Source organism: Molossus molossus, unplaced genomic scaffold (assembly GCF_014108415.1).
Source record: "Molossus molossus isolate mMolMol1 unplaced genomic scaffold, mMolMol1.p scaffold_m16_p_11, whole genome shotgun sequence".
In the NCBI taxonomy this organism is placed as follows: Eukaryota; Metazoa; Chordata; class Mammalia; order Chiroptera; family Molossidae; genus Molossus; species Molossus molossus.
In genome coordinates, this window is record NW_023425346.1 from 96546607 (window position 1) to 96834964 (window position 288358).

A 288358-nucleotide genomic window follows, 5' to 3' on the forward strand; every position below is an offset into this window, starting at 1 on the left:
GGCATGTGCCCTTAGTGAAAACCAAACCTGGGACTCTGGTCCATGGGCCAAAGCACTAACCACTGAGCAACTGGCCAGGGCTATACATTTATTCTTAAAAAACAAACAAACAAACAAATAAAACTTTAACTTAATTTTGTCCAATGCAATTTTTTTCCTGGATATTATTGAAATTAGAAATAAATTTTACATTTGGTTCTGTGATTATTTAAAAGTATATACCCTTCACTCTTTCACTCAGTGAGACCTAAAGAAGTATTCTGAGGACTTTCTCGACACCTGCCCTCCAGGTGTCATAAATGTTTGCACACTAATGTGTCTCCAGAGAACAAATTGCCTAATCGATAGATGTTGTGGCCTGGGAAGAGGAGAGAGGGATTGCGAAGATGGGGTCAAAATAATTTGGTGGCTCCCAAGCCTTATTTTATAAAAATAAGAAAAGAAGGAAGAGGAAATAAACACTCTAATCATAAATTATTCTAAAACTGAATATATTAAATTTAAAGGACCACACATTGTTATAAATATGCTCTCCCTAGTTTTTTGGGATAAAAATTCCTACTTTTGGAATTTTAGTGGTTTAAAAAAAGCAGGTTCATTTTATAATTAGCAACTATGTGTCAGTCTCTCCTCACTTTAGTATTTGTATATTATTCTGGAGCATGAAATAATGGTGATTGAGAACCACTGTGTTGGCCAAAGATGATGAGTTCACAGTCTGTCTAGTGACCTTGGCTTCAAATTCCACTGAGCAGATGACTGTGAGGCCTGGAACAAGTCAGTATACTTATCTTGGTATCCATCTTCTTATATGTAGAAACGGGCTTTACATTAGTGTCTATTCAAGCATTCTATAGTTCAAAAATATAGTCCTCCAGCCTAATAGAATTATCAGCCATGATAAAGTATTTCTACTTCCTAAACTGTCTGTTATCTCCTTATAGAGTCTTCCATGCTTCTGTTCATGTGCTAAAAGACAAATTCTATGAGAACAGTTCCCTCCAAAAATAATACTACATTACTCAACCTCTTGTTCGCAGTGGGGTGGCTGCTACCAGTTTGTAAGTGGTACCTTAGGCACTTGGCTTTTCCATAATGTGCTAACTTTTTAGAATCATTATAAGACAGAGAAGTAGAGAGAGAAGGTGTGACGTGGGGAGAGAGGGAGAGTGGGAGAGTGGGAGAGAGAAAGAGAGAAGAAGGGAGGTGGCCTCTTATCTCTCCCAGTTCTACCTCCCTACTTTCGTTTCACCTTCCAATCCTCCAGAGTGCATTACGCTGATGTCCTGTTCCCACCAAAACACAGATGCACAGGGACCAGGAATTAAGGAACACACGTGACTTGCTTTAGGACATATGAAAACCGAAAGTAATGCCATGTATTGACTTTATTTTTCCCCAGACACTGACAAGTTAAAAAAACAAAATTCAAAAAATTATTGTACAGTCCCAGATGGCATTTAAGAATCAGGAATGTGAACTTAAGTTTATAGGTTTTTTTTTTTTAAATGTTCTTTTGATGCATGAAACCTTACTTTACATTTATAACACATTTAAAAAATTCATTATGAATTTAGATGTTTAGGATAACCCTTGGGTAAATAAGCTTGCTACTGAAGGTGAATTAAAATAACAATTATTGGGAAAGAAATATGACAGAAAAATATCTACAGGTCACGATTGAATAATGAGCTCATTTTTTTCTTTCAAAATTGATAATTTAGTTCATATTTAGTAACTTATTGTTACTTTTACCATTGCACCAAACTGAACATTGAAACATCCACATTTTACTTCATTACACTTTTCACTTTGAGCAAAAGCAGGTTAGGACTTGCTATAAATGTGTGTGTGTGTGTGTGCATGTGTGTCTGTATACATACACATATATAGGTTGCATTTTATAATATGATATATATGTCTATATTCACCAGGATATTAAGAACTGAATGAGGAGAGTCCTAAGGAGAGGTAGGAAATAGAATTACTTCAAACGACCCCAGCAGTAAGTCTATAGGAGTTAGTGACTCACCCTCCACAGTTAAATCACATCTTATATTTGTTTTTAAAAAGCATGCTCTCCAAGCAAGACCTTTATTCGCCATATGTGTGCGCTGTGCATGTTCTTTCTAAGTGGGCTAGTTTTGCTCTCATGCCACGGGAGCAGGTGGCATGAAGCTGTTTTGATGAGGTTAAAAGACTCCTCCCCTCTTTCCCCAAGCAGCAGCCGAGTGCGTCAGCAGCGACTGTGTGCCTGGCTCGGCTGCGCAGGGAGGGTGGAGGCAAAATTGATATCAAATCAGGGTATCAAACTGAGATCGGGATGTTCCACTTAAGTTGTTACCCATTTTCATTAGCCATTCCAGGGGTGAAAAGCTTATAAACATCTTCTCTAGTAAAAACATTTATTTTTGATAAGATTTCTGTTTTCCTCCTCCATATAGACTGAATTAGTGTTGCAGTGGATATAAATGAAGGGGTTTCTTTATCCTCTTTTCATTTTATTATTTACTAATCAGACTTCAGCTCAGACAGACACAAGAGAGAGGTTCGGTTGCCTAGATGTGAGGCATTTAATGAGGAGGGGAGGCCCCGGGGAGCCGAAATCCGAAGTAGAAAGATGCTGCTTTCGGGTTTCTTGTCATTTCTTCAGTCCCTTCTTCACCCTTTTCCAATGGGCCTAGTGAGCAGGAACTATCCAAGGTGCTAGAATGCTGGCAGCTTTGCCGTTCAATGCAGACGGATTGCAGAAACACAGAAGAAAGATTACTGCTTATTTCAGAAGGTAGGTTCTTTGTTTCAGAATCTCTGATTAATCAGCAGCAGCATCAACAGACTAAGGCAGCTGGAGAGGAGAGAGAGAGAGAAGCAGGAAGGGAGGGAGTCAGGGCAGGGAGGGAGGGAGGAGAGAGAGAGAGAGAATGAGAGAGAGGGAGAGAGAGAGCGAGCGAGTGAGCTAGCTGGTTGTTACGGGGGAGGGACCATGCCACAAGCTAGGCTGCTCCAAACCTTCTCTATGTAAGTGGCAATGAGAAAGAGCATCTTTTTGGCTGAAAGGAGACATTTAGAGAGGATGTGGCTGATTTTTTGTTTTTATTTATTTTTGTCTTTACAGAATATAATCAAATGAGGCACCTTAGCCAGCCTGGGTGACTGCTTCAAGTCTTGTAATCATCTGTGTAGCAAAGTGGGTAAAATCATTCAATTTCTTCTCTGCTGGACTGGAAGGACAGGGGCTGTGTGTTCATCCCCACCCATTAGCTATGCCCTCTTTTCTCTGAATGTCGATTTAAGGAAGCAAACACCTGTCTTCTGCCACCGTATCTTCCCAGAAAACTTTAAAGGCCATTTTATCTGATAGGAAGAACATCAAGAATGCTCTGATCTCTAGTGATGAAGAATCTGGGAGTGGACACTTTCCCCATCCAGATACAATGCACTTTAAATGAAGAAAAACTGAGCTGAACTACAAGTCTATCTCTTATGGTGCTGGATTACTCCTACAGAGCTGCCTGACACCCACCACGCGAGAGGGCTCTGACAGACACAAGTCACCTACTGATTATTTCACTTAGCTCTCCCTGGGGACTTAAATTTTGGTATGTATCTCTCTCTCTTTTTTTTCAGATTCTCTAAGCATGCTAATTGAATCCAGCACTAAATACACCAAGCAATCTGGTTATGAAATGGAATGGATTTTAGCCGGGGATTCTTACTGCTGAAGTTTGCATGTCTTATTAGGTGGAGCAGAAATAAAGCCACAGCAAAGACATCCAGGGCTTTAATCAGCCTCAGGCTATTTTGCACCCTCTTGCCCACTTAGTTACATCACCACAGAAATAGTTAAACTGGCTTTTCATTGGTAAAATAAGTCATGTTGAATTATTAAAAGCATGGAAAATATTTTCAAGAGTATTAATTGGCATTCACATTGTGCATGCTGGCTATTTATCTGCTATTCCATACCATAAATATTTTACAACAGTCTCTTAGCACATTTGTGCCAGCTGAATTTTATGTTCTCAAAAAGACATGGTACTCCCCCAAACTGGACAAACTATTAGACATACACTAAATCTGAAACTGCTTTTTCCTAACTGATTAGGCAAAACATCTTTGAGAAACATATATTTTAATACCTCTCAAGATCACAAAAATGTTATTAGTCTCATCACAATGAATATTTTCTATAGAACTTTGGGTGGACTTGTTTTACTTGGGACATATACTTATTTTGTTGGGGTGTCTCTATTCTAATTTTTCCATCCATCAGCAATATTTTAAATATAAGAAATGTAGGTATTCTTTACTTGGAAGAAATATTACATAAAATAATATTATTCAGTTTAATTCAAAAATTTAGTTAGTTTGCTACAATAGAACTGGATTATTTCTCTAAATATAGGCCAGAAATAAGAAAATCCAGTTGAAGAGTTTACATGGTGTTGTTTTGGTCACTTGAACATGCAAGGATTCATAACCAAGTAGTGTGGAATAATAATTGTAGAACCAGAGTGAAAATTAACTCTTCTAACTGTTCACATTTTAAACAGTGCTCCACCTTGTTTTGCATATTGTCAAATGGTAAGCAAATCAATATGAGAACATGAGCCACACATGCCAAAATTATTTAATTTTCTGTAAAAGTGCAACATATGTTTGCCAACTCAGCAAAGAAGGGAACTCTGTGATGGAAATCGACACCAGAAAATTAATGAAAACAGAGCTGAGAAAAATTCTTACAACTTCACAAGAAACTAGAGAGAAGCCCAGGGACTTAAAGCACCTGCAAAGTTTAGAGGGAGAAGTGTAGAAATCCTGTACACCACAAGACTGCCTATTGTTTGAAACAACAAATAAGTATAGACTCCCAGTTCAGTTAGATGGTGTTCATTGTAGCTCCAGTCAGCAATTTATTATACCGACTGTATCTACTTTGCAAATCCTGCCTTGCAAGCATCTGGAAACATTTGGCCAAAGGCTCAGAAAAGTATCTTGGCCATTGACATTTCTCATGAATCCCTAATATTAGTGGAAATAGGCATTCCCTTTAGACCATGGGCAAATAACACCATGACAACCTGGAAGTTGGGGAGGAATTTCTAATTTATGATGCTACTACATTAACATGTTATATGCTCATTTTACTCATTTTGGGAAGGGAGACAGAAGAGAAAAACTCACTACAAAGTAATCTGCTTTCTGAGAAAAAAGCAATCAGTGTCTTTGTAGTCACTTCCACGAGCTCTCTTGGTTTTAACTCTAACATTTCCCATTTTGGGCAGAACAGCTGCATTTGATGACAGTGAGAATGAGAAAATGAGCCTGACAGTCTGTGGGGTTGAGGATAGAAATTCAAGCACAGTCAAAGTGAAGTTGCAGGACTTAATTTTGACACATTATGAGATTTTATCAGAAAAACAAGTCTGACATGCTTCACATGGGTTATAGATCATATCCAGGCAATCTAGTCTGTTGATTTTGTTCTACGTGAAGTCAGCAAATTTTAGAAAATAATTTGCATACCTATTTTACATATGTATATGAATCCTGATTATTTAAATACGTATATTTTCAAAATGTGTTTTTAAATTGGTCTGAGTACATGCAAAAAATGTGAAAGTTCTTTATCTCTTGATGAACAAAAAAGTGTAGTGAAAATTGCCTTGGAAAAACTTTTATTTGGATGAATTTGTACTAGGCACAATAGGATTCTTTCTCTCAAGGAAGATCAAGTGACTGAAGTAGAAAGGAAAATCAAATTTCAATAACAAAAATTGTAATAACTTCCTCACAGCATTGAGACAGGTGTGGTTTGAAAACTTCAGAAATAACTAAGAGGTGGAGACCAGAAACCTTGACTTTGTACAAATAAAATACAATATATAAATGTGAAATGAAAGTGAAATTTCGAGGCTTTCCACCAGGAAATGTATTCCCTGTATGTATTTTTGTTTTTCCAGGACAACACAATAGCAATATAGTAATAGCACAAAATAAACTTTACCTTACGTTAACTATCATATTAACTTATAGGATTAACTGTGACCTGACGTTCAAGATGCTTTTCAGAGAACTCAAAGAATTGGGGAGCAGCTCTGGTTCTTCTTTCACTACCACTTAGTAGACATGAAAAATAACTGGTTTAATCAAGATTTTATAATTTATTGTCTTGGCAAACCAAAATTTTAGTTGGAGAACAGCTCCATTTAAGAAATTTTGAATAAACACTATAAGAAGAAGAAGCAGAGGAAAAAAAAAACAAAAAACAAACCAGCAACCATGGGGGCCTGTGGACTAACTCATAGATGATACTGGTATACGAGAAGCCTGCTTTTGGTAAAGGTGGTGAGGATCCCTAGGAAGGCTCTGTCTGAGAAGCTAGTGTGCACAGCTATCTGAGTCTGTCCTCATGGAGCCAGAGTGGCGGATGTCACAATGCATGAAATTACACTGAACGAGAAATTTGTTCTGAATTTTAGGAGAAAAAAAATGACAAATGCTTTTAAATGCATCTTAATATTTATTTGACCCTTTTGAACATCTTCAACAATAGCTTGTAATTAATTTTTAAAAAAATCTCCTATACAATGAGAAAGTTAATCTTGACATCAGTCAGTGCCATATTAAATATGCTTTGGTAAACTGAGGCCACACAAAATTGATTCTTTAATTTACAAAGGAAATAACCCATATAAATGTATGCTCTTTATGTTTTTGCATGCACTGATTTCTTAAAAATGTGCCCCAATTTTTTTCTTTTCTTTGATTTGAACTGTCAAAATCATGTTGAGTCTTAGCCTCTTGAGTTCCTTGTGTGCAAGTAGTGGCTACAGAAAGAGAATAAAAACAGTGAATTGTTTATATTTCTGTGGGTTCTATTAGGATATCTTTATGTATATTATTATGTTCCACATACATATGTACTAGATAGTTTGATTTCAGTGGAAACATTTTAAAGAAATGTAATGCTACTTTCAGCTTTAGGCTCAGAATTGGAAGATACGGTGATGGTTTCACACAAAAGAAAATAGAGTAATGGTTAATTCAATAAAAAAGTTAAATGTTCAGTGTTTTTTATTTAACCCTAATCCCATCAGTGCAAATTGGTGTCTCTTAGCTGAGTAGAATGACATTTCAAATTTTGGGAAGTGTCACATTATACAAAGTTTTATTTAGTCAAGGCGTGGTCAACAGGAAGTAAATAAAAAAAGTGAAAGAATAAAACAAAATAAAGCTGAGCAATCAATCATTCAATTGTATTTAAGCCCACATTTATAGATTTTATAAGAATGGCAATGATTTTAAATACAGTGATCCAGAAATATAAACAAAAGGACTCTTACAAATACAGAATATAACAGTGGAAAAAAGAGTAAAGCAGAGACATGCAGTGATCTGTGATTTGTGTAGGAATTCTGATCTTGGTCATTTTAGGTGCTTTCCCAGGAGAGTCCTGATACAAATTTTAAATATTGGCCACAACTTCAAAGAAAAAGAACACACTCATAAAAGTCTTACACTATTTGAAGCAATGCTGTGCACCCCAAGGAAAACATATCTGCCCTGTGGATGATGACCACAGATGTCAGCTTTGGACCAGTGCTCTAGGGGGCGCTAACATGTTTAATTTGTTGTGAGAAAAATTGGCTGCAGACATATACTAATTCAAATAAAAGGGCTGAATGCAGAAATGCAAGGTGTTCCTTCCACCTTGCCCGCTCTGTTGTCACAAATACCCCATGAAATAATTTGAGGTCTAGTGTGGTAGAGTGATTGATTGACTGATTAATGGTGATATATCTAAAAATGCTACCTGAGGAAAGGGGTCCATTTGCTTTATAAGTATGGTCTTCTAAGATGCTGACTTTAGGAGTTAGGTGTCCAAGTCAGGCCTTCATAAAATGTTTGTACATAGCATTTTTGTTCAAGGGCCAGAAATGAACTTGGTTTAATATTTAACAGTCAAAAGGTGGCCAAGTTCTTAATGTTAAAACATACCTTATTTAATATCTATGTTAGCCATAAATATAATTTTTTGAAAGGTAATTAGGCCCTGGCTGGTTTGGCTCAGTGGTTGGAGCGTCAGCCAGATTACCAGAGAGTCTCTGGTTCAGTTCCCACTAGGGGCATGTACAAAAAAAATAAATAAATAAAAAAGAAAGAAAAGAAAGGTAAATAGATTTATGACCCTACTTGTCTCTGAGTTCTCACTGCAGGAAAATGGTAGCAGTTGTACTGAGGTATACACTTACGACATGGTTCACTTTTCTTTAGTGGGGTCATGAATCTACTTATTCAGAGTTCAGTGGCCTGAGGAACACCTTTTGACTTGGAACGGTGGGGGCTGAATGTTTGAGAGATGGAATGAGTTTCATGGTTCATGTGCCCCCAACCCTTATTTTCTGGTTGTAGGAAATGGGGCAGAATGGATAAGTGGTCTGTCTCCATGTACTTGGTTAGTGGGCAAATCAATTAATACCTTTCATGGCCTCCATATGCATGTCTGTAACCAAGAAAGTTGAACTGCACTAAACATTCTATTGATTAATGTCTTAAAGTAAAATTATGTTCATTGAAAAGTTATCACTAAACACAATTTTGGTTAAGAGTTGTGAAAAGTATCTAATGATTATGGTCACATTTATTGAACACTTACATGCATTTTTTTAACTGAATCCTCACAACAATGTAAGGAGGTAAGTATTATTCCAACCAGCATTTTCAAAATCTAGAAACTAAAACTTAAAGAGGTGAGTTAATTTGCACGAAGTCGGAGATCTAGGGGTGGTCTAGTTGGAAGGTTCAGGTCATACTGCTCAACTTTTCAGCTTTGCTCTTCAGTGCAGCCTGACTGCCCACCCCTCCCTGGCATCACAACCAGGTTTTACACGTGGACAAGGAAGCAAAAAAGTGTGATGCTTAAACATTGGTAGGGTCCAAGTTTATTTTGAATCTTAATTTCTATTTTTGAAGACTAGATGTTATTGTCGAAAGTTTTTTGTTGTTGTTCATTCTCAAAAATAGTGACCCTCAGCCATGACAAAGTGGTCAATGTCAGCACTGCTACCTGAATTAGTGCTCTTGTCTAATTGTGTTGAGATTGTTCATTCATTACACTCTAACATTGTTCATTCATTGGTTCATAACAGGTGCTCAAGACATACTTGAATAAATGAATGATTGAGGAATCAAATATTTTTCTAGACCTAGATGATATGAACATGCTCACAAACATTGATTTCATTTTCATTACCCTGACGTTTTTCTAAATTTTGTGGTTGATTTTCACCCCCCAAATTTTCATCTCAATTTTTAAAAATCTTGTAATAAAACTTTCCATATTATAAATCATTCATGATCCTATTATGTAATATTTTCTCACAATACACACAAGTTAAACTCTAACCAATTTGAAAAACCACTTAAGACGATCATTAATTTTCAGAGGTACACAATTAACCTTGTTAATGTTTGGAATATGTAAATGGTATAAAGAATCACTGGTGTCATTTGCATGGTGAGGCAAATTTAAGGGAAGAAATAAAAACCTATGGGTATTGCCTTGCACAATGGGAAATATATAATTTTGCTCGAGGACAGAGTGGGAGTGATCATCTTTTACCCTGAGGCATTACTTCTAGAATCCTTGTAATACTGACTTGGTTTGCTTAACTATGGTAGAATTAATTGCCATAAAGTTATGCAGAACTTTTTCTATCCAGGCACACCTAGTGCTGAAGTCCTCAGTAGAAGGAAATTTTCAATAATGGTGATGATTTAGCTCTCTGAGAATCATGTTCTTGTATTTTTTTCCCAAAATAGCAATTATTTCTAGCAGTAATTTTCTATTCCTCTGTATGTCCACCACTTAAGCATCTAATCTGAAGGACTGATATTAAAACACAATTCAATTATCTTAGACAGTTGGAATTAAAAGATCATTTCATTGGCTAGCCCATTATGGCTTAAAACCAAATCAAACATAATAAAACTTAACATAAAATATCATGAATCAACAAATAACTCTTCCATCCTATAGATTCAACAATTTCATAGAAATTGGGGAATGCATTCTTAAATTCAGTGTGAGTTTCAAATAACATATGAATTGACTGACAACTAAAATGCTAATAAACTGTGATAAGAAGTGGAGTTTCCATAGCTACAGTCCAGGTTATGGAACATGATTATACTTGTAAAAAAAAATCGGAATAAAAATGATTTGTAATGGGGGAAATGAAAGTCTGTGGCTTCAGCATTAAATAGTTGGACTAATATTTTATGAATACTTTGGAGCCTTTTGAAAGAAGTAGAAAAGATGTAATGGTAATATATAATTTTTAAATGACCAAATGTTCCCCTTGTTAATTTATTTTGCTTTAGAATTTCAATCTGATTCAATTATACCAGTGTCCTATACTATAGTGAATATGTAATTGAGGACAGTAATCCTTATTAAGCTAGAAAGGTAAAATGCTTACCTTATATGTAATTAATTAAACTTCAGTTCTGTTTTTGATTGATTAAAGCACAATTTCCCTAACTCATGGCTTTATTGATTTCTGTGATTCACTGGATACTTTTACTTCCAGGCACGATGATTTTTATAGCATGCTGGTCATCCACCCACTCATTGATCTATACCCATATATACATTTGAAATTGCTACTGCTGCCAATCTTCCTTCTACACTTTTATTAGAATAATGTTAGCTAACTTTATTATATGCTTACTACTGTTGACCTCTATGCTGTTCTTTAGAGTCATCACCTCTCTTAGTCTTCACATTAGCAAGTGGTAGGAGAGGGAGTTTCCATCATTTTACAATTGAATGTAATATGTATTGGTTCAACCCCTCTGTTGTTGTTTTGATTTTACTTTAGTTTTCAGTAATTCTTTCTGTGGCTGAGGTTTTTAAACCACGTAGCAGTGATAATCACAGTTGTCACTGCTTGAATTTCCAGACTGGTCAGGATTAACGCGGTCCTGGTGATCTATGATATTTGGCTTATAGTGCCAGGCCTTTGTAGAGAACTATTCTGAAAAATAACGGAGGGAAGGGATTATTGCCAAGATGAATTATATTGGAAATGTGTATTTCCATCATGACAGCTATATTTTGCATGCATAGTTCAGATTCATCAGCTTAATTTAAAATTTAAGGAAAACACACACAATGAGAATGTTTCTTCCAAATAATTATATTACTGTATTAAAAATTAAACCGGAAAGTCTTTATGGTGCTCAGAAATAAATCAAACTTGGATCATATGTGTCATCTTGGTATAAGAACATATTTTTGAGAAACAAAATCATATGACTCTAATTACATAAACCAAATGTTTTTCTTCAGGTAGTATACTAGCAGCCCATGTTACCTGTCAATGCAAAACCTTTGTCCTTTTTCCTGCAAATTTGGTTGCTTTGAGGAACTGTGTGCTACTCAGGCAACATTCACTTAATATTTATTTCAAATAGTCTGATTGTTTATCATTTCTAATGAGACATTGTCTCCAACTTGATTCTAACATAATCATTGGAGTTTGGGGTTGACATGGTCTTCGGGAGAATAAACAGATCCCTTTGTCCCCTTGTGTTCTCATGCCACAGGAAGTGTTCCTTTTTACATGAGATCCTCCAAGATGATGAGTTCGAATCCTGAGGAAGACCCCTTGGACACGTTTCTCCAGTATATTGAGGATATGGGGATGAAGGCTTATGATGGCTTGGTTATTCAGAATGCCTCGGACATCGCTCGAGAGAATGATCGCTTGAGGAATGAGACAAACCTGGCCTACTTGAAGGAGAAAAATGAAAAACGCCGGAGACAAGAAGAAGCAATAAAACGGTAAATATAAATGAAAGCGTTTGGGATTTTGCACACAGGAGAAAATCTGTGAGTTGTGCAAAGGCTGTGATGTCATCATCCGGTCAAGAAAAGGACCGTCAAAGGTGGGCTTGATGAGATCACAATCCATCCTACTGGCAGGATCCTCGCCTTAGTTAGCAAACGTGGTTAACCTGAGTGTCATGCTTGTGGAGAGGCAGATTGAAAGGGGAAAGAATCCAGTTTCCTCTAAATAAAAGTTCATACTGAACAATCTCTTGATAAAAGCCCAAGAGAACACACAACACTTTAATGGCCAGTGGTGGATGAAAATTCTCACCTTTAACGGTCTTTGTTTATAGTTCTTACCTTATGATAGAGTTCACCCTCTCCCTAGATTATAAAAAGACTCATTGTTCATTAGAATTTTATGAGCCCCTGAAGACAAGTGGAACCCTCAGCGTGTACATTTTGCACAGAATTTTATGATTGTTACAGCTCTTGTCTGGTACCAAGCATCCCAGGTTCGTTCACATGAAATGACTTTTGTGCTGCAAAACTTACCAGTTGCAAGTGAGTGAGCCCTCGAGTGCAGCTTCCAAAGCGAGGCTGAATTTCCTAGGCCACTGAGACCAAAAGAAAGACACACATCTTTTCGTTTTTCAAAACATTACTGTGTTCCGTGTGTGTGTGTGTGTGTGTGTGTGCGCACACACATGTGTTAAGGGGTTCAGGTAGACACGTGTTTGATGGAGTGCTATTTCTTCAATGGAGTCCACTTACTAAGTGCAAAGATGCAGAATTTAGAGAATTAATCCATATCTATTAGCTGGGTAACTGAATGATAATGGTTAAGCTATTATCCATAGTTAGTGGATTTTTTTTTTTTTTTTTATCAAATCTGGCATTAATACTTTTGCTAACTCTCTGTCAACATTATGATTTTAAGGAAAAGGAAATGTTATTTTAAGATGAACTGTTCACTTATAAAGAAGCTAGGTAAAGATGCACTACTCTGATCATTTAATTACAAGAGACTTTATATGAGAAGTGTACTGCCAGAGATGTGAGTCATATAGCTACCTGTTGAAAGATAACTCAAGCAGAGTTCAATGTATCCCATGAAGTGGACAAGGCATCATGTAGTGACCAAGGCAAACATTGGAAGGATGTAAATTCAGACTGGTAGTGGTCTATTGGGCAATGTAGAGCCTTATAAATGCTTATGTTTTATTCTAGAAAAACATATTCATAGAAGATTTCTGAGCAGCAAGTGACATGCCCTAACTGAATGTTTTACAAGGATTATTGTTTTCTTTGTATTGAATAGATGGATGGGCCATAGATGAATGCAAGAAATCCAAAGAGAATGTTTTTGCAATCATTTGGGTGAGAAATGATGGTGGTTTGGACTAGGTGGTGTGGAATGATCAAATCATGAACATCATGAGAATTTTCTAATTGGTGAGATGTAGGAGTTGAGGAAGAAAAAGTAACTAAAGATGATTCTCAAGTCTGTTTGTTTGTTGACATTGCTACATTTTTCTTTTCCTGAACAATTAGGAGAATGATGTTTCCATTTAATGAAATGATCAAAACTAGAAGAGGAGTCAGCTTAGGTTAAATGGTGGGGAAATTTGGCAAGCCAATTTTGTAAGCCTTTTGAGACATCCAAGTGGAAAATTCTGGATAGGCAGTTGGACGCAGGACTCATGGTGGAGATAAAAGCTGGTGGTATAAGTGTCTTATCCTATAGATTTCACAACCATGAGCTTAGTTAAGAATGCGTAGGACCAAAAATTAGATAGCGATAATGAGGGCAATCAGAACTGTTCCGTGGGCCACCTGATGCTTACTTGAAAGGAACAGTAGAGGGATCCAAGGAAGATGGCCAATGAGAGAGGAAAAGAACCACAAAGGAGGTGATGCCTCTGAGTAAAGTGACACAGTGATTTAAGGAGAGAGAGAGGGGGAGAGAGAGAGAGAGAGAAAGAGAGAGAGAGAGAAAGGTTTAGCAGATGGACCAAATACGCTGAAGACTGAGAATCGACCAATGCCTTGTACCACAGTGTTGTTGACAAGAACACTTTCTGTGGCGGAGTGGGGAAAAACCCCACTGAGATTATGTTCATGCAAACATGGGAAAAAAGAAATTGAAACAAACTGTAGAGAACTACTTTGAAGACTGAGATTAAAAATATTTTAAAAAACATGAAGGGTAGTTGAAGGAGGGAGTGAGGTTTATGGTGAAAGTTGACTTTTCTATTGTTTTTCCTTGAAGGAGAAAGAACAGCTTATTCTAAGTATTAGTATGGCAACAGAAGGAGAAATGCTAATGACGCAAGGGAGGGAGGGGGCATTACTGTGATTACATCCCTCAGTAGGTGGGAAAGGATGGGATTGAAAGCACCTGGGAGAGAAGCATAGCTGCTAGGCCATCATAGAAGGGAAGCCACAACAGCTGGATGACTGAATGATGAATAAATGAGAGTAACCCTGTCTAAAAAGGCCCCAGACCTGGCTCATTATACACCAAACACTGTGTTATTATTGTACTCATCCTTGTGCCCAGAAGGATGTAATATGTCTTGCGATCAACACCTCTTCCCATGGTTTCCTACACTCTTCCTGTCCATAATTTTCTGGAACCCTAATACAAATACGAATAGAAAACATACTAGAAAAGCCTCCTAAATTGCTGAGGCTTCTCAAATGTCTTTCATTTTCAAAAGCAGGGTCCATGTACAGCATGAGGACATAGCAGTCTTTGGAACTGCCGTGGAGGGGTCGCAGAGAGAAAAGCCAAATGAGCCAAATACCTGGTGATTGGACGGGAGGAGGAGACTGAAGAGCATGGCTTTGTCACAGGCCAGTCTGTGCATGCTCCAGTTATGCTATCCCAGTGGCCACTGCAATTCTAAATTTAGTTTTATTGTGTTTGTATGGTGACCAGTATCCTGGAGTTCTGACAGTTAAAAAATATAATAGTCTTCTATATTATAGAAATGCTCACAGCATATTTTTAGAATCGCTTCAACATTCCTAATAGGAAATAAAATTTTAATATATTTTTTTAAATTTCATAGCAAGATTGTGGTCACACAGGTATTTTGGAGTTTTGGGGATGGCAACAGAAGCAGAATACCCTCATGTACATTCCACATATATTTGAATATTTTTAACATGCAATTGATGTCAAAGTGTAGAGAAAATTCAATGTGACATTAATGAACACAGTCTAATCAATTAAAATTCTCTATCTTGTCTGCAGCATGCCTTCTTTAGTATATAGTATGATTTAATATATAGGATGCAAATGCTAAAAATCTAAGGATGGGCATGTTTGACCTTGAAAAGGCATTGATGATAATTCTCTGTGAAATATGCCAGTTGCAATTTCAGAAATGTGCAGACTGGCAAGGATTGCTTAAAAAATGGAAATAGGATTTCGTATGATTGACCTGCTGGATCACATATGTGCTGAAATGTCTTTTGTGCTGAAGCTGAGAAGCTTAAAACACTGGGCGCTTAGAAAAAGAATATCCTCATCACTTTCTCAGTGTTCTAAGTTACTCAGGCTTTCTGAGCCCAATTCCTTATTTTCATTTATATATTTTTGAAGATATTTTTATTGATTTTATAGAAAGAGGGAGAGAGAGATGAAAACATTGATGAGAGAGAACATCGATTGGCCACCTCCTGCACACCCCTTAGTGGGGATTGGGCCCGCAACCCGGCATGTGTCCTGACTGGGAATCAAATCAGTGACCTCTTGGTGCAGGGGACAACAAAGCCTACTGAGCCACATAGGCCACAGTAAATTCCTTATTATTATTTTCTTAATCCTCACCCGAGGATATTTTTCCATTTATTTTCAGATAGAATGGGAGGGAGGGAGGGAGGGAGGGAGGGAGAGAGGGAGGGAGAGAGAGAAATATCAATGTGAGAGGGCACATCGACCTGTTGCCTCCCGCACAACTCCGACCAGGGCTGGAGACCAAACCACGACCCCCTTGACCAGAATCAAAGTAGGGACTCTTTGGTCCACGGGCCATAGTTCTAACCACTGAGCAAAACTGGCCAGGGCTAATTCCTCATTTTTAAACTAACTTGAACCACATGTCACTACAAATTTTCTTGTTCCCTCACTTCCATTTTTCAAATAGGATTTCACCCAAAATACTTTTGGGTGAAAAATTCTCAATAAACAAGAAGATACTGTCGCGCTTTTCTTAACAGCCCCAAATAATATTTGGTGAGAAAGAGAGAGAGAGACTTAAAGGAGAAAAGCTAATGGAGAATAAAAAGTTATTTCGGTAGCTCATCATTTCTGCTATTTTAAATCCTAATGGTTTTGTGCAGGCACTGTTAAATGAGATTTACTTTTTATTAAGAAGCCTATAAGAAAACACACACACACAAAACCTACAACTTCAGATAAGTGAGCTCCCTTGATCTGGGTTACAAAATCCTGGTTGGTCAGATTCATGTGGGCAAAAAGGGATGTTTACGAACAGGGGTGATGGGTGTGTTGAACCATTCACTCAGCACAGACACCAGCCATTGCAAGGGAAGAAAATGGACGATGAGAACAGACTCTGGCCCCTACCAACCTGGAAGGCAAGATGTGTGTGTACTTGTGAACATAAGACCTTGTTTAGAATATCAAATAAGGACTTCCGCTGAGGAGGATGGGCAAGCAGAAGATCATCTGGGCCCTGGCGGTTTAGCTCAGCAGTTAAAGTGTCAGCTGTGGACTGAAGGGTTGTGGGTTCGATTCTGGTCAAGGGCACGTACCTCAGTTGTGGTTTGGTCCCCGGCCCTGAGCGGGGTCATATGGGAGGCAGCCAGTCAGTGTGTCTCTCTCACATCGATGCTTTTCTCTCCCCCTCCCTCCCACTCTATCTAAAAATGAGTGGAGAAGTGTCCCCGGGTGAGAATTAAAAAAAAAAAAAAAAAAAATAGATCACCTGGTATAACCAAAACATGCTTAAATTAGAAGTTTCAAGTACGTTTTTCTTTCTGGATTCTTATGCCTTCACTGTCTCATTTTACCGCAGGGTGGTCACTAGTGGAAGGGCTGGGAGGGGAGGTAGAAAAGGGTAAATGGAGTCAAATACATGGTGAGAAAAGGAGAACTGACTTTGGGTGGTGAACACACAGTGCAATATAGAGATGATGTACTATGGAATTGTACATTTGAAACATATACTGTATTTTTATTACCCGATGTCACCCCAATAAATTTAATAAACATTGAAAAATGCAGGAAATATTCCTTAAATGAATAGCAACAAAGAAATGTGTTCCCAGTACCTGTCTTTCTGAGTATGTTTTCTACTACAGGAAAGGGCTGCAATTTTTTTTAATGAAATGAATGCTACATTAGTGAAATTCTCCCAAACAGTGCAAGACGCGACTTTAGCAAAGTGGTTCTGACACAAAGGACTACTTAGGCTGATTAGGAATGTTTCTGTTCCCTGCGGACGCCCTCACGGGATGTATATGAGGTTATATTTCCTCTTTAAAAGTGACAGTCAGAAATGGAATTAGATTTTGTATAACTCCTTTAAATATATATGCAACTGTATATTAGTATGGATACTGTGAAGCTATTTATATTAGAAGGTTTTAGTATTTCCTTTATTCAAGGAGAAGCAAGAGATGACTAAAGTTAGTTCGTAAGACCATAGACAGAAATAAGGAAAAATGAAAATAAAGAAAATAGTTGCTTTTCCTATATTAAAACATTGCTACCTAAAAGGTAAATGGTTGTGATACCAAAGTTTAAACTGGTTAATATTTTAAGTGATTACTCAAAGACAGAGTGACACAGAGAGCTCTTATTATAGACATGTTAACGGTAACATAAATCCTCTTTAGAAAGTGATAGATCCTGGAATCATACTCTTGATTTGTGAAATAAGAAATTGAATTATGGAAATAAGAACTTTTATTCAAGTGCATTTTAATGAATGATATAACTCTTCAGTGCAACATGAATAGTTACTTTAGTCACAAATATATAATATTGTAGGTTTGTTTTTATGGAAGGCATATAGCAAAAGAAATGCCCTATTTCTACATCAAAAGAGATGGTAAAGCGCCATTGGTCAGGTTAAGTGAGGACAGTTCAACGAAACAGCAGTCAGAAACACAACTTTGCCAACTTTCAGAGATACTCTACACCTGCCCTGGAAACACCAGTTAGCTACAGCTCCTATGCTCAGAGCATAGAAACACACCCCCAAAGCCCTCAGCCATACTTCTATCTAAAATAAACTCACATCTGCCACATGTCAGCGTCTTGCTGCAATGAGTCAGCTGATCTGATGTGATGTGAATTTCTGACCTAATTTCGCTGTAGGACTCAGTGCTCAGGCAGAGGAAACAAGGTTAATGTGTTGATAAGTGGGCGAGATTAAACAGCAGACAGTATCTTAATAACCCTCTCTAATTTCAGCTTCCTCTTGTGTTTGTGATTAACTCCCATCTCTTTTCTATTAGTCATTTCAGAGGACCACAAGCTGTTTTGCTTGTTTCTATGTTAAAATTGTGCATCTGAATTTTTTAAAAAAAAACTAACGAAGATATTGAACTATTGGAATAACATTGATTGCAATACCAAATGCATGGGGAGATTTTTATTCATAGAACCATAAGAAAAGACGAGAGAATTCAATAACTCATCTTGTCCATTCCTCACAAGTGCTCTTTATGAAGCCAGAAGCCAAATCTCCAAAACTGATCCTAAACGAATTGATTTATTAAAAGTGTTTTTTTGTTTTGTTTTGTTTTTTTGTTTTACAGTGCTGGTGGGGAAAGTTAATATTAATAAGCCTAGGTCCAAGGACACCACTGAGGCTAATAAATATTAACTTTCTCCACTAAAGCTTAAGGACATGACAATTGTCCATTTTGGTTGCTGTACTATTTTGTTTTGTAAGTCAAAACGAAGTCTGTCCCCAGGCATACTGTTTTCAGTAAGGGTCACCACAGCGCCAAGATAATTAATGCAATCTAGCACCCATCTATTTACAATTCACATTCCATCTATATTTGTAGTAGGGTTGATTTCAGTTGTTTTCATTCAGTTCCCTGCTAGGACAGATTAGAGGCCACCCATAGAGGGACATTTAATGGCTGAAGTTAAGGTAAGGCTCCTTCTTCTTTCCATGTAGCTTTCTGAGAGCTGTTTATACTCTTGGTTGTTTCTACTTTAATTACATCCTGGGCCTAGCATTGCCTTTTCATTTTAAGAAGCTCAGTGTCTGTTCCATAGCTGAAATAGACAGATGTTGGCAAGAGGAGGGGCTTTTCCAGAACATAACCCCGTATGGGCTGTCAGTCAGCTTGAGAATTAAGCTCCTCTTATGCTGAGGGAATTGCAGCGAAGAGTGGACATTTCAAACCTGCAAACCTATGGCAACGTGAATGCTTGAGAAGAAGCCCATCGGAAAATGTAAGGTAATGTTTCTTTTAGGAGTGTTAAATATTTAGAGATGGTTATAAATTAATTGAGCAACAGTTTTCAATCTAGGGCTGTTTCTTATACTCTGCAGGCTATCAGAGGATATTCTCAATCTTTAACTAAACATAGCCTTTGTAAAATGTTCGAAAACCCAGATAAGGAAAAGGACTTATTATGAAGCAAGGCTATGAGTCAGGGGATTTTTTTTTTAACTGCTAAAAATGCAGTATGGCTTAGAGAACATGTCTACTGTAACAAATGAAGCTGCTAGGTAGAGACGGAGCATGCCAATGAAATAGCTCCAAGGTGTCTGTCCAACTGCTAGGTGCCTGAAGGAAACATCTTCATTACACCTTTATGGGTCACCTTGAAATTCATTTTAATCATGACTTGATAGAAGGAAAGTCAAACCCCCTCCCAAAATAAATCTCTGCTTAAAACACATGCCTCCAGTTAAAAGTTATTCTCAATAACATTCATATTTGGAAATGCATGTCAGAATATTCATGTCCATGCTGGAATATGAATATAACCAGCCTGCCAGGAAGCAGAGGAGAAAAGATAACTCTATTTTGAAAAGCACTTTCAATGACATGTACAAGGAAGATGCTTTAAAAATAAAAAGACCAGCATTTAAAATCCATTACTTTAATTAGTAAATTGCATTTCAGTCTTTGATTTGGGGCTAAGTGTACCACTCAGCATATCCTGATATTTGAATAAGAAATTAAGTGGTTCAGCAATGAAGACAAGCATCGCCAAAGAGACTTCTTAATTTTCTATTAGGCTGAGGTTTGTATGGGTTGCATAGCTATTTTGTTGCCCTAGAAAGTTTTTCATTAAGTATTTATTGACCATCTATTATACATCAGGCATTGTTGTAGGTATTTGGGATAAAGCAGTGAACTAAAGAGTAAATAATGTTTGCTTGGCTTCCTGGGATTTACAACCTGGTGCGGATGGGCTGGGGAGACAGACAATAAACAAACAGGTAAAGTAGAGAGTAAGTTAAAATATGATGAGAACACTAAACTAGGGAGTGTGAGGAGTCAGGGTGTAGGGAGAGAGTAATGTAATATAGGTTGGGGAAGGAAATGTTCAGTCAGCATGTGACCTTTGAGTAAAGACCTGAAGTAAGTGAGGAAAGAACCACGCAGCTCCCCAGGTGACAAGTTTCCAGGAAGAGAGAACACCCAGGGCAGAGGTCCCAGGTGGGACTGCTCCTGGATGTGAGCGGAGCTGCAGTGAGGTCACAGAGCTGGAGACAGGAAGTGAAATGGAGGTGTGACGAGCAGGTCGGAAGTAATGGGGTCAGACCTGCTCAGGTCATGGAGATCACTGGCTTTCACTCCACGGAGATGAGATGAAAAGTCACTGTTCCGTCTGGAGAGGAAGGATGCCGTCATGCGACTTCCTGAAGTCAGAGGAGGATCATTCTGGTCGCTGCGTGGAGCCGCAGGGGCAGCAGCAGGCACGTCGGGTGCAAGGTTATGGACACGATGGTGCAGAATGGAGACGGTGCCATGGAGCGAAGCCGCAGCTGGATGGGGAGGTGTGCGGTGCCATGGCAGACACGTCGTTGAAGGTAGAGTTGCCAGACGTGGTGACAGATTGGATGTGAGGTGTGAGAGCAGGATCAAAGCGTGGCATTCCCAGTAACAGACGGAAAAGACAGCAGCAGCAGGAGGGCTTTGGAGAGCAAGGTTCTGCACATTTGAACGTCTAAGCCGTCTGTGAAGCTACCAATGCTTTGTTATTTGAAGAATCTCATACTTTGCATTTAATAGTTTGTAGGTAGGAGATTGAATGATTTTATAAAAATGTAAAATGCTTTTATAAGACACTAAAAGTTACACATACACGCACTTAAGGCTGAAGATTTTTTTGTGTTTACCCAGAAGAGGGCAAGTGTGTAGATTCGCCAGAGCCAATGAACAATTGCCCGGAGGTCTCTGCCTTTGTGCCGAGCTAGTGGAGTCTGTGATCTCGAGTCTAAGAGCTACATGATCCACACTCGCAGACACTTTCCAGTTCAGGGCAGAGAAAACTGTCTTGGTCCTCTAATCTAAGAAGCAAGATAAAAGGCAGATAGAGGCCTGCAGAACACTTGACATTTCTGAGAAATGTTCTGACAATGGGTAGATGCAATCATTAGCAGTGGTAATATTCACTTACGGCCTTTTTGCAATGATGGAGACATCATTTTCTAACTGATGCACTCTGGACACCTTTCCTGCTCTTGGGTATTCCAATAAACCTGCAGACCATTACCCAGTAATAAAATGGAAATTGGGAGTCACAGTGTGTGTGTGTGTGTGTGTGTGTGTGTGTGTGTGTGTGTGGCTACAGGGGAGAGTAACTAAGTAGTGGGAGAAACTTGGGGTCTGGACAAAAGTTGGGGTCAGTTTACTTCCTAGCTTTAGTGAGATCCATAAAATGTGCCTTAATTCTTTTTTTTTTAAACTATTTTTCATTGATTTTTTTTTTAAGAGAGAGGAAGGAAATGAGAGAGAGAATCATTGATGTGAGAGAGATGCATCGATGGGCTGCCTCCTGCACTCCCTCCACTGGGGATTGAACCCGAAATCCAGGCATATGCCCTGACTGGGAACTGAACTGGGACCTCTCAGTCGATGAGACATTGCTCAATCCACTGAGCCACACCGGCTGGGCAATATGCCTTAATTTTTAAAGTTAAGTGTACTCAATTGTCAATTAGAAATAATATTAATGTTGTTGCATTAAGAGAAAAAAAATTATGCAACACATGCGGGTTAATTAGTGAAAGAGCCAACACATTGTCGCTGCTTAGAATTGGTAGCAGCTATTATTATTATCATTGTTACTATTATTGCTTTTGCTGTCATTGTTATTACCTTTATCTTCATCACATATGTGACTATATTAATAATGACATAGAGCACCATGTCCCAGAAGATTTTACCTTTATTTAGGATAGAAACCAACACAGGGAAAGAAACAAAATTATTTGCTTTGAGCATTTGCAAATGACATGTGTACCCAGCCCCCCAGGGTGTATTTCTTATTGTATAATTGTGTTTCATTTTCTCCATTTACACATATTTTTGTTCTATCTGCTAAAATAGTTATAATTACATAAGGGCTGAAAGAATTCTGGCATGTGAACAGATTAAGAAAGATGCAATAATTGGCCATTTTAGTCTTAATTATTAAACTGGCTTCCAAGAGGAGAGAAAATACCTCTTGTGCATAGTAGGTTTTGAAACGTTTGTCAGATCAGATTTCCCCAGCTTACCTGGTGCACTGACACTGGGTTTCCCAAGGGAAAAGGAAGTAAGCGGGCAGAATGTGATATTTCAAGTGTAATTCACTAATGAATTTCCAGACAGTGTCAGGGAACTACCCGGAGAGCGTTCCCTCCTGGCATAGGAGCTGTTACTTTTCATGGAAATGCATACTTTCCGTGGAAGTGATATGGCATTTAAGCTAAAGATAAATAGAGAAAGAAATAATGAATCATACCTACATATGTGTCAAGGGACATTCAGCATGGCATGCATGTGTATATACATACACACACACATATGTATACATATAGCTAATGGTCTAAAATGATTTTTTTTTAAAGAAAACTGTGGTGTGGCTGGACTTTTTTTTGGAAAGTAATGTTTTCAGCACCCCGTGTAAACACTATTCAGTTTCAGCTCCGCATTGGCTGGGGGACCTGGAAGAGGCTGGGCCCATGACAGCCTCTGACACTCTGTGTGGGAAAGTGTGCTTCTTCCTACTTAGCAGATGTGGTCATTGTAACCCTCTATCCAGCTCCCTTTTCAGAAATATGTGGAGAAACTGAGCCTTGAAGAATTTTTCTAGAATGATCCTTAAACTCCTAGGATGCTTGATGTTAGATTGTCACATAAACTTTAAACATTGCTTGAATGCCTTGTATAACAGACCATTGAAGTACTTTTTGTTTTGGAGATAAATGAAAAACCAGGATTGGAAATCACTTGTCAAGCAAGTTACTTACTGCACAAGTCAGTTTAAAGAAACTTTTTTTTTTTTTAATCCTCACCCAAGAATATTTTTCTATTTATCTTCAGAGAGAGTGGGAAGGACAGAGACAGAAAGAGAAAAACATTGATGTGAGAGAGACACATCAATTGGTTGCCTCCCTCACAACCCCAACCAGGGCCGGGATCCAACTGCAACCAAGGTACATGCCCTTTGCCTGAATCAAACCCGTGACTCTTTGGTCCATTGGCTGACGTTCTAACCTCTGAGCCAAACCAGCCAGGTCGAAAGAAACATTCTTTTGGAGGCTAATACTTTATTTCTTATGGGAATATATTATATTTTGTGATTTACCAAAAAGTGAGCAATCATGGAGAAATTAAAAAACAAGGTAACGAGGAAATATCTTTATGGTGATCAGAGTACGTATGACTCTGCTCCCAGGAGAAGGGGGATGACTCCCTTTTACCTCCCTCCCTTACCAGGTAAGTCGTTCTAGGGTGGGGATGTTTGATCAGAGTTAGCCTAGGTCTGAAATAATTTACCCTTATATCACTTTTAAAGTGTTTTAGAAAAAATAACTCACTGTAATTCATGTAAATTATTCTCTTCTGCTACTGGTCACTGGATAATAAAACAAAGGATTAAAAGATGGGTAGCTTGTACCTTTTCTCTGTTTTTTTACTGAGCACTGGTTTAAGCCCCCGGACCTGAGCAACTCCCAGCTCTCAGCAGATCAATACAAATAATATATCTCATCGAGAAATGAAGCCCGTGTGCTTTAGAATGCCTTTCAGAACACTCGTTCATTTCTAGAAATCAGTTCTTTCAAATATCAAATTGTATTCTTAGATTCTTTCTTCTCTTCCACGTAATTTTACTTCTCCTTTATCTTGATAACTTAGAATTGTAATTCTTATTCTTAGTTCCTGTCTTCTTTGATGCTCTTCTGTTCCAATCTGGTGTGTATGTGTGTGTGTGTGTGTGGGCATGTGTGTGTGGGCACGCTCTGTTCAGCTCCTGCTCAATTATTTAAAAAGCCTAGGTATTTCAAATAAAAATAGGGAAACACATTTTCAAAACATGGGACATGGTTCAACAGATTATATGGGATAAAGGGAGATAGGGGAGGGGGCAGAAAAGGACCTCCCAGTAAAAGCCTTTTTAGCAAATCATACTGAATCTCATTAATAAAGAATACGTCCACTAAAGCTGCACCATCAATCTGCCATGTGCATTAGTGATGTCTAGTCCAATTCCGGTAGATAAATTGTTCCCTAAGTGTTGGTCGGCTGCCACTCAAATCACAATACCAATAATACATGCCATGCTGAATGTCCCTTGACACAGGGCGAATTTTTTCAGGGTTAGACTGGATGAAACAGGTGAAGGGGAGGAATGATGTCTGTCTGAATGAACATCACCACCACAGCAAAAAAGGGTAGATAATTGAAGAGATAAGCAATAGACAAGGACACTGGGAACCAATCTACCAAAAATAAACTGGCAGAGAGTAATCCAACTACGCATCACTGCCTAAAGTGTCAGCTAATGATACAACCGGAAACGTGCAGTCAATACAGAGCTCACAAAATCAGATGAGAACATCACTGCAGTGTAGAGATATTTGTCATGGGAAAACAAACACACACAAAGATAAAAGGGGAGGGGAAACAGAGTAACTAAATACTTCTGTGGATATTTTAATTACAGCATCTTAGTTTGGTTTCTACTCATGAACAATCCTATTTAGTGATAGATATCATAACTAATATTTTTCCCCATGAGTAGCGCTCAGAAGCATTCGTTATTATAAACAGGTGCTTTTCAAAGTCATGATATAATATGCCCTTGTGAAACTCTTGAGTTTCAGTTGACACCATATGATTTTTCTAAAGAAGTCCTGCGGTTTCACACATGACCTTAAAATAAAAGCACCTGCTTTTGAACCTGTAGTGGAAGGGAAAGTGTTCTATCACTTCTTACAAGATTAAAAGGCTCCACAGGGATATTGTGCATGGAAGAGAGCACTTGAAATGAGGTGGAGACACTAAGCCTGTGCTCTTCTGTGATTGCATTAAAGTGGAGGAATGAAAGATGAGGGTGGTATTGGGTTTTAGGAAGAAATGCCATTTGTGGATTTATCATTAATGCAGTGACCTATCTGTCCAAGTCTTTCCATTTCAGCATGACTGAGAATTCTAAAAAGAAGTCAGCTTAAAGGTGTCAACACAGTCCCCTGGATATGTTGCCTTCAGCTATAACCTGTATCTTTAATTTAGCACAGTTGGCAATCTTGGTGTGACACAGGTTGTGATTTCGTTAACATGAAAACAGAATGACCTCTGTCACCCCAGAGCTGATTGAGAGCTCAGCTCGGGCCGGACAACATGTACGATTGTAGGAAGAATAACCTGGGAACAAAATGACATGGCCTCAGTGAACTTGTGGACCAATGGACAGAGTCTTTATATCTGGTCTTCTCCTAGACAAATGTATGCGTGTTTATTGTTCAAAGATGTGTTTTAATAATGTATGCATGTTACGTGACCTCCGTCGCACAGATAAAACCTTGTTTTCATGAACAGGCTTGAACAATCAACCTGAAGCAATAAAACGATGTCTATGTGCCAGCTTGGAGCTCTGTGAGTGCTGCTATGGGTGCCTCGTATTGTGGCCAATGAGGTGCAGTGTGTCGTGGAATCCCTCACTACTTACAGTTCCAAGAGTAGTCACTTCAGTTACTAAACACCTCATCCTTTTGTGACATGAGTCATCAAGGTATTACCAGTGATGGAAATGAATGATCATTTTATACAATTGTCTCAGGTGAACATTTGGAGACAATGCAGTTTCCAAGATACCTGATGCAATGCAATGCCGCGCATTTCAGATCAGACATGATCTATCTCCAAGTCAACATTTTGTTTAATTTTGATTTACTTTCATGTCTGAACTTCAGAGAAAAGGGAAACGTCCCTCACTTCTTTCGAAGTTGTTAAGACAGATTGGAAAAATCTGAATGTATAAAATGTTATTTTGCAATAGAAATGATAGTTTCAATGAATTAAAGTTTCCATCAAATTATATTTTTCTCAGATACGAGTGCTTTATTTTAATCATACATTCCATTTGCACACTCTCTGTAAATGTTCTCCAGCCTCAATTTGTATTATTCAAACCCTGATGATCTTCTCTAAATAAAGCATATAACAACTTAAACAATCCATCCCACCTTCAAATATACTGTAGGAAAAGTCTTCCATTGTACATGGCTTATAAATTAACATATAATTAAAATTTTTTAACAATGTCTTTTGAGATCTAGAACTCCAGAGTTATGCTTTACCATTATGTTGTTGGAGTCATAGAGTAAACATAAAATAAGGTAAAAAAAAAAAAAAAAAGGAAGGAATTATGATTTGAGGCATTTTAAAGCCCTTAGGCTTGACTTCTGTAGTTTAGACTGATAAATATAAGTACATTGTTTACCAATGCACTGGTGGTATTTCTATGACAGATATTTAAATGTGGGCAAGACATAGTCCTAAAACCAAAGCATTAAATGAAAAAAAAAATAGATATAAAGTAAGGAGAAAAGGGAAAAGAGAGAGTAGAGATCAAAACATTTTTAGCCAGGTCACTAAAATACCAGACTTTGTTCACTTTTTAACCTATCTCTGAATTTATAAGTGAGGTGGCAAATGCTAGTTAGGAGTAATCATAAAAGAACCCTTGCAGTTTTACAAAGTCACATTCATGTCTGTGGTGTGCTGTGTCTTTTCCCGCTGTGGAGTCGATGAGAACTCGCTCTAATACAGCTACAGGATAAGGGAGCATGTGCATTCATACAAAAGATACAGCCAACTGCCCTTTTGTGTATGAGTGTGTGTGTGTGTGTGTGTGTGTGCGTGTTTCTTTGAGCCATTGATAGATTACGCCCAGAGCATTTCTCACCAGGAATTTATCCAACAAGTCAGGGCACTTTGGTTATTAAATTGAGGTCTCAAGTTAGAGGCCATTAAGCAAATTATTTAGTGTTTTTTGCTTTAGAAAGCAAGGGCACAAGTACAGTATTTTATAACTGGTTAATTTCATGCTGCAATTAAATTTTTGACACACACTTGGAATGGGAAACAATGTTAAGAGGAAAATTAAAGAGGGCTTTCTATTGTTGAGTGTATGTTTGAAAATGGACTTTTTAACAGAGGTCTAGCTAACATATTTAAGAATTGGCATCTTATACCCTATGGCAAGATGGAAATTACCTGTGGTGTAAAATATAATCCAAGGAGAAACAGACATTTTGGTTTTCACATTTGTTGTATTTTTAGATTTTATACAATGATTAAAAGTTGTATTATAATAAATTTTAGCAGACACTTCAATGAAGATAATTTTGTAAAATATTTTTTTAATAATGAAATTGAGCTAGTTCAATATACTGGTTATATAAATGTTTAATTTTTAGCATGATAGCTGGTTTAGGAGAAAATGGAATTGTGTGTGTGTGTGTGTGTGTGTGTGTGTGTGTGTGTGAAAGAGAGAGAGAAATATTAAAGTCTAAACTCAAGTTTAAATATGTTACAGTGGGCAACATTCAGATAAAGGAAAAATAAAAAGGTAGTTTGTTAGGAATACATTCCGAATAACTGAAATCAAAAGAAAATGGTAATGTCCTCTGGAAAAATTAGTTTTTTGTATACTTATCTCTTGTTTTCTATTTCTTCTCTTTGTTTCTACATATTCATTATTTTCATCTGAACTGATAGTAGAGGATAGCATCTTTGATCTACAGCAACAAGGACAGATTTTGTCCCTAACTCTTTCTGGCTGTGTAACCATGGACTAATTATTCAAACCCTCTGGGCTGTGGTTTTCTTCATGATAAGGTGGCCATGAGAGTAATAGTGCCTACAGTTTAGGATGTTATAAAAAATCAGTTACCTTAGCCTTGTAGAGGGCTTACCACAGAACTCATAGCAAGCACTAGGTGAGCATTAACTCCTCTTCCTAAAGTCTGGCCACTACGAGGGTTGGGGCTTTGCTTTGGTCACTGCTGCACCCTAAGAACCTAGAATAATAGATGTTCAATAAGTATCTTTGTTTCATGTATTGAGTAACTGACTGATATTATGAGACCTTGTTTATGAATTAATAGGAAGTTAGTATCGTGATGTAATTATAGGGGATGTTAAACCCTCACCCTGTGAAAATATCTCATTGGTATAACCAACCATTGTCATAAATCTCAAATGTGTAGAACGATTCTTTTGGCTTGCATATTGCTTCATTCTTTAGAAGGTGAATGGATAGACAGCAAATTGTGTTGTCAATTTTGCCTTACTGTGAATGATTTATTAAACTTATTCCTGATAATAGGTGAGAGAGTGGTATTTTCTTAGGGGCTATATAAGCAGCAAAGAGACTGAATTGAAAAGAGTGGCGATGGGCCCCATTTTATAATTTTTCTCAGATTTAGATTAATATATAATCTCAGCTAGTAGAAAAGTGTAGTTTCTGAAGTCATATAGCAAGTTTTGGCTGAATTTAGAAAGAGTAGCAAGACTCATTTCCTGGTATAAATGACCTAAGTTTTTTCATTTAGGTTAGATTTTTGTTGTACATAGCAACATAGGAATTTTGTACAGAAGGAATGGAAAGTTAAAAAACCTACTAAAGACCTCTGAAAAGAAAAATTCCCTCCACAAAACTCCAAATAGATGGATGAATGTTCAGGAACATGCAGATTGGCTAAATTTTCAGTGTTATCCAGATAATGGCCATTTGTTATTTAATACCTAGGGAATTGTTAACAAATAGGTCATTTGTTTTTTGTTTTTTGTATAATACCAGGTGAGATATAACTAATAGCACTCCTTTAAACTGTGTATTTTAAATCAAATTTATTTATCCCCCAAGTATCTCAAATGACAATCACAAACTTGTGCCCACTATGCCAGATGGCAGCGAGGGTTAAATTGAATGCTAATGTTGCTAGGTGAGCTGCTGCTCTCCAGCCAGAGAAGGTGTGTGCTTCCCACCACCTGTGACCTTGTGTTCTGGACAAGTCCCTTCAGGACTCAGCTCAAGCAGTATCTGCCTGAAAGCTTCGCTGGTCTTTCCAGACATTATTTATTGTTCAATCTTATTTGCTGTCATAGTGCTCTTTATAGTTCCACTCACTTTTAAAACAGCTTCTCTAATAATTTCCATTTGTAAAATTAGAACTGAACCTAGTGATGTCCGGATCTTGACACAAAGAAAGGAGAGTTTAACAACTTAGAATTTTTGTGAAGTGATTCAGGTTTTGCTGAGTCTCTCAAAGGATAGCCAAGGGGTCCTTTCATTTAGGGAACCCAACATAATGACTCTCTCCCATCTATTAACTTCTCATAGTCCCACCCCAGACAACTCAGGGAAAAAGAGAGAGAGAGAAAGGAAGGGAGGAAGGGAGGAAGGGAGGAAGGGAGGAAGGGAGGAAGGGAGGAAGGGAGGAAGGAAGGAAGGAAGGAAGGAAGGAAGGAAGGAAGGAAGGAAGGAAGGAAGGAAGGGAGAAAGAGAGAGAGAAAGAGAGAAAGAGAGAAAAGAAAGAAAGAAAGAAAGAAAGAAAGAAAGAAAGAAAGAAAGAAAGAAAGAAAAAAAGGAAAGAAGAAAGAAACTCATTTATTGTGTTGATCAAGGTAACGTCTCTGAATGTGGGGGGTTAATGGGGAGACCAGAAAACATGATTTTTCCTCCTTCAGTTTTTGTGCAATACACGAATTCTTCACAAGAGAGCAGTTCCCTGGGCTGGCTTAGCAACATAGCATTATTCTTCCTTGAGAAGTGAAGAAGGGAATGACCTTCACAATCATTTATAGTTTCACATCTTCAATTCTGTCCCAATCATAGTTGACTATTCCTCTATTTTCACTGTTAGATTGAGTTCCATCTCAATACAGGTAGATATAAGGCTGGAGTTTGGGGAAATGACTGAAATTGAAGTTCTGAAATTATTTCCCAGCTCTGCCTTTAAAGAACCTTCTCCCTCGGCCTGAACTTACCTACTCGAGTACGCTTTAGGCCACGGGTCAGCAAACACTTTCAAATAGTGATTATTTTAGGCTCTGCAGACCATAGAGTCTCTGTGGCAACGACATAACCCTGATGCTGTAGTGTGGAAGCACCCTCAACAATACCTAACCCAATGAGCATGCCTGTGTTCCAATAAACTTTATTTGCAGAAACTTTTGGAAGGCCAGATTTGACCTGCAGGCCACTGTTGTCTAAACCCTATTAGTCTGTCTGTTGGTTTTGTTGACCTAATTGTCACCATCCAGGAGATTCTTCTAAAGGGGATTTTACTGCTAATCGGCCCTCCCTAAGCGTGTGACTTGGGAAAGTATCAGGAAGCCGAGCTTTAGAACTATACGTACTGTTGAGACCTCTAGCCAGATTATTAATCCAGATATAAATAAATAAAACTTCAAAGAACTTCAGGGGAATTTTTGCAGTTCTAGGAGAGCTAGTTTTCAAGAAAGTGTACAAGGTATGAAACAAAGTTGTGAGTAATCATACAGAGCTCACAAGAGCAACTACCATTGATTTAGTGTTTATTTCATACCAGATGCTATACATTTTTTAACACCCTATGTCTAATTAATCCAGATGATAGTTCCATGAGGTAGTTTCCACCATTGGCTCCATTTCACAGACAGAGAACTGAAGTCCAAGAGACTTTAAGAAGTTTGCCAAGATTGCATAGTGAGTGGCAGAGTTGTGGCAGAGCTCAAGTGTTTCAGACGCCAAAGAACAATTCTGAAGCAGAGGAGAGTAAGTGAGAGAAATAATGTCTTACTTTGGGGTGGCCTTTGGGGATGAGAAAAGGTCTGCCTATCAGTTGTTTCTACTTGAGTCAACTAGATGTGGCAGTCACTTAGGCAGCTTCTGCGGGACTTTAAATTAACAATTAAAATGCTGAGCTTGACTCCCACCTGGTGATACTGCAGAGAGCTCATAGGACATTCTGAGCACACAGACAACGACATAAAGGCAACAATCCCATGATCTGGCTCTTGGGGCAACTTTTATATCAAATCCATAATGATGCGTTTAAATGTTCACAGAGTTTCAGCACACCTGGAATTTATTGCAATGCCTGTGATAGTTTGAAGAAGAACAACAGAAAAGAATCATATTCTTGAAACAAAACAAAACATTCAGGTCGCTAAAAAGTCTTATGTAGCATAAGCCTCAACATGGCGAATAATAAAATTGTGGCTAACATTTTTAAAAATGTTCTGCTGATAATCTATTGACTATTTTAGATAAATTCTGTATTTGAAAAAAAAAAAATAAGTGGATGTAGCACATTTGCTTACAAAGTCTAACGTAAGTGCTGAATGTTTAACCAAAGCCCAGAAAGCTTCTCCTTCCAGTGATTTTCTTATAGTATTAATTTGGATTCTGGTGCATCTATGCTAGAGCAGCATATAGAAAATGAAAACAAGGAAAACAACTCCATTTCACACTATGTACTTACCATGGCAACCCCAGCATCACATGGCGCACATGCTCGTCTGGAGGCAAAGAGCTTCACGGGCTCTTAAGCAGACACACACCAGCCTCTCAGTCACGTGACTTTGCCTACAGTCAGCAGCCTTTGCCAAGGAAATGTGTCAGCGTAAACTGATACACTCCAGGTTATTCTGACTCCTGCAATTCTTCCCTTTCTTTGATCTGCTCACTCATCTTCTCTCTCTTTCTCTCTCTCCCACTTTCCCACCTTCTCTTCCTCATTTTCTGAATATTTAAAGATGTATCATCTTAGATTGTCTCAAAATAATCCCTTCTATTGAAATCTCCATGACTGAAAAAAAAAAGTTTTGCAATGTTCAAGATCTCATTGATTTCATTTTCAGTGTCTTAGACCATGAATAACAGAGAGCTTTTCCAAAGATTGACAAAAAATTGTAAATATCTAGAACATAAATGATTGACATTTTCACAGATTAGATTTTCTTCTTCAGTTTATTTGCTTAGCCATTATTGTAATAGGATCAAAATTATCTAGTAAGATCTGGTAGGTAAAAAGCAATTTATCTATTTGACTGAATCCAAAACAAAGCTAAATACAGGCACAAGTAGGAGAACAAAGCAAAGAAAACAAAAACACATTTTTTAGACCATATTATGCATATAAATCCTATCTCATGAAAATTGTGGTAAAAAATACAATGGCTCCATCTATTTTAAAAGTTGTTTCTAATTCCAGAGTAGTGTTTTAATCCACTTAGATTAATCACATCCTTGTTAAACACTTCCTTATGCTACTGTCATAGAAGAATCAAACCAGAACAACAATGGGTGGACTATTGACTCTGCCTCTCTAGTTTAGCTTCAAGATTTTACAAACAGGCAATTCCCAAGATCCTATGTACGGCAATTAATTAATCTTGTGATTTGTGGTAAGGCTTTTGAACTCGAAGGGAGTCCATTTTCAATTTCCAATGTCAGTCAATCAGACTCCGATGCTATTTCCCAAGTAATCACGTTTATGTGCAAATGTTTTTAATTAACAGCCATTGATAATTGCCTGCCTCTACTCTCTCTCTCTCTTTATACACACACACACACACACACACACACACACACACACACACACACACACCACCCCCCTTAAATGAGCTTGTTTTCTTGCAACCGTTTTGGAAATGATCCAGGAAAAAAAAATCATTAGCATGTTCCAGGAACTCATTTGCAAATGAACTTATGCATTAAGATGCCCACTTATAAGACAAGCAGGACCATGTTGTGTCTACTGTGAAAACAGGGAGGTTGAAGGTCTGAACATAGGAAGGGTTGACCAACAGTTCCTGTAGTGAGCAAAATCTGATGTTTATGAAAAATCAAATCAAATATGAGACAATAATAAATGTTTCTATGAGGTATATTGCAAGTGCATATTTAAACCATAAAATGTATAATGATAATTAAAAGGTCTTCACTGTAGAGGCTGATCATGGATCCTGAATACACATTTTATGTTTTATACATATCTGTCCAAATTTGGTCAATAGAAAAAAGTTAACATGAAGCCATCTTGGTACCTATGTTAAAATATCTATATGTCTATGTCTATGTCTATGTCTATGTCTATGTCTATGTCTATGTCTATGTCTATGTCTATGTCTATGTCTATGTCTATGTCTATATGTATCTTCTCTCAGCCAACTCTGATTTTGCATCTTACAAAATCCTACTTAGGATACCAGTTCAACTTTTGTTAAAATAGACAAAATAATCTTGATTTAAGTAAGGCAAAAGATCCTCTCCTTCACTTACCCCCTCTGTGACAGTCCAAGCAGAAACGGTTCAGCGCTGATAAGGCATCTCCACCATGTTTTGGACCTGGACCCCTTCATAGTTTGGTGGTTTTGCTCATCTGTCTTCTCCATTCATATTCCCTCTGTGATCTAAGATCCATTTCTGCTGTGGCTCCTCCTACCAAATCTGTATTTTAGCCACCAGGTAGGGAGAAAGGAAGCCTGGTTCCTTTATTTCAAGGCATGACCTAAACTTGCATACTCTATTTTCACTCCTAACTCATGAGCCATGACCTAATCACATGACCACACCTGGCTACAAGGTATGTTGGAAAATGTAGTTTTGCACTGGGCAAACAAATGGATTTTGATTGAGCATTTTGATGTCTCTGCACTGCCATTTTCTAGGGAAGACATTATACACAATGCTTAGGACATATAAGCTTCTCAAGGTTTAAAGAATATTTGAAAATGAAAAAAGTTTATTTGTTCCAAAATACCAAAACACAAAATATAACTTAATATATATCTAATAACATTTTTTATTTATATTTTGACCAAATTAATTAATTTGTTTAATTCTGTATTTATTAAAAAATACATTTCTTTTTAAAATAATATTTACATTGGATTTCCTTCCATTGCCAAAATCCTTGAATATGCAAATATGCTTAAAAAGTATAGTGCATCATAAATCAAACAAGGAATGTATAGCTAAATATCTTTAAAGGGCAAATTTTAAAATACTTAAAAAATTTATAGCAAATATTATATTAAATGGCATTATCTATATGCATTTCAGTTTGTTCCATAAAGTTGACTAAGAAAGTCTCATAAAAAAGTGATTTAATAGTCTTCAAACATTTTTTCAAATGTTCCCGAATATAATTTAAAATTTTGTTATAATCAGGCAATTTAAGTGATAAAATATCAGCTGTTTCATTAAACTGTATCTTGCAAAGTTCAGTATTTATGGGATGTCGAACTGACTGTGAATAGAATAAATGGGAAAAACATATATCTCTATGATTATCAAACATGGGCCAATATATTTTAATAAAAAGATGAGTCTCACCCAACTGCCTGTGAATTTCTCTTGCTCAGTGATATGGGAGGATTTGTGTGAATATTGAAGGGAAATGCTCTTTGTGTTACCTTTAGAAGTGCTAGGGAGAACATGGCAAGGACTCTCTTCTGTGATGTAAAGGATGCTGCGTAGAGACACCTGAGAACCCAGTGAGGATGCTGCAGTGGGCGGGACTGGGAGCAGCTTGAGTGGCCTCAGGGACAAGCTGCCACTCTGCCCTCTGCTACGACAGCTTTCTAGAGGCCTGGATGCTGCTCAGGAATTTCTACCAGACAACAGCCAGGGTAGCACCAGCCTTTCCATGCAAAAATTAGAGGAATAAAATGATTTTTTTTCTTAGAATTCTAGCGGAACTTGGAGTAATTGGGAGCAACAGGGGGTTGTTCCTTAAGTTAGAAAGGGCGATACTTATGCAATTAAAAGAAGAAATTTGAAAAAACATACTTTAAGTGGGCCATGATAGGAGAAGAAATTCCTTTCTATTGAAAAAGTTCCTGCATTCAATTGCCTGACAGTCTATTCTGTGCTGCATTAGGCATAGGTATCATGGTGTATAACATGAACTTGGAGGTGCGCTATTAAACTGCTGGTATTTCCTGCTAATGAATTTTCCCGTAAACTTTCTGCTCTGAGAACACCCTGTTATTTTATGAGAGAACTACGTAGACAGCGACATTGTTGTCGATGGTACACGGTTATATATATAATTCAAAGTATTTGATGTGTTTCTTGAAATAAATCAACACATTTTTATGTGTGTGACATGCACACACATATAGAAAACTGATACTGGTATGATTAAAAAGCAACTTGAGACCCTTCAGGTATGATCAGACTCGCTAACCTGTGGCAGACATCAGTGCTGAATCGATTCCTTCGTTGGGTGGGACACTATTGCTCTCAGGAGCTATTGCACCACTGGCTACTCGTACCCCTGAGACAAGCCTGAAAATGTATATGAAGAGGTTCCTTTATCTCATGATAGTGCTCTTCCTGCATCCTGACCCCATAGTCTGTGACTTTTTCACTGGCCTTTTATATATTTTTTTTCTTTGCTTTGCTCTTTTTGGTGACATTTTTCCTCTGAATTTACAGCCCAGTGAGTTGTTATTTACCATAAGAGATTGTCAGTAACCAAATAATCATTAAAAGACAATTAAGCGAAGGTATAACTTAATGAATATACCTGTTTGTTTGTTTTTTATTTTATTTATTTTTTATTCCAGCTATACAGCAGTGATGGATGAGGTCAGAAAGGGAAGGTGTCCTATGTAAAGAGATAAGTCGACTGAATCTCAATTGTGCTTGTATTATAAATACAAATGAGGGTGAATTCACATGGAGACTCCTGAGTCAAATGATATGTTACATATTAGTTCAAGTCTTCAAAAACAGTGGTCAGTGTGGAGGTTAAATGGGCATAATTTTTAAATTTGACTTAAATGGTCAAATACTCAAATCTCAAACCTCCTTATGCCCATAGTTCTAGTCTGCTTCTTAATCTAGTTTTCCTTTAGCAAAATAAGTTGTCTATCATTACTAATAATTAAAATGCTTATGGTTTTCCACAAGTTGATATTCCTTTCACTAATTAAATTCCTTGTAAAGTATCCACTTCAGTAACTTAAAAGATGAATTTATATTATAGCAGTTACTCTTGGCTTCATTTCTCAGTCATGCTTATGAACATTCGTGCAAACACAAGCATATTCACACACTCATTCAGTTATTAAACATGTATTTATTATAGGACCATAGGTCACAGTGGTAAAGAGCTTGGACCTTAGAAACAGATAGGGATTTGATTTTTGGTCCCACCATTCATTCTGTTTGAGTATCAGTTTGTCCCCTTATAAAAGAGAGAGCAATTCTACCTCCCTTGGGGGATGGTTACAAGAACTCATTGAGGTGGTGCATGTAATGTGCCAGATGTAGGTACTGATAAATGTAAGCTATAATGATTTATTGATCACCAACTAGGTGCCAGGCACTGTGACTTGAAATTGTGTTGTGAACTTCTTACTGGTTTCCCTCTCTCCAGCTCCTACACCCCACATTTGGTCAATTTAACATGTGATGACCAAATTAATTGGTCAGATCAAGTCTCTTCTCTGTCTTTTCTTCTGTGCTCTTCTTTGCTTATAAAATAAAGGACAGCCCTGGCCAGTTTGGCTCAGCAGTTAGAGCGTCGGTCCACAGACCGGAGAGACCCGGATTTGGTTCCCGCTAAGGGCACGTACCTCAGTTGCAGTTTGTCCCCGGCCCTGGTTGACGTCGTGTGGGTGGCAGCCACTCGATGTGTCTCTCTCACATCAATGTTTCTCTCTCTCTCTTCCTCCGTCACTCCCTCCTGCTCTATCTGAACATAAATGCAAAAATGTACTTGGATGAGGATTAAATTAAATAAATAAATAAATAAATAAATAAATGACGGACAAACAATTCTTAGTCTGACATTGCAAGCATATTAGTTTGTTAGGGCTGCCTCAACAGAGCGCAGCAAACCGAGGATGGCTGAAACAACAGAGACCCATTTTCTCATGGTTCTGGAGGCTGGAAGTCCAACTTCAAGGTGTTGGTAAGGTTGTTCTCGCTAAGGGCACTGAGGAGCAACCTGAGGCTTGCTGGCAACCTCTGTCATTTCCGAACGTGTGGACGCCTCTCTGCCCTCAGGTTCACGTGGCGTCCTCCCCGTGTGGGTCTGCGTCCAAGTTCCCCTTTCTACACGGACTCAGTCATATTGGATGAGGGCCCACCCTACTCCAGTGTGACCTCAGCTTGACTGACTGCGTCTGCAATGACTTTATTTCCAAATACGGTCGTATTCTGAAGCACTGCAAGTTAGGACTACAATGTATACATTTGTTTGTTTGTATTTTGGTGGTGGTGGAGGGAGACACAATTTAACTAGTAGCATAAAACTCGTTATGACCTGGCCCCAAGCCAACTCTCTAACTTAATTCTGATTGTTTCCCTCCAAAATGTAAAAAAAAAAAAAATCTTGCTGGCCCCTGTATACATCGCTCTTTCCTGCGTCTGCCTTTTAGTAGCATAAGATATGTCAGAGTTTCCTTTTCCAATTTTCCTGTTCTCAGGTCAAATTCTGTCTACTTCATGTGCATTGTCTTTTTCTCCACTGCCATTGGCTTCTCCCACCTTATCCCTGCTTAAAAGTCTCTCTTTCTCTGAACTTCTGCCAGAGTAGAGTCTCCTTCCCTCAGCTGGGGTCTGATGGTAGGGGTTAGAAAGCAGATACCCACAGGACAACAGATGGCTCGAGTAACCAAAAATCTACCCCAAAGAATTAGAATGGGCTCTGCAAAGGACAAGAAGCTGAACTATGAAATGGAAAATAGAATTCAGCAAGTTGTATTGCACCCAAGGAATATAAATTAGAATGATCTTGTTACTTGGTGTCTAGCTTCTAAAACCGAGGATCTGTGACTTCTGAAATGGTGGTATGCTGGGCTGGAGACGACCTGTCCCATGTCCTCCTTCAAAGCCTCTTGGAACAGCTTGATGGCAATAATAAAATTGTTTATTTATGGAGGACTCAGTATGTGACAAATGTGAAGAAAATTTCATGTTCTAATCATCTAAAGATGAGAACTGGTATGAAACATCAGGATGGCTGTATTTTGAGATGTATTTATGAGCTAAACAGCAGCCAGGTCATCTGTCTACTAGTAAATACCATTATATCTGGCTCCAATGCTTGGTGATATTCAGTTCTCTACTCTGAGAACACAAGGCGCATAGATCACTTTTTTTTTCATCACCTCACTAAACAGAGAAAAGTGATACAGCATGGTAGTCCTTTGGACGTCTCTCGGAAAGAGAGGAACTTTTCCGCCATGCTAAATAAACTCAGATGGACAGATCCGCAGGTCTAAATAAGGTCTTCTCTACAGGGCTCTGTGCTTCATGCACAGCATCCGATGTCATCACCTTTCAGATGGGTCTGAGAGAGGTTAAGTAAGGAAACTAATACCAAAGAGCTAATATGTTTCAGAAATCACATTAAACCTAGACCTGTCTTACTCCAAAGTCTGCTTTTAACCACTGCATCATCTCAATTCTCGTTCTCTAATAATTTATGGATAAGGATATTAATTCACATAGTCACAGATGATCCATCAGTGGTATTGATGTTTCTCTCTCTCTGAACTAACATAAAACATACATGTGCTTAAAATACAGTGGCTTAGAACACAATCGGTCTTTTGCTATTTCATGTATACCTATTTAGATCCTGAGTACGTTCTTAGTAACAAGTCTATCTTGTATTTTAGTTTATGTCTCCTGGACTCTTTACTCTGCCCAGTCCAGTACTGAGGACCTAGTAAGTGTGTCGAAACTCTATTAGTTGGTTCTGAATATTTAACTTTACTGAGTATAGGTGAGTTTTATTGGGTACAGATGTGTTTCTTCTGAAAATGACTACATGATGTAACAAGATGGACTAATTGGGTATATTTGCAGTGCTACTGCAGTGCTTTTAAGAATCTACCATGGAACAATAGATTCTAAGAGGGCCTCAGCTTTATCAAAGATAGATATGCTCCCATTCTTCACAGCGCACTGCCCGTTCTAGGGCACTACTGCGCTATGGCATTACTGTGCAGGCTCATTCACTGAGCTATGGACTGGGGTTCAAGGACCTTCTTTGGCAAGTATTGCAAAATCATTGACAAATGCCCAATGCTCTTTTTTAGGCCTTTGCATTGATTTAATTTAGAGAGATAAATGTATCAAAATATCTAACATAACATCTTTATTTCTATATAAAGAAATTAAAATTAAGGATGGTAGGTATCTTTAAAATAATGATGAGTTTGAGGATAAAACAGGAAGATAATCTAAATGATTTATTTATCTATTATCAATTAATCAAAATATATTTATTTAACACTGATCATTTTGGGGGGGCACTAAGAGTAGTAATATAGGATAAAAGTAGAACATAGGTTGTACAATAAAACCAGAATTGCCCCCATTGGTAATGAGTTTTCTATTGATTCCCAGAATCTTGGACCAGGCTTTATAAAGAAGGTAAATTTATCCTTATATAACATTTATGCTTTATATGCTTTAAATATATATATGAGTTATGTGTTCGAAAGTTATATTTAAAAAAGTATCCTTGGGGAAAGAAATTTGAAGATATGGGAAAGAGTATATTTAAAAAGATAGGTTATGGAACCCAAGCCAAATAAAATATAGGATTAAGCCAGAAATGGACTTATAAGTAAAGAGAAAATAGAAAGTATAAAATTTGGAGTTTTATTGAGGTTAAAGTACAAGGTAAGAAAGAGTTTCGAGAGCTGGAAGGATAGCAAGTTCTCACAGAACAGGTTGTCTCAATTTATTATTTCAGTGGTGGAAAGCTCTGGTCACTACAGGTGTTGGACTGTAACCATGGATTTGGGTCACTGAAGTTAAATAAAATTAAAATTTGTTGCAAGTGAGGACACCAAGAAAAGAGGTAAGAATGAGTCCATTTTCACTGATGGCAAGCTGTGAAATGGACGGAGACACTGCGCCCCATCCTCAGTGAAGAATAGTGAAAAAGAAGAAAATGTCATGAAAATCAAGAGACCAGCCTTTTTTTTTTTTTTTTTTACATGTGACTTGTAGGCTAACTGCCTGGAAGCAGCTTTGTGCAAACAGGGGGTACCACTGGGGAGAATAAAGGAAGAGGCTCCATTTGACATTCACGGTTAATGAGAGAATGACACAATGAAACTCTTAACTGATAATTCCATGCAATACTGCAAAGTACAGTTTTGACCAAGAGATGCAGAGGTCAGCATGGGGACACAGGAATATAATGATTGGATTCAATTCTCAGCAGAAAGTAAACAAAACAAAACAAAACCAAGGAAAACAAGCAAACAAACAAAAAAACACTTCCTGCGAACAAAACAAAACAAAACAACATGGTTCTTATTCAGCTAAGAAGCAATAAGAAATGCTTAGTAAATACTTCCATATGCATACAGAATTTATTTATTTATTTTTTTTGCAGTCCATTTCATTTATCTTTGTTGTTGAACGTATTATGGACGTCTGTTTTGCAAAGTGCCTGTAGAAGTGTGTAAGGGCCAGAGAAGGATGTGAAGTTAGGCCCCAGTCAAGGAGAGTGTGGAACAGATTGAGATGCGTGATGTAAGGCACAGGGTTGAGGAAAGACCAAGAGTTTGGGGAAAAGGAAAACAATAGATGATTGTGGAAGGCGGTATTGCATTAGGGGCAATGTCTGAAGATAACTGAACTGTGAGACATGCTGAACTACCTTTATTTGATCTCAAATTTGCCAAAAGATTTAGTCCTCCTGATGAAGGCAAGTTTGCCCAGAATGCTGAGAATCTTACTCAGCCTCCGTGAATTGTACTTGGGATGCATGGGAGACTCTGGATGTATCATACAATGGGCTTCCTATATTCCATTGTTTTACATATCCGTCTACGGGAATTTGACTAAACTGTGCCATTACTGAGAGACAAATCTACTCCCTGTGCACAAACAGATTAGGTTTCTGAGCCCAGAAGGCTGGGAGCGAGACCCCTGCCGGGGCATGTGGCTCACCTGTGTGTAGGGAGGAGCTGTCAGGAAGGATGTGAACTGCAGCTCCATGACCAGTACTTGATGTCATTGCAGCCTGAGCTTCAAGCTGAAAATCTGGGTTTGTGCTCGACTGTGAGGAACTCAGCTTTATGACACCACTCTGTGAGGACCTGTCTGAGAGACCAGTGTTTTCATGGCAGGATGCCCCTCCGGAACGCTGTGTGTTCTTTAGGGACTTCCAGCTTTTAAATGCCTGCAGACGTAGTTTACACGAGTTTCAAGTCATATCTCAGGCTTGTGAAGTTTTTGTTCCATTAAGAATATACGTAGGTGATGCTTATGACTTGATACGCTATGAGGTGCCTCTCCTCAATGTCCCCTTGGCTCATGATAAACCTCCTGTCTCTGTTCAAACTGACATGTTACTAGATTTTTCCTACCCGGTGAGGCAGTTAAAAGAGAAAGAATAATTTATCTGCTTGGACATAGGCAACGTCATTCTGAAAAGTGATAGTATGTCACCCCGGTGTGGAAAGACAATCCCTCTAGAAGAGGCTTCGTTCTTCTCAACGACCAGAACTGCACTTCTAACAGCTACCACAAATCCATGATGTGACATCCTAATAACAAATAACTGACCTTCTCAGACATGGTAACTTAAAAAGTAGTTATAGCTTTTATAATACATATTAATATTTTTTTTTAAAAATATACCAAACAACTAAAATATCCCACTTACTGATAAAATACTAAATTCTAATGAAGGTATCTCAATTAGTAAAATATATTTTAAAAGTACATGCACAAAGTTTGTGTAGGGATTATGTGACTTGATGGACGGGGAACACAAGGCAGGGGGCTAAGATCAGACAATGAAACCAAGCCAGGGGACCTATGGCAAATGATTTAATTTCTGAGGCTCAATGTCTTTGTTTGCTAAATTAGATAACATGTATGAAGAGTGTAGCACAGTGTCTGGCACACAGAAAGCACTCAATAAGTATCAGTTGTCACCCCTTCAGAGAGAGAGAGAGAGAGAGAATGAAGCTAAGTAGGCAGAGTACAAGTGAATGTTGGGATGAGGGACTAGCAAGACCAGATCAGGAACCCAAGCCTATTGTGTCAGTGAGCATCTGGGGATCACAGATTGGAGGAAGGGAGCCCTAGATACTCTAGGTCAAAATAAGATGATTGGTTGAAGGTAGGCTTATAGGTAAGAGTTCAAAAGACACAAAATTGTCAGTCAAAGTTTAGAAAAGTAGCCAGTAACCAAGAAGTCCACAGGAATAAAAGGTCAGCTGGAACAACAGGAGTTGAATGTCAGTCAGGCAGGTGAGACTAAGACCCATTGTTTCAATGAGAAGGAAGCACGGTTTCAGACAACTATACAGGAGTTCCATGAATTAAAGAACAAAGTATAAAGACTCTCTAAGGCAAAGAAGGAGCATGCAGGAACTCAGAACCCAAGAAAGAAAGAAAGAAACAAGCTTTCACACTAAGACAAATAAGCATGCAGGCAGAAGAATGTAGATAAGATAACCGAGTAACAGATAGAGATATCCTGAGATAATATGGTCTCTGCTGACTCAAGAGCTGTGCATGTCAAACTGATTAATATAATTGCCTCTGTGTAACACAATAGCCCAGTTCTTGCACAGGTCTAGCCCTCCAAGGAGGTTCACTTGGCTGTCGTGACAAGAAGAGATGGCATTTCCCAAGTGTATTCTGTGGGGTACTAGTGCTGCAGATAGGTCATGCCCCTTGCTTATAACGGCTCTCTGATTTTATTTTTGGAATGTGGCAGATACTGTCCCATCTTTGGTATACCTGATGCACATTCTCATGCTAGAAGCTCTGAGAAATTGGGCAGGAAACAAGCCTTTCGTATTTTTTCATATGTTTATTTAAATTGCTTTTTTTTAGAGAGAGAGGAAGGGAGGGAGAGATAGAAACATCATCCATGTGAGAGAAATATATCAATCAACTGCCTCATGCACGTCCCCTGCTGGGGATCGAGGCCATAACCCAAGTATGTGTCCTGATCTGGAATTGAACTGGGGCTTCTTAGTCCATGAGACATGGCTCAATCCACTGGGCCAAACCTTTCATTTTTACCCTGACTTTCTTGCATTCCCAAAGCTTATTTTACAGAGCCCATGGGGTCCAACCAATAGGCCAACAATGTTGCTTTCTAGAAAAATCTCTGGAGGTAAAAACGTCTGGGATCAAATTACACATCTTCCATGGACTCTGGGCAAGTTATTTATTTTCTGGGATTTAGTTTTTTCACCTATGGAAATAGAAGCAATTAACAATCTGACAGAGTTATAGTTGGCTTAAATGAGATAACAAAATGAAAATATCTACTAAGGGTGCGTAGTATTATTTCCTCTCCTTCCTGTTTTTCCTACTGTATGTTTAAGCAACATTTTAACATCCCAGACACACAGCTCTGGAAGACATAAGGTGCTAAGTGGAAGGCAACTCTGATGTTCATACAAACAGAGGTTTCTTTACACATCAATATTTCCCGCCTGAGCATACCAATCCCAGGTCTAGTATGAAAAAATGTATATATATTTTCATTTCAAAAAGAAAGCCTGGGGAGGGGGGGACTGTATATTCATGTTAAAAATAGAACATCTACAAAAAACTCTCTGCAAAGTAATAAGAAGGCCCTGTCAATCACTAGACCAACTATATTTTCTTAGAATCATACACAAATATTCCATATAAAGTTTTGAATTTTCTTTCAAGGCCTGGCTGTATGGTGCCGTATTGGAGGCCCAACTCTACACAATTTCGACCCCCTTCACTTTGGATGGGTGAAGTACCTTTATGAGATGCCTGCTCAGAATTAAAAGCAATTGTCGCTAGCCAAGTGAATGAAAGAACTCTTGGAAAGTCATGCTGTTGTGTGATCTGCCAGTCCCCTCGAACTTTGATACATTCCCTGGCATAGTCTCATGTCAAGCCAAAGTGGCACCTGCTAGCTGAATGCAAATGATTTCAGTGGGTAGTTCCATATTGAATGAGCTAAACGCTTAGTGGTAATCATCTGCTTATGTCATATTTTTTAAGATAATCTCAGACTTGTTTTATTTTATTTTAATGTTATATTTTAATATTTTGATTAATTTTTTAGAGAGAAAAAAGGTGATAGAGAGAGGGAGAGAAACATTGATGTGATAGTGGAACATCCGTCGGCTGTCTCCGACACACCCACTTCCAGGGACTGAGCTTTCAACTCAGTCATGTACCATGGCTGGGAATTGAGCCAGCAACCTTTTCAGTGCATGGGGACAATACCCAACCAACTGAGCCACACCAGCCAGGGCAATATTGGGCTTATTTTAAAAGGCTGGACATATATATAATTCAAATGGCAGACAACTACTCAAAATGGCAGAGATTTGTTTCCTCTCTTCATTATGGCATTGATACTTTCTAAATAAACTCATCATATGTGGTCTAATGTGTTCTATAACAACATAGTTAGAATCAATATGAGTTAAATATTGTACACCAGCAACTACACTCACCCTGAACTCAGCATCTCTTTCTCGTAGCATTCATGCGATCTGTAGCACTTCAAATGATGTGAGTGTATATGAATATAAAGTTGTATGTGTAAATGATGTGAGTGTATATGAATATAAAGTTTTGATGTATAAATGATGTGAGCGTATATGAATATAAAGTTGTGATGTATAAATGATGTGAGTGTATATGAATATGAAGTTGTGATGTAGACCGATGTGCTTCTAAAAGGTGAAATCCACAAAAATTTGCATAGAAATCTATACAAATCTGAATTATGTGATGTATTTGTTTAATACACACACACAAAGGTGAAGTAGTAATATAAAATATAGTAATCAAAATGAAGAGAATAAAATATGTTCAATTAATTTACTTGGAGTAATCTTCTTAAGGATGTGGTTCTTTATTTGGACAATAAAGGGTCGCTGTAATTTGTATTGTGGTGAAGAAGGGAAAGCGGGTTTAGCTCACACTAGTCATCACTGCTCAGGTTTTCCTGGAACAGTAGCACCTTTCCACCATGTGGTTGCCAACTTGTAGTGTCAGGCTAAAATAACATAGAGCCTTAGAAGCACAGATATTTCTCCAATCTAGATCAATAATGTTAATAATATATGGGATAACATGTTAAAAGCTGATATCACTTATTTATGTTATTCATCGGCTTCTTCCATAAAGTCGCAGGAAGAAATACTAAAAATATGGGACATTTTCCTCCTCATTTAATAGCACAAAAAATGAAATGAAAAAAGTCATTTCCTACTCCATATCATTGACTTATGAGCTATGTCACATTGCACTTTAATCCTGTTCACATAACTTAATCCACAGAAACTATATTTTGCTAAAAAAATATTGTACAGGTATATCACTGGACATTTTCTGTGGCGAAACCTTGAAAATACATTTGATTTACTCATAACATCTGAAGATGTTTCTACAACTCTAACTAGAAATGTGGTCTTATTTTCTATACATAACTTTACCAAAATATCACCTTCACCAGATTGCTAAAATCTATCAAAATCTGTTTTTTCATATTTTAAAGAATATCAAAAATTGTGTCAATTGAATATAAAAGTGGCTCTCATCCACTGACATTTCTGTACTTAATTTCAACTTGAATTTTCTCTGAGGACAGTAAGCAGATCTTAGGACTATGGAGTAACAATGTTTTTAGGGTACCCTCTGGAAGACACAATGCTTTTCTCTTACTCCACTTTTGACACTAGGAGTGTATATATTTATATTGTTCACTCTACTAGGTCATGTGTATGTTGGGATTTTCATTAACTGAATTCTATTGTGAATGGCCAACAAGTGATTTATATGATCTGTGGGACCTTTTAAGATGGAACTTAAAAGATACATATATATGACTTAAAACAAAATCTGAGCAGCCTAAATTGGTACTGGTCTAAAATAAAAATGAATTAGAGTAAAAGTATGCTATAAAGTATTGCAAAGAAGATATAAGGGGGATAAGGAGTTTTAATTAAAGACATATGTAGGCATATAAATAGAAGCCAAATACTTTTTTCTTAGTATATTTTAACATAATATTTTACTTATTTACTTAATTATTATTAAAGACTTTCAGTCTTAACTTGGGCTATGTAACCTTTCTCTGTCTCAACTCCCTAATCTATAAAATGTAATGCCACACTTATGGCATTACTGTGATAATTAAGTAATCAAATAAATTAGAAAGTTTATGGGACTTAGGAAGCATTAAATGAGTATTAGCTGCTAGTATTATTCATTCATCCTTTCATTCATTCATTGAATCAATTATATTCTGCTGAATCTGAGATATGGAAACAAATAATTCTCTCTAGTGTGAGTAACTAATTTCATTGGAGAGTTAAATTACGTGCAGATGAGGATGTGAAAAAACAATTACATTACTGATTAAATATAAAATGAGAAAATATGAAGCACTGGGAAGGACATACTAGCTCAAGAAGGGCCTGAACGAGAAGACCCCACTCCTGTGGCACCTACAAAAGTTAAATATATTTAGTGGTTAAAAACATTCATTGGAAGATCCAACGATGTGATATTGATTTATTAAAAACAGTATGTACTTGAAGGCAATGGAAATTTCTCTGTTAAATGGGAAAGCGGTTTGTACCAGCAGCAGGGTGATTGGCAGGCCACAAGGGTGACAACTGCAGTTGTTACATTGGCTGTGAGGAGGCAATGAGCCCGCATGGATGCAGAAAGTTTATTGCTAATACAGACCGTGAAGGCAGGATCCGCGTGGTGTCTGCTCCCCACGTCCCTAGTCCCACAGGACCACTCTGAACTAGAGGCTCTAGGAGAGACAGGGCGAGCAGTCTTCCACGGAGGAGCCCACACTAAACTAGAGCCCAGCATTTTTGCAGACTAACACGGAATCCTGCAGCTGTAGCCTAAGGTGGGCACAGGATTGAGGAGAAACTCCCTGATGGCAGCTCCCTCCCAGACTGCTCACCTCCCCTGGCTGCAGCAGAAACCGCAGGGCCTTGTGCGAGACTCCAGTGAGCCTGCGGTTCAGCCTTGCTCACATACTGCACGTGGAGACATGCGAGGTCGTCAGAGCACCTGTGAGAGCCATTCCCTTTCATTCGTAGATTTGACCCCACTGTCCGGTGATTTCCATCACAAGTTAATCTCCCTTTAGGTTTGTTAAAAACATGTTTTTCTTTTTACTACTTATAAAGTTATTTCCATAATAAACTTGTGTATCTTAAAACATTTTAACGTGTGCTACTACTATCAACTCAATGCCAACGCCATTACCTAGACCTGGAGACGATGAATATTAAGATGATCTAAATCGTCTGTGAAGAATGCAGTTTGAGTTGCAAACCCCAAACCTGCTGTAGAATGCCAGGACTGAAAACAAACCATAAATAAGAGAATATGTATATAAGAATGATGCTGTGAACATGCCAAAATTGAAGGTCAGGACCTCAACTCTACTGCCAATTCTTTAAATTGATATAGAATGGATGAAAGAATCAGACAAAATGATTAGATAAAAGAGGCTGAAAGATCAAATGCAATAAATCTATCGAGCACTAATCTGGGGGGACTTTGGAAACGGCCAGGGAATGGCGAAATCAATGTCATCTCTATTGCGCGGTGTCAGCTTCACTTAATTCAGGGGGAGCCCTCTGAAGGTGGCGCTTCTTGACCGCCAGATTATAAAAAGAAGGTTCTGACTACAGTAGAGCAGTTCCAAGCAGCTGTCTAAACAAATGTAATTTCTGTGACGGTTCTTGATATTCTTGGGTCTGATCTTTAGTTTAAAAGGAACTCAGGTGGGGATTCCATTTGAAGTGAAATTTAGGAAGATTGAACATGTGATGGAAAAGCAAATAAACCTGGGAAGCTGTCCCAGTTTGTGGCCACCTGAGACTGACCTTTTCAGCTCTGCTGGCAAAATACAGATGCACAGCCATGCTGGTGGGTGAGGGATCCGGTTCTGGGAAAGCAGAGTAAAGAAACCATTTTTGTAGGAGCAAAAAAATAAAGGGAGGAAGAGTGAGAGACTGCAGGCCAAGTGCAGTGGAGAAGTTGGAATATTTTCATCAATTAACACGCCATCTCCTGGTTTTGAGAACACAAGCTGTAATCCAGGGACAGTCATCAATAATCCTTAAAGATCAGGAGAAAGTGCATCACTAGGATGTGGAGGTCCAGTCTGCAAGAGGCAAAAGGAATTATAGGAAACAGGGAGATTTGTTTAAATCAAGATATTCAGGGATGGTGATAAAGGATGCTAGATTGTTTAAGTTGATATCTCTCTTTTAATGAAATACCTGGATATGTGTTCATTCTTTACTTACTAGTTTTAAAAGAGTGTGTCAACAGTTCTTTTTTTTTTCCCCTCACCTGAGGACATTTTCCCATTTTTGTTCAGATAGAACGGGCGGGGGGGGCATCAACGTGAAAGGGACACATCGAGTGGCTGCCACCCACAGGACCAACCAGGGCAGGGGACAAACTGCAACCGAGGTACGTGCCCTTAGTGGGAACTGAATCCGGGTCTCTCTGGACCGCAGGCCGACGCTCTAACCACTGAGAAAACCGGCCAGGCCACAGTTCTTAAAGAAACCTACTGTACTAAGGTTATGGGTCATGGATGCTTCTGAATTCCTGATTTCTAGAACTCAATCAGTGCACACGTTTACATCTCCGTGGATGTGCACAGATGCAGCCAGCCCTAAACACCCCTGGTGGTGCGGGTTCCCCACTCCTCCCAGGAAGCTCACACTTTAAGCTACACCTTCCAAGCTTTCAAATCATTATCACTGTTTAGAAGCACTGAATAGTGACAAGTCGTTGTCTTTGCCATGCTCCAGAATCAAAGTGAGCCAGCAGGGATTCAATGAGCAAATTCTAAGTTGAAGTTGTTAATTTCAAATCAGTTTGCAAACTGGGAGCGTTGTTTCTGTTCAATGCCCTCCTGGTTGGTATACATATTCAGGCCTGAATCAATTCTGGTGAGTAGAAAGGGCACATATGCCTGTGATAGAGCATTTCTGTACAACCTGAATGGTGAATTTCTTGGGGACCATACAATTATCTGTTCAGTACATCACCTCATTGTATCTTGTAGTATTCAGAGTAACACACTGCATATAGATGTACACACACACACACACACACACACACATATTCTATTTTAAAAAGGTTTTAGTGTGAACTGATGTTTACACTAAATGTGAAATCATTTACATAAGTAAACTTATTTGCACACACAAAAAAATCCACATTTGTTAAAGAGGTCAGCCAGCAGCAGACAAAATGTGCCCGTGTGATCTTACTGTCGCTGGCTAACCCCTTCTTACTGCAGGTGGTATCTGCCATCCCACAAATATGTCACTGTTATTAAGGGTCTTGAATGTCATTTTTAAATCCTCTACCTCTGTTTATATTGTTTAACCAGTCAACAATGCCTTCTGTTCTGAGAGTGTCAAAGAAATATTTTTTTTTTGTCATCAGAGATCAATCCAGATATATTCTTTTCTCCCATTGCCAATGGATCTAAACCAGCATTGCCTTATCTAGGTTGTTATAATTGGATTTTTCATGCTTTTGCCATTTTGTTTTCCTTTTTTTTTAAAAAAAAAATGTTTTCAATTACAGTTGACATATAATATTATATTAGTTTCAGGTGTACAGCATAGTGGTTAGACATTTATAGACCGCACGAAATGATGTTGAGTCTAGCACCCATCTGACACCATACACAGTTCTTACAATATTGTTAGCTGAACTCCCTCCTCTATACTTTACATCCTCGTGACTATTTTTATAACTAGCAATTTGTGTACCTTCTTCACCCATCCTTTCAAACCTTCTCCTAGCTGGTGACCATCAGTTTGTCTTCTGTATCTATGAGTTTGTTTTGGTTTTATTTGTTCGTTTATTTTGTTTGCTTTTGTTTGTTTTTTCAGATTGCACATATAAATGAAATCCTATGGTATTTGTCTTTCTCTGTCTGAATTCTTTCCCTTAGCATAATACCCTCTAGGCCCATCCATGTTATCTCAAGATTTTATTCTTTTTTTATGGCTGGGTAATATGTATATAAAAAGAAAAATTATAGGCCAATATTCCTGATAAACGTAGATGAATATATTTTTAATAATGAAGTAAGACAAGAGTCAGTCAAACAAAGACATGTTTATTGAGCATCTGCTATTTGACAGATACTCTACTGGCTATAAAGTCATAAAACAGACAAGTGGAACGAGTTGAGGTGTAAGTGTCAAAGGTATGCATTGTAGCAGTACATGTTCACTCACTAGCAGTCATTTATCCTTGAATCTAATTTCCTTTGACTCTATAAGAGAAGCAATAGTACTGACCTCACAAGTTTGTTGTGAGGGTCAAATGAAACTATACCTATTCTATAGAGTGTAAACTCTAAAATACTACACAAATATGGAGAACTGTTATAATGCTGCAGAGATGAGGCATGGTCCAAGAGAAGGAAATCTCACTATGCACTTGAGTACATGAGAGTTGTTTCTTGATACAGTAAAATCTACGCAATCATGAGTGATATTACGAGATCATTAAATATATGTGAATAACACAGATGCAAAATAAACTGACTAGCTTTTTAAATAAATGCATTTTAATTTAAAAATACCCTTTTCTACTTTGTACCCAAGGAAAGAAGACAGGCCTCACATAGTACCTAAGCCACACCCTCAATTTTTCTATGTACCATAATCTGATAATCGGATGCGAAATAAATATGTATTAGGTACCAATTTACAGGATGTAACCTGAGAAATCAAAGAAAGATAATACATGGTCATGGCCTTCACCTCCTTAAGAATGTATCTTTTATTTGGGAAAAAGGTAACACAGGTATTACAAATAACAAGGAATTCAATAGCGTCAGGGGACAGCGCTCCATGACCCATTTTAGTGTAGGTTGCTAGGTGTAGAGTCGGGAATAAAACTCGTGAGACATATGTTTGTTTCTCAGAAGACTGGCTTGGTTTTTAGCTGTGATGGAAACCCACCTCAAAATGTCTTAGTGGGATTTTTTATTTCAGTAAAATGAAATCCACAACAATAGCACTAGCTTCAGCTCAAATGATGGCATTGGAAGAAGCAAAGAAGACAGGGGTTAAGATCATGCTTCCTGGGGCCATACTTCTCAGGTTCAAACTGCATTCTTCCCCCTGATAACTGTGTGCCCTTTGTTACCCCTTAAAAGCTGGCTGCCTCAGTTTTCTCAGCTGTAAAATGGGACTATGATTGTTACAACCAAAAGAAGAAGAAAAAACAAAAAACAAAAAACAATGTATTTACACATGTATAGTGCCTACAACAGTGCCTGATATCACGTGGTCAAACTCCACAAGTATTAATCTTGGTGTTGTTATTGCACAGTCTCTCTAGATCTCTACCAACATTCCCCATCTCTCAGGGTTCATGGAGTATCTAAAACCTCTCAGTCGATGACCAGTCGAAAAAGTATGTCTTCATGTGATGGCTCAGACAGGTCATCCTGAAGCCAATCACTATGGCAAGAAAATTCCCATGTTCTGACCAAGCCTAAATATCCTTCATGAAATATCCTCGGACTAGGTGAGAAAACATATCTTAGAGGAGGGGTGAGGAGGTTGTCAAAAAGAAAAATAGGGTGCCATGGCTACATAAAAGATAACTGAATATTTCCTTGTTTTAGTACATATATATGTGAGAACACAAAATGCACCTGTTTTTATACAGAGAATCATTTCATTGCAGATAAGTGGAACCAAGGGGGTTTATTATACTAAGGTGATTTAGTTCTGGCAAAACTCCATCATTATCTCTAAGTGTAATTAAGAGGATGGAAAGTATTGCTCTGCCCTTGCTAAAATATATATATAACAGAGGATGAAGGCATTTGCCAGACCTAACAGATGATGTATGCTTCACGGAAACCGTTACGAAGACTAATTAAAAGAACAGTTGAACCACTTTAGAACCTATAGGAACTACTGATGGCCAATTCTAGCTCAAACTGATCACAAAACCTAATTCAGCCCACTCTTCTCATTTTTCACAGAGACAAATTTCTGTGGCATTTATTAATGTAAGAGAAAAATAAAATATTGGATAATTTTGTGTTTAGCTTCAAAACTCTGTTATATGATCTGTTAGTAAGAATGGAAAGTTCAGCCATTTGTACATTCATTCAACAAATATTTCTTAAATGCCTCCCATACCACATGTTCTTCAGTAGCTTTATAATAACTTGTTTAAGCCTCTCAATAACTGTGCAGTAGGTAGGACAACCCTCACTTTCTCCTCTCTATACATGTAGATCTCTTTCTTTATATACACATATTTACATGAATTGTATTGAGAAATACTAAATGATTTACCCATGTCAAGTAAGTTGGAATCAGTAAAATGTAAAGTGTCATTCATTTATTTTTAAAACATTTTTATTGATATTTTACAGACGGAGGAAGGGGGAGAGAGATAGAAACATCTATGTGAGAGAGAAACATCAGTTGGCTGCCTCCTGCATGCCCCCTACTAGGGATTGGGCCCACAATCCAAGCATGTACTCTGACTGGGAATTGAACCGGGACCTCTCAGTTGATGGGATAATGCTCAGTACACTGAGCCACATCAGCCAGGCTAAAGTGGCATTCTTAAATGTTAGAGTTAGTCCTGTGCCTCTTAACACTAATTACTAGGAATTCGATGTTAACGAGATGATGAGGGTCAGGGTCCAAATCTATCCTGCTTTATTCAAAGTGCTCTATAACTCTATAATCTGATGGATTGTGACTTGGATTCTGCCCCTGTCACTCACTACCTGTACAACTTAGAGTAAATTCGTTAACTTTTGCAAGTCTTTGTTTCAAATGTAGAAACCAGCCCTTACCAAATGGCTTAGTTGCTTGGAATGTTGTCCCACACAGCAAAAGGTTGCAGGTTCAATTCACGGTCAGGGCACATACCCGGATTGTGGGTTTGATCCCAGTTCAATTGTGGGAGGCACACGATTGATGTTTCTCATATCATTGTCTCTCTCTCTCTCTCTCTCTCTCTCTCTCTCTCTCTCTCTCTCTCTGTCTCCTTTCTTCTCTATCTCTCTCTCAAAAGTAAAATCAATATAATGCAGAAACCAGTAGCATCATGTTATGGAGGTATCCTGAGTACATAAAGTTGCAACCTAAAGAATGAGCACATATCCAGGTATTTCATTAAAAGAGAGATATCAACTTAAACAATCTAGCATCCTTTATCACCCCATCCCTGAATATCTTGATTTAAACAAATCTCCCTGTTTCCTATCATTCCTTTTGCCTCTTGCAGACTGGACCTCCACATCCTAGTGATGCACTTTCTCCTGGTCTTTAAGGATTATTGATGACTGTCCCTGGATTACAGCTTGTGTTCTCAAAACCAGGAGATGGTGTGTTAATTGGATGAAAATATTCCAACTTCTCCACTGCACTTGGCCTGCAGTCTCTCTCTCTTCCTTCCTTTATTTTTTTGCTCCTACAAAAATGATTTCTTTACTCTGCTTTCCCAGAACCGGATCCCTCATCCAGACTCTTAAGAAGGACTCTATACGTGTTACCTATTATTATTAACTCTACAAATAAAACTTGAATCTCCTTTGCAGTACTCACTTCAAATGATCATTCTACGTAAAGCTAACCAGAAAATAATTCATTCAATCCCAAGGCAGCCCATTAAATCTTTGGACAGCTGTCTTGGATGGTTGGAAAATTATTTCTTATGAGAAATAAAATCCTTCTTCCTGTAACTTCTTCACATTGGTCTTAAATGTGCCTCTTAGGACTTCATTGTACATCTCTCTTTCCTCTTTCATTTGACAGCCTCCCAAATATGTAGAGACGACTTTATAGTTTCTTATTAAATTTGATTAGTTCTAAGATAAACAGCCAAAGAGTGTCTGTGGTTTTATGTTGATAAGTCTTTGGTCATTGTTTCTTTTTATTTATTTATTTCTAAGACAATGCAAAAGGACAATAAATTATTTTAATACACACACACTCACACACACCAGTTCTGGTTCAGCCTTAGTGTTACGACACAATCTATCCTTTAGCATTGTCTTTATCCTTGGCCTTAGGCAGGTGAAGTAACCAACATGCCTGTTTCAATGTAGCCCCAGAATTGCTAAATGTGTGTAATCAACTATAACGGGATTATTGAGGATACTTTCAAATCCAGTCAGCATACCCATGTCAGTAATAAGAGATCATTCAGATTTCCAGTGTAACTACCTTTGACTGTTTGCTTTCAAATGTAGATAAGCATTCTAGGTGCAGCTGGGAATGTGTTTTTCTTTCTTTGCAGATTGAAAATTCTATCATTGATGTGACATCTAACTGTTTGTTTATTATTGTACAAATAAAGCGATGATTATGAAAGCTGTTAATTTTATACACAAGACATGAATGAAGGCCTTTTGAGCAGTTACATAAACAGGGAAACATACAGAAAGCTAATATAAATGTTTACATTAAGAAAGAGACTGCTCTATCAATGCTTCTTATGCATCAGTCTGCTCACAGATCAGCTGGGGATCTGGTAAAGTTCAGACTCTGATTCAGTGAGGTTGGCCTTAAGATTCTGTCTTTTGTAGCAAGCTTCAGGTGATCCCTAGTGGAAGAATGTTAAATATTGCTTGTGACAATTAATTCTTATAAATATAGGTAACAGAAAAACAAAATGATTGATCATAATTCTAAGATAATTCTTTAACATTACACCCAATAAAATTTAATTGCTGCTTTAAAATTCCAGGTATGTAATTTATTTAAGACCACATAGGACACTTTCCAGAAAAAGTGTTAATCTATTTAATGTTTAAACAAAGACATTAGTGATTTTTGTATTGCAAAGTAAGAATTTTAAAATTTGACTAGTAGATTTTATGCAATAAATCTCAATAATAATTATTTCAAATAAAATTACAGATTTATTCTAGAGTCTCAGGGGTTCAGTTTTGATGGTGATATTGGTTTGAACTTGAGCATGGTAGACAGAATAATGGCTTCCAGAGGATGTCCATGTCCTATTCCCTGAAACCTGTGAATGTTATATAGGACAGTAGAATTGAAGTTGTGGAAGGAATCAAGATTGCTAAAAGCTGATGACAAAATAAGGAGATTATTTAGTATGATTTAGGTGAGCACAATGTAACCACAGGACTTCTTTTTTTATTATTTATTTATATTTAGAGAGAAGAAGGGAGAGGGAGAGAAAGATAGAAACATCAGTGAGAAGGAATATGGATTGGCCGCTTCCTACACGCCCCCCATAGGGGGTTTGGCCCACAACCTGGGCATGTGCCCTGACTGGGAATTGAACCAGTGACCTCTTGGTGCATGGGTCGACACTCAACCACTGAGCCACACCGGCTGGGCCCACAAGACTTCTTAAATGGAGAAGAGGGAGGCAGAAGAGCCAGAGTGTTGGGATTAAGAAAGCGTCCAATTGTACAACACAGGCAGCCTTTAGAAGCTGAAAAAGGTAAAAGAACAGATTCTCCCCTAGAGCCTTTAAAAAGACCTGCAGATGCTTTAATATTAACCAGTGAGACTCATTTCAGGCTTCTTGGCTCCATAAATTTAAAAAAATAATTTTGGATTGTTTTAGCCACTTAAAATTTTAAGGAAACATATATGTTTGTGTTTGGCTGAATAATTATTTTATCACTTGGCCATGCAGCACACATCCCAAAACATGACCTCTGACCTATCTCCATATCCATATTTATATCCTCAGCTACACACTGTCTGTGCCATTTAGTGCCTAAGAAATAATAAGTTGCATATCACCTTCAATAGTCTAATGAAATTTCCCTCATGATTAATTATATGATTTTATCAGCCATGGGACAGATAGAAAATGGCCAATGGCTGGTGTTCATAAAGTAAGAATAAGCTTGGAATATCTTTCTAAGTGTTTTATAAGTGTTTTAATTTTTATATTTTCAAGTGGATATGTTATGAAGAAAATAAAACACCATAGATTTTTTTTTTAATCTTCACGTAAGGACATTTTTGCATTTATCTTCAGATAGAGTGGGAGAGGGAGAGGGAGGGAAGAGAGAGAGAGAGAAACATTGATGTGAGAGAGACACATGGACTGGCTGCCACTCACATGACCCCAACCTGGCCAGGAACAAACCGCAACCTAGGTACATGTCCTTAGCAGGAACCGAACCCAGGCCTCTCTGGTCTACAGGCCGACTCTCTAACCACAGAGCCAAACTGGCCAGGGCTAAAACACCATAGATTTTAAGGAGAAATAAAGAAAACATGGGTAGATTACAGGTCTCCTCACATACCTCTTCCCTTCTCTAGGATTATATTTGCCTACTTTTTCAATTTTAGGATTACTTGGTGGAAACAGTTGAGAAGCTTATTACTTTTGAAAGAGTTCAGAGCACATCACCCCTAAATATGCCTCTTTGGCCTATTGGGTATTTTGAGTGTAGGACACATAGGAACACCAGATACGAGAAGGGCCCTCTGGCCCCTCCTTCTCTCTGCAACATCAGTAGCTACAAATCCGACGTGCAAGGTGTTCGGTCCTGGGAGGAAAAACACCTTCTTATCTTCAAGGATGACAAATGGAGACTGAAAAAATTTTATACAAACAGACCTTGTAAAATAATTTTTATCTTCTTTTAGCCTTCCCATTTAATTTAGTCGCTTTTCCACACCTCTCTTTTCTTCAACCTAATATAAAAGCAAGTAGATTTTCTTGTTTCTTTAGGTCTTCATTTTCTTTCGAGGGTCCCCATGTCATGTAAAACTTACATTAGATACATGTGTATGCTTTTCTCCTATGAATCTGTCTCCATCAGTGTAACTTTCAGAAGCAGCCAGGGACCCGAAGAGGGTTTTTCCTCCTCTACACTTTGGTTAGAGGCTCACTGAACTTGTTTAAGATTATCAACAGGTTCTTAAAATTTCAGTGTTGATTAAGTGATGCATAGACCTATCGTTAGAAAATAATTTTGAAAGACTCTTGTGATGAGTCCACTCTGTTAATCAGGAATCATATGAGTAGTTCTGGGATTTCCAGAGCACTGCTCTATATAAGAATCAGTGTATTTTTTTTTTTTTTTTACCATGCAGGTTGGTGTCCTAGAGTCCAAACACACTAACACATTCACTTTAGTCACTTGGAGTTCTCAGAAGAAAGACATTTGCCACACATTACATTTGTGTAACAATTTATTGTTTAATTTAGCAAAGGGCTTGGCCTTCTCCTTTAAAAACAAACACTCAAACTTCAAGTCAATCAGGAGTGGCCCAGTGAATTAGAGTCACTGTTGTCCAGACTTATTTTGTAAGATCACATCTCCTGACAAACATTTGTCACTGGTAGTTCTTCATGTTGGCTCTGATTCATAGCCCGAGATCTAATATTTTTCTGATTCGCATCCTGACATCTACTTGTAGACTGAAAACATAATTCTGGTTGGAGTTCTGGCTCCGTCATTGCCTTCCATTCTTCCTATCTTCCCTCATCAATACAGTATTACGTGCCACGCACTGGTCCAACACTGGTCCAGAGTAGATGCAATGTACACCCTTTGCTTTTCCTATTCTTCTAGTCACTGTCATATGCCTTTGTTGATCTCTCCTCATCTCCAAAATTAATGCAGGACTGTGTTTTATTACATAGATGTACTGCCAATTGTTAACATTCTTTTAAACAGTCTCCTAGATTTATTACTAGAAGTCACATTCATATTTATTAGTATAGAAGAGTGCACCAATTCTTCCATAACACACTCTTTTATTGATAAGAAAAATTCACTTTTGAACAATTTCACTTTATACCTATTGTGACTGTCTTTGAGTATCAAATGACAGAACAAAAACTTTGACTCTATACTACAGAAACCACTGATGTGTATGCTATAAGAAAAATAGGGAAAAGCTAAATATAATTAAATTGAAAACAAGGACCAGAGCAACATCTTAACCTCTGAGTTTCAAGCATAAGGTAGACTCTTGTCAACTTGCACCAGGCTGAATGTACTTAGCTGTTCATAATTATGATTGAACAGATGACTCAATTATAACCTATGCCATTTTATTGTTCCCAAGAGTGAATTGTGAATACACAGAGATAAATGTAATTTATTATTATGTTAATCAAGACCAAAGGTCGTGGGACAGGCGGGTGGAAAAAGATGGCGCCTAATTAAACATTTGCTTTTCTGTATTAAACATCATGAGAGAAGTCTTAATGCCTAAATGGGTGCACAATGGCAGAGATGCTCATATATGACGCTTTCCAGAACAAAGGGTTTGATCAGGCAGAAACAATGTGGAATCATTTTCATGATGTTTTTCTGGCAACTAATTTGTTGGGTTTTCATTCTCTCTTCTTTTTCTTTAGTTACCTGGTTATGTTCAACAGACTAATTTTCACTGCCACTTAAGAAAAAAATAAACAATACGCAGAGTACAAAGGAGGTTTACTTAAGGGATCATGTTTGAAAATATACCTGGATTAGGCCTTCTCTTTAGCTGTGTGTAAGATTTCAACATACAAAGCAGAGCTTCTAGATAAGATCTGATTGCAATTTTTAAATCCAATTCAATGTTAGCATAACTTCAATCTTTTCATTTAGAAAGGAAGGCCATTTTATTATTATTATTATTTTTAATAGAATATAACAAAGGCTTAGATTTATCTTAGATTTATACAAAGTAATGCTACTTTGTGCTGGGGAAACAGAACTCTGACCATTGATTCATAGTGAAGAAGAAAATTCTTCTAGATTTTACGTTCTCCCAGAGCAGAAGCTACTGCGTTATTTCATCCGTTTTCACACATCTATGCCTAAGCTCTGGTAAGTGGTGCTCAGCTAAACACTTTGCCTGAATATGTCCTACCTTTAATAACTGTAGTTTAAATGAGTAAATAATGGGTTTATTAGGAATATAAATATTTAATTCCTTCTTACTAATTTGTTAAGAAGTTATAAGCTAGGTCTAAAGTACCTTGTTGATTAATTTATCTTCAGACCTATTTGGCAATGGAGAACAGCAGTTCCTTTTTTTAGAAATGACACACTTCACTTGAATCCCATTAGTCAATTTTTTGTTGATCATCTTACATCCAGTTTCATAACCTCACATTGAGTCTGTTTGGAGTTACTCTTTATCCTTTTAGAAGCAGAAAGATCACATTCACTCAGATTTTCAGGAAGTAAGTTGAACACGTGGAGAGTAAGAGATATGTATAGCTACTTTCTGCTCTATTGTATCATATCTACTACGAAACAAAGATTCCTCTAGGTAGTTGAACTGTTTACGTTGTTGATAGCAATGGTTTTAAATTTTGTATATCTTAAGATGTATATTTGAATTTTACATCGTGCTATTGCTTTTTCTTATCTTAGCTTTAAACAAAGTAATGTACTATTTTTTCTTTTAATAGAATCTAACAAAGGCTTAGATTTATCTTAGATTTGTGTGTGCAACATAGTGTTGAGATTAGGATGTGGGTTAAGGTACAGTTGGAGGGTCCTGTTTCCCTTTGTTTTCCCCAGTTAGCAATGTGGGACCTGAGCCCCACCACCAAGTATGACAGGAATTAGTCAGTAGAGAAAAATCTGTTCCTGGAATAAACTGGTGAGTGGATAAGAAAGATCAGTTAGTCTCTTTCTGTGCTTATAGAGATGGGCGTCCTTGCAACTTCTACCTTTCATCACTGGTTTCTAGATGTCTCTGTCCTGCCTTTTGTTTTTAGTTTCTACCAAATTGTTATTTAGGAGAACATTGCAGGACAAGAATGGAATCCAAGGAGCCTTCTATTGACCAAGTATACTTCTAAAATTCCTTTACTCCATGTGGATTAAAGACGGGAGAACATTCATTCATAAAAGCAAACAAGTCATCATGTTTTCTGTTGATAACTAACAATAAATAGATCTATTAGGGATAATTGAAAAGATTCTGAATTATTGATGCTGATAACAATGATTACAGACTTTACAAAAATGCAAAGCTTAAATGTGTCACTGTAATTTAGGGAAGACAATAATGTATGTACCCTTGTACTATTTGTTTGAGTTAAAATGTGTCTTCTTCTATCACAGATTGCAGTATAATTAAATGTGGGTGTCTCAACATCAACACTGATTAGTTAGAAATGTAAATATCCAAAATGCTTGATCCTAATTAGAAAATGATTTCCCCCTTGATGTCTGCATGTATGTCATGTAAAAATATAATATTTAGTTAAATAAACTTGAACATATAAATGTGTAGTGTGTGTGTGTGTGTGTGTGTGTGTGTGTGGTGTGTATTCTGTATATTTGTATAGGTTTATTTAATACGTAGGCTCAGTTAATTATATTTGCTATTCTACATATATTTCTCTAGAGATTCTAAATAGATGCACATGGCAGTGATTGTTACCAAGCTTAGAAAAAAAAAGTCTGAAGGTTTAAGTCATAAAAACTACTAAAATTTAGATTTAAAGAATGCAATGAAGGATGCGTTTCTTTACTTTTTTAAATTCTCTTGCCGTGCAGTCTCTCCAGGTCTCCTCTCCCTGCTGTCTCTAGCATCATTCCACCAGGACCTGACTACCTTTCTTTTGTATCTTGATGAGTTTCACTAGTTTTCCTGACCAAATGCACCAACCCAGACTGAAAAAAAAACTCCAGTTTCCAATTCTTCCATCCCAATGAATAGCTTTATACCTTTGATGATGTTATATATGGGTCAGAGGAGAAACAAGGCTGCTATTAATCTTCTTGATCTTATTAGATCATATATTTCCAGGCCACCGCTGAAGAAATGTGATTCCCGTAAACCGCACTGAAATCCCTGACTTTGTAAATGTGGCTGACCTGAATCAGAATGGAAGACAATAGGAGTATTTTTAGCAATGCTGAGTTGTAGTCAGATCAGAATATTGTTTAGATCCCCTTGCCAGTAGCTTCAGTTGGTGCATTAAAAACAAAAACAAAACAAAACAAAAAAACATTACCCATTTAATGTTCTAGTGGCATGTGACTGTATACACCAGGAACATTTTAAATTTACATTTTTAATCCAGACAATTTTAGTGATTTATATATTTTTAAATGACTGTGATCAACTGGTTACTATTTACTGGTTGTCTACAGTGAGAGATTCAAACTTGAATAACCTACTGGGACCAGATATGTCACATACATCATGAAGCAGACCAGGTAAGAAATGAGTAGGAGAAGATTCCTCATCTAGAAAGGATGACCTATTTAAGTCTATCATCTGTCTCTCAACCCTAGCTGTGTATAATGCATTTTAGCACAGTAAATTCCGAATAGGCATTGCTAAGTACAGGCTTAAACCTGCACCTCACCAACCCTGAACTTGAATATGACTGCCATCATAAAGCTAAAACCTTGGGCAGCCCTGCTGTCAATGCTGAGACATGGGGTACAGACAGACACAATTCCATCTCAGGCTCTGGAATTATTTTGCAGTAGGTTATGGAATGGTAAACAAATTTGCAGAAATAACTTTGTTAAATTGACTAGGTCATCAAGCAATCAATCAATCAATATTAAGTTTCTTATTATGTATTTGTAACTTTGATATATCTTTGTTGAGAATGTCATTTGCGAATAATTTGATCTGTTATTCAGAATTCTTCCTACTTTGGAAAATGTGTTATTTAGTCTTATTTGTGCCTTCCGTGTACTCTAAAGTTACCAGCAAGTCAGTAAACCAATGTTTAATTGGGTCATTTGGACAAATTATGCCGTTTGGTCAAATTGTTTAAATTGCTTTCAGTCACGTAATTGGGAGTCCTTTCATCCACACATCACTGGCCTTTCCTTGACACCTGTGTGGAAAACCCCTCCGCAGGTCTTCCCCAGGAGACTCAGAAAACACTCAGGTGACAGAGTCTCAGGCAGTGGTGGGGTCAGCACAGCACTTTATCTGGCTTTGGGCTGTAAGCAGTGTGCACTGTAGTAATCCTGGGGAACTCTCCTTATATGGAGGGGCAGCTAGATAAGCCATTCTGGTGACTTTCCAAGCAAAAGAAGCTTAAGTCCTCAGAGAACTTTGCCTAACACAGCGAATGTGCAGGGAAGACCCATCAGTGGCTTTTTAAACGTTATTTCAGGTAGGAGGACTGGGGCTGATGAGGAAGGAGCAGACTGGCTTCTCAGGTGTGACGGACACAGACTTGACCTGCATCTCAAGTCCCTTTCCAAGAAAACGTGTCTTTCCGGTTGTTGGGAGTGCGGTCAGCAGGGGGCAGCCCATATCCAGCAACCAGGAGAAATGGGTGTAAAAGCCTAGCTCTGGACAGATTCGATAGCTGTTTAACCTTTAGAGCCTCCCTGGGATCAGGCTGTCTTCAGGACCCCATGGCACCTGGACCTCTCTCTGCCCAGTACAGCGGCTCTTACCTTTACATCTCCCTCCCACTGATGCTGTCCTGGAAAGAGAAGGTGCAGAGAGACAGACGTGTCCTGCATTAGAAACAACGCAAAACAATACAAACAAAATCTCCAGGGGCCAGGAAAGTAGTATGAATAATGGAAGCATTCCAATTCTAAGCCAGTCGAGAAGGATGCTGCCTGCAGTCAAATGGGGAGAACCTGCCCCCAGCAGGGGTCTGCCTGGACTCAGACCCGCCTATTTCTGTGACAGAACCACAGGATCCATTGCTGCCAGATCTTCCAGATTAAGAAGCGATCAGTTAGAGTCTTTTCCTCTAGCATTTTTTCACCCCGTAGGTGATTTGGATGGTGAGAGCCCGGACAAGGAGGCACAGATGTGCCCTCATTCTGCAGAGGGGAAGAGATGACCATGTACCAGGAACCATTCAGTGTGATTTGCATCTGCAATGCACACTTCTTTCCCTCTTTGCTACTTGTTATCTGAGGTGCCCTAGCTCAATTTGAAATGTTATTTGTGCAGTATACTCGGCATGAGATGAGCTATTTAAAGACTTTTAATCCAGTTTCTGGCAAAATTTATGAGTTTTTATTTCTATCTCACCATTTGGGTAAGGTACAAACTTAGGAATCCAATACATAGAAGCAACAAATACCATTTTAAGTACATAGAGAGCTGTTCCAAGGGGAATAACAAATTTCCTTAGATTCCCCATAAGATCAAGAGCAAAAGGATGAGAAGTTAGAGAGTGGAGTGTTCTTTTGGGCCTTATTTTCTTCACTCATGGAAGAAATGGTCTCCTTTGCCTGAACTGCATGATTGCCATCACAGAGTAGGTTTCCACATGTGTGTGAACCTGGTTCTCATGCAGGTAGGCCCATTTGTATCATGTCAACTTCTAGGCCCCTACATGTATGCTGGGATTATGCCTCTGGGTCAGACTCATCAAGGGGTTTATATATTATTGGGCATTTCCTAGAGAATATACATTCTAAAACTACTGGGTCTTTGAGGGCTGTGTTACAAAACATGTCTGATGTTCCATGAACGAATTTCAGTGGATAAAAATCTGAACTCTTTTCTCAACAATAACCACTACACTTACTCTTTCTGATACGGGTGAGGATCTCTCCTCATCCCCACTTGTTGCTGGTACGAGTGGGCTTCTTGTGATGTTCCCAGAAAAAAAAGAATTTTCTGAGACTTGGCACAGAAGAATGAGTGATTTTTATTTGTGTGGAAGTAAATCCCTGCATGTCCAAGGTCCCACCTCCCTCTGTCTCACTGTAGAAGAGGTGTAACTGTGGCTTCAGCAAAGCTAGGATCAAAGTCGTTGTCAGAGTTCTCATTCCATGTTGGAGCGCTGTCCAGTTCAGCATTAGCTAGCTTAGTTTCTGTTCCCAGTTGCAGTCCATCAGTCCACTGTGTGTGGGGTCCACAGGGCTGCATGGCTACGGAGGCAACATGAGCAGGAACAAAGCCACAGGAACCAGAGAACCAAGAGAGCTCCTCTGCCTAGGGAATTACATATTCCTAAACCTTTGCAGGCTTGCATTGGCTCCACTCTGTCTAGCCAATGATTTCTGTTCCCACATTTGACTGGTAGGCACCCTTCCTGAATCACCCAAACTCACTATGCATGAGCCCATCTTTCCCTTTGTCCAGTCCCTTCCACCAGTAATCAGCAGGGAATGGCCGGAAGATTCCTGGGGAGTGCGAAATTGTAGCTTCCTGGTGAAGATGCCCAAATGACCATGCCTATAATGTGTGGTCTTTCTTTTGCTCCTTTTCTATTATTATTAACCATCTAATCACAAGGATGTCATTTCTACACTCCACAACTTCTGCCCATTGTGGTTTTATTTGTGAAATAAATGCTCAGTTCCCCAACTATTCAGCTTTTTCTAAAACACAGAATAACCGTGTCCTCCAGAAGCAATCAGCAGGCTCATTAAGGTTCACCTACAACTGAAAGCATCATGTGGTCTGTTAATTTGCATTGCAAATATGAAGCTGGTGGCCTTCCCCAGGAGTGCCTTGTGACAGGCGGAGGAGACCTGTACTATCACACAACACTGAACCTGTACTATCACACAACACTCAACCAAACAAAATAGCACCTACACTACATGTTCAGAATATACCATTTCCCCAAAACATTGTTCTTTTAATCATTTGCAGAAGATTTATCTTCTCTTGACAAACACTGCTTTCCCTCATCCCATCTGTGATTTATGGGGATTTGTTCAGTTTCGTTTATGTTGCTTATTTTCTGTGGGTGGCATGGATGCCTGTAAAACTTGTAGATATTTTATCTTCAGAGTGAGTAAAATGAGCATTTGGGCTTCCTTTGGGGATAAATGGAGCACGTAAGTAAAGACATTAATAGAAAGATGGAAATTATCTTAATTCTCTCATTGCGAGTATTCTTTGTCGTATTTAAGACTCCAGGTGTGAGCCTAGCTCTACTCCCCATTGTGAAACTGATTAGGACTTAGGCAGAGCTAACAGTTGGGGTTGCAGGAGTTGTTCTTATGATTTTCCAATTTAAAATGCTATTTAGCAGTAAACTGGGTTGATAAACAGATAAATGTCATTTTTTAAATAAAACATACACATGGAGAGAGGCACATATTAACAAAATATCAAAACTTGAAGTCTGAAAGATAAGTCCAGACAGTGTCTTAACTATTCAGATCAGCCAGATATCTGGAATCTGTTATAATATTTAGAGAATTTGTGTTTGGTATAAACAAAACATTAATCACCAATCTATTTGGCTTTGCTTTAATCTCAGTAGCCTTTTTACTGCCTGAAATAGCCTTCACTTTTTTTTTTTTAAAGCCTCTAAACAGACTATTGATGCCTCCCTGCTTTTCAATTAGATTTTTCCAGACCAATTAATTAGCAAAGCATTTATCAGATGATCATTCATGTGGGAATTTCATGTTGGACTCTTGTTACTCTGGGATAGAAATCAGAGATGAAATTGTGTCCTTCATATTCTTTTAGAGGGACAATTAATTAAAAGAAAACAACACTGTGCCATCGTACACAAAATCTAACTGAATTATATGGTATAAATTCATTCACTTGTTGAATACAATCATTTATTCAACAAATACTCAGTTGGGTTCTTACTATGTACCAGTCACGACTCCAGGTCCCTGAAATACAGGGATGAACAAACCAATCATGGTTAGTGCCTCAATGAGTCATTCAGTTTATGAAAGTTCAGAAAATGATGAGCTGAAGAAATGAGAAGAGCCTTCTTACTGAAGGCATATGTTGAGCATGGAGAGATGAGCATTATGTTTAAGTTGAATTGTCTCCTGCCAAAAGATATATTCAAGTCCTAACTCTTTGGCACCTGTGATTATGACCTTATTGGAATAGGGTCTTTGCAGATGCAATCAAGTCAAGATAAGGTCATGCTGAATTAGGTGGGTCCAAATCCAGTGGGGTGGTGCCCATATGGGAAGAGGATAAGACACAGGCAGACACAGAAGACAAATAGTCACGTGAAAACATAGGCGAAGATTGGAGTGATGTGTCTGTCTACAAGCCAAGGACTACCAAGAATTGCCGACACACCTGACGCTAAGAGAAAGGCATGGACCGGATTCTGCCCCAGAGCCTGGAGAGAGCAGGGCCAACACCTTGAGTGCTGACTTCTAGCCTCCAGAACTGAGAGAGGATACAGTTGTTATGAAAGCCACCTAGTTTTGTCATGGCAACCGCAGGACACTAGTACAGGGAACAGAGATAGGACAGCAAGAAAAGAAAGACAAACCACGAAACAGAAGCAGCCAGAGGGGAGAGAAATCAGTTCATTCAAACCACAGGTTCAATTTACATGGTCAATCTACTCAAGACACTATTGGCCTTCAGATTAAGGAAGTAATTAAGTAAGACATGGGGAGACTTAGATCTAAACAAGAGAAAACCATTGAGAAAAAGAAATATGATTAAAATACAATTTTACGGCAATACACAAGCCGATTGACTTTAGTGATCCAGTCGTCCTAGTGAACATCTGGGAAACACCCACCAGCCTGACACTAGGGGGAAGAGCAAGTCCCTGAGGACAGGAAGAAGATAAAAGGGACCAAAATGGGGAGACTCCTTCTAATTGTGATGACGAATGGTTTCTTGCAACCAGTAAATTTAACTGTTTGTGTTACACATTTGAATTTTAACTTTGATATTAAGAATTTCTTTGTCAGGTAGACAGATGGTACTTCAAAACTGATTTCGATGGGCCAAAGTAAGGAAAGAGGCACCAATTAACAGCTAATAGGCTATTCTAAAGATGTCACAGTGAAATGCATTGCACCAGGTAAGTAGTAAGTGACTGCATTGCACATTTCCCTTTTAGAACTCACAGAGCTTAAAAAATAAGTATCTTTTTCTAATGTTACGTGTGATCTAATTTTTTGTGTGTGGCTGAAGTAATAGATCTGGCAAAATTCTTGTCTTGAAATATTACTAGAGAAAACGCTTGCAATTCCCTATTTTCTGCTCATCTGGCTCATTCCCATACAGCATGCAAACATACGCACATCGATTCCCCCAATTACTGGGCACAAAAGTGAAATCCCATTAGGCTTCTCTTTGACCTCTTCATGAGCACAGTCAGGAATCCCCCCTTTCGGGGCAGAGTGCAGTCTGGCACATACGGTCCAGGCTCCTCGGGGTTTCTGTTGAATCTTGCTAAAATGTACTCCATGCTTGAGGAAGGAGCACTCAGCATTTTTGGTGGGTAAAAAGCAATGTGAACAAAACGGTCTCGGGGGTGGGGGGGTGCCTGCTGAGAAATTATCCTTCCCCACACAATGCAGGGTGTTGTGTGTCTGCCCTACTTACTCTCTGAAATATTAAAAGCCAACTTTTTCTTACTAGGACTAAAATAGAAAACAAAAGCAAAACCTAGCAAATATGATAGCGTTGGCCTATGAGGACTGTAGAAAAAGCAGCTGATGTAAGACTTTGCACACACACACACACACACACATACACACATGCATACATATATATGCATACACACATACACTCACCTATATATCATCTAACGTGCATCTTACATGAAATGTGATTTCTTGTGAGATGATAAGAAAGATGCTGAATCTCATTAATATGTGTTCACAGATTTGAAAATTTGCCCACAGCATATGTTAAAGAAATGCTGAGGACCGACCACTTATTCTAAAGAGATTTAAACAAACTCATGTTGTTCATGGAAATTCAACAGACTTCAGCTGCTCTGCAGAAAATATCTGCAGGAAGAGCATCCGTATTACTGAATGTGCTACAAACGTGGATGTCCCCAAACGATGCAGCTGTCAGTTTAAAAACCAGGCCCGAACAGCTCTTCACGCCCTGGCGTGTGTGCAACCACGTGTGTGAATGAATGGGAAGTGGAGCAGTTGAGCTGAATTGCAACTGTTTGGGCTGCTTAGAAAACCTGCTTCTGTGACCCGATTCTTGAATGTTGCTGGGGTGATAGATGAAGGAAAAGAAATCTGAGACTTCTTCAAAGTGATTTTTTTTTTCAAGTAGTTTTTTCCTCTCCATGTACAAGAAAATATTAGGCATAGTTGTATTTAAACGTATTACTTTAATGATTTAGCCTACTCTAATTCGAAGTGGGCATCTAAACTAATATAGAAACACATTAATAGAAATATTTCTGGCAGTCACTCCGTCAAGAGACCTGCGTGGCTACAGTTGATTGCAGTAAACGTGTAGCCAGTTTTTATGAGGTTCCCGAATCTGGGTGAAGGCATTACATAGGCACTAATTATCTTATTTACTCACCAGTCAGGCCCTGTGAAACATGGTGTCTCATATGACAGGAGAAAATCGGAGAGAAGGTAGGTTCACCGAGGTCACACACAGCGAACAGCAAGGCCAGGCATGCATCTGGCCCTGTGTGCCTTCAAAGCCAGGCTCGGCCGTCTCTCTGTGACAAAGAAAATGCTTCATGGGCCCCATTAAAATGCACAGTAACAACACCAAAGGCCCCCGACATCACTGAGTTGCTAATTTTAGCATAGAACTTGACCAAGAGGTCAAAAACAGTGACAAGAAATACCATTTAACAGTGTTCATTATTTTCTTGGCTAGGCATGTATTACCTGATCAAATCTCTCCACCCCGCCTCGAGGGAGATACTAATATCACCTTAGTTCTATGAATGGATTGACGAAGAATTAAGGAGATGAAATGACTTGTCGAAAGCCACATGTCTAGCAAGAGGTAGAGCCAGGAATTAAATCTTGCGAATCTGATGCCTGTGAATCATAGTGCCTCCCAACAAGAAGAAATCTGGTCAGAACCAGCCAAATGTGATGTTACACCTCTGAGACTCAGACAGGCTACTCAGCTGTTAAGACTATCGCCTGATTACCCTTTCATTTCATTTGGAGATAATTATCACGTGTTTGGCTATGCATTTTCTTTTCTTTTCTTTTATTCGTCTTTATTTATTTTTAGAGAGGAAGGATGAGAGAGGGAGAGAGGGATAGAAACATCGGTGAGAGAGGACATCGATTGCCGCCTCCGGATGCCCCCCACTGGGGATTGGGCCTACAACCTGGGCATGTGTCCTGACCAGAAATCAACCTCCTGGTGCGTGGGTCAATGCTCAACCCACTGAGCCACATGGGCCGGGCAATGCTGTGCATTTTCAACTGACAGCAAATAAGGAGCAGACAATGAGAGGAGGTGACAGGGAAAGAATTCCCTCCCACTGACTCTAGAAGAAAGTCATTGGCTGATTCTGAGGAAATTTTCATACAGGCATTGCATTGGAGAGCACTAGGTATATAAGCAAGAGGCCTTCAAGATTAAATAGTCCCTAAAATGTGTTAGTCTGCTTTCAAACATGGTACACAATTGATGCTCTTAAGAGTAATTTTTCTTTAAATTTAAATTTATCTCATACATGTTTCAACATAAGTTCTCTGGAAAGACAGATATATTTTTCCTTGCCTGCAAAAGATAAACATGGTATTACTCTTTTGTATTTGAAAACGTCACCTGTTTTAGAAGATTGTTATTTCCTGAGTATGTATACAGGTTGGAGGGTTAATACAAATGTAAAAAAGAAGTTCCCCTCAAACCATTTATAATCTCGCTTAGATACTTTGGGTAGATCAGCACTCTAAAAGTAGTCTTTTTTTCCCCCTAAATATTAAATATATACATGTTTATTGTAGAATTGTGTAAGTACAGAAAATTACAGCAAAAGCAAAAGAAAGAAAAATTATAAATGAACAAATGTATTCACTATTTGCATTTTGCAATATGTCACTGTAAAATATAAATGTACCCAAATTGACAGTTTTTTTTTTTTTCCTAACCACATTCTAGACTGTTGCTAAACTAAACTAAAGTTCTCACTATATCTGCCTTCTCAACTGACAGCATCTTCTCTGTCTCTCCCCAGTGGCACTCAGAGTTCATTGTAATACTGATGTTGAAAACATCAACAAAGCTAAAGGAAATAAGTAAAACTAACTTTCTTTGATTTGTAGCTTATGAATATAAATTTCTTATGAGGTAGGGGGAAAGCAATTCTATTTGACTCAGAAAAGCAAGAGTGATATTTTGACATTTGTCTGTCTTTATGTGACTCTCAAAAATCTAGACTGAGAAACCATTGAGTTAGATGTTCAGATGTTCAGAGTTATTGTTTGAATGGGTAAGCTACATATCTGAATAATGAATCTTTTCAGATTTCATTTTGCTCTTTTACCATTGAGTTGACAGAGCTAGGGAGCAAATCAATATTTCATTTATAATTCAAATCTCCTAGCCCAGGTTTTTGGACATGATTTTCACAATACTGAACTGGTTTGCCAATAAGAAACGGAAAAAAGACGTTCGTCCCAGTCTATGAGAAAACTGCATGATTAGAATGTTCTCTGGCATTCGTGTCCTGGAGCACATGACTCTTTCTGGAATATAAGCTCATCTGAAAGTGATAAAAAAGAAACCTGAAGAGTTTAGGTGATTTTCCAACAAATATGTGAGGTCAGAACCTGTTTCATGGAATACTATAATTTGGTGCTGCCAGAGAGCTCTACACAGATGCAGAGAAACTTCTGAGGAGAGTCTAAATGAATTGAAGAAAACCTGCAGGGTAGGTTACTTTCATTTCAATAGGTGTCTGCAAACATTTTTATATAAAAAAATACGCCAGGTTTCTGTTCATTGTCTGAACACTCTATTTCTGGTGTCTTTGCCCCATAATGTGCTGGTGAATGTTCTACAGGCTCTTTAGAAAAAGTGCATATTGTATGCACTTCTACGTTTAATTGTATTATTAGTATTTTCTCCATTGCTTTCCTACATCTAGTCAATCAAAAAAAAAAAAAAACAAAAAAACAAAAAAAAAAAACAAGCTCTGATTTGTCACATTTGTGGGTTTCCATGGTGTACATACACTTTTCATGACTGATTTAAAGCTACCAACCAGAGGTTACCCAATGCAGAGTTGAAAAGAGATATAAACACCATAATAAAGAATTACACAACTAGATATGAGACCTCAGTAATTTCAAGATATTAATAATAGTAAAATAATTGGGAAGTGATGAGTTTTAAGTATCTTACTTTTATTCCTAATATGAGTTGGTATACTTTAGTGTTTAAAAATGCTTGTATTTAACAACTGTCTCAGAAAGTTTCTAGTTTTAATAATTGGGTTTTACTATCACATGTGAAATAGTATTAGTCACCACTGCTTATATTTTTGGACTCATAAAAAATTTACATAATGCATTTTATATCATATGTTACGTACATCATATTCAGCCTTTGTGAGGCATATATATTATATGTGTGCTTTTATAAGTATATCTCTAAAACACTGCTTTCAAACTTTAATGTGCACATAAATCATTTGAATCTTGCTATAATACAGATTCTTGGACTGAGATCCTATATTTCTAAGATGTTACTAGTGCTTCTGGTCCATGAACCATACTTTGAATAACAAAGCCACAGAGTCAGTTACTTAGATACATTATATCTATACTTTATATGTATATATAAAGTGTCAAAGTATCTAAGGAGGGAGAGAGAGAGAGAGAGAGAGAGAGAGAGAGAGAGAGAGAATATGTATGTGTATATAATCTGAAAAAGGACCCTCCATCTGCTCAAAACAGAACACTATGTAATTCCGCAGAGAAAAACAGGCAAAACAAACAAACAAAAAAAGTGGGAATTGGAAGAGTTGGGCATGGCCTAGTGGAGAAGGAGGAAATGCCACTAAGGACAAATTGGATACAAAATTTCAGAAAACAATGAGATAATCAAATTTAAAGGCCTACAGCCAAGGCTTATCAATCCTATTATTTAAAAAAAATAAAACTTGAAGAAACCTCAACTCAGTTCAACCTCTATAAGATGTTAGAACATGGAGGAATACAAAAATCTGGAATTTCAGCCAGGTACATTTGAGATTATTCCTGAAGGCATTTACAGAAACATAAGCCATTAATAAACACGCACCATGCTGTATGAATTTTAACCTGGTATTATCCAAATTGTAGACAATGTACATTTGATACAGAGAGGTTGTTTATAAAAAGCTAGTAGTCATGATAAATGTCTGTGCTAGAGAGTGAAAGAATCCAGGAAGAATCTGTTGGACATGGGAGTTGAAGGTTCTGGGATGCTAAAGCAGAGCGATGGGGAACACACCATTGCAGCTAGTTAAACAGGAGTCCTGGGAAGAGAAGAAACCAGTCTCATTTCTTTTTTCCTTGTTTTAAGTTAAGAATAATGTGAAAGATATTAACTGTGCTTATTATTAATTCCTTTATCAAAAAGTTAAAGTAACTCAAAGGCATAACTCATCGCAGGATTAGTAACATGATAATCATGAAGTTGATGGTCACAAACCTTCTAAGCTTGTAAGAAATATTATATATGCTACCACTTTGCCTTTGACTACAAGACAAATTTGCTAGAACCAAACTCAACAATGAGTTACAGCTTTAACCTGGACATAAAGAACATTTATTTCTAATCATTTCATTGTTTATATTGTTTTTATTATTAGCAAACTGACCTTAAGACTTTTTCAGGAGTATTCTGGGTATAAAAAGAGATGACAATAAGTTGTCATGAAAGCAGTGTTCCTGAAAGCTGACTTTAGGGAGTGGAGACCAGACACCAGAGCAGGTTAGGAAAAGACAACCAAGGACTTTGTTGGAAACTGGGAAGAAAAGTATCTTTTAAACCCTAATATAGAAACTATCTTTTCAAACAATATTATAGGAAATCTCATAACATCAATCTTGCCATCTATTACTAAAGAAAAAAGGAGGAAAGATGACTTTCATGAACAGTTCACACAAAAAGTGTTTCAATAGTGATAGAAAAGAGGAAAGACCTTTGCCTTGTTGAATTTAAGATGTCATTAGGGAATCCAATTATCTTAAAGAAATTGACGTTCCGGCATTAAGGTGTCAGTATGTTCTAACATTTTGATAGCAGATCTGATGGAATATCGAGAGGGAGAAATGTCTTAATTAGTGATTCAGGGGACAGTCTACGCATGGGAGCCAGGGGAGAAAACGTAAGAAAAGGAGGAAGAATTAATGGGAGATATGGGGAAGAGGAGTAAGGCTGCAGGCAGGACAGCTTCTCTTTACCCTCCAGCCAGAAGAGGAATTCAGTTAAATAAATCCAATGTCATCAAATCTATCCCTTTGAATTCAGTATAATTTGCATGGGAATTTCGAATTCTTGCGAAATCAGGTCAGTTATTCTTAATTTAAACTGCAAGTTGTCCTGAATTAATACTCTACCTCAGTGCATTAGTGTAAACCAACGTGATCTACTTATTAAGTGCATCTCAGAGAGAATACTTACTGAAAAAATCCAGACAATGTGAACTACCCTCAATGACCCACTGTGATAGTTAAAGGCACTGTTCGCAAAGCAGAGCAAACACCCCTGAATGAAAGAGCATGGCATGCCAAAGGTTCAAGTTTCCATAGGTTCTGGTCGCGCAGCCCAAGTAATAGCCTCTAACAGCTTTTTTGGATCTGTTACAATGCATTATGAAAACACTTAGAAATCCAAAGTGTCATTCTTTTCTTTTTAAAAATCCACCAGCAATGACCAATACTTATTTACTTACGCAATTACCTTATATATCTTGTAGCGTGATTAGCATTTCCTCAAGGGTTAAAGACCCAAAGGTTAAATTTGGCTAGGTTGTTAGGATATGAAAAGTATCTCAAGTTTTCAGAATATGTTATTGAATTTCATCAAATACTCCCCAAAGTGATTTCCTTGCCCCAGTCCTCTATTCTACAAAGTATCTTTCTTAATGCAAAACATTATTCCATCCCCATGTTTCTCTCTTCAATTTCCAACCAACCCCAAAGGTGAATCTATATTAAGAAATTCTGGTTCTTTACCTTTCTACTGAACTTCATCACTCATGCAACCTTGGTAAAAGTTAAAGCAATAAAAATATGTGTTACTTTCTCAAGAAATCCATGTTGCTAGAAAGATGAAAATTTCTAACTTAGACAATCATTTCTGGGAGTCAGAGACATTTTCAAGTTTTAGAAAATTATTTTCTGAAAGCAATGTTCTTATTAAAACTATTTTTAATTTTTTTTTAATTTTATTTTTGTTACAGATGTTTCTCCTTTTTCCCCTACTGATTTCCCCCTCCCACTTCCTCCCTGCCCTGTCCCCGGCTTTGTTGTCCATGTCCATTGTTCATGCATACATGCATATAAGTTCTGTGGTTTATCTCTCCCCTCCCCCCACCACCCCCTCTTCTGGGAATTGTCAGTCTTAACCCACTTCCACGTCTCTGGGACTACCCCATTCCTCAGACTGTTATGTTCATTATATTCCACAAATAAGTGAGATCATATGATACTTGTCTTTCTCTGTTTGGCTTGTTTCACTTAGGACAATACTTTCCAGGTCCCTCCATGTCACCTCAAAGGATAAGAGATCTTTTTTTCTTACAGCTGCATAGTACTCCATTATGTATATATGTACCACTGCTTTTTTATCCATTCATCTACTGATGGACACTTGGGCTGTTTCCAGATCATAGCTATTGTAAATGGTGCTGCTACAAACATGGGGGTACATATATTCTTTCTGATTGGTGTTTCAGGCTTCTTAGGGTATATTCCTAGAAGTGGGATCACTGAGTCAAATGGAAGTTCAATTTTTAAGTTTTTGAGGTAACACCATATTGTTTTCCATAGTGGCTGCACCAGTCTGCACTCCCACCAGCAGTGTACTAGAGTCCCCTTTTCTCCACACCCTCGCCAACACTTGTTGTTTGATGATTTGTTGATGGCGGCCATTCTGACAGGTGTGAGGTGATACCTCATTGTTGTTTTCATTTGCATCTCTCTGATAATTAGTGATGTTGAGCATTTCAATTTTGAATGTCTACTATGTAACAACAATTATAGTAGTTTTTGTGAAGAGTGGGTGCAGAAAAATTCTAGAAATTGAGAATATATGGTATCTTCCTTTTAAGATGCACAAATGTACAAAACAAAATGTACAAAAATCAGAGGCATAGTGGGAACATGGAGGATAGAAAGATGGAGTTTAACTAGGTGAGTTTACAAGATATTTCTCAGCTGAAAGGGCATTTGAGCTAACTGTTAAAGAAATGTATATTTCCAGTAGGATGGGTATGTGTCATTCATGGTGGACTTAGAAGGGAAAGGCAATAGTGCAAAGGAATATTGAGTTACACAAATGCAGTTTTTGGTGCTGGCCAGTGTAGCTCAGTTGGTTGAGCATCGTCCCATGCACTGAGAGGTCACCGGTTTGATTCCTGGTCAGGGCATATGCCCGGGTTGCCGGCTTGATTCCCAGCGGGGGGCATGCAGGAGGCAGCCCATTGATGTTTCTCTCTCTTTCTCCCTCTCCCTTCCACTGTCTCTAAAATCAATAAAAACGGGAAGGGAGGGGATAATACAGGTTTTGTAGAAGGGCAAGTAGTTTGTATGATTGATGCATAGGGTGTGTTGTGGGGCTATGCATAGCAAAGATGGTGGAGAAAATTTCCTGAGTGCAAAGCTACAAAGAATGACAACATAGATCCACTGAAGATATTTAAACAGGAAAATTACTATACAGGATGTATTTAAGATGACTGAAAACATGTTTGATATGATTAGAACAATGAAAAGACAATGTGGTTTTCTTCTATAATTCACTGATTTTTTAATTTAAAAAAAGTTTAAAAAGAGTTGCTTTAATTTATCTCAATAACATGGTCCAGGTATTACGTTTCATCATTAACTATTTTAAATTTAGAACAAACAACTCTCCTGATTACTTACAACTTCTTTGATTCAACAAGAAACAAGAGACTTCCAAACAGAAATTTACCTTTTTTCCCTATTTCTTCCTTAAGTTGATATCTCTTTGAAATTTAAATTAAGACAGAAATCATTCTAAATGTATATAACATTAAATCAAAGGGAGCAATTGAGGGGAAACTGGCTGATGGCTATTGATCTCTAGTTTTTCTTTCTTTAAGAATGCCTTAAAAAAAAAAAAGTTGTGAATTAAAAATATTGCCTTATATAATTAATCTCAACAGAAACAATCAGGTTATCTATATACCTCTTGTTATTTTGTTTTTAACAATGGTCAAACTCTCTTCACTAAATTGGTGATTCATGAATATTATTTCTTTTCTCCAATGTATTGTCAATTCAGTGGCTAATGACCACTGTTCTGTAGCAAATACTTTAGAATGAAAATACGATATTAAGCCCAGTGAAACAGATACATTCTGTTGTGTTTCTTTTGTTCTAAACTTCAATACTAATTTTTTAATGTGCAAAATTTTGTGATGTCCTAAAATAAATTGAATTGCTCAAGGATAAGAACATGGAGAACAAAGTCTGGGGCCAATTTCTTTTCTTTTTTTTAAATATTTTATCTTTTTTTAAAAACATGTTTATTTTCCCCCCAGACACCTTCCTCCCTATCCCACCCCCCACCCTGCAGGATTGTGGTCTGTGTCCATTGGTTACGCATACGTGCACATAAGTTCTTTGGTTTATCTCATCCCTTCCCCCCACCACCCTCCTCTGAGGTTTATCGGTCTGAATCACACTCCTTTATATGTTGCTGGGTCTATTTTGTTCATCAGCGTTTTTGTTCACTATATTCCACAAATAAGTGAGAACACGTGGTATTTGTCTTTCTCTGATTGGCTTATTTCGCTTAGCATAATAATCTTCAGGTCCCTCCACGTCATCTCAAAGGATCATTTTCTTTTCTTATTGATTTTAGAGAGAGAGGAAGGGTGAGGGAGAGAGAGTTAGAAACATCAATGAGAGAGAACATCAATTGGCCACCTCCTGCATGCCCCCCACTGGGGATTTGGCTCACAACCTGGCCATGTCTCCTGATCAAGAATTGAACCAGTGACCTCTTGGTTCGTGGCTCATTGCTCAACCAGGGAGCCATACAGGCTGGGCAAATCTCTCACATATTCATGAAAAGCATAATGATAGTTCCTATTCAATTGTATTCTATCCTTTTAAAAGTAATTCTGGAAGTGACCTATTAAATTGATCATAAAACCTTTTAAGGGTCACTGCTTACAATTTGGCAGAAAAAGATCCATTAAATTTTTTTTTATTGTAGAAACATCTTTCTATCTGCTTTTGCATGTGGAAGTTTTGGGCAGTTTTGCTCGGCTTCCCCTCAGCAACTTACGTGTGTGACATGGTGACTGGTCCGAGAAAGAAGGGGTCAACATGCACAAGGCTGCCTGCGCTCAGTACACAGCTGCCCCTCCCCGCCCTTTGCTGGCCCTTCCACAGTGTTTTTCCCCATCCTGGCCTTTGCCTCTGTCCTGGTGAATTAGATCAAATATGAGACTATTTAATAACTTTTTTCCTGCTTTACTATATCTACAGTAGCTTAAAGGAAAATGCAGCCCCTAGTGATGAATAAATGAGTCATTTTCAGGAAAAGAAACCGGAGTTGCCTGAAATCTTCGAGAATGAGCCCATACACCCCTTCCTCATTCCCTCTCGTTTTAAATAATAATAACTTTATTGAGATATAATTTACATACTAAAAGTATTATCTACTTTAAGTGTACAATGTGATGATTTTAGTGATTTATAGAGTCATGCAACCATCAGCAAATCTACACACACATTTTTTTAGAATACTTCCAACAGTTGGAAAATGTCCCTTCTTCCCTGTTTGCCCTCCACCTCTACTTGCCTTTTCTGTTTAAATAAACAAAATCTTATGCTGTGTAGTCTTGCCTCTGACACTTAGCAAAATGACTTTGAGGCCCATTCGTGTTGGAACATGCATCAGTCGTCCGTGCCTGTTTTATTGAGACTAGTCTTCCCTCGGGTATACCCTCCTCATTCCCTCCTTCCCCCTTTGCCCAGCGGCAGCAGAAAACCAAAGGTCCCAGAATGTCACTTTACCTCCTTCTGGCTTTCTTCACTGCCACCACACCTATTCTCCCCAGCGCCACCTCCCTCCTCCCCTTCCAGGATCAAGTTCTTTAGAACTGCAGTTCCCTCCTCCAGGTCTCAAAGCTGGGATCCCCAAGGTGGCCCTTCTCCCCAGCCAGCTGCACCCGAGAGCAAACAACTTAGGTAAACAGATGTGCAGCCTTGCTGCCAATGGGCAGAACAACAGGGCGAGGGAAATGGATGAAGTGGTGTGGAGAGGAAGGGAGAAGCCTGCGGACTCATTATTCCGGGGATTCCGGGGACTGATCAGGACTTCTTCTGAAAGCTGGTAAATACCTCATCTTCTCGCTGGGCAGAGACCGGCTTACGTTTTCCTAACATATGCATCGCTCTAGTGCACCTGTGTGAACGTTCCACATTAGTAATTCATGAGCAGATGATGACTAATGGGGAAATCTGTTATTTATTTTTAATTGTTTAAAAATGAAGTGGATCCACCATTATTCGAAATTCCTGCTCTGCTTTGAGCAGAGACTTTAGAAAAAATGTTGGTTTTGTGCTTAGTTCCAGAGCTGTTTATGAACCTGGTAAACACTGAGAAAACACGGTCAGAACACCTCCTTTGTAATCATTCATGACTTTGACCAGAGCCACTCATAGAAAGAGTATGAAGTGTAAAAAACACAGACACATAGATACACTATTTAAAGTAGTAAGAGTACTAGCATACCTAAGAGGAAAATGTCCTCTAGATAAATATTTAACTCAGTGCTCAAAATATTTGTTAATTTTAAGTTTACAGGGAGAATTATAATAAATTTATTTATGTTTGAGTTTCTAAAAGATTTATATGGAAATAACTTGATAACATAATTGCTAAATGATGAAAAATGTCATCACCATTTCTCTATTTCTCTAATTGTCTTGAACAGTGCATTTTAAATTGCTTCAAATACTATCAAGAAGTAAACACTTTTTTTTTTGCTTAAGGAATCAGACATACTATAAATACATGTGGGACATTTAGTTTTAAATTTTTAAATAACTATATTTTTAATGAATGCAATTTTTAAAATCAAAGGATTCACATCTGCCACGGTGTGTTTTGGGGTTGTAGTTCGGAAGGAAAATTTGAGGTCTTGGGAATGCCCAGTGTAACAACAATGATGTCTGCCCCCCACCACAGTAAATGTTCACTAAGTATTTGCAGAGATCAGTTTTCCAACATTGTGTTTCAGAGGTGTAGGTACTCCCCTTATCTAAGGGAGACTCGGGAGCACACCCTTTCCAAGATGTTCTCTCATGGTCTGGAGAAAGCAAACAGCGACTGTATGTGTTTGTCCACATTGATCCTTTACCTTAGCTCAGAGAGTAGAACACGTACCACAGAATTAAAGAAAGCTGATGTTCCAGCATATATTTTTCTACTTTACACATTCCAAATGAGCAATAATTCTGGGCTAAGAGCAGAGCCCCTCACCAGGGCGACCACTTGCTTCTGTCGCTTCAGGCTAGTTGCTGAACAATAGGCATCTTTACCCCCATTTGCATCTGGTGTTAATATCATTTATCATTTTATGAGATCTCATTTATTACTCACTATGGCACAGTGGCGTAAGGCCAGTATTTTCTATCACTGATGAGAGACTAACATTAGAAATTAAATGTCAGGAAAATTAGGTTTTCCTAAAGACTACTTAGCCCGACTTGCCCATAGGCTAAGGGGCCCTAGGCCTAGAATCCAGGTGTTATGATAGGACATCCTTTACTCTTCATATTCAACTGTAAGGCTTCTGCTTAATATTGACTGGCTTACTATTGAATTTCCTCATAATAGGAGAAGAGGTACAGTTATCTCAACTACTAATCCTTCCTCTAAAAGCTTCTTGGGGATCTTACTGCTTGAACTTGAGCTTTAAAATAAAACTTGGTGCCCTGGCCAGTTTGGCTCAGCGGTTAGAGCGTCGGCCTGCGGTCCGGAGAGACCCGGGTTCGGTTCCCGCTAAGGGCACGTACTTCGGTTGCAGTTTTTCCCCGGCCCTGGTTGGTCGTGCGGGTGGCAGCCACTCGATGTGTCCCTTCACGTCGATGTTTCTCTCTCTCTCTCCCTTCCTCTCTCTCCCTCCCACTCTAACTGTACAAAAAATGGAAAAATATCCTCGGGTGAGGATAAAAAATAAAAAAAAAATAAAAAATTAAAATAAAACTTGGTGAATAAATTGCAGTGTGAGGTCCCCAACCAGTGGTATCAATATTGGCTGGAAACTGGCTAGAAATGAAGATTCCTGGGCCTCATGTCAGATTGACCAAAACAGACTCTATTGGTAGGTCCCATTAATTTGAGTTTGAACAAGCACTGCAAGTGATTTTGAGGCCTTCAGATTTACACTGTCCTATTCAGATTTACACTGACATGCTTACAACCGTGGGTCGTAGACTCTCTCCTGAGTTAGGTTTGTGTTTGCATCGACCAGGCAGCTTTTTGGAAAAGGACACTGGAGACGAGAGGAGGGTGAGATGTCTCTAAGATGAACCTTCTCTCGTTAGCCTCTGGCTTTATATTTTTCAGAGGACTATTTAAAAGGGGCACAGTTAGAGAGAAGTGTTGTGTGAGTTTATGGGGTATTCGTTTGGCCAGGAAACGAAGTCAGACTTAGAGTTACATTCAGACTTAGCTCTCTGTGATTGAATCCCACAATCCCACACTCAGAGCAATACTGAGAAGAAGATGGATATTTTGCAAATTGCTAAAAACAGGCAAAGAGGGGGTTAGGTGGGGCATGACGAGCCATCACCTGGCAAAGTTTCAGAAACCTCTAGATTCCGGGGTTTCCGGCCATGGCACATCGCCGTGTGGCCTGGGTGCCTCTCTGCTGAAGCAGCTCTCCTATGCACTGTAGAATGATGTTAGCAGCATCTCTGGTCCTGCTCTCTAGGTGCCAGGAGCTATCTCTGCCTGAGGAGTTACGTGTCCTCTGGGGAGAAAAACGGCCTCACTTTGATTGAAAGTTGGCCCTTAAGCCAACTTTGAGCAAAGTGCAGAGTATGCTGGTTAGAATAGCCATTATCTTCTGAGCCTTTCTTCTCCTGGCTATTATTTCAGGACCGATGTCAAAAGAGGAGACTCGGAATCTTGGGAAACCTCTGCTGCCGTGCATGGGAAATAAATCAGGAGTGAGAGGTAGACAGTGCAGACAGGAAGGCGTGCACGACTCTCAGGTTCCCATCAGCTGCTGATTGTGAAAGACTAGCCAAGGGTGGGAGCCATAGCGGTAGATGAGCCAGAAAGAAAACTGCCAGCTATCAGCGTTTCTGTAGGAGGTAAATGTTCCAGGCTTTGATGCTACAGAGGATTCTCGGAAGGCCTGTGCAAACAGCGCCGCACATAAGCCCGAGCAGCAAGCAGGCACAGGCACTGGGCCTTGCCCCCTGCGGAGCTGGGCTTACGGTTTTAGGTAGATGTGATCTCCACTCTCAAATGCCACTGATTTCCTCCATGGGGACACTTATTTCTCATAAATAACCTTTGAAATAACCTCTGGGTTTATTTTGGGGCACTGCTCATATAAATTTATTGTCCTCCGGATAATGTCCTCCCGTGACCGTTCTAAAATATATATATATTAAAAAAACACATCAGGGCCCACCTTGGAGGTGAGTTGGTTGCAGACCTTGTTATTCTTGCCTTTATTTCCCTTTCCTCCTCACGTCACAGTTCAATCTCTCCGGGCTCTTCCCTTTGGGAAGATTACTTGGTTACAGCCATTAACTTCTCTTCCATGAATATCTGAGTTACAGCTCTTCCCCAGGAAGCCATCCATTCAAAGTTTTTGGATAGGAAGAGCCACCCTGGTTACAGGAACGGTGGCCCGCAGTGTGGGAGACGAACAGCGCTAGGGTCAGAAGTATGCAGCTGGCCCTTCTAAATCACACGTAGGAAAAATCATCCCGTCCGGCAATTAAGGCCAGCCTCTCACTTCTGTCTCCTGTGGTCTCCGTCTTCCTGGACACCCTCTGGAGGCTGCGTGGCCTTGTCTGGCTCAACTTCCTTTAGGAAGAATCTTGGTGTATTCTCTGCCATGATAAGCTTTGGCCTGGCCCAGGCCACAATGTGTGTTTGGGCAAGAAGTGATGGGAGAAGACTACGCACTGACATGGGCTTCCTCAGTGGCTCTGGCCTCCGGACCCATGATGGTCCTCGCAGCTCCCCTTGACCTCTGCTTTATTCTAGAGCCTCTTTTCTGTTTTCTTCATAGATAACTTTCAACTTGACACCATACTAATTTTGAATTAGCTGTGCTAGACCAGCTTAACCCACATTAGGAGGTAACCCACAGCATTTCTGGTGGTGCTGTTTATTCACGGACATTGACAGGTATGTTAGCAAGTGTTTGCTGTTATTTTCCACCACCCTGCACTGCGCACACATCCCCTGCTCCAACTTCTAGTGCGCCCACAGGCACCCTTGCACAGGCAGTATTTTCAATAAATCCCCACTGTCATTTTCCGTGCACTGTGGCTCACCTGTTGGAAGCATTGGTGTCCTGACATTCCCAGGACACTTGGGATCAGAGGAAAGGCACATCCCATTTGAAACAAAAGGAAATTTGGACTCAGCCTTCACAAAGCTCTCTTTGTTCTCTTAAGAATTTCCTTCTGACCCATATCAATTGACCGTCATACGGTTTCAATTCAAATGTATGTGCTTTCATTTTATAATCTTGCTGCTACTTAGAAAAAAGAAGGACAGAGAAAAATCTTAATTGATCCCTCACAAAGCTTAAAGGAGAACACGGGTGCCAGGCAGCACATGCCTAATGAAGTCGTAAGGGCCACAAAAAGAATGATAACCCTCGGCCTTTAAACATATAGTCAACAGATTTTGTTTACTTAACGTAAGAGAAAAATTGGGCTGCTCGTTTTGTAAGCCAATCATGGAAATGTAAAGGCATTTTTATTTCAGCTCTTTGATACGACTTTTATTTTCCCAACTCTCTGAGTAGGTCATTGCTTTGTTCCTCTCCTGGAGGACCCTCTTTCAAAGCAGATTTTAGCCAGTTTCCATAAGGGCCTACGCCACCCCGGGAGGCAGTGGTCATGAAATGAATTCCGTTCTGATGGTGACTGAGTGCGGGTCCATCAGTAGTACTGAAACGAGGACTTCCCTTAAAGAACAAGCCCACTGAAGAGCAAACGAGGAAGTGGGCCGCCCAGGTAGGGAAACGAATGCTTTCCAGCGTAGCTTTGCTAAGAATCCAAAGGGAAGGGCAGTTCCTACTTCATCTACAAAACTACTCGGTAGCTGGTGACATCAACTCTCAATTGAAATAAAAGGTTTCACTCATTCAGCTGCATTCTCAAGCCAAAGTCCACATCATAGTTACGTTTTTCTCGTTGTTTTCATCGTAGATTAGAGGTCACCCTCTTCCATGCAGCCAGGATCTGAGTGTATAAGTAAGCAGGGTTTTCTCTTGTCCAAAGCCGTGGGGTTGAACTCACACACAGGACAAGGCTTCTCAATCCTGAATGGCTGTTACGAGACCCTGGGTGCTTTTCAAACACAAGTGCCTGGGACCTTGACCCAGACCAAATAATAGATCTCTCTGGGGATGGATCCAATGTGTAGCCAGGGTTGAAAATCACTAACTACAAGTCCATTCCCCAAAGCTCTTAGCTCTGGGAGATTCCTGACTAAAGAGTTTGGGGAACATTACAAACCGTGAAAGCTTCTTGGATAGTCACAGTGCATATTTGCATATTGTTCACCCTTGTGACCGGAAGTTAAGAAAGCAGTCAAACTATCTTGAATGTGGCTGTTTTTAATAACTCAACTATGAAACTTTCTAAGTTCACATTCCACCCATTAGAGCAGCTTGTATTTGTCAGAGCACTTTAGGAAACACTGAACTAAATACTCTAGGGACCAAGAGCAGCTTCTGGCTCTGAGATTCAATTTCCATTCTATTTTGTTCTATTCTATACCATTCAACATGCAATGTTGTCCCAAAGGTATTCCTTTGATTACTCATGACATAAAGACTCTCAGCAACACATGAGACCCATAGTCATTATCCTTTGAAGAGAAGTGTTCAAGCCCCTTCCATGAACAATGCTTTGGAGTAGTGATCTCAGATACTCGTTGCTAATTGAAGGGGGAGTCTTTGTCCTAAAGTTTGCTATTCTTCCTCAGTGTTGAGAAAGAATGGAAGGCTCCCTGGGCCTCTTTGCAAATTAAATTTTACAAGTAGTACCTACTGTTTTCCTGCAAAGGCTCTGGGGTGACCGAGATGTCAAGGAAATGGAGGAAGGCACACTGCCTCAGAGGAACAGGTGACCCAAAACCAGGGTTAGCCATCCAGAGGCTAAAAGGGGAGTTTACTTAGGGCTGAATCTAAGAGGACTGCATGGGTTCTGATAAGATAGAGATAACTAGTTGTGTAAACTAAAATTTCAACATGCATTTGTCTTTTCTCAAAGTGGACTTGCCAAACTTTGTCCTAAAGTTTGCTATTAGCTAAGACATTCTTGAATACGTCTGGGCACTTGTGTAAGGAGTGCATGACTAGTTACTGTGAAGTTGTATTGATTTCAGATTTGTCCCCCTGGAGCATTACACTCTTGCCTGCTTTGATGACATAACTTGTTTTGTTTGTTATAACTAGTATTTCTTGAAGGTGTTCATGTTCTGTGCACTAGATTCTGAGGACACAATGAGGATCAAGATGGACATGTCTTAGAGCCTTCTGAATGCAATCTAACCCACCCAAAATCCCTTGGTAATGATGCTCAAAGCGTTCTTAATACAGGACTTTATAGAGGCAAAAAAAGTTTGTTTATTTATTTATTTTTTACATTTATCTTCAGACAGAGTGGGAGGGAGAGGGAGAGGAGGAGGAAGAGAGAGAAACATCGATGTGAGAGAGACACATCGACTGGTTGCCACGCACAAACCCCAACCGGGGCCGGGGACAAACTGCAACCCAGGTACATGCCCTTAGTGGGAACCGAACCTGGGATTCTCTGGTCCTTGTGCTGACGCTCTAACCGATGAGCCAAACTAGTCAGGGCAAGGAAAAAAAGTTTAAATAAAACTACCACACTATAGAAGGGGTGTCACATATAATTTATTACCAGTAGCATAATTATACAAGCAATAACACATTCTATGAAGTACAATCTAAGAACCAAATTCTAGTCTACTTGCTCTCTGATGAGTCAGTGATTTTCTTAGCCAGGTTGTGGTTAAGAGAAATGTTCCATTGATGGTTAAAATCACATTTGCTTCTTTAGGCATCTCAGTCCTACCATCCTTCATTACACCAAAATCATATTTTGTGTTGAACACTATCATCGCACCCATATATTGACATGTTTTCTTGCATTATGGATTTTAATTCAGAGAATTTAAATGTGTGTGAATTTGCAATCTCTCAGTGACTTCTTGAAATTCAGACTTGACTATAGAATCTTCATCACATGTATATCTATAGTTTTTATTACAATTTGTCTTTGGAAAGAACTTGGTAAGTTTTCCCTTCCTTGATACCTGTGCTGCAAAGCTGTTTACTACCCATGCCTTCTCTTCATAGGATTGGGCTGTGGGGTCTTTACTCTGCAGTTAGTGACGTTTCAGGTGACGAGACAAGTTTCCAGCCCAAGCTTTTGGTAGGAAGCATTTTCATATAGGGTATGATCTCAAAAAAGCTCATCTTCTCTAAAAGAGTCATTGATTCTATGACATTTCTTTTAAAGCAATAAAAGATTTTCCTGGCTGTGAAAGGTCATGATCTAACCATTTACTTCTTTATTTTTGTTAATTGTTGGCTGCACATTCTCAGACAGTAAAAGATTGGAAACCTATATCCCATCTAGTTGTGGAACAGGAGATGATGAACAGAAATAATACAGGAGGTGGTGGTGTGGACCAACAGATGTGGGTTGAGTCTAGGGTCTGTGTGGAGCAGGTCAAGGGTAGAGATGTGTCCCTGAGTAGCAAAGGCCAGGAGAAGGTTCATGTGTCCCCTCACATGTTGGCGACTCCATGACCCATAGGACTGGTGCACGATAGGAGGAGTAAAGTCTTAATATGTCCACAGGTTATAGTTACTGTCTCTTTGCTTGGTGATTGTTGGAAGCATCTGTGTCAGGGACATCAGAACCAACACTGTTTTAACCAATTCATTTTGTCAAACATTATATTTATATTCTAGGAATCTACATTTAGAATTTTTAATCTCCCCCCACCTCCCCATGTTCCATGAGTCATAAGATTGTGCACAGGCTCTGGGGATAGGTGGGCCTGGTTCAAAATCAACTTGGTCTCAAGCTGTGAGACTTTGGACAAGTTACTCAGGGTCTTTACATCCATCCTTCCATCTGCAAAACAAAGACAATAATAGTCCCAAATTCATAGTGTTCTTGGGAGGTGATTCATGTACAAGATAGTGTCTTAAACATAGAAAATGAAAGGAATGTCTTCTTTGCTGTGTTGTTCTTCACAGGTAGTGCATTTTTTAACAAATTGAAGTTTGTGGCATTATTGATCAGTGCTGTTTTCCCACAGCATTTCCTCACTTTGTGTCTCTGTGTCACATTTTGGTAGTTCTCACAATATTTCAAACTTTTAAAATTAATATTATATGTGTTATTGTAATCTGTGATCAGGTAACAGCCATCAAATGGAGGCAAGATGACTCTTAAGTAGCAAAAAAATGAAAGCTCAGATGATGTTTAGCATTTTTTTAGCAATAAAATATTTTTGCCCAGCTAGTGTGGCTCAGAGGTTGAGTGTCGACCCATGTACCAAGAGGTCGCCAGTTTGATTCCTGGTCAGGGCACATGCACAGGTTGTGGGCCCGATCCCCAGTGGGGGGCAGGAGGTGGCCAATTGATGTTTTCTCTCATCGATGTTTCTATCTCCCCTTCCTCTCCCTCTAAAATCATTAAAGAAAAAAAAATTAAAAAAATATTTTTAATAAAGGTATATACCTTTTTGACACAATGTGATTGCACACTTAATAGACTATAATATGGTATAAACACACTAGGAAACCAAAAATAGGTTTGACTCACTTTACTTGACATGTGCTTTATTTTGGTGATCTGGAACTGAACCTGCAATATCCCGATTGCATGCCTAATTTTATTACCAGTCATTACTGCTATGAGTAATTTAATCCATGCATTGTGCCAACTCATTAAAGGAAGTATCCAGAGTCACCATCAATCTCCAGTTCAAATGTCAGCCATGTAGCATAGTGCAAGGAGGCAGATTGCTATGGCAGCAAAACATTTGGAATTGACACCATCAGTCAATTTACCAGTCAGGATGTGTTTCTTCATTCGTATAATGGGTATAATCAGACTACACTGCACATTCACAAGGGCACTGTGACAAACATTACCCGAGGAATAATTGTATTTGTACAGATGTAAAAGACTGAGAATTTAGATGTTACGCCCATGATGCGTCCTAACAGTTTGCTTGGTGCATAGTAAAGTAGGGTCTGCTGAAATAAGAACATTTTTACAGCACCTTTTATTTTTTCCAAGTGTGTTTAAAGTGAGTTCCCCAAACCTATACTGGTCTCAGGCCGATGCACCGGCTGGTGCAGGGCCATGCACCGGGAGTGGCAGTGTGAAATCTGCTTATACCCAGGTTTATCTAACATGTCCAATGCGGCCAACATGAAAATACTGGGAGATTTTACACGAATGTGTGGAATTTTGTACTTTCCCCAAAACAACGGGTAGCGTTGTTTTCCTGACAAGAGATGTACAAGGAAATTGTTCTCACTATCTCCATGGTTACCACCCAGGTCCCGGTCACTGGGCTGTCATCTCGATTAGTGCAGTAACCTTCTAATCGATCCCTCCCCTATGTTCTCATCTCCCAACTCCCATTATTAACTGGGAACTTAGCTCATACCATCTTACTTTGTTGTTCGAAACAGCAGAAAGTTTAACAATCACCTTTGGGAAAAAAGGAAAAGACTTGATTTGTGGCATTTGCTAATCCTCTCGTGTAAATGTTTCCACTGTGGCCAATTTCAAGCTACCAAGGCAATGTCATGTTGAAGGTGGAATGACGTGTACATGAGGGTCGACCAAGCCAACAGACCCTGGTTCCAACATATGACTAGAAAACTCTTCAATGTCTTCTCAAGCCACTCAAAGTAAAGTCCTTACAAAGACCAAGAACCAAGCCCACATTTTTAGTTACCTCTTTAATTTCATTTTCATTCTACTCTCTTCTTGCTAGTTTCATCCTTTTAGAACTCAGTCACTTAATTTGTAAAATGGAGATGTGATTGTAGCAACACATCATATGAAATGTGGGACAGCATTCAGCATGCTTTAAGAGGAAAGATATTTTATTAATCCAAGTGGTGGGAACACTGGCAGTTCCCCAACGGGACAGAATGTGACACATAGATCACTGAATTTCTTTGAGCTGGACAAATTACTCAGTCACTGTGTCTCCCCACAAAACTGGATGTGAACCAAAGTTTCTGTCACCTGATTTACTGTGAAGAGTCTCTATATCTGTGCAGAGAAATGGGAAGTATTTGCTTTAATTAGAGGCTGGCTTTAAAAGGTAAGAATGAATCAGTTGCCATGATGCATTTAGTCACATCAAATCCTGCCCCTTGTGTAGGTTCAGTTACTAATGCTTCACTCCAAGGTGACCAGTTCTGCTGGATTCACCTTCTTGTCCAAATTAGCCATTCATAGCCTGTTTGTGGCTTTTGAAAGAAAATACCAGATATCAAGATAGGAAATTCCATTCCTTCCAGAAAAGTGGGCCCTACGGAGGGTAAAAGAAATGATTTGCAAATAAGTGTTCCACATGTATTTATCAAGGTATGATTTGTGCTTTTCTTCTTTTTTTTTTTCTGAACTTGGTGCTATGGGAATGTTATTTACTATTCTTGTCAATGATGCTTTAGGAATTGAGATGGAGTGGGGAGAAGAGGAAGGCTAGATTGATTTCTGCTCCTGGAGCTTGTATATATGATACATTTGCATTTTTAACCCCATCATGATGGGAGGGCCTTGTGCCTGGATTTCATAAAACTGCTCAATGTAAGACAAGGGAAAACCACGAAACTTGTTTGTGTTTCTCATACTATTATTAGTAAAAACTAATAATATAAACCAAAAACAATTTATTAACTTTATAGAAACTCTTTAAATTTTCCCTCCCAAATCTTAAATACTTTATTTGATATCATGCAGAATTAAATTAATAGTGCTCATGTAACTCCTTCATTGCATAAAATTTATATGTGCTTATTTTGATATTTTATAAAGAAATACTCATAAGTCAATTTTTCTGTTAAAACCGTCTTCTAAAATGTTCAGGGCTGTCTCATGGTCTGTAGTAGTTAAAAATAAACACAATAAGTAGCATTTCCTCCCCATTGCATACACTTTTACTTTATTTGGGAACAGAAAAATAAAATTATGAAATGAATCAGGAAAAATATCTGTTCTATTTGCACTTCTGTGGGTTTAGGAAGTAGAAAAGTTTAGAGAAATCAACCATCAGTGACAGTAGATTGATCCCTATTAGAGGGTGAATTGATGCTGGATTTTAAAGTACAAGTTGAAGAAATGCAAAGAATACTTTCTGAAGAAGAAGGAATTATTCACTCATCCCTCCATCCAAAGAAGGTCCTCCTTCTTTCTCTCTTTTGCACCATTGTATTTTCTTCATTGCCTCAGTCTTAACAGCAGTCTCTCCTCCTCAACTCTAAATTTTGGGAAGATAAATACCTTGTTCTTTGTTGAATGACTGGACCTAGCACCTTATCTAGCACAGACAGCTCTTTAATAGTTAAATATTTAATTAATTAATTGAATATGTATTAATTAATAGGTATCTGTGTTTTTGATGGAAGTCATCAGCAGAGAATAAATATGGGTGAATTTTGTAGCAGAAAATGTAATTGAATATGTATGGTGTTGTCATATTATCAAATATGTTCAAATTAAATATTGTGGTGGGCATTTGAACAATGGAGTGTTCCCTTAAGAGGATCTTCAGTAGACTCACCTAGTAAAATTATAGCAGAAAGACGAGAGGAGAGGGGTGCAGACCAAATCTGGATTGTTGCTTCAGGTCATCTGTGCATGTGATGATGACAGCCTCTCCTTCTATTACCCTGAATTTCCTGATCATGACCTTGCATGTGATACAACCGTGATCATCACATTAACGCTGCACAAAAGGACAAGGGTATTGATGCTATCTGAAGGGATTGATAACAAAGACTGATCATAAAACTTCAGCTGCACACAGAAAGACAAGATATACAGTAACTAAGGAGGATCAGAGAAGACTGCAAGAACAATGGACAGGATGTTCCAAGAAAATAACTTGGGGTTAAGCAAACACAGGTAGTGAGCTGGAAAGACAAATATCAATAGTCAATAATACAAATGCTTAAGGTTCAGGTTATAGAAGGGGTGAAGTTACTAGTAATCAAAAGGTCCAGGTTCTAACCATGAGAGTGATGGCTGAGATAGGAAGAAAACAGCTCTCTCTCCTTGAGATTTCAAGAAACTGAGTGTCCAGGGAATGTGTGTACATTTAACACTGTGTCTTGTGTAGTATTCCTAAATTAACCTAAAACTTACAATTGTTCATCTTTTTTTTTTTAATTACATGAGTTGCAATGAAAATCTCTTTTGGTGACTCCAATCTGGATTCAAACCCTGTATTTTCTAAGGCTTGCAAACTCTTTTAACAGAAAAATAAAACAGAGGCCCACAAATGACAGTTATAAAGGGGTCTACAAAACAACTTTTGCCAAAGAACCATTAAGTTAATTATAGTCCTTAAGTTGAAACATTCTTCGGTAATAAGAAACGCCCCTTCAGTGAGGCAGCCTTGAAGTCACATTTCCATGGTCCCCTTACGCGAGCATGAGAATGGTCTATTTTAATAGGATAGAACTTAAATTGCAATGTGCTCCCCATTAAACTGTAAACCCTGAGGAGTGTGTACCTTTCACTATGGTACTGCACAGGCTCACAGTGCTGTCAGATGCAACAAATAACAGGTGCTAAATATTATAATGAAGCCAATGAAGACACTGCATTCATTCTAATAGAAAAATTGCTTTTTTTTTTTTTTTTAATTTTAAGATGCACTGTGGGCATTAAAACTGTTGCTAACATGTTGTGATAATGGCTTCTAATTCATTGTGAATAAAGATGTGCAGGAGAGGATGAGGTTTGATCAAAGGCAAATTTTAACACTGGACTCTGAAGCCCCTAAGGCTGCACCATAAAGCCATAAAGCAAATAATCCAAATGCATGCATTGACACACAGCATTAGATTCAATTATTTTGTCTGAAGGAAACCAATCAGGGAAAGTGAGTTGTTCCAGGAAAGTCATTCCAGAAAAATAGGGAGCCAGGCTTCTGGCCTCTGCGTAGGCAGTCGATGGCATCTATAATTCAATCTATCATGTTATTACATTTGGGTGCATTAAGCTGATGCACGACCTGTTGTGCATAAAGACAGCACATTGGCCACTCCATTTGAAGTAACTAATGCATCTATGAAAGAGTATTTGGTTCCTAAGTAGTATCTCCAGCAATTCACATTTAGAGGTCACTCTGATTATATGGATGAGGGATGGAAATTTGGTTTTTAAAGTTGTGGGTGTGTTTTTTTTTAAATAAACTTTAAAAATGCCACAGAGTACAGCTTTATCAGTTTGCCAAGTTTGTGTGTTTACAATAAAAAAAAAGTTATAAAAATGTTTTTCTGTTGTTAAACAGAAAAAAACACTTTATGAATATAACCTTGTTTTACAGTCTCATTTTAACCCACAAACATCCTTAGGGATCAGTGGGTTATGTATTACCACTCCACTTGATAAATAAATGAATTTATTTGGAAATGAATTCTCTGGTGGCCACATGATGAGTTAGAAGCAGAGCTAGAAACTCCTAAGTAGGGTGGATAAGAAGTGTGGGTGCAGAGTGTGTGTTTATGTGTAAGATTTATAGTCTTTTTCTGTGGATACACAGATTATAGATTTTTTCCCCTGACTTTGCAGGTGTTTCCTGGAAAAAACAAAAACGTGGTTTGGCTATTTAGCTGTGAATCTTGAGCTCACTTCTCCTTAGGCATCGGGGATTTCTGGATGACATGTATACTTAGTCTCTATACTTTACTTCATTTCTTCACTTCCTTCCAAACCAAATTTCTATTTAAATGTTTTTATCTGACAGATTTTTTTAGTGAAGCAAAATTTTCTAGACAGTTGTAAACCTTTACATTGATATATACCTGAAAATAATAAGTTGAAATAATTAACTGTATACTTTAAATTAATATCTAAGGTTAATTTAAATTTCTGAACACTGGCATGTTACTCTTTATGCTCAAAGAAGTATGCTATACATGAGAGATAAGGGAATGTACAAAACGTAATACCTATCCTCAAAAATTGTAAATCTTGTATTTGTAAATAATAGCTATACTATAATGCAGAAAATTAAAAATAATATGAAAGAAATTCAAGCTAGAGAAGAGAGGCTATATTGATGAAAAATTTTGGGAGAAAGTGGCATTCAATTTCGGCCCTGATGAACTTGAAAAAAATTTTTTTTTCTATGGAGGTTTAATTTGAAAAGGAAGTTTGTCTCAGTAGGACAGAATCATGTGAGTAATCAGACAAGACAAGAAAGGGGGTTTGGTCACATCATGCAAAGCCTCAATCGCCTTACGGAGAGACAGGACTCTATTTTGGGTAATCCTGAAGATTCTAATCTAGGAAAATAAAGTAATTCTACTTCTTTTATAGGACAAATTTTTTCAGGTTAATGATTAGTGCACGGGAAAATGGAGATATCTAAGTAAGATATCATTTATTAGCCAAGATCAAAATGTTAATAAAAACCTTGTACATGGTTTGGAAAATAGAAGACAGACGTGAGATGCAGGGAGGAGAGGGAGGCTTTGTTGATCAGTTGAGTATGTGTACATAGAATGGATATGTGTTAAATTACTTGGAAATCTTTGGTCTCTGTGGCTGAGTTGGTGAAGATGCTATTGAAGACAAAGTTCCAACAGAGGGAACAGGAAGTGATGCTGAGCTGGAGAGGTGAAAACAGAGACCTTAAGATGCTCTGCTGAAGAACTCAGATTGACCCAAACTGAGGTGTCTTAACGCTTTGAAACAGTCATCATGAGTTATGTGCCATTTGTAAGTATAGTATTTTCTTAAGTTTCAAGGAGGGTTACCTCAAGTTGCATTCAGATAATTTAAAAATATTATTTAGAAAAACATTGAATGATTTTTGGTGTGAAATGGAAGATGAAACAGCAGTGTGTTTTCATTGATGGGCAGCTCATCTTTGACAATGATTCTATAAATGTTTAGAATTTTCTGATTTTTCCTAGATGTATTTTTTCATTCACCCTCACAATAAACTGCAACATATTTCTGGGACCCGACCAGTAAAGGAGGTCAATTCACAGATGACAATTGTAGAATGCCCTAACGGTGAAGCTTGAGCCCTAAAACAGCCCAGAAGAGTGGCATTGGGTTTAGCCTTGAGAAAGCTTTGCTGATAATGGAATTCTTCTGCAGAGAAACTACATCTGGATCAGGTCCTAAAACCTGAGTTGGCTAAAGAAATGTTTTTGTTCGGGCAGGGATAGCAGCATGACTATTGGCTGAGGTCATGATTTATCTTCTTTGTGTCCCCAGGATGCATCACCACACTTGGCATATGGTTAATTTTGAACTTTATTTTAGAATCAACAATCTCTAGCAAAGTTAAGGTGGGAGCATGTTATATTAGGGTATCTTAAGGTCAAGGATGAAACATGTTGCAGATGAGACTTGATATAGGATTTAAACCTTAAAAAACCTTGAGTGTCACATACAAGTTTTGATTTTTAGTCTAAAGAACTGCAAAAGCTATCATAGGGTTTTATTGTAGAGAGTGACATGAGCAAATCTGCATTTATGAGGACAAATCTGGCAACACTGTGGAAAAAGACCAGTTAAGAGGCAATCACATTAATTCAGCCAAGAAATGATGAGCACCAAACCCAAAGCAGGCCAGTGGAGATAGAGAGGAGGGGATTAAGCTGATCCCTGCATTCAAATGACTAACTCTTATAACAAGGATGAGATTTAAGAGTGCATGAGTATTCACAGAATTCCCCTTTATCCATCAATTAGGAAAATGGCAACTTGGTACAGTGATGGCCAAGGGCAAGGTGAAGTGAGGCCTGGGTGGAGGCAGTCAAAGTGGGGGAAAATGGGAACATTTGTAATAGTATCATCAATAAAATAAAGAAAATGGCAACTAAAAGTAAGGGGAAATGGAGCAAAATATTATTAAATATCACAGTCACTCATCTGATATTTAAAAACCTGGGAGTTATTTCTGAACTATTTCCAGTTGTATGTTACTGTATTTATTGGATTAATAAATATATTTTTCCAGCCTTTGGAAATCCAAGACAAACAAAGTCTCATCGAATTCTGCCCAAACACCTCCGTAATTTTACTAGATCTCAACTGTCAGCAAACACATGCTCTTCTCCCTTCTTTCTCCCTTATCTGATTAAGTCTTACTCATGTTCTGCATCAGCTGGAAAAGCCACTTCCTCCCATGGGACTTTCCAGACCTTCAGTCTGTTAGGGCCCCATTGCACCTGCCCGATACTTCCTCTGAGTGAATATCTGACCACATGGTGCTGAAGTCATGCTGGTTCAATCGCCTGTAATCCCCTGAGGACACAGACCACTCTGCTTTGGTCACTGACAAAGGATAGGCACTCAGATATTTGTCAATTAATATTGAGCAAATGAATGAAATGACTCAACACAGAGAGTTGTTCCTTCCGCCATAAAAAGTATACGTTTAGAAAGGCAAACCAATTATTAGACTTTAGATAAGCATTGTTAGCCCCATCTGTTGAGGAAGTTCAAGACCATTATATGTTAATGCTATGTAGTTCTAGTTTCTACTTCTGGGTTGAAAAAAGGAGCCACATATGGTTAGCCAAACTTACTTCTAAAAACTTGGCATGTGCTCAAAACATATTCAAAGCTTATGTCAGTTTCAAAGACACAAATAAAATATATTTTCCAGAACCTCCCCTACTTTGGTTGAATTTTTGGAAAAGATTTCCCACAAAGTGAACTTCTGTAAACTATATTCTAAGTTGAATCTGAATATCATTATTTGATTTGAGTTTTTCCTATACTCTCTCTTCTTCAAGCCATGATACTCCAAAGGGTAGAGGAGTCTTATTTATGTACAAAAATTAAGAATGTTTTAATTTTAGATTCCAAAGTAGCATAGATAATAACATATGCTAATCGTAAAAACAGTTGTTATGTTTCAAGTAAAAATAAGTCGCTTAAAAATGTTTTATAGTTGGCCTGGCTAGTTTGGTTCAGTGGTTGGAGTGTTGGTTCAGTGGCTGGAGTGTTGGTTCATGGACCAAAGAGTCTCGGGTTCGATTCAAGTCAAGGGCATGTACCTCAGTTGCAGTTCATCCCCGGCCCTGGTCAAGGTCATGCGGGAGGCAACCCATCCAAGTGTCCCTCTCATGTTGATGTTTCTCTCTGTCTCTCTCTGTCTCTTTTTCTCTCCCTCACTCTCTCCCACTCTATCTGAAGATAAATAGAAAAATATCCTCAGGTGAGGATTAAAAAAGTATACTTTTCATAGAATTTGTTCTGAGCTTAATAAGCATTATATTCCAGCCCCGCCTCTTTAGAATCTCAGAAGTGAATAAAAGGACGTTGATAAAGATTAAAAATATCTCTCAACTCCCCATTCTAACCTCTTCACTTTGTTGTTATGACTAAGCATCAAATTATTGGGCGGCGATATCCACCTCAAACTCTGGGTGATAGGACTTTGTAATAAATCACGGCATATTTGTTTTTCAGGCATAACTCCCCAGCCATGATTACCCTGAGTCTTAATGTTCATAAAAATCCTGAATCTTCATGGAGTATTGACAGAAATAACCATAAAATTCATCCAGTTTATTTGCTTAACTATAGACAAATCCAACTAACTAATGATTATGGCAGAAAGAAATATTTATTTTTGTTTCTTTTCCTTCACTTTCCAACAAGAACTGCCCCCCCCCCATTTGGATTTGGAAATATATTGCCTGATAATTATTGTCAAAGCTCTCTTACAGAAATAAGCAAAATGCACTTATAGTGTTAGACTATTTTCCTTTATAGTACTGTAGGGTGGAAACTTATTAAAATGCTTATTTTATAGCTGGGAACAGAAAGATGAAAATTGATACAGAGTTACCTGAAAAACTAGGAAGGTAGATTAATATTTGTCTAGCTTTTACTTTCACTAGTTACTTTGCCAGGTGCTTTTGAAATATTTTTATCTTATTTTAATTTCTTATAACCACCATGAAAGTCTGTTCCCCATTATGAAAGTAATTGGGGCTCAGAAATATGTGCCTTTTACCTAAAAATAGATAGTTAGTCAATGGTTGATTGTATATCTCAGATTCTTTCTGAGATACCCAATTTTATGCAGAATTGAAATATCCTAGCAAGGAGAAATAACACATTTGATGCTTAAGAGTATATTAGTTGTAAGTATAACATGTGGAGCTAATGGAATTTGGGTTCCCTATCTTTGGTATAATTTTTTTTTTTATTTTAATTTTGTTGTTTTGTTTTCTTTACTTTTTCAATAATAGTTTACCACAGCAGTTAATAAAAGGGGTATAAAGATTCCCTTTTTAAAGCTTGACTGTAAGTTGCCAGAAACATCAATAAGCAGCCAGACACAGGAAATTCATGTCTGAAAAAATCTAGGAGTGTGAAGATATTAGGAGTATAAAAGAAGAAAATAGATATCACTGAGGATATGAAGTGATGAAAATGAATGTTTGAGCCTAAGGCGAAAAAATCCACAGATCATGGCTTTGAATGAGCAATTGGGGCTCAGGGAAGCCATCAAGGGTAACGGTGAGTGAACAGTTTGGAAGAAAATATAAACACAGTTTAATTTTACTGGAGCCAAGCCTCCACATCAACGTGTACTGCATGATTAAAATTATATATACAGGGCAAGTACGATGCAGTTAATATTTCAATTGATGGTTTAAAATAGGAAAAAATATATATTTTCAAGCAGTGATTCGTATGATACATTCTTTTCTTGCTCTGGACCATTCCTAGTCCTTACCTGGCCTCAACTGCATTTTCTAACACAAGTTAGCCAAAATATTTATTTAGTAACTGTTGTATTACATTGCTTTCTTCCTGACTTTTTCCAATGCAAGTGTCAGAAAACCCAACTATATATGGCTTCGACAAAATGGGACTTAAGAGTTGGCATAACTGAAGAGCCTGGGATTGACCTAGCTGTACTAGATGCAGGTCTTCTACAAGGCCACAGACCTGGTCCCACCAGTGTCCCTTCCTGATGGGCTGCCACGCGATGCATATTGTTTACTGTGGTTGGACCAACCTGAGGCATTTGCCAGTCCCTACAGTAGTTATGGTGGCCGCAGGGATCTAGTGGTTGACTGGCTAGGTCTGAGTAACATGCAGGACTGAGAGGAAGATTGGTTGCCACAGAGAATTTTCCTTTACCAGATGTAAGGAAAATGAATTTTTGGAAGCACAAATGACTGACTAATATCCAGGAATGTCAAGAATGTCACTGAGCCCTTTATCTGGCTATCTCCAAAGTGGACTGACTTCCTTTTTTATTTTCCTTCATAAAACAAATATGTTTGCGCATGTGTAGTGTGTTAGTAGCTGTCACGGTCAGCAGGAAAACAATGCACCTGCCCCCAGGAAGATCAAGGTGAGCAGAGGTGAACAGCCACTTGTACACATAAAGGCCCCATGGCCATGTGATGAGTGGAAATGTGATGAATTGAATGATGAGTTCCATCTGCCAAAAATCGTGGCAGACATAATCAATTATGACTCTTAAAAGTCTGACTTTGGATTGAAGCATATCGCCTGTCAAAATAGGAAAAGGTATAACACATTAATCTCTCGGCTCTTACTATGTAGAAGTTATTAAGAGAATAGACTGCTTTAGCTGGAAATGATACCTAGAAGAGGTGGATGTTGAAGGAGAAAAGGGACAAGTTCTAGAGCAGGAGTCCCTCCGGTAGGGTGGACTGGAGGGGTGCACTGGGCAAAATAGAGTCACCAGCATTTGACCTCGTGTATTCAAAAAGGCGAAAAGGGAGACAGTGTAAGATATAAATGTTTAAAGTCATAATTTTAATGAATAAAGTCTCAATGGTTGATCATATGATTTTCTTTTATTCATTTGTAGTAAAATGCTTGACATGAAAGATGTGAATAGTTAGCAGATGACAGCCGTCAACTTGCCCACAGGCAAATTTCATTATCTCCTTTACAGCTCTAGACACCATTTTTCTTTTGGATTTCCCCCACTTACTGTACAATGAAATGTGCCCATTCCCTGATACCAGATAAATACTTTTTCTTAAAAAATCAACAGAAAAAAATTCGGATGTTTCAAAAGTCTTCAGTTAGGAATAGACTGGATTACACATCAGTGTCACAGATGGATTTTTGATCTCAGCTCACAGAACTGTTCCAGAAAAAGAAAATATTCAAGTTAACAACTACTTCTAGGTAACTCTTCAGTTTATATCTCAACTTCCTAGCTGTGTTTAAAGGAGGATAAATAGATAGATGGATAGGTAGGTAGGTAGGTAGGTAGATAGATGATAGATAGATAGATGATAGATAGATAGATAGATGATAGATAATAGATAAATGATAGATAGATATAGGAACAGAGATATAGAGATAGAGATGAAGATAGAGATAGAGATAGAGACAGAGACAGAGATAGAGAGAAAGAGAGAAATATAGAGATAGAGATATGTGTATAAATATAGAATAGGATTCTGTTTTTCTCCATTGGTTCTCTAGGAAGATTCTAGTATGAAATATTGGTATGTTTGCTTCAAAATTACACACAGAATCTACAGCCCTGTCACTTTTAGGGGTGGCAGCTCACCTTGGTAGCTCACCCTTCTCAGCGATTGTGTTTTCATCTCTAAAAGGAAATAGTTCTCAGGAACAGACACACAACATTAATGCTGATGGATTCTCAAGATGACAGCAAAACAAATAACAACCTCTGCTGAACAGCAGCATCAAAGCAGTTTTCAAATTCTTGTTTTGTGGCATTCCTTGTCAGTCCTGATCAACAGGTGCTTTGAAAAATGGAAGCAAGTATTGATGAAAGTTAAGAGCATGAGGAATATGTTTGCCTAGATAATATGGGTACTTGTGTTAAATGCAGGGTTTTGTTTTGACTCTGTATGCAGTTTTTTGAGGTTATATATTTTTTTATATACACTGCACTTTAGAGATGTGACCCCACAATGCAAATGATGATTCCATAAACAAAATTCAGGACAGAATTTAAAAGGAGGAATTTTAAAGTTAAATTATTGACTGCATATTACATGTCAGACTCTGAGCTAAGTGCTTTGGATATAGTATCTCAGGCAAACGTAAGAACAATTCTATGAGGCCAGCCCTACTATTCAACAGATAAGAAGTGGTTTTAGGGGTCAGTAGCTAATGTTGTATAGATGCTCAATGAGAGAATTGGGGATGGAGCCCACAACTCAGTGATTCTAAAACACAATTGTCTGGGTCTGTCCATTAGCCAATAAGTTGTTTGGCTGAGTCCACAAATATTTTATCAATTATTTCTGGGAAAACAACCCCCCTCGATTTAAGCAACATAATATTTTGTGTATTTTATAATAGAAAAACTAACCAAACACAGCTAGATCTTGCAACATTGCCTACATTGTGTGAGAAAAAAACATACTTGTTTAAATTCAGGATTATGAAACTTATGTTTATTTTTATAACATGAGATGTGTCAGGCTTAATCTATCTTGAGTGTTAGAGTCTTACTGCAAAAATACTCTGCTCTCTTCAGCCCCCATAAATTTCATTTCAAGCCAAGTATTCCTACAGTGGAGTTGGTTCCTCCCTCCCCAACCACCATTTAAATGCTCAGTCTGAAGCCAGAGAATGTCCTATTTCCACACGCATTTCTTTTTTTTTTTTTAATTTTTAAAAAAATGTTTTTATTGATTTCAGAGAGAGTAAGGGAGAGGAAGATAAAAACACTGATGAGAGATAAACATTGATCAGCTGCCTCTTGCACGCCCCCTACTGGGGATAAAGCCGGAAACCCGGGCATGTGACCTGACCCAGAATCCAACTGGCAACCTCCTGGTACATGGGTCCACACTCAACCACTAACCCACACTGGCCGGCCTTCACACCCATTTCTTACTCCTGGGTTCCCAGGTTTCCTTTTAGGCTTTCTCTTTCCTCTTCTTTGGTTTTCGAATGTCATAGGTTTTATGATCATTCCCAAGTATATGTCCTCTAGAAAGCAGACACCAACCCAGGTGGAGTTAAAGGTGTGAGATTTATTAAGGAAGGTGTCTGGGATGGGAAGAAAGCAGGAATAGGTAGGACAATCCTCAGGCCAAGAAGAAGGGGATGGAAACATGACTGCAGAGGAGGAGCAGACCAGACCATGGTATAGCTATGGGAGAATCTCAGTGATCCCAGTAGGGAGACTCAGACACGAAGATTGCCCATAGAGGACTCCCTCCCACACTGGGCAGAAACAGCTAGATCCCATAGCACAACATGCTCAGCTCCTCGCTAGGAGCTTTCCCGGGAGAGTGCCTTGGCTGAAATGCTGCACCAGATTTGAAGACTCTGGTGCCGGTGGCTGTCAGCTAGCTCCTGTCCTTGGAGAAGTTTCTCTCCGGATGGAGATTTGAGCCACTTACCTGATGGCAGCCACAATTCACCTTTTAAGTTCAGCAGACGTTCCTCTCTTACAGGTTGAGGAGCAGCTCAACCACTGACCCTTATAAGGGGACAGTGTGGTAGACTATAGCCCTCACCATTGCAATTTATATGGGGGCTGTGGCTGATACTCAGTCTCACCTTCAGCTGACACCTCTGCTCGTCTCACCTGGTGGTAACTAATCCCTCTTTCAAGAGAGGTTGGAACCCCTAGTAACCAAAACATTCTCAGATCAGGGTTGCTGCATGTGACATTTCAAAATAAAAATTGGGCAAGAGAGTATGAAGAGGAGTTCCACACATGCCTATCTCTGCCCCATCATGTGACAACAGCCCTGCCTCCTCCTGCTGGTGGGGTTCAATGATCTCTTCTACAATGGAGACTCATTGTGTTGCCTGCTGGCCACTCTACGAAGGAAGGTCAAACTGCCCAGGAAGTAGTGGCAGATGGTGTTCAATGGGATCCTTGCTGTGTCTTCTAGAAAAAGTGTTCCTCATGTGGGGAAAGGACTTCTAACCCTGTAGGGCTCAGAAGTATGGTCACAGGAAGTACAAAGTCCCCTGATGAGTCATTGGTTGTCCATTAACTTCATTCTTCACGTCAAGTTCTCTCTTGAAGGGAGATCTCAGTGGCATATGCCACAAATTGCTGGACCAGTATTTGATCCCCTACCTGTAAGAGGATTATGCATCCGCACATATCGTCATGTAACCTGCGGTGCTTTCCTATTGTAGTTGAATAAATTCCCACCCCATTGACATCAAGCTTGGTCATAAGATTGGTTTTAGCCAATGAAATGTGAGTGAAAGATTATATGCTACATTTGAGCAGAAGCTTTGGAGAAATTGTGTAGTTTTCTCTCTGCCCCAAGAACATATCCCAGCATAAACACAGGTGGAGCATGGCTACAGCTGATACACAGCCAACCCAATTGTCACACCAAGGAATAAACCTTTGTTGTTGCAAAGCACTAAGAATTGGTGATTGTTTGATACTGCAGTATGACCTAACAAAACCTAATACATTGTACCTTTATTTTCTATATTTCACCTGGTCTCTAGCAAGTCTCCTTTGTCCCACGTTTTGATAATTGTGTCTCCCTAGCTGTTTATAACTAACAGATGTCTATCCATGAGTGGCTCTAACTATTGTTTCTCGGGATCTCTGGATTGGTTACATCAGAAACATCTGCATGCACTTTTAAAAAATACAAACTCATTGGCTACACCTACAGAGATTCTGATTCAACAGATATAATTCAACAGTTGTCTTTAGTATGGGTCCAGGAATCTACGTATTTTGGAACCTCCATGTGTTTCTATAGTAAATTCAGGAGTTAGTTGTATGGTATGTCCCATAATCTTCAAATGGCTTTATGCTAACTTTGTTTACTGGTCTCTTGAATCTAAATATACCATCAACTTTATTATTTACCCTTAGCCTTGACATGGACAATGGCCTTTGTATCCAACTTATCCACATTTCTTCATCTTGCATTCACAGCCTGGTCAAATTAAACTTGCAGTTGAGGCCTGCTATTGTTTAAAGCATGCATGGAATTACACTCTGGAAGAAGTGTGTGTGTGTGTGTGTGTGTGTGTGTGTACATGTATATATATGAACAAAAGCACAGAGGGTTAGATGAAAGTGTTTTATGCTGAAAAAAAGTAATTTGAAATGAAGCAGCAGAACTAATTATCTGTTTGGGAAAAGCTGCAGTTCCTATTTAGGTCAAAAGTAACAAAGAGATTGCTGATACAATTATTCCTAATAACTGTCTCATAAATGCCTGTGTGCATTAGTAACACATGCATTAATCCCCACATGTGTCTGTGTTACTAGGAATATAATGACTGTCTAAATAAATCCTTAAAGCACCTAGCACCTTTTGCTCAGTGATATAGCAACAAAAATAAGGAAAAGACACAAGGATGCAAAAACAATTGAAGTCAAAGTTATATGAAATCAAATAGCTCATCTTCTGTGAGAAACATCAAGGCCACAGTCATCACAAACCAAAGATAAACCTCCTAGTCTACCACACCCATCCCCTACCTTCACCACCTCTATTCTGTCTTAAATGCTCAATGATTTTTCACAAACCACTTTATTTGAGTAAGCTTCTAGTTTATTTTTTGATTGATGTTCTTGAAAGCACAGAAAATCATATGTGCGAGAACACCTTACCGACTTAGGATGCTTACAGCCGTGTTGTGACAACCTCCACTCGGCTGTCCTTCTATTGTATCCATGCTTCCAGCTCAGCTCCATTGTGCTAATTAGGGTACTGAGCTTCCAGCCTCCTCTACAGTATTTAGTTTTGCAAAGATGGTATACCTGGAATCTGAATATCTACTCAAAACATTCCAAAATAAATAAACAAAATAAAAAATATTTTTGATGAGTATCGAGCTGTCATCAGAATTAAATGCCAGAATAAGAGTCTCGTGTTCTTGTGGACTCCTTTCTGGCTCAGTTCACAGTGGTCATATGGTTGTTATAGATCTTCAATTGAAGAGGGGAAAAAACCTCATTTCCCATTATTGTTTCTCCTAAAATAATAAATTTATGACAAACATAATAATGATATAAAAGGTAACAAAGAGAAATGCAAGGCCTTACTTTGAATTCCTTCATGTTATAAAGGCAGAGTTGACTACAATTACGGTTCAAAAAGTTTAAATAAACTTATGTCTAGAAAGGTAGACTTAACAAGATTCCAAAATTATACACTCAAAAATGATTTTTACCATTCACATACATGTCTAAGAAAATCTGTCAAATATGTCTAATAATGTTTCTTTTTCTTTCCTCTCTTGATGAAGGAACATACGTGGGGAAAACACTAGAAAAATCTCTTACAAATTGACATTGGCATTCATGTCCTTTTTCTTCATAAAAGAGTCACCATTACTTAGTAGCATAAAGAAAGGCCCAAGTGTCATTTCCCATAAGATTTAAACTGAGACAGATTCACATTTTTATTCAAACTTTTCTATGTAGAACTTAAGAACCTTACTTTTGGAAACTTTGTATACTATAAATATTTATTAGGTATTTAGAACTATCTCAGAATCCGATGCTATTCTAACTACACCTTTTTATTAGATGTTGCTATTTTTATCCTGGGAGGTTAGCTTATTATACAACTTATCTTCTAGTGTAACTGAAGGTTTCTGGAGACCTAGAAATGATTGACAGTTTCCTCACTGATTTAAACAAATATCCTTCCTTCCTTCCTTCCTTCCTTCCTTCCTTCCTTCCTTCCTTCCTTCCTTCCTTCCTTCCTTCCTTCCTTCCTTCCTTCCTTCCTTCTTCCCTCCCTCCCTCCCTTCCTTCCTTCCTTCCTTCCTTCCTTCCTTCCTTCCTTCCTTCCTTCCTTCCTTCCTTCCTTCCTTCCTTCCTTCCTTCCTTCCTTCCTCCCTTCCTTCCTTCCTCCCTTCCTCCCTCCCTATTTCCCTCCTCTCTCCTTCCCCCTTGTCACAGCTTTGTTGTAGCTGGTTGTTTTTCCCACAACACTAACCAAAGTCCATGTGATTCTGATGAAGTGGAGACGAGGCTCAAGAGCTAGCATTTGGCCTCACTCATGTGCTGAGGGGCAGTCTAACCTCCCTGAGGTGGAATTCTTGTTTACTTTCTAAGCCACTTACACAATTTACCTCCAGGTAAAGGGAGGCGGCCCAAGATGAAATGTGCTTCGTGGTTTTCCTTTTCTTTGGAATAGGATTCTGAGAGTATCTGGATACCAGGATACCAGGATACCAGGACATGCTCTAGGATTTCTGATTATAATCTAGTTACATTTGCTCTGCTATCATTATTTAGTGCAAGTTATGGAATGTGTTGATGCTAATGACAATGTCTCTGCCCCCTGTAGAGTTCAGTTTGAGCTAGCACCCATTGTACATATGACTGGATGCCTGACCTTGTGCAGCACCGCTCAGTATCTCTCCACGGACCGCGTCTGCTTTCTTTTACAGCATAGGTGGAGAAGGAGGGCGAGGCCACGAAGGAAGTTACGTGGGCAAACATTTCCGCATGGGATTCATGACGATGCCTGCTCCCCAAGACCGACTCCCCCATCCTTGCGCCAGTGGCTTTTCCGTGAGGTCCCAGTCCCTGCACTCGGTTGGGGGCACAGATGATGACCGCAGCTGTGGCTCACGGAGACAACCGCCTCCTAAGCCCAAGCGGGACCCGAGCACCAAGCTGAGCACTTCGTCGGAGACGGTCAACAGCACCCCCACCAGTAAGAGCGGGAAAGCCCCGGAGCGCGCTGAAGGTAATGCACCCCACGCTCCCTAACCGAGGACAGATTTCAGGCCACACGTCACTAATGAGCATCTGCCTTCTCCCTGGGGCCCACAATCCTCCACCTCGCTCGGGTCCCAGAAAGGAAGAATCCAGGGGGAGGGGATCTATTGAGATGCTGTCAAAAGACAAACTGAAAAGGGTGTTTGATTTATTGGAAAGGTAAGGCAATGTGTGTTTTCTGATCCCCTTAGAACTTCGAATTATTAGGAAATTGTTTAGCTTAGAAATATACCTGAAATTTATACTGTCTTGTTTTATAAGTATTATAAATATTATTTATACAACTAAAGAAGTATTATGTGATTATTAGGGGAAACTAATAATGCAGAAAAATATAAAGGAAAAAAAAATTGTAGTCATTTTTAAAACTAATTATTTTTTTTACGTTTTGGTGTACTTGCTTCCTGTGAATGAATATATATTTCAATGTCTATATTTTTCCTCAGCTATAAAATACATAGATCAAATATATCTCAGCCTCCTAGCTGGTCTATGAATATAAATTAGGTCAAGTTAACCCCGGGTCTCATCCGCTCTTTAGTCCTTACTTGAGTCACTAAGACTCAGCTTTCCTGAGTTTTTCGGAGAGTCCCTTGGTAGTAGAGTAGTCTTTGAGGGAAGCCCATCTAGATTTTTGTATACACTTTGTGGAAAAACACTTTAAAGTTCCCACTGGCCCAGCCAGTGGCCAGCTTGAGAGCATGGCTGTACCAGGTCCCACATCCCTTCTCCCACCTGTTTGTCGTTGGCATCGCCCACCGCAGCCCCCAGCACACCAGGTTTCACAGCAGTTTGAGGCAGAGTGGAAGTAAGGCGGTCCTTTCTTCAGCTGGGCAGGTTTCTTTGTCACCCGGGCTCCTCAGTTCCCCATGAAATATCTCTCTCTCTCTCTCTCTCTCTCTCTCTCTCTCTCTCTCTCTTCCCTAGTCCATGAGATGGGGTGCCCGTGAGGCATGTCCCATATTTTCCATTACCCTCATTTCTCCTTTCTTCCATATCGGTGCCTATTTAACCAAAAAACAAAAACTTCAGCGCATACTGAAAAACACAAATAAATGCCTGGAGATGAAACCAATCCATCCATTCTACATTGAAAATCTCCACTTGTGCTCAACGTTTCTTATTACCCGTATGTGCAAACATACATCATGGTTATGTGTATGCGTGCGAGAGTACAAATGTGAATACCATGGGTACACGTATTTACAAAATTGAAATCATTGTGCATAGAGTTATTGTTTTATATTTTCACTTACTCTCTTGTGACTATTTTCTATGACATTCAATTTGTTAAGAAACACCATTTTTAAGGAGAGCAGTGTAAATTATACTACTTTATTTAATCATTGCCTCCTTGATGGATACTCAGCTTGGTTCCAGTTTGGTTTGCTATGATGAATAACACAGCAAAGACTCTGTGTGTGTGTGTGTGTGTGTTTACATAACAAAATTTTCTGCTGCCTTAGAGTATTTGATTTTTTTTTCCCCCTGATGATTCAAGATTTCAGTATGTCCTTCAACTTGTAATACATTCATGCGTTTAGAAATAATTTAGGTGTTTGGTTTACTAGTTAATACACTAAAGGGCCCTCGAACGTTTTACATATTGTTCTCAGGTTTCTTCTCATACTGGTGCCTTTCATTTCTCTTTGTTTTCTGCGATCTCATTTCCAGAGATTACCTCTCTCCTGCCTCGCTTCTCAGAAAATTATGTAATCAATTATATTAGATTGTTTGCAAAAGAAGTTTACTGATTTAGAAAAGGGGTCTCCTGCCCAGATGGTGTGGTTCAGTGGTTGAACATTGACCCATGCACCAACAGGTCGCCAGTTCGATTCCTGGTCAGGGCACCTGCCCAGGTTGTGAGCCAAATCCTGGGGGCATGCAGGAGGCAGCCAATAGATGTTTCTATCTCCTTCTCCCTTTCTATTTCTCTCTCTCTTTCTCTCTAATATCAATAAAGAAAAAAATTTTTGGAAGAGTAGTCTCTGAATGAAGAGGGCCTGCATATAATCTAGAATGATTCAAGAATAAGAGGGAATAAAAAAAGCCATCCAAAGAGGAGGGGAGAGATGAAGCACACAAGGAAAGCAACCAGTGAGGAGCATGTTATCAAGCTGTATAACACTTCTAGAAACATTCCTGGAAACAGTGTCAAATGCATACTTCAGAATAGATCCCTCTGGGCAGGAGAACCCAGGGTAGTCACAGTGAACACAAGCTGAGAGTCATGATGACTTTCCCCTAGAAGAAATACTTGAGTGGTGATTCAGTTGTCTTAAAAACGTAACTGATTACTATTCATTTGGGGTGCTTTAGGCAGCTAATTCCTGAGATGGAGAAGTTCCTAATTATTTCCCATCCCTTCAGTATCTAAAGATCTAGGGCTCCTAATAGCTAGTTATCAAACGGAACAGAGACTCTATTTTCTTTATTTCTTCCCAGGACACAATTACAGCAGCAGCAAAGACTTCAGTTAGACTTGGAAAACTACTTGATGGGCAGTGAGGTTTATTAAAGGCTAGGCCCAACTTCAACAACTGTCTTCAAAAGGAGCTCTAAAAATGTGTCAGTGGACCAGATGGACTCTTAGAATCAGGTGCAGAAATGGTCAACTTCTATAGACGAGTGATTCTCAATGCAAATTTCACTTTCTCTTCAGGGCACTTAATAAAAAGGCAATTGCAAAAACGGTTACATTCAATCTCTTCTTTCAAGTTATGACTTCTGTAACAACAGGAATCAGGGCTCCGTTCAAAGATGGAGAAAAAGTCTTGAGTCTAAATGTATGCATTCATATGTGTGTAATCAAAGCCAACATTATATAAATATGTAGATTATTCTTTTACGAATTCTCAATTCTTTATCATCATAAGTTAACTAGAGTTCATTATTGTGCTTTTTTTTTTTTACAATTTTTCTAGCTAACAAAATTATAACAAAGATGAAAAGTGACTTTCATAAATCTTAGTCTGTCTTTTTTTTTTTACATTAAATGTTAGCAAAATCAAAATATTGATTCAGTGGCATAAGAATGATTTCCATGGTAACCGGCTTCTATTTAAGTAAGGGATTATGACTTTGCTGTGGATAAAAGTTAAAAAGAAATGGACTTTTAGCAAAACAGCCTTTCAGAATAGGGGAGGAAATAGTGTATTGATGAACACAAGCAAAATAAAAATCATATATACCAAGAGAGGTATCACTTAGTTTTTAAAAAGTATTAACTCACCACACTATAAATATAGATTTATTATTTTACTTTAGGATCATCTACAATAATACCTTTTAAAATTATATATCATAGAGTAGAGAAGATAAACTGGTGAGCATTGCCCTTTTCTATGCCTCCATGTGGGACCTGCTTTGTTTGAGGAAATGTTAGATGAAATAAAAGAAGTTAACTAGCAATGATGAGAGTACCATGCATGATCTAGAAAAAGCAGGGACTACAAAACCTCACATGAACCATCTCCATTGCTCAGGTAAAGAAGCATCCCATTCCTCAGTAGCATCATTGTTAGAGGTGCTCTGTGGTGCAGGCAAAAGACACTGCACTCAGAATCGACATTCAGCCATTGACTTTGGCAAGTGACCCAATGAGAGAGTGTCTTTATCTTTATTTTATTTTATTTTTCTCAATTTTTATTAATTTATTTTTGTTACGGATGTTTCTCCTTTTTGCCTCTAGACACCCTCCTACCTACCCCTACCCCCAGCATTGTTGTCTGTGTCCATTGGTTATGCATGCATGCATATAAGTTCTTTGGTTTATCACATCCATCTCCCCCGCCCCCTCCTCTGAGGTTTTTCAGTCTGAACCATACTCTTTTCTATGTCTCTGGGTCTATTTCATTTATCAGCTTATTTTGTTCATTATATTCCACAAATAAATGAGATCATGTGGTATTGTCTTTCTCTGATTGGCTTATTTCCCTTAGCCTAATACTCTATAGGTCTCTCCATGTCTTCTCAAAGGATAAGAGATCTTTCTTACAGCTGCATAGTAGTCCATTGTATAGCTGTACCACAGCTTTTTATCCACTCATCTATTGATGTACACTTGGGCTGTTTCCAGATCTTAGTGATTGTAAATAGTGCTGCTGTGAATATAGGGGTATATATATATATATTCTTTCTGATTGGTGTTTCAGGCTTCTTAGAATATATTCCTAGAAGAGGGATCATCAGGTAAAGTGGCAGATACATTTTTAATTTTTTGCAGAAACATCATATTGTTTCCACAGTGGCAGCACTAGTCTGTATTCCCAACAGCAGTGTACTAGAGTCCCCTTTTCTCCACACCCTCACCAGCACTTGTTGTTTGCTGATTTGTTTATGGCAGCTATTCTGGCAGGTGTGAGGGGATACTTCATAGTTTTTTTAATTTGCATCTCTCTGATTATTAGTGATGTTGAGCATTTTTTTATATCTCTTGGCCAATTGTATGTCCTTTTTGGAGAGGTGTCTATTTTGGTTCTCTGCCCATTTTTTAATTGGGTTCTTTGTCTTCCTTTTGTTGAGTTGTATGAGCATTTTATACATTTTGGAAATTAACCCCTTGTTGGATGTATCATTAGCAATTATGCTGTCCCATACATGGGTTCCCTTTCCATTTTGACAGTTGTTTCTTTTGCTGGGCAGAACCGTTTTAGTTTGATGGAGTCCCATGTGTTCATTTTTTCCTTTGTTTCTTTTGCCTTCAGTGTTGTATCAGTGAAAATTCTGCTGTGTATGATGTCTGAAATTTTGTTGCCTACATTTTCTTCTGGAATTTTTATGGATTAATGAGTTACCTTTAAGTCTTTTATCCATTTTGAGTTTATTCTTGTGTATGGTGTAAGTTGGTGGTCTAGTTTCATTTTTTTGCATGTGGGTGTCCAATTTTCCCATCAGCATTTATTAAAGAGGCTCTCTTTACTCCATTGTATGCTCTTGCCCCCTTTGTCAAATATTAATTGAGCATAATGTCTTGGGTCAATTTCTGGGTTCTCTGTTATGTTCCATTGATCTATATGCCTATTCTTGTGCCAGTACCAGGCTGTTTTGATTACAGTGGCTTTGTATTATAATCTGATATCTGATATTGTGATTCCTCCTACTTTGTCCTTCTTTTTCAAGATTGCTGTGGCTCTTCGGGGTCTTTTTTGGTTGCATATGAGATTTTGAAGTATTTGTTCTAGTTGTATAAAATATGTCATTGGCATGTTGATTGGGATTGCATTGCATCTATAGATTGCTTTGAGTAGAATGGACATTTTAATGATGTTAGTATTCTTCCAATCCATGAACAAGGTATGTGCTTCCACTTTTTTATATCTTCCTTTATTTCTTTTTTTAATGTCCTGTAGTTTTCTGCAAGTAGGTCTTTTACTTCTTTGATTAAGTATATTCCTAGGTATCTTAATTTTTTTTCGCTGCAGTGATAAATGGGATTATTTTTTTAGTTTCTCTTTCTGTGAGCTCATTATTGGTATATAAGAATGCTGTTGATTTCTTGATGTTAATTCTGTATCCTGCTACCTTACCAAATTAGTTTATTAAATATAGTAGATATTTGATGGAGTCTTTAGGGTTTTCTATGTACAATATCATGTCATATGGGGATAATGACAGTTTCACTTCTTCCTTTCCGATTTGGATCCTTTTTATTTTTTCTTTATGTCTGATTACTGTGGCTAAGACTTCCAGTACTATGTTAAATAAAAATGGCAAAAGTGGGCATCCCTGTCTTGTTCCTTTTCTTAAGAGAAATGTTTTAATTTTTGACCATTGAGTATGATGTTGGCTGTAGGTTTTTTACATATGGCCTTTATTATGTTGAGATATGATACCTCTATTCCCAGATTGCTGAGCATTTTTATCAGAAATGGGTGCTGGATTTTGCTGCATGCTTTTTCAGCATCTATTGATATAATCATATGGTTTTTATCTTTCATTTTGTTTATGTGGAGTATCACATTTATTGATTTGTGAATATTGTACCATCCTTGCATCCCTGGGATGAATCCCACTTGGTCATAGTGAATAATTTTTTTAATGTAGTACTGGATCCTGTTTGCTAATATTTTGTTAAAGATTTTGGCATCTATGTTCATCAGAGATATTGGCCTGTAGTTTCTTTTCTTTGTAGTGTCTTTATCTGGTTTTGGAATCAGAATTATGCTGGCCTCATAAAATGAGTTTGGAAGTCTTTCTTCTTGAATTTTTTGGAAGAGTTTGAGGAGAATGGGTGTTAGTTCTTTTTTGAATGTTCGGTAAAACTCTCCCGTGAGGTACTCTAGGCCTGGGCTTTTGTTTGCTGGGATAAACTTGATTACATCTTCAATTTCCTTAGTTGTTATTGGTCTGTTCAAGTTTTCTATCTCTACCCTGTTCAGCTTTGGGAGACTATGTGTTTTTAGAAATTTGTCCATTTCGCTTAGATTATCCAATTCGTTGGTGTGTAATTGTTCATAGTATTTGCTAATGATCCTTTGCATTTCTGTGGTGTCAGTTGTTATTTCTCCTCTTTCTTTTCTGATTTTGTGTATTTGGGTTCTCTCTCTTGTTTCTTGGTGAGTCTAGCTAAGGGTCCATCAATCTTGTTTATCTTTTCAAAGAATCAGCTCTTTGTTTCATTGATTTTTTTTTTTTTTTTTTGGTCTCTATGTCATTTATTTTGTCTCTGATCTTTACTCTGTGGTGTCAGTTATTACTTCTCTTTCATTTATGATTTTGTGTATTTGGGTTCTCTCTCTTGTTTCTTGGTGAGTCTAGCTAAGGGTCCATCAATCTTGTTTATCTTTTCAAAGAATCAGCTCTCTGTTTCATTGATTTTTTTGAAAAAAAATTTTTTTGGTCTCTATGTCATTTATTTTGTCTCTGATCTTTACTACTTCTTTCCTTCTACTTGCTCTGGGGTTTTGTTTTTGTTTGCTTTCTAGTTCTTTAAGTTGTGAAGTTAGATAGTACTTCCCTCTCAGGACTGCCTTCACCGAATCCCATAAATTTTGTGTTGTTGTGTGTCCATTTTCATTGGTTTCCAGGAATTTTATAATTTCCTCCTTGATTTCTTTGGTAAATTATTCATTGTTTAATAACATGCTGTTTAGCCTCCATGTGCTCAAATGTCTGTGAGTGTTTTTGTTGTAATTGATTTCTAGTTTCATGCCATTGTGATCTGAGAAGATGCTTAAAATGATTTCAATCTTCTTGAACTTGTAGAGACTTAGTTTGTATCCTAATATGTGGTTTATCTTTGAGAATGTCCCATGTGTACTTGAGAAGAATGTGAATTCTGCAGTTTTGGGATGTAATTCTCTGTAGATATCTATTAAATCCATTTGACCTAGTGCATCATTTAGAGTCTCTGTTTTCTTGTTATTTTTTTGTCTAGAGCAGTGGTTCTCAACCTGTGGGTTATGTCCTCTTTGGGGGTCAAAAAACTCTTTCACAGGGTTTGGCTAAGACCATCGGAAAACATATTTTTGATGGTGACTCATAACAGTAGCAAAATTAGTTATGAAGTAGCAACAAAAATAATTTTATGGTTGGCAGTCACCACAACATGAGGAACTGTATTAAAGGGTCGCAGCATTAGGAAGGTTGAGAAGCACTGGTCTAGAGGATCTATCTAGTGATGTCAGTGGGGTGTTGAAGGCCCCTGCTATGATTGTATTGCTGTCGATTTCTCCTTTGAAGGCCTCTAGAAGGTTTTTAATATGTTTTGGTGCTCTTATATTGGGTGCATATATGTTTACCAAGGTTATATCTTTCTGTAGGATAGATACTTCCAATATTATGTAGTGGCCTTCTTTGTCTCTAGTTATGGCCTTTATTTTGAAATCTGATATGAGTATTGCTACCCTAGCTTTTTTTCCCTTTCCGTTTGCTTTGAAGATTTTTTTCTATCCCTTCACTTTCAACCTACATGAGTCTTTTGTTGTGAGGTGGGTCTCTTCTTAACAATGAGCTTTCTTATCCAATCAACTGCTCTACATCTTTTGATTGGAGCATTCAATCCATTTACATTTAAGGTTATTATTGATATGTACTTATTTATTGTCATTTTTGATTATTGTGGTTATATTTTTCTTCCTATTTCTTCCACTAACTACACCAGTCCTTTTAACATTTCTTGCAGTGGTGATTTGGCACTAATATATTCCCTTAGCCTTTTTTTTTTTTTTTGTCTGGAAAGCTCTTTATTTCACCTTCTATTTTGAATGATAGCCTTGCTGGATAGAGTAGTCTTGGATTTAGATCCTTGTTTTTTACAACCTTGATTACTTCATGCCATTCCCTTCTGGCCTGTAGTGTTTTTGTTAAGAAGTCAGCTGAGAGCCTTATAGAGGTTCCTTTGTAGGTAACCTGTTGCTTATCTCTTGCTGCCTTTAGGATTCTCTCTTTGTCTTTAATTTTTGGCATTTTTATTACTGTGTGTCTTGGTGTGGGCCTGTTTGAGTTCTTCTTACTTGGGGTTCTCTGTGCTTCTTGAACTTGAATGCCTTCTTCCTTCACCAAGTTAGGGAAGTTTTCCGTCACTATTTCTTCATATATATTCTCTAACCCTTGCTCATTGTCTTCTTCTTCTGGAACTTCTATAATGCAAATGTTGTTATGTTTCCAGTTGTCCTACAGTTCTCTTAAGCTGTCTTCCTGTTTTTTAATTTTTTTTTTCCTGATTGGTTGATTTTTTTCCTACCCTGTCTTTTAATTCACTGATTCGGTCCTCAGCTTTCTCTACTCTTCATTTCCAATTAGTTGGTATTCATTGTTTCTATATCTTTACTCATGGTGTTGAGGTCCTTACTCATGCTGTTGAGCATCCTCAAGATCATTGCTCTGAACTCTACCTCTGATAAGTTGCCTTACTACATTTCATTTATCTCATCTTCAGTAGCGTTCTCTTGTTCTTTGATTTGGGATTTTTTTCTTTGTGTCACCATTTTTGCTGTCTCAGTGGGTTTTGGAGACTGCCAAATTTTCCCTGTGAGTATTGGTATTCTTCTGTTTGTGGCTCCCTCTGCTGGGTTTAGATGAGTGTGGGAAGACCCACTTTAAACACCACTGTCAAGTCTTACTTTCCTCAGTAGATTTGCAAGCTAAGGAAAAGTTCAGTTATCCTCTAGCTTTTTGCCTGGAGGCTATTAGTTTCAGTTACTTGATGAGCCTTTAGTTATAGCCCTCAAGTGAATGAAAAACTTCCTCAGGTGTTCAGAGTAAGAGGATTTCTAGAGGGTGGAGCAGATGCTGGCTGTTAATGAGCCTCAATGTGCATTACTCTGGCCCTGCTGGGTGGAGTTAAATTTCTGAGGGAAGGGCTGTTGCTTCTCCCCAGGGTTCTGAGAAGGGGCTCATTGAGTAAGATATCTACTGCCCCGTGAGGGAGTGATTCAGCAGAAAACTCCCAGTGCCCTCCAAATCCTGAGTCTCTCCACACAGTCAGTTTGCCCTCCTTCTGCCAGAGTCCAAGGTGAGTGGCTCTAGCTAAATTTAATTTAGCTAACTTAGTGGACCTCTGTACTATGGAGCCAGCTTGAGATCTTCACCCCAGAGTTGCTGCTCACAGCTAAAACTACTGCTGTCTGTGGGCTCCCAGGACACCTCTCTTGACTCCACAGACCTACCAGGCTCAATCCAGTGTCCTTTTTCCCTGTCCCTGGTTATATGGGTACTCTCCAGGTGCTTTTATGTTGCTTTTATCAATGACTTGTCTTGATTTTTGTTGTAATTCCAGTTTGGTCCTGGGAGATGATCTATGTAGCTTCCATTCACTCTGCTGCCATTTTGAAATTTTGTCTCTCTTTTTTAAATGTCTTTATCTGTCAAATGACAATAAAGAACTAAACATTGATTGTGCCCTACCTTCCTCACAGCCTTATGACAACCCTGTGAGCTAAGGCCTATGAAGGTGCATAGTTGAAAGAAATTGCTATACAAATATGTTAGTACTGTTTTACATATGGAATTACCACCTAGGATAATAGGTGTAATAGACCTGAATACCATGAAAGTTTGGTTTGGTGAAGCATTTATATTAAAAACAAATATACTTCAAAAGTTCATATGGAACCAAAAAAGACCTTGAGTAGCAACAGCAATTTTGAAAAAGAAGAACAAAGTTGGAGGGATCACATTACCAGATTCCAGGTTATACTATAAAAGCCACTATAATCAAAACAGCCTGGTACTGGCACAAAAACAGGCGTATAGACCAGTGGAACAGAACAGAGAACCCAGAAATGGACCCAAGGCAATATGCTCAATTAATATTTGGAAAGGTGGCAAGAGCATACAGTGGAGTAAAGACAGCCTGTTTAATAAATGATGTTGGGAAAATTGGATAGCTACATGCAAAAAAAAATGAAACTAGACCATCAACTTACACCCTACACAAGAATAAACTCAAAATGGATAAAAGACTTAAATGTGACTCATGAATCCATAAAAGTCCTAGAAGAAAATGTAGGCAACAAAATTTCAGGCATCATAAGTAGCAGAATTTTTAATGATACATCACCTAAGGCAACTGAAACAAAGGAGAAAATAAACAAGTGGGACTACATCAAACTTAAAAGCTTCTGCACAGCAGAAGATACAATCATCAAAATAGAAAAGCAACCCACTGTATGGGAGAGCATAATTTCCAATGATATATCAGATAAGGGATTGATTTCCAAAATATATAGAGTGCTTATACAACTCCACAAAAAGAAGACAAAGAACCCAATTAAAAAATGGGCAGAGGAGCTGAATAGACACCTCTCCAAACAGGACATACAAATGGCTAAGAGACATATGAAGAAATGCTCAACATCACTAATCATCAGAGAGATACAAATTAACACAACAATGAGGTATCACCTCACACCTGTCAGAATGGCCGCCATCAACAAATCATCAAACAGCAAGTGTTGGCGAGGGTGTGGAGAAAAGGGGACTCTAGTACACTGCTGGTGGGAATGCAGACTGGTGCAGCCGCTATGGAAAACAATATGGTGTTACCTCACAAAATTAAAAATTGATCTGCCATTTGACCCAGTGATCCCACTTCCAGGAATATACCCTAAGAAGCCTGAAACACCAATCAGAAAGAATATATGTACCCCCAAGTTTATAGCAGCACTATTTACAATAGCTAAGATCTGGAAACAGCCCAAATGTCCATTAGTAGATGAATGGATAAAAACAAAAAAGCAAACAAAAAAACAAAAACGGTGGTACACATACACAATGGAGTACTATGCAGCTGTAAGAAAGAAAGATCTTTTATCCTTTGAGACGACACGAAGGGACCTGGAAAGTATTGTCCTAGGTGAAACAAGCCAAACAGAGAAAGACAAGTATTATATGATCTCACTGATCTGTGGAATATAATGAACATAACAGTCTGAGGAATGGGGTAGTCCCAGAGACGTGGAAGTGGGTTAAGACTGACAATCCTCAGAAGAGGGGGTGGTGGGGGAGAGATAAACCACAGAACTTATATGCATGTATGCATGAACAATGGACATGGACGACAAAGCTGGAGACAGGGCGGGGAAATCAGTGGTGGAAAAAGGAGAAACATCTGTAACAAAAATAAATAAATTTAAAAAAACAAGAGAGGAAAATAAAGGTCACACACACACACATTCTCTCTCTCTCTCTACGTGTTAGAGTCTAAAACATTTTACATAATGACCCAAATACATAAGGAAGTATTCTCCAGGTGTAACAATCTTTTCATAATATGGCATACATATAATATTTAATATAATGGGGAATGCAAATTATTATTAATCTTCCAGTACCTCTATACTTTATTTTATTTTTTTATTTTTTTATCCTCACCCAAGGACATTTTTTCCATTTTTTTTGTTCAGGTAGAGTGGAAGGGAGAGAGAGGAAGAGAGAGAGTGAGAGAGAAACATCGATGTGAAAGGGACACATCGAGTGGCTGCCACCCACACGACCAACCAGGGCGGGGGACAAACTGCAACCGAGGTACGTGCCCTTAGCGGGAACCAAACCCGGATCTCTCGGGACCGCAGGCCAATGCTCTAACCGCTGAGCTAAACCGTCCAGGGCAACACTTTAGAGTCCTTAAAAAATTAGTACTTTTTAGTTAAGTTTTTATTTTGTTTTCATTACAAGTGCACAATATTAATTAGCAAACCACTGAATATTTTAACTTCTTTGTTTTGACCACTTCCTTCAAGTAATTTCCAGCCCTTAATTTATTATATTATTTCATGACTGTGTCTTTGCAAGCAATGAAAAAAATATTTTTGCTTTGGTATAATTTACCTGGTTTCTGATTTTTACCTTCTAGAGATATTTAGTTGAGTTATATATGTGAATCAAAAATTGGAATACCTTCAGGAATATTTGGAATCATGATTTTCCTTAGAAATATGAAATGTTCTCTTTGAACCAGAACCAAGGGAGGAACACTAAGTTCATCATATGGTTATTGCCTTAAAAACACACACACAAATTCTTCCTTCAAGTGACCTACAAAGGAAGTTGCAGCCTGGCAGTTGTGGCTCAGTGAGTTCAGCATTGTCCCATGGACTGAGAGGTCCTAGTTCTATTTCTGGTCAGGGCACATACCTGGGTTTTGGGTTCGATCCCCAGTGAGGGGTGTGCAGAATGCAGCTTATCGATGTTTCTCACATCAGTTTTTCTATCTCTCTCTTCTTTCCTCTCTCTCTAAAAAAAGCAATAAAAAAAATTTTTTTAAAGGAAGTTACAGCCTCTAGTAATATTTTTTATGCCTCCATTTATTTTTCCAATACTTGGAACACCTGCCTGGAATCCAGTGGTAAATTGAACAGAATCAATCCTTTCCTTTGTATTAATACTAATTTTCCTTCCAACTTTCCAACTCAGCCTATATTCTTTTGTACACAGTATGAAACGAGCCCTGGTTCAAAGAAATCCTTTCTAGAAACCAGAAAATCTGTCATGACAACCGTGAGAGCATCCCCCATGTAATTAGTTGTTTAGCTCTAGAAGAACTAGTTTAACACATCTTAATAATGTGACTTTTCCTACAGAGGCTACGTGTTGCTCTTTTGCTATTTGGTGTTCATAGTTTAAAGGTGCCTGACTCTGATTTTCCGTCAATGTAGAGCTTCAAAAGCAACCTGAGGACAGAGGAGGCAAACACATGATGCGTTTGGGAACTTAAGTCAGCACCAGTCAGAACCAATCGTATGTTCATATTGCTTTCTCAGTGACTAGCACAGATCTCTGATACGTTATCAGGTGATCATATATATATATATAAATATTATTAAATATATATATATATTTAAATGATTATTCCCTTTACAACTCGGCATGATATATTAGAAAAACATGGCTTACAAGGCAAGCAGAATTTGGTTTCCGGTCAGCACTGCCAACATATCTTTCTCTCTCTCTCTCTGCCTCAGTTTCCTCATCTGTAAAGTGGGAATGGAAACACTAATCCTATGTGGTAGGTGGAATTGAAGATGCTACCAAAGATTCCCCACTCCTTGGGGTACTCACACTATATATTCCGTGGAACCAGTATATCATTGTTGGCTTGAAGATGAAGGGGCCCATGTGGCAAGGAATGTGGGTGGCCTCTAAGAATTGAGAATAACCCCTAGTAAACACCAGCAAGGAAACAGGGACCTCCATCCTATAACTGTAACTATAAGAAACTGAAATCTGCCAACAGCAATGATGACCTTGGAAGTAGATTTTCCCCAGAACCTCCAGACAAGACATCAGCCTGGAAGCCACCTTGACGTCAGCCTGAGGAGGGAACCCAGCCTTCTGAGTTCGGTTGTGCCTAGACTTATGATTTATGGACCTGTGAGCCACTGAGGGGTATTGGTGTTTAAGCTGCTGTGTTTGTGATAACTTGTTATGGCGCAGTGGGAAAGCAATCCTTACCAAGTTGTGGGGTAAAATGCATGAGCAAAGCACAAAGCTTAGAGTAGGTTTGCAGTAACCCTGCTGTCCTCGGCCCTCAGCGCAGGGCTGCAGTCTCAAGTAGTGGAGGGTGGTTAGGGCAGTGCCAGCAGCTTTCCAGACTTCTCCACCAGACCTTCAAGGTGAACGTCTGGTTGATGGATCCTTGGAAAATGCCAACCAATGAGGCCTTTCAGATGTCTGCTTAGCTCTTAATGAATGTGTGTGGAGCTTTTCCTAAAAGGGCCCTTCCTTTTTCACCTTTACGGGTGGCCATTTGAATTGCTCCTGTTGATGACCGCAACATGTCTGTTTCGGGTCAACCTTCACAACCCAAGTGACACTAGTACCTCCCTGGGTGCACCCAAGGAGTATGCAAAGCCCCGTTTGGCAGGGCACTAATAAAACACAAAGTGGAAAACAAGCTCTCCAAGTCTTCATCATTTTGACATTTTGTAGTGTTCTAGTGTGCATCCTAGTTTGTTTTATGGGAGAGACGTGGGAAATTACCACTGAAGGCCCATATTCCTGGGTTTCTCTTTCCAGGTTGACAGAATCCCAAGCCCCAAGGCTTCCCAGTGTCAAAACCATCTGTCAAACCAGGCGCTGCTCAGATGGAGATAGAGTTGCACATCTACTGTGTGTCATCTTTTTCTAAACGTACCCTGAGGCTGTGAATGAAAGTTTGTAAGTCAAATCATCATGAAACAGAGCTCCCAGACTTTGTCATGGTTATTAATTCTAGTCCAAAAACGACCCTGCCTCCTTACTGGTCCCACCCATCATGCTTCTACTAATAGCTTGAATTTGACCTTGTTTGTCTCAGTGTCTCTGATTCATAAGAGGAATTTTGTCCATGTTGTTGGCTCAGATGGATTCTTCCATCAGAACCCAATAAACCCAATTTACTGAGCTGTGATCAAGGCATTGATTTGAAAGGTGTCCAATTGCTGTGTAACAAGTTGACACAAATTTTGTCCCTTAAAATACCACATCTTTATTGTCTCACAGTTTCTGTGAGTCGAAGGTCTTTGCAGGGTTGCCCAAGGCTGCCCTCTAAGTGCCGACTGGGGCTGAGTAGGGTCCTTTCACCTAGTTGTTGGCAGAATTCATGTCTATGAGGTTGTGGAGCACATGATAGCTTATTTCTTCAAGGGCAAAGGAGACAGACTCGCGCACTTGGATTCTTTCCCTCCAGGGAAGGAAGGCCAGGATCTTCTTTTCAATAGCTGACCCAGGATAACCTGCCTTTTGATGAACTCAGAGTCAACAGATTAGGAAACATAATTATAACTGGAAAATCTCTTCACCTTTTTTCCATAGTCTGTAACTTAATCACTGGACAAAAATACCCTCCTATTCAGAGTCCCTCTTGCACTCAAGGAAAGGAAATTACAAAAGTCGCAGAGGGCTAGACTGCAGGAGACCAGCCTAGAAATCTGCCTGCTCAGATGCAAAGGAGAATATGTTTATATTGTTTTCCTAGAAACTATTCAACTATGTGGTTGGATATTTCAGACGTCAACTGGTGAATAATCAGCAATGCAAGAAGTAATTTATAATTCATCAGAATAATATAAATAGCACAAGACAATCTAAGCAATTGGTAAATAAATGGGGTAAACTATCACTCCCCTCTCTAGTTCCCTGTTTGACTTTCCTTTTTCCCATCTAATGGAAGTCATTCCTGCTGCAAAATGCTTTGATTACTTTATTGAGTTGAAAGTGGGAACATTTTTGCTCATCTTTTTTAAAAATATATGTTTGTATTGATTTTTTAGGGAGAGAGAGATAGAAACATCAATATGAGAGAGAAACATCGATCAGCTGCCTCCTGCATGCCCCACACTGGGGATTGAGCCCACAACCCGGGCATGTGCCCTAGCTGGGAATTGAACCAATACCTCTTAGTCCTTGGGACAATGCTCAATCACTGAACCACACTAGCTAGGCAAAAGAGGAAAAATATTTTTTGTTGTTGTTGTTTCAGCCTTACCTGTGAAACATGAGTAAACACATTCCTTTGTCCTGCAGCCCTACACCAAAGAACTTCTAGAACATAAAGATCCAAGTAAAATATTGACACTAAAATGGTGTTTGTTTGACCCTTGTTACCAGTTTTCCTAGTTTGTGAGCCGCTTGTGGACCTAATAGGCTAGCTTGACCCAGCACGGTCACGGTCCCCTAAAACGACAGGTGGATGGGGGCTAGACAATGGACAGTAGCTTGGTACTGCTATGATGCTCCTCAGTGCTTTGGCCTGTGGATTTCTCCAGAACCCCAGGATTGTAGTGATTGGTGATAATAGTGTACACTAAGTACCTCTGCCTGCATGATGAGTAAATTTTTTATGACAAATAAAGATGAGACTCCATGTTCCCAAGTCATGCCACTTCTGAATAGCAATATTGCGTCAATTTTCAATTATGGATAAATGGGCACCAGGAAGTATGTGGGAGTTACTAATGTCACCCTCATTGCAACTTTTCCATGGTCTCTGCTTTTGTCTGGCCTCAAACTTGAATGGGGATTTACTATGCAATTAATACTAAAGCACTAAGGAGTAATGTAGTAAATTATTAAAGGACTAAGATTTTGTACAGAAAACGGAGGAAATGAGTTCATAGCCTGCCTTTCTTACACATCCTCTTCCTCATTTACTTCTCTACAAAGCCCTTTCCTATCCTCTGTTTCTTTCTACTTCAGTCTGGCCCTTAAACGTGCAATTTCACAAATGAGTCTTCCAGAAGACTAATTGATACAAAGAGTTAATGCACTTTCAAGCATCTTTAATGTCGAAAGAAGTCCAGGCGTTTGAAGAGCTTAGAGGAAAAGCACAGTGATTCATGATCCTCAGAGAGCTAGTGCATTGGCCATCCATCCATCACTGCGGTCCCAGCCTTGTTTACAATACAGTAACCACTCTGAATGATTTAAACTATGAGATGGTTGTCTGCTTGCTCTTAGGTTTGTAAAACATTACACTATATTTCCTCCATCGCTTTACATTTCCGAATCTTAGGAGGACACACATTAATTATGGGTGGTGGCAATGAAGACCGTTGACAAGCTGTAATGTGTTATTGGCACCATGTAACTTTTAGTTTATCTTCATGTTATTAATCAATGAATGGTTAGCTTATGCCATTTAGATAAGGTTTAAAAACAAAACAAAACAAAACAAAACAAAACAAAACAAAACAAAACACAAGTGTCTCAGTTAAGACAATAGAGAGTTGAGATTTCTTTCCCTTAAGTAACTTTTGGAAGTTAGTTTTAATCTTTCCTATTCTTCTATATTTCTGGGTGTCTCTTAGCCATCCCTGCAGTCGTCCTATAAGCCAGGTATATTCTCTCAGATTAATTGTTTTGCTATTCCACATGCACCCAGCTTTTGAGCAGTGTTTTACTCTACCTTTGAGAAGACTGTGTAAAGCCATTTTTTAAAGGCAGAGTGATTGCATGTGCATGTAAGTCTTGCCTTTAATTGACCTCAATGAAGCATATACTTATTGCGGAAGAGTGCTTTCATTTCATGGCCCTGTGTCTGTACTGACAGTTTTTATGATACATATTGCTTTCTGTGATTTTTTCCTGTTAAGTGGGAAGGCAGTCATTTAAAGCAAACTCTTCTTAATTTCTTTTTTGCTATTAATATGTATTACATTAAGTTGATTATATGGAGCCAAACATGGGGACGGATCACCCTCTGGAAATCTCTGCTTTCTGACAACTTCATCTAATGACAACAGCCGAACACTAAGAAGAATCAAAAGGAGCTTAGGGGAGCCCAAATCCTTCTTCTTGTATTGAATCCTTCTTCTCAGTGAATTTTACAGAATGTCAATTGCAGGATTTTTTTTTTTTAACTTGCTGGAAAACCACCATCTAAGGTGTTAGGGAAAATTGCTCATAGTAGTTTCCCATCAGAGGTACTTCACTACAAGACCTCCCAGGGTCGGAGGCATTGCTGAAGACACATGATGGCTTTTAGGGGATTTAGGAGTCAAGTGATAGAGAAACAGTGTTCTCTGTAGGAGCTGGACATGAGGAAGCCACCTGCTCTGCATGAGCTTGGCTAGTGAGCTGCTACGGCTGGGAAGTGAAACCCTCCTCCACCACAGTGCCTCTCCAGTATCCTCTACTGACAAAGCTCAAGGTTGTGCCAGCTGGCCCAGGAGGAAATGTTGAAAGAACCTAGACCCCTGGTCACAAGCAGGAGAAGAGGATGACTTGAGGGTCCACTGATCACTTGCACAGACAGTAAGGAGGTGAGGATGTGACTTAGGTGGATATCTTGAGTTTCCAAGTGGAAACAATAGTTGCTTCAAAGTCCCAAAGCAGGAGGTGCATAGCAAGGAGGTCAGTGTGAGGGGAGTATTGTGGGTAAACAGGACAAGAGCAGGAAACGAGGTCAGAGAAGATAAAAACGGTGAGACCCTGTAGGACCTTCCTTGTAGTTCACCCTCATGCTTTGCATCCTAGGGAGTCATTGAGAGGGGTGGGGAAGAAAGGCGGGTGGAATTATGTATTGGAAAAGAATCACTGCAGTGACTGTGGTGAGGCTAGACTCTGAGAAGTCAGATATAGAATCAAGGAGACCATTCGGGGGCTCTTGCAGTAATACCGATGAGAGACTATGATTGATTACACCAAGGTTGCTCAGATCAAGGTAGAAGTGGACTTGATGAGAAAGAGAAGTGCTACCTTCTCAGTTGGAGCAATTACTCATAAAATCACTTTTATTACAAACTAGAGATATAGCTATATAGCAATATAGGTATATAGATATAGACAGACAGGCATATAGATGTAGATATATTTAGAAATACAGTGTGAAAACTGATCTGTGAGAAAAGGATCCTAGTACTCTTTATAGATTAAAACTCATTAAATGTGTGCTGTTGATTACATTTACATTTTTTATTGCAATCTGGAAGACCATAAATCAAGAATGAGTTTCAGTAAAAGATCTATAGATCCTTAAGTTATATACATAACTGCCACAGCGATCTCATCAAGTAAATAAATGCAAAAGGTTGTATTTAACTTTCATGTTTCTAAAATTCAAATTTAGTATAGAATGTATATGAAATAAAGGCCCCCCTCCAGAGCACCCCAAGCTCTCAACTTGCCCTGCACACCTAAACCTCTCCAGCCCTACTTACCCCTCTCAGCGGGGCTCTACCCACAGCCTGGAGCTCAGTGTTCCCTTCCACCCTCCAAATGCATCCCTCCCTTCTTGCCCTTTGCCATTGCTCATAGTCTACCTGTGTTGAAATGCTGCTCTTGGATAATTTCTCACATTCTTTACATTCCTGCCCCAAACCTCCTTGAGTGAAGATGTATCCATCTCCTCCCAAGAGAGTGCTTTTCTGGAATTAGGCATTCTATTTGATGCTTCCACTGAAGGTTGGCACACTTGGCATTGATGTTTTTTGTTTTTGTATTTGTTTTGGTAAGACTACGTTCTTCTCTAAGCTTAAAGATCTTACTCGCCTTTATATCCCTACTAAATTTCCTGAAACATGCTATGTTTAAGAAATATATATTGAAGTTGACCTTCATTTATTTGGAAATAAAGCTGCAGAGATTAATATTATGTTTACTCATTAGAGATATATTATCTAATAATAGTTGAGATCATGCTTATAAACTGTTGTGTGTTTTTATGTTTGTCTGTTTACTATTATATACCAATTTAAATCTGTTACCAGTAATTATTTATTCTGGAGTATTTATTGAATTGGGGAGAAATTCTTTGCAATTCTCAATACTATCTGTGGCATTTCCAACCCATACAGGTACAATGAAAGATGCTTCATTATTACTTCCTAATACTTTTCCAAATGAAGCAACATTATTTTCCTTTAACTCTCCCACATCCAGAGACCATCACACTAAATAAGTAAAATTGTCTGTGGTTCTTAATCTGTTCCTAGAATTTCTTCAGTGAAATATGATATGTGAAAGATGCATATAGCTTTTTTAATACTCAAGTTATCACCACTGTAAATGCTTAAAATAAAAATGTCTATTAATTATGCAGTGCACCTCATTACTCAATTACGTAACACTCATGTGTCTCTGAGGAGTAGGGGGTTTACTGGAGATGTCAAGTCCCCTGCACCTCTAAAGTTACTGTGTGCTAAAGATGAGCAAAACAGGAATGTAGAGAGAAAGAAATAAAATGGGTTTCGTGACCATATTCTGTGGGAACAGTGAGGAGACAATAACTTGGAGACATCTGATAAGGAAGGGAAAAATCCAAATCCACAGACCTACAAGAGGTCTACACTAGGAAATGCTTCTGAAAACATTTATTTAAAACCTGAGACCTCTTCTTCTAAGGGATAATTGTGAGTTAACTTGTTCATTTACCTTCAAGTAATAAGGCAAATAAGATTCTGAATGGTTCTGTAATTAAAACAAACTTTCTCAGAACTCTCCAATTTGAAATAGTTTTTGCCACTTATTAGAATAGTACTTGAATCCTATCTGTTTGCTTATGGGCATGTTTTCTCTGGTCTCTAGATACCGTTTTCCCAATTATATTGTAATTGACCATTCATGTGTCTATTTTCAACTCTAAGCAGTGAACTCCTGTAGGACAAAAATAATACTAACCTAATGTGTATTTGGTGTTGGTGACTGCTCAATTAAATGTTTATTTAAAGAACTTATTAGAGAATCAAACATAACTCCTATGATTCTAGATTAAGCAAATGAGTATCTGATGGTGTCATGAGATTGGAAAGATTAAGAAAGATCTGAGTTTCACATTGCCATACTTGAGATGCTTGGCAGATATTTAGGTGGAGATAAAAAGTAAACAATGGTATATAATCCTCTGGAAAGTGAGTTAGTGATATAGATTTGGTTGTCATTAAAGTAAAGATGACATTTAGCCACTAAGTTAGATAGAATCACCTTAGGAGAGAAAGCAGATGATCAGAGGGGCTAGAAACAATTTCTTAATTGACCTGGACAGGGCATGCATTTATTGCAGAAAGAGTAACTCAGATTAAGTCAAGTATAAGGAAACTGAGAAAAAGTAGCCAGTAAGTTAGGAGGAAAACATGAAATACTTTAAAAGCCAAGAGAAAAAGACATAGTGATGAATGGTGAAAAGTTGTTGAGAGTTTAACTAAGTTGAGGGCAGAAATGTGTCTATTTGATCTGGCAATACAGAGGTCACTGGTGATTCAGATAATAATTTGGGGACTGGTGGAGGCAGAAGCCAAATTAAAGGGGGATTGAAGAGAAAATGGACTATATGGAAAAAGAGAAATAACAATGTAATTTTTTTAGAAGTTTGGCTATAAAAAGAAACAAAAATGGGGAGGTAACTTGAAGGAGGTAAGGCCCCAGGGTAATTGTATATGTACATGCTTGTATGAATTATGAGAGGAACAAGAACATCACAGTATTATGATGAGAAAGATCCAAAAGAAAGGGGAAAACTGATGATGATGAGATCGAAGGTGTTCAAAGGAGGAAAGTCCCTGACAAACTGACAAAGGAAGAGATTTAAAGCTCAACTTGTTCTTTGATGGGATTAGCACCTTTTCCTCTCTGCTCAAAGACAAGTAGTGAAGAGATGGGTATAAATTCTGGTTTCTGTGTTAATTTGGTCATGAGAATGAGACGAAACTTCTCTCTAGTGGTGTTGAAGTTACCTGTGGGTATGTGGCAAACCACCTGATAATTCTGTGGCTGAACCATGATTTATTATTTCTCAGTACTGAGGGGTTCAACTGGACTCAGCTGGGTGATTCTGCTCTATGTGGTGTAGCTGAAGTCACTCCTGCTACGATATTCAGCTGGGAGCTTGGCTAGAAGATGGTCTTTCGACCTCCAGGGTTTCTCTTCACTTGATTTCTCATGATTCACTAGTCTATCTCTGCAGCATGGCAGCTGGCTTCCAAGAGCATGCATTTCCAAGAGGACACGCCTGATATTCAAGTATTTATTCATCTTATGCTTGTGTCATCCTTGCTAACATCCTCATTGGCCAAGAAAGTCACATGGTGAAACCAGAGTCAGTGTGAGAGAGGCTTATAAAGTCATGCATGCCAGGAGGTAAAGTTCACTGGGAGGGCCACTAACGTGACTATGATAGGTTGCTTTTATTTATTTTTTTAAACAAAACAGTGTGATATCTTTAAATTTGGTTAGGAAAGAAATGTGAGATGTAAGACTGTCATTATGGGAATTGGAAAGACAATAATATTTTGTGTCAGTGTTGAGTAACTGAGTGAGCTGTACTCATAAACATAACAGAAAATAACAAAAATCTATTATGATGATTTTGTGTGACCTTCTTCAGCAGGTCTTCAGTGCATGCAGGAAGCAGACAGACTGGAAGGGCAAAGGTCATTTACAAATGTCTAACTCTGTTTGGGAGAAAGTATGTATACAGCATAAAGTGACACTGTATGTAATATCTGTCCTTTGGTCTTTCATAGACTTTCTTGCTCTTCTGCTCCAAGAATTAATCAACCCATCACAATAAATGTAGATATGCAAGGCAAAATGTGTTAAACCTTTGGAGGTTAAACAAGCAAAAGTATAAGACACTGTCCTAGGCATCAACACATTCATTTTAATGGTTGAAACATTTATAAAGTAGTTGGAACCCTACCTTCTATTCCATAGACATGTGTTGCTTCTCTGCTTTTCATTCACTTCCCACACAATTTCCCCCCTTTGCTCTTTTCAGTGGAAAATTCTCCAAAATTTCTTCATATTTTCAAACTTTCCTACTTGCTGTGGTATTAGTGTCCAGATACAAATTTAGAAATTATATTTGATATTTAAAACCAGATAATTTAATATAAGGAACAGAGTTAACAGATACAGATGCACTGCAAATGCAGACAGAGGACACAGACAATACCCCAGAAGCAGCAGTTGCTGGAAACCACGACCATCCTTTGGGAGCAAAGGGAAGAGGCTATTAAATCTCAGAAGCTTGGAGGATGGATTCTAAAGTGAAAGGTGCCTTTATATGTCTTGATCCTTTGCACTAGAAATATGTTATTACCTAGGCTTCAAAGAAGATATGGACAAGAACTCTTCACTTTTAACTTTCACGAACATAATCATTGTTTTAAAGATTCCCAAATAAAAAAAAAGGTGCATGTTTTCCATTTTGGGCTTTGTAATGAGGTGAAAAGTTGATCAAATTTTATTAAGGATTAAAAGATAAATACAAAGCATTTCTTAAAAGTGAAAAAAGTAGGCATTACCCTATAATAATCGTATTCCTTAGCCTCCATTGCTAAATCATCTTTTATATCAAAATTTTCATTTTCCAATTGCAGTAAAAACAATTAGCTAAGCAAGACATACTCTAAAGTAGCTCAAGTTTTCTCTTTCTTGTGGCTTAATATAAAATATTTGTAGTATAAACAAAATTTCCAATACAAAAACACCTATAAAACTGTCATCAAAAACATTCATCTTGGTAACAGCTAGTGCACAGATCATGGGAATTTTAAGCAGCATTTGTGAAATAATCACAGCTTCTTAAATGCAATATTATAGCAGCTTCCAGAAACTGTGAGCACTTCCCAGTTTTACTTCACAATTTTTTGTCTTTATTTATTTTCTATACAAAATATGTTAATGCTTTGGAGTGATTTTTTAGAGGATAATTTGTAGAAGAAAATAATCGTGTTCAAGCTTTATTCCAGAAGGACATATGTTTTAGCCAGCCATTTGGGAGGAGGTGTGAGGAGCCAGAATACATATAGTTAGGTGAGAGGGGGAAACCAGCATTGTTTCTTATGTCTTAAAAATACATTTTGTGCACCTGAGTTGGATTTGTATTTTATTACCTTTTCCTTCTTTTTATGGAATTATATGTAGAAAAAGGTAGGGTCAAATTTGAGCAAACAACACCTTTTTTCCTGTCATGTGCCTAATTTTTATTTTATTTTATTTTATTTTATTTTATTTTATTATCCTCACCCGAGGACATTTTTCCATTTTTTGTTCAGATAGAGTGGGAGGGAGAAAGAGGAAGAGAGAGAGAGAGAAAGAAAGAGAGAGGGGGGGGAGAAACATTGATGTGGGAGAGACACATCGAATGGTTGCCACCCACACTGCCCCTACCGGAGCTGGGTACAAACTGCAACCAAAGTATATGCCCTTAGCAGGAACCAAACCCGAGTCTCTCTGGACCACAGGCCAATGCTCTAACTGCTGAACCAAACTGACCCGGGCCTGATTCTTATTTTAGTGTTGCCATCACAACCAAAGATTCTTTGTTATTGTAATCTTTCAGTCAAGTCTTAGGTTAATACTAACATATTTGATCTTTATAGATCATTAAAACCTCAGACGTAAGATCCATCCATGTAGTTATGAATGGTAAATGGTGTGACTGAAAGGTCTGGTATGAGTGCCAATGGATGCCACCGCAGGCTTCCACAGTATGGAAGGGTCTCCTCATTCTATCCACAGAGAACCCCTGCGATACAAAGTGTTAAACCTGAAGAGTTCTTTCTTCTTCCTTTTCCTAATGATCACATCAGTCAAAATCACTCAGAGCTGATATGAGGACAATAGGAACCCTAGAATTTCTAGAATCACCTTGGGAGCTAGTGAGGGATATGGCTGGCAGATTGGTTGAGGATGTTCCTCTCTCCCTCCATTCCCATTCATCTCAACCAACCATCATCTAAATATTAGGGAATGGATCTCTCCCTTGCTACACGAATACACATCCTGACAACACACCCCAACAGTCCTTATCCTTCTCTTTGTTTCTATCAGCAGTGTTACCTCCTCACATCACGTAATTGGTTTGTTTGTTATGATTATTTATTGTCTGACGAGTACATAAACACTCTGAAAACAGGAATCTTTTTACTAATCTTTTCTTCATCAGCTAGAACACCTAAACATTTGTTAAGTTTACTCATCAGAATACATTTAAAATGTCACCATATTGGAAAGCTAGCTTTTTAAAAAGTAAACATTCTCTTTTGAGGAACATTCTCTTAAGTGAACATAAACTTTTCTCTACTCTGAAATAATCCTATGTGTGTTCTTTAATAATTATGTAGTACATATAATTCTATTACATGCAAACATATTACATCTGCTGCAAACTGAATTTTAGTGGCTAAACAAAATAGTAATTTTGTTCTTGCTTATAGAGTGTTCAAACGTGGATGTTTATGGTCTGGAGTGGACTTTCCTTTTGTGGCGATTCAGGCACACAAAATTCTCCAGTGGTTGTGGGACTACTCAGTCATCGCCGTCTTGCTGGCCGAATGGGAAAAGCATGGCTTCTGAATCACCTTGACCTTGAAGAGACACACGTCACTTCCATTGACCCATTCATGTGATCAGACACATCACATGGCTTCACCTGGGTGCAAAGAAACTGCAGTCTGTAGCTGAATAGCTACTTCCCGCGGATAGCTCGCTCTACACTATGGGTGGGGAAGAATGCATTTTAATGGATTGTTTACTGGATCAAGTTCCCCTGTAGCATGCATTCCCACTGACAGGCTATATTAATGAGGTTTACTGTCAAAATAATGCATAATTACTTGAAGGATATAATAATGGTGGACAACCTTGCCGTTAGCTGTGTTCAAGTCTATAACATAAGTCAGTTTCAAGTCTGCTCCAAATGTCTCTGATGCTGGGGCATATGATGAGCAGCAGCATGTGGGGCAAGCTTTTCTCCTGAGTAAACAATGCATATCCAAATTCTCTTCTTACGTACGGAAGAGACCGGGTCTATACTAATTTCATTGACCAATACAAGTCACAAGGCTAAGCTCAACCAAGTGAGGAAGACTCTTGCCCCTGTGACATGTGTGGTGTGATGTGGGATTGAGTACATCTGATGACAATGTACACTCCCCGCAGGCTGATGTTGAACAGATTCAGACACAGAGCTGGAGTTCAATATGGTTTTTCCAATAGTCTCATCTGAGCTAGAGGAGCCAATGAAGTGAGGATTGCTCAGTACTCAGAATTCACAGTAAGGAGATGCTATTTTGAAATCCCAGTCTCCAGAGCCATCTTTTGATTTCCTTCTCTTGAATTTATTCTCATTTACTAGACAAAGCTGTTTGATCCTTTGATATGCAACAATCCCAACTTTTCTTCTGTCCAACATTACCTTTGTGTGACGCTACCTCAGTCTTTCTGGGTGATTTCCTGAGCTCTTCCTTCACCTAAGTCATTCTCCTCTCTGGATTTTGGTTAGTATGACCTGCATGGAATGCCATCTGGAATCCTGACTTCTCTTCATCTCTAATTAATAGCTACCCATTGAAGATTTGTGAAATTCTACCATTTCTTTGAAAATGTCTTTACCTTCTGGGCATTGACTGTCTTCTTTCTTCTCTGCTCTATCCATCCAGTCATTTCTCCATCCATCACAAATGATTGCCTGGTACATGTCAAGAATTATTTTATAAAATAGAAATGTTTCATGAATGAGATAAAGAAACTTTCCAATTCATAGAGTTTATATTTCAGTGAAGAACACATACATGAGCCAACATGCAAATATGATTTCAGATAGTGCTAATACTCTGAATAAATGAAAACAGGAAAATATGCCTAGGTAAAGGGAATGAGTAGCCTGAAATAGGCGATCAGGGTTGGCCTTCTCAGTGTTTGAGTTGAGAACAAAATGATGACAACAAAACAACTCATGCAGCTATAGTCAACTATACAGTTCTAACCAGAGTCCCCATAACAAAAGGATCTATAAAGTTTTTCCTTTTTTTCCTCCCCTTAGAATCCATTTTTCATGTTTAAGTTGTTGGGTAAATACAAAAAGGACCAAGTAGAATAGGCTAGGCTGATTGCCAGGGTCTATAATTTGCTCTGTTATTTTAAGATTCAATGGAATTATACTATTTGAAGTGCCTTTATTTATCTAACAAAGACCCAATTGAGCAAATATAGAATAATAATGTGGACTAGTGCACGATAGTGCTAATTTAAAAGATCCAGAGAAAATTGAACAAGAATCCCTGAAAACATGACTTCCTTATCTTCATTTGATTTCTGTGCCTTTGTATTACCTTGAGAACTGATTTGGTCCCCTGGTGTTACTCTTCAGTGAGGTGGTCCAAGGAGAGAGGACTAACCTTACCACAGTCAAGGTATTTTGGATTATGAGTAAGAACTATTGATGTGGATACAAAAATTAAATGCGGATTTGAAATTTCCACCCTTGGCTTACATTAGTGTCCAACTGCTGCTATCACAAAGACTTAGTGGGTAAAACAACACAGACATCTTAATCTGATAATTCTGTCTGAAACAAGTCTCCCTGGACTAAAATCAAGGTGTTAGCAAGTCTGCATTCCTTTCTGGGGGTCCTTGGGGGGAGAAACAGTTTCCCTGATTTTTCAAGTCTCTAAAGGCCACACGGTCCCCTTCTACAATTTCCAAAGCCAGTGGTAGCTGGTTGAGTCCTCTGGCCACACCTCTCTGACTCTCCTGTCATCTCCTTCTCTGATGACAGCCAGGGGACAGGTCCTCTGTTTTCAATATTCATCAGGGTAGATTGGACTCACCTGGATAATCCAGGCTGATCTCTCTTCATCTCAAAGTCCTTAGACTCAATCACATCTGCAAATCCCTTTTGTCATGAAAGGTCATGTGGTCAAAGTTCCCAGGTTTTAGGACATGGGGGTTTTGGGGTCAGCCATGATTCTCCCTCCCACACCTTTTCTTTTAACTGATGACTGTGACTTCTAAGAATAGAGGAAGTCACACAGATAGAGCCCGTCCTTAATGAGATGAACCCGATTCCTGCAAATGGGTAAGGAGAACAAAAGGGTGTTCTTAGCACTGTGACACCACTCGGCTTCTGACCAAGAGCTCAGTACATCTGGGGACTGAGCCCTTTCTGTGGCCTGTTTCTGGACTATTCCAGCCTATTTGGAACTAGAAACTGAGTCACCCCTTGAAGTTGCTCTATGACAACCGCTAGACGTTTTAAAAATTATATTAGGAGGTTAGAGGATGTCGTGTGTGTGTGTGTGTGTGTGTGTGTGTGTGTGTGTCCTGATTGTTTATGTTCTAGCATCATCCCTTTCAGTCCTTTTGATGGATTCCAGATTGTTCCTGGGAGGAAACTGGTGATGACTCTAATTTCAGCGGCTCACACTCTGGGGACGGATTTGGGCCTTGTCTTTGATATTGTGTGTTTCTGGTCACAGTCCTGACTTCTGAAATATGAGTGTCAGTGGAGGAAAGGCTTGCCAACTCCATTGCTCATTTATCACTGAAAGGATGCTTTTAAGGAAGGTCTTAAATGAGGCATTGTACAAATGCCAAAAAAGAAAAAAAGAAAAAAGTGCTATGTCTAGGGATTAGTGAAAGCTTCCCATTGTCTGACCTCAATTAGAAAAAGCAGAAATATTTCTAAGGATTGTTCTGAGATGCCTAAAGTGGCTTACTGGATGGATGTGGGAGTTAACTTGTAATCTGAAGCTCTTTGCCATTAGTGGTCTAGTAACCTCATTCCTTGACTTCCCTTCAGAAACTCCTCATAAATTCCTGTAGGGCTCTCACCGAGCAGGGCTGGCTGGATTTAAACCTGAACTTACAGGAAGCGAGGAGGAGTAATTACGTGCAAAGTAAATGGAAGGAACTGTAATATCTCCAAAAAGATACATAAGTGTAAGATTAAAATGTTTAAATTGGATTGAGCAGGTTTTCTCAGCCATTTCTTTATTATTACCTTCATAAGGAATATTTTTAGATGTATTTTTTCTACTCACCCTCCACTGACATTTTAATGTCACTGATACACTGTACGCCTGTCGAGGTGCGATATGTATATTTGTGCTTTATATACAAAAAAGGTAAGATACTCTGCCCCTGCTCCAAGAACAAATTTTAACTCCCTTGAGGAAGATATTGTCCTATTGCGAATGCATGATGTAAACTGAAGGAACACACTTTATTTTATCTTCTTTCCATTTTCATATCATAATTATATATTTTAAAAGTAAAAATTGATTATGACATGAAAATCACAATATATACATCTGCAAAAATAATAATAAAGAACAGTTAGACTCCCTTAAGTCATAGGAACATAAATATATAATATATAATGTACACAAAATACAGGGTTGGGAAAAAGTAAGTTTACAGTTATGAGTACATCAAACAGTTTATTCTTGTATTATTTGTTAATTATTGTATTATTTTCCATACAAACCACTGTCAACCTACTTTTTTCCCACCCTGTTTAATTGTGTAAACATGACTATCTTTCTCTGTCAATAAGTATATTACTACAACATCATCTTTATATCTGTAGAGTATTTTTTATGTAGTTATAATGTCTCATCATTTAGGGACCCAACACTTTGGCAGATATTGATGTTGACTCTGACTTATTTTGAGAGAAACAACACTGTGATATAGATTTTTGTATGTCTCTTTTCACGTATGACTGAATATTTCCTTGGGATTCATGCCTAGAAGTGCAGTCTTCCAGGCAAAGGGAGTGCATTTTTCAAGGCATTTGACACATGATGTTAAATTGACACCAGAACAGCGTGGTTCCTTTCAAAAAGCATGATCATTGCAAAATTTGAATAAGATCTGAGTAATTGAGTGGTAACTCTCCCACTAATAAAATATTTCATTTGCATCCAGATGATTGGGCATATTTTTAGAGGGTGTAATTGTTCAATTGGAACAGCATCTCTCTGGAGCAAGCAGGAACTGGAAAGCAATTTGTGATCTGTTCAGAATTGTACGTGTGTCACTTGGCTCAGCAAAACGGCACGGTTGTTTGCAGAGGGGCCGGAGAAATGAGTATCATCCAAGTTGTTTTGGTTTGACCCATTCTAATTCTCTTTCTTACTTTTCATCATTTAAAAACTGTCCACACATTTCATCCCAGCATCAATAGACGGATGTGCTCTAGACGTCAGATGACAGAGACACAGGCCGCAGAAGAAATCCTTTCCCCAAACTGCTTGTTTATGGCTTCTTGTAAATGTTTTAATTCAACTAATATATTTATTGAGCAACTAATAGATGGCAGGCACTGGGACAGGCTGGGGCATATATAACAGTGGCTAAAAACAAATCCCTTCTGTTGTAAAGAGTGTGTTCCAGTGTGAGGAGGCAGATGATAAACTGAGGAGAGAGAAATATGTAACCTAATGGCAGTCAGTGGTGAGTGCTACAGAGATAAATAAGAGAGTGCGTGGTGGGGGTGTGAAGAGGTAGGGGAATGCCTATGTTAGATAAAACCTTCCGAGCAGAATTGAAATGACCTGATGGAGCAAGTCCTGCAGATATCGGGGGAAGAACATTCTAGACACAACGGCGAGGGAGTACAGAGGCCCTGAGATTGGAACATGCTCGGCAGTTAGGAAGAGGAAGGAGGCCGGTTGGCTGGAGCAGAGTCAATGAGGAGGGGAGGGGAGGAAAAGAAGGTGGGAAGACAGACAAGGGTTAGTTCACTTACAGCGGGTGTAAAACATGTAAGGATGCCACAACGTATCCAATTTTGAAGTATTGCAACTATCCATTCAGCAATCAAAATCTAAAGCTCCTGGTGTGTCCCGGAGCCCTGGCTAGATACTAGGTGCATACGAGGATGAAGACAGGCAGGGCAGTCACAGAGCAAGTGTTCCAGGGAGGACACAGACCAGCAGAGAGACAATTATGGTTTATTGTGATTGTGTCACCACGGGTGAAGCAGCAAGCATTAGTGGGAGCGCAATTCACCTTGATAGCTGCAGTAGAAAAACTAGGGTATTTTTAATAAAGCAGTACTTTTATTTTAGTAGCCTAAATATGTCACTTTATCGTTACATATATTACACTATTTGAAATTAAATGTGAAGTCTTCTGCTCACGCCAGTGAATAAGATCTTGGAATTAGGGGCCATATTTTTGCACGTACTTCATTCAATTCAGCTCTGTGTCTGCAGCAGGTTTTCACCAAATTCATGGCAGTGAGCTCACAGTGCCAAAGACATAATCTAATTGCGGTCTGGCTTCTGGTCTTTGAAAAGTTCTGGACCTAGCTGGACCTTAGTTAAAGGACCAGAAAGTTCCTGGAAATCTGAAAGAAGGCGGGAAGGTGTGGGGGCGGGAATGGGGGTTACTGGTGCTTTTTCCTGCTTGTTTTGTCAGTTGTGAGTCTCGCTTGTTGGTAAATAGTTAGAAATTATGTGTTTTGTTTCCCCTTTCAATGGTAAATTCACTGGGGGAAAGAACAGTCTCTGATTGTTTTGTGTGGGTGTATGACAAATGATACATGGATGCGGAGGAAAACAATCTTCCCATTTGAATCTGTTCACAGAAATACATAGAAAAAAAAAAAAATCAAGGCATTTTTTCCCCTGGCTTCCTGCTCCTTCTAAGGGCATTTACCATATGCATCTAATGTCTCAATTATCTCAGGAATTTGGGGTTTGGTTTCAAGCCGCGTGCGGCATAGCCCATCGGGAAGCTCTTCTTTTCTTTTCTGAGCGCTGTGTACTTTAGGGTGATTATATAATGTTTTAGGACATGGGTTTGATTGCAAAGGATCCTTATCTCCAAGGTAACACTGACATTCCTATTGGCAGAGAACAGTTTGGCCTCTTCGGGTCTTTCTGCTATTTGAAAAGCATTGTGGGAGCAAATTGACTTGAGAACATTCGGAGTTGAGGAGGTGGAAGAGGCAGCCCTGTTCCCAATTAGCTAGTGTGCTTGTTCCGTGTGGTTTGTACCTGCAGAGCCACTCAGGACACGCCCCAAACCCTGTTCCTGTGAAGATTAGCGTCCTGTCCTGTGGCCTCCCTGCTTGTACATTTCCAGCACCAAGGTCCTTTGTAGTTACTTTCTCCGCCTCAACTACCAGCTTAGCTTGGGTGAACTAGGACTGCATCTTACCCCCTATTTCACCTGGGACAAGCTTGTGGTGCTTCTCATAATACGATGAGTTTTTCTACGTGCATCGCAGATGATGTCTGATGATGGGACAAGGTCAGCCCATTTAGCTACTTCATTGCAAAATATTTCAGAAATGAAAGTAATAAAAGGTGTTCAGAATGTTTGTCAGTTTACTTTGTTCATTAGATTCCATATATAAGTGAGATCATGTGATACTTGTCTTTCTCTAGCTGGTTTATTCTGCTTAGCAGACATGGAGGCAGGGAACAGACTGATGAAAGAGGGAAGGGGGGAGGGGGCGGGGAGAGATTAACCAAAGAATTTATATGCATATATGCATAACCAATGGACACAAACAATAGTGTAGGGAAGGCAGGAGCAGGGAGGAAGGGGTTCAATGGGGAGGGGGAAGGGAGACATCTGTAGTACTTTCAACATAAAGATAAATAAACAGAAGATGTTCAGAACAAATGAGCAATATGAACATTGACCTCTTTTTATTTGTAATTGCAAAATTCTAATTGTATTCCAAAGCATGCACTGTGCTTACAGCTGCGGCTTCAGAACCGAGGGAGACACACGTCGTCCTCCAATTTCGGGGAGGAGCAGGCCATTCAACAACCAGTCACACAAATAAACATGCCCCTAGACATTGTGGCACAAGAAAGGAGAGGATTTGGGGGTGGGGGGCACTTTTAGATTGCATTTCCAGGAAAGAGGTTCCTGAATGAGAATTAAGCCAAGACCTAAGGTAAGTAGGAGGAATGAAGGGAATGAAGAGGACCGGGAAGGGCATTCTGGGTGAGGGAGTACTGGACAGGAGAATCAATGGGAAAATCACTATTTTTTTGTCTGCATAACTGAAAGAGAAGCTTCTGGATGCAGGGAGTAATAGAAAGGATGAGTATTGTAAGATGTAGCTGGAAAAAAAAAAGAGAGAGATTTGAGCCACATGATGGAATATCTTATTTTTTCTAATAAGTGTGAGGAAGCACTCCAGGTTTTAAATAAAGGTGGAGAAGTGGGTTCATGACATGGTCAGAGCTAATTGTTTACAGTAATTACAACTTCATGTCTAAAGGGTCTGATCAAGCATACTAGCCATTTTTATTATCACAAAGCAGGGCATTTCTGGGTGTGTAGGACACAGATGAACAGACATATAAATGTATAGATAAACGCATTACATGTTTTTATGTTTGTTCATACATATACATATATATATACATATACATATATATGTATATATATGTATATATACCTTTATATGTGTCTATATGCACACATACTATTATTGTTACTCAAAACATTTGCAAGTTGAAGTCTAACTGTTAGGTTAAACTCCCAAGCTGATGGTGAGGTCAATGTTTAAGGCATGAGTAGGAAAATCCAGAATGAATAAGCTCTCTTTTTTTACATTTTTGGTTCAGAATTTATGTCATCCTAAACAAACCCAAGTCTAAAACTGATGCCAAATAATAACCTCTGCAGTTGTCATAACTGTTTGAATAATAAAAGGCTAAATTTCAACGAGCTCATGAATACATCCAAGGTAAGGGATGGTGAAGGATTGCTTTGTGTGGCCACCGTGGGCCTGCCCACTCAGATCTCTGTCTCTGGAATCACTGTGGGTTAAACAGAATTGTCAAATAACACGAGAAAGGAACAGCAGAGCTGACCTGAGGCCTTCGGTTCAAAAGTCAAGGTAGTCCCTTGCTACTTGGTTTGTGTTGTGTTTTCAAAGAACTTAGAACCGAAAAAGGCCAGTGTCTGTTCCTCCCAGTCAGTGAGGTTCTGACCTGTGGCGAACTGCCCTGGCTTGGATGGCAGCATTTTCATCTGAATTTAAAGATAAGGAACCCTATCTAAGGTCCTCAGGGCTAAGCACAAATTGTGCACAAATAAAAGGAAATCCATTCCCTTTCCAAGCACGGTCTGCAAAAATGGGGGGTTCCTTATACAGGCATGATAGGGTTGCTATAATACCCAATCACATAAACATAAAAAAAAAAAAACATTAAAAATTCTACATATTCATTCCATGCATTTGGCATAAAGCTTCAGCCATCTTTGAGATGAGCCACCTCAGGTTCTAGAAATATTCTTTCTTTCCGTTTTTTTTTTTTAGAGTCTAGTCACACTTTTCCTAAATTTGAGAAGCACAGAAAACAACCCCCAAATGTCATCTGGCAAAACTTGAGGGTTATATCTGTGGTTTGGAAAAAAAGAGAGTTCTAATAAAAGGTGCTAATCTGTTGGATTTTCTGCCTTGCCACACTTATGCTGTGATCTACGTATTTCATTTTCTCTTTTGTTTTGACTTTAATTGTATTTTTAAATTAAAACTTTCCCAGAGAAAATCCTTTTTCCAACTTAAGCTGATAAGAAACTAAGAACGCCAACATTGAAATGGTAAAATTAAAAAAATTTCAAAGCCTATATAATTTTAGAAGAAATATTACATCTTTCAAAATAAATTCCATTATGTGGATGTACATGGGATATAAACCTAATACAGAAGGAAATTGAAATATTGATCTCATAGTTCAGTGAACATAAAATCTATATATATTTTAGGCAATCATTCATTTTACAACTTCCCAGAACTGGTAGGGTCTCTGGCATTGGCACCATTAATTTTTATAGCCCAGTACTAAATACATATGAAGTATATGAGAAAGCATAGGCTCCCATTGCCTGTCTTCCAACATAGAGAGTTTTTTTTTATGAATACTGATAATAATTGATAATGATATTGGTTTCACTTTGAAAGCCCTTCCTATGGCCCCGGCAGTACTCAAATACCTCAGGTATAAATCAACATGACATCCTGTGAATAAGCATCATTATACCCATTAAACAGTTAAGTTCAAGGAAGTTTGATGAGGTTAGAGCTCACCTCTCGTGGTTACACAACTAGTAAATCGGTATTGGAATTTAGGCGAATCTGACTCATGCAAGAGTATGGGTAAATTTTTCTTAAATAGGTAAAACATCGTGTGTGTGTGTGTGTGTGTGTGTGTGTGTGTGTGTAAAACAAATAAGCACCATCATCTATAAAGACAAATTATTCTTTGATAGTGTGGCCACTAGAGTCAGATCACCTGGGTTCAAAGTCAGTTTCTACCACATGAACAAGTAATTCAATTTCTCTATAATGTAATTACAATGCTTCTAAAATAAGGTTGATAGTAGTGTTAACTCATAGGGATATTGTGGGGATTAAAGAAATAATCTTTCAAAAGCACATTACTTAATGCAAAAGATGCATTCAATACATAGTAGCTAATATATTACTATTACTATTTTTACTAGTACTCCTATTATTATTATTATCATTATTACTATATTTCCAATAGAGAAGATGTAAACCCACTTCAACACAACTTCAATGAAGCTTAATGAAATGTTTTCTGACTCTGTAATTCCATCCTGCTTCCTCCAGGTTCTCACACACTTTGAAAGATCACAAACATTTCTATCTTTGCATCTCTACCAGGATAGACTTACAGAAGATACTTCCCAGTAGAGTGAATCTAAGACACTGCGGGGATTCAGCATCCACAGACCTGACTGCTCCAGGGACAGGGAAAAGGTTCCAATTGTTCATCGGATTTTTCTCCCAACTTATTTTCCCTCAACATAATATCCTCCTGGGTTGAATCCAAATTAACTGAGCTTCTGTTGGGTGCTCAGCATCATGCATTTTCCATGGATACTTTTATGTTGTCACATTTTTTCCCCTAAAGACTCAGAAAATTAGCTTATTTGGTAACTTCCTTTCTCTGTAGGCAGTGAGCTATGAGCGATAGTCACTGTGAGCTTGTAAAGCTGATGGCTTTAAACTATTTGTGCAGAGGGGGAAAGAGTTATAACCGGTGGTTTAATAATTAAGATATCTTTATTTTTTAAATAAGTATATGGTTTTACCCAGTTTGGACTTCCTAAGAATCATTTGATTGACCACTGGGTAGAGGCGACTGGTACACAGAGATAAAACCAAGAGAGTTCTAGGTTTGGAGAACCTGTAGTATTGTAGACTTAGAGTTTATTTAGGTTCTTTTCCTAAATACAACTAATCTTTGAGATTAAATACTCCTAAAGACTATAAGGAGATCAACTGTCATTAAAAACATTGAAAATAGAGAGAAGAAAACATAAAGGAATATATGACAAAGCACTGAAAATTTTAAATCATTATGCATTGGAAGTTTATTGTTTAGTAACCAATTATATATAGTCATTACTGAACAAATGCCTGTTGAAAACAATTTGCTCTAGTAAGTGCGTTTGAGGTTTTAGAAAGATGAGTCGATTGTGCCTTATAGTCTTTAGGAAAGAGAGAAACTGATAACCAAGGACAAGAAAGGAAAGGAGGAAGGTCGTAAGAAAGGAATAGATGAAGCACAAATGAAAAAGAAAAGGAAGAAAATGAAGAGGGGAGGAAGGAAATAGTGACACTTTCACTGAGGCTTTAAAGATGGGAAGGTTTAGCTTAGGTCAGGTGGTGGAAGAGGAGAGGAAAGTGTCAGAGCCCAGTCTGAGCAGTGTGGGGAATGGTGACAGTTGGTCTGGCCGGAATAAAAGAGTGTATGAAGAATGCCAAGGGAGTCTATGGCTGTACCACTCTGGACGTGCCCACGCGTGTCTGATCCCAGAAGCTAAGCAGGGTCGGGCCTGGTTAGTACTTGGAAGGGAGACCTGTTGGGAATATCTGGTCCTGTAGGCTTAAAAAAAAAAAGAAAGAAAGAAAAAGAAAAAGAAAAGAATGCCAAGGGTAAATTATGGAAATTATGAAAATTATGAAAAAAGTATGGAAATTACTTTTGGTTATGATAAGATGTCTGGCATGTTATTAAAGTACTTCTTGACTACTACAGAAATATTCAACACACCAAGGATGAGGGCATACAATTTTAAGGTACTTTTATTTCCTGTTACCCACATTTGTGACATTTTTGAAAAAATGGCCTTGTTATATTAAGGTTTGTGTAAAATATGTGATGGCAGGTGGAATCTGAGAGACTTTAGGGGTGCAGTCCAGGAAATGCCCACAACACAGCTGCCATTACTGCACCCCTGACCTTCACAGTGTGTCACGAGCATCCCATGACCAGGGCGGGAGGGGAGTGATCTGGAAACAAGATTCTGCCCTGATATGGGAAAATCAAATGAGTCATTATGATAAACATTTTGAACACTGTGTCTCCTTGGGAATGCTGGTTACTTTTCTTGACAGACGGCCATGAGATGGTCTTACTGTGGTGAAGTTGCCCTGGTAGAGGGCCAGCCTTCAACCTGTAAGCTCTCAACCTCCATCTCATCAGATATCTAGAGTAACTAAGGTGTCACTATAATCAGCTCAAAACAGATGGCCATAGGTCTGAGTCTATTTGGACTGCTATAACAATACTATATCTGGGTAACTAAGAAACAGCAGAAATGTATTTCTTACAGTTCTGGAAGCTGGAAGTCCAAGATTAGGGTGCCAGCACAGTTCAGGCCTGAGGAGAGCCTTCTACTGTTACCATCTCACTGTGCTCTCCCATGGGGGAAGGGCTAGGGAGCTGTTGGATTCTCTTTTATAAGGGCACTGATTCCATTCGCGAGGAACACACGCTCATGACCTAATCACTTCCCCAATGCCCCAGCCTTCCTCAATCACACTGACTGTTAGGATTGCAGCAAGTGAATCTGGGGGAGCTGTAAACATTCAGATCCTAGCAGTCTATAAAACTGAATTCTACTTCGCTCGTTTCTCATGAAACTATGCATAGAGAAGATATGTATGATGTTTTGGAAAAGTATTCAAAGGTTTCTTGTTCTAGCTAGTGTGGCTGGGTTGGTTGGGTGTCATCCTGTGCACTGAAAGGTTTCCTGTTAAGTTTATGGTCAGGTCACATGCCCAGTTGCAACCTGGATCCCAGGTAGTGGGAGGAGGGGGTGTGTGTGCAGGAGGCAGCGATCTATGTTTCCCTCTCACATTGATGTATCTCTCTCTTCCCCTCTCTGCTTCCTCTCTCTCTAAAAATTAATAAAATCAAATAAAAAAAAATAAAAGGTTCCTTGGTCAATCTGAGGTTAGAAAATGAACTCATAAGAATCATATGTGCAGAAGCTTCATGCTCTACTAGCATGTTGGGTCCATCCATCCAACAGGGATATAACTGGGCACTGCTGGGGTGGGGACCATGTTTTGCTTAGTCTCTTAGTTTTATGTTCCTTGAAGCTGGAAAGCTCCCCTCTGGTTTGTCTTCCTTTACATATGTTAACACCTTTGATCTGATTTCAATTCAGTCTTTTGGATCAGAAAGTATGTACTCCTCTGTGAATCATTCTGGGGGTGATTTTATAATACTCCGAAGAAAATCTTACTTCCTTAATTTCTCTATTCTGGAAGGATGCTTTCTGTTTCGTCAGGTTGCACACTGTAGTTTTATGAAAATAACAATAGGAGTTTCTATGAGATATCCAGAAAAACAGGAAATTAATTTGGGATTTTTTTTTTTCCAGTTATCTATTGCTGTGTAATAAACCAACCCAAAATGCTATGGTTCAACACAGCAACGGTTTATTGTTTCTTATGATTCTGTGAGTTGGCTTGGCTTACATGGGTGGTTCTTCTACTCTGTGTGACATGGGTTGTATTCAACTGGCAGTTGGCCTTAGTGAGATGGTCCAAGAAGTCTTCACTCACATGTCTTGGCTGTCTTTTTCCATACATGGCCTCTTCAGAGGAGTAGGTTGAGCTTCTTCATAGGATGTTGGTCTAAGTCAGCAGTTCTCAACCTGTGAGTCACAACCCCTTTGGGGGTTGAAAGACCCTTTCACAGGGGTCACCTAAGACATAACAGTAGCAAAATTACAGTTATGAAGTAGCAACAAAAATAATTTTATGGTTGGGTTCACCACAACATGAGGAACTGTATTAAAGGGTTGTGGCATCAGGAAGGTTGAGAACCACTGGTAAGTGGTCTTACGTGGCAATTGGCTTTCAAGATAAAGGAAGTGAAAGCTGTCGGTTCTCTTCAGTACAACTCAGTATCATTTAGGCCACAGTCTATGAGTCAAGGCCAGCCCTGATCTGAGGAGAGCAAGAGAGGCTCTACCTGTTGATAGGCAGAATGCATACAAGGAAGGAAGGACTTGAGGGTGGCTTTCTGCAAAGACTGTCTACCACAATTTGCCTCCTAGTCACAGTATTTCCAATAGGCACCATACTGTCACCCTCTTATGGAAATGTCTCCTTGCATTACAACATCGGCTTAAAACCTAGTATTTCATCATCCAAATCATGCCCACGAGGCTCCTTAGGTGCAGCTTCTCATAAGTAAAAGTGTTTAAACTAAAAGTACAATTAATCTGATCTGCAAAATCTAACATAGACTGGTGGGTCGGGAACCGGAAAACTGCAGCGTACAGTCCTGTTCACGAAAGTGGAGTTGGCCCTGGCCATTATGGCTCAGCAGTGACAGCAGAAGCCTGCGAAGCAAAGACTCCCAGGTTCAATTCCAGCCAAGGGCATGTACCTCAGCTGCGGTTCATCCCCGCCCCTGGTTGGGGTTGTGCAGGTGGCAACCAATTGATGTATCTCACATCGATGTCTCTCTTTCTCTCTTTCTCTTCCTCCCTCCCTCCCTCCTGCCCTATCTGAAGATAAATGTAAAAAAAATATCCTCAGGTGAGGATTAAAAAAAAAAAAGTGGAGGCTGGAAGTCAGAGGGACACAGAGAAGTCACCAGCTCATTTGCACACAGGTACCCAGTTCTCGCTGTTCCAAGGACACAGGATATTTACTGATGAAGGCTCAGTTCTGCTCCCTGGCCTGGGTTCTCCGCGACTCTTGGCTTTCTTCTCTGAACTCTGAGACCTTCTTTCCAAGTCCTCCTTTCTTATCCATAAGAAATTACCTGTGTCTGCATATTTTTCTCAGCTCTGTTCCAGCCCTTAAAAGTTTGAGGGCCTAAAGGCTTTTTTCAGTTTAAATTTGAACTGTCTCTGCCTCATTTAGTCAAAGTTGGCAAAGCCCCTTTATAATTTTTGTGGTTTTCCTGTGAACCAAACTATACTCTGTTTCATCAGACAAAAGGCATAAACACAAATTATTTTGCACCAGGCCTGTCTCTTCTTAGGATTGTGGTCAGGATGTTCTGGAACATTTATTAGATTCTTAAAAGCCAGAGTTCTCAACAAGGTCTCTTATAGCCATACCCTTAAAATTTGATTATTACTCCAAGATTATACTTTACTGGCAGAGCTGTGAGTTTGACCCTTGCCCTGTGGCCATTTTTTACTTTGAAAACCTTTAGCTGCTCAGAGAAGCCTTCATGGCAAGTCCTGTGTTGGAACTATTTCCTTCAATTTTTGCTTGAGAACTGAATAGTTTCTCCCTTAATCCCTGTCTCTCTTGCGATCCTTTATCACACATGGCTAAAACACACCAACAGACACGTTCACATTCCTCCAAAACTCTCCTCAGTCGGGTTCATACTTTCATTAGGTCCATTTTACCTACATGTATCCACACATATCTACATTACATAGTTAGAAGTCTTTCGATTTAAAAAAAAATGTTTCTATTGATTTTTAAGAGAGACAGAAACATTAATGTGAGAGAGAAATATCCATCGGCTGCCTCCTGCACGCCCCTTACTGGGGATCGGATGGAGCCCACCACCTGGGCATGTGCCCTGACTGGGAATCGAACCAGGACCTTTCAGTCCATGGGACCATGCTGAGTCCACTGAGCCACACCAGCTGGGCAATAGTATTGCTTTTTTTTTTTTTTTTTAGCAAGTGTAATAGAGCCCTCCTTATTTTTCAGCCTCTGATCATAAAGATTTCCTCACCAGTGTTTAGCCTCCCAGCAGTCTCCTCGCCATCTTTCCGGCCTCTGCCCCCCGCCAGTCCCAAAGCCATCACACACGTTTTAGATTTTTGCTACAGCACCACCAACCCGCTGCCCTGTTTCAGGTGTGCATGTACAACAAACTACCCCACTTTTAGAGACATAAAAGCAATGTTCATATTTGTTTATAATTCTCTGGGTTAGAAATTCAGTAAGGTATGGTGAGGACAACACGTCACTGATCAAAAGTGTCTGCTCTGTCACCTGAGATGACTCAAACAGCGGGCCGGGGGGGGGGGAGGGGGCGCTCTGTCTGCTCCACTGGGGCCATATGGCTGCAGTTTCATTTTCATTATTGAGTGAGGGTTTTTGTTTTTTGTTTTTTTTTGGTTCTTTTCCCGTGGTTATCTTGAGCTCCCTCACAGCATGGTGATCTCAGAGTTGTCAGACTTCTTTCATGGTGCCATGTTGAAGGGGAGGAGAAATAGACTCTACCTCTTGGGTATGCATGGACAGGGAGCGGCAGAATGAATGACACCATGCTGAAGACCATCAACCACAGAGATTTTGCTCTAGGAGTGTTCAAACATTCCTCATCACAACCTGCAATAAGAGACAAGGGAGACCTAGGAAATATCTATGATCTTGTAAATAAACATTATTTTAAGGAACAACATATATCCTTATCACATGAAATGCACTCATATTTTCTAATCTATTCTAGTTCCCTTTATTCAAAATGTTGTTTACAAAGCTCCCATTTTATTTTACAACTAATGAGTTGAGATGAGTAATTCAAAACAGTGGTTCTGATTAAAGTGTCTTGCTTTCTGTATGACAAAAGTGAGTATCAATAAAAGTGTACTCCAAAATAATTTGCCAAAAGCTCTGCAGCTCAACTGAGGCAAAGAAGAGATAATCATGACTTCTAGCTGGAGCCAGGATGTTTTCAACCCCATTCAACTCAAAACCACATTGTTGAGCCCGCTCCATGTCTTTCCTTGTTTCCATCCAAACTTTGATGTGAGTTCTCTGTTTACACTGCTAGCAGATCCAGGACAAAAACACGGGTCCTACAACTGCAAATCCAAGTATCACACTTTCTTGGTCCTCCTGTAAGAGACTTAGGGCATCTGCAACTTTGATCATTTTGTAAACACCTTCATTAAAAAAGGAAAGAAAGAAAAGGAACTATTTTGCAGATGGCACTGTGGGGCGTGTAACTGTGGAAATAAAAATATCCCTTACGTCCTTGGAAACGTGAGTTGTGAAAAGAGAGTTATTGTGAGCACAGTTCTGCTGAAAGTGGGAAATGTGTCTCTCACCTTCCAGAGTCAGCCAGTTGTAGTATCACACGGTGCAGACCTTACTTCTCTTCACTGAACTCTTGTTTTGTGATTTGAATTACCTCTTTAAATATGCTATGCAACTAGAGCTAAAAGTTATGGTTCCATCATTATAGCGTAGGCCGAGAAGACCTTTTAAAATAATACATTATGCCTAATGAGATCAAAATAATGTAATCACAGCTTTCCCCCTTCGTTTTAAAAGGTATAAAGGATTGGGGAATGGGCCAAGGGAGTTTGTGTGGAAAAGGTGAAGAGATTAAGCAAAAAAAGCAAAACTTATAGACACGGACAACAGTATGGTAGTTACCAGAAGAGAAGAGGGGTTTGGGGTAGGTAGAAGAGGGTAAAGGGGGGGTGAATGGTAGTAGAAGGAGACTTGACTTGGGGTGGTGAAGACACAATACAATATACAGATGCTGTGTTATAGAATTGTACACCTGAAGCCTATATAATTTTATTAACCAATGTCTCCCCAATAAATTCAATTAAAAATAAAAACATACACACACAAAATAAACAACTAAAAAATAATGAGATTTTAAAAATTTGAGCAGTTAAATTTCTATTTCTTTTTTGTATTATATGGAGTTTGGGCTAGGCCATCTTTATTTATTTATTTATTTATTTATTTATTTATTTATTTATTTATTTTTATCCTCACCTGAGGACATTTTTCCGTTTTTTGTTCAGAAAGAGTAAGAGGGAGACAGAGGAAGAGAGAGAGAGAGAAACATTGACATGAAAGGGACGACCAACCAGGGCTGGTGACAAACTGCAACTGAGGTATGCACCCTTAGGGGGAACTAAACCCTGGTCTCTCTGGACCTCAAGCCAATACTCTAACTGCTGAGTCAAACCGGCCAGAGCAGGCTTGGCCATCTTTAAAAAACCCTTGAAATTTTAGGCTTCTGTGACCAGAGACTTCCTATGGGAGGAGATACTGACCTGTGTTGTGCTTCTTTTATCACATCTTGGGTCAAGAACGTCCACAGATGCAATAGCCTAGTTTTGAACCATACTTTTCTTTCTTTTTTCTTTATTGATTTTAGAGAGAGAGGAAGGGAGAGAGAGAGCTAGAAACATTGATGAGAGAGAACATTGATTGGCCACCTCCTGCATGCTCCTCACTGGGGATTTGACCCACAACCTGGACGTGTGCCTTGACTAGGAATCAAACTAGCAACCTCTTGGTGCACGGGCTGATGCTTAAGCACTGAGCCATACCATCCGGGCTATACTTTTCTTTCTTAAACCTCACCCAAGGATATATTTTCTTTTAGGGAGAAGGGAAGGAGGGGGAGAGAGATAGAGATAGAGAGATAGAGATAGAGATAGAGATAGAGATAGAGATAGAGATAGAGATAGAGATAGAGATAGAGATAGAGATAGAGATAGAGAGAGAGAGATGATAGATAGATAGATAGATAGATAGATAGATAGATAGATGATAGATAGATGATAGATAGATAGATACATAGATAGATAGATAGATAGATAGATAGATAGATAGATAGATAGATAGATGGATCACTTGCCGCCCATACACGCCCTGACTATGAATCAAACCCATGATGTGTTGGTGCATGGGACAATGCTCTAACCGACTGAGACACACCAGCCAGAGCTACACTGTTTTGTTTGTTTGTTTTGTTTTCAAATAAGAAAACAATTATTTTAGAAGGATAGGTTGACAAGGAACATGGTGGATTTCCAAAATTAACTGTGAAAAACAGATCACCTGGGCCTGACTGAAAGCCATGCTTACTTAACCTTTGTTCCCAGATGTCTCATCTCAAAAATGTCACTTTCTGCTTATTCCATGCTACTGTCATTATACCACTTTAAACATTAAAATTTGTGTTCTGGAGCTGAATGGGAATTATGGCTTTTATCTTTGAGCTTATTAGAAATAATTTAAAATTTATTCAAAGGCCATAAAAATGCTATTTTTGTCTTTTATTAGCAGTATTTCAGCATTCATGTATATATCTCAAGATTATTTTAAGTGCCTTCTAAAGAAATGACATTTTAAACATGAATTTTTCTTTAATTCTTAATTCCCTAGAATGAGGTTAAAGTACAATTAATTATGTGACAATGTTGCTTAAAATGTCAGACTTTGCCTTATATGGGTAATTAAAAAAAAAACAAAAAAACAAAAAACATAGATGACAGTTGAAACACTTTTTTGTTGCTCCCTAAATTATTTACTCAGTACTTGGACTAAGATCAAACTAGATGATAAATGGTGAGTGGAGAGAAAAAAAATCAGTTCATTAGGAAAGAAATTGTTTCCTTTTCTGATTTTCCAGAGAGAACCTTGAGCTTATAAGGGGGATAGGGAATGGGAAGCAGATAGCACCTGGGACAAGTGTGTCCCAATATTCAAGACATGAAATTGTTCATTCATCTAGATCATCTGCAGTTTATTTAACACTTTATTCTCTAAATAATCCTGAATACTCTCATTTCAAATTTGGATCGATGCAAAGGAAGAGGACCAGGAAACAAAATGTGCTTGAATTATGAGCCTGTCTGCACAGGACAGCACCCGGGAAGGGGAGAGGGAAGAAGCTTGCCCACGTGATGTGGAATTTCCTGGGCAAGGCTGACTGGAGAATTGCGTCAGCTGGTGGCAGCAGAACGGAGTGGAGCAAGGAGTCCCTCTGCTAAAGCAAAGGGCAACAGCAAACAAAAAACATCCAGAAAATGGGCCAGAATCCAACAGTAAATTCCTTGGCACAATTCAGAGGTTGCAGAGTGAAACTGAGAAGAGCAATCATACAGGGCGTGTGCAGGAGGGTGCTCCTGGGTGGGTACTTGGGAACAGCATCCTTGTATTCAGCTGTAATGTCCTCTCTGTGATATGGTTTCAGGGGGTGAGTAGGTGTAGGGCAAGAACAAAGAAAAATGACATTTCAAAGACTGGGAAAGAGTTGTATTAATTCTTAAAATAACAAAGCTAGTTAATGTACTGCAATTCCTGAAGAAGAAATTAAAATGAATGTTTGTCACTCAGCTTCACAGGGTCTTTACATAGGGCCTGTGTAACTTAGTAATGTCCAGTTCTCTAAGTCAGTTATCTAAGTCACCTCGAGCTGCCATAACAAACTACCGGAGACTGGGTGGCTAAAACAACGGAACTTTATTTTCTCACAGTTTTTGAGACTACAAGTCCAAGATCAAGGTGACAGCATGCTTGGTTTCTGGTGACAACCCTCATCCTCGCTGTAGATGGCCATCTTCTGGCTAGGTCCTCAGGTGCTGGAGAGAACGAGACAGCTAGCAAACTGTCTGGCTTCTCTTCTCATAAGAACCCTAATCCCGCCCTGGCCGGTTTGGCTCAGCGGTTGGAGCATCAGCCCGTAGTCCAGAGAGACCAGGGTTCGGTTCCCGCTGAGGGCACATACCTCAGTTGCAGTTTGTCACTGGCCCCAGTTGGGGTTGTACAGGCGGCAGCCACTCAATGTGTCCCTTTCACGTCGATGTTGCTCTCTCTCTCTCTCTCTCTCTCTCTCTCTCTCTCTCTCTCTCTCTCTCCCTCCCTCCCTCGCCCTCCCTCCCTCCCTCTGTATCTGAACAAAAATGGAAAAATATGCCCTGGTGAGAATAATAAAAAAAAAGAATCCTAATTTTGTCCATTATGAGATTCCCAACCCTAATGACCCCATCTAAACCTAATTACCTCCCAAAGACCCTAGCTCCAAATTCCATAACATTGGGGGTTAGGATTTCAACATGAATTTCAGGGTACACAATTTAGTCCATAGCAACTATCAGTTTTGATTACCTCAGAGTCATCATGGAAGTTACATATTATAGTGTATTCCCCTTTGTCAGACAGTGTCTATACTTGGTTTGTCAAAGTTATCCTCACAGTACAAATGGATTCTCTAAATTCTTTTCTAATGATTAGTTGTTCTACCATACTTTCAACTACATTGTGTTCTACAATAGAACCTTCTCTTTCTTCAATCATTTTATAAATAGGAAGTGTCTTTATTTCACTTTTGGGTTTGTTTTTGGGAAACAAAAATGAATGCAATTTGCTGACATGAATGCAGCCCAAGCATTGGTTTTGCTCATTGCAAAGACCACCTTTTAATCTATGTGGGAAGAGGGATGCTGGCTCCAGGGTTGTTCTTGAGCTGCTGTTTCCTTGAGTATCATGTGACTCCCAGCTCTACCACTGACCCCCTCACTGCCTGGGAATCTGGGTTATGGCCTCCCTTCATTGTGTCCTGTTACCTAGGCTTGGGATCAGTAGATGCTTAAAATCTGCCTGTCCTGTTATTTTTTTTCATGCAGCTACCCAAGTCTGAGTTGGAATGTCTGAATTTAGTGAAGGATCAAAGAAAACAAAAGTGAATTATAATTTAGGAGGGAGACAGATGAAAATCATATTCTAAGTAGGAATGTTCTCATGTAATGAACTTATCTATCACATGAACACATATTAACTCCCAGCTTTGGGTTAACCCTCCATTCACAGAGGACCTCATTATTCAGACTCCTTTCCTCTCCAGTTACCCCCAACCCAAAGTATTCAATCCCTATAACCCAATAGTCAAAGGCAAATATGGTTCCAGAGCATAAGTTCCTCATTTTAGATAGATATGCCGACATGGAGAATGCCAGGAACAAGCTTCAGAAGAATAGTCTGGATGGATGGGCATTTGTTCTAAGTCCTGACTCTTTCGAAGTCCTTCAGAACTAAGTCAACCTTGTTCAAGGATATATAATTTTACTTTTGGGCTCAGTTTTTTTTTTTTTTTTATATATATATATATATAATCTGATGATTTATTTAAATTGTGATAATTAACATATAGAATATATTTCCCAAAACAAATAAGCCAAAATTTAAGCCAGTATATTCCTCCTAAAGAATTCTCTGGGTATTTTTCAGCCCTTATGTCTCTAGGCTTTTCACTTTGGGCATCAAAAGACTTCCCCAGGAAAATGACATCTTGTTTTTTCTAATATGAGTTAAAGAAAAAGTCTGGATACATTAGGAACCTACAGTTCAAAAAGCTGTTTCATTGTAGTGAGTAAAATCAACATCATGGGCACCATGGAACAGAATATTTGAAAGCAGGTATAACCTAGGAAAGTGAGAGACATAGCCTCTTGATCGGTCCTTTCTCTGAAGACATGATTGATGTGTAAAGCAGCTGCCTAACTGATCATTGCTTCTCCTTTAGTAAGTTTTAGAAAAGCTTCCAAGTCTTAAGTATGCTAGTTGATAAAAAACAAAGGCAATTTTAGATGTTTCCTGATTTGTGCCTTGAGATCCTCCTCCCTTAAGGCCGAAAGTTATAGAGAAACCTGTTATTTCCTCATAGATCTACACCTAGAAGCTCTACTGTCAACTTACATTACATGCTACCATTTACTACAAACAACTACATTCTGCCACATTACATAATAATGATAATCACTGCAATCATATATCAACACAATGAGATAATGAAATAATAACAAGACTCCAGTACTTTCCCTGTGTGCTAAACAATTAATTTCAGTCACAGATGTGTTGCCAGCCTGTTCTACCCCATAGTGGTATCAGACGTTTGTGTTTTATCACAAGGACAAAGGGGATGGGGGCTTCCAGTAGGCTGTGGGATGCCCTGGTCACACACCTGTGAGTTTCTAGAAATCATTCCTGAAGTTTATACGTAATTCTCTAGAATACTTTTCTGGCAAAACTATTGATGGGGCTCTTATGTGTGAGGATAATATTTAATAAATTCATTCCAATATAGCATTTAGGATATCATAAGAGATCTTATGAACAAAACAGACAAATACACCCTAATCAACAATACCTGAAGATTTGGAGATTAACTTGTCTAGACTCATAAGATTTTCACATCAATTTCCCCTGAAGTATCAGACCCATCTCCATAGAAGTTATTTGTCTGAACCAAGGCAGAGATTAAGTCTAGCGTGCTGGAACGTTTTTTATCCTAAATGAAAGCAAAATGTGATTACGTGCAATAACCACATCATCAAAAGTACTCGACCCCCATAATACGTTTGTGACCATTTATGCTAACAGAAACTCTAGAATTTTTTTTCTTGAGTTTCTCCCTTAATTCTTGGAGCTGAATCGTTAGAAATTTTGTGATTGTTTTATCCAAGATGTTTCATCTGAAGATTTAGACTTAGAAATTCTGAGACATGGAGATGAATAATCCTGGTTCTAATGCATTTACCAGTGAAGGACTAGTAACATTAGTTTGACGATAAATACGGCTATTATTCTGTCATCAGGTTTGTCTAACTATTGGGAATATTCTACTTTTGTTTTTTGGTTTTTTTAGTCTAAGCCTCAAGCTAGGAATGAAGCAGACTACCCCTCCCACCAAAAGTGCAATTGTAAACGAAGTGCAAATTATTTTGGAAAAATTTCCAGTTGTATTCATCGGTTTCACTTTCTCTCTCTCTCTTTTTTAGTTTCAGCCAAACCGAGACCCAACAGTGATGAGTATTCAAAGAAGATTCCTCCTCCAAAACCCAAGCGGAACCCGAACACTCAGCTCAGCACCTCTTTTGATGAGACGTACATGAAAAAGCACGGCCCCAGGAGGACCTCGCTCACGCGTGACGCCTCGCTGTCCCAGGTGAGCAGCCCCGCGGGGGACCCCGAGGACGAGGAGCCCGTGTACATCGAGATGGTGGGGAACATCCTCCGTGACTTCAGGAAAGAGGATGACGACCAGAGCGAGGCCGTCTACGAGGAAATGAAATACCCCATTTTCGACGACTTGGGCCAAGACTCCAAATGTGACCTTGACCATCACAGTTGTTCTTCGCAGTGTGCTACTCCCACGGTGCCTGACTTGGACTTCGCCAAGTCCTCAGTGCCATGTACTCCAAAGGGTTTGCTTTGTGACATCCCCCCGCCCTTCCCCAACCTGCTTTCTCACCGACCCCCTCTGCTGGTGTTCCCTCCGGCCCCTGTGCAGTGCTCCCCCAACTCCGACGAGTCCCCGCTCACCCCGCTGGAGGTCACCAAGCTCCCGGTGCTGGAAAACGTGTCTTACATGAAACAGGCCGGAGCATCCCCATCCGCGCTGCCCCCTCACCCCGCCAGCCACCCCAAACCAGACAAGGACCAGAGCGGGGCCCTGGGGCCCGCGGCGGCTACGGCGCTCTCCTCGTCGCCTCCCCCGCCGTCCACTCTGTACCGAACGCAGTCCCCCCACGGCTACCCGAAAAGCCACTCGGCCTCCCCGTCACCTGTTAGCATGGGGCGGTCACTCACCCCCTTGAGCCTCAAAAGGCCTCCCCCGTACGACGCTGTGCACTCCGGCAGCCTCTCAAGGAGCTCTCCATCAGTGCCTCACTCGACCCCCCGGCCGGTGTCGCAGGATGGCAGCAAGATGGTCAACGCCGCGGTCGGCACCTACGGGGCGGCCCCCGGCGGCTCCCGGTCCAGAACGCCCACGAGCCCTTTGGAGGAACTGACCAGCCTCTTCACTTCGGGGCGCAGCCTGCTGAGGAAGTCGTCCAGCGGCCGCAAGTCTAAGGAACCCGCAGAGAGTAAGTGTGCGTGCAGGTCATGCGCGGGCCCAATGGGTCAGTGTGCGACTTCACGTGACACCCGGCTCTTCATGCACGTAGGTGGTGCATGACCCTTTGTCCTTTTAGTCAGCATCTCCAAAGGTGTTCTTTTTCTTCTCTGCCGTGCTAACGAGTGTGCTCTAGAACCCAAAGCGAAAACCTGCACAATATAACCTATTCATTGACCCTCAAAGGGAAGAGGGGAGGGAGGGCGGGATGAGATAAACCAAAGAACCTCTATACATACATGCATAACCAATGGACACCGACAACAGTGGGGAGAGGCCAGGTGGGGGCAGTATTGGGGAGGAGGGGGTCAAACCGGAAAAGGGGGGACATCTGTAATACATTCAACAATAAAGATAAGTTTAAAAAAATAAATAAGCCCTGGCCGGTTTTGCTCAGCGGTTAGAGCGTCAGCCTGCGGTCCAGAGAGCCCCGGGTCCAGTTCCCGCTAAGGGCACGTACCTCGGTTGCAGTTTGACACCGGCCCTGGTTGGTCGTGCGGGTGGCAGCCACTCGATGTGTCCCTTTCGCGTCGATGTTTCTCTCTCTCTCTTCCTCCCACTCTATCTGTACAAAAAATGGAAAAATGTCCTCGGGTGAGGATCAAATAAAATAGAATAAAATAAAATAAAATAAATTTAAAAAATAAATAAAATGAAGAATGATTCCTTTAAATAACGTGGAAAGTCTCAATTCTTACAGTGGCTCTGGAAAGTCTAACCAAGAATACAGACACTGAATTTTTTAGGGTAACTATCTTGATTCAGAGGCATAAATTATACATTCACACATGGAATTGATCAGTGTTAAATTTATTTTATATTAAAAGCCTGCTTGAGCTAATCTGTGTTAGAAAACCTTTGCTGGGAAGATAACTTCAGATTTAATTTAGTACTTTTCTTTTTTTTCTTCTTTTCTTAATCCTCACCTGAGGACATCTTTTGCAATTATCTTCAGATAAAGTGCGAGACAGAGAGAGAGAGAGAGAGAGAGGGAGGGAGAAAGAGAGAGAGAGAAACATCGATGTGAGAGAGACACATCAAGTGGTCACCACCCACACGACCCCAACTGGGGTGGGGACAAACTACAACGGAGGTACATGCTTTTAGCAGGAACTCAACCCAGACTCTCTGGTCTGGGCCAATGCTCTAACCACTGAGAAAATCAGCCAAGACCGTAATTTTTTTTTCTCTAATATAAGAATGATTCTTCCCGCATACTCTACATTGTTATATTCTGACCTGCACTCTAAACTAGAATAGTCTCATTGTTTCCCTTTTAAAGCCACGCTAATTAGCATGAATTCCTCTGGTACTCTTTCCAGATCCATCTGTATATAAATTACGAGAAAATCACTAGGAAATAAATAGGTGGTGAACATTACATTTCCCACTAAATTTCAAAGACCAAAAAATGTCAGTATCTGAATGCATAATCCTTTGTGAGCCTGAAATCCCTCCATAAGAATAAAGTAAAATCAAACAGCCCCCGTTTCCTCAAAGTCCATTAGATTACATAGTTTTCCCTTATTTAAAAATGCCTGAAGTCACTAAGTTGATAATTCATCATTCATATTTCAAATGATTCCAACACAGGATTTTGTTATTTATTTATTCATAGTCAGTCACACTGAGAACTTCCCTTAAAGGAAAAGAAATGCTTAATACTTTTGATGATGAAGATGATGATGGCATTCCTTGGATAATTAATATTCATTAGTACTTTAAAAACACTTATCTTGTCTATTTTTTTCTTTACCCAGAGAAATTTATGAAAGCATTAGCTGCCTAAATAACCCCTCTCCCTCAAATACATTTCATTTACCTGACTAAAGGCAACAATTTGTAATACGTTAGACATGTCTGGAGTTAAATACACCCATACATGCCTATATCCAATTATTTTAAAACTTGTTTTAAAAATTAAATTATAAATTAGAAACAACCTATTTCTAAAACAGTGGTTCTCAGCTGAGGCAGTTTTGCCCCCAGGGACATTTGGCGATGTCTGGAGATGTATTTTGGTTGTCAGAACTATGGATGCTACTGAAATCCTGTGGGTAGAAGCCATGGATGTTGCTTAACAGCCTATAGTGCACCGAATAACCCATCACACACACACACACACACACACACACACACACACACACTCAAGGATTATCTGGTCCACAATGTCAATAGTCAAGAGTGTCAGGTTTAGGACACCCTGATCCATATTTGTTAAAGTTCAAAGTTTCTCATAGATAATTAATTTATTTTAAACACAAATCAGGTAAGGTTTTTGAAATAAGGTGGAGAAGAAATGTTTTAAAGAAAAAATTAGTTGCTTTCAAATATGCACTGGTGAAATGACTGGACTTTCTTCACCTACCAGTGTCTTTGGAAGACCCTCCATGGCTCCAGCTGACAGCTACCCCAATTAGCTGGGAAAAGTACATGTAAAAGAAATGATCAATTAATGAAGTTCTTTCAAGAAATGTCCATCTGTTAGAATCAGTCTATGTGCCGTATGTCACAGACTTCTCCAGTTGACTCCAGAATGAGCTTCCTGTGCTTCTAAAGCAAATCTTGTACCTGGAAAAGTGATCCAGGCCCTTTATAGCTTTTAGGGATCCGAGGATTGGATTTCTTCCTGTGTGCTGTTAACCATGTGTCAACTCTTCAGAGAAAGGACATGCCCTGAGTTATTTTTAACTTTAATGTTTTATTTTACATAAATGGAAGGGAGGAAACATATTAGCAGCACACATGAATAATCTAATGCTCTTTAATTTTGACTCTGGAAGAAAATAGAAAGACACTATCAGATGCTAACGAAATAACAGGGGCCCTCAAAGTCTTTCTATAATCCAAAAAGTAGATCCAAAATTGGTGATAATTGAGAGTTAACCTATAATTACTGTTGCAGTGTGCTCAGTGATGCAACTCTCCCCCTTCACTCTTACCAGATAGGATTTATAGATGCCTGCTGAGACCACAGAGACAGAATAAGTGATATAAAATACTATAACATTCACGACTCCTGAGTCTCAAGTGGTATTTTTTTACATTTCAGGAATAAAAGTAAAACTGGTATTTCTATTCTCCATACCCCTCTGGCTTTTTACTGGAAATGTAAATTTTGATAATTTTATGGTCTTCAATTTAAAGCACATTTACTCTTTCTGTTTTAATTTTAAAAATCTATGTCAAATAAAATTTATACTTCCAACTCTTTTACTAATGTATAAAAGACACACCTAATTTAATAGTTTCATATCTTAAAAGCTTATAATTCTTGATGAGGATAAGGAACAGAAAAAGATAAAATAAGGCAATAGGGGTAGACTATGAATCAATTTCATTTCAATATACAATTTTCTACATATGGCCTTCACATTAATTGTTCTAGGAAACATTTTTCCCTTAGTTGATGGGGCATTGTAATGTTGTTTAACTATAAATGAGGATACTTGACAGTCTCTTTAATGATAATAATTTTTATGTTAATTGCTTGTTAGTATTTTTTAAATGTGTGCAGAGAGATGGAGGATATGAAGCATAGGAGAAGTGATTAACTTGTATTTTATCGCTGTAACTTTTTGTGTACACATGAGAAGAAGGCAAAGCGTAATATGTTTACAGTGAATTTGGGAACTCAAATGATAACTTCCTACCTAACACTTTTATCTTTCTTTTACATGACTTTATTTTATCTATCCTTTGATTAGAATATTTGGACCACCTAAGTCATGAATGGGGCTAAAGAAGGAGCAAAGGAAAATAATGACTCAGGCCCATTCATCTTGCTGTCATGAATACAGAGCGGCAGTGGTGGGCTGGCATTGCCAGAGAGTCCTCACGCTCAGCGATGTTTCCCACTAGTGGAGAAACAGAGTTTTCTACTGTCAAGTGTCATTTTTTCAGCCATTTAATAATACTCCCATTTAGGACTTTTGGGTGTTATATTTTTATAATTATGGATATAAATGGTATATATAATGAAATAAGTTAAGAATCAGATGTAACCTTTGCCTTTCCATTCACTTTGTGAAGAAACACAGAAATGTTCTTTGCTGTGGAGGGAGTCGCAGTCTCTATCTTCCAGGGCTGTTTTTTTGTGCAAACAGCTTGGAAAGATAAACATTTGTAATATTTTCCACAATAAAGATAAATTAAAAAATAAATAAATAAAAAACACAGAAATAACATCCCTCAAAAAACATGCAAACAAAACCAAACCAAAGAACTAGACTCACATTCCCTACCACACACACACACACACACACACACACACACACACACACACACAGATACACTCTTTCTCCTCTTTAAGTCACTTAAGGTCCAGTGATGCCTAAAACATTAGGTATTACTGGTGAAGCAACTGATCCAATTTACATTTACTGACTGAAATGTTATTTATGTATTTATTTATTTATTTATTTTACTTCATTAATTTATTTTTGTTACAGATGTTTCTCCTTTTTCCCCCATTAACACCCTCCTCCCATCCCCCCCTCACCCCTCACAGCATTGTTGTCTGTGTCCACTGGTTATGCATATATGCCCAAGCTCTTTGGTTTATCTCTTCCTTCCGCCCTACCCTCTTCCTCTGAGATTTGTCAGTCTGAACCCTCCTTCTGTGTCTTTGGGTGTATTTTGTTCATCAGCTTATTGTGTTCATTATATTTCCAAAAGAAATGACTTTGGAAGGAATTTTTTAAAATATATTTTTATATTTATTTATTATTCCACTTATAGGCTGAAAGAAGGGTATGGTAACATGTAGCCATCTTCATGACTCAAAGCCATTGCGGTGATCATTATCGTGTGCCTACTATGTGGTAATGTACATAGAGTGTTTAGCAAGGTGATCTGAACGGGAGGCTTCACAGTGAGGACTGTCATTGTCCCTGGTCATTCGTAATAGCAGTGAAATGGTATTTATAGCTTTATTATTGTGATACTGGCATGTCCTCAGGGGCTATTAGAGGTTGTCAAGCTGACTAGCCCTCTAATGCTATATCATTTAAATTCACTTAAATTCTTCTGTCTGTTTCTTGTGGTTTTCTGCCTTCTCCTTTTTTCCCCCAGTAGTTTTATTGATGCATATATTCTCCCCTCCCCACACCCACCTCTCCTAGTCTCCTTTCAGTCTTTTTTTTTAATTTTTTTATTGCATTATCACACCATGAATCTCCTGTGGAGCAAGAAACCAAACACCCATACTTGTCTGGCATGGGCTACCTAACAGTTTTCATCAATTCAGGAAGGGGGTGGAGAACCTGTCAGCACCCTTCAAAATTCATTCTGTAACAGCCTCGTCACTACCCCAGGCTCTTCTGTAACCCAGGATTCTTAGCTGCCCCTGAAGGCATGTGGTCTGCCTGGTGGGCCTTGGAATCCCCTAATCTGGGCAAAGAGACCGAGTGCTGACCTCAGTGGCTCTAAGCATAATTTAAGGATATATGTGTACATTTCGCTGGTCTGTGAGATTCTCAATGTTTAGCTACCAACCAGATGATTCTAACATAGGGCTTCTGTCCTGAGCTAGCTACTGGCATCTTGTTGGTAACTATGCAGTAGCCTGATGGCCTGTGGCTACCCCACGGGAAGAAAACATTCCAATAGTCAAAAACCCCAGCCAATGGCAATAAAGGCTCTAACATCACTAATCTAGAAATTGATCTGATAAAACAAGCAAAAACGCCACACACAAAACAAAACAAACAAAAAAAACCCTATGCAAAATGCTTTTGAACATCAACTCTTTTGTCTTCAGATTTGTATTTACGTGTAGTTGACAGAATTGGGCACTCACCTTAAAAAACAAAAACAAAAACAGTTCTGCAAGAACACACTAGCCTGTTTAATTATTAATATTTTTATAGCTAAATAAATTATTTTCAGGATGGTGAGGTTAACTAGAGTATAAGTAAAATCTCTTGATTTTAAAATGCATCTGACTTCTTGGTTAATTGGGACCGTGACATTGTCTGTTTTCCTTGCTGAGTTTCTCCTAGGATTGAAATGTAGAATCACTGACGAGGATATAATTTCATAAATAATTGCTCACCTTTCTGGGGGTAGACTGCAGCTGCCTCTGATTGATGCAGGCAGACATGTTTATCCCCCGTGTTTACATTCTCTGGCTGCTGAATCTGTAAGTGCAATTTAATCAGCAATTTTCTCCATTAAGAAGCAGCCTCTCTGTTTCAGATTTATAAAATGGAGAAACATTTTTCAATTCAGAAATAAAGCTACAACAGTCAGTTTTTAAAAAATCAAGATCCCTTCAGTTGTATTTCATTTTAAACACATGAAATATACTAGGACTGATCTCTTTCCCTCCTGTTGAATACCTCAAACAGAAAATTCAGTGTCTGATTTGCATTTAAATGTGTTTCTCTCACTTTGACATCTATAGGTAATTAAATATTAGCTATCAATAAGGGATTCCTATCAGATATGTCATACCTCCCTATGTTTGCCCTACATTCTAACAAAATAGGATCCAGAAGGCTAGTTTAGGGGCTGATGACACAAAGGTGGCTCCATCTTAGCTCAACCACTAGAAAGCTTTGAGACTTTACCTTTGTCAGTTCATCTCTTTATGCCTCAGTTTTCTCCCTTTTCAAATGAAAATATTAGACCCTAAAACTGTGAGTCTTTTCTGGTTGTATTTGATGCATCTGTGGATTACTGGATGGTCTGTAGATCCCCAAATAAATGACCTCCTTCCTGCCTCTCAGGCTTTCTGACTGATGTTCTCTTTGTTGAAAGGACTTCCCCAGTAACTCCATAAAACAAAATCTAATCTTTGGATCCCTGCTAAGAGTCTGTCTACCATTTTACAGTTTAATGAGATTGTCTACAAATCTCTCCTTCAAATTCTGAGAACACTTCTTACTTCTGTAATGGTATAAGTATTAAAAAGTTTTTTTGCTGTCTTATTCATCATTAAAACAAATGGTCAGGGAGAACAAAGGATATGCCTTTTTTCTTATTTTATTTCATGTAACACCTGGCCCAATGCAAGATTTCTTAAAGTTATTACATGATAACTATTTATTGAACTTGTTGAATTAATAGGCATAGTGATTTTAGAGGGCTGTTGAAGTTGAGGAAATAAAAGCCTATGAGAAATGTTTGACCATTACATGAAAAAAGAAAAAAGAAAAAAAAAAAAAAAAAACAGATCCTATGACTTAGAAAATTTCACACTGAAATCAATATAGTTATTCAGCCAAAAAGGAACTACGCTGAATGCTAAATTCATTGCTTCGCTTAAGTGCCCTATTTAAAAGAATGCCCATTCCATTCTAGGCAGATTTATTAGGGGAAAGATATAAAGAATATAGCCATAAAGCATTTAAATGTAGACCATTTTGTAGATGTGAAATTGTCATCCATTTCTGTATAAGTGACTGAACCACGAAAATTGATCATTTCTCAATAGTCGAGGACAAAAAGATGCATTTTTAAAAGAAAATAAGAGAAACCAACATTTTAAAGACGGAATCCCAATCTGATTGACATTATTTATTACTGAAATCAATTAACAGAGAGAGAGAAAAACACATTCGAATAAGTCATTTAACCTCTTTGGTGGAACGGCACTGCATAAATGCAGGCAGCTGTGCCGTGGCTGGTGCTCTTCAAGGCAGGAGTTCCCAGGTAAAAATGGGTGTAAATTATGAAACATTTGAAAAGACTTTTTAACTCTCAAAAAAATTTTTTTTCAGAACTCAATAAATGGGTGGCAATTCCAAATTTAATGAAGTGTCTGAGGTTGAAGCAAACTCATTATTGTTTTTAGAGGATGGGAGCTGGGTTAATTAAATGTTTCACTCCTGGTAGACTAACCAATCAACTGGAGAATCCCAGCTATTGCTAATCCCAAATGAAAGGAGTAAAAATACTAAAGAGGGTCTAAAAGGGAAAGAGGGGGTGTTAGTAACATGGATTTTGAAACACTGTATCTCATCTGGCTAGGTATATCCAAAGATGCTGGATTTCCAGGAAACATTTTAAATCCAGAGTCTATAATATTTCTGACAATTGATGAGGGAGGAAAATTTCCTCCTTCACTTTCTTCTGGTCAACTTTCAGTTACATTCAATAAAATATAAGTTTTCTATTCTTTTTGTATCAAGTCACTAAGGATGATACAATTAAGTCAAGAAAGGGAAAAGGAAACAATAGAGTGAGCTAGTAGAGAATGCAAGTAGATCCAACATAATGCAATGGGTGGTCATTTTCATGTGGTTTTGTTTCTATAACACAAATAAGAAACATAGGTTGCCAAGAACTGGAAAGCTGAGAAAAGATGGAAATGTCAACAACTTCTAGCAAAACGATCGGAACTGGAGTGAAGCTCTGCTCTGTTTAAGTCATCACATTCTGAATATCAAAGTTGCCTCTGTATCTACAATCTAGTTTCATTCTGTCATCGATTAGTTATTAACCCTATACCAATCATTAATAAGAGAGATGTGTCAAAGTGATGAGCTTTTGTCAGTTTGCTCTAAGAGAAATTTCAAACCTAAAAAATTAAAACAGATTGCCTCACAGGGGTCCTTCTTTGTTGACTGATGGTCTCACGTGAAGCCTGCAGAATACACTTTGGCATCTAAACCAAGTTATATAAATGATCATTTCATATGAACTATAATAAAACTGTCCATTTATGTTTCAGCAAAAACAGCTTAACTCTACATCCAGCCATGATTTTCCACTTTCCTTTCATGGCCAAACCACTAAGGTGAATATTGGACTGGCTGCCTCCATTTCTCTCCTCCCAGTCCATCCTTAATTTCCTACAACTCACTTCCTCTTCTGCTCCATCCAAAGTCACCCGGGGCTTCCTAATTGCTCTCTGGATCTGACCTCTTCTCACACTTGGTTCTCTTAAACCTCACAGAATGTCTGACTGTTGCTTACTCTATGTGAAGACATTTCTCTTGGTTTCATGCAAATATGACATCCTCATTAGTAATCCTTTTTGGACTCTGTCTCTTCTGCTTCCCTTTTGATGAGCTCTGCTATATATATATATATATATATATATATATATATATATATATATATATATATATATATATAATAAAATCTCTTCTAACAACACCACTGTATTTAAATGCTTGCCTCCCCAACTAAATTGTCAGCACACACTATTGACTCTTTTTATATCAACAACTATCATGTTTTACTGGCACAAAGTCCCCTTAATGGGTGTACCTTGAATGATCAATGATTGTTTGACTAAAATGGATGTGTGTTTCTAATCTGCACAATTAATAAGGACATTTCTGGGAGCAATATATATATATATATTATATATATTAATATATATATTAATATATATATATATATATATTTAAGTGCCTATAGCCTCCTATGACTATGCTTTGCATCATTAATTTATATTTGTGGATTTCTTGTTTTTTCCCAAGCTAACATTTTTTTGTAGCAAAGTCTGATAGAACTACCATGATTTCCAAACATTAAAGCTTATCTTAGTTGCCTGGCAGGTGTGGTTCAGTGAACTGAGCATTGTCCCATGGACTGAGAGGTTCCAGTTTGATTACAGGTCAGGGCCCATTCCTGGGCTATGGGTCTGATTCTCAGTAGGAGGCGTGCAGGAGACAGCCGATAGATGTTTCTCTCTCACGTCAATGTTTCTATCTCTCTCTCCTGTCTTCTCTCTCTCCAAACAAACAAACAAAAAACACAAAACAATAAAAACGATTTTGAAAAGAAGAATTAAATAGCATGGCATAGATTTTCACTGGATGGTTCTGGAAGCAATATTAAGATATTGCATTGTAGATAGGAAAGCAATCAGCTAGATTGTACATGGTATTGGGTATGACCCTTCTGCTGTTTAATTTTCAGAAGATAATAAGGAGAATAAAAATGTGTTGTCATTTCTATACCTATGTTTTTAAAAATTTCTTTGTTTCACCACCTTAAAAAACAATCTCATTGTAATGGAAGATAGATTGGGGAGTCACTGGAGGTATACCTACGTAAAAAGACATGGGAGTCAAATGTCCTTGGGTCCAAAGATGCATTTGCTTCTGAAGAGCTGTGCAGTTAGGGCAAGACACACTCTCCAAGTCTCCGTTGTTTTATTTTCATACTTGCCTCACAGGATAGTTGTAAAATATGAGAGAAAATTGTATATGTGAAAAGACCTTGTAAAATGTAACTTGCAATTCTAAAGGGTGACTGACTTTTAGATATCTGTGAAACAAATGCATATTTTATTTAAAATGAAATAAGGTCAGACATGAATTAATTTTCAGAGATTCAGTGTGTCTGCACAACTCTCTTCAGTGAGGCTTGGTTAAAGGATCAGACATTTGAAGTGGATCCTGCAAGACCTGATGTGCGGAGCATGAAACATTGGTGAGAATGTAAGTCATTCTCCGTTCCCACAGGAGACAGGCTGTTTTAAGGTCGCTGGGTGATATCTAAGCCTTGAAGGAGGAAGGACGGCCATCACACCTGCTGGAGCACAGTTGTTCTTTGCCTATAAGGAATAGCTCTGAGAACAGAGAGACCATTTTCTTTGTACGAACGAGTGGGCAACATGACAATATGATTGAGAAAAATGATTCATCAGCAAAAGAAAAAAATTCTATATAATTGGGTTGGTGATGTGTTTTTCAAAAGTAACAAACATTTATCTTTTGATTACAAATAATTTATCTTATAAACAAAAGCTTTACTTCCATAAAGGTATAGGTATTAACCAATGAATAAGGTGGAAACCAGGAAGATGCAAAGCACCTGCTATACAAAATATTTAGTATGGAGATGGAGGGCGGTTAACAGGGTGATGGGTGAAGTGTTGCTTCTAAGCAGATTCAAATAGAATCTCTTTTCCTTCTAAAGTGGTTAGTCATCATGAAAAGGAAAAAATAAATAAAGTTAGCATTTGAAAACGTCAGTGTCAGAAAACAACAACAAACCCTGGGATTTTGTATAAAAACATGTGTGCAACCAGAGATATAGAAAGAATGCTAACCTCCTAAATACAGATTAACTAGTTTAAGTAGGTAAGGCATGAAGTGACAATCCGTAATAGTTCTCATAAATGAAAGGCTGCAGACACAAAAATAGCTGTTGAAACACTTCATTGTCAATTTTCTCATTTCTTATTAACTTCCAGGGCTTTCCTAGTCAAGTCTTTATCCAGATGCTAATCAAGCAGGGGTTTGCTTTGCACATCCATTGTTAATATTCACCCCTCGCAGTCAAATGAAACCTGCAGCGTGAGGCTTCTCTGGTTAAAAGCAGTCCTGACCTACTTCCCTGAGAAATCAATAGGAGACTTACAAAAGCTCACGAGCAGCCGGCGGTTAAGGCCAGTTCCTAATCCGTGTTGGTGCGAAATGTGTGTATCCCTGGGCCTCCGTATTCTTTCTTTCTTTATGAATTTTTAAAGTTCTTCTGACAGAGAAGACCATGGAGGCTGTGGAGCCCGATGAGGGGAGTCATACCTGAGTTTTGTGTCCCTGGGGTCGGTGAGCTCATGCGACAGCTGCATTTGTAGTGGCTTCCGATGAGCACACACCCCTAGGTCTGGAGCTGAGGAAGAAAAATAAAGGCCTGAAAGGCACCCACTTGCATTCAAATATAACCTACAAAGGAGCAAAATGGAATCTATCAGAATAAGTTCTCAGACTCCTGTGTTCCAAGGCTTTAGAAAGTAAGAACATATAGTATATTGCAAACCTTTCTGAAGACTTGTATGTCAGATACCTGAATTGTAGGGTTATGAAATATGAACACCAACAAAACCAGAGAGACAGAGGAGTCACCAGGGCTGGCAAGAGCACGCTGTGTCTCCATCTGGTGAGGGGCTCCTACTAAAGAGCGAGTATGTTCCCATCAGGTGGTAATGTGCAGCCACATAAGGGGTCCATGTGAAACTTTATGGAAATAAAAGATCAGCCTTATGCTAAATTCTAGAATACTGAATTAGAATGGGGTGAGTCTATAAAATTAATAGAAGAATGGATGTTCCGTGTAAATATCTTCTATGCCCCTGGTTAAGTTTATTTCCGATTATTTTATTCTTCTCAGTGCTATGAGTACATGAATGTTTTAACTATGTATATGCATACAAGCAATCTTTTCTCCCCCAGAACTGATTTTTCCTTATTGAATTTAGAGAGAGAGAGAGAGAGAGAGAGAGAGAGAAAGGAAGGGAGAGGGAGAGAAACAGAAACCTATGAGAGAGAACATCAATTGGCTGCCTCCTGCATGCCCCCCAACTGGGGACTGGGCCCACAACCTGGGCATGTGCCCCGACAGGGAATTGAACTGGTGACCTCTTGGTGCATGTGTCGAAACTCAACCACTGAGCCACAGAGACTGGGCCATACATGCAGTCTTTTATTTATTCAATGAACATTGATCAAATGCCTACTGTGTACCAGGCACTATTCCAGGTGCTAGAATCTTTGCTTTGAAATGTTGGTCAAGAATTCAATGGAAGATGAGAGATACATTTACGAATAGAGAGAGCATCTTCTGAGGGAAGACTTGGCAGTCAACAAAATTATTAATTACAAAGATGGAAATAGTAAAGAAGAAGACTAGCAGATTTAGAACTGAGCATTTTAGCAAGATGTTCTCTTTGTCTTTGTCCCTGGCGTCTGCACTGTGCAGTCCTGGTGCTCTCAGCCTGTGTCACAACACGGCATTAGGTCCTAAAGCTTATGGTGCTTGGGCATCAGAAGTCCTCCAGCGGCCTGGGTGTGTTTGGAGACCCCAAGGAGATGCATGATCCATATAGCTTCATCTTTACAGTCTTGTATTATATACAGTACTGCTCTCTCCTCATCCTCTTTTTATTGTTTTTTTCTTTTCTTCTGCCTTTTTCCCTATTCTTTGACTCATGAGCCTCATGCAAAACAATGGCTATCATAATTCTCTGTGGCCTTGTTCATCATTCAGATTGATTTTGCCACAAAGAAGTCTGCTACCAGATAACTTGTGAAACAAGACATCACAGTAATAAAAAAGTCTCGGTAATGTCAGAAATAAGAAATAGCATGTAATTCAGGCCCTGGCTTTGTTTTCCATTTAATTTGCAAACAATGAAAAAGAAACCCCTTTATTCCTGAGCCACTTTGTGATTCAGCAGTTCAAACATACATTGCGTGTGTGTGTGTATGTAAAAGGCCATGGAGAAAAAAGAATGACAGGTGTTGAAACAAGGGACAAGTGACATGAACTTAAACTGAAAGAAAGCTGAAAAAATGATAACAAAAGAAAATGGAGGGAGGGGATGTAGGAGTGAGGGAGAAACGAATAATATTGCCACATAAAATTTCCAAGAGAACCTTGTGTCTTACCCTTCTAGGCTCCAAAAATATGGTGGAGAATAAGATCATTGATTACCTACTCTCTGTTCTTAGACTATGACTTGCATAGTAGGAGCTCAGTAAATATTTGCTAGACCTTCGACATTGTCCTGTTTAACTCCTTCATATTTACAAAGTGAAATGCAAAGAGCTTCAATGACTTGAGCGAAAAATAATGTTGTGTAGAAGCACAATCTGAAACAAATTCGAACTCTCCTAAATCCCCTCTAAATATTAAGATACCAATATTTAAATATGTTTCTATTGGTTTTGCCTATAGTCTTACTTGATCTTGACTAACCTTTTGAAATACCATTTGGCAGGGGGTGGGGGGTGTCAAATCTTGTTCATTGGAAACTGTACCCTAACAACTGTTGTTTTTCTCCTTCAAATTTATATGTATATTCTCCCCAAAGAATACTATAAAAAACTTTAGATTGGCCAACAATGATGCCCAAACATCATTTATTTCTCTAATGAAGAAAAATAATATATTTATTTTTTTTAGAGAGTTGGTGAATTAACATCACCAAGAAATGTAGTACTGTATATATTCAGTATTGTAGCCATCCATATATTTTCCCAGAAGGCTTAATATTCCTGCTTTTCTTTTCTTATAAAACCATAATAGCTAATACTTCTTTAACTCCCCACCCCCAAATATAGCTATTAGTAACTGTGATTACAACATCTAAGTTTGGCATTTACTTTGATAGAAATGAAATATTATTACCCTTCATGATGAAGGAGTTCTTCTTCTTAGCATTAAGTGTTTGCTTCAGAAACATTTATGAATTTATTTTCAGAATTACATCTTTTAGGAAGAATGGAAATGATATTTTTCTTCCTATGCATTAATATTTTTAGTGACTGAATGTCTCTGTTTCTTTTAAAGAAGATTAAAGCATTTCTCCATCTGCCTGTTAAAATGATTTGAATCTTAATTAAAGTTGATTGCACCTGTGCATATATTCAACTACCCACACACCTCCCACCTACTAGTGGAAAAGCTTGTCATTCCTTCAAAAATTAAAAGAGGGAACTATGACCTTTAAAAAAAAATGCATAGGCGTAGGAAACAGACAATACTGAGAAGTATAATTTTTTTTCTTTTTTAGTTATCTTTGATCAATGACTTTTTATCTTCTAATTATTATTAAAAAGTTGGTTATCTATCTTAAACTGCTGGCTTCCTTTTCACTGATAAGGCAGACTAACTGAAGAAGCAAAGTAAAAGAATCAAAATTCAACAACAAATTCACACCCACCCACTCACTAGTTGCTTGTGTGCATTTCTTCACTTTGTCCGTGTAATCTTTCCTTATTGTGAAGGTCATAAAATCTGATGTAGCAAAACATTTTTCTTCTCCAACAATATAATTTGTAGAGGAATTCTAATAAATAAAAACCTTGATTAGTTCCTTTTTATTTTTATTTTTTTTTCTTTTCTCTTGAGTAAGAAAGGATACTTAAAATACTTTCAGCTAAAATAGAAAAACCATGAAAATAAAGGACCCAGCCAGTCTACAAAAAGAATAATGAAACGTATATTAAATGTTGTTTTAAAATGTTCCATTAAGTATAGAATGGTGGTTCTGAACCCTGACCTCACTTACAAATCTCTTGGGAGCTTTTTAAAACCACCAATGTAACGGCCTCACCCTCTGCCATCCTGTGGCCCTGGCATGGGTATCATTTGAAGATTCCCAGTTGTTCCTGGTATGCATTTAGGACTGAGAAACTCTAGTATAGAACATATTCTGGTATTTCTCAGTAAAATCTTAAAGTGGAGGATCCTTGAGCCCAGATGCTTCATTTAAAGATAAACCAATGAAGGCTCAGAAGGGGAAAGCAAGTTGCCCAAGGCCTCATAGCTAATTAGGGGCTAAGTCTGAACTGGTACCCAGGGTGTCACTTACCCCTAAGACAGCTCTGTTTACACTGTGCAATGCTAAGGCTGGGACCTCCCAGATCACAGCATTCAGAGATATGAACCCTCAGCACTTGGTTGCTAAATTGCTGGTATGAATCCATGCACTGCATTATTAGCAGTTTTATATCCTCCAACATCATCTAAGCCATTTCTATAAAAATGTGGCAACACGCCATGCAACAGGAACTTCCATTTTGATCCCATATGCCTAATAGTAATTTCCTATGCACGTTAACTCAGTCTTGAGGATATGTAAAAATGTCCTACTTCACAAAGTCTTCTCAATTTAGAAAATGTCTAGTGACAGAGTATTGCTTTGATCTTTCTAGACGTTCTCTTTCCTTTGTTCAAAGTGTTATTTGGAAATTGTTGCTTAAAAAAAATAGGTGGGAACAGAAATGCTGTAGAGGTATCGATAGAATTGCACTTGTTTTCCCCCTGTAGACGAAAAAGTTAATTTTAATTTCTTGCATCTGATAGATAATTGGTTACTTTCTCCCAGTGGCCCAGTGATTCTGCTCATAAAGCCAAATCTTCTTGAATATTTATCTCACAAAAGGGCAACTCAAATTATAGTCATGGTTCCTTTATTCTCTTTATACCACAGTTTCTTCTCCTCGAACTTGACATCTTTGCTTCTGCACTTTGGCTGTGTGGTTGTTCATGATGCTGGCTGCACCTAAAAATATTTTGTGTGTAAAACCTCCCCTCTTCTGTCCTATGGCAGCAATAATTAGTTTGAAAATCTCCTTAAAACAGGCCAAGGTTGTAGTTTTAGGAATATCAAGCTTCTGTGTTTGAACATTTTGACCAAAATATTATTTCTATAATGTATTTAGGTTCACATGAATCTCATTTCCCTTTAAATGAGGAAACTAAGTATTTGATTTTAAGACTTGGCCCCTTCTTTTATAAATATGTAGACATTCAGATCCGGAAGGCATCTTAGAAATATGGTGATCTATGCCCGGCTGGTGTGGCTCAGGGGTTGAGCATCGACCCATGCACCAAAAGGTCACTGGTTCAATTCCTGGTCAGGGCACATGCCCAGGTTGTGGGCCAAACTCCTAGTGGGGGAATACAGAAGGCGGCCAATCGATATTCTCTCTCATTGATGTTTCTATCTCTCTCTCCCTCTCCTTTCCTCTCTCTCTAAAATCAACAAAAAATAAAAAGAAATATGGTGATCTAAATCCCTTATTAGGGAGATTAGTCCAAAGAAGCTCAGAAAGTAAGAAAACACCCACTGTCACCCAGGTGATGGCAGAACCATTACCAGTGTCAGGTTTCCCCAACAATTAAAGAAGTCTGCGTTAGCTGGTCTTAATTCAGCATTACTGAGACCGTAAGGAGGAGGGAAAATGTAGAAATCACATATGTTTGAGTCCCTGTGGCCTCTTTTCTCTAAACTGAGATTCTCTTTTTAGATTGTTATGTTAATTTTCTGCCTTGTGTCCTGCTTAAGAATGACTTTATCATCAGGTCTTCTGTAACTGTTGGCATATGATTTTGGAGTTTGTCAAAAGATACAGATATCTTAAGACATCCTAAGTCAAAACGTGTGCCAGACCCAGGTTATAAAGGTCTTATAACCGTAAAACTCTGTTTGTCGAGTATTTTAGAATTCCATTTATCTCTCTCAGAGATTTTTATCAGCAGTTTCTCTGTAAAATATGTAAAGAATTTGATGGAGAGGGAATAAGATTCGTTTCAGTAATGTTGGGTCCTAAATGGAAAGAAAACCAAAGGGCAGCCATTAGCATTAATGGCCGAGAACTGTGGACATATATATTTAACATGGTAAATTATGGAGATGCATATGCATTGCATGCACTATTATGAAGTAAAAAAGCTTTTTTAACAATAAGGACACTTTCCATAAGTATGTTTCATTTTTTAAAATATGTATTTTATTGATTGTTGAGAGAGAGAGGAAGGGAAAGAGAGAAACATAGATGTGAGAGAGAAACATCTATTGGCTGCCTCTTGCACGCCCCCTACTGGGGGTCAAGCCCATAACCTGGGCATGTGCCCTGACCAGGAATCAAACCAGGACCTCTCAGTCCATGGGCCAGCGCTGAATCCACTGAGCCACACTGGCCAGGCATATGCTCCATTTTTTAATATGCAGAGAATTGACTCTGAGTTCAGGGTAGTTATTTAATAAATTCTTAATATAACCTTGTCTAGTATTTCTGTATATCTTGATAACAGATTAAGACCGGACAATGAGGTTGGTTAATTAAAAGAAAAAAAAAAAATGATTTTCTCATCATTGAACAGAGGATTGATTTTGAATTCCAAAAAATGATTTTCATCTGGTAAATAGTCCCAAGTTCATCTGCATTGGATGCAAACACTAGAAACTGTTTATAAAAAGATACATTACAAACAATTGTGTATTTCTGCATCTTTTTGTCTATGTCGGTCCACCCTATTGAAAAGGATGTTTAAGAAATTGATGACATCATAATGTTGATGACATCGTAATGTTAATGGTGCTATCTGGATCTCTGTGGATTTCAAGATGGTGCTAATAATGAGCCTTTGACCTGGGATAACCCCTCCCACATCCTTCTCCTGGTCCTTGTTGTGTGCTTCTCCTGGGAGAATCTTCCTTTAGTCCTCATGGCATCAGCACACCTGCACCTCAAAAATAAATACAAACTCTGTAGCCCATCACTTAAAATCTTCCTTAATTTGTTTTTCTTTGTAATGTAAATGATGGTCCCATTCTTTCCTAATATTCGGGTTCCTTCCAGACAGGCTAACTGTATTATGAAGGCTGAATCATTGTTCCTCTCCATCCTTCTTTTGTACATATTCATTTGTGCCAGTTTGTCAACCTGGAAGTTTGTTGTGAGGCAGAATCAGTTCTGGGGAGGACAGACCGAAGGAACGGTTAGTACCCCCTGCCTGCAAGACTGTCTGTCTCACCCTCACCTTCTCCTTGCTGTGGTTCGAATCGCTATTTAATCAAGATTTCTTCAACTCCCAACTAGGAAAACAACCTATTCTACCCCTTCATTGCACTCTACCATCTCTTCTTGTTGTCCTTGTCAAACTCCAATCCTGTATTAGCTCATGGAATTGTCTTCCCTCTCAGAGTAGGAGACCCAGAGGGCAGAGGTCATGGTGTTTGTGTTCCCTACCCCCTTCCGTCACTGTCAAGGTCAAGGTGCCTGGCATGCAAGTGTCTACACAGATGGAGCAAGGCATGTACATTTTGCCATGGATTGAAAATAATAAGAATAGATGTATATAGATAGAGATAGAGATAGATAGAGATATGGATATAGATATAGATATAGATCATTTTTTTGCTTGACTTTTTTATCAAGGCAATTCATAAAATACTTTAGAATTAACTGCTAAAGGTAACCTTGAAAAAATGACCAATTTTTGTGTTCTGACTTCTTTCGCCGTTACTGATAAATATCACTCGATAACCCTGCGTTGGGTTACACAGTGTACTGCAGGAAGAGTCATCCAGTCCACATCCCATCTGAGCACTGCTGTGGGCTTCTTATAACCTGTGTTGAAGTGTCTCAGGAGGTGAGTTATGAATAATCTTTACCATCTAGACTGACATCTGATTTCTCTCAAATCTCAGCATATTCATTTCCCTGCTTTACGCAATCGTCATTTTTTTAAAAAAAAAAGAACATTTTTTTTATTCTTTTAAAATAAGGTAAATAATACTCCTTAAAAGAACCCAAAGGAAACAAACTGAAACAAAGCATCACTGGTGCAGCTGTTTAGAGAGACCTGAGTTCAGAGCACGATCCCTCCACTTACCGCCTCTGACTGGCCTTGAGCGCTTATCAACCAATCGGACCGTCCTTTTTCCTGACCAGTGAGGGCTATCATTACCCTGCCTGCGACGGCTGCGTAAGGACTGGAAATGCTATTTTTTAAAGAGTCTAGTGCAGCATCTGACCCGTAGTAGCCACTGCTTCCACAGATGCTCCAGTCACAGTGCGCTGCTGATGCCGTGAGCCCTGGTTACAGGGACCTGTCTGCCTTTCCTGCAGTTTCTAACAAACGTTCACTTTCCTTTGTACAAACAGGAACAACAGTTAGGGTGTCATATTTTTTTTTGGAAACTAGGACCCCTATTTAGTTCAACTCTCCTAATCAGGTGGCAGAAAGAAATGTTGGACCCTGAGTTTGCCAATGGTCCTGACCTAATCACGGGTGTTTTTAAGAGCCCGCTGTCTTAGTTTGTTTTCCTGTTCACTGTGATTTGATTGGAAGGAAAATCAAAGTATAAAAAACTCACCTGGAAGCGTGTAAAATATTCTGATATTTAAAGTGAGATATTGATTAGAATAAACATGATGATGTTGTTGAAACTTCATGAACCATTTTGCTTCTGTCAGAACTTTGTATGGTAGACTTAGGAGAATACTTAGAAATAATTTCTTTCAAATCTATTTTATCTGAGAAAAACTAAGGCTCAGGAAGAGATATTTTATTGAACTAATCTAAGAATGGACCCTAGATATTTCTGGGAAATATTTTAATTTATTTTTAATTTCCCCCCAAATATATCTAATTTGTATCTAAATTATTTTTTTTACTTTAAAAATATAATCAATATTTACTTTGCGAAAAAATTTTAAATCTTATTTTAAAAATTATTTCTTGGAATTTTCTTCTTTGCTCCTAATTTGGATGAAAAACTCTTTGGGAAAAAAATAGGAATCACTGTCTTCATTCAAATGAATAAAAAAGCATATAAGATATTTGAATGACCATTTCAGAGGCTCACCCACTTCCACATTAAGCACATACTTATTGAATAGTATTAGGATTTAAAATAGTTACTAAATAATCTATCGGGATGGATTAATCAGTTTTATAAAGTATTTTATTACAACTAGACTTAAGAGAGAAGCATTGCTTGTTGAATACTTACACTGTATTTGGCAATTTAACTAATCTCTATGCCCTTTATTTTTCTGTCCCTATGCCAACAAAAATATTGTACTCATTAGGAACTCAAGGATTTTATATTTAGACTGTATTTTGCAGGAGAAAAAAATGAGAAATAATATCTGTCAAAGTCTGTATTAGGAGAATCCAACTGTAGAGCTATAGCAAACAACTGCAGAACCTCAGTGACTTAATATAATATGACTTACTTCGACTTCATGGCATAGGTCATGACTTATGTTACAGTCAGATGCCAATTAATCAGGGGGTTCAGTGGAAGATGAACAGTTCTCCCACCATTATTGGGAAGTTTCCATCTGGTGACTCTTCCAGCACCTGACACTTAGAAATCCCCAGCCAGCTGGAGGGGAATGCAGGGGGATGAGTCTCATGAGAAGTTGTATGCCCAACCCTGGAGGTGGTGTGCATTCCTCCAGCCACGTTCTCACAGCCAGACCTCAGTTGTATGACTGTCTCTAACTGCAAGGAATGCTGGGAAGTAGGTTTCACAAGGTGTCCAGTGATAACAAACAGGTCTGGTGAGCCCCTGGCTAGTTTCTGTCCACAGGTCCTCTTGGCTTCTGCATTACAAGAATACGTGAAAGCATAAATTGCATTCTCTGAACAAATTGTCTCTTTGTCCTGAAATCCTAGAATCTCTTAAAGAAAGTGTTATTAAAATAGGGCAACACTTGAACTATGCCTGGTGACTTCAGTGAAGGTGTTTTTTTTTTTATCCTCACCCGAGGACATTTTTGCATTCATCTTCAGATAGATGGATGCAAGAGGGAGGGAGGAAGAGAGAGAGAGAGAGAAAGAAAGAGAGAGAGAGAGAAATTAACATCGATGTGAGAGAGATCGATGTGAGAGAGACACATCGACTGGCTGCCACCCAGTAAAAGTTTTTTTGTTTGTTTGTTTGGGTGGAGATAATTTGGCAATATCGCTACAATCCTCATACACCTTGAATCAAAAAGGAGTATACTCAAGTCATCTGGGCATTTAATTGAGAGTTTTTAAAGACTAAACATGGTCTTTGAAATTCTAGCTATTATTCCATGACTACGAAGGAGTGCTATTTCTTGCAACCATGAAAAAATCTGTTGAATATAAGTAACAAGTTTCAGTGACTTACGGTGAGAGGTACATGCTATGTGTGGCCAGGAAACCTGTCTCTTGATCAGAGCTTTGCTAATTGCCATTTGTGTGACCTTGAACAAGTTGTGTAAAGGTTCTGAGCTGTTGTTATACCTATAAAATTATTAGGATTCTTTGCATAGTCTATCCTACTTCAATGTGCCTCATCTATTTTATTATCTTACTAAATATTGTGCTTCATCTAATTTATTAAAACCAAGGTTTCACCCTGTGCACCTTCTGAACACAAACCTGGACTTTCCAATTATATTTAAAACCATGAAATCTCCAGATGCCTGAGCTCTTGTTCTTTCTCTATTTATATTTAGAGGTGTTCCTTAGGTGTTGGAATTGACATAACTGACCCCAGTGACAGAATTCACATGAAAGAGAAGCAGTAATAAAATCAAAACATTGCCTCTGCTCCCTGGTGCCTTTTTATTGTGGAGACATGGAGCCTTTGCCCTATTTTCCCTGAAGAGAACCCCAGTGCTTGCCTGGACTCGTAGGTAAACCGTGTCAGGTTGTCTGGCTCTGATCAGCTCCAGACACTACAGTTTTAAAAGACACCATGACCTGCAATTAGTGTCCGAGGTGACCAGGAAGGTGAGAGTTCTAGATCTCTATTCTGAAGAAGACATGACTAAGGAGAGACAGATTCCCTCACTCTGGATTCTAAAGGACATTCACCTGAAAACAAAAAACGGGTCCTAAGTTGCTCCAGAAACATACCTACCAATAAGCAACAAATGGTAGGTTTTGGGGGGAGGCCCACGTGAGTTCTTGATAAGAGCTTTCTAGAAATTAAAGATGTTCATAGTTGAGCCAAGTTTTCCGACGAGGTGGTACCTCCTCCCTCCCTGGAGCAATCCTCCCAGAGGTAGAATATCATCTCAGCAAAGACATATACACGCACCTTGCTTTTCATGTTGCAGTTGTGGTTTCCAAGGGTTCTTTCAGCTCTAAAATGTGATGACTGAATCTAATACCCATCTAATGATGCAATTTAGTTCAGTGCCTCCTCCAGCACTTCAAATGTATTGTCTTTTCTGCCTAATTAATCCACCTTGATCACCTTTCATTATTTTCAGTGTTCAGCAGTTGGAATAGGATGGAGAGACTGTTATCCTGCTGAGCACACAAATAAGAAGGGACAATTCTGGAGCATTATTGTCCGCTGGAAGTTCAAACACTTGTCAACAACACAGCTCTGGTATCTCTATTGCCAGGCACAATTAGAGTCCCTATTTTGTAACCAAGGGATCCCTAGGTGAGAATCAAAAATTCAAGAATAACGGCAGTTGCAAACCACAGATAAAAAAGGCTCTTGTCTAAATTATCCGAATCATCTAGATGTTCACAGAAACAATTAAATAATATAACACATAAATCCTTTTAAGTATGACAAAAGACAAGACAAGAAAAGAACATGAAACGTTATGTTCCCTTATGAAAATGCTGTTACTAATCACATTTCTAAATAATATTTATTTTCCCAGGGAAATATCGTGTTTTCTGCTCTATCATTAGTAAGTCAATTAGATACATGTATGGGTTAACAAAGGAAATGATATTGGTTATAGTAACGAATTCATGTTTGTCATGGAGGTTATTGGTTCATGCCATGGCCCATGTGCTGTGATATGGGAGAAGTGGGGAGAGAGGTTGTGAATCAGGTCCTAAGTTGGGGTTAGATCTGAGAGTAAGAAATAATGAGCAACTTTCCTGAAGCATTCAGGAGTTCATTCACCCTGTCTGTTTTCACTGTGGCCTCTGTTAGATATTGAGTCTTTAGTCTGAAGAAGCTTACAGTCTATGCCAGGCCAGACATATCCATCAACAATTGCATAACCTTTCTAGCTACAGTAAGAAGAAGCTTGGAGAAGGATAATGCTGTCAGTTTTCACAGAGTGGAGTTCCCCAGAGAGCCCTATGTGAGGTTCATCAGTGCTCTATTATTTTCTTTGTCTCTAGAGCTGGGAAGGGATTTTTCGGTCGTGGAGATTTGTAAGATGCCTCACTACCGTTTCACTGTTCAGAGGGTGGATGTTGTTGAGGAAGAGTGGATCAGAGATTCTGAGAAAGCTCAGTTCAGGTGTGGGTCAGATCTGATGATGAAAGCCACCAGACCTGGGGGGCCAAGTGGTTATAGGTTACCCGAGGTTCGGGGCAGGAAGGGAGAGTGAGAGGAATGAGTTAGAATCGAGAGAGACAAATGTAGAGCCAGAGACAAAGCAAAAAGAGGCAGAAAATGGGAAAACATTGAGAGGAAACTTCAGAGTTACCAGCATGAGATGCTATAGATTGGAACCCTGGAGAGAATATTTCAGTCATGGAAAGATTGCTCCTGGTCTCTTATTATGTGTCGTTCTTTAACTTAAACACCATAAAAAGCTCAAGACAATAATATGCAGAACACACAAGCTTAATGACAAATGTAATGTAATAATACATATATTTTTCACAGCAAGTTTTCAATTCAAGATCTATCTTCAATGTGAGAATCTGATTTGGGGTGAATAGTCAACATTCAGCTGCTCATTGATGAACAGAGGAAGAGTACATTCTGTGTAGTTGGCCCTGTGCTACCTGCTGGGCTGTAACTGTGAAAATAACATAGATTTCACACAAAAGTCTACCACAGTACCTGGACTGTTCAGGAAAGTTAATGTTACCAAAACAAAAATTTTCTAACAGGCTTTCAGAAAACACTGAAATAGACGGACGTGGATAAATATGTCCTTGTTTCTCTGAACAGATGTCTTTGAGCTTTCAATACATTTTATTATATATATATTTCTCAGACTAATTGTCTACTTTTCATTTGTCTCTTTCAAAAGTTCTTTTGAAGATTTTCCTATTTATTTTAATTAGAAAATGTGTAATGTAGGAAGTTGTACTTGAATGCATAGGAAACAGACTCATTCTCAAATAAAATGCTCAGTAAACATAGTAATGAGTTTCTTACAGACTTTTCAGTTCTATCTCCAATTTAGGAGGCAGATGTTAAGGTATATGTCTGAGTAGCCTGATTTCTTCAATCCTTTTGTTCCAGTTTTCCTAAATGCACCTGCCAAAATTCACCAAAGTCTAACCTCTGGGACTTGAAAACAAAAAAAGGCAGAAAAAAAGGGGAAAAGACTCCTTTTTGTTTCCATAGCTGTATGGGGCTTTTATTCAGTTGAGGTTAGAGACCTAAGTGCACTTTCCTCCTATGTGTGTGAGAGCAGTTCGAGAACAAAGAAACTGACCTTGATGGAGGTGCCTGAACAGGCATCCTCAGCCTTTCATATTTAAGTCGTTGTCCTAATCTTCAAGAACAATATTGGACCCACCGTTAACCTGGAGCATTTTCTTTTTTAGTTTGGCTAGTTTCAATTCCAGTGATCAAAGACTGTGTGTGTGTATGTGTGTGTGTGTGTGGAAAAGAAATAGTAAATATTTAATGCTGATAGTGGAGACAAATACAGAAGTCAGTAAAAAGTGAGCATCCCAATGGTTTGTTTAAAATCTGGAAGAAGAAACAACGAGGTGACAGAAATGGGTCATCAGGCTTTGAGGCTGTGACATTTGGAAACCAGAGTGTATTTTTCTTTGAACCTGTGAATAACTAACTTGGAAATCATCTAAGATGTTTTTTACCCTGATACTTGTTCTTTTTCATTTGACTTAGGGCACCGACAAGCAAGTGTTGGTTAAATTGTTTTGCTGACATATTTATGCTGGAATGCATTATTTAAAAAATATTCTGGCTTGCATTTGACTTCATTGTAGCTGGGACGTAGGCTTACATCCAGGCTCATTTAAAGACCAGAACCCTTTCTGAGGTTGTTGGTGTGAGGTTACTTTCCTGGTTTAAGTTCTAGCTCATGGGATGACACTCGGGACATGTGTTTACACAACTGTATAGCATCTTGGAGCTGGAAGGGACTATAGCAATGTGAAAGTAAGTGAAGCCCAAACAAATGAACTTAGGCAAAGGCTGTTTATTCAGAGCTTGCAATTCCAAGCCACCAGCATCTACATTTGGCAGAGACTCAGAGCAGGGAGGAGAGCAGGAAACCTTTATAGTGGGAAACAGAGAAAGCTTCAGCTATGCCCCGCTTGGAGGCTGTTGGCCTGGGAAGCTGTGCTCAGGCTGACGAAAAGCAAGTATCCTCTGTAATTAATTTTGGGTGCATATATAACTTTCTCTGGTTGGCCCTATGTTGGAAGCTGGCCCAAAAGTCCTGGCTGTTTGGGGTGAATTGTTACATGGGTTTGGCTTCCTGGCTTGGTTGCTAGAGATAATGGTCTGACTTCCAAAAGTCTGACTTGTAGGTAATAAGTTGGCTTCCTGGGCTAGTTACTATAGATAATGACTTAGAGATCTCTGTTTGCATGTGGCTGGCATATCCAGTCTCTCTGTGATCATCTAGTCCAAATGTAGAAAGATTAAAATAAATTCATAAAGGACAAATGGCTATAATATTTAATTTAATATTACTTTTTACATGTGTGGCACTTAATAGTTTTCAAAATATCTTAAAATGTAGGATATCATTAGATCCTTTTAATACAAACGAGGAAGTTAGTTCGGCTGGTGTGGCTCAGTGGTTGAGCGCCGACCCATGCTCCAAGAGGTCGCCGGTTCGATTCCTGGTCAGGTCATGTGCCCAGGTTGTGGGCCTGATCCCCAGTGGAGGGCATGCAGGAGGCAGCCAATCAATGTTCTCTCTCTTCTTCTCCCTTCCTCTCTCTCTAAAATCAATAAAGGAAAAAATATTTTTTTAAAAAATGGGAAAGTTAGAGCTGGGATTATCTCCATTTTGTAGTTAAGAAGAATGAGATCCAAGAGGACAACCCAAGTGTTCTGTGACATGGTTCACTAACCCAAGAGCATGGCCAAGGTCGCAAAGCCGGGCCTCTCAGATGCCTTACCCAGGGCTGCTTAGGACTTTGCAACCCGTTCTGGCTCTGCCCCACAGGTGTCACCCTATGCTGATGTGAGGATGGTGGGGAAACCGAGTGTGACACGTCTGTCACACGGCAGAAAGCTGATGTGCGATTGAACTTACACACAAAGAAAACAAAATACAGATTCTCTGAATCAGTTCTGTGATTTCTTTCACTTCAGTCTTTCTCAAAGATCCCTTATTTGAATGAAATGTTCAACCTGATGAATTTTACACATTGTGATTGTTAGATGATCAGATTTTGAAATGACAGCTAGTTCTGTGCTGCTTTAATATACCTGTAACATTCACTCGCTTCTCTCATTCCGTTAAGAATGCTGCATTTCCTACACACATCAGAAAGATGCTGGAAGATTTGAGAACCTTACTACATTACTAAATTAAATAAATACCTATGGAGCAGCAGGAGAGGTGTGCTAGAAGCAGCAAATGAAACAAACAAAAAACAAGCAAAATCACTGCACTTAGACCCTGCCTTTAAAGAACTCAGGGTCTTTTGCTAAGAGTAAATACATAGAAAGATGATATAAGACTATCTCAGTGCAGAGATGACGATATACTCAGCATAGGGTGGCAAATGTGTGGGGAAGACCTCAGAGAATACCTAAATTGAGTAACCAGGGCTGTGGAAAGTTAGCTGAGCAGAGACAGGACATGAGGCTAGGACACAGTAACTAGAGAAAACAGCATTGCCGTGGCTAGAGGTGGGATGGAGGGGAAGAAGTTACACCCAACCGAGTGATGTTTCTTGAATACACTGTTCTGGGAGAAGTGACCAAGTTGGAGAAGGAGGGAAAAGCATGATGGTGTAGAATCTTTTGGGTCATGACAAGGATTTTCAACATAATTCTGTGGGTAACAGGACACTTCTGGAAGGATTTTACTCAGAGGTACATCATGAGTAGATTTGCATTTTTTGTTTGTTTCTGTTTGGAAACACTTCTCTCTGCACCTTAGAGAAGGGCTATTCCCTGAAATAACACAGTTCTCATGGTAGCAAGGGGGCAGCGCTCTTAAAACCATCTTCATTCCACGTGTTTTTAAATGCTTCTGTACACGCATTACAGAATGGCTATCACATGCTGACTGATGGGTTTGGGAGCAGCAGCCAAAGAAAGGGAGCGCGAGCTTCTAGCTGGATGGTGGGCTGGGCATCTAGAGCCAATGGTTTAGTAAAAATTGGTATCAGTTCAGCATCTGAAATGTTGAATTTCTGTTTTCAACAGGGACTCAGCCAGCAGGACATTTTTAGTCTAAAGCACCAGAAAATGGTCCTGGCTCGCAATTAAATATTTCAAAATCACTAACAATCAGATAAATTGCTAGTTGAGTCCTGGAGGATAAAGTCACAGAATGATAGAATGGGAGGAACAATGGCTAAGGTAGTGTCATGGGGACAACCGTCATGGGAGGGATGCATGGGGGAAGAGAAGTCATGAACGACACAGACACGCTGTGAGACATGAACAGAACACGGGAAGAAGGACCATCAGGGACGCTTAGAGAATTGAAGATGTCAATAAAAGAATATCAAGGAGTTGTCGGGTGTCTTAGAAATGTCTTCTACATATGCCCACTCCAACCAAGGCGATATTAGCCAACACAGGTTCGGTAGAGTGGCTGGACTGAGTTGTGTCACGGTGGGTAGTGGGAAAAGGTGAGACAATTGAGACAGTGAATGTAAAGCGCATGCTAAGAAGTTTCCTTGAAAATGAGCACAGGGAGGAATTACTGAAGGAGCCTCAATCGCTGAGCTCCTCCTCTTCTCAAGAGAAAGCTCTTCCCCAGTGACACTAACCTGCACTCCTCTGATGAGAAGACCCTGCGTGATCCCCGTCCCTGTGATGTTTAAACGTTGTAATCTCTATTACACATATAAGGTTCTAAAAACATATTGAAAGCATTTAGAAAATTGTTCTTCAATTTATTTAAAGCAATTTGGAAAGGGTTTGACTCTTTTTTAACAGCATGTAATTCTGGTTAACACACAGAATCAACGGAGGAGCTGAAAGTGCGAAGCCACAGCACAGAGCCATTGCCAAAGCTGGACAGCAAAGAGAAGGGACACCACGGGGCGTCTTGCAGAGAGCCTGTCAAAGCTCAGGAATGGGATGGAACACCAGGGCCACCTGTGGTCACCAGTAGACTGGGAAGATGCTCTGTGAGCCCTACCTTGTTAGCAGGAAACCACAGCTCAGGTAAGAAAATAATGATCTCCCTGACAGTAATGCCTCATGTTTCTAGAAACTGCCCTTATGCAATTATCACTTGGAGAACCATAGCACAAATATCCCTTTCCATTCATATTGACAACATACATAGCCCGTCACACAACGAAAGAGAACATAGGTTGGACCACTCCAGGGATCGTTGTTCACAGAGGCAGTACAGTAGTGGTTGATGCTCCTTGGAGCTGTGTAATACAGCAGCCTTGACAACTTGAAGCACTTAGTACTAAATTTTATCTAAAACACCTAGAGTCCTCATAGAAAGCAGTTTTCATTGGTAAAGTTGAAGTGATTTAAAGTTTATGCCTCTTTTGCTTTAAACACGATTTTAGGCAACTGGAAAAAAAATGAACAGAAAGTAAAGTTGAGGATAAAAATGTAAGAAAGATGATCTGAAGGCCGTAGAGGGTGTAGATATTGTGAGGCATGTGAAGTGATGAGCTGAAGAATTTCAACTGGGCATTGGGCATGAGACTACTTTTCCAAATCTAAGTGGAATTAAAATCTGCAACACAATTTGCATTATTAATAGATAAATGCTGTTAAGCTTCAGTTTTTAAAAAGAATATTTTTAAAAATGTTTATTTCCTTTGGACTGATTCATCTACATGATGGACTTACACAGAGCTGTCAATCAAAATAAACAACAAATAACCAGGCAGAGGCCAGTACTTTTCAGGTTTCTGTTCCTTAAGAGTGTTAGGGCTCTGAAGAGAAGACCAGTCTTTAATGTTCTTTTCAACTATGATACTCATCTTGGAAAGCAGTTTACATTAATTTAGCCTGTGGTCTCTCTGATGGCCGTGCACAAGTTAAAATTAAAACAGGATGAATAATTTCTGTATTTGGGAAGGGATATTTTTAGAGCAGTACTCCGGAAAAGCAGAGCAATAACTTCCCCAGACTTAAAATGTAACTCAAAGTTTGGTGATGCAGCTATATCATGTTATCAGGTAGATAACCAACTTAGCAACATGAGTTCAAACCTGGGGGAAAGAATATTATGTGAATTTAGCAGAAATTTAAAAAATATTTTTGATTATTTTTTGAATAGTATAAATAGTTATATATAGGTGTATGAGAAAAAGATATGTGTGCATTAAACATAAAAAACATAGGGAACAAATAGTATTTTGTAGGAAAAAAATGTCACTGCCAAAGAAGGTTGACATCACTACTCAATTGGGAATTATGATTAGTTTCAGGTTTATTATTAGCATTTTTTTTAAATTATCTAAATTTGTACTAATGCTAACCAAAAAACATCCACAGTATCTGCTATTGTGACCAAAGATATATTTTATAAAAACCAAAAGTTACCTGAGTGTTTATTATGTAACCACCATTGTTCTAGGATCTGAGCAAGCAATGATAAATATAAGACATCTCACATTTAGGTGCTCAAATTCAAGTGCAAGACAGACAGGTGGATCATTGCAATATAATGTGGTATGCAGAAATAATATGCAAAACAGAAGAAAAATTAATTTTTCTTGGGAGGTATGATTTTGATAAGAACAATCAAGAGCTTTTGGTAGATTAAACTATAATTGCTTAAGGATGTTACATTTGAGTTAGAGCTTGAAATATTAAGAACTTCTCACAAGATGACAGAAGAAAGAATCTGCCTTCTGGGTGGAAACTTAGAAGGCTGCAGATGGAACCAGGTGTGTTTGGTGTCCGGAGTGGGGGAAGGTTGACTTAAAGAAACTGCAAAGTAGGTTGGGACCAGATAATAAGAATCCTGAAGGGCCTTGTATGTTGGAAAAGCTTTTAGCCACAAAGTACCAATTAGCAGTAGATTAAGTAATAATGACCTTTGTTAACTTCCATAGCACCCAATCTGGAGGTGGGGAGCTTCAATGTTTTGCCACTATTCAATGAGTCATTGAGGACCTGGGAACTTTCTGTCCTTCTAACTCTCTTATCTGATATCCTTGAAGATTTTTTTTTTTCCATAATCACTATGGCTATGACGGTTCTGGGCATCATGCCCCAGTAGACTCTCCCTTTCATTTAGCTGTCAGAACTGGGGAACATATTCTCTGGCCCAATCACTGTGTGAAAGGAAATAGTATTTCCATGGGCTTATAGAAGGCCCATCTTTCCGATAAATCAAGGGGCCTCTACTTTATGCCTAGAATTGAAATCGACCATCGATTTGCAGAGATAAGGCAGGTGACATTGCACACGCAATGGACAGGATCTGCCATATCATGTTTCGGTTTTGAACATTATGTGGTGGATATTTTGTAGTCATTTAATTGTTTTTTTAAGAGAGGTATGCTGGAACTTAGTCTCCATGGTGATAGAGCCAACGATGACTCCACGCTCCAAGCTTGGGTGAACGGGAGGCCATGTGCTGAGACAGGGTGGTCACTGTAAGATGTGGAGCAGGGTTTAGGAGGGAAAGCCAGGACTTCGGTGTGACTGTGTTGAGCTGGAAGCGCTCTGGGACATCTAACTGAGAAGAGAGCAGACATTGGGATTACAGGTCCGGCACTGGAGAGAGTTAGTGGATTTAGAGATTGAGACTGGAGACCTTTGGAATGGTTAAAAGCACAAGACTAAATGATTCTAAACTAGGAGAACAGGAAACAGATGAGAAGGAAATTGTGATTAGACCTTGGGGGATCCAAATATTTCAAAGTGTGGGCAGAGGAGGAAGAACCTGTGAAATAAATGGAGAAGAAACAATGAGATGGTCCACAGTTCACATCTACTGAACACTTAGTTGCATAAAAACAGGTAGTATGTCTGTGACACGGACAGGAGTCGTCCAAGACATTGAGTGTAGACAGAATGTACAACCGACTTTGACTCCCTTCCACTGAGAACTCGGGTAGCATCTCTTTTGCTTTAGGGCATTGAAATCTGCTCTCTGAGCCTTTCAGCTGTTTGTAGAGCAGCAAATTGTCTGCTGACCGCAAGAAATGACAGACATATCTGGAGTCCCTCCCATTCTCCGCCGTAGATCAAAAGACTTCTGTTACATTTTTGACCAAGACATTTTTTTGTGTCCCCATTTAAAGAAATACCGGGACAAATGTGTATTCATGATGTTAGTGCAAATCAGTCAGGGTTTCTTGTGTGCAGTGAAACTGTTATGTGATCACTCAAAAGAGCATAGACTTGAACTTTCAGAAGTCAATGCCTCCCAAATAGACCACCACACTTATATCCATCGAGTCTACCTTTATACCAGTTTTGAGGAAAAAAGGAAAACATGAAAAATGTTTATGTTGGTAGTTTTCATTTCTCTGAGAAGAAAGAACCTAATATGGGCCAATACTATTCTAAAAAATGCCATAGTTCCTTTAGAAAAAAATGTATAAAATACAGTGTCTTAAGTTCACTCACTTTTAATATTTTAAGCAAACGATGCCCTACCAGAAGAGTCTTCGTCCAGAACAGACGAGTGTAACTACATGAAGAGTGAGTTTGGACTTGTTCTTTTGAAACAGAACAGAATGAGTCAGTGTTTACTCTTTCTCTTTCCTCTCTTCACATTTTCTATTCATTATTGTCTCCTTGCCACTGGGCCACCAAATTACTAATCCCCAGAACATACTAGAGCTGTAATGGACGACCTTCCTCCCAAAGCAACAGAGCTACTCAACCCCACACTTGACACCGGAGGGCAAGGAGATCCCACCTGTTCTACCTACAAACCCCCCTCCGTCAGCTTGGCCCCTGGAGTTCGCATTTCATCTCTCTCTCTCTCTTTCTCACACACACACACACACACACACACACACACACACACACACAGTCACTGCTCTCAGTCACAGACTATTGCTTTACCAAAAGTGGTTTAGCCGCTTGAAAAAGTTGTTCTTAACAGCTCTGTTGAGGAATGGAGAGACTGCTGAAGTAAAACAAATGGACGTGTCAGATCTCGATTCTAATTAACGTTGCCACCGGTTGCTGTGGTGCTTTATTAAAGTCACCGCTGTTTAGTAAACCAGGGACTCCCTGGAGGGTGATTTTTGAAGGCGGTGGAGGACTGGGACCCACACGCTCATGAAAGTAACGGGAGAAGTGGAAATTAAACAAGTGAGCATGGTATTGACAAAAATTCAGAATTTAATCACTGAATCAATCAACAAATAGTTTCCAAGCAGCTTGTATCCAGCTCTATAATGCTTTTGGGGGGACAAACACACACACACAAACACACATGCACACACACACGCACACACACACACACAGACACGCACACACACTATAGGCTATATTAAACCTGGTCTTTATCACTCAAAGACCTGATATGTTTCTTTATGAAACAAAAATATTGAATAAAAATTTATTAGATTATTATTAAATGTGTTATCTTTATTATTATTATACACTGTGTTATCTCTACACTGTTTGCTATCCGTTTAGTATCATTCACATGACAAAATTAGTTTGGGCTTGAAAAAAGATGGAGGACTTAAACCGAGATTATATCAGGTCTTTGAAGAACTCACTATTACTATTTTTTTTTTATCCTCACCCGAGGACATTTTTTTTTCATTTACTGTTCAGATAGAGTGGGAGGAAGGGAGAGAGAGAGAGAGAGAGAAACATCAACATGAAAGGGACACATCGAGTGGCTGCCTCCTGCACAACCCAACCAGGGCCGGGGACAAACTGCAACTGAAGTACATGCCCTTAACGGGAACCGAACCCTGGTCTCTCTGGACCGCAGGCCGATGCTCCAACCGCTGAGCCAAACTGGCCAGGGCATGATTACTATTATTAACTGAGTAGAAAGAGAGAGAGAACATTTCACGTGGGACGCAGAGGGTGAACAGAGCTGAGGCGACCTCTCCTGATGTGGTCCTGCCAGCCCTGCCTGACTGAAGAAGCATTTCCGGAAGTACTCAGAAGGCCTTGACTTAGTCCCAAATGCAACAATCTTAAAAAGACCTCAGCTTCTGTGTGTGCAAACATGTGTGTTTCTGCTTTTCTGAGAAGTTGCACCACGAGATGAAAACCGAAACGCCTGGATATGAGCGAGTGAATTGGGAGAGGTGCCACCTTCAAAACAGACATCACATACATGTCCTTTGCTCTCACAAAGAAAATGATTTCCCCCATTTTTCTGGAAACTTGAAGGCCTTTTGGTCTAAGTGATATATTTCCACATTTGTTAGACGCACAGGCGTAGAGAAACATTTCTCCATCGCCAGGAAAATCTATTGGAAGTTGACAAACAGCAGGACTGATGATGGAAGTGCAGGTGACCTGGAAAGCTCAGGGCATCTCTAGGGGACAGAAGCTACTTAGAACCAGCTGATGCTCACCGTGAGAAATGCTCAAAATCCCCAGATTTTAGGGCTACTATGTGGAATCTCCCAATATTTAAATACAGCTCAATTTTCAAAAACCTTTGAATCAAATACTTTGCTTCCTCTGGCCATGTAAGATCTAAAGGCGGCCAGTTAACGTTTTCTGGTTGTAAAATCAAGTGATGACCAGTGAAGGCACGAATGTGACCCTGCAGCATGGAGAGGTTGGCTTCTAGCAGAATCAGCCCGTGCCAGTACACATCTCGCCCGTCCTGCTTTAATTTCCAGAGACTGCAGCTCCTCGCAAAGGCGATGCCAAGGGCAGAATAGTGAAGAGTAACAGTGAAGCCCGTGCACAGAGGCATGTGCAGGCCGGTCGTCAGATGCGGCAAAGTGGCCTCTGACTGGAGGGAGGGCGGACGGAGCAGCGTTTGCATGGGGCTTCCAGCAAGACAGGGCCTCATGTTTTATGGTTCCAGCCTCCAAAATATTCCGTTCTGTACCTCCAGGGCCCTGTGCTAACCAGGTGGGCTGAGGACCAGAAGGACCATCTTATTCATCCTGCTGTCAGAAATTCTGGGCTTTTCCATGACCCATTTCAGAGAAGCGTTTGCACCACCATTCATGAGTCAGCTCCTCATACCCAAAAGGAGTTCTGAGCTCACAGCTTCAGAGAAGTGAAAAACAGATATGACATTTCATTTCATTTAACAACAACAACAACAACAACAACAACAAAAAAAAAAAAAACCACAAAGAAATATGCCATTTCTTGCATTTCCCTGTTGTAGAATAAACTATATACTAATGGTAAATATTACACTAATGGAAGTGTAATAGAGTAGTTGAATATAGATGTTCAGGTATTCAACAGATCTGTATTTTAATCTGAATGCTGACTTTTATTTTATTAGTGATGACATTGGGCATGGCCTCTCATTTTCTGAACTTCATCTATAAAAGACAGATGATAATAGTACCTAACTCATCAATACTACTGAGAATAAAAAGTGAGAATTAAACGATATAGGATATTTACACACTTAGCCTGTGTGTGAAACACAATATTAAATAAACACTAGTCATCACTCTGATTCTAGATACGTTTGCAGCAGAGCTGAGAGAAACACTGGCTGGGGTAATAAAAAAAGTTTTCTGTAAGTAGTGGTATCCGAGCTGGGCTTAAACTGAGCAGAATTGAGGCAGAAAAGATAGCAAAAGAAATGCAGCAATAAAAGCCATGGGTTGTTTTGCTGGGGACGGTAGCCGCTCTGCCTTCAACACGGCCCTGAGCACACTCTTACCCCAAACTACGGTTCTTAAGACATTTGCAGCTCTATTTCCTGTTCCAATCACATCTTTGAAGGTCGGGAAACACAGAGATGTTAGGGTGTTAGCGACGGCCTAAGAGCGGGTACCTGGGAAGGAGACGTGGGGGAATGGGAGCCACTGAACACGGGGATCGGGAAGGGAACTGCAGTAGAGACCGAGCGCGTAGTCTTGGAAAACTTGAATTTTTATCAGTTGACTTATAAGAACAATGGTTTCCTCTTGAAAATTCTGGAACCTATTTACAGTCCTTTACTGGTTATGCTGGAAGGACTGGCTAACTTTGCTGATAAACCTCCTGGCAGCCCTAACTCAAAATGTATGTCAGTCTTTCAGATCAAGAAGAGGCCCGTGTGCATGAGTTTAGAGGAGAGGAAAACAGCACAGCAGCAGAGGACTGGGCGGAGCAGTATTCATGACAGTAATTTCCCCCAACCATTAAAAATCTATGTAGTTTTTTTTTGTTTGTTTGTTTTTTTAGTGCAAGTAAACCATGCCTTACAATGATGTTAATAAAGTAATAATTTGATGATTATGACTTGGAATTACATAACACTGCTGTGCTCCAGTGTCTCTCTCTCAACAGAAAAGATCAAGGAAATCTCACAGTGTAGGTCATTATGAGGATTAATTTTAAAAACTCATAAGAACGCTTATTACAAAGCTGGCTTATAAGTAGTAGGCCAAAGTTTATTCAGTTCCCATTCAGTGTTACTGGAAAGGTCTATGATTTTTTTCTGGGGCCAAGACTGAAAGTTTCCTTTGAAAGCTCAGTTCACTGTAAATTCATCAGGTTTTCTCAGCTACTTGTAGTGTAATTGGCTGTGCACTAATTTATTAGTGAGACGGCCTGTGCTTCACTTATTGGTGCAATAAGATTTTAGGCCAGTGTAATGACCATTTTTGCATTTTTTGAGTCTGCAGTTATAAAATTTGGAGAAAGAATAAGGTATAGACTGTAAGACTCGGTTGCTGCATTATGCACAGTTATCCAAGAGTGATCTTAATCTCGCACTGTGTTTCTGTTCTGTTTAGTAGCGATGGGTGGAACTTAGCATCGTGTGGGCAAGGGTGTGGGAATCACAAAAAAATATTGATATCTGCAAATGCACACATGTTCTTTAATAAATACTCAAATCGGCATTCATTCATCTATTAATTCAGTCATTCATTTCCTTTTTTGTTTTCTAATAAAAAATTATTTGGCATCTACTCTGTTCAGTGCAGGGGCAGGGAGCAGGGTGCAAGATAAATATGTAGAATAGACTCTGTACTCCCAGAGTTCATAGTCTAGCAGTGAAGATAGAAAAGAAAACAACAGATTCTTATAAATGTTATGAGGGAAAAATGTTTGGCACAATCACATGATACATTGTCTGGCGCAAAGGGAGGCAATTCAGATAGGCGTTTTGGAGAAAGCAATATCAGATTTGATACTATAATGAATATGAGACAGGCAAGTAAGAGAGGATAGAGTGTGTCCTACAGCTCCCTCACAGAAGTTTGGATGAAAAAGATGTACTTTTAGAACCTGCTTAGTGTTAAATGTTTTGAGATGGCTACATAATTTCTAAATATCTCCTCTGCTCTTCCATGTTTCACATGGCCCGGCTTCTTCGGATGCTATGGTTGCAATCATGGCCCCAGTCACGCCCCTCCCCCTGCATTTACACCCTTTGCAATGTGCTTTCTAACTCCTTATCAAGAGGTAAGGTCTACTTCTACCCCTTGAAGCGGGTTGGCCGTGTGTCTTGCATCGAGGGACACAATGAGATAGAAGTGAGCGTGTGTCAGGTCTGAGCCTCAGGAGACTGTGGATGCTTCCACTGGGTCTTTTCCAACCTTGCCATTACCGTGCAAAGAAGCTTCAGGTAGCCCGCTGGAGAATGGCATACAGACGAGCGAAGCCAGGAGTCCCCAGTCTTCACCTCGCCAACCCCCAGACAGGTGAGAAAGTACAACATAATGACCAGAAACACTGGCTTGGCCCACCGCTGTCCACCGATGCATGAGTGAGCCCAGCCAGGACCAGAAGACCCACCCAGCTGACCCACGAACAAAACAAAACGACTGTCATTTAAAGCCACTGAGTGTGGGAGTAGTGTAAAGTAATTAACTGATGTAGACACCTTGGTCTGTTGGCATTTTGCTGGTTTTCCCTCAAGTGGAAATGCTTTAGTATCCCGCAAACAGAACAGGCTCCTTGAAAAACAAAAAATGAAATTAAAAGTGCAAATCCGTTCTCCCATCGTGACTTCACCATGCCACTATTCAAAGCCTTGATTTCAGCTGTCGTGGTTCCAGTGTTCAGGGCCTGTGTGTTGACAGGGACTGCAGTCGAATGAATGAATGCATGAGTTATATTCATTTTTATTATGCAACAGGAACAGTAAGCCAATCTGGCAGGCTCCGGGCTTCCGCCGTATTTGGGCTTCCCTGTAGGAGACTGACTGACTTCCTGCTGGGCTCCACATTCGCCCCAGGCAGCGGGGACTTCGGTAGCTATGATCCCCAAAGCTGCCATTCAGTACGGTGGGCTCGGGAACCCACAGACAGTTCTCCACATCTGCTCTCCTTTGCAGGGCTAACTGGGTGCTTAGCAATCGCCTCGGGGAACATCGGCCACACCCCGCTGCTGGGCTCTGCTCGCGGTGTTCACACTCCAGAGTTTAGCTCTCCCTTTCTGAATTGTAGGCGTAAACACATGGCAGATTCTCATTTGGAGAATCTTTGGAGAGTAATGTGAGTCATATCCCAACAGTCCCACTGTCGTGTCTCTGTGGAACACTGCGGCTTCTGCCTGTCACAGTGTGTCTTTGCCAGAGAAACGGGTTGATTAGTATTTTCTCCTGGTACCGGGGGTAGGGCTTTGAGAAACCACCAGAAGAGGAGGAATTGGAGTGAGTTAACCGTTTTCAGTGACAAAGGTGTGTCTTTCTAAAGGCTAGGATATTAGCAGGTAATCACTCTCACATTCGAAAGCAAAAGGTGAGGCCACAGAAGCAGAACCTGTAAAGGAAGTGATCAGACTGAGTTCTGTGGTCCCGGATGGACCTCCTAAGGGGCCCTCACCTCCAGCCTGGGGAACGGGTGAGAGGCTCAGAGGCAAGAGACCAGATTTCACAGAGATGCTGAGACTTTGGGGCTGGTTTGTGGGGGAGAAAAGAATCACATTGTTTTCTGATTGCATGTAAGGTCCACTGTGTTCTGCTTGACAGTTAAAGCACAAGTTTAAAGAAAACAGAAACTCATATTATTATAAAATTTGCTCTAAAATGATGACAAATGGCATTTACTATGAATTATGGAATTTAAGTTTTTCACCTTTATGGATCATCTATGACCCATTTAAAAGGTCTTATATTTATATACCATTTGTTCACTTTTAAAATACTTTTATAGCCCTGGCCAGTTTGCCTCAGCAGTTAGAGCATCAGCTTGTGGACCAGAGAGTCCCAGGTTCATTTCCCACTAAGGGCACGTATCTCAGATGCAGTTTGTCCCTGGCTCCGGTTGGGGTCGTGTGGGTGGCAACCAGTCGATGTATCTCTCTCACATCGATGATGTTTCTCCCTCTCTCCCTCCCACACTATCTGAACATAAATGCAAAAATGTCCTCGCGTGAGGGTAAAAAATAAAATAAAATATTTTTATAAGTACTATGTCATTTTATCTTCACAAAACCCCGTATATCTATGGGCTGATGTAATGAATGGATTATTTAGGTCACCAAAACAAAGCTCCACAATGACCCATTGGTAAGTAGTAGACAAATCAATAAATGGGGCTGGGGTTTCTGACCCACAGTACAGCTCTCTTCCCATAGTTAACTAGGGGGGATTTCCCCACCTCCATGCTCACACATTTATTCATTTATTCGTCCATTCACTTATTCACCTGTTTTTCCCAATATAAACTTATCTAGCATTGAGTGTACGCCAGTGAGAGAGATTGCTATGAATCACGAAAGTCAGAATGTAATTCTAGGTTGTGACCAAAGCCACGGGGGGATATGACACCGCACTCCCTCTCGAGTGTGTTACGAGGCATACTGATGACATGGGGACCAAGTTCTTAGGTGAAGTAGAGAAACAACAATGAAGGGAGTGGACCCGGGAGCTGCAGTGACCTGTGACACCAGTGTGCCCAGGAGAGTGGCTGATGGGAGGGCAGAGGGCAAGGGGCTGCGGCCAGGGAGGAGCCGAGAGCCGGACACGAGGAGGCTGAGCTGGCCACAGCAGTGATTCTGGTCTTAACCTAAAAAGTGACAGGAAGTCATTTATGGATTCTGAATTCCTGGGATTTTAAATTCAGGGATCGGATTTACAAAGTCAGTTAATGTATTACCATCCTAAACCCAGGGAAAGAGAATTATGAAGATAATATGCTGCCCCAAATAACCTGCCTCATAAACCCACAGAACAAATGTTTCCTTCACTCTCTAGCCGTGACATTTCTCTCTTCCTATACCTGAAAAATGTTTACAACTAATGGTCGAATAGATCCAAAAATTAATTCTGAAGCCCCCAAACAAGTCTGTTAAATGTGTGGATGTTTCTTTCCCCTCAAACGTAGCAACATTGTCGATGCTTATTGTTCTTTGGTTCAGTTAGTTACTGCATTCAAGAGACCTGTGAGGTCCCTGATGGACAGCTCACTGTGAAGCGATGACACATGACCTCTGCCCTCAAGGGGTTAAATCCACCTGCTCATGATGGCACGGGATTTCACCTCAGGAGCACATTGTTGCCCCTCAGTAGTTTGTAGGAATTTTTCTAAACCATGTATATTCTTATTCACATTTGTTTTCTAGCAAGATGGTTGGTTAAAGTAATGGGAGCTGTCTGGAGTCAAGGAATTTGGTGATAGTAACTGGTGTGTGTGTGTGTGTGTGTGTGTGTGCAAGCACATATAGATGAAACTACTTATAGGTTTCAAGTTAAGCTCTTATATGATCAGATGTGCAAAATCAGCTAACATCATATACTATGCATAAAATATATGTGAATATGAATATATATTTATATATACATGTTATATGTATGTATATGTATGTATATATATATATATTCCCTTAAATTTGATTTCTACTAAACATATTCTTAGACCATGACATTGTATATTATACAAATACTCTGAAAACAGTACAACCTGACAGTAATTTCATTCGTGTTAGAGAAATTCTGAATTTCCAACTAGTCTGATTCTACCGGGGAAAAAATAATCAACCAGGCATAAGCATTTAGATAATGCAGAAGGTGCCTTCACCTTACTTGGCTCTCAATAAATCAGTCCTGTTTGAACACACGATGGCAATAAGCTGGCCTGAGTTTTGACGCCTGCCAGGTCCTCCTGTCTGTCACCACAGGGAACACGGCCCCACCCTGTGCCCTCTCTCTGAAGAGTTCACCCTGACATTGTTCCTAGTTGGCAGTAGTTGGCTTTCTTTGGAAAGGTCTTTTGGGTATGCCTCACTAACTGCTTTTGCAAAGAATGCTCTTTCGGTTTCTGGGAAGAGCCATTGAAGACGTTACAAAAAAATGAAGTTTCTTTCTGACTAATGCTGGGCTTTTACAAAGAGTAGTTCTGGAAGCTTTGTGAACTGGCCAGAATGCAGAACAAATCATATTTGCACTGCCATCTACTGCTCACAGCAGGCACTGCAGTTTTTCCTCATTTTTTTTTTTTTAAATGTTAAATTCAACTGAAGACTGGTCAATGCATTTTGCCTTTTTATTGGAAAGGTAAAGAAATGAGGGAAATTTTTTTCTATCAATAAGAAATTTACAAGTAATTTATCTTTTTACAATGGCTTTCATCTTTAAACTATGGCTTAAAATAATTCATTCAATAAATAATGTAAGTCCTCAGATACTGGTTATCATGTTCCTCAGGGGAAATACAGAAAGGAATGAGAGAGGCACAGTTCCTGTCCTCACAGGACACATGTCTTAGTAAAGGAGGGAAGGGAAGGATGCTGTGTGGCCGGGGCAAGGCTGCCAATGAGGCTGCCCATGCAGCTGGGCCTTGGGGACCCCTGGGAGAAAGCAGTTCAGACTTCATGATGTGATAAGCAGAGGAGCTGGAAGATCAAAGTTGCCTTTAAATAGTAAAAACAGCCAACATTTCTTGAGGTTTTATTGCATGCTGGTCACTTATTACATGAGATAAGATCTTCACACTTATTACCTTATTTAATTCTTACAATAATTTTATATACCTTTAAACTTTCTCCCATGTTACCTGTGAACAAACTGGACCTTAGCGATACCAAGCAAACTGTCCACTGTCGTTCGGCTAGTGAGCGATGAGAAGTGAGCAGCTCTCATGAAAAACCCCAGAAAAAGTATGAAGGCAACTCCCATTGACTGACTTGGATCACATGACCATTCCTGAAGCCACAGGGATGGAATGATTGACTGGACAGGTCCCATGGCCACTTCTGGAGCTGGACTGGAGGCTGCCCCCGCTCCGGAAACACGAGAACTGAGCTTACTGGTGATGTTGTCGCCGAAGGAAATTCAACCACCGTTCCAGAAAAAGTAAATGGATTCTGGACCAGCGAAAATGAAAGATGACCAATACTCCTCCTGAACTTTATTTTAAAATAAATTTTAGTGGTTTTTTTTTTTAACCATTTACAAACAAAACTTTACTGACAGTTGTAGAAAATTATAGCAGATCGCCAACTTGAGCTATGCAAGGTCCTATTGACATTGTTACAAGGTTAAAGCGCTGAAAGCAGACCAGAAGGAGGAGTAAAAGCAGTAACCTTAGCAAACCAGCTCGTGATTAATCAAGAGTGTTTTTGAGGTCGTTTCACCTATTCCAGCAGGTTTCATGGATGAACATCCAAGAATCAGTGAATGAAGCTTGGTGCTTACTTCTCCTTAGAAATGTTGAAAAGGTGCCTTGAGAATGTGGATGGCTCCCCCCAGGTGTCCCAGGCAGGTAATAGCTTTTCTTGGATATTGTGCCATAGAGGATTTTCCAGGGGAAAATTTCCCAGCTGGGAGTTCCTACATTCCTTGGAGTTTTTAACATGGCATTTTCCTGTTTCAACTTTTTAAAACTACTATACTGGCAAAATAACCATAAAAAGCATTACCTTTGAAGAGAACTTTCGGGAACTCAGAGTATATAAATCAACAACCCTCAAACTCTTTAGTTTTAGGACCCTTTATGTTCTTAAAAATTACTGAGAACCTAAAAAAGCTTTTCTTTATGTGGGTTACGAATAATAATATTTATCATATAAGAAATTAAAATTGAGAAGAAATTATTCATTAAAAATAAAACCATTATGTATTAACATAAGTAACATCTTTCATTAAAAATAACTATGTTGCTCCGCCAGTGTGGCTCAGTGGTTGAGCGTCAATCCATGCACCAAGAAGTCGCTGGTTCAGTTCCTGGTCAGGGCACATGCCCAGGGCTGCGGGCTCGACCCCAGTAGGAGGCATGCAGGAGGCAGCCTATCGGTATTTCTATCTTTCTCCCTCTTCCTCCCCCTCTCTCTAAAACCAATAAAAACATATTTTTTAAAAAGTTAAAAAAATAACTATATTTTCCACAACTATAGAAAATGGTGAGCCGATTGACATTGTTTTGCGTTTCTGCACTTCTAATGTTTGAGTCAATGGAACACAGATTCTCACATCTGCTTTGGATTCAATCTGTTGTGATATGTTGCTTTAGTTTAAATATATGGAGGAAATCTGGCCTCATACATATATGTAGTTGAAAAGAAAGAAATATTTTATTAATATGATTATATAATTGTAGATTTTCTTTTTTTTGTACCCTTCTAAAAGTCAAGAAATATCAGCTTCATAAAAGTTAGTTACACATCAATAAACGTATCATGCTCTGTTACATTAAAATCCATTGATCTCTTGCGAACTTTAAATGGATCTTACCCATACATGATTTATAACACCATGCTTTTAGAAAATATTGGTTCACTAAGTCATGCAAATCTTCCATATGTTGACACATTTTGTTATAAAAATCAATACAGTGCACTTATTAATATCACCACTGCGCTCATAAGAAAAGTCTTTTAAGTGTTAGGATGTTGCCAAGCTCACAATGGTGGGTGCAGGTTTTTCAAAATTTTAATTGTTGCTTGAAAGCTCAGATGTATCACTGTCATCAAATGCTGTCAATTGTCTTCCTTAAAGCAATAGGCTCATGTTAATCTTTTTTTTTTCCAGAAAATGATGATTCTCTTTAAAAGCTAAAGCTTGACATCCCTTCCTCTGCTCCCTGAAGTTCTTTCTCTGTTTCAGTTGATCTGCAATTATTCCTCTGCAGACCTGGGGTCCCGCCTCCCAGAGGGGCTCAGGGAATGTTTGTGGTTTGAAGAATGAGTGGTTGACTTGCCCAAGGAGGGATTCAGGCTTAGCCCTTTCCAGGACCATATGGCAACAGCCTCCTGTCTTTCTGGTCTCCCCACATTGGATCTCGTCCCTCTGTCGTGAGAGTTCTCAGTCCACTGACCGCCAGAGAAAACACCCGGGTTCCTCACTTGTAAACTGGGAGCATTTTAGCTAACTCTGCGATTCCCAAGAGTGTCTTTGGAATTAGACATAACTCAAGTGTAGTTCAAACAGAAGCTGGACTATACCAGGTGCTCCAAACTGACAGTTAATGTAAATGATTGTAATGAAAGCAGAGATGATCAATGTTTCTTTTTATTCCTTCTTCCTCTCTCCTCGACCAAATATCTTCTAGTTTATCAGAAACTCAATGTTCTCTGTATACGATAAACTCTGTGCTTCTTGGATAAAGGGAACTCTCCTCAGCCCCAAACTCTAATCTTCACAGTGTCCTGTCCACAGCCTGGGCAGCTTGTTTGGGCTCCTTAACTAGAGGAAGAGTTGGGGCAAGGCTTTTAATTTTGAAAAATACGATTATTATGAAAGCGTGCAAACGTCTTAGAAGATGGTTATACAATTTAAAACACATTGAGATAAGTGAGAGGAACGTTGCATTGAAAACACAGGGAAAATAGCATAAACACCATGATACCGATTTCAAGATCAGAAAGACAAGGAAAGAATGAAGGACGAAGAAAGGGAGGGAGGACAAGGGAGAGAGGGTACAATTTGGAGAGGGTGCAAAGACATTTGAGGAGCTAGGAGTGCTATGGACCAGCGCTGAAAATAAAGCACCAAAGGTCATGTCACATGCTAATGGGTGTTGTCACTCTACAGAAACTCGCCAGAATTGGAGTAAAATGTGCAAGGGAATTGCTCTTCATTCCCAGCAACTCATCCTCAAACAAAGGCACTGTTTTCGAGTCCACGGTTAGGACCCTGGTCCCTCCCCTGCCAGTGGCTACAAGCAGCAGGAATATTTGGTGCAAACGGGAGCCCACAAGCCGTCCTCGCTGCCCACTGCCCTCCGCTAACAGCTGGTCTCTCTCCCCCTTGTCCACAGAACCGAAAGTGAGCTGCAAGCTGGGCCGGTCTGCGTCCACGTCAGGTGTGCCCCCTGCCTCCGTTGCTCCTCTCAGACAAGCCAGTGACCTGCAGCAGAGCCAGGTACCATCATCGTTAGCCAATCGTGATTGACTTCCTGTGATGCAACATGCCAAACGCTTCCACCTGTCTGTCCTGTGTTGCCCTAGAGGACGTTTGCGTTGCTCTTACTCTTCTCTGTGTGTCTGGGGCGGCGGGGCCGCGGGCGGAGTGTGGCATCTGTGTTCTCATCCAGAACCCAGAGTCTCTCTTCGCCGCGGTTGGTGAAACTCTCTTTGCTGTTACCAGACCGTGTGTCTCTAGTTTCCATCATTCTGTAATATCAATGTAGTAAACCTGTACTCTATGTATTGGCTTAGCGGTTATTTTTTAAAAATTCTTTCTCTCTTCCATGTTTTGTGTACTTTTTATACTGTCTCTGAAAATTTATCATCATTTGATAAATTTATCTACTTTGTTTTATGTAGATTTCCTTTTAAATGTTCTGTCTATGACACGCAGATGTTGTCAATGAATCTGTACATATCTTTTAGCTCTTCTTCGATTATGCTGTAATATGTGTGGCCATTTTACTTTTATTTTTTATTTAGCTTGGAGCATGATTGTAAGACACTGTGAAAATTGATGTCCTTATGAATATTCATATAGCAACGGATTTGGATTGAACATGGCAGCTAGTCTTCTTTCTTAGACCATAAAGACACATTGACCAACCAGATAATCTAGGTATTTACCAACACCTGTAGATTAATAAGGCAATCTTTAAATAAATGACATTTTTCTCTTATACCAATAATACCAGAAATGTTCTCAGAAAAGGGATGTAAGTGTTCATGCATGGTAAATGAAATCTCTCTTATCACCTGAAGGAAAGAGACAAAAAATAAAGACATAAGCTAAGATATCATTTAATCCTTCACAGTATAGTATGTTGCTCTAATGTTAATTTGGGTACATGGCTGTGTATGGGAATTTATTATGGAGAGAAACGACTGTATGTCACTATCTGTAACTTGCCACATAGGAATTCAATACCTTGACTTAATTTCTTGACCCTTCATTGTTATTTGTGCTAAATAGAATAGTGTCATCCTACAGGGGTGTCTCTCTGCTCCCCAGCTTTAATCTTTGCATTTATAAACCCTTCTAAAATAGTAAATTATAAAACTAGTGTTGGTAGCTCCCCGGAAACTGTCCATTAATGGTGATCAAATTACATATTCATCAGTTATTTAAAATGTCAAGTGATTTCAAAAACATAACTAAGCAGAATATTTGCATTTTTTCCTAATGGGGGGAATGGAGCTTTTTGGGATTTTGGTCTGGCTTAAGTATGCACAGGGTTCGGTGTATGAACATAGGAGGTAACTACAAACACAAGAGATGAGAAGCTTCTCTCTGGGGCATCGAGTGTCATCTGGAATTCCTCACATCTTAATTTAAAATGTTAAATGTCTTCATAACTAAAGGTTTCCACTCCAACAATTTTTCGGGTATAAAGTAAGTAGAGACAATAAGGAAATGAATTAATAACTAAATAATGCAACTAACCTCACTAAGATAAACTGCAATCTTAGTTGACTAAAACTGTTCCAAAAATATAACATTTGCCGATTTTTAATGTTTAAACAGTTGAATACAGAAAAGACAGAATTTTTCTAACTGGAAGAGGATCGTATTATACAAGCAATTTTCCAAGTTTAGGTGTCTTACATTGCCTTTGGTATTGTAGAGAGGTTTTGTGTTTTTTGTTGTTGTTGCTTCTGCTAATTGTCTTTATAGTTGTTTCATCCTGAGCCCTTCTAACTGTCAGTGAAAGAAGGCTTCCAGGCTAGACTTTCGGAACAGAAAAAAGATACAGTCTTTGCACCTTTATGTGATCAGCTCTCTCCTTGCCTGATGGAATGTTCTTCATCCTTCAAGTCTTAGCAACATGAGAAAACTCCTCACGCTGCATATAAGCTGCCATCTTCCCCTCTGAGCAGCAAAAATGCTGGCCCACATCCTGTAGCTGCGCTGTCAGGGCTCCCGGTCAGAAGGCTAGCCTCTGGGTCTCTCCTGTGGCCGGCGAGGGTTGCACTGTCCACCCAGCCCTCCATCCTGGAGCTTAGGGGGTAAAGGTGGCGCAGAAGTACCTTGCTTACATCCCTGTGACTTCTTATTGGGCGAAGGTCAGTGGGTACTTACTGATGACCCCCTTCTCCCCTCACCCATGCTCTTATCCGAGATGTGTCCTTAAATTACTACCAGGCTGGCACTGCCCTTTGCTCAGTAACCAAGGCAATGGCGATAGATATTTAAACATGTTGAATCTAGGAGTGAAGATGCATACCCCAGCCAGAATGTAGAACACCCGGCGTCATCCAATAAGCAAGCCATCGCCCTCGTCACTTGTTGAGCAGTTTTTCCAATGCCAGCATTCCCAGTAATGATTAAAACCCAGAATGCTTAAGAGCAGATTAATCGACTTCTTTACCAGTAAGTCGGTGGGAAACTGCATGATCCGTTGAAAACAAAAGCAATCGCTGACCCTGAAAGTAAACCCAGTAGTAAAATAATCTACTGAGGGATCCGGCTTTAGGGAGGCTGGGCGGTTTCTGCCACATTGAGACTGATTACAGAGAAGGGATGTGTTCTCTCTCCGACTGTTCGCCCCTTATCTCTGGTGGGTTCAGGTTTTTTGTTTGTCACGCCCCGTCCTGGTTGGAGCTGGCTGGGAAGAGCGGCTGGGGGAGGAGCAGAAGTCCCTGACTTCGCTCCCGCAGAGATGCACGTAGGTGGCCGAGAGTGACTGACACTCACCCCCAGAGCCCAGGCCAATCGCTGTCCTCCCCAAAGGCTCGAGACATGGTGGCTGCTGACTGACCCAATCCTCCGTCGCCACTTGTATATAGAGGTTTGTTTGGCTGTGCAGTGTGTTTGGCTCCTGGTCACTCCAGAGGGCACCAGATTTGTAGAAATGTATACTCCCATCTACTGGAACTTTACAATCTGTAAGAGAAAATGAGAAGTTCAGGAAAGAAGTCCAAGTCCCAAAGCAATTAGAGATTGCTCCCCAATACTCGGCGAAACTCCGAGATGCAAAACAGATCGTCCCCTTTATTAATCGGCACCTGAATAAACAAAGGAGAAGCAGGCAATCAGGAGAAAGTGACATTTCCTTGGAATTTTATTACAATGCAGCTGCCTATGTAGCCGTTTGTCATCATCCAGATCTCTGGGAATTAGACTGAATTTCTGTGCCTGACGCAAGGAAGCTATTTGCTTTTCTTGGTCGTAGAAATCACACTGTACGGAAGGCATGTGTGGAGCTTGGGGCTCAGCACTTTCTCTGTTTTCTTCGGTAGTCAAGAGAGAGGGGCGAGCACCTTTATAGACAGCAGGTGATGGCCATGAGATCCTCTGTCCCTGGCTGAGAAAAGCCTGCCTGAGCAGTGCCCCCCGTCCCCTTGGGGGGGGTCTCACTGCACCAGGTGAAGGGCTGGCAGCTCACTCACTTGGCCCTGTGACAGCCACGCTTTCCCCGGGATGCAGCAGCCAGGGCCTGCGTCTGAGCAGAAGCAGCAGCTCCCCCGGGAGAGATGTTTCCAAGAATTGTTTGCATTGGTTTTCTGGGAAGGAAGGAGATGAGAGACACATCGTCCACCACACACATACACACATACACACTCCCCCTCTCCCTCCCTCTCTCACACACACACAATACGCTTATGCACACTCACACACCAGCTCTCACATGCGTACTTGCTCACATTCACACTCATACACAAACACTCAGGAGCACACACACTTCGTGTTTTCTAAATAACAGCTCCCTGAGTCCAATCAAGGAATCACAGGGCTGAAGGTGACCTGGTATGGACCTGCCCCCGAGGCTTGCTTCTCACTGTAAACTGGATTGCCTCTGGTTATCCGTAGTTGGGGGGAAGGGAGTGAAAAAGGCCATCGGTAATTTCCTTCGCACATGCATTTCGAAGTCTGGCAGACCCAAAGCTCAAAGCCATTATTTTTTTATTCCGTGTGCCCTGTGTGCAGTGAGGACAGCCTCCTCACCACCCAGGACCGGCCTGGCCCCGGCTGTGCCCTTCTGGGTCCTTACAAGCCGTTCCCTAGGTGAGCAAGCCCAGCTCCTTCCGACTCGCCTCTTGAGGATCGTTTCTCGAATGCTGATTCCTTCTGATGGTAGCTCTCGGACTCTCCCCAGGCTCCTACCATCCCCTGAGCTCGAGGACACTGCTGGTGTCCTGCTGGCCTCCGGGGCTGCCTGCAGGGTTTCATTCTGTCTTCCAGTGGCCCCTGCTCTGTCTGCACACCAGCGTCAGGCCGACTGTCCTAGAGAAGGAAGGACGTGTGAGTGCCCACAGCCTGACCATGTCCAGAGTGTGTGTTTGGACGTTTCTGATGTCAAAATCGTTTCCTAGACACAGGTTTGAAAAGGAGGAGAAATCACGCAGATAATAGGGATGGGCATCCGTACATGTGAAAGACTGGATTTAGGATCTAGCTGGGCTCTGGGACCAGGACTGTGCCCAGCCCAGGATGTGACACTCCGCGGCCTTTTTCTGACTTCCGAGGTATCTCTTCTGATAGATCTCTCTCTCTCTATGCTTGAAAAACTGTTTTTCTCACACAGTCTAACCTTGTCCCTTCCCTTAGTCCTTAATCTCTCTAGAAGAACAGTGAGATGTTTCGATTTACCCCACAATCAGCCCCGCTCTGCCCTAGAGCTCCAGGGACCACCCAGACCACTGATGCTTCTCGGGGTGAGTTCTGGGCTCTCACGTAACTTCCCAGGGAGCCGGGGGATTTGCACAGGAAGGTGTAGGAGCCTGGAGAGCCCGAGGAAGGCTTGCCCGGCTGGTGTGGCTCCGTGGTTGAGCATCGACCCAGGCACCAAGAGGTCGCCGGTTCGATTCCCGGTCAGGGCACCTGCCCAGGTTGTGGGCCCGATCCCCAGTGGGGAGCATGCAGGGGGCGGCCAGTCAATGTTCTCTCTCATCGATGTTTCTCTCTCTGTCTCCTTCTCCCTTCCTCTCTCTCTCAAGTCAATAAAGAAAAAAAAATTTTTTTTTTTTTTTAAAAAGGAAGGCTCCAGACAAAGGGAGAGACTGAGTCTGTTAACATATCCACTCAAACAAGGACGGAGACAGGAAATCTACTTTCACCTCCTCCATGTCTGCCCACCTCTCTGAACCGTGTAACCTTACAAGGTTACACGTATTACTAGGTTTCGTCTAGGCCGTTGTGTATACATTTTCAAATGCTTCCATCAGACGTTGTGGTTTGGTGTGGAGGGAGAAACAGTGCCAGGAGGAGCGAGGAGCCGCGCACACGTTTGGGGCGGGGAGAGGGGCGTGTACCCACCCCCCCGCCCGCCCTAATGGGAGGAAGGGCCCCTTTTCTACCGGCCCTCAGGCAGGTGCTGAGCACGGGTCTTGTGGTTGCTGAGCCCCCGGGAGACAATGGTCTGCAGTGTGTGTGCAGCTTTGTCCTCTGACGATCCTGTGCTCAGGGTGTGTCCTCACATGGACGTGGGCCGGGGCAGAAGCAGAACCCGCAGCCGGTCAGCAGAAGCCGGACTCACGTTGTCAACACACCGCTCCCTCCACCTGAGGCCGGGCAGTGGGTTCCTAAATAGCCCCCATTCCCTTCATTCTGCGCAGAAGCATTTCCAAGTGTGAGGACCCCCACTGCGGGACGTGGAACACCCCCCGGCGTGGATGCAGTGTCAGCATCACGGGGAGAAGGGTTTGTCTGCACTGCCGTCCGGTTGTGAAAGGAGGCGGTGTGTTCACAAAGCTCCTGTGGTGGAGAAGTTATAGTTATTTGTTATGGGAATGCTATTTACCCAAGAGGTTGGACCAAGCCCTGTGCAATAAGGAACACATTCCTGTTACAAATAGGAGTGTGAGTGATTCTATTGATTTATTCCCATGGGATCGCAGAGTCTCACTGAAATAACGCAAGTGCCAAACCAAACAACCAACCAACCAACCAACCAACCAACAAAAAGCATCACCCGAGTGCGCTCTCAACAGTGCTGTCTGGTTGGCTTACAGTATTATGAGGCTTTAGTACTTTGTATTCTCTCCATGCTTCATGGAGAACAAGATTCCGTGATTCCCCTTCAACAGCAGCCAAGTGCAGTCATATGTGTAATGCAAGGTGGACAGTATTTGATTTGATGCCAAGAATTCGGAAACTCAGATTGCTTTTCACAGCTGACGGTAGTGTGGGCTGAGGACTTCTGACGTATTAGTTAGGCGTCGTGGGCAGGTGGACGTTGGTGTATTTCAAGTGGCAGAGTAGCCGGGTCACCTTCGAAAGGCCAGTCGTCTGCCTCTCAATAGCTCTTACACCAAGTAGAATGAAATCGAAGGAACCATCCCTTTGCCCCCTGGCAGCCCCCCAGCCAATAATGTTGCCATTGATTCCCTAGGGGTGGGAGCAGAGTGTAGTACACAAGAGGATGTTCTCCCAAACGTCTTAAACCAACTGACAAATAGGAGAGGGGTAGGGGAGTGGACCAGGAGGTGCGCTCCGTCGACTGTGCCCCTGCCTCCACACATGCATGTGGCTCTCTGCTCATCACCTGAGTTGGCAGCTTAACCCACCAGGGCTCCAGGTAAAGGTGTGGAGTAGCTTAAGTATATACTCCAGCTTCTTGAACGTGTGGAAGGGACAGGAAGTTTCTTCGGTTCTTAGATAAGGTATGCACCATGGAAACCACACGCTGCCATCTCCGTGCATATGTCATCTGTGCCAGGACCTTCAGGGCTTCCCTACATAATGCAGGCGTGCTCCCTGTCCTGTCCTTCCCCATGGGTACAGTCATCATCCCACAGCGGAGGATGCCAAAGGGAAAGGACCTGCCTATTAAATGCCAACATGCACGGTCCTCGCTTCTCAGCTGGATGCACACCGGAGATGAAGAGGAAGTGTGATTTCTGGTACAATCCGGGCTCTGCCAGTTCTTAGCTGTGTGACCTTGAATACGTGCTTCACCTTCCCAAAGGCTGTTCTGCCATCTGTCCAGTGAGGGCGGTGTTATCTGCCTCGCATCGCTGTTGTTGACAATTAGTGATGTACGTGCCTACAGTCCTGGACAGATGTTATCTGCTAGTTCCTCCTCCTTCCCCTCATAGCTTTCCCTTCTTCCAAAAATTCGACTTTCCTGCTTGCTGAAAAACCCTAAGTAGGAGAGTCATTCTGCTCAGTGGTATTCCAAAGGCCGTGGGCACGGAGGGGTAGTTCTGCCCACCCAGGATCACTGAGCTTGTAAGGACCGGCTAGCTCATGGTCATAATAAAAACCAGATTTTTTAGCCCATTTTATTACTGACTTTAAATTCTCAAGACAGTGCATCTCCTTGTTGCTATGGTCACAGACAGACCAGTGTCTCCCACCCCCTCTCGGGACATGGATGTGATTATTTCACTATTTTTTCTCCAAATAGAAAATTAGACACTCAAATAGGAAAGGTGGCAAATAGGACACTTTACACATAACGGAGTCTATCTGGAACGTCTCACCTTGGAGGTATCACGTGTGGCTTCCAGGCAAAGTGAGGAGAAATCCACGAAGGGTCTCCTTTCAGAACACCTCCTGCTCTCCTGTTCGAGTTCGGTATGAATGGGCAGGACGGACTGTGACGCTGCACAGGGAGCTGCTATCTGCAGCGTCAGGCTGAAGGACTCGGAGACGCGGGGCAGGTGTGCCGACAAGGTCAGCGTGTACTTAGAGCGTCCCCAGACCTGTGCCTTAAATGCCCGGTTCTCTGATAAGTACACGGATTTACCCACAGGCATGTCCAGTATAATGTTCTGTCCCATTACATTGATTTAACTGTTTTGTTTTTATTTTTCACTTTTATGTTTTCTTCTAACGAGGAAAGCCTTAAGGATGACCCATTATAAATTGGTATCGAATCACGAGGCCTGAATTTGAACAGCATCCGGTCTTGCCAAGTGTATGTGGGCTGACATGTGGGTATCAGCACCCCTTTGTATTTCTGAAGCAAAGTCAGAGCCAAAGGAATATGTATTTAAAAATATATATTTCGAGCCTTCGTTTATTCCTCTGCAAAGGACAAGAGGGGTCTGGTTTACTAAACTGATCATGTAGGTGTGTCTGGGCAGCATACTCCACGTGGCTTTCTGTTCCATGCCAATTTTTATCTATTAGAAAAGAGTTAGCTGTTAGGTTTACTCTACATGTCAGTAGAGTTGAAAGTGAAGCTTTGGCTCAAAGTCCAGAGGTCAAGCTACCAACTTATTGCTGCACATCTTGCTTGAGTCGTACCTAGATGGCTGTTGAAAGAGCATTACAACTTTACAGGTTGGTAATTCCATTTGAGAGCCAAATGCGATGGTCGTGTTCGGCTGCCAGTTACTAGCAGAAGCCCACATCCCAGAAACCTTCCCCATCACAGGCAGTAACTCCTAGAAGCCAACGCCAAGCTCTAGATGGGGCTGGCCAGCCTCGCTTGGGGAAGTAGCAAAACATTAAATAGGCTCATACTGCCACCTAGTGTCTGCAATGCACTAATGCACTTTGCAATCTCTGGGTTTTTAAAAATACATTAATGGAATCAAACAAAACTGCTTTATGACAGAAAAGATATGGTGCCTGGGATAATAAGCAAAATGCTTATAGAAACCTAGGGCACGTGCTTTTGATATTTTGTCTTGGATATTTTTCATTACTTTAGTACTGTAGTTTTAGGTTGTCTAACTTTTGAATATACCTGTGTACTTTCGGGAGGGGGGAGAATAACAAATCTCAGCCAGTGATCTCTGAGTGTCTTGCATTATTTATGATTAAATGCAACTATTTCCATTGGGGTTTACGGCCTCTGTCCTCGTGGTCCCCCAAATCCGACCTGGGCCTTCAGGAAAGGAGATCATTGTCCCTATTTTGCAGACCCAGAAGAAAACCAGCAGAGAGAGCCCGGCAGTCTGAACAGAAAAATTCCTTCTCGATTGCATTTGTTTGCTATTGACGTGTTTGAAACATATCGCTCCAGATTCTTTCCTGCAAAGAGCAGTCTCCCTAACTGGCGGGTAAACTGAACCCCAGCGGAAGTTGCATGTGAATTAGGAGGAAATGCTTGCACGGTGTCAGTACTGGCTCAGGGCTGCAGTACCCACGACGCAGTGTAAAAACACATCCACACTGTGAGTGCCTTTCTCAGGAAGAACTGAGAGTCTCCGCCCAGCTGAGCTGCTGGACAAATCACTGCTCTTCACTCTGTGCTACAAGCAAACGTATGGTTTCCTCAAAAGAAGTAGATGCCTCCAGTGGCCTTTGTTGAGGGCTCAGTGGGGCGAAAGTCAGCTTACAGTTGTTTGTATGGAGACGATACGGTGGTTAACATGGGGTGATACAAGAATAAAGTCTGTGGTTTGCGTGCTGCAGCTGTGCACCTACTCTTGCCCCGCCTGGTGTGTGTTTGGCAGCAGTGTCCCTAATGCTGTATTACCTGATTGTGTTTTCAGCCTAAATATGCAGGAGGCAGTATTCCCCACTTCACTGATGAGAACACTGAGGCCAGAGACTTACCCGTCTCGTGGCCAGTCAGCGGCTCTGTGGACCTGAGGTGTGAGGCCAGGCGGTGCCGTCCACTGAACCATGGCTTTATTTTTGACCAGGAGCAGCTGCCTCTCTGAGTTTGCTTGTGTCATAAATCCCACCTGCCTTCACTATCATCCATTCACGTGTTTGATTATTCTTGGATTTCCGTGTCCTGCCTTCTAACTTTCCTCGATTAAAAGCTACATAGCAGCGTCAGATGCCACTGAGCCTTCTGCTGAGCAAGGCGCCACCCAAGACAGTCTCCCGAGGTGACATGTGGCTGCAAATGTAACCCCTGGACGAGTCTAGATGTCACTCGTTGGTTGTGTCATTCTCTTGTGGACCAGGGGCCAGTGCTGGGAAAAGTCAGCCACGCGTGTGTGTGTGCGCACGTGTGCACATGTGAGAACACCAACACTTGAGCACATCTAACTTTCCGTGTTCTGGAAAGAAAATGTACCCCTCACACACATGCACATGTTAATACCAGATCTACAGTGCTGGCGTAGATTTAACCAACAACACGCAAAAGACAAGTAAGGTTTCCACCGAGATTGATCTGGCTTTTGGGTTTGTTCTGCAATCCTCTGAACAGAAGCTCTAAAGGGGACAAAACAGCAACCACACTGTCACCTCAGAGCCTTTGCTTTCTGAGTGAATGCTGCATTGGAGCGAGTTCATAATCCCTGTGGCATGGTGCCTGGATGCTCCTGTAAGGTCTGTCTTCCCAGAAGATACAGGCCTTATGTGAAGGACCAAAAGGTGTCAAGAGCAATCTTACCGAACCCCGTCAACTTTGCATATGAAAAGGGGGAGAGGCATTTTCTGGAAAAGCCGAAGGGCCAAAGACACATATTGTTCAGGATACAACCTAGGAAGGACCCCACTCTGTGCTGTCACTAGTCTGACACGAACCTCAGTCATGAGCAAGGACCCTCTGGGAAGTCTTACTTCGGAAACATTGACACCCAGGCCTCATGGAATTCCCAGGTATTTTTATTTTTACAGCTACATGAAATGAGATAATGCATCTGAAAACACATTTTATTTATTTATTTTATTATTATTTTTTTAATTTTTATTTATTTATTTATTTTTTATCCTCACCCGAGGATATTTTTCCATTTTTTGTACAGATAGAGTGGGAGGGAGAGAGAGGAAGGGAGAGAGAGAGAGAAACATCGACGTGAAGGGACACATCGAGTGGCTGCCACCCGCACGACCAACCAGGGCCAGGGACAAACTGCAACCGAAGTACGTGCCCTTAGCGGGAACCGAACCCGGGTCTCTCCAGACCGCAGGCCGACGCTCTAACCGCTGAGCCAAACTGGCCAGGGCTGAAAACACATTTTAAATAGAATGTTGAAATGCTGACTTTCAGTAATTTATTTACTTAATACATAGGCTCTTTTTAAAAGATGTTTTTGGAGCCAGGAGGTGTGAGGCACTGGGGCTCACCTCTAGGAGCCCCGGTGCACTGGGGACGAAGGGAGGACAGGAGAGCAGAGACAGGGCAGCCTGGTGGTGTGGCTTCCCTCGGATCCAAATGCATAGCTTGCAAGATGTCCTTGCCATTCTGTGACAGGCTCAGTGCCTCTCACCTTCTTCCCCAGCTGCAGCCCATAGGCTCAGCCCCTGTCCGCGGATGCCCCCCCACCAACGAGGGAGCAGTCACTGTTAACTCCTGCATGCGAAGCTGGGTAGATCTCCTCGTTGCCTCCAAGATGGACGCTAACCTGCTGCACGTGGATTTCGAGTCCACGCGAGCTCGGCCTGGCCTTTCCATTCCGCCTCTGCCCACTGCCCCTCACGAGCAGCCGCAGGGCCTGTGGTTCTCCTCATTTCCAAATGCCCAGGAGGCCGCCAAGCGTTGCCTAGCACCCTCCCTAGTCCTGGGCTCCTGGAAATGACCACTTAGCCATCAAGTCCCGAAACAACCCTCCCAAGCATAACTCCCTTCGCCCGTCTCCTGTATTTCGTACTTCCACGCATCATGGTAAATCACCTTCTTTCTGTACTGAAGGGGAACTTGTCCGGGAGAGAGCTGGGGGAAGGTCAGGTCAGATCAATTCCTTTGCTATCAGCGTTTCTAATTTGCAGATACTTGCTGGAAATTGTGAACAGGAGGCTCTAACGTGTCACGCTTCTGCCAACTTAAGAAACGTCCAAAATGGTAGAGAATTTTTATGACTGTTTTGGAGTCAAACAGATGACAAGTGTGGGGAAGCGAAATCTCAGTGGATTGAGAGAATGAACGAAGTTTTGCACCTTATTTGATACATTAGAACCGAAGGGGAAGATGGAAGGAGGGTTACATGAAATCCACTGGTGGTAGGTTAGGGAGGCGGAGAAGGCAAACCAGGGAAATCTCTGTTACTGGATACAAAGTAAAACAAACAGACAGATACAACTTCTACATAGATGGGTATAGGACAGTCAGCAGTTAAGAGGATCACAGTAATAGGGGCTCATGGTCTTTGCTCTGGTGCAGTGATTATGCCCTGAGGGGTCTGGAAAAAGGTAATTAGATTGACATTCCAAAGGTATGTTATGGTGGATGCAAAAAAGACAATAGACAGGCTCGGTTAAGGTAAAGATTGGCCTTTGTCAAGAAAGATACCCGCCTAGGACATGACTACCCACCAACACGCTTTTTAGTTAGGGAGTTTTCATTTCAGACCGTCCTGTGCCCTTACCTTAGGTCTCGGCCATGCAGTCCTTCCTGAGTTTGTCGGGGTTAGTATGTGGCCCCTTGTTTGTCCACCTTCTCAAATATATTGGACCATGAAACCCCTTCTCCACTCTTCCAAGGAGCATCTCTTTTGATACCAAAGGTGCAAACTGTAAATGTTTGCATTGGATTGTAGGGTCTTTGAGGGCTGGGATGTAGATCTCTAGTCTCTTAGTGCATACTGAATGAATAATTTAATTAATGCCAAAGGTGGAAACAGCTAAGCATCTCATTGTAAAGCCACTATAATGATTTGCAAAAGCATCTGGGCTCCGGACAGGTGACTCTGTACTTAGTCATCGCATACGACCCCCTCAGCTAGTTCATTAACTAGTTTTACAGGCCGGTCAGGGATGAGAGACAAATATTATTGAGGGAATTGAAATGTATGTGCCCCTGAGAAAGGCAAGCCCGTGACTGCAACTCACACTGAAAGGTGTTACTGGAGAGCCGCCCAAGTCAAAGGCTCTGTCCTCCTCGGCTCTCGTCATGCTCCCGAGAAAGATCTGGTGAGTGACAGAAAACAGTGTTGATGCAAAGCAAGTGAATTTATTAAGAATACCCTTGGCATAAAACACAAGCAGGCAACTCAGCTGGTCTGAGTGCCCCGCCTGGTGGGGGTTCAAGGGTTTATACCTTCCCCCTTTTTGGTCAAGGCTCTCCTGTCAGATTGACTAGATTTCAAATTCTCCTTTTACATTGTCGTGGCTTTTCCCAGAATGTAGGAGAACATCTGGCAATTTTGTCTTGGCGAATCCCAAGACTGCTGACTTCTTTGTTCAGAAGGTGAGATAAACTCCCTTCTCTGTTCTTTCCCTTCCTCCTCCTGCCTTAGCAGCTACTGATCCTGCCACATCCCCCCGCCCCAAGTGATGCCATCCGAATGCTTGGGGATTTTTGTTGTTTGTCCCCCACACTTCACCTGTCCTTGGGTTTAGCTGGCACCACTGTCCGTGGTTGGGGGGAGAAGGTCTGTGATTCTCAGGCTGGGGCGGGCTGCCCAAACGGATTTGGCTTTGTTTTCTTCTCTGGTCTCCGTTTTCCCATTCCACTTGTCCAGGAATCTCCCTAGCTTCCCACTATCCTGCCACAAAGGGAATCTCTATTAAAGTCCTTCATAAAAATTGATTTTTTAAAAAAAATAAAAAGCAGCTTTACTGACAGGAAGGAAATGGTGTATCGTGGGAACCACTTTAGAAATAAAAACTGTAACAATGCAGGTCTATATTTAGGACAGATCATAAAACAGGATTGGAGCAAACAAAGACCTTTACAGTCCCTAATAAATTGTCATAGCAAATGTTATATGTTACAATTATACAGAACTGACGCATTATCTCTAGCCCGACACCAGCCACAATCTGTACCCATCAATTCAGACTTTGATGTGCGGGGTTTTCCCGCGTCACTCAGCTGTTCCCCTGCTGGGTGTCTGACAGCTCAGCTCCGTTCCGACACCGTGTACCTGGAGATAGCACCAGATCCCACAGGTTAAGGGTTTGGGGCCACAAGACCACTTTCCATTTCAGATGCCACTCGGAAGTGCAGGTTGTCATCTGTGCTCTGACCAAGGGCTGTACGTCAGAGGTTCTCATGACCCCTCCTTGGGTTCAGTTAATTTGCTGAGGTACCTTATAGAACCCAAAGAGAAACATTGTACTTCCTACATCACAGGTTTCTTACCAGAGAATCAACTTCCTCCCTTACTAGTGGGAGTGGGGTTCTTGGGGCTCAGGCAGAATAAGTACACTCAGAGGCCACCACGGGAGGATGAGATGTGGTAGAAGAGTTGATTTGCAGGAAATTACGTTCCTCTGTTTCCAGTGCCCCATTTCCCTCGAGCCAGTCCTGAAAGAGGGGTAGCTGAGGCTTTAGTGAAGCCAACAGCAAAGCCGGTGACCAGAGTTTCTGTCCCACGTTGCAGCCGGGTCTAGATCAGCATCGGTCTAGATTCAGCCCATCAGTGCATTGCGTGGGTCTCACGTGGCTGTGGCCACGGGGGAGAATGCAGGGTGTGGGGGTCCCGAGCAAGCAGCAAAGCACACAGGGAGGTTTCTTGTCTAGGAGATTAAATATTCAGGTTTCACAGGCTCGCCGTGGCCACGCCTATTCTGGTGTGACCGACAGGCAGGTCCGCACCTTCCACGTCACCCAGACCTAACTGGGCATGTTCTCCTTCCCCTCTTTCCTGTTAATAATAACATGTTATTGCAACAGTGTCAGTAACTCAGGAACAGCCCGACGGAGGGATGCACAGGACAAGGTGTGAGGAAGGGACAGGAAGCGCCCATGCTCTCGTATTACTTAACTTCATTGAGATTTTTCTCTCTACAAAATTTTGCATAAGGCTATTGAAGACAAAAATCTTCATTTTTCTTTTTTTGCCTTTTCTCTCTCTCCTTTTATCCCCTTTGTTTTGGCCCAGATTTGCTGAGCAGGTGTCCTAGACACATGCGAACTTGTCTCTGGGCTGATGCAGCACACAGAATTTGTGCGTTCTGTCCACAGTTTCTGAAACGACTCCTGCAAGCCAAATTTAAATGCAAAGCAAAAAGTTAAAGTTAAAAATAAAAGGTGTGAAAACGCTCAGTGACAAAGAGCTATCTGCGACTACACTATATTGTATTAAAAGAATGTCTACCTCCACACAGTTCTGTCTTCTCAAAATGAGTCACACAATTGAACGGATTTTCCACAACCGAGGATCATGAATGAACAGCTGCGAAGATTTGCCAAAGCTGCCAGCAGAGGGCGGCACTTCGCCTCTCCCGCCTCCGTGGAAGTGGGGACGGGTTGCAGCGGTCCCAGCAGGAGTCTGGAGTGAGCATCCCAGGTCTTTTCTTTCCCCCGCGTTGCGTCCTGTCCATCATCTTCCCCCTGCCTCTCGGATGCTCCTGGGAGCTGTGGGTGCTGAGGCTGGACCTGAGGAAACAGGATTCACTGGAAGATATAACTAGGTGCAAACTTCCTAACAGTGATTTGATAACCTAATACGCCACAGTCCTGCCAACAGTCCTCTGGGGTCTGGGCAGAAAGACAGTGTGGAGAAAATTATTTCAGGCCATTTTACCTTAGCCTGCTTTTTCCAAAGATCCCGTGCTCTAAATTTACCTCCCTTACACAAAATTATCCAGCCTTTGTGTCCCATACCCCTAGTCAGTCCACTGTCTCCTGCACCACCAACCAAGTAACAGGTAACTGTCATTACTAATGAGTCAGAGGCGTGACTGCCACGCACACTGCACCAATTAGCACGGACACTTCAGAATTTGCAAGTTGCTCTCATACATTCACTCAACCAACTCTCACTGTCCACTTGAAAAGGGCCAGGGGTTCTGATAGATGCTCAGTGTTTGATACAAACTCCTTGAGACCCAAGGACGGCAGCCTAGCAAAGGACACTCACATACGCACATACTTGCAATGAGCGTAACTAGCGGAGAGTACACAGAGACAGAGAAATTAACTCTGGGTCTTGACAGCTCCTATGGAAGGAGCTAAGCGTGACTTTATAGTCGAGGAAGGGACATTTGACAGGTGTTTTAGTGAAAGAGGGTGGGAGGTCTTTATAGAGGTAAGGAGATGTTCAAAGCAGTGGGGAACTGAAACCATACCACTGGGACAGAATTGCAAACAGTTCAGCATTGTAGTGGTCGCCACAAATGTTGAGGAGGGAAAAAGCGGGAGGAAGTTATAGGGTAAATGGTTAAAATGGTAAAGTTCATGGAGAATTAGGTGCTGTAAGTGGTTATTATCATTATTTTATTCTCATTTTACCAATAGGGAAAATGATCCATCTACTATACCAGGCAGACATTTTCTGAGGAGCTGTTTCTTTATAATTCAGACACGAATGACCTGATCTTACCTCGTTTTAGCCTCAGATGAAGGTGGGATTACGTAGCTGAGCTCAGTTCCTAGCCAATTAGCATTACAGAAAAGAAACTGTGAACTCAGAGCAACCTTCAATTGATAAAATGTCCAAGAGTTCTCATTTGTTTAACATCTTTTTATCTTGAGAGAATTTTAATGATAGAAAAATCATTAAGCTAGCACACCTGTATACTTTTAAGCACACACACACACACAAGGGCTTGTGCACATACACCTATACTTTAATCATGGCATTTCATCTCTGAATATTTGAAGATGTGTCTCCTAAGGCCAAGGACATTCTTCTAAGCAATCACACTCAAAACACAGTCAAGCAAATTATACTGATTCAATCCTGTGTTCTCCCAGAAAGCCCATTTTCAAATCTCCACAAGTACCTAGCACTTGCCTCTTCAACACCTGGACTCCAATCCAAGAAACACGTATTCCATTTAGTTCTTAGTTTTTGTTTTAATCTCTTTTTATCATGAATATTCTCAGCCTCATTGATTTTTTTAAGACACTGAAGTTTTCAGAGTCCAGAACAGGTTTTTGTTTGTTTGTTTTCAGACCAACCCTTACTTTGGTTTGTCTGATGACTCCTTTAAGGTTGTATTAGAATTAAAAATGTCGAGCAAGAAGACTAAGTGTGGGGGCCTCTCAGATGGCACATGGCGTTGCATCCCTGGGAACATGATGTTAGATCACCTGGTAAAAGCTGTGTGTCCACCCTAAATATTCTGTGTACCAAGAGGACGGCCAATGGAGGCTAGAGTCTGTCCACAACAGAATCAAATCAATTCAGCAAATTTAGTATGGCTCTTTAAAAAATGAAGGAAGAGGAGGGGGAGGAGGGGGAGAAAAAGGAGGAGAAAAAGAAGAAGAAGAAGAAGAAGAAGAAGAAGAAGAAGAAGAAGAAGAAGAAGAAGAAGAAGAAGAAGAAGAAGAAGAAGGAGAAGAAAAAGGAATGAATTTTGTTTCATCAATTTTTAAATAGATTTAACTTATTTTCTCTTGTGACCAATCACAATAATCCTGCAAATCATGATCATTACTCTATTTTTTCAGATAAAAAAACTGAAAAACCAAAGGTCAAGTAAAGTCTCAAGTTCACGTAATTAGAAATAGCGTGTCTGGGACTTGAACCCCCTCTCTCCCTCTCTAGATGCAATCTTCTTTCCTATGTACCTCAGCCCTGATCCCCTGAGCGGTTGAGGGCTATGCCTATTACAGATGTTTATACTGTTTATCACCACTAGAGGGAGGAAGAGGACTAGAAATCTTCTGGCTTTCAACCAAGTGCAATGCTGAGCAATGCTTACACCTGAATGAATGAGAAAAAGAAAGCCATTTGTGCCCCAACTGCTGCCCCACTTTTGGTTGCTAATTTTAGATGAAAATAGACATGGATTAAATATGTTTTGACTGCAGACATTATAGAATAATATTAAGGACAAGTATAAACACCAACAATCTACAAAATTAATATAAGACCCATATTTAATTTGTAGTGAGGTTTCAGGCAAGAACATGCAGTTGTTTTTTGTTTACGATATATATTACCTACCTGAAAGCATAGAACATAGTACATGCACTTATGGTACAGGTGCTTTTCATGAATTTGTCTTTTCCCTTTTGCGGAAAAGATCACGTCATGATGGAGTGTGGATTTGACCTTTCTTATGATGTATTATTTTAAATTTAACAGTCCAGTCAGAGAAAGACAAGCATCCCATGATCTCACTTATTTATGGAATATAAAGAATAAAATAAGCTGACGAACAAAATAGATCCAGAGACATGGAAGTAGGAAAGAGATTGACAAACCTCAGAGGAAAGGGGGTGGGGGCGGGGGCGGGGAAACCAAAGAACGTATATGCAGGTATGTTGAACCAATAGACACAGACAATGGTTTGGGGGGGGAACCAGGAGCAGGGAGGAGGTTGTTAACAGGGGGACAAAAGAGGACATCTGTACTACTTTCAACAATAAAGATACATTTAAAACATATAATAACAATAAATAAACAAATAAAGATTAGTAAATTATTAAAAAATAAAGCTCCCAAATAATTCTCTGCATATCACATATTTACCTACCACAAATAAAGCATCATAATGTTTACTTCATCCTTTAAAACTCATTCCCATGGGAAAGTATTTAGTGTGGCTCTTTAGTATTTAGTGTGGAAAGTATGGGCTAAAGCTAATTTTCACACTGACTGGATTCCAAAAACATACCTTTCTAGAGATATAAGTAGAATACTACATTTTTAATTACCCAAAGTAACAATACTAAGAAAATAGTATGATTGCTATTTCTGTCATTTACTTAGTAAAAATACTATATTTAGTGGGGAAAGAAAAAAAGCAGAAGAAAGAAGCACAGTCCTCTCTTGTCAACCCTATAAAAACAGGTACCCAAGATGTACTGGGAAGACCTCAGTTTGTCCTATACTAAAGAATTGTTGGAAAGTGCTAAAGAGAATAATATTAAAAATTCAGAACTTCATTAATATTAAAATTTTTATTTATTTATTCATATTAGAGAGAGGAAGGGAGAGAGAGCGAGAGAAACATTGATGAGAGAGAACATCGATTGGCCGCTCCTGCACACCCCCCTGGGGATCAGGCCCACACCCTGGGCATGCGCCCTGACTGAGAATCCAACTGGCGACATCCTGGTGCCTGGGTCGACGCTCAAGCACTGAGCCACACCGGCTGCGTAAAACTTCCTTAATATTTAAAGTGTTAAATTTGGAAAATACAAAGTAACCTTCAGTTCAGCGGTAGAAAAGGTATAATTATGCTAGGCTTTCAAGCGAAAAATAGAAATGCAAACCGTAGTTCTACTCTATCGTCTGCGGATGTGCAAGGTGACATCAATAGACACTATTATCCCCAACTCTCTGTGGTTAGAACCGGTCTGACGTCACCTGGGCGGACGGGTTGGTGAAAGGGTGCGAGGTGAGGTCGGAGGGTGCGAGGTGAGCTCGGAGGCTGCGGCCCTTCTCCCGGGTTCCCAGCCCAGGCCTTTCCAAGCGGAGGTCTCTGCTCTGCACCCCGGGCCGAGTGTTTGCGCCCCGCTTCGGAAGGTTGCGGACAGGCCGCGATGCGCTCCTCTGACCAGGTCGTTTCACTGGACCCGCTCGGTCCCGCTCCGCGGCCGCCGACCCGCAGACGCCGAGGAAGGAGCGGGGCCATCTGGTTCTCATCTCGCGGAGAGGCAGGTTTAACTGGAGGAAACGGTGCGTGCGGGTGTGTAAAGTATTTTTATTAGACCAGAGAGTGAAGTCCTGGAATGCTGTACCGGGAGAGGTCATGAAACCTTCCCTTCGGAGACTTTTAAAACCACAGCAGAATCCGAGCTGGAGAGGTGAGCTAGTGCGGCTGCGCCCGGAGCCGGGGGCCAGGGCTGCGCCCCAGCCTTGGGCCTCGGGGGCTGTGACGCGAATTTGCCTGCAGGCCCTTCTCCGAGGACGGCGGCCCCGCGGCGTGTGGAGCCGTCGACTGCCACAAGGCGGTGCCATGGACTTAGTCCTTCCTTCCTTGGAAATCAGTCTTTTCCCTGAAAATCCTACGGGAGGGAGGCTTTTAGCAATTATTTGGGGAACATCAAATAATCATTCGAATACCTTTGTATCTGTTTCGAATGACAGCAACCTGGGTTCAAGTCAATTTCCCCAAAATTTATTTGGACTCTTCATAAGCCTTTCTTTAGTAAAACAAACCTAGTCTTTGGATTATTCCTCTCAATCAACAGCCAGCGACACTTTTTTCTGGGCAGTGATAAGATACTGCGTCAAATTAACGTCTCCTGCTGTGCTCCTGCGGTCTCTTCAGTAAAGGGATTCTGGTGCTTCTGAGCAGTGAGGCTGGAGGGTCAGGCTACTTTGATAAACGGCAGGGGGTGGATACAGGGGCAGCTTGGGACACCAGCCAGTAGCCGCCGCCTCTTCCTCTGCGTGAGGCTACACATGCCAAGGGATCCTTGGCCATTGCTGTGCCCGCTGCACCCAATCTGTTAGCCCTCGGTCTTGGGCGTCAAGTCAGCCCAGGTGCTGTGCCACCGAAATGACCTGAACGTAGGCTCCCAACTCTGCCGGGCGGTGAGCGAGGATGTCAGGCGAAGCCACAAAGCTTTGGGTCTTGGTTTTCCTGAGCCGGGTCCAGTAGGGCTTCCGTGAGGACCTCTCTGCTCCGAGAACTGCTGGGCACCGAGGAAAAGCGAAGGTGGAGGAAACACCTGCATTGTCCCCACCGAGACTCCCGTGAGGAGGTCAGTGCCTTGGAGAGAGTGTAACTTGAAGAGAGTTTAGGGCTTTAAACACCTGTTAGGTTGCGGTGCATGGACTCGAGGTTTCTGAAACCTTCTGACAGGCCGTGTCTAGGAGGGCTGTAGTTCTGGTGTTTGCAAAGGAAATGCTTTGTCAAATGAAGATGGAAATAGTCTGAGAGCTTATTAGGCCCCCTCAGAAGAGTTTACTGTTCCTTTCTATAGGAGCCCTGGTAGAAGTGGGAAAGGTTAGCTCATTTGGAACAAACGACAAGGAGTGTGTGTGTGCAGGTCTGCCCGGAGGGCTGTTACTGGTGGGCGTGGGGAGGACAGCCAGCAATAACGGTGCTGGGGTGACTGGGAGGAACTGGAGGTGAGCAAGGGAATCAGAGGGGGCAGGATGGAAGGCTGCCTTCAGCCCAGAACCACTGTCCTGTGACTGTGACCCCCGACCTCTCCTTGCTCTGCTGAATTTCCTCCTTTCTCTGAGACCAGAAATTGACAAGTGGGGTGTTTGTTACACCCCAAATCCGACCTCCTCAGGTTCTCCCAGGAGCAAAATGCTGAGAGAGAACCAGAGGTTATATTTGGTCCCAGGAGGAACGTCTTGAAGATTTGTCGCTGTTTGCCAAGGACACGGGGGTCACACTGGGGTCCGGAGAGCTTGAACAGGAGTTATAATCTGGAAGTTATATTTCCAATAACATACTGATTGTAGAGTAGATTAGTAAAGGGACACAACTCTAGTCTTGTGTGTTAAAAGGAGAGAATGATTGGATCCTAAGTTTCTATAGAAAAATAAGTGATTATGTAGCACTAGCTTCTCAAAACGTTTGACAAGATGAGATTTGTTTCGCCGCCCCCATAGATTGCATTAATGATTTGCATTACTCATTGTTTCCTAGGGGTGAAATGCTTTCAATGGCTCTTCCCAAAACTTAGAACAAATTAATGGCGTCTGTCTTCAGGGATCAAGTTCTTTCGGATCTTTTCTCAACTTGCATGGAAAAGAGGCAACCTTTCCTTCAATTTATAAAACCTAACCAAAGAGAGTAAACATAAAAACAAAGACCATTTATTTCTTTCCAGAATACTGTATATTTTGAATTGCATGATAAGGTGTGAATATGATATAAACCTGGGAAGCCTAGAGTAATCTCAGCAGGAATATACTGATTTTTTTTGAAGATATGTTTTTATTGATTTTTAGAAAGAGAACACAAGAGAGGGAGAGAGAGAAACACTGATAGGCTGCCTTGTGCATGCCCTCTACTGGGGATAGAGTCCCCAACCTGGACATGTACTCAGACTGGGAATTTAACTATCAACCTCTCGGTACTTGGGAAGATGCTCAACCAACTAAGCCACACTGGCCAGGGCAGGAATATACTGATCTATGAGCTGTTTCACTCACGACCATGGTGAGATTGGATGTTAATGTGCAGAATCTCTGGGTTTAATCCTGGCTCAGTTATCCTGTTGCTGAGTTCCATGGACAGATTTGACCTCTCTGACTCAGGTGCCTTACCTAAAAAAATGGTAGTAATTATGATGAGCTGCAATTATAGTCCTAAATAATATAGAATACTAGTAATTTATGATAAAATGGATTTGAAAACATCATCAATTTTATTATCATTTCTCAACCCTCAAAGGACAATGAGTAAATTATTTTATTTCTCTTCCAGCAAAGAGAATGATATTAAATGTATTGTATGGGAAACTTGGCAAGTGTATTCAGGGAAAAACGTAGCTTAACAAGTATGGACAGAATTACAAATTGCTTTTAGAGGCATGTTCTCATTTTTAAGGAATGTCTTAAAAAAGCAAGTACTTTATTTCAGAAAAGAAAAAAGGTGGAAAAGAAAATATGAATAACACTCTATATTTTGAAATCATGGCCTTAGAAAAAAATAAAATGTACTAGTAAGAAAGATGTTTTGCACTCGTTATAATATATGATACAGAGAGGGCCTTGGTGTTTTTATAATTTTGCCTACAATGTTCATTAGAGCATTTGAAAATTAAATTGAGTTAAAGTAAATCTCTTTACCATGTAATGCAACTTAAAACAATATTTAATTATTGCAAAGTATTGATAATACATTTTCAGTTTTGGAGCGGAGTATCTAATGGCTTTAATTTCTTTTTTAAGTCTATTTTGTTGTTGATCTTTTCCTTTCTTCTAATCCAAGAGCATCCTCTGGCCTGTAGAAAGATGGTTGGGTGGGGGAATCAGTCTGCCTTGGCTTTGAACTTCCTGCCCTTGACCACCCAGTTCTGCAAACTGTCTCCTCACCTGTCATGTAGACACCTCCTCAACTCCTTGAGCAAATATGGATGGAGACACGAGATGAGCTGATCTGCAAGGCAGTTGGCACAGTGTTTAACACACTGTCATGATCGGTTCACCCTGGGCTCGGTCCCTGCGTAAGAGCCCCCCGCACTCCATGAGCTTTGAGATTCCTCAGTTCAGCCATTCTGGGCTTCAATGATTCCCATCGGAATGTGAACAGAAACCTCTTCAAGTTGTTTCTATGAAGTTTGACAAAAGAAGCCCCTTCCTCATTAACTGTAGCTCTTTGGGGCAGAGAACAAAGTGTTGTTCAAGTTCAGAACCGTGGAAATAACTCTAGACCTCTCAAGGTCTGCCTTCCAGAGTGCTCGAGTGTGGACGATTCTGGGACTTCCTTACGCCCGCAAGGAGGGCGTGCAGCTCAGCCTTAGCTGCCCTAAAACCACTGTAACTCTGCACTGCTCCCTGTGCTGTTCTGCCAACAACACTTACACTTCCTTGAGTTCTAGTGCTCAGTTTTCTCAAGAGCTTTATTATTATTATTTTGAGTCTAGGAATTGTATGGTCAACATAAATCTTTAAATAACAGAGAGAACATCTTACATTTATATAACTTTATAATACAAATATGATATACGTCATGGACCCCCACAGAGCATATTTTTGCAGAGACTACTATTTTAATATGACGACGCCGGAGCAGTTCATAACTCCCCAGTGCCCCTCAGTGAATTCTGTTCTCTGAAGACAGGAAATGGACTGTCCTGACCGTTAGGCTGGGTGTGCTCGGTAGTTCTGAACATACACGTTCATTTAGAAAATGATGCCAAGAGGTCATCGCTGATACTGGGCATTGATACTGGGCATTCCCCTAATTAGATATGTGTGCCTCAGTAGAAGTCTTTAAAAAAATAGGATGTAAATTGCACTGGCCGGTTTGGCTCCGGGGTTAGAGTGTTGGCCTGTGGACGGAAAAGTCTCAGGTTCCATTCCCGGCCAAGGGCACGTACCGCAGATGAGGTTCAATCCTGGCCCTTCTCGGGATCATATGGGAGGAAACCAGTTGATGTGTCTCTCTCATATCGATGTTTCTCTCTCTCCTCTCCCTTCCCCCTTTGCACTCTATCTAAAGAGTCAATGGGAAAATATTCTCAGGTGAGGATTATAAAAAAGGGTGTAAATGATTGGAAACTATACTCTAAGCCACCCCACTGGAACGGAAGCCTGTGGGTTCCCTGTGGAGCACAGACCCGCGATGTAGGGCCTGCTCTCCCAGCCTGTGGCCCCCTGTTGGCTGCGGGGAGGGAGATCCTCTGTGGCAGTAAGATCAGGCTGGGAAGCAGGGGAAAGAACGAGGTGGAAGACCTCGGGGCGCAAGGAAAGGGGCTGTGTGTCCCACTCTGGGTGACCACGGGCTACCCGATGCTCGCTCTTACACCGATCTTGCGTTTCTCATGCAAAAAGTGTTCGTGTTTTCCTGCCTTTCCATACGGACCCCATGAAGATCTGAATCCCTTGGGCTAAAAAAAAAAAAAGAGAAAAAAGCCCAACTTCTTTTGAGGGAATCTAGTTATTCTAGAAGTCCAGTTCATGTACGGTTAACAAAGACGGTTTTGACTCCTGCTGGTTGAGTGCTGGGTTCGCGTGAGGATGAAAGGTCTCAGCATCAAGCAAAAGCACTGGACTTGGAGTCACAGAAGGAGAGGGTGTCGATTCAGATGGTGCCATTGGGGAGGCGGGGCCCCTATGCCGCAGCTCCCAGCAGGCAATGGGATTGAGTACTCCTCACTTTGACAGAATCCACAGTACGCAACATACTTTCTATTACAGGAAAAGTTGCATTACCAGTGAAATGAAAAATGGCAAGGGCCACTTTGCCTCAGCAATGAATGACAACGGGGAGCAGGTTGAACTGGAAAGACAAGCCTGCCATTGTTGTCCCGTCGGCATGTTTCTCTAAAAAAAAAAAAGCCAAAATCTGGGTGGGTTTGCCTCCTCATGCTCCCTCCTCTCTCTCTCTCTCTCTCTCTCTCTCTCTCTCTCTCTCTCTCTCTTATATATATGTGTGTGTAATTTGCTGATTTTTTTATATTGGCTCAAAAATTTTAAATATTGTGCACTTTATGCAAACTACAACTGGGACCATGAGGCAACCCGGTTTCACAGTCTGTGTTGGCCTCTGGTCCTTTCTAAGCCGAGGCCCGGACAAGCGAAGTAACTTGCCCGAGCTGCTTCAGAACTGATCACTGTGATTACCAGTATGTTTCTCCCTGTGTAACAAAGTTATGCTCGTCCAGGGCCATGCCTTCTAGTGGAAGGAAAATGTATGCGGTGTACTCCCCAGCTTCGTTCAACGTCGTAAGAGCTAAAGAAGTCTGTTAGGTGTTGCAGAGATTATTATGAAAGTCTGTTGCTTGAAGATTAGAATATTCTACTTGCCTATAAACCTCTCTCTTTTGCCAGATAAAACAAATGTTTACTGAGATGTGCCTCTCCCTACTGTATCTGTGGTCAAGTTTGTATGCACTATTTAAAACCAATATTTTGTAATAAAATTAAACTTGAAATTAAATTAATGCTAATGTCAGTAATTAACAGAGCATACTTAGTGGAAACACATCAATACATGTGTTGTAATTGAATTTTATCTTGTAATACTGCTTGCTCCTTTAGGGAATGTCTCTTTAAGACATTCTATGTATAAACTCCTTGCTCATTTAAAAACATAAATTAATTCTGAAACCTGCTCAGAGGTTTTTTATCTTCCTTTATTCCAAACAATTAGCTTAATCAATTAACAGCTGAAATTGTATCTGTAGTCATTAGGTTTAATTGCTGAGAAATATGTCATGTCTTCTTTAGTGGGAAAAATGGATCACAATTTTTTCTAGAGCTTTTTTACTTTCCAAAGGCAGACACTTTCTAAAAATAAGACAGTAAAAGCCAAATCAAGAATGTATACATATAGACACGAATACATATGTATAATTATTTTAAAAATTATACATGGTCCTGACGTAGACATACTCTTTTCTATATTTGGACATGCTGCATTTTGATATTTGAATGTATATCATATCACATACCACTTATGCTTATAGTAAATGTTCTTCACAGCTTTACGCAAGTTTTAATGCAGCAATACTTTAAGGCAGTGTCAGACACTTGAGAATTATATCACAGATCCACTACTTCTCATGCAATATTATTGTCATTTGCACAGAAGAATCCACTTACTACATCTGTGTGTGTGCTCAGTAGGTATATATAAAGGTGCAAACAGTGTGTCACTTACACCTGGAGGGATGATGTATTATTGGATAGAGAGGTTTAATTCTAGTCTTTCCCTGGAGAGCATGTGCTAAATCATATACAATTGCCAATTTGCATTTGTTGATACAAAGTTAACTTGCTATTCGGACAATTCACTTTTGCATTTAGTTGTCTTGTTATATGCAAATGTGGTGCATTTTAAATGTTTAAAACCTTCATTTTCCTAGATGAAATTTTACTTCTCTTCAAAATTCTCCTACCACCAGGAATTTGTAAAGTGATGATTTGATGCCATTAACATCTTCTTTCATGGTGTTGTGAAAGCCATGCTTGACCTCAGTTCCGAGAGAGATGCTTTCAGCAGCAGAGCACCCGGATTATGGCTCGCGTCACATTTAGGGCTGAGGTTGAGGACACTCACCTCCTGGGTTCAAAAACTGCAGGAAATAGGTATATATTCTGGACCTTGTACAAGTTAGGGATTGTTGGATTCAACTGAGTCAAAGTGAAATCAAAGCATTCATTAAATCAATAATTTTAATATGTTTTTTAAAATTGATTTTAGAGAAAGAGGAAGGGAGAGGGAGAGAGAAATGGGAACGTCAATGAGTAGAAACATCAGTTGGCTGCCTCCTACATGCCCCTTGCTGGGGATTGAGCCCACAACCCAGACATGTGCCTTAACAGGGAATCAAACCAGTGACCTCTTGGTGTGGGGGATGATGCTCAATCCGCTGAGTCACCCCAGCCAGGCCAAATAAAAAGTTTTAAACACTCAGAGAGCATTACACTTTTAGCCTTTTATTGGTTTATTTTTTCATTCATTTCATGAACATCCATTACATACTTCCATGGTGCTAAAGGCTAGGGAGGTGAGGATTGATAATAGAGCCCCGTCTTCAAAAAACTTACAATCTACACATTGTAGTTGATGCTGTATTATTACAATTCTCCAAACACACACGAGGTCTTACTGTTTTCATCTTACAGATAAAGAAACAAGGTGTCAGGAAGGTTAAGTGACTTGGCCCAGATCTCACAACTAATAAGTGGTAAAAGCCAGTTCATGTCATCCATTGTCTCCACCTAGACTGTCTCCTAAAACAGAAGGAAATAAAACACGGACACAAAAATCGGGTTGTCATTACTGGAGAGAGAGGTACAGTGTACTGGAGGAGCTTGACATCAGCTACAGTTGTCACTGTTTAGCACAAGAGTTAAACCCGACCTCTGCCCTTGAAAGTGACTTGTGACCCAGGGTTTGATGAAAGGACATCACTGCAAAACCAGAGTTAGGTGTTTTCCTCATTTTGCAGACAGAGGAAATGAACAAGTTATATTAACTAGAAACTCTATTTTGTCCTTATATCCATGTACTTGTAAGACTTACTAACTTATTTTAAACCTTTTTGATGGGTGATTTTTACATGACTGATCATGTAAGCAAGCACAGATGTGTAAAAACAAACAACATATATGGCTTAAAATACTAACACATCATGTTTTTCGTTCCATGGCTAGCAATGGATCCGAGGCGGTGTACTGAGGGGGGTCTTGACATGCAGAAACAGAGGGAGGGAGTTAATGCATACTCATGAAGTTGCATTCAAAAGCAACTCTGCAATCAAGACATGGTTCTCATGTTATCGACATATCTATCTCCCAAAGCCTCATTTAGATGTGGAGTAAACACTGCACTCCAGTACATGACTCAGGTGTAAACTTGTCTAATAATTGTTTCAAAAAGCATAGGTTCTGAGCCAACATTGCTGATAAATGAGCAAGGATTACAAGAGAATCAATTAAAAAAAAATTCAACCAATAGATCAGATTTAAAGATGGAAAAGAAACAAAAAAATGCAAAAAAAAAAAACTATGCTAAAAGTGAAAGCTATTCCAAAGGTATTTATTTCAAACACTACCATCAACATCTAAAAGTTAGGGACAGTTGTCTGGTCAGGGTGACTCAGTGGTTGAGCATTGACCCATGCACCAAGAGCTCACTGGTTTGATTCCCGGTCAGAACACATGCCCAGGTTGTGGGTCCAATCTCCAGTGGGGGGCATGCAGGAGGCAGCCAATCGATGTTCTCTCTCATTGATGTTTCTCTCCGCCCCCCTTCCTCTCTCTCTAAAATCAATAAAAGAAAAAAACTGTTTTTAAGTTAGGGGCAATTCATATGTAATCTTTTACTCTCATAATATCTCAGGCATGAAGAAAGGAAAATCACTTGTACAATGTCACAAAGGTGAGACTGAACGCCTGGATGAAATGTGCACAGTTACATTATCTGTGCAAATAGCTTCATCCTGACCTTCGTAAGAAAGGGTGAGGAGGATCGTTGGGTCAATTCATCTTCCTGGCTTTGAATTAATACATTCAGAAGTTTGATGAATAGGGCTTATAATAATTATACAATAACATGGATTATTTGACTGGACCTTTAAGCACTTGCCATAGAAAATACTATGATATCTGGTCGCCTCTATGTGCTTTCAAAATATCTGTTATATAAACGCTACATAAAGCAAGACTTATTCATTCAAACCAACAGACTTTGTTCTGTGTAATAATCAAATAATATGGATTTGATCACTTATTATTTGACAACTAAGTAATAAGGTGGTTTTATTTGTGAATTTGCTGACCAGTTCAGCTAATTACAATCTTTCCAGCTCTATGTTGTCAGTTTCTAAAGGATTTTGAGGGCCTCTCTAGTTGCCTATATTATGTAAAGCTGACTCTTTTTCAAAATGTAGTTGGAAAAAAAAATAATCCACAGAAATTATTTTTTAAGAGTTCTTGAAACAACTTTTCCATCAAACAAATAACCACTGCAAGGTTATTAAAAGAAAGGGTTGACCAAACATTAAACCTCAAACCTGACAACTTAAACCTGGTTAGCCACTTTATTTCTTTAATGCCAGCACCTCTTTTTTCTTATACTGATGAAATCATAAAATGTACAGCTTACATGCCAAATAATTTCTCTAAACTAATTGTCGGAGCTGGTTTGAAATCTAAGTCTCATCTCTTATACTTTATCTAATGAGCCGAACGTGACATGAAGAATATTGTAAGTGCATATAAATCAGAGCTCTTGGCTTAGTTTTAGGTCCTTTTTATAGAACCATTATTGACATGATCTATTTTGGTCTTCAATCAGGCAGTTCTAATAGGTAACATATTTAAAGGCTCAATTATATTTACTTAGTAGACCAGCAAACTTATTCTGTGTAGGGAAGGAAGACGGTAGGTGTTTTAGGCGTTTGGGGCACTATGGTCTCTGTCCCAACTACCAAACCTGTTCCATCAAAACAGCCATTGACATCAACAATTGGGCATGGCTGAGTGCTAGGTTAAACATTATATATCCTGACATTTGAACTTCATATAATGTTCATGTATCACAAAATAGTATTTTGTTTGTTTCAACTTTTTAAAAACATGAACATTCTTTCTCACGGGCTGTGCAAAAAACAGGCAATGAGCTGTGTTTGGGACCCGGGTTGTTGTTCTCCAACCTCTGTCCGTTCCCTTGAAGATCTCTGTAAAATAACAATGATCCTTCCATGTCTATTCGTTGTGTACATTTGGTTAATAAAGACTCAATCTTTCTGCCCACTAAATGGGAGAGGAAGAACATTTTCAGGGAGTGCTAACACCTCTGGCTGACCTCACGACCCTTAGGGATAGGGACAGCCCAGATGCAGTGACTTGCTACCTCCCCTGATAGTGGAGAAGTTGATCCCCCTCTCGCATCACACCAGCTGGCCTTCGTGCCTGTTCTTCCTAGTTGCCCACTATCAATGTGCATGTTCTCCTGGAGAAACGTTCTGTAGGAGGAGGGAAAAATTCAGAGAAGTTTGGTAACTTCTGCTTCCTTTTCAGCCAGATTAAAAAGTATACCCCCTTGCGGAGATGACGGATTTTCCTAAAATGGGCTATCCAGGAGGGAGAATTTGGCACATGAAACCGATAGAATATCTGATTATTAGTATTAATGTGTGTGTATAGTTTAAGACATTGCGTTTTACTCACAAATCCCAAGGCTCCCAGCTGAACTTAATTCCCAGGCCAACAAGGCGCGTGCTCACACGGCTCCCTGTCTTCCAAATCTGTGATGAGGGAGGATTGTTTACACCCACAGCCATGAGGCGCAAGTCAGAAGCAATAGAGGCACGCATGCTTGCAGCGGTTTTATTCTGGTATCATTTTAGTACTGAAATGCTCCAACTGCCTACTACAGGGAATTGTTTTTTTCTCTTTATGATTTACATATTTGGGAAATTTGAATATTTTAAGTAAATATAGAGATTTATTTTTGGACAATATTACTGTTCCTTGGTCCTTTGGATAGAATTTACTTGGTATCGGGAAGTACTTAGTTTATTTTCTAGAGAACGTAATTACGGAAGTAATTTGGAGACTCCTCACTTGTGCTATTTCTGATGCATGGAAGGATGAGCAGACAAGGTCATTAACTCTGGGGAGACTGTACAGTTCGCCAGCCCCTTTGCATATCTTCCCTCACTGCTTCTTACAACCATGTCAAGTATGATTTTTCAATAGACATCATGTACTTATAAAGTATGCACAACGTGCATAATATGTATATGAGAAGTATATATAAGTACACATACTATGTATATATGAAATATACATACACAATGTATACATAAAGTACATACAAGTTCAGAGAGATACATGACTTGAATGTCACAAAACAATATAAATCCCAACACCGTGTTATTTCCATCTAAAGAATGAAAGATACATTTGTGGAAAGAATTGAGTCCCAAAGTGATTTTAATATATATATGAATTTTATAATAGTTTTCAATTTACAAAAATACTTTAAACATGTCCGGTTTCTGTATATCTCACATCCAGGATAGTTTCCACTATTGTCAATATGTTCCATTACCGTGATGCTTTTGTCCCAACTGATGCGTCAGTACTGATACATTAATATTAGAGCCACAGTACTTTCTTTGGATTCCTTAGTTTTTATCTGTCTTTTTCAGGACACCACATTAATTCATTTTAGTCAGCACGACTCTTTCCTTCTCTGGTCTTTGACAGCTTCTCAGATGGCATAGTTTGTGTGACCTTGAGAGTTTTAGGGATTGCTAGATGGATATTTTACAGAATATCCTTCCATGTGGGTGTGTTTGGTGTTTTTCTCAGAGTTAGATTGGAGTTATGGTTTGGGGGGAGGAAGACCACAGAGGTAACATGTCTATCTCATCACATCTAATATGGATGCATACTCTCACCATCACTTGTCCTCGTTGATCACCTGGTGCAAGGTAGGTCGTGTCTGCCAGGTGTCTCCACCATAAAGGTGCTCGGCTCCCTCTTTCCATACTGTAATCTTTGGGAAGAAGTCAGTGTGTGTAGCCGATTCTTAAGGGGTGTAGATGTATTTTGCACAGCCTTGAGGAGGAGCTTCCCTTGATTTTATGTCTATTGACCTATTAGTCAAGAATATTATCTCTGCTGAATCGTGTTAATATGAAAATCTTGTCAAAGAGATGAGTGTTAATATCAACTAAACAATTGTTTACCATTGTCTCTCAAAGAAAACCTACTTGCTTGTGTATGTTTTCATTTTGTTCCTTCCTGATATATATAATAAACACATTTGGATTAAGGACAGAAAACAAGGCCACTTGATTAAATAGCTAAACTGGAAGAGTTTATTTACTGGGCTTAGCTTCGAATCTACTCAGAGTTCTTTTAACTCCAGGGTGAAGTGGAATGGGATTTTACAGCTAAATTTAAATTGGACGCGAAGAATTTTATAATAAAACAAAACAATAAGAACGTATGAAATTTTTCATGGTTAGCATCCTTAACATGCTTCATCTGATTGCCAAACATGCTATTTATTTTGTCTAAACTAATTAATTAAAAAAAAAAATCTTACCATCAGAATGAAATATTTTTAGACACATTTCAGAGGAGGGCGATTGGACCATGTAGATGGCCATAGTAGTAACACTGGAGTCCAACACAAGGGGATTAAAAAGTAAGTGGACCCTGGAGAAAATTATATTTAAAAACATGTGCTATTTAAAAGTAAATATGGAAGCAGATTTATCTTCCCCCAAACTAATCACATTCTTCATTTATCTCGTTGTAACATAGTAATAAGTATCTTGGGTATTTTAAATGAGAAAAAAAGGTTTGATAGCAAATTTAACCTGAGACGATTCTACATCACATTTGACAGATTTGTAAAAAGAGTTAAATTTTTGGGGAAAAAAATGTAATTGGCTGTTTTCTAACAACCTGTGTTTGAATTCTCTTAGAATATCTGCTCTCTTCCATGTATTGGGCTATGCTTTCTCATGGAATTTGTATTGACATTTGGTCTCCAAAGAAGATAGGTTAATTTTACAGGGGCAGTCTGAAAATTTTGAAAAAAGGTTGTTTTTCTTTCTATTAATATTTAAACCATTATATCAATCAAATGAATACATAAATATTCTAAAATAAAAATGTAAGTAAGCCCTGGCTGGTTTTGCTCAGTGGTTAGAGGGTCGGCCTGTGGACCAAAGAGTAGTGGGTTCGATTCTGGCCAAGAGCACGTACTTGGTTGCGGTTCGTCTCTGGGCCCGGTTGGGGTCGTGCGGGTGGCAGTCACTCGATGTGTCTCTCTTATGTCAATGTTTCTCTCTCTTTCTCTCTTTCTCCCCCCCTCCCACTCCATCTGAAGATAATTGGAAAAATATCCTCCGGTGAGGATTAAAAATAAGTAAATAATGTAAATAATATGAAACCATACTTTATAACTTAATTCTTAAACTTCTATCTTTAGATTTTTACACAATGGATTATTCTTAACAAATTGACATACTTATGCAGCATAAACTTCCGTGGACTAAAAACACACACTTACTATAGATGATGTGTTACAGTTATGCCTAAATAAAATGTAATGACAACTGTGAAATATATTGGTGTCACTTGTCTGAATTAATCCAGAAAAATTATTTTTCAGTCACCTATAATGATTCACAACCTAAAATATTAAAACAAATCAAGTAGTAAATGGTTTAATGTTTGTGAGTAGTAAATACTATGCAAATATTGAAGTAATGCTGTTAAGTATCTTATCTGGAGAGTTTCTTAAGAGGCCACAGAAACTGTTAATGATGGTGGCTTCTATTGATGCGTACAATTTTTATTGAGCATTTAATTACTGTTTAGCATGTTGGGGCTACTGAGATGGAAGAGATTTGGAGCCTATGCTCTGAAAATTGGGGATTATCAATTCCATTTATAACAGTTTATAGTCACAATAAATTTTGCTTGTATTTTCACCATTTTAGAGTTACTGTATTTTTATTGCATAGGTTATTACTTTACAAAATATTGTGTAAATCTTTTGAAAAAATCTCAAGCTGTGTGGCAATCTGTTATTGGGACAGAAACCTGACAGTTATATTCACTCAACAAACACCTGGAATTGCATTTAAAAAGTGAACATCCTGTCCTGGCTAATTTGGCTCAGTGGTTGGAGCGTCAGCCTGCGGACCAGAGAGTCCCGGGTTCAGTTCCCGCTATGGGCACGTACTGCCCCCCCCCCCCCAAAGAAGTGAACACCCATGATCAAGGTTCTGAGCTCAGGGCCAGAGGATACCAAAAGGCATAAAACACAGCCAGACTGTTCAAGGAATTTTATATCAAGTTAGGCACATAGAAGAACTTTATCTAGCAGTATTATTTGGGGGCTCCAAGTTCCTTGACTTTGTTTTATCTGATAAGCACTTTTTATTGAATCATAAAGCCATAAATACATCTGCATTTTTGAGTAGCATCTGGAAACTGTAGTGTATAAAACAATAGTATTATTATAATGTCTAAATAACATTCAGGAGGTGAACATGCTGTAGTAGAAAGAATATTCATTTTCTAGTCAAACATATTTGAGTTTCATATGTCTATTTCACAGCTAATAAGCGGTGACCTTGATCTACTGCCCTCAGTCTCTGAGAGCCAGTTTTCTCACTTGTAGTATGTTGATGAATCCTAACTTCCATTGCAACTGGGAGGGTGTAATGTAACACATAGAGCTGTTTGCGCAGGCTTGGCAGAAAGCAGGTACGGAAAATTACTCTTTCTCTCTCTCTCTCCAAACCACTAAATACAAATAAATTTAAAAAATGGCTTCACTTTCATTATCCCATTTAATCCTTATAGCAGCTTCTGAAATGGAGGTATTATCAGTTCACTTAATCAGAGAGAGAAGCCAGTAAGTGGGGAGAGTAGGGGATCTGGAACCTTGTGTTTTAGCTCTCGGTCCTGACCTCTCCATAAAGAGGTGAGGAAGTGCGAGAATTTGATATTGCCCTGTTCACACCAAAACCCATATGCTTGGCTTTCAAAGAGGCAGAACTTCTTGAAGTCTTAACGCCCTCATCTGTACATTGAGGGCATTGTACTAATTTATCTTCCGATCCTTTTCAGTTCTGTGTATACAGAGGGTTAGTATGGTGTAGTTGTCAAAGACACAAGTGTTGGAGATGAACTCTAGGGTTCAAATCCTAACTCGCCATCCACTGGTTCTGTGACCTCAGACTCGTCACCATATCTCTGTCTCATTTTACTCATCATTGTGGGTTAATTAATAGTACTTTCTCCAGAGTGTCATCGTGGTGAGATAAATGAATTCTGCTATGCAAAGTACTCAAATGGGATGTGGTATAGAGTGTTAGATAAGTATTTGCTCTTTTTATTATGCTAAGGTTCAGGGACTCCAAGTGAAGTATTTTACCCTTTCTAGTTATACAGTAGATTTGCTTAAACAATTAAGTGGTAATTTCCCTGTCCTGGTTTATGGCTCGATTACATTGTTGTCTTTAATTCTATATGCTATTTATAAACAAGCCCAAGTTTTATTTCAAGAATGGAAATGTTCATTAACATCTATAAAATGTAGACACATTGGGACCTATAAGACAATGGCGTCAACATAAAAGTAATAGGTAAATATTTGACAAATTGCTTACAAGAATAAAAATAGCTTTTATTTCCATAGTGGCATTTTTACAACCTACTGAGAAATATGCATGCCTAAATTATTATGTCATAACATCACATTGTTTGCTCATTGAAGCAGAAATTTTATTTATAATTTCTATACTTTAATTTTGCCTTGTAAGACTTTCAAACAGTGGACATTTTTATGTTTCGAAACAACTGCTAGCACAGTGCTAAAAACAAAAGCGACAACAAATAAAAACCCCTGCCTTCATTCCATTTTTTCCTTCTGCATTCACTCTTTCTTTTTTGCTAGGTGGCTTGCATGCAGTGGGTTCATGGAGACCATACAATGCTTGAGATGATTGAGAAAAAGCGATGCTTGTGCAAGGAAATAAAGGCTAGACAGAAAACGGAAAAGGGCCTTTGCAAGCAGGATAGCATGCCTATCCTACCCAGCTGGAAAAAGAACGCAGGTACAAAGAAGTACAGCCCTCCACCCTATTCTAAACAGCACACGGTATTCTGGGACACTGCCATATGACTGCGTACACAATGGCGTGCGCTCCACGAGACTCAGCGGGAAGAGGGAGGTCGACTCGGTCATGTCTAAGCAACTGTTACATACCTTCTCTGTTGGAACGGAATGCCAGCCCTTCCCTGGAAAACCCACGGGGAGCTGTGCCTACTCATGGCAAGTTCAAAATAAAATGTATATGTCCTTGCAATTAAGGCACACTTATTTGTCACGGATTATTTTGAATCCAGAAGAGATTAAGGTGTACATATTTTACTAGTTTATGTGTGACACCTGAAATAATACGCATTATACATATATAAATGACATAAATATCAAGAGTTTTACTATATGATATAATTTCGGTATTAACTGGTTTGTTATCTCTTTTCTAAATGTAATCCCTGGATGCCTTTATTATTGATTTTTGCAGTTAAAATATTTTTTCGGCCCACATTTGTCTTCTGTACAAGAGCTCACAACTATAAATCATGTTTAATCACACAATATATGATCTGGTGCTAGTGAGTACAAGCTCAATATCATATTCATTAAGAACACCTGTTGCTTTGTGCGTTGTTAAGAGTTTGACAGGAAATAAATGCAAGCACAATGCTCCATTTGGACGCCCACATGACAGCAACACCAATGTTTTTGCTGCACTGGCTTTATAAGAATTTCTCTTTAATATCATCTTGATACTAAGCAATGATTAGAGTCCAGAGAAAGTCATTAGGATACATTTGGACATCCCAGCAGAAAACATTTCCTTCAGAAATGGCTTTAGGGACACCTGTCCTTGCATCGTCGATCTGATTGGAGGAGACCAGGGTTCACTGTGACAAAGGAAGGAACAAGGGATCAAAAGCTAAATAGTGAGACTCCTTTCAAGAAGGCGGGGCCTGTGGCACTGCAGCCATGGCAACCACTATTTCTAAGTCACTTCTCACGGGTCTGTTTGTCCCCCCAGAAGATGAGAAATAAACATCTCACAAGATGCGTTTACAGATTCTAGGACACTAAATGCCAATCTTCTGCAAAATTGAGGTCTCTTAATGAAATGGTATTTCTTGTTAACTTTTTCAACCTAGTTATGACCACATTTTTGGGTCGCAAACTTCTGTGCATGGTCATCACACCCATTCCCACTAAATATGACACCATGACCAAAGACTTATGACCACATGTTTATTTTATTTCAAGGAAGAAACAGGAAATGCAGGGGATCGGGGACGGGGTGGATTCAATTTTATGTGGTGGTGAAATTTAAGTTAAGCAGATCATATATATCTTTTGAGAAGAGCTTGTTAGTTGAATATAAATATTGCCACAAATGAATAAAAAGGAAACTATCACATATATTTTGTATATTTAAATTACTATTTATGCTTCCTAAAATTGACAGTATGTGGTTCTTCTTTAACAATCAACTGAGTATTATATTTCTGAGAGACAAGGTATGTGTTTGAGTTATTGTCATAGTGGTTTTCCTTGTAAGGGTTTTGACAGCAATAGCGCAGTGTTGCTTAATCAAACCAAATATAACAGGAGCTAGGGAATTTTTGTAATCTATACTTCTAAAGACCTGGTACTGCTTTATCAGTAATCGTTCCTTTCAAAGCCTTTGAAATCGTAGAAGATAATTTTTTATATTTTATAATTAATGTCTATTTTGGTGTCCAATGAGAATTCTGAAAAAAAAAGAATAACAAAAAAAGGTAAGTGGGAGCATGTGTGTCTGTCGTGTGCGCGCATGAATGAGGACGCGGTGGGAGAACTGTGGACGTCGAATGCTTTCTAACGTTTTAGGTTTTGCCCGTATACCTGAAGTGGTGACACAGTGCAGGATCACAGGTTCGGGAATCACAGGAGGGACTGTAAAGAGTTTAAATCAACCCTGTTGCCATGTTTCACCAGTTATGAAACCCAATCACCCATGGGACACAAATTTGAGTAATAAAAAGGTGTTAAGATAAAATCAGAATTAAAATATGTGCTTATGACCCAAGTTGTTATACTGATTTAGGCTATTAGGACCACATATACTACAGCCAGCCAATCAGACATGAGACGTCTGTTCTCAGCATCTTGGTGATGATCTTCATGTACATGTTTATTCAGGCTCCGTAGGGTCACGGCTGGATAATACCCAGGAACTTTACATTTTGGGAACATATGCAAGTGTGTTTTTCAGATGCTGCTGCTCTTTTCCATATCTCTCTGAATTAAGCAGGAGGTATTTTTTCAATGCTGGCCTCTTGTCTGGAAGGAAAGAGGCACTAGAATGCTGGGGGCTGGATTCAGCCATTCCCATTTGTTCTGCCCAACGCATGCTGTTGCCAGGCTTCAGGTACTGCTTTTCCAAGTAAGTTATTTTCCAGAAGGATAACTTGTTTAAAATCTGATCTTTGGCCACCATTTCCATTTAATTTCTTCAAATCTTGCCTTCAATGAGAAGTAATTAAAAAGGGGCATCACTGCCGTTCACTCAAGAACTGTTACTATGTGCCTATACGTTGTCCGTTCTGGCTTCGCCATTCTACAGTGCATTTCCTCTTAGTATATGTTTCTTTATGTGGAGGAAACAGGTGGATAGGATAAGGAAAGAAGCTTATTCTCTAGTGGCCATCAATTAGGACATTTCAGTCTATAAATTTGGGCAGAAGATGAAAAAATATCCACCTACAGCCAGAACACCATCGAATGACGAAGCTCAGATTTTTAAATGCCAAGAATAAATCTTATCATGGCATGGTTAGCAGGTGGAAAGCGCCCATACTTAGGAAAAAATGGTCTTTTCACAGCAAACTTCAGAGAAATCGAATTTTATTGGCTGTCAGCAAGATGCTTTTATATGTGAGAAACTCCTTCGCAGAGAAGAGACAAACCAAACCCCACATTTCTGCCCACTCCCAGTGGCCAGCACAGGAGTTCTTTACATAAACACTGCCCCCTTCCCCATGTTCATGCTGCTGAAGCAAGGGTGGAGTGAAAAGCGATTGACATGTGCCAGTCAAAGTGAATGTCTGCCCATGTAAAATTGCTGGGAAAGTGAAACCAAACAAAACACCAGAGGTTACTGTGTAGTTTTTCAGAATAGACACCCTCAAACACATGGCAATGCGTGGAGACAACTAGAGGGAACTTCACTTTTCAGAAGAATGACACCGGACTTCAGAGACACCGAAGTTCGAGATAGTTTTCTTTGACTGCTTCCAGAGAAGAGGGAAACATCTTTCTTACTACATTTTGGCTTTTTAGCCTCATCCTGACTTTTGAGCGAGATTAATGAGCAAGTCAAAAACATTGAACAACCATATCAGGACCTGGTTTTAACTAAATAAGACATCCAAATAATGTGCATAGAATGCAGTTTTCATAGCACTTACATGTCGAGGTGAGTCACTTGCCTGAAATGGAAAAGAACCTGTAAGCTAACTTTGGCTACCTATGAACATAAGAAAAGTCCTATGATTTAAGCAGTGATCTGAGAGGAGAGGTAATTCACCTTTGTGAGGGAATAGAAGTAGATTAGAATAGCAATTGCTAACTCACTATGACTCAAATTTAAATGGAAGTGAAAGAAAAATGGTATTTATAGCATTGAAGATAACTCAATCCATCTTCTCTAAATGGAAAAATTGATAGCTTACCCTAGAATGTGGACAATTTGCTATTAATCTATTATTCACTTAATAGTTTACTCTTGAGCAACTTACGTATCAGTTATTTTCTTTTAAAGTTTTTTTTGGAAGCATTTGGCATTAAAACATTCAAAAAGATGTGGCCCTACCTTTAAAAAGCTTAATTATGCAATCATGAATATTTTCAAAACAAAACCACTTGTTTTTAAGATATACACTATCACATGTGCTTGGCATAACTTCTGTGTCTGTATATGGTATTCTCTTTTCTTTCAGATCAAATGTACAGTCAAAATAAAACAGTAAGACATATTGAAGTCAATGTCTAAGTATAACAGATGTTTATGTGTAAGGCTCTATATGTGCGCATAGACTACGTACCACTGTCTGTCAGTAAATCAGTAAGAGTTTTGCTATGTTGGACTTGAACGCTATCGCTTGGGGTTTAGATTCATTTAAAACCTTTTAATATTTGGGTCAATTACATCGTGGCAAAATATGTTTAATCTGGAAAAAAAATGTCTGTAGGTTTCCATCTAAATGTTATATAATTTCAAATTTAAGGGGAAACATCGTTACAGAGATATTGTTGGATTTCTCTCCCAAGCATACCTGAAAATCTTTGAAGTGTTCAATTGTTCCCAAATGGGACTGGGTTTGTCCACCCTACAAGTATCTACATTTACACGTGTATACAGCCACATACAGTATACATACTGTATATAATATATAGGAAAATGTTTAGTATGCACTTCTTTGGTTTGAAAGTTCTTAAGTTAACATTTGTAGTGTAGCAATCTGTGTAAAGTGCACTGTGATGATAAAACTCAAAGCACAGTCAAGTCACAGGTCTTGTTATCTTGCACTAAAAATGTGTTTACGTATTTAGCAATTGTATGTTTACTTTCTTGCTCTTTTCAAGAAATGGAAACAAATAGCTATTGAGGAAATTATATAAAATAATATGTTTTTTAGTGAATAATGGCACTACATTTTTAAAAGACAGGGTTTTTAAAGGAAACCATTTAACATCCATTCCAACATAACCTGTTTACCGTATCTAAAAATCTGAATGTCATATTGCATTTTTCGTAACTCATTAAAAATGTCAGGTATGTGCCTGAAAAAATTGTGCAAATAAGCATTAGATAACAGATTTCTCTACTCAAGTGTTGTTAGCCATTTCTATATACATAATAATATAAACACTGATGTTTTAATTTCTCTTAATTTTTGTACTTGATTTTTTTAGGTAACATGTAATTATAAATGTACTTTGATACTACTGAAGTAACCAGATGTTGTTTGAAAACAGATTGTTTTCTTCAGTGCATTGACAATATTTTAAATACTTTTGTGCTTATTTATTTGTGCTCCCGTGTAATTATAATAAAAGCAATAGTTTAAATTAGTTGGCTTTGTTTTTGCCTGTGTTTATTCATCAAGAAACAAGATTAGTGAGAACTCTTTCAAAGAAAAGTGCACACATTTTCAACTTCTACGGTTGTTCATGAGGTTGTTCATGGAAGATTAGTGTGGCTGAGTCCTGAGGGCCCACTCTTCAGTTTAGTTATGTGACCCCCAATTGTCCTCAATCACCCCTTGGCTTCTGCCTCAAATAGGTGATACACTAAATAAGAGAAACCTTGACATTCCTCGTTCTTAAGTATGCTCTTAATTCTTTTAAATGACTCAGCATGTATCTAAAGTGTACTGAAGGCATTAAAGAAAAATTTACATCAATCCTAGACCTGTGTGTGCAGGCATGAAATTTATTGGAAGGGTACTTAGCATGTTGATATATTCAGTATATTTCTATACTTTAAATAGAAAGCATGGCAGTATGTTAAATGTTACTGGGGTATCAATAGCTAAAATGGTATCGAGCACCTGAACTATATAATACAATGTTCTGGAGTTCATCAAGCTTCCAAAATAGTGCATCCGTGATCAATACTAGGATTGTGTCAGATTTCCCCCCCATATCATATTTATAATGGAGAGAGAGAAAGAGAATTGATCTACACCCCTCGAACACCCACTGCCACACACACACACACACACACACACACACACACACACACACATGCATACATGTATGGTATTGTGCTTGAGTCTCCATTACAATGCCATCTGCTTTATAACAGTTATTTCTTGGGAGTTTGTCTTCTAATATGATTTAGTAAGTTCTAGAAAGGAAAATTAGATTTGCTTGTTGTAAATCTTTTATTCCCAGGAGTGAATGGCCCATTGCTCTGTTATGTGAAAATACTAAATAATATTCATTGAATTCCTTTATGTATTTATTCAACAAATACTCATGCAAGCCTTCCTATGTACCAAGCAGTGCTCTAGACAGTAATAGGGCAAAGTTTGTGCATTTGTGAAGTTTAAATTCTAGTTGATTTATGTATTCCTTTCAGGTTGGATCTCTTCCTTCCTCTCTGATTACATAAAGAAAAAAATGGTATGAGATGTTGTGACATTTTGTAATTTACAGCCCAAGTTTACTGTATATCCCTGTGAGTATTATTTAGATAGTCATATATTTATATCTACCCATTTATACATTTGTTGAAAATCTACATTGCTATAAAATAAATTAAAGCACTTTATGTTAATGCATAAAATATAGAAAGATAACTTATGTTAGAAATGTGTGAGAGGTATACGAAGAGGGGAAGAAAGAGAGGGCCTGAGATAACACCAGCCTGAGTGATTTCAGTTCACACAATGCGTAGAGTGATACACGGTGTCACTGTCAACTCTAAGTTTATAATTCATCATTACAGCAATACCACCAGTAATGATAATACGACTGCTGTGATTTACTGTTCACTTTGTGCCAGCTACTACACCATTTTTAATATATTTTACTTAATTTCTACCTCAACTCTATGATTATCTTTATTTTCTAGATAAAGTAGCTGAAGTTTACAGAACTTGCCCAAACTTATATACAGATGGTAATTATAGATCCTGGAAACTCACCTGAGACTTATCTGATTCTAAAACAAAGCCAATGCGATCAGCTGGTATAGCTCAGTCGTTGAGCGTCAACCCATGCACCAAGAGGTCGCCGGTTCGATTCCCGGTCAGAGCACATGCCCAGGTTGTGGGCCCAATCCCCAGTGGGGGGCATGCAGGAGGGGGCCAATCAATGTTCTCTCTCATCGATGTTTCTTTCTCTCTCCCCCTCTCCCTTCCTCTCCCTCTAATATCAATAAAGAAAAAATATTTCTAAAAATAAAACAAAGCCAATGCAACACAGCCTCTCATTTAAATTAATGTTTGTCCGTTTGCTAGTCACCATAAACAGAGATACAAAGATATTTTGAACATTGTGCAAATTCCATATTCATCTCATATTAATGGAACTAACCCATCTAACTTAGATTTATTTATTTAATACCGAAGAGGCAGTATTTTCCCCACAACAGGACTAACTTTGAAGTTACAGCTTAGTGTAGGGGACTGCCGGGTTTTGGAAATTTTGTCATTATTGATCATTTCTTATCAATCTTCTAACTGGTTGCAAAGAAGGGAAAATGAGTTTGCTAAGGTGCAACAATAAATTGGCTTTTAAACTGATTTCCCTGGTATATTTTCCTTAGGGTAACTAAATCTTATTGCTTGCTGCCTTATGTTAAGAGTTAAGTTTTTTTGATATGTTTCAAAGTGCTTTTGTAGCTACCTTAAACAAAAGAGGTATTGGCTTAAAGAGGTACTTTGTTTCAGAGAATGTATCAATCCAAATTTTGTTAATGTTTTTGTCAGGAAATACACAGTAGGGTGTCATATTTATAATGGGGAGAGAGACAGAGAGAAAGAGGGAGAGGGGGGGGAGAGAGAGAGAGAGCAAATATGGTGTTGACTGAAAACATCCCTACCCCGTGGTACTTAGCTCAATACTCTTCAGCAACATTTCCTCACAAGGGTCCTTAAAAAGTGTTACTGGTGACATTCAGATAGAAAAGACCAACCTTCTTTTTATTGGAATAGTTAAGAGACTTTTGTACATTTAATATATAAAGCCAGTACATTAAAATTCTTGGTTCAATTCATTTGAATAACTATTTCGTGAGTGCTTATTATATGGCCGTCATTCTTTCTGGTGATGGGGATATGGTCATGAATAAAAGACACTCTGACACCCTAGTCATCTTAGAGTTTACTCAACAGATATGATTCTTCATGTTGCCATGGAAGTTGGTGGTGGCGCCAAGTTAACCCCTCACTCAGACCTCAAGGATTACACGGTGTGATGTTCAGGTGACACAAACGTGACAAAAATCATAAGTATTTGAGTGGCTGGAAGACGCCTGCTGCGAGACAAGGCAATGTAGACTGCCCACGTCATTCCCTTGGGGTTTGACACCTCTGTGTCAGAGATCACACTTATAGACATAATAATTTCCTGGCAAACATGAGCTTTTCTTTTTACAATGGAAAGCGTTCTGAAGAAAATGATACACGACTGAGAACTCTCTAAATATGATTAGACACGCCTGATTCTAATTATATCAAAACGGTCTGCTGGCCCGAGGACCCTCTAAACTTTATCTGAGACTAGCATTCCACTGTTTGTCTTCCTAGAAAACTCTTGTCTTCTCCAGGCCTACACCACCCATTCTATTGTTCAAGTCCCAAACAGGTCCACTTGGTTCCAGAAGCCCTCCAGCTCCGGTGTTGTTTTCAAAGTCCCTGCCTCCTCCAAGACTCCAGTGTTGCACCTCAAATATCTCCAATTCTAGTTATTTGTTTGCATTGGGTAAGAGAGACACGTCTCTATCTTCAAATATTGAAACAAGCAAAGAGTAAAGTAGAGTTTAAAAAAAAAAAAAAAAGAAGGATGAAGAGGATGGTAGAATGTGATCTAAACTCAGACATGAGAATAGGGAGTATGCTAGAGAAAGACACAAGAGTAGGAATATAATAAACTTAAAAAATAAGGTTAGGAGACAGTTATTTCATTTTGGAAAAAATGCAGTTCAACTCAAATGTTGCTGCAAGGAAATTTAGAAAGAAATGTGAACGTTTGGCCTCCGTTCACAGTAACATCAAGATTCCATACAAGAGGCAAGTTATCTTAACTGTCACCATAAAAAGAAATGCTGGCCTTTTCTTTTTGAATGCCATGAGTAACACTTTTCAAGGACCCTTGTGAGGGAACATTGAGAACTTGATCAGAACAGTTGGAAAGGCACGCAAGAGAGCAAGTCGAGGCATCAAAATGAGTAAGATTAGTACAGAGAAGCAAGTCGAGTGGAAGACAAAACTCACTTGCCATGATGTGTTCTGGTAACTCCTCTTGGCTTTTCTTTCTGCTTTATAAACATAGTATTCACTCAATGTAAGGAGGCGCGTTGAGCTGTAAACAATGAATAATCAGCTATTGAAAGACCGGGATGAGTGTTTAGATGTTTGGGAGATTGCACAGGCTCTGAGATAGAATGAGCTGGTTGTGTTGAGGAACCCCAGGGGCCACACATTTAGTAAAGGTGAGGTCAAGGGGAGAGGCGGGGGCCAGATCACAGAGGCACTGTGAACTTTACTGTGTGAAGCATATTACTTGTGATATCCAAGACCCAAAGGCCTGGGAGGGAGTTTCAGAGCATATGGGTGTACTAAGAAGGGTATCCATGACTCCTCCCTATACTAGTCCACTTGCCTCTCACTTGTCAATGTGTACGAAAAAACTAAAATCACCAAACATTTGAAGGCAATCCAATAGAAGAAATAAGCAAAACAAGGAATAGATCTTAATAAATTATAGGTTGATCACTAGGGGTAGGTTTAATGTGAAACCAGTGGAAACTTCCATTTCATGGCCACATAGATGGAAAAGCCACAGGGGAGAGGCCCTTGCAGCGTGTTCACAAAATCATATGATTTCGATTGTTTACAAAAGTGTGGTATTTGACTACACTCGGTTAGGAGAGATGTCTTCTTGGACTTTATTTTCTCTTCTATTTCCCATTGATTTGAGGTCATAGGAGTAGCTGCATGAATTGTGGGATCTGGCTGAAAAGAAGGTTGGATATATACTTACATTAGGTGCAGTGGGATATTTTCACGTGAATCACAGAATTAATAATGTATATATTTTTTTCTTAGCACCCCTCCTCAATTTATGTAAGCTCCAGTCCTCACAGATTTCAACTGGCAAGGGGAAAAGAGCTAGAAATCAGAAAAACAAAAACACCTAAATAAAATTTTAACTATTTCATCATTCTGCCCTTCCCTCACCTCTTCAAGCAAAAGAAAATACAAAACAATTAATATATAGTTAAGGGATTAGAGCCACTCTATCAACCATCTTAGAGACTTGTGATTTAAATTTTTAGAAAACCATTAGATCCATAGGTTTGGGTATGTTATATTTATCACCAAACGTGGCTCCATATCCTTTAGAATATGATTGTTTAAATATTTAGAAGAATTGAAAAAGTTCAGCTACTTGGAAACTTAAGCACATATGTCCACATAGAAATAAGTAGATAGATAATAGAGAGTTAAATATAACTGTGAAAAGGATCAATTTATACCCCTCGGCTCCAAATCTACCCCATTGCCTGCTGGGTGAAAATGGACCTGGGCCTTTTATACAGTTTTGCTTTGCAACTTGCTCAGGGGGCGATGGAGAGACACTGCGGGAGGAAGGGAGCTGTGTCCCTCATCCCACCAGGAGGATGTTAAGAGGACAATCCAAGCAGCGCTCATCTCCATGAGAAAGCATCCCAGAGGGATGTTTCCCGTTTACCTGAAGCCCATGGACCAGCTCTCACCCAAGGCAACTCAACAGACTCTCACCTTCCAGAAGGCCACAGCCTTGCTCTTTCTGATGAGGTCTGAATTCTAGCACTGAAGAATTCCACCTTCCATGTTTGTTCCTTTCTTGGGCAAACTCCTTCATGATCAGGGTAGTTTGTAGGATTCTCTTTGCCTCTGTACAGAACTTCTTCTGTTGTAGTGAATAAATATTTACATCAAATGTTCCTTTTAAAAATTATTGTGTGATATCTATCTTCTGATTGAATCTTGACTAATAAAACTTTTTAAATCTTTTTTAGTATTATTCTTGTTTTTCATTTTTATGAACGCTTTTCTAAACTATTACCTAGTGCCCCAATAAAGTAAAAACGTGATCCATAAACTTTATAGCCTTTTTGTATTATTCAGACCTTCTCCTGATTGAATGAGACCGACCCACATTCAGGAGGGCAATCTGTTTTACACTCTCTACTGATTCATGTTATTCTCATTCAAAAACACCTTCACAGAAACACCTAGAACCATATTTGATCAAATATCTGCGCCCCATGTTCCTATCAATTTAACACATAAAATTAACGCCCTCATAGAAACCTCATAGTACAACACACCCACTTCTGGAACTGTCAGTTTTTCTACATGTTAACATTCCAAAAAGTAGACTGCATAACTGTATTATAAGCCACCATTCTTGTCTTCTCCAAATGTGTCTTTTTCTGGAGCTATATTTTTATGTTATAACAAATCTCTTTGTGCTGAATTTCATTTATCTTGCAGTGATTAACCTGATTCTTAAATAAATTGTGAAAAACTTTCTGAACCATTTTTTAAGAATTCCTCTGGGTGGCATTAAACACTAAGGATGTTAATTGATTCCTTAAATTTTCATTTAAGTCAGGTTATTTTTACCCAGAGATTATCAAGTTATCAAATGTATAATTGTCAAAAACAGATATATCCTCTTACTTTTTAAACTCTATTTTTATTTTTAGAAAATAAATAGTCCTTAATGGTCTTTGTTAACTTCTACATTGTAAGGCACGCTAAGAAATTGTTCATTGCCTAGTTAACTTTTCATCCTGTATTACACATGAATTGGGAAAATCTCCCAAAATACAAAGTTAAGTAAATTGTGATGTGGTATATTACATGCAGAAAACACTTCTGTTCAATAACCACTGATCATGGAAACTGTCAGAGATTTTTATGGTTACAGTTAGTTAGAAATCATCAAAGTAATATTTTTAAATACAATCATATTTATTAAACCTGGTTGGTAGCCAATGGACCCATGAATCCTGGTGCAAAATGTTATCATACTCATCAATCAAAAGATTAGTGGGATTTGCAAGATGACCTGACCAGCACTCTTCCTGTATTTTGATCTTAATGATTCCAGGTTGTAAGAATCTATGTTATTTAAAAATTCTTTAGGGTTCCCCAAGGATTCATTACAAAGGGGCTATTATATGGCAATGTGTAGCAATAATAAAATATGTACTTGATGTTTTTAAGCATAAAACTGAGGCATTTCAAAGATTCACCTTTCTCTTCACTTTAAAAATGTATGTAATCCCTGCCAACGAGTACTTTCTTATTTTGAGAAGATTCTTTAAACTCTAATGAGAACTGTTAGAACATCAATTCAAATATAACCAGAGCTTGGTCATAACCCATTTAAATATGCGTTTAATGAGAAAAAGAGAAAACAAACAAACAAAGAGACAAACAAGAAGTCTGATATTTGCAGGCCCCTGAAGGTTAACCACTACTCTGAAGGGCCTTTGGGAGCCATAGGTGACCGGAGTGGGCAGCTTTTGGGAAGCCAGCCTTCCAGGTGGTAGACACCCTGCCACCCCAGTCATCCTCTAAAAGCACGCCACCCCCCCCCCCCATTTTTTCACAGATCCCGAGGGCCTGAGATAAAAATCATGGCAAAAACACAGCAGGGTTTGCAGAGCCCAGAACCTGCCAGAGCCCTGAAGATGAACTAGTAGATACGGGTGCCTTTAACTGGTTTCCTCTCTAAACATCTTAAGATGAGGTCAAGATTCAAAACAACTGCATTTCTGGAATTGAACCAGGAAGATTTATCAGTTTGGGTCAAGTTCCATTTTGAAAATATTTTTATTGGCCAGTCTTACTTTAAGAAATATGTAGATTTAATGCTTGGTAAAACTCACTTGATGGTAAAGGCTGGTTCATACAGCTGTTTTCCAGCTTGAGATGCAGATACAAATACAGCTGTTTTCCAGGGGAGATTCAGATGTTCCTGGTGGGGTGGCATGGAGGTCCCCAGGAATTCATCTGAAGAATCGGTTTTCAGGAAGTTTGGTCCAAAGGATATTCTATACATAAAGTAAGATTAAAAGAAAATAAAGACAAGGGTAACAATAATAATAAAAAAAAAATACTAATTTTTGAATTCCAGGCCCAAATGAGATTTGGAAAGACTGGTGCGCAGGGTCTTTCTAGCGGTGGGAAAGACAATGCCCTGGGTTGGGGAGAAAGGCGGAAGTTCAGAAGAAAGGCAAACAGTAAATCCACTATTTAGTGGTCTGAGGAAGGTGCTCATGCCTCCACTCCTCCCTAAGCCAGTCTCCTGAGTGCGCTGGGGACGGGGTGTGGGTAGCAGGGGGTGGAAGTGGGAGGATGAGAAGTGTGTGGGGGGGTGGTCTTAAGATAGATTTCCCACAGAGTAAGGAGAACTCCAAAAAAGAAGACATTTTTGTAGTATTTCTATCTAAAACCCGATATCTAGCTCCACAGTGTCCCTCATGCGTGATCCAGAAATAGAGGAGTAGGAAGGGGGTGTGAAGATATTCTAGACAGACAACGACAGCACCATCAAGTTTTCCTGACCACAGAGTGCAGCGAAACTGCTGGACCTATCCCTAGGACCAGAGCCAGGCCCAAGACACGCTGAGAGGTGACCAGATAGGGCCATGTCATCTCACCTGGGTGTGGACAAAGGACCAGCATGCCTCCTCTCTCTCATGCTGTAAACATCCCGCAGCCTCCAGATTATTGGTGTTCCATTAGAAAGGGAGTGGGAGGGGAATCACAATGCCCAAATAAGTAACCGCTACATCTCTGAGTGATAACTTTGGAAACTCACAGGATAGTATCAAGGCACATAGCTTGACGAGAGGGTACAGGGGTGGAGGAAGGAGGGAGAGAGGAAGGGAGAAAGAGAGAGAGGAAAAAAAAGAAGAAAGAAAAGGAAAGGAATGGAATATAAAAGGAAAAGAAAAAATAGAAATGATAAAACTACAATGTACAAAAAAGTCATAGTCTACATAGAAGCAATTAAAATGTGGTATGATTTAATGTTATAAAAGAAAATCAACTTAACCTTGATACTAGAAACAATGTCTTTCAGCTTGCACAGGGGTCCATCGTTAAATTTCTGAAATGAAATTTAATTCTGATGCAGTGTTTGAGCAAAAGAACTAGGGTACCGTCATAATAGTGAAGGGGCAATATAAAAACTAAGAGCAAACATGAGGACTAGGGATGGAGAATGTAGGTCAAAGTGCATTCAAGTAAAATCGTCCTATTATAGTGATAAGAAAATGATATTGTTTTTATTTAAAAATATCAATAAGCAGGTTATCTAAAATTATGAAGGCAACCACCATAAGATCTAAAGATAAGCATAATGAAAAGATATCTATAGAGCATGGGATTAGAAAAGAAAGACTTTCAGAACTTCATTATTATTTTTCTATACACCTTGATGTTACTGTGAGCAAGAGTTACTATAGTAAAGCTTCAATGACAGTAACAATACTGCCTTTTAGTGTGGTGATTACATTTATGAATATTGCAATACCTGGATTAAATCTAGCACTTACAATTTAGTGGCTCAGAGGCTTGGGACACTTTCTTTAACCTCTCTTGTCTTACTTTCTTTATCTGTAAAATGAGGGAGAAATTGTGATTTCCTCCTTATCTGTGGATGTAATTTCTGAAAACTAATCTGTGTACCATGGTAAGTGCTATGTAAATAGTGGGTTTTATTGCCCAGTACTTCTTAGCCTTTACAGATTTATATTTGTCTGTGTGATGGTGACTCTTACATCTACATATAGGATATATTTAAGCTTTTAATCTACATGTTGATGGAGACATAAAGTCTCTTCTGAATGAGTTACTTCCTCTTCATTCATACAGATCTCCAGAGCTTCCCAATTGCCTATGGAAAAAGTTTCCACGTCTTGGCAAAGCGACCAATCTATTCCATCCCCTGTTAACATTTCCTGCGCAAGTCGTGCTAAGCTGTTGTTCTTTCCAGCATAATGTACTGAGATAATTACTCCTCTCTGCAGGAACTTAGTTTTATCCAATATAGATAGTGGTATTTCAACACATGTTTATCATATGAATGAATGAATAAATAAATAAGTAAATACATGAGATTATAAAGCATAACAACCGTGTTGTTTGATTCCAGAAATAGATTATGTTTATTCCACACTTAAAGATCTCATAAAATACATTATATAATTTTTTTCTGTGCCATATAAATTCAATATGATAAGAAAATGAAACCCAATCTTTTCCTTCATGTTTGGGGCTCTGATTAGAATACTCGATTAATGACAGTTTATTCTAAATACATATTTGTTGAATGAGTTAATATATGAATGGCTAAATGGATGAATGACTTACTAATATGTGTTCATTCTGAGCTGAAGAACTGCTTTTAAATTGAATTTGGTTGAATTTAACTGCTGATTGTATTTGAGTTTTCCCATTTGAGAATTAAAAATTTTAATGCATAGTATCGTTGAATGTCTAGGTATTATTAAAATAGGTGATGTGTAAATGCAAAATTAGAGCCCAAACTCACTTATTCAATGCTTTATCTATTATAACTCACTGTGTAAAACCTTTTTTTCTATTAAAATATTTCACTACCAAACAGTAGTCTCCTTTTCAGCCTTTATTTGTTCTTGCTACAGTAATGATACAGAGGATCCCAGCGAGCTAGAAGATGCAAAGGGCCTTGGTCAGCACCTGTGAGCATGGATGCTGCGAAGGCAGGTCTTTGTAAAGCAGAGTGGATGGTGGCCCAGGCAGTTTAAATAGATGTGAGATTAATGTAGGATGATGAATGGTAACACCTGGGATCCAACCAGGAGGAAGACTACGAGAGAAACTCCATGGAAGACCTGACTACGTGCACGTACAAGGCAGATAAGAAAAGCCCTCAGTAAATTGTCTGGGTTGCCGTTACTGCAGCTTGCAAATGTCCGAAATACAAGGGCCAACCAGTAGAAGTGGGCCAGAGACTGGTAGCTACAAATCAGCTTTCAGCTTGCTTCTGGGATGTTTCTATTCCTTCTCACCCTTTTAATATTATAACCATTTTTGTTATGATTCACCAAAGGCTGGAGACACACATATGTTGCTTTCTGTTTGAGTTTAAGGATGTTGGGAGCCTTTGAGTGGAGTTGGCATGATGAAAAACAGCTTGGTCTTCTTCAGGTAAGCAAATGAGTTCATCTCATTTCAACTGCAGAATTTATGTTTCCCATTTAGTTATAAGAAGATGCTGTAAAAATCGAATTGCCCATAGACAGAAAACTGTGACAAGCCTTATTCTTATGCCTATGTTACTTCTGGGGTTTTGACAGCATACGCTCAAGGTATGATTTCTAAGTCAAACAACAAAGCTGAAAAAGAAGTGGTTAAGTTAGTCAGTGGTAGAAACAATATATCAATGAGTCAGACCATGAGGTCAAGAGAGAACTTAAAATTTACTTCTTGTTTCTAGGTGGAGATGACAGTTAAAATAATAGGTATATGCCTGGGCCAGATCATGGGCTTATGTGTACTGTAAAGCAGGCCTATGAGATGGTTTGAACCTTAGTGATGGTGCCACTGGTTCTCTAAGATAAAATAGACTAATATTTTCATATGTCTCTCTGGGATGCTTAGTCTAGGGATGATTTTGACTTTATTTATTTATTTATTTATCCTCACCAGGGTACATTTTTTTTTTTTTTTTTTTTTTTGATATTTTGTTCAGATAGAGTGGGAGGGGGAGAGAGAGAGAGAGAGAAACACCGATGTGAAAGGGACACATTGAGTGGTCACCACCCACATGACCCAATCAGGGCCGGGGACAAACTGCAACCGAGGTACGTGTCCCTAGCAGGAACCAAACCCGGGTCTCCCCAGACCGCAGGCCGACGCTCTAACCGCTGAGCCAAACCGGCCAGGGCTTGACTTTCGTTTTGACAACCAAGTAGTCTATACTGTATATTCATTGAAGTGATCACATTTAAAAGTCATATATTTTTATTCACAATCCTCTACCTTTTTTCTCCCTAGGGAACTTGCAGCTTCCTGGGAAAAGGGCCACCTCTGTTCTGTCCACTGTAATCTGCCAGCCCATTGCACGGTGCCTGAAGTGACCAGTGCTTAGTTAATGGGCGTTCAACAAGAGTGATGATATGAATAGTTGGTGACTACGAGATATATATATTTGTCCAAACTCAAGCAAAAACTACATATAGTTTTCCAAAAATGGAATAAGGTTCCTTGTGACCTGTTGAGTTCCCTTTCGTCTAGTGAAAACTGTGCTGGGCTCATTGTCACTTGGGCTTCTACCAACCACTCAGCTTTCTCTTGGTTCCCCAGTCCATTTGCATTTCCCAGAGTGTCTTTTCAAGATCCCCTCTCTCTCTAGAATGCTCACCCCCTCTTTGCAGATAATCTCATCACCATTCTCTAAATATTACATTTAAAACTCTTGAATGCCACTCAGTTTTCATGACCTCAGTTTCCTCTAACCCATTCCCTTTGGTAACTGCCTCTTTGCATTTAGTTTACATCTGCATTTGCCTCTTTTCCAAGGGCCATGATGCCCCTGAAGTCAGAGACTGTTTCTTCTATCTCATTGGATCCCTGTATCTACAGTAGACCTGATGTTTATCAGGGGATCAATAAACGCTGGTAGAATCAATGGGTAAATAAATCCTGGCCCAGGCTTTAAAAGGTGCATTACTACCTGTGATGATTAATTTTATATGTCAACTTAACTGGATCATGGGGTGTCCAGATATTTGCATAAACATTATTCCGAGGGTCTCTGTGAAGGTGTTTTCTGATGAGTTTAACACTGAAACCAGGAGACTGAGTGAAGCAGCCCCCCCCCCCCTCGCTGACCAAATGCAGATCTTGAAACTTGTCAGGCCCCCTAATCACGTAAGCCAATTGATTATAACTCTCTTTTTATATATATGCACATCCTATTCTGTTTATTTGGAAGATACTGACTAATATATTACTAATAGTCAAAACAAAATAACCTGAAATCTCTACTTTCCCTGACTTCCTAAGTTTCCTGGTGGTCTCTTTTCTGTTACAGGAGATAGTAATCTAAGTGACTGAGTTTTAAGATAAGCATCTTTGATTCACTAGTATTATTTTCATTTCCATTCCATACCATACCTGTATTATTAGCTAACTCTTTCTTACTTTAAAAAATTTTAAGTTTTTAAAATTTAATGTATCTGGGTATATAATTTTATACAATGTTCAGGTGTACAACCTCAGAGTTGGACAGCTGTTGCGTGCTCACCACCTGAAACCTGGTTTCCTTCTGTTACCATATATTTGACCCTTTACTTTCTTTGCCCTCCTCCTGCCCTCCTTCCTCTCTGGTTATCACCATTCTGTTGTCTGATTCTATGAGTTTGTTTTTATTTGTTTTGTTAGCTTGTTACATTTAGTTTTTTATTTCACATATAAGTGAAATGATCATTTTTCTCCTTTTCCATCTGACTCATTTCACTTAGCATAGTATTCTCAAAATCCATCCATATTGTCACAAAAGAACTACCATATAATCCAGCAAGTCCTCTTCTGGATATTTACTCAAAAAAATATGAAAACACTTATTCATAAAATGACATGTTTCCCTATAATCATTGCAGCACTTTTTATAATTGCCAAAACATGGAAACAACCCAAGTGCCTATCAATGGATGATGGGATAAAGAAGATGTGGTACATATACAATGAGATACTCTTCAGTCATAAAAAGGTAAAGTTTTAAATTAAAAACAGACAACTGTAGAGAAAGAACAGTATCTTTTATTTCTGGAATATAGATATTTGTCAACAAAAAAACTAGTAATTAATAATATTTCTTTATATCAATCAGTATGGAAGCTATTGCCCTGCTAATTATTTTTTGTTTATTCAAACTTATTGGAGATTTGGGAACTTAGTCCATATTTTCAGTAGTTGATCATTAAAATAAGACTTGGTAAAACTTTAAATGTTTTATCTTAGCTTGAATACAGTTTTGTATTTGTGTAAGATATCAAGGTTCATTGATAGGCAACAGGAAGGAAAGTGTTATATGTAGAATTAAAATACTGAGGATATTAAAGGCCATAATCTGAGGGACTTTTGTCCAGAAAAACTCCAGTTATTTAGAATCTAGTTTTTAGTAGTGTAGAAGGATTACCTTAATAATTATAGATGTCATTAATGATTATGATGACAACTAAAAATAAAAATAAAATACCAAGATAGCCTTTAAAAACTAGCTGCAGTTAAAGTTGCTATTTACATTTAAGGTACAATGGGTTAGATAATTAGCCAGCCAGAGTAAAGATAATACTTGCTATGGATGTCCGGTTTGGACCTTGACATTGGCAAAACAGAGAGATATTTCAGAAATATTAGTAAGCCATTCTATGGCTTAATATTCACAAATGACTTTTTGCTTTCAGCATAAAATACAGTTTCCTTTTAAATTTTTTTTCATGTATATATTTTTAAATACAATTTTTAACTTTTTAAAAATTATTTTTGTATTAATTTGTTTTTGTTACAGATGTTTCTCCTTTCCCCCCCCATTGACACCCTCCTCCCTACCCCCCCCCACCCCACCCTTAGCTTTGTTGTCTATGTCCATTGGTCATGCATACATGCATATAAGTTCTGTGGTTTATCTCTCCCCCATACCCCTTCCTCTGAGATTTGTCAGTCTGTACCCCACCTCTATGTCTCTGGGTCAATACAGTTTCTTTTTTTAATCCATCAGTTCTTTTTTTTTTTTTTCCATTTTTTGTACAGATAGAGTGGGAGGGAGAGAGAGGAAGAGAGAGAGAGAGAAACATCGATGTGAAAGGGACACATCGAGTGGCTGCCACCCGCACGACCGACCAGGGCTGGGGACAAACTGCAACCGAAGTACGTGCCCCTAGCGGGAACCGAACCCAGGTCTCTCTGGACCGCAGGCCGACACTCTAACCGCTGAGCCAAACCGGCCAGGGCTTTAATCCATCAGTTCTTACGTGCCCTGGCCATTGCCCATTTGTCCCTGATCACTAAAATTTAGTCTTAGTGATGCTATTTCTGCCAGTGCATTAGTACTTACTGTTTTCTCCTCCTCAACTGCTTTTTAGCAAATGTGCTTTGCTCTCATTTTTCAGATCTGAGCTCAGAAGTCACCTTCATGGCTTTTCTGAGAATCTCATCTGATATGTGGTTCTTCCCTTCTGCTCAGACTAACACTCTATATATCAATGTGTTTATTATCTTGAATGCACTTGTCAGAAATGGTCTTCTGCATTTATTTCTCTGATTCTCCATATTAGAATTCAAACCTCATGGGAGCAGGAACCCTCTCTGTCTTGTTTACAGCTATATTCTCAGTTCCTGGGAAATGACTTGCCACGTAATAAGAGGGAGACTCTTGTGAACAAATGGATCATATGTAAATCATGTTGTCAAGCTTTCCAGAAAAATCTTCAAAGCTGGCATTTGAGAATGAATGCAAAGTGGACGCTCAACTTCCTGTTACCTTAATAGCAGCACTGAATCTCACTCAGGGAAATCTCACTTTGACTTCACTTCCAATGCTTTAAATTGGGTATTTATTTCTTTATTTATAACTATGCAAGTTATGTAAGGATGGATAATATATAGATATTTTGTTCTGATCATGGATTCACATTCTTTTCCAAAAGAGCCTTCATCTCGCAGTAAGGCCACTGAAAATTTATCATAGGATTAGATTAAGTCACTTTAATATAATACATGTTACTTACCAAAGATGTACAATAAACATAATTAAATATATTTAATATATAAATATTTCCATAGATATTTGGTAATCAGGCATGGGCTCATGATATAAACTAGGGAAAACCATTTTTAGTGTCAGGACTAAGTTTTAAGAAAGTTCAAAGATACATTTCTTCTATAAAGAGACAGATAAAAATTGCTATCACTAGAGACTAGAAGTATAATTTTTCACATAAATAATTGTGCTGTGCTGAGATTTGTAGGTTGTCAGAACAAAGATTTTGTCTACAGACACCTGGGGACAGATGCCTCCTTGAAGTCATCTAGATACACATTTCATAAAGTCATTTACACTTGACTCTCAGTACGTTAAAATATTTAAATCATATCCCAGAAACCAGATGAAGCAGATGTGGCAAAAATCCAGTTTCAGGTGTACTTTTGGAAGATTTCCAAGAGGAGCATGAGCATCTTAGGATGCCCTGGCCTCATGTAGAGAATCCGTGCCACTTGAAGAGAAGTGACAGTTACCAGAACTCTTCTTATCATCACCGAATCTGTATCATGGTGGATTTAAGGGTGCTGGAAAAGCATTTTCTTCTATGATACCATAAGAAATCAAACTTATTTATAAAACAAGAAACTTTCATTAATTTATAGTAAGAAAAAAAAAGAAACAATATGCAACAACTAGTATTTTTTCTTCTATAAATATTTATTGAATACCCACTGGGTACCGGAGGCGACACCTGAAAGATGAAAAGGATACAGTTGTCTGTGCAATTCAATTTAGTGGATGAAATAAATATATCTACTTGCAATTATAATATATTACAAAACGTGTATTTATTGAGGCATGAAATGACCTATGAATTATTCTGAGATAAAACTTACTTGTGATATTCTTCCAAATATACCTTGTGGGTTCTGCTTCAACACCAGTCAGGGACATTTGGGACTGTATAGAATCCAAGCATGATAAAGAGATAAAATAACCATAAGATACAAGCATACTTCTGAGAGCAATCTAGATCATTCACATCCCCTGACATGATTATGTCTCCTTTGCCGAAAACACATTCCTTTCTGCATGGATCTTATTTCTACAGGGATTCATACCCCAGGGAACTGGATCCCTGGAGTGCAGAATTCATAAGTCAGATAGTAGCAATGGTTTTAAGTTAAACAGTGAAAATTTTTTTTGTAAGTATGTTATTTTTGCTTGACGTACATAGAATTTTGTCACTCTGTGCTTGTTACTATATCATTTAACTCTTTGGAAGATCAAAGGTTAAAACTGATATTAAAGAGTATGAATTCTGAGTTATGGTGAGAAAAGTAGGTCATCCTGAGAGGTCCTTAAAAGAACAAATAGGTCAGACATTTGCATAAGCTCATATTGAAATATACATAGTTCACACTCTAATACCTACCCTTTGACATGTATGTTTCAAGTGAGCAAAAATTCTGCCAAGCAATTCACACGACAAAGCAGAAGGAGAGGATGAGTCATTGAAATATAGTCACAAACCATAGTCAGACAAACTGATGGGCCTGGAGCCAAAGAAAAACTCCCACAGTTGGGCCACCCTCATAGGGTTCTCCAACCAAGCCACCCAATACTCCTGCACTCAGGAACTTGATCCTGTGGTCCTGAATGATCAGCACCTATCATTTCATTGCTTCAGAGACAGAGCATTTGGGAGAAAATGGAGAAAGGGAAAGTGACATTCACTTCTCTTGCAGTATTTGACTTGTCAACTGGAAGTAAAAATAGGATACATTCAGACTTTTGGGAATCTGAGTCAGGATTTGTGAACCAGGATTTTCAAGCTTTCTCATCCATAAGAATGACCCAGAATACGTGTTAAAGTGCACTCACCCCCTGGATTCTGGTGCAGCAGGCATTTTCACAGGTCCCTTTATGAGTAAGTGGTCCGTGTACTCAACTTTATACAAATGCTGTCCAAGTTGCCCGATCAAGGTTGTGGGGCGATGGGAAACAACTGTGCACGTGGTAAGTGCTTAATAAATATTGGCTGAATGAATGACCCCCAGCTTTTCCCTTAGAAACAGAGACTTTTTGAGATTTCTTTTTTTGTCTTTTACTTTTATTATGAGTGAATTGCTGATGGGCTTATTTAGATATATATTATTGTAGAGAAACTCAACTCTTCCCCATTTATTCTCCATTTTCTGTTAATGAACTTTTGTCTCTGATATCAGTAAACTCAAGTTATGTAAACCCTTTCCTTTCCTAGTAATATGACCTTGGGCACTTATTTGGAAGTCCCTTGACCTTAACTTTATAACCTGTGAAAGTTAATGATTACTTCTTAAAAAGAAATAATATGTAATGCATTATAAAATGTTTTACTGATGTCACTTACTTTATGATTTCTAGAGACCAGTTACGAACAGGGATTCAGAAATGAAAGACAGAGGCAATGAGGTGCTTCTCATCGATCCCCTGCCCTGGGCAAATATGTTTTCCTCAGTGGTTGTGGGGAAGCCAGGTTAAAATGAATGCAAGTGAAATATTTGTCAGTGAGTTAAAGTTATACCTTCCCTACATTTTTTTTCTTGGTTGTTTCAATAATTAATAACACTGAGGTATTAACTACTTTTAATATGAGCTTGATTCTAAAGGCAATGGTTACCCAGCTCCCATAGGAGTCAATTGATCTCTAACAAGAGAATGGATGATGTCTTGGATGGAGAAGGCTTGTTAAGACAACCAGTCCACGTCTGAGCCTCCCCACCCTTAAAAGCCCCTATTATTATGCATACATGCAAACTCACATGCACAGGTAGACACATGCACCATTTCTCTTAATTCTCACCTTGTAAAAGATGAGTCAGATCTGTCCTGACTTCCCCTTCAGCTGTTCTGTGTGCAAGATATGTGATGATGGAAGATATATCTTTAAGGGTGTCATGAGTAATTAAATGTTGGGAGTGGAGAAGGAGGTGAGTTTCTAAAACTAATTCCAAAGGTTTTCTTTTCATTCTGATAAGAGGCATAAACATCTCTGGGAAATGAATCATCCTGTCATCTGCATGAGAAATGCAGACAGTTCCCTATTTAAATCTAGCATATTAAAATAAAATAAAAGAAAAAAACTGTGTGTAGGAAGATAAAATATGGTAGGGATTAATCATATTGACACAAGTGAGCCAGACATAACAAAACCAAAACAAATTGCAGGGCAGCTGCTGCCTAACCTGAAGGACACAACGACCCACCAGGATCTGGCTTAGTTCAGTCTTTGGTCATCTTCTGAGTTACAGATCCTTGCACTCTAAGCGTTGGAAGTGCTACTTGCATTAGAGAAAAAAAAGAAAAGAATATGCTGAAAGTTCTCAGTCACTATGAGAAGGGAGCTGGACTTGAGGGACACCTGGAACACGAGAACACAATCACTGTCAGACCATTCATTCAGACTCTGGTCGCTGCTTCTCCCGGAACATAGTGTTCATTCTCATGGATGAACCTTCCTTAAGGTGAGGGGAACAGAAAAATCAGCTCCTAAATCTTATATCTTGCATCTCCAGTGTCCCACAAGATAGAGGCATGATATAGCAGGTCAGATTTGAGATACAGACAGGAGGTAAAGTCACGAGGACTTGGTGCGTGTGTTGGAGAGCACCCGTATGTGTGTCCAGAGGGCAATCTGTTGTGACATGATGCTGTGATACATGACCCAGATCCTTCCCATGTACAAAACACTCATGATCCAACTTCTGGGAGTGTTGCCGACACTGTCTACTGCACCCTTTCTGAAGATTGCCTTTGCTGCCAAGCTCCACCTCTCCCAAGATCGAAGTCCTTTCCCTGGACAGCCAGCATTGGCATCTGATGCAGATTGACCAGAGGGTATAAGAGCCGACCCTCCCTCTCCATTCAGGAACGTTCTGAAAGGCCACTTTGCCCACTCATGTTCCCTTCTCTTCCACCAAAGTTGAGTCCAAGATCGCGCCCTAATGAAGCTTCTGAATACTCATCTCTGTTTCAGAGTTGGCTCTGCAGGGAGGCCAACCAATGGCAATTGAGAAGAAGAGAAAGGAGAACAGAACACTGTTTATTACTAATTTTTCAGATGAAGAAAGAGGAAGAGCTTAAGAAAAGAAGAAACATTTGAAATGGAGGGGACTGGTTTAGAGATAGCAGTATTATAAGATGGGATGATTTTCACCTGAAATGCCCATTTGTCTATTTAGGTAGGTATCTCAGCTTAGGCAGCAGTTCCCAACCTGTGGGTCACAACCCCTTTGGGGGTCGAACGACCCTTTCATAGGGGTCGCCTAAGACATAACAGTAGCAAAATGACAGTTATGATGTAGCAACAAAAATAAAATAATTTTATGGTTGGAGGTCACCACAACATGAGGAACAGTATAAAGGGTCATGGCATTAGGAAGGTTGAGAACCACTGCTTAGAGTGAGATGAGAGGATTTGGCAGGGTATTTGAGGCTCATGGTAAGTGTTTAATAGCAATAAGAGGGACTAATCATGGCAATGCGACAAAAGATTAACATAAAGTGTTGAGGACTGAGATGAAACTGAAAACCATGATATATCAGCACCAATCTTCACAGCAATGCCATTCACTCTTGCATCACTGTTTTTAAGATGGACGAGTAAAGCCCAGCCAGTGTGACTTGGTGGTTGAGCGTCCACCCATGCACTAAGAGGTCGCCGGTTCGATTTCCGGTCAGGGCACAGGCACATGTTGTGGGCCTGATCCCTCGTGGTGGGGGGAGCGGGGGGACATGCAGGAGGTGGCCAGTGGATGTTCTCTCTCATTGATGTTTTTATCTCTCTCTCCCTCTCCCTTCCTCTCTCTCTAATATCAATAAAGGAAAAAAAAAGATGTATGAATAAAGGCAATGGGTTGAAAGATTGACATATTTGCATAAAAACCAAAGGCCAGAAGAGTTGAAGAAGTAATTAAAAATAGAACATAAAATGCACACATAAATATACATGATTATTAATTCTTCTATATGAATGATATTTATGTTTTCATATTTTATTTCCAAGGAATGGTTACATGGTACCATTCTACTTTTTCTTGATGAATTTAAGTCAGTATTCATTTGCAGTAATTTTTATATTATTGTTAATGTAATTGTGTCATTAAGTCACTATCATTCCATTTGTCTTTTCTAAATCATGTGGGTACAGTTCTGAATTTAAAAAGACTCAATATGGGTGTAAAATTATATAAGCAATTAAAATGAAAAGTTGGGATTAAGTCTTCTTCACATTTTGGCCAGACAGAATTTTTACAGCACATAAAAATACAAGAAAGAAGCTGTAAATTTACTTTCTGTTGGCATGAGTTTGCTTCTTTTTTATGAATAATGCATGCCATCCTTGAAGTTGGGGCGATAGATACATGATGAGAAGAGTTGGAGAGAAACTGGGATAGTATCTTGTGCTTTCTTGCAAGATTAATGGAAAGACATCTTCTCGTTCTGCCGGTTCGGCTCAGTGGTTGAGCATCAATCCATGCACCAAGAAGCTGCCAGTTCGATTCCCGGTGAGGACACATGCCCAGGGTGTGGGCCTAATCCCCAATGGGAAGGATGCAGGAGGTGGCCAATCGTCGTTTTCTCTTCGATGTTTCTATCTCTCTCCCTCTTATTTTCTCTCTCTCTAAAATCAATGAAGGAAAAAAAAAATTTAAAGAAAAAAGATGTCTTCTCACCTTAGGCTGCTGTGCATTGATCTGCTGAGCAAGCAGACCACTAATGAAATGAAAGGTAGATATCTGCCATAAGATCGCTGACCCAAAAGGGACAGTAGATGATGAGAACAGAAGACGATGGAAACACCAGGTTCATATGAAGTGTACAGCCCCTCACTTGTGACTCATTCTACTTAACACCAGTTTTGTCTTCTATCAGATTTACTACTTGTTTACCGGTCTGTCTCCACCATTAGTCTAGAAGCTCCATAAGGGCAAGTTCTGTGTCATTTGTCTCTTAGTCTCCAGAACCTAGCATAGAATCTGGCTTTCATTGTGGTATACAAGACATGTTGGCTGAATAAAGCATGCCAGTAGATAAATCTGGTAATGATTTTTTTACGTATTGAATTAAAATGTCCCAAAGATCAACCATACTATAGAAATATTTCTCATGTTGACATTACCAGCATCTTTAGTAATTTATTCCAGAAAGACCTCAATCTGTGCAATCCAGGACAAGGAATGAGTTGCATTCTTCCTGCCCAGTGTGATGTTTGACATTTCACCCAGTATAAGGTTATCATATAGCCGCTCTTTATTCTGTCCGCTGGGAAAGCTCCAAGTACTTCATTAGAGAGGGTGGGTGGATCAACTCCAGTGTTTAGATTCTCAAACTGTTTTCAATTAGAAAACGACTTCTGTGTTTCTCCTGCTCAAGTGCCTTTGATGAGCTCAAAGCAAAAATATGCAGTCACACAGAAATGGGTTCCCCCAGTCAGAACCTACAAAGGCTAATCAAGTTCTCAGCTGGCTTACATTTCTATACATTCCTTAAAACATACAGATGCATCTTGAACCTGGCTGACCTAGCCTTGTACATTGCTGCCAAACTCCACAAGGCTAAGTAAGGAACACCCAAAGTTGATTTTGTTTCTTGAACTGGGGCCACTATAGGATAGAATCAGTCCACTGAGCAGCTGCATGACCTTACAAAGCCCTGTTCCTGCTCTCCCTGGAGTTTCTTTAAGATGGCCAGTGTGGATAGTTTTTACCACTGACAAATGATTGTGGATCTTTAGAAGGAAAGGCTGGATAATTAATAATGATGATAACATATGTGTCTGTCTGTCTATTCATCTATCTATCTATCTATCTATGATCTATCTATCATCTGTATCTATCATCTATCTATCTACCTATCTACCTGTCATTTATCATCTATCTATCTATCTATCTATCTATCTATCTATCTATCTATCTATCTATCTATGTATCTATCTATCTATCTATCTATCTATCTATCTATCTATCATCTATCTATCTATCTATATCTATCATCTACCTATCTACCTATCATCTATCTATCTATCATCTATCTATCTATCTATCTATCTATCTATCTATCTATCTATCTATCATCATCTATCTATCTCTATCTATCTATCTATCTATCATCTATCTATCTATCTATCTATCTATCTATCTATCTATCATCTATCTATCTAATATGTACATTCTAGTATCCAATGCTGACCCTTTTACTATCTATCACATTTGGACTCTGGGTTCTAATGAGAGCTATCAAGAAGAACAAGGACTAGTGGAGAGGCTTCTCGTGCCCCCTCTTCTCCAGTCTTTTTCCTCCTCTGCAGGCAGATAAACTTTACCAAATCCGATCAGCTTACTTTGCTGTTAACGTGCAAGGGCTTCCTGTGACATTTTGCACAAAGACCAAAATTCTTTGTGTCCTGAAGACCCCTGCCTCCCTGTGCAAGAAACTCCCCCACAGTCTAACCCTAATCCTTAAACCTGATCTGTTTTGTACATGTTGTCTGTTCCCTTTACCTGGATTCTTCACCCAGATTTCCCGATTATATCCTCTCCTCCCAACAGTCTTTCATCTTGTCATACCTCTCTCCTTCATTGTATACTTTCCAGGTGCCATTTCACATAGAACTATGTGGTTGCTTGATACCATTCATGACACTCACAGACAAGAACCATGTCTGGTTCATTCTGCACTGGACTCTAGGGTCCAGTTCTATTCCTGGCACATGGCTAAGTGAATAGTTATGTTGAGTTCAGATAATGTCCAACTAATCTTGCTCATGCCCATCCCCTGCCCACACATATCCTTTTTCTTGCATCTTTGGCTGCTACCCATCTTTTCTCCTAAGCAAAAAATTATTTCTTAAAAGAGGAGTTGATCATTGCATTTTAAGGAAATCAGTTATGATGACAGGGTATCATTTAAGATCAATTAAAGAATATATTAGATGACCTAAATGAAATACAAATGTACAATCTGACCCCTAAATGCAGTCTGCTTCCCTAAACGCACATAATACATAATATATTTTCTTGGTTTGAACTTAGTATCTAATTCATAATAGGTGCTCAATAAAATGTACACCTACATAATTATCCATGTCTTCTTTCTGCTTTAAGATCTACACTAATAATTATTTTCTGTTTTATATCAATGCATCCTAATAATCGATGTATTTTTATAAATTCCATTTCAGTGCTTTTATATTTCCAAGGCAATACAATCTCAATTACGTCATTCGCAATCAACTGCGAAATAAACATCTTCTGTCACTAGGTCCAGTAGATGCAAAGCCCTAGAAAAATGTAAACAAATATTTTGATTTTGTTTACATATAATGCCACCAGCTGCTTCAGAAAAATTGACTTGGGGGGAAAAAAAACACAAAAATTTCAGAAGAACTCCATATTGTAAACACCTGGATTGAAATACTCAACAAAAAGCCAAAAAGTAAACACTGCTGTATTAAACTCAATCATCTGGGAAAAATCTACCCCCAAGTGTATTTCAGAAAGGATTTAATTTCACATAAAAGAGACTGAGAATAAGTGGCGAAGAGAGCAGAACAGATGAGAAGGGGAGGCTTACGGCTGTGGAACCAGTCATGTCTGATCAGCGTAGGTATTAGTGGCTTATTGATAAGATAGAACACCCCCGATGTACGGAATTTCTCTTCCTGTACCCCTCCCAGTTCATAGAGAGGATTGGATTTGACCATTCTCACCTCCCATCAGCCGGACGCCCATTTGCTAAGTGACAGGATCTTAATTCACTTGAACACTTACTGAGAACCACGGGCAAGCTGAGAGCCATGCTGAGTGTCAGAAATACAGGGATTCATAAAGGGAGTGTTTCTTCCTTTAGCAATCTCTAATTTAGTGATGACTGAAATACCTGTGAACAATTGTGTACTATTCGGGGTATATGCTGGAATAAACAGGTTGGTGCAAGATTAGTGATGGCTCAAGGAGAAAACAATAAAGTCTCACAGGGTTTGGGAAAAGTTCATATAAGCACTGATCATTCAGCCCAGCCAGTGTGGCTCAGTGGTTGAGCGTGGACCCAGGCACCAAGAGGTCGCTGGTTCGAATCCCAGTCAGGGTACATGCCCAGGTTGTGGGTCAACACCAAGAGGTCGCTGGTTTGATTCCCAGTCAGGGTACATGCCCAGGTTGTGGGTCAAATCCCCAGTGGGGGACATGCAGGAGGCGGCCAATTGATGTTCTTTCTCATGGATGTTTCTATCTCTCTCTCTCTGTCTCGTCCTCTCTCTCTCAAATCAATAAAGAAAAAAAAAAGAACTGATCATTCAGTTGAATCTTGAAGTATGTCTGGGAGTTTCTCCAATATTCAGGTAATAGAAGGTGAGTTAGCAAGTGTGAAGGGGGTGACAGATGAACATCCCAGACAGAACAAACATCATCACCAAAATAACTCGATGCGCAGGACTGCCCCGAGGTCCAGCGGGGACACAGGACTAGACTGTGTCTGCACGTGTGCCCGGGGCTGCTGGGCCACCACTAAGAGTGCACGCTGCCGCCGGGTTATCGCCTCTACTCACACGCCTGCTCCCTTGTCCTGTGGGACGTCAAGTCCAAACCACAAAGTCAAAAATAAAATTACTGAGAATTTCAAGAGGGCAACAAGAGATCATTAAACCAAGTTTTGGTCTCCTCAACAGAGGACCGGAGTCACATCCCGCATGGGTGCCACGCCCATGAAGTGTGCTCCGCTAGCACGGTTCTCACTGTGGAGAGCCCAGCCGTGCTGCTGTCGCCAACATTCAGGTTGTCTCTCTTTTTCAGGTTTTCTCTCTTTTTCTCCCCAGATGTACTATTAAGTGGGCTTGGAGCACAAACTAATTGTGGAGGGGGAGGGGAAAGTGGGCAGCAGTGACAAGATCCTGAGGCCAGAGGCAGGGCTCGGATCAGTAACCCTTTCCACAACATGCTGCAGTTGATGTTTAGCCTAGCGGTGAAGAAGCCCCTTCGGCTGATGTCAGATGTCACAGGAACAGATCTGTAGATTGGCAGATTCGGTCTGTTGTTAAGGTGATGGGTGGATTTAATGCAAGAGAAATAGGAAGTAGAGAAAGTAGTTCTGAGCACTGCAGGTAAGGGGGTCTTGTACCTCCATCCCGGGGTGTAGACACCCGCCCTGTGTTCTGCTTCTGAATGTGCGTGCCCTCAGGTTTCACACTGGGTTGAAAGGCTCTTGGAAACAGTTGTGCCTTTTAAATAGTAGATGCTTAGTGTAAAATTCCTGTTAAGGGGAGTTTGCGTTAGCTATTTAACTAGTCACATCATAACCTGGATGCACATAGAGGTCTTAGTCTGGTTTGAACTGAAATGATGTGGTATAATAAGGAAAATTAATTTCATAAGGTAGTATGGGTTTCCTGCGTTCACAATGTTTGTGAATGAAGTTAAATGCCTGAATGAGCTCTTCACAGAGAAAAACAAATCTATAAAAAGTCACTGTATTGAGTCATAAATGTATTACAGGTCAATCGCTAGCTGTTCATTGATAAGGGAAATTGCATTCTAGTTCTCTTTGTAGAAAAGAGGGGAGCTTGTGATACGAATGTTTTAGGCAGCACCCTGGGTGCATAGGACGGTAATGTCAAAGTCAGGGAGGACTGGGGCCTTCAATGCGAATACGATGGAGTGGTAGTCTTGAAGCACAGAGTTAGACTCGCCCAGGAGAAGTTGCAATTTGCCCTCGCCCGAGTTCGACCACTGCTGGTTTAGAATCTCTGGCGCTGAGTCTTGGGTGTCAGAATTTCTCCCAAGCGCAGTCTAATTTCAATTAATTCAAAAAAAATTCATCCATTTCAAAGTAATTTCTCTCCTTATAGTTGTGCTTTTCCCAGAATGTCATATACATGTAATCAAATATTTTTTTAGATTTTTATGCTTGGTTCCCTTCACATAGTGTAATGTTTTTAAGATTCATTATATTGTTGGAGGTCACCGTAGTTTATCTCTGTATACTGTATGAAGCATGCTGAGCAGTATTCTATAGAATGGTCACACCACAATTCTTTTTTCATTTATTAGTTGATGAAGCCAGTTGAACTTCTTAAAAGCTTCCCAACTGATCATCAAGCACAGCAAGGGTTGAGAAGCATCAACTCAGAGACCCTTCAACATGAATATTACCTTATGTTTTAACCAAGTGCCTTTACAGGCGTGGTTACCACACTTGTACTCGATTTAACACTATCTATGTAGAAGAAGTCAGAATGACAAGTAGCCGAACTGTACAGCACAAACTGATGTCCATGGAGGTCTTGGATTATAGCTGACTAACCATTATTTTCTACTTGATGTTAACTAAAAATGTATGTATTTTTTCAAAGGCATAGTGAATATGTATCACACACATCCCCCTCTCCCTATTGTTGATAAGGTCTGAAAAATTTTGGTGGAAGATTTTCTTTTATGAAAAAAGAAATTATTCATATTCCAAATTATCTTCTTTTACCCATAAATGGAAAAGTCTTGTCCATGAAGTGCAAGTAGTTTTAGGACCCATGATCATTCAAGTCTCTAACATGTACATACTTCTGACCACTTGGAAACTATTATAAGAGGACTTCAGTATCCAAGTCTATAAATTATTATTGAAAACAATTTATAAGGGCACAACTATGTTCCTCATAAATGCTTGGCTCTGACAGTTAATCAGTGCCTCTCCAGTAGATAAACAGCAACCGTTGGAAGCAGTAGGATCAGAAATATCCTGGAAACTTAAACATCACAATGAAATAGTGTATTTGTCAGTGCATTTTTTTTCCAGAATAAATAGATGCCAAAAATGTACTGAATTTATTAATGAGGAATCCAAGCAAGATAAAGCTGCTTCACTCAGCATAATTCCTATATTTTGAAATTAAATGTATTGGGGTAGCACTGGTTAATAACATTATATAATTATTAGGTGTAGAAGATTACAATGTGACATTTGTATACTCTCTTGCATGCTTCCCACTTAAAGTGTAGCTTCCTTCTATTACCATATATCTGACCCCCTTTACCCTCTTCATCCTTCCCCTAGCTCCCCTTCCCCTCTGCTAACTTCCATACTGTCAGCTGTGTCTATAAATTTGTATCTGCTATGTTTATTTGTTCCTTTTAGTTTGTATGCCACGTAAGAGTGAAATCATATGGTTGTTGTCCTTTCCTGTCTGACTTATGTCACGTAGCATAATACTCTCAAGATTCATTCATACTGTTGTAAATGGCAATATTTTTTTTTGATGGTTGAATAGTATTACATTGTGTATATATATATGTGTATATATGTGTATACATACATATATACATATATATACATTATGTATATATACATATGTGTGTGTGTGTGTGTGTGTATCACTGCGTTTTTTAAAAAGTTAGTTTCTCGGGCAGTTTTATAGTTGCTGTATTTAATAGAATTATGGTGATGTTGAATACATAATGGGACTGAGTCCCAACAAGACAGTTAGGGGCCTGAAAGACTTTATGGAGACTTTTGCAAGAGATGTGCTTGTTTGAGAACAAAGGATTTTGCTTACAGAAATTAAAACATCAGTTGAGATAGTTTTTCTGAGTTAAGTCAAACTTGAAAAATTTTTTTTTGAAGAAACAAGTAATGTGATGATGAGGCAAGATCAAGAACGCCCTGAATTATAAGTAATGTTCACTAATATTCTTAAATATTACAACTTCTCTCCACCCTAAAAATGCTACCATTGAGAATTGAGCCCTTTGGGTCTGACATTGCCCATAATATTATAATCTCTTAGACTCAGATATCAAAATGTCACCTGAAATTTTTAGAGTCTCTCTTGTCTGCCCCTGCCAAACAAAAGTCCTTTTCAGGATTGTTATGCATCAACTTTGTTTTTTACTCTTTGAAAGTTAATAAATGATACTCATCAGATTTGAATGGTTGGGAAAAAGAAAAAGTTGATGAGACTTATTTCTCACCCCTTTGCAGGTCATTTTATTCAACTCATTGCAAGAGTTCTTTCTGTTGGTAACCAAAGAAAAATGGAGCATTGATTTCCCAGGAGATTTTTATTCCGTTCTCCCAACATATATGCACACACAGAAATATTCTTGAAGGAAATCCTGGTTTCTGAGGATGTGCCAAATCTTGCCAAGATAGCAATGAGGCCATTCTAAAACGAATGGTAAATGTGTTCTTTTACAAATAGGAAATGACATTTAAAAAGAATAATTAGAGGAATTAAAAAGAATTTTAATCTAATGAAATAAAATTAGGACAGGGAGGAAATTTTCTCATTTGCTTACAAAGAACGTATTATTTGGAGGTAATCTAATTAAAACGTTTAAGACTTGTGTGCTGGGTTGAGTGATGTCCCCAGCAAAATTCATGGCCTTCCTGGAACCTCAATAGGTGAACGTATTTGGAAGTAGGGTCATTGCAGACATAATTAGTTTTAAAAGGTCATACTGGAACAGGACAAGTTCCTAATCCAATATGACTAGTGCCCTTGTAAGAGGCAGAGAAGCGACACAGAGACACAGAGACACAGACAGAAGAGAGCTACGCAAGACTGAAGCAGATTGGAGGTATGCAGCCAGGAGCCAAGGATGCCTGGGGCTCCCAGCAGCTAGAAGAAGCAAGGAAAGACCCTCCCCTAGAGGCTTAGAAGGGAACATGGCCCTGCCAACACCCTGACTTTGGACTTTGACCTCCAGGACCGTCAGTTTCTGGGACTTTGTTACAGTAGCCCTAGGAGTCTCACACAGCTGGCCTCTGGATTTCTGGCCAAAGTGAGAGTTAAGAGTTTTACCGTTCAATAGACTGCTGATCTAGAAGGAGTCAGAAAAGTTTTAGGAAAAAACAAAGGGAACAGCACCTCCCTTCTTCCCTCTCGTGACTTCCTCACAACGCCATATGTTATGATCATTGAACTATTAGCATTAGATCACCTGGGGTGCTCAAAATGCAGACTCCCTGTCCAGACCTCAGCCTGATGGTTTGAAGTACCTCTGGTAAGAGCTTAGGTATCTTCATTTTGCTGTGCTCTTTATGCTTTTCTCTGGAAAGCTAGACTTTTTGAACCATTGCCATATAAAATCCTGTCTACGGTCATCATTCAGAGGACATCAAACAAAAATTCATCCATTCATTGAGGTTCGGAAGGAGTTTAATTCTGTCCGCAAGTCTGTATATGGGGCCAAGTAAAACCTAAATATCAGGCACCATCAGCAAGCTACCCAGAATCACAGTCTGATATCAGGACACAGAATTTATGCACAGCATGCATCTGGGTGGCCCTTCATTTTCTTCTTGCTCCCCAACCCATAGAGCAAGTAATGGCAACAAGAATTGGTCCTCTTAACTTGTACCCAAACCACAGCAGCTGGAACTTGGAAAAGATGGAGGAGAAATATGGAAAGTGCTGAATGCATAACTTCCTGCCTGCATGATTTTCTCCTTTAACTCTTTGATTAAAAAAAAAAAAAATTTACATGCCTTCAAAATAGATTAAAAATCACTACTGTGTTCAAACTACAGAAGGAAAAAATGCTCTTCTGGAGAGAAATTCCATTTAACAAGAGCTTGAAAATCGCATAAATCTGAAATTACATTTATGTTAAGTAAATGAGGCAGATAATTGGTTAAAGGATTTGAAATGGAAAGTCTAACTTACTCCTTTAATAATTCAGACTATCAGGATCCTGATATTTGCACTGTGCACATATAATTTATACAAGTGAGATAACTCATGTATGCTGCACATAAGTATAGAAGTTTGGGAGTATAATTACCAGTTTTCAATAAAACAATTACCTGTGCAGAGACTCCTCAACATTACCAACTTTATTTCTCTGTAATGTTATTATAAACAAAATGCAAAGAGTATTACAGACAAATTGCCTACAATTTTTTTTTTATAAGTTTGACTACAAAGCCTTCTTTACTTGCTTCTTGAGCTCATTCTTTTTACCTCTTCACAGAGGCAATCACCATCTCTGTCTTTCTCCCTGTTACTTATATCCTCATGGTTACGTTTATGTATATGTGCATATATATGTGCCTACATATATATTTTATGTGTGTGTGTGTGTGTATTATATGTATATCTACGTGCACATTTGTATATGTATGTGTTATATTTGTTTTTATTCCTTTTAAATGCTAATATTACTCTATCATTTAAGTATAAAACAATTTCTTATAGATATTTCCCAAATGATGGATTATTTCTTTTTCCTAAGTATTCTCAATGTTGAGGTGTCAGTTTTTTTTAATATTATAAATATCTTTTTTTTCTATTATATGTTATAAATAATACTATTAGGATGAGGACATTACTGATTTTATAGGTTAACCTTCTAGCCCTGTTCTTATTAGTTTTAATATTTCTTTTCTGTAGAACATTTTGGGCTTTTTATTTAAGCATCATATCACCTGCATATAAAAACAGGTTTTCCTCATTCTTTCTTTGTACTGCCTATTGAGTGACAGGGTGTCTGGAAAAGACAGATGATGTCAGGCCTAGGTAGGGTTATGTGTTCCTGACATTCACAGGAATATTCTGGCACTACTTACGTAAACATAATGACCATTAGAAGCATGGCTTTCTTTTGGTCAGTTACTATTATGTATAATCTTCAGAGCTAGGCCAACAGGAGAAATAAATCTCAGCTCTTTAATGTCCTGGTTCTTTAATGGTTATTAGTCTATTAGAGCCTTCTAGTTATTATTTTTAACCGTTTTATTGAAGTACAATTTATACACCATAAAATTCAACGTAAAATACAATGGTTTTCAGTACATTTGAAGAGTTGAATAATCATTATGTTAACCCAGAATATCTCCATCACACCCGAAAGACTCCTTGTGCCTCTGCACAGTCATCTCTTTCCCACCCAGCCCTCAGCTGTCACCGGTTTATTTCTGTTTGACAGAGGTTTGTTTTTTCTGCACATTCCGTATAAATGGAACCACACAAGTGTGGGCTTTTACATTTGAGTTTTCTTTCTCTTGTGTAATGTGTTTGATGTTCCTCAGTGTGATAGCATATATCAGTAGTTTATTCATTTTTTTTGTTTTATCATTTATTATCTATTTTTCTTGATTTTGTTCTAAAACTTATATTCCTCCAGTGTTTCATTTTATGTTTTAAAATGTACTGATTTTAAGTTGTAAGATTCTTCTATACTTATTTAATATTTTGTCATTATGATTCTTATTTCTTGTTCCAAGTATGTTTTGATTTGTGCTGCTTTCTTTGCTTTTTAAAAACCTGACAAAAGATTCATATTTTCAATGTGTGTGAAATAACTAGGTATTGGTTGTACTGGTCATCTCTATTCCATTTTTTCTATATTTGTTCTTTTATTCTTTGTTTCTTTTTCTTTTTTTTTTAATCCTCATCTAAACACTTTGTGTTTATATTCAGATAGAGTGGGAGGGAGAGACAGAGGAAGAGAGAGAGAGAAACATCTATGAGAGAGAAACACATCGACTGGCTGCCACCCGCACGACCTCAACTGGGGCCGGGGACAAACTGCAACTGAGGTTTGTGCCCTTTGCGGGAACTGAACCCGGGTCTCTCTGGTCCGGGGGCCAACGCTCTAACCGCTGAGCCAAACCGGCCAGGGCATTTTTTTTTAAGCATTACTTGTGTCCCACAGGTTTTACTATGTGGTACTTTCATTATCATTTATTGATAAGTATGTGACATTTTAAAAATAACTACCTTAGTTCTATATCTTTATAGTCTCTTTTTCTTCTGGACCCCACAACTGATGAGATGATTGATGTGCAAAATTTGATATTTGTCAATCTCTTGCACTTACTTATACTATACTATACTATACTATACTATACTATACTATACTATACTATACTATACTATGTATATATATATCCCCCCAAATCTGTAGCTGCATGCCATTTCATTGCATTGATATAACACTATCTATTTTTGTTAAGGAGCAATTAGGTTGTTTGCGAACTATTTCTATTATAAGTAATGCCTCTGCAAACATTTTTGTACATTTCTCCTTATATGTGGTAGTATTTTTGGCCTTCAATTAATTATATTTAAAGAAAATTGATGATCCCTAATGAAAGGATTTGGAGATGTTAATTTTGAACAAAGATAAGTCATAGCATTTATTATTCTCAATCCTTTATAATATTTAAAGTTATATAAAGCTTGATTATTGATGTAAGTAAATCCATAGAATTTTTAACTTTACTTTGTCTTTTTAATAATTTTTGTGGTTTGATCATTATTAATTGAAATTAGAAAATTAAATCTATCTTCACTTTTTGAGATTTATCTATGGTATTATGGTAGTAGTTTTGCATAAAAGACGCAATGCTTCCCAGTGGTTGTCCTTCCTGTTTAAGGATGCTCACTGAGATCTGAAATTGTTTATTTTATTTCATTGTCTTCGCAGAGTAAATTGAAGAATATTTGAAAGGTAGTTTTACTGGAATACATATATATTCCATGGCATTATCTCGAGAAGTCATGCTTGTCTTATAAAAGAGGGAAGATGTAATTACACGTATGATGCATGTAAACACGTGTATGTATGTATGTATCTATATATTTATTTATATATAAACTTCTATATATAATGACCATCTCTTCATCTTCATAATTATTTTCTGACATAAGTCCTTTGAATATGAAGTAAAATTCTGCTAGTTTAAAAAAAATACCCTAAAGTGAGCAATAAGTTCTTTGTGTACATTGGTCTAGTGCATGAAATGTTATCTTGACATTCATGACTTTTGTCATCTTAATGATTCTGGGCATTTGTCCAAACCGTTTTTACCCTCTCTTGCTCTGGAAGGTTAAAAGACAAGTTCATTGAAAATATATTGGGTTTTTGTACATCTTCAGGGAAACTGCTCCATGAAATTGTGGTCTTGAGTTATATGTATCAGTACTGTTTGACATTTCTACCTGCAATGTTATAGAAGATGGTGATAGTTTAATAAAACACTATGACTCTTTCTTTGAAACCACTGTAGTTCAATAGACCAGATAGATTTAGCAATATCTTCTAAGAACAGAACAATTATACGAACCAAGTCATTTTGCTCAGGTTTAGAGCTTTTGATTGGGTGTAACCATGGCTTTAGGCAGATAATTTAGAAAAACAATTTATTGATATATTGTTTGTTAAATAATTAACCATCTAATTTTATTTTTAAAGTGTGTTACAGTATTATAATTATAAAAGGAAGAAATTATTTTATTAATTTTTTTTGGAAAATAAAAAAATAACAATAAAATACAGTTGAGGGAAATGGAATTGCACATATTGCTGAAAAAAGCATAAAATGACATAGTTTTTGTATAGAAGTATATTGGCAATATCAGTGAAAACATTAACGAGCATGTATTTAACGTAGAATCTTAGTATTGACAAGTAACACTACAAATACATTTATCTCTATATGGGAATAGACATGTATACTCAACAGTAAAATTTTTAAGTTCTATATGATATATGCATAGACTATAATGCTATGTAGTAGGAAAAAGCATGGTAGGCCTCTGTATTAGTTTTCTAAGTTGTGTAACAAATTATCACTAATTCAGTAGCTTACATCAATAAATATTTATTACGTCACAGTTTCTGTGGTTTAGGAGTCTAGTCATTGCTCAGTTAGGAATTCTACTCAGGGTCTCATAAGGCTACAATGAAACTTAGTTGGACTATGTTCTCATAGACAGGCTCATATGGGGAAGAATCTGCAATCATGGCTATTCAGGTTGTTGGCAGAACTCATTTCCTTGCGGTTGTAGGACTGAAGGTCCTGGCATATACGATTGTTGGCAAAAGGTCACCCTCAGCTTACGATTGTTGGCAAAAGGTCACCCTCAGCTCCAGAGGCCATACGTCCTAAAGGCTACCAGCAGTCCCTTTCCATATGGTGTTTACTCCATTGAGCCAGCAAAGACATTCTCTATAAAGTTATAATCTCATTACCAATGATCACTCCTTTTGGAGTTAACTCTAATATGCAGAGGCACTGTTCCTTACCGATAACTCTCCAAACATGAGATTGACTTTTGAGAATTTTTAAACCTAATTGAAAATCAACCTGTTCCATGGTGTATGTCTCTGAAGATTTTGAAGAGTTAATGTTTGGGTTTTCGGCCTAATTTTGCCATAAAGTTCCTTTCATTCTTCCTAGAGGGAAAAAACAACAATAACAACAACAAAAAACAAACAAATAAACAAATAAAAAATGGGGCCTCCAAACCACCCTCTGAGGAAATATAATTTAAAAGTCTAGAACTTTGATTTAAAAGGCCTTTTTAGATAGAGATTTCATGGTGGTATACGCTTTAATCTTGACCTAAACTTCCTCTTCCTTTTAAAAATAAACTCTAAGCATTGTTTCTTGGATGTAATTGTAAGTGATCTTTCCAGAAAAAGAACAGCTCTGTTTTGAAAGAATCTAGTAAGTACTACTGAAACCTGTGTGATGGCAGGTTGGTCAGACTCGAAGTGGCTAAAACTGGACATTCCACAAGACCATAACATTCTTTAATTGCAGCCAAGCAGTACACCCAGAGGAGAGACGCCTTTCCAGTTCTAAACTATTTGGACTAAGATACTTCACAGAATTTAGGTTCTCTTTGAAATGACTTTAGTAAAAGCCTTATTTTAAGAATTGGCATGCAAGTTAGTGCCATTGTAAACATGAGACTTGTTTTGTTTCTCTCCAAAAATAATGTATTCATTTGAGTATAAGTAGAAAGTTCAGAATGAGCCAATGCTAATTTGATGGCTTTCAGATAATCCAAGTAGACAAATGCTGGCACCCGCTCTTTAAATACAAAGCCTTGGTCCCTCATCGCTAACATGGGGGACATGCACTGCAATGTAAAGAACACATGTTCACGAGAGGGAGATAATGGCCTCGTTGCCCTGGAATTGATTTCCAGGCCTGATCCTGAAACAGGTAGTATAGTATCCAATTATGGCATCCAGCTTCATGAATCAATCTAAATAAGTAGATTTTCTTTACAGACTTTAATCAATGCAAACACCTTTGCAGAGTGTGCACATGATGGGGAGATAAATGTCAACAATTGCATGAGTTTGAGAAGGCTTTGTGTTGTTCTGAAATATCATTTTAAAAATGTTGGAGTAAAATTAGGAGACGCTAGTCCTTTACCAAACAACATTGTAATGTATCCAAAGTGCCCTTCATTATTGTAATTTAACGCTGTCTTACTTTTACAAAACAGAATATTTTTCATTAAAATGTAAAAAAGGCAAGCAAATATATATATATAGGGCTATCAAAATACAAAATTCTTGATGACTACATTAAGAGGGATTTTCTTTCCAGCTGTCTTTGTCTATGTCCACTAACCCAAACACATGGGCAGAGATTTCTTAACATCAGTACTGGGACATGTATGTGTGCTTGTTTTCCTGTCTTCCATAAATATTTATTGAGAGCCTGTTCTAGCCAGGCACTTTGCCAAAAGCTGATGACACAAAGATGAATAAGACAAGGCTTCTGTTAGAGCCGAGGAGGAAGAATGCGTGTGTCTTCCTTCGTGAGAGCTGTTGTGCCAGAATCCCATAGACCAGGGGTTTATAAACAACAGCATGTGTTTCTCCCAGTTCTGCAGGCTAAGAACTCCAAGATCAAGGCACCAACAGATGCAGTGTCTGCTGGTGTCCTGCGTCCTAGTTCATAGACATCACTTTCTCACTGTGTCCTCAAATGAAGGAAGGGGCGAAGGGGCTCTCTGGGGTCGCTTTTCTAAGGGCAGAGCCCTCAGGACCGAATCACTTGCCAAAAGCACCACCTCTGAATGCCTCCCATCGCATCAGAATTAGGTTTTAGCCTATGAATGTTGGAGGTCCACATACATTCAGTCTATAGCAACATGTGAACAAAGAATTCCAACATAGCTTATGTTCTACAGAGTTTTAGTCAAAGTTCTGCAGAGCATAAATGAAGAGAATAGTTTCAGAGATAAGAATCAGAAATGACTTCACAGAGGAGGTGTAATTTAAGCAGGGCATGGAAGAGAGATTAGAAAAACGTAGGAAGAAGAGAATTCCTGTCAATATTAGAAACACGTTCTAACTCTTAGTTCAGAACAATAAGCCAAGTAAAATTGTAATGGGCATTAGAATAAACTATGACTTTCTTTCAAATGTCATCTACCCCTCTTCCTAGTCACCCAAGATTCTCCTAGGCTTTACCACCTCTGTTCAAGATTTCCCACAGGACAGAGTCCATGCAAGTATTGTGAAGTGTTGGGTCCTTTAGGTTCATGGGGGACAGAAAAGCATTTAGAACCACTGGTTCATGCAAAATTACCATTAACACCTGAATGAACTACAAACACTGTTTAAACAGTCCCCTAGCTCAGCAAAGGGGTTCATATGCAGGGACTGATCACAGGCATGTATACCTGCCATGAGAATGAAGAGATCCACACAAGGATTTCTCTAATAGCGTGTGGGTGAAACTTTTCATTGTGAGTATATAGAACAGTGTTTGGCTTAGTGCATGTATCTCTGATGCAGTTCCTTAGAGTGTGGTCCAAGACCCCGTGCATCAGAATCACCTGGCGTGTTCAATAAAAACTGATCCCTGGACTAACAAGATTCACTCAATATGAATGTGAACTTTGAGCAGCCTGTCAGATGGTTCTTTCACCTGCTGCAGTTTGAGATAAAATGAACTAATTCTAAAGATGACAGATTCAGTGTTGCTTTATCAATGAAATGTCCGCCCTTTATTTGGGGCAGACTAGGGTAAAGATAAGTCTGATACAGCTCCTAGCTTTGCTGAATGTCAGTTTCGACATCTTTCAATCTAGTTCATGAACCATTGAACTAGGTGATTCTTAATTCACTCCATTATTCATGTTTTCATCCAGGCAATAAATATTCTTCTTGAACCTACTGTGTATCAAGCACAGCGGAAGGTGAACCACAGAGATCACATGTTCATGGAGTGTCTTGGTTTCCAACCCTTTGCTCAGTTGTCAGGTGAAGGACACCCAGCTCTGGGTCAGCACGCTCAGAGAGGCTATTCTTTCGATTCAGACTATTTTTTTTTGTCTCTGAGTAGGCTCTGAGAATTAAATTTCCTCTAGGCTGGAAGCTCTGCTTAGGCAGATTTACAATAATTGCCCCTTGGTGCTTTGGGGGAACTCTCACTCAGAAAGGGCCTTAATGGATACACGAGGGTTTATTACTCAGTTCTTGAGAGCAGAGCGGTCAGTTCTTTGAATTAATTTTTTGTGTAGTACAGACAGTTCAAGAGCAAAATTCCCTTTTGGGACTTAGAATAAGAAACGTTTGGACAGATTGTAAACCTTTAGCCAATCAAGGAGAATGCATTACACTAGAAGCCCATGAAACTCTGAAGGAAATGTAAAAGATTTTATGTTAGGAGTTTTTAATGGACATTGTAGGCATTTTATTGATTATGCCTCAAACATTATCACTTTGGAAAATAAATTTTAATATGAATTTTGGGGCACACAGACATTCAGTGTATAGTACCCGTCAACTCTGTGTTTTCTTTCAAAGTAAAATGTGATTCCTACCACACATTAGCACATAAATTCAAGATAGATTAATGGCCTAAGTATGAAATGCAGAATTTTTAAATTATAGGACAAAATATACAGATGTATTTAACATAACCATTGTTAAAGTAATTAAGTCAAAGAAGCCATCAGACTAAGGTGGAGCTAAATATCTCGGTAGCCTACACAGCCAAACAGAAACCTAAGCCAGAGTCAACGCCCTCAAATCGAGGAAAATAAAACACAAGAACAACCATTTACATGCAGCCAATGAGGCTTTCCCAGATAAGGTAAGTGCCTAAGCGACAACCAATGAACAATTTCCTTGCTTTGTTTCTGAGTCCTCCCTCCTAGGTCCTGTCGGTGGAGCACTGCTAACCACCTATAGTTTGGCATTGCCCTACTCAAATCAACGTATACTCAAATAAACTCTGAAAATTTTAATGTGCTTCAGTTTACCTTTTAACAATATAGAGAAAGATGTCTTGAATAAGACACAGAATGCATAAATAATGCAGAAAAAGTAGCCCAGCGATCAGTTTTGGTTGAACATGACAGGTGACTCCAAAGCACAAGGTCTAGGACCACACTCTGAGGAACTGCATCAGAGATGCACACACTAAACCAAACATTATTAGACATATTCTCTCTGACAGTGTTTATGGAGTATTTTATAAACTCAAGGGACAGTATTGAGGGCTAATTGCTTTAAAAAAAATTTGACGAGCTTCAAGTTCTGTTGATCATGGGCCTCAAGGTTGCTCTTCCTCATTTAGATTCCAAAATAGAAACACCACTCAGGGTGCTAAGGATTTGAACCACAATCCATCTGTGTTTCTTAACTGGGGATGACGGTTACTCCATGCTCTTATAGACACTTGGGAATGGGGAAGGGTAGGCATTTTTAGCAGTCCCCAGACTTAGGGGTGGCTGCAGCTCCTGGCATTCAGAAACCTGAGACCAGGAATGCTAAATGTGGGGTGCAGGGCAGTGAAGAACAAGGAAGGACTGTCTTGAACAACTAAGTGACTAATACAGCTCCAACACAAATCTTGTCTTTGAATGAGATTGCTGTCCCTGAACATCTTCTTATGCAGACATGTGGGATCACCACTGATAAGGGCAGTGCTGGGTGGTCAACCTGAAATCAGACACCAGAAAAAAGCAAAGCAGGTGGGCATCAGGAGTTTCGGTAGAAGCACACAGGTGTGAAGCTCTATAACTCAGGAGACTGAGAAAATGTCATGAGGACTGTGGGGTGTTCATCATCTAAGCCTGATAATGTTGGATCTCAACAATGTGGAGGTGAGGGAGGGTCCTCCGTGTTCCAGACCTTGTATTAGATGTGTTAGTATTATCTTGTCACCACCCTAGAAGCAGAGGAGAGGCTGAGGCTTGGACAGGCTAGCACCAGACTTCAATACAGCCTTTCTGACCAAAAAGCTTGTACTCTTTATTTTTCAGTATCATCTTGAAATAGGTGTTATTATCTTCACTTATTAATTAAGGAAGCTAACAGGGAGTTTAGGTAACATTAGTGAGTGTCTGACTTTTAACCCAGGGCTTTCTTTGCATATTCCAAATAGTCTTTATATTCATTTTTAATTAAGACTGTGGTGTGTGTGTGTGTGTGTGTGTGTGTGTGTGTGTGTGTGTTTGAGAGAGAGAGAGAGAGAGAGAGAGAGAGAGAGAGAGAGGGAGAGAGAAGAGAATAGCTGCAACTTTTTTTTTTAGTTGGAAGAGATACTAGAACATTATTTTACTTTCCCTACTCATTAACTTTTCACTTCAGTTAAAAGAAATCAAAGCTGTACATGAAGTTTAGAGTTAGAGAAATAAATCACGTTTTCTCCAGCCAGTTACTGTGTGAACCAAGGTCTGAGCTGTAGAGCCACGGACAACCACTCTTCAATTCAACTGCAAAAACATGCAGAGGGATCAGGACACTGCATGACATCTAATGATGCGGGCCTCTTAACTCAAAGTTCATATGATCAGCAAAGTGTTTTACTTAGATTTCATCAGGAAATCAAATGCCCATATTTGTTCTTCACTAGTTTTATTTTTAAAATTTGGATAATCTGTAGCTATGGTTCTGGGTGATTTCTTTGCTCAAATTGTGTTCTTTGGACTCCAGTGGAGTGAATGAGAACCCATGAGGACACATTGTTGATTCTGTAGGGAGTACGCTACATCGGTGTCAATAGCAGAGCATTTAAAACCATACACCCGATCATTTGGCTGGTCCTCTTAGGTAAGCCTCATCCTTAATGAGATAATACCTTTAGAATAACACTTATTTCTCCAGGTTTGGGGTATAGCTGAAAATCATGTTCTCATAATTTTATATTTTGACTGGATGGCTTCATGGTGAAGTCCGGTTAAAGAAACTTCAAAAAACTGTGGTGGTTTCTCTCTAACACATTCTTAGAGTAGAAGAAAGTCTTTGGTTCCTCCCAGTACAGTGACAAGTTTCTTTTCATGTGGTTATCTCTTCCTTATTTTAAGTCTAGAGCTTGATTTGATCTTTGCACATTGTTTTTCTATTGGTTACAGTCTTTGTGTTTTGAAATGTCATGTGTATTTAGTAGAGGGGAAGAGTAAATTGAGTAAGCAGAGTAGGCATTTTTTAAAAAATTGTAAGTTTCCTAAGTGATATCAGCGTTATTTTATTTCGTATTCATTTTACATATTAAGAATGTTATTGGCAATCACTCATCATCTGATCTCTTAATGCTAGATGCCATAAGGGCTAGTCCTGAACATTCAATGGTCCTCTCTATCTATTGTCCATATGATCACTTTGCAGTGAAATTTATGACAATATATAGATATAACAAACATAAATATCGAATTTAGCTTTGGATTGCTTTCACCAATATTTATTTCCCTTTAATTTATGTTTTATTAATGAGGTACCTGTAAGAATTAGCATGGTTTACCATTTTCTACCTTATTATTATATAAAATATTTTTTACACTAAGCTTTGTTCTACAAATTACAATTATAAGCATCTTAAGATCTTACAAAAATGAGTTAAAATGTACAGGTTTAAAATAAAAACTCTCAGCGTTTAAATGAACTGTCATTGGATGTTTGCAATATGTAAAATACCAATTTGCCTTTTTTTGGTGGGGGGGTGGTAAATGCAATCAGAAAAGTGTTATGACTTATTATTAAATGGCTGCCTGAAGGGCTCATCCCTTGTAATAAAGACTCCCTTGTAATAAAGACTCCTCACTGCTTTTTAGCGACTAGTTTACTGAAAAGTCACTGCCTGAAACAAAGTCTTTGTATCTCAGCTTCCTATACATGCTTCCAATGTATGGTCATAGATATGGGGGTAATTATCTATCATCTATTTATCTATCTATCATCTATCTATCTATCTATCATCTATCTATCTATCTATCTATCTATCTATCATCTATCTATCATCTATCATCTTTAATTTGAAGACTTTTCAAAGAAAGAATAGTCTCCTTCTTTGTTCTTCCTTCCATCCTATGGCTTGGAATGCAAATGTGATAGCTGGAGCTCTAACAGGCATCTTGGACCATGAGGCAAACTGGCCGTGCACCCTGCTGGGAGATACACAGGCTATGCCAGAACTGGATTGTTGTTTCAGAAGGAGCTCCAGCAGCTCCAACTGTAAAAGAACCTAGACTCTTAAAACATTGTAAATCCTCCTTAGTATCTGATGTATGATGAGTGAGCCTGTTCCTTGATGTCCATGGCAACTTTGATTAGTTTTTCCCCTCTGCCACAGTGTTGTCCTAAAGGTCTGTGATTCTGCCTTGATTTCTGTGCTGAACACCTATTCAACTGTCCACTTTGAAACTTCACTTCTCTTTATTGCTTTCCTGACCTCCAGCCTAGATCCTTCCCGTCGTCTTCCTGGGAAACCAGAACCAGAAATGTATATGAAGTGCGTGTTCTCATACCTTCTCCATGCAATGCCTCTCTTCCTAGTCTCTCGTGGAGTCTCAACTTGATCACCATCTAAGACCACCTTGTACTGCACTTGCCCAAGCCATGCTTGAGTTTGCCTTAGACCACCTAGATCCTTTCTTCGGGATAAGGTGAGACAAGTATATGGGTTTCCCATAGCCCTGTGCTGAAGGTCAGAAGATAAGAAAGAATTGCATGTCTAGCTAGAACTATTCAAGCTTCCTCTGTCTCTTCTTGCCCTACTCATTGCTTATCCCAGCACACCTCTGATCAGAGCTTCTCCTTCACTACAGGAGCTGGATGCACTACTCCAGAGGAGTCTGTTTCTAGGATACCTGGAAATGCATACTTAATCTGGCCTTGCTAGGTACTGCTGTATGTGACCTGTAATGAGGTGGATTGTGGTAAGACACTATCATGTGGTGCAAGGTCCAGGACCGATGTTTTACTAGCAATGTTAAACATAAGGACAATGCCGACACTGAAGATGTAGAAATGGGCAAGATGATGTCCATCCTCAATAACCTTGTGATCTAGCAGAATGACAGTATATTATGTAGGGTAATCTGTATTGATAAAATGAAGCATTGTGATGAGGCTGAGTATTTCAGTCAATAACATCCACAGTCAATCAGAGGAGGGGTGTTCACTACATCGAATTTGGTTCAGGAAGAACTCATGGTAGAAGAAAGACCTGAACCTCACTTCAAAAATATAGTGGAAAAAGCAGAGGATTCCATGTTACAAGGCTATTTTTTTCAGCAACTATTTCCAAGGGACTATTTAAGGCTTTGAGAGAAAACTAACACATGAGAAATATGAATGAATGGCAAATGTAATATATGACATCAATGACAAGTGTCACAGAAGTGTGGGAATAGAGAAATCAAAGAGAGATAAAGAGGTCATGAAAATAGTATTGAGACAGCGGGAGTAAAACAATGTCTTAAAATGTGGTGTTTGGATGCTGGATGGGTACCTGCCGGGGGAATAATGGACTAGCAAAGTAAGACTCACACTAGGGCAGCCACGGGTGTTGGCTTCGAAAATATAACATAATTATTAAAAGCACCAACTTTCACTTTCCAATGCATTTCAGTTTGGATGATAAATTAGCTGGTCACTGACTTTTGAAGGCTTTGTCTATAATCCCTTTCAATGAACAGTTCATGACTGCATCTACTAGAGAGCTATACCTGTGAAGATGTCTACTTTTCCTTGATTTCTGTTTCGGGCAGTTAAAACGTTTGCTCATTTTGTGGTATATCTAACATAACTTTTCGAGGGAAAATGGAATACACAGCACAAGCTGCTTGTCCGGCCCACAGACTTCACTGCGTGCATTATGTATAATCTGTCCCCTTTGGAGGGTGACGGAATGTGGGAAACTGGTCTCTGTGGCTCCCATTTCACCGTTCCACCTATGGATTTGCTACGTGACCTAAGAGCAGACAGCGCTAGTTCCATCACATTGAGCCCCCAACTCCAAAAACATGCTCGAGGAAAAAGGTGTTCATGAGAAAAAGGTGAACGTGTCTTCAAAAGATGCTTCTTTCTTGCAAAATATGTTTCTCTGTTGTATAACAAATATGTGTAGCATAGTTCACCGTTGTGTGTCTGCTAAGACATGGAAGAGATTAATAGGTGAAGAAAGAGTAGTTATTTTTTACCCCATCAGTGAGTTGAAACTTATTAGATATATACATGTTTTACAGTGCTGGAAAATTCACAAATTTAATTTGTTTCTGTTTTAGGGGCATAAATAATGGATAATGATACTTAGGAAAATAAGCAATTTGAAATTCATGTAGTGCAATTTGGAGTATAATATGTTATATTCCAAGCCCTATGATTTACAGAAACTAAAGTAACAGGTATGTCTGCTGGAAGAAAAAACAAAAACAAAAAACTTTTTCCAGATCTCTGAAAATCTTTGTATTTCTCATCCTATTTTTTCCTGCATATAAATCTCCTCACTCTCAAATTCCAAAAATGTCTGCTAGACAGTGACATTACTGCCCAGTTGAAATCTCAGATCAATTTTGGTCTTAAATCAAATTTTCAGAGATGGCTAAACAAGGTTTTTATTAGTATTCCTCTGTCTGCTCCTCTTTCTCTGTCTTTCTGTCTCCTTTGTCACCGGGTGAATTTGGCAGTGGCTCTCATGAGTGCTGGCCACTTCACGAGCTCTCTGGCGCTCACACGATCATTTCCAGTCCCAGCTGGGGATCCGAAGAAATCAGCCTGAGGGTTCTAAATTCAGCCAAAACTTGAGAGTGAAAAGTGAGGAAAAAAGAAAAGCCAGGGCAACCTCCGTGAGAAATATCATTTGTTTTGCAACGTGATGTAGATCAATCTTTATACCAGGTAAACTCCAGAAATACTGAGAACGCCCCTGTATTTGGCTCTTTTGAAACTTACTTACCCTTTGTAGATTTAAGAAAGGAAAACAGGGAAAGTATTTCAAATTCATAATCTATAGCTTTGCTGTCCAGTAGGGTAGCCACTAGCCATACATGTCTATTTAAATGTATATGAATACAATTAAAAAAATAATTTTTGTAGTTGCACTGGCTACATTCCAAGTGTTCAGTAGCCTACATGTGGCTGTTGGCTACCATATTAAGCAAAAAGAATTTCAAAAAATAAAGCGTTTTTATTCTTGCAGATTGTTCCTTAGCTAGCCCTGAACTGGATTATCTCCAATTCAAATGTGTAATAAAAGATACATTATGTTCAGTGTCGACTAGAACATGTTTACTGGGAAAAGAGAATAACACAAAGGAGTATGGCTAATGAGGTGGTAATTTGGGAAAAGTAAACTCTTTGGTAGGTGAAAAAAAAAAGTGAAATTACATGGTAAGAATAGGAAGATCTGTTATTATTACTACCATGATTCATACTAAGGAGCTTTTCACTCACTGCTTCCCATAAATTCTACAAACATCTAGTCCCAAGATTTACAAAGTAACACATTTTCAATTTAATTTAAGAACAATTTAAAATTATAAAATGCTAAAACTTGATGATGTAGAGATGTCATCTTTTCCTTTATATAATCACTGCATTTAAATAAAGTCATATTATCTAAGGCTAACAGTCTATTTTGATACACCAAAATGCATAAAACTTCCAAAAAATGAAAAGTTCAAAAATGTGGTACCTGTCTCTCTTTCTGATTTTATGTGTAACTTCTGGAAATTTATCTTTTCTCATTTCATTTTCACACACCAAAACTTGTAATGACACCTACTTGTAGGAATTTTGTATCAATAAGTAACAAGGCAAATGTGATTGACAGTTTATTCCAGCTATTTCTATTCTAATGAGAATTCCTACAGTACCATTTCAGCTGACAATGTGCATGTAACAGTAAATTTGTATTGATTGAAACAAACCTAAATTCAAAATCAAACAGATACATTGAGATAAAATCACAATGTTTCCTTCATGTTCTGTAGTAATCTATATACCTTAAATGTCATGATTGATACCATGTAGCTATAACTAAAAATTATTTTCAAAAACTTGTCTTGAAATTTAAAAAAATGAATTCTACATTATGTTGAGATTAAACATGCACAGTATTTTTATATTTAGTATTAGTGTTAAACAAATATTTAGTAAGCTCCTAATGGGTGTGGCGCTATGGTGGGTATTGGGAGAAGGGCCGTGAATGAGGGAGGCCAGGTCCCTGCCACACAGACTTTGTCACTTGCTTTCTAAAGGTGGAAACAGACACTAAACATGTAGATTCAATAGCAATAAGTGTGATGAAGACAAGAAAATAATTAATACAGTAGAAAATAAGTGGAGCAAATGTGAGCAACAATGCAGAGTACAGGAAGCTGGTGTAAGACACCCTTGGCACGCAGTTTACATGTGCTGATTTTCAAGTATGTCTATGCACAGTCTTATTCAGATGTCATTGCATCTAGCAGACGGAAATGAAGCAAACAGCCCTGGCTGGTGTGTCCCTGGTCAGGATGTGCCGGAGGCAGCTGATGGGTGTTTCCCTCTCACATCAATGTTTCTCTCTCTCTAAAAATCAGTAAAAAAAAATAATAATAAAAATAAAAAAAACAATGGAAACAAACACACAGGCCACACTTGAAGATAAAAGCCTAATGGCTTTTATTTTACTTACTCCACAACTACTTAGCAAGTGCTTATAATATTTTGTGCTGTGGGCTAGAGGCTGGAAACACAATTCCAAGCAAAACATCCTTCTCAGTTGCCTGATAGCAGCCTTTGAGGGTCATTGACCCTTAGGAATGGAGAGTGTGGTTCAGTGATGAGTACCATCTTCGAAACAAGGCAGACCTTTAAAACAAAGAACACGAAAATAACAAAAGTGAGAGAGGAGAGGCCTTAAAATTATATGACACTCAAAGGCCTTCCTCTTTGGTTAGACATTCCGGTTTCATCACCTGCCCCAACACCCTCTATGATTGATAGTGTCATATTTATAGCTCCAGGATGAAAACTAAAAAGTCTTCCCTTTAATTAGATGTTTGCAAAGATTATGAATGGTCAGTGAGAAAGGGGATAGAGCCAGGGACTGATTTTGTTTTTGTTCATCACTCCTCCACCTGCTCTTTAAAGGCTGCAGTTTGTTACCCACTAATTGTCTCTGGCATGGAGCTGGCAAGCTTATCTGCCAGACTTTCTCTATTGTGGTCTAGGTCAGCTTCACCCCATGGGAGAGAAGCAGGATCTGGGTCATTGAATCAAAGACCTAAAAAAAATCACTGAGGGAGTTTTCCTATAATTTTGAAGTTTATTTTGTAAACAAGTTTTCTTTAATCATAGCTTTCAAGCTATTCTGTCTCACTTCAAAGTACTTCCACACTAGCCCCAAGTCACATTTTTGGAGCACAGGCAAGGAATGGGCCTGTCAAAAGTAGTCATCATTACCATTCACCAACTCGTCTCTTCCAAAAGCCCGGGAAGCTACTGCAAGTTTTCTCAACAATTACTAGAAACATCTTTCCAGAAGATTTACTCTAATCAATGCATTCCTTTCAAGATCTAGCTTTAAAAAGCAATTGGAAACAGGGTCCCACACTTGGAGGAGGGGTACACAATGATAAAGAGGGAATCTTTTTTTCTCAAAAAAATCTTCAACTTCCGTATGTAGCTTGAGCGCCAACCAGATCACAGGTTGAGAGAGGTGATTCTCAGTAATGAAGGCAAAAAGAAGTATGTGTGTTCTTACAGGATGAAACCTCATGATTCCATGTCTACTGTGCTGATCCAGTAGAAGTAGTCTTTTAAAATCACAGACTGTGTGAAATAAATTCTCCATGATAATAGTAGCAACTGTATCTGATGTATAGTATCCTGTGTGCCAAATCCTTTTCTAAACTCATCACATAGATGAACACATATAATCCTGACAGTGCTGCTGGTGTCTTTATGCTATGGATACTGTTATTGTGATCCTTGTTATCTTGAAGGGGAAACTGAGGCAAGGGGAGTTTAAGTAACACATGCAAAATTGTACAGTAGGTTGGTGGTGAAGCTGAGATTTAATCTTGTTACTTGGGTGCTGGAGACCACCCTCAGCACCTAAACAAAGTTGCCGGAGGAGTGTTGAAAAAGTATGTTGTCCATGGAGTAGACACTACTTGTAAATCATTCATTCATTTATTATGTCATTCTGTCAATAATGGACTGAATATCTCATATGGCTATAGAGGTTTCTATGTGCCCCTTCACTAAAAGAAACACACAAAAACTGTGTCATGCATGGATATGGATGCCAGCTAGGAATTATTAGAGTAGACTTCTCATCAGCAAAAAGCAAGGAATTTATTTCCCAAAGTGGCTGTTCCTTGAGTATTGTGCAAGGTTCTTGTAAGCTAAACATGCATTCCCTAAAAGGCAGAGACAATGACAACTTAGAACACTCTAAGAATGAAAGATCTTAGTGAATGTAGTTTGCATATATGTGAGTTAGAATGTGGGACCTGGACTGAATATTTGTGTACCCCACCCCCGATTTCATATGTTGAAATCCTAACCTCCGACCGGATGGTATTAGGAGGTGAGGCCTTCGGTAGGTAATCAGGTTTAGATAAGGTCCTGAAGGTGGAGCTTCCATGATGGGATTAGTGTTTTGCAAGAAGAGGAAGAGATATCAGAACTCCACTATCTGCT

At 39.3% G+C, this 288358-nt stretch overlaps 1 protein-coding gene across 1 annotated transcript; it reads left to right on the forward strand.

The window, feature by feature from the left end:
* Window positions 1-3015: 3015 nt before the first annotated feature.
* Window positions 3016-235344, forward strand: NYAP2 (neuronal tyrosine-phosphorylated phosphoinositide-3-kinase adaptor 2). Its single transcript, XM_036254666.1, has 7 exons — window positions 3016-3599; window positions 11614-11851; window positions 105079-105380; window positions 153887-154975; window positions 183320-183526; window positions 199606-199709; window positions 234975-235344. Exons 2-7 carry the CDS (start codon window positions 11631-11633, stop codon window positions 235200-235202), a joined length of 2151 nt encoding a protein of 716 aa, XP_036110559.1. The 5' UTR covers window positions 3016-3599; window positions 11614-11630; the 3' UTR covers window positions 235203-235344.
* The last annotated feature ends 53014 nt before the right edge of the window (window positions 235345-288358 follow it).

Bases quoted from the DNA above. Each gene is read 5' to 3' on its own strand.
- NYAP2 (XM_036254666.1), top strand. From the start codon at position 11,631: ATGAGATCCTCCAAGATGATGAGTTCGAATCCTGAGGAAGACCCCTTG. The intron at 11,852-105,078 runs GTAAATATAAAT...TTTCTTTTACAG, and splicing joins CAAGAAGAAGCAATAAAACG to CATAGGTGGAGAAGGAGGGC. The intron at 199,710-234,974 runs GTACCATCATCG...CTTTTTTGCTAG, and splicing joins GTGACCTGCAGCAGAGCCAG to GTGGCTTGCATGCAGTGGGT.